The following is a 288,358-nucleotide window of genomic DNA, read 5'->3' on the forward strand; positions in this document are numbered from 1 at the left end:
ACGTCCTTCAAAACTATTTTTTTAATCAAAATAATGTGCATGGTTGTATTAAAAAACCAGAGTTTAGAGATGAACAGACCTAATTCTTGCTCCTTGAGGATGACCCCCAGTGGGTTATTTATGTTTTAGGAACTTCTGTATCTTCTCCAGTAAAATGTAGCAACAATATTTACCTCAAAAGATTCTCACCATGGTAAGGTATATAAAGGCTCTAGCACTACACCATCCAAAATGGTAGCCCTTAGCCACATGTGGCTATTGAGAACATAAAATGCGGCTTATCAGAACTGAGATGTGTTGTGTGAAATACCCACCATCTTAGTATGAAAAAAAGAATGTAAACCATCCCTTTATTTAAAATATTGATTACATGTTGAAATCGTGTTTTGGAATATACTGAGCTAAATAAAATATAATAAGTGTATAAACATGCACAATCAAGTGTGTATCTCCTACTAGAGTCCCACACAACGAGAGTTGGTGTTGCCATGTTAACTTATTTTTGTGCACATTTTATGGAGCTACCCATAAATCACTAAAAAGTGTTCCCAAATTGTTGACTTCCTAACACTTAGGTTGTGTTTTTGCAGGGCTGTTTAAAATGGCAACCATACTCCTGCCAGCATCAGAATTAGCTCCTTATTAGAGAACTGAAAATTGGATATAGACACTGACGGCTATGATCCATAAACCCCAAGCAGTATCAGTTCTCATTATTTCATCTTTGGAGGATGTTATAAATTTGAACTTAAAATCAACACTTCTTTCTCTGCTTTATATACTGGCATTTCACTGTTTAGGTAAGGTTGAAAACCTGACAGACCCAGAGCAGGTTGACTAAATGCAGAAAGCCCTCCAGGACCACAGAACAACACTGCGTGGTCTCAGGTCCAGCAGAACCTGCCCACTTCCTGAGGTAGGAAAGTCTGCAGGAGTCCTAAGTGATGGCTGTAGAGTTCGCTAGCATGGTGGCCACTGACTGGGAAAGAGGAATCAAACATCATGTGCCTTCCACAGGAGAAGCTCTAGAGAGTGCGCTCTGTGGACCAGCGAACACATTAATGTATCCTGGAGAAAGTTCCCATCTATGCCATCACCTATCCCATTTCTGCCACAGACCAGGAGACTCTTAGGATTGTTGCCTGAACATCTATTTGCTTAAAAAATGCATTCATGTTTACAAGGGGTGCCCAAGTCATTTTGTACATGGCTTGTATCTAATCCCTAAACACCTCAAGAGGCCTACTCTACATCCCAACAAAAGCAGCCTCAAGGGCAGCGGCCTGGCCAGGGATCCAAGGTGCCCATTTCATTCTCCTAGACAACTGCAATGGTGCCTTTCATAGTGGAAATAAATTCTCTCTACAGTTCAACCCACCTTTCCTGGCTCTACCAGCTGGCACCTTGCAGAACCACCTCTCCTGCATTTGTTATCTCTCCAAATAAATTTAAGTCAGCAAGTGCGTACCCTGAATCTTTTCTTCTACAGGTTAAAAGGATATATGTAAAAAGTCCTTAGAACATGCCTGGTACATAGCAAATGCACCCAAAATATTTGCTGCCATTGTTGTTAGCCAAAAACCAGAATGGATTGATTAGTTGAACAATCTTTAATTGTTTCTATGGAGCCCTTCCCACCCAGGCCTCCCCTGAGCCAAGGCTGCAATTGGTCAGATCCCACAACAAGTGCCACCTAACCAAACGTGACCTAACCACAATGGGGGCATCATCTTCTCTCACTTCAGTTTTAGACATACAGTCTGAACTCACACCAAACCCTACGGCAGGCCATACTTTTTTTTTTTTCATTCTTAGCTAGAGAGTATCAATCTTTTTCATGTGCACCATTATTAAATGCCCTGCTTCAACATCTAGAATAGACTAGGCACCACTTTCAAAGTTGGCTCTTTAGACAACTCCCCTCCATTTCCCCAAAGAGTGCCATACTTCAAAACTGCTCAGCACCCAGTGGTTGCTCAACTTGTTAGACTGACCAAAATGCTACCAAGTTCCCAGAAGTTGCTAGTGTCCACGCTTACTCAATGATGTACACTGCAATGGAAAGTTGAGGACAATAAGAAAGCCTCCCAGGAGACAACACGGAGGAAACATCCTTGATGCCGGTAAGATAAAAAAGGGCTGCCGACAGGACGAGACCCTTTGGAAATCTGACTTTTAAGTATTCTCCCAGGATGAAAAAGGGATCTGGCTCAGCAAGACCAGCTTTTATGGCCCTTCCTACGGGTGAGCACAGGAAAGTTAGAGGGACAAGCTGAGAACTCTGATCCAGGCCTTGGACACAAGGAGAACACCTACCGCCCCCAACCTTCCTAGGGGTTGGAGGACTGCTCTCTGTGGGCAGGTAGGGGTGCTTCCCAAACAGTCCTCCATTCCAAACCTTGACCACACTGTCCCTGTCCCGGGATGAGCCTGATGTTCAGCATCAAGATCTCTTCGGGTGGTGGTGGTGGTGGTGGCAGGGGGTGATCACTGCGTTTCTAAAAACTCAAACTGGAAACACATGTTAGCAGGAATCCATTTCTGAAACCTCTTGTCAGCTCTTCCCCTGCGGGGTGGATGGTTAACTCTGCAGTTTTCATTTGAAGCTGCAATGTAGTTGGCTATCAGGTAGGTGGTTGGTTTTAAAGCTGAAGGCAGGCGCCAGTGACAAAGGTAAAGAACAAAGGATGCTAATAGAAAAGAAAGAAAATACTGATATATGCTACAAGGATGAATCCTAAAACATTCTGCTCAATCAAAGAAGCCAGTCACAAAGGACACACATTGTAGGATTTCATTTATATGAGATGCCCAGAAGAGGCAAATCCGTATTGGAAAAGCAGATTAGTGATTGCCTAAAACTTTAGGGGGATGAGGAGGTGGGGTGACAAGGAGATAATCGCAAAGATAAAAACGTTTTAAGAACTGATCGTGGTAGTGATGTATGCACAAGTCTAAAAAGGCTAATAACCACTGAACAAACGGTTATGTGAACTATAGCTCAGTAAAGCTATTAAAAATCAATCAAGGCATTATTTAGTAGCATTTGTTGTGAAAAAGTTGTTTAATATTGGTTTCTAAGGTTTGTTGTTGTGTCTGACATCCAAACAAAGTTAAGGAAGGGGCAAAATTGCCTTGCTCATGCTTGACATCCTTCCACAAAACTTCTGGGGCAGGGGGCATTTTGAGCTGGACCATCAAATTCAAATTTCCGATAATCAAATAAACTAGGAGATAGGACCTAGGAATCAAGGGTCCTGTTATTATAGCAAGCCAACATGCAGCAGCAGGGACTGGTGAGTTTTATGGCCTGTTAAAGCACTGGGTGGCCTTGTGCCCAAGAAGGTAGAACTCCACACCCTTTCTGAGACCTGTCTACACCAGTGCACTTCCTCACAAGTCCCACAGGGCATAGGAGTGCTGGTTTCCCCTTGGACTAAAATCAGGGTTTTAATTTCATGCTACTTAAGCAAACAACAATGAATTTCTAATGGCCTGTTGGCTGCCAACAACATGTTTGGTAGTTTCAGAGGAGCAGAGAAATTAGGATTCAACCCTGAGAGCTAACCTCAGCTCATATGTAGGCTCTGTATTCAGAGAGAAGCAAAAAAGTAAGCAAAACAACACCTTGTCCAGTTATTAGTGGCCAGGACAGGTTACTGACTATAAGCATAGAGAAGTTAAACAAGGCATCGGCAGGGACAGGATGGCTTCACAAAAGATTTTGAAACCTGGGTATAGTATGATTGACCTTACAATGAAAGGAGAAGTAGACCAAGTATGAGAACCTATAACTGAACCTGTTATATCTTCCATAAGAAAACGTAGTAACAACTTTTCCCAACTTTCAATTCCTTGTTCTCTTTTTTTTTCAGTTTTACTTTTTAACAACATAGTTGACCCTTGAAAACAGGTTTGAACTGTCTGGATCCACTTACATGTGGATTTTTTACAGTACATGATTGCAAATGTAATTTTCTCTTATTACTTTAATAACATTTTCTTTTTTCTAGCCTACTTTAAAAATACAGTATATAAATATACAAAACAGGGTGAATTGACTGTTTATTGGTAAGGCTTCCGATCAAGCAACAGTTGGCCACTGATAGTTTTGGGGGGAGTCCTAAGTTACACTCAAGAGTTTGGATGGCACGAGGGACCGGTGACCCCGAACCCCCATGTTGTTCAAGGGTACACCGTACTGAGCAAGTGAAACAAGGGCATCTGTTGTTGTTGAAGTCAGAGATGGTGAAAAAGTAGCAATTTCACTGAAGTCTTAATGTGATGTCAGAACATTGAGCTGGCGTCAATTATAGGGGCTGATTTAATTCTGGTTGCTTGCTTTAAGTGAGATCCACAGCAGTGGAGGATGAAGTAGGTACAGGAGGGCTGAATCATGGTCCCAAGACAACTAGCCGTCCACCAGATTTTTATTCCTAATCATCCACCAGCTGCACCAAATATCAAGTAGGAAAAGAAAAAAAAACAAACTCATTTGGTGGCCTAGGTATTTATAATTTTATTTTCACCTTAGAGAAACGACATGTTTCTAATATGAAGCACAAAGGAGCTAGTTATTAACATTTAATTTATGATAATATTGTGTGGCCACCCTCTGCAACCCTGGAGGCTTGGCCAAGGCACTGATCATGGTGATATGGCCCCACATCTATCCAGTGGGGAGGATGCCTGCCAGATCTCTGGTGGAAATCAATGGGGCACACGCCAAGGCCTTGGCCACAAAGGCCTTCCAATTACTAGGCTTAAGTTAGTACTTATGGTGCCAATTTGAAAAAGGACTACTTCAACTGTCCTGTTAAATACATCATGCTATTTTTTCATTGAAATCAGATGTGCAAAAATAAAACCCTGTATCTGCCTTAAGGATCAGCTTTACCCATTCTTGGCTTTAAGAACATGGTGATCAAGAGCTCACCTTGAACAAACATCCCTGTTACAGGAGATGGTAGGATATGGAGGCACCCTCTCTAGCCAGGGGTGGCGCTGGGGATGGAGGTATGCATCAAATACGGATTCTTTGGGAAGGTAACATTCTGAAGGATCAGAATATATTTGAAACTCATGCCACATAACATAGGTGTCATTTTTATTTTATTTAAAGAGAAAAGAGGGGAGGGGCCAACAGTAATTTTCATAATACACAGAAGACAAGTTAGCACTGGGGGGGTGGGGGAAGGCCATGTTCTTGCCACCAGTCTGCTTTGTAGCTCTAGGATTAATAACTTTAATGCAGTCTGTCATTTGTATTACTGTTTAGCAAATTTATAATTGGCAAAGTTAGGGATTATGAATCACTGCAACTGGACTATAACTAAGACAAAAACCTAAATAAAATAAAAAATCACTTTTAAAAATAAACCATAAATATATGATGCACATTAGTGTAACAAAACCATTTTTGTAAACATTTTCAGCATAACATGTGCATGAGGAAAAAAACACTGCACTCAATACAGAGTTACTCTGATTTAAATACAGAAAGGTATTACCTATTGAAGCTATGACTACACCTACAGACATACCTGTATTTTGTTTTGAAGAGCAGTGCTAAATATAAATAGTAATAGTATCATAATACTGGTTTCTCTTGTAGTTTTTGCCATTTTGGCACTTTTGTGAAGTCACTACCCTGTTAAAGGAAAAAAACCAACCAACCATCCCTTCTCTGGAAGAATGACATTTCACCTGCTCATAATCTTTTATGGAGAAACCTAACTGGGCACCTCCATGAAGCTGCAACAACACAATCTGGTTTATGAGGTGCTGAGGCCAGGAAAGCAAGGAAAGCATGCACACGAGGCACCTGCCTTGCCCCATCCCTGCCTGCCCCCACCACAAATGGCTGTCTAACCTCAAGTGACTTAAGCCCAGAGATGGATGTGATCACATTCCATGCAAATACCACAAGAGTGCCACTGGGTGGCTGCCTGCTGCTGCATGAGCAGGACAGGCCCTATTCTGGCTTGAGCTCAGACAGACCCCATCACCTTGGAAAGGAAATCCAGTTTTTGTCAAGTTCTAACTACTCAGTAATTCCAATGAAAAAACATTTGTATTACCTGTGCCTCCCCCCCGCCCCTTGCCTTACAGATACTGAGCTTCAGATCTGTGTATATGTGATACATGAGACCCGGATGCCTCAAGTCTTTTCTCTTTCTTCCTTATTGGTATCAGAAGTTTAGTTTTGTCCCCACCTCCACACCGTTCAACTTTACCTCTCTGTGAAGTCATGTGAGAGGCTATAATCAACCCAGCCATCCAGTTCTTTCTCCTCTTGGCATGGACATGTGTTCACTGTGGCACATTTCACTCTTACTCAAAAAGCCACAACACACAGGAAATCACCAGCAGTAATTTGATTTTGACTGAAGTCCTATGGTGATGGCATCTGGCCCATCTCAAAAGTCCCTTCCATAGGTGAGATTAACCCTTCAATCTTCTCTATGTTAAGTACAGATTAGTAGAAAAACACTAGTCCTTCCTGCTTTGGACATTAGCATCACTCCAAAGTCTTAGAGATGCAAAAAACCTTTTCCAATGCTTTGTCCTTTTCAGAAGAGGGCAAAGCTTTCTCAGCTTATCTTGTCTTTGTGGGTAGTAGGTACATCTGTGTTGTTTTAGTACCTGTGAGTATATCTATTTCTTGCTACGTTTTTGTAATTCCAGGACAGCCTTTGGCAAAGATGCTGAACCAAGAGAAGAGAATGATAGGGGTCAAAGTGGACACCAAATAGGATAAGAATGCTGGGCAAAGCCTTGACAGGTAAAAATGACTGTTATCTTTTTGGGAGGAAAATCCTCCTTTTCCATGCTGTAAAAGAAACTTAACCACAAAGGAGGATTAAGCCTAGGAAACATCAAGTTCTGTTTGGTAAACAAAGTTTAAAGCCACCGCCACACAATATTCCCACTCAAACTCCCCAAGAGGAGAGTAAGCTGGCAGAGCCAGGACACAGAGCATTGTTCCTTTACCAAGAGATCAACAGTCTCAGAGGAATTGAGTGAACATGAAGCCATATAACAAATTATTACCCAAGACATTTATTACAAATGTCATGAACATATTCATAAAGTAAAACTGGTTTAAAAAACAGAGAAAGAACAAGAGAGCAAGTGAGAGAAGAAAAGCCAGGGCTTTCATATTACACCTAAAACACAAGAAGATGCCATTTTATGAATAAGCAGTATTAACTACATTCTTAAAATAGCTTTAGTGCATTGCATTTTTAGAAAAGGGAAACACCCCCCCCCCACCCCAAGAAAAGGTTCCTGCAACACTGAACAGTTTGTGTGACTATTCTAGTATGACCACCCGTCTGCTCCCAAACCCCGGACAGAGCACTGACGCCTCTTATGTTGTAGGCCATAGTTGCCCGTCAACCACTAATGGTGCATCTGGTGAAAACAAAGCATTCTGCCCTCTGAACTTAGAAAACAGACTGTATCTGTGAGCATGATGAAGCCATATGGCTACTTCCCATCTTCAGGGACAATTTCTCTTGTGCCTACTGAGACCTGTGACAAATTAACTGTCAAACTTCAATCTGATAGTTTTGGTATTAAGATTAAATTAAACATTAATGTTTTCCTCCAAGAAACAGAACCTAAACCACCTCTTAATGCATTACAAACAATGAGGTAGGCAAAAAAATAAACATGTGGTTGAAAAATTTCTCTTCCTCTGCAAGTGCAGACTGTGGTAAAACTGCTGTCGTACTTCTAGGTTTAAACAAAAATTAAACCTTTAACTGAGGCAGTGCTAATACTGTCACACAACAAAGTTCTGGCCATTATACAAATGCACACATTTTCTTTTTCTTTCTTTTTTTTTTTTTTTAAGAACCATCTGCACATGATTTAGGCAAAACCTGGTACACAGAAAAATGACAGTTTTTGGCCAAGCCAAAAAAAAAAAAAAAAAAAAATCCAAATAAACAAAAATGGGACCCCTTTAACCCACCCCACCCTGCCTCCCAAGCCCCGCCCACAAGTTATCCTAGTAACTGTGTCTTTCACATTTTATAAATATTAACTTCTTAAACCTGCACCTTCTTCTCTGACCACATATTGTCACATTACAAAAAAGAAATGTCAATTAAATACACTGTTAATGTTACTATATTAAATCTGCTCTCTGCTTCAGCAAACTGCCCGTTAGACCACCATATTACACCTCCATGTGCCCATTTCCAACAAAACCAATGGCATGTTCATAGTCTCCACCTTTGACACCCATAAGACAGAGTCACTCAGAAACAAGGAATTCTGGAGCTGAAGGAAAGGCGTTTGCTTTCTGGTCTGATGCTAGATCCCAAACACTTATAGCACCTGATGGTAGAATGTGAACAGCACCAGCTGCATTGCAGCCTTGATTTATTTTTGAGTAGGGAAAAGAAGAGAAGGGGGATAAACTGGTAAGAGGTGCAGAAAGGAAACAAAAATGAAACAAAACAAAACAAAAACCCCACACGTGGTGTCTGCAAACACAGCTGTCCTGGACCAAACCGGTGCAGCTCTGAGCTCCAGTTGCAAGGAATTCCAAGTTCTCAGGATCTTGAAGACTCTGGGGGCCAGCAAGCCTCATCACACTGCATCTACCAGCTCAGAAGAGAAGTCCTGCCTAATGTCATGAAATAAACCTGACTGCTGCCCCCAGACCGAACAGAGGCAAAGAAGACCTGCAAAAGCAAAAGCAAAAGAGAGTGAGAGATTTACCATGAAAACACAACTCAGCAATGCTTCCGATAGTTCCCAGGCAGATATCTTAGAGCCACTGACACCTCAACACCGCTAAATGCAGGAAGCTTAAAAGCCCAAAGGCCCTTTCCAAAAGAAAATCTGAGATGATATCAATTTATCATATATAAGTAGTCATCATCTCTGGAGGCAATTTTGATTACAACTAAGAAGGCTAACACTCCCATACTGTGAGAGTTCAAAAGAAAAAAAAATTGTTTTGTTTTTTTTTTCTGAAATTGAGCAATTTCTTTTTATCTCCACTGCTAATAACATCTAAAAGATAAATGTGTCTGGAAAACACAATGAGCAATGGAGAGGACTCCTAAGCAACCTGCTTTTTCTCTTTTAAAAAACTAACCTCAAATGTATTAAGTTATTTCACAGGACTCTATAGTCAAATTATGACAATTTACTTTTGGGCCTTTTATTTATTTTTGTTTTTTAAGACTTTATTTATTTACTTGAGAGAGAGCACGAGAGGGGAGAGAGTCAAAGGGAAGCAGACTCTCTGCTGAGCTGGGAGCCTGATGCAAGACTCGATCCCAGGACTCCAGGATCATGACCTGAGCAGAAGGCAGTCACTTAACCAACTAAGTCACCCAGGTGCCTGCTTCTGGGTCTTTTATTAATGAACTTTAAGGGATGTAACATTATAAATAATACAAAAATCTAAATGCCTGAAGTTCAAAGAATATTATAGTTACGGCTATATTACATATGCTGAGAAAAATATAAACCAAAAAGCTGGCAAAATCCTGGAATGAGTCGGAGATTGTATGGGGTTTCAAGGTAAATAATTTGGGAGATGCTATTAGAAAAAATGTGAACTCCGTTAGTAAATAAGCTATAGGACTGCAGGAAAGTGGGCTAGGGTGATGCAGCTTATTTAGTGAGCACGTACTTAGGCAGGAGGACCAGCTGCCAAGGACAGAGCTACAGCTCTTTAGTCAAGCTGAGTTTTTAAATTTAATCTGAACAATCAGTGGGTCGGTGGTTAGGCCACATAATATATTTTAATGTGAAGTAAGAGGTGGAAACTTCTTAAGAGGCAAATTCCTAAGGTTGCAATACGTTCCCTCAGGTGGTCAGGATTTCCATCCAGGTGGACAGATGAGAAAGAAAGTTGGGCTTGGTAAAGGCAAGGCCCACCGGGATATTCTTTTCAAAGCAGGTGGGATGGGACAACAGTCTAAGCCATCCAGCTGCTTCACTCCAAGGCTGACTGAGGGAGGGTCTTCCAGGGACAAACTAGCCCCTGGAAAGACAAGGATGTGGCCTATTTTGAAAAACAAAGGTTTTATGTGGGGCTTTAAAGCCTTGGGATCTCAGCTGTAGGAGGTGCTCATGCTTCTGCATAAAGATTTACTCCGTCAAATGTTTATAGCAGCTATGTCCACAAAAGTCAAACTATGGAAAGAATCTAAATGTCCATCAACAGATGAATGGATAAAGAAGATGTGGTATATATACACAATGGAATAAATGGAATACTATGCAGCCATCAAACGAAATAAAATCTTGCCATTTGCAACGATGTGAATGAAACTAGAGGGTATTATGCTAAGCAAAATAAGTCAATCAAAGAAAGGCAATTATCATATGATCTCTCTGATATGAGGAATTTGAGAGGCAGGGCAGGGGGCCGTGGGGTGTAGGGAGGGAAAAAATGAAACAAGATGGGATCAGGAGGGAGACAAACCATAGGAGACTCTTAATCTCAGGAAACAAACTGAGGGTTGCAGGGAGTTGGGGAGGGGAGGGATAGGGTGGCTGGGTTATGGACACTGGGGAGGGTATGTGCTACAGTGAGTGCTGTGAAATGCGTAAGCCTGATGTTTCATAGACCTATACCCCCGGGGGCAAATAATACATTACATGTTAATAATAATAAAAAAAGATTTACTCAGGTATTTCTGACTTGTGACGAGTGGTATCTTTCTGATGTGTATCAGGGGAGAGGAAACTTTTCCCTACCCAAATTTCCAAGGGGGTTCCTTCCAATCACAGAAGAATCCTATTCATTTAAATTAGCAGCTTTAACCTTCCCTGTCCCTAAACCCAAACACAGCTCACACAGATCACCTAATGGGGTTAAAAACAACCACCACAAACAAACCAACACATAATGACTCCCATGGAGGTAAGTATCTCTTGTCCCCTTATAAGCAAACACAAAATAAAATATACCCCATTCCCCATAAACAGGTCTAAAAAAAGTCACTACTAAAATGTTCTTGATGAATTTATTTCAAAATCTATCAAAACCCCAGGAAAAGGCTTCAAAAAACTCCATGGAAAATAAACAATTATTAAAGCTAGTAGCAGCTAAAAAGAGGTTGTAAGGAAACCATTACCTTGTCGTTGCGTTCACAAAGAAATTTTAGTCTTTGAGCCCTTTTGTGCATAAACACACCATCCAAGTGACCAGTTTCCACAGATCGGATCTCTATGGCCTTTTCTCCCCAGCCCATCGTCTGATTGGATCGAATATATGCTTTTTGGGGGGGGGGGGGACACAAATATATTTTAATTGTTAAAGATAAGGAAACAGCTATGAAAAGATGCAGCTCATATAATACATACACACACCTGAATGTCTAGCATTTAATGACTTTTGTTTTTAAGGAACTCTGCCTTTTAACCTTTTAAAATTTGTCCTGCAAAGTGGTAATTTGAATCCCTGAGATGGTTCATGCTTATCATGAGCAGGGCACACTGCTCACTGGGCACAGAGTTCTGTGCTCATATTTTTATGAAACCAGTCATAAGGAAGGCAGGAAAGAAGTGATGAAGAGAGACAGTGACTAACTGCAATGGAACCAGAAGAGGCTGGGCATATAAACTGAAAATTTCAGATACATCCTTTCTGCCCCTTTTTTCTTAAACGCACACTAGAAGATCAAGAGACTGTGTTTCAAGCTGTGGCTCTGCCAATTGAAAGAACAAGTCCCTTACCCTTTTTCTGTCTCACCTTACTTTCCACAATCAGTCAATAACATCTGTTCCATTCCCTGGATGTCTTAAGAATTAAATGACAAGAGTTTTAAAAAGTGCTCAATAATTATTTGGGATTCTGTTTTAAAATAGACAATAACCAGTCCCACGGTCTACAATTTTACCCTCCATCTATTGTTAACCATTCTGCCAAATGACCAGAAACTCTAAACAATAGGTAAACTTGTGATACATACATGCAGTTTTAGAGAAGGCTTCCACTCTCGTGAATGCTACCGTTTCCCGAGTGATACCTACCTACGGATGTTGGCATCTCTCCCCACTGCAAGACCACATCCTTGGTGATTCTTCCATAGGTATTCACATAAACCCCTTCATCTTCATAGCACACCAGAAGCTCCATGCCATCTGTGTTGGGGAGGATGATGATTGCATGGGGTTTGATGCTACACTGGATCTACAGAAGAGGAACAAAGTATAGAGAAGTAGGTTTGTGGTTATTTCTGTCCCCACAAAAGTGCTCAAAAGATTGTCCTGGTGAATGCACTGGTTTATATTTTTTGGTGAAAAAATATAGCAATTGAATAAAATTTTGGAAAACCCATGGAGCATATATCCCAAAGACTACCTTTTACAGGTCATATACTCTACGAGTTCACATTTCTGAAGCTCCTGAAACATATCTGGACTGTTAAGAAATTTTGTTCCCCAAACCATTCCCAACCCAGGGATGTTCTGGCCTGCCGCAACTGCCCCAAATCCATCCCATGTTAGTCAAAGCCAGGGCTAACAGTTTTTCAGGAGGGCCTCACAGAGCCAGGAGAATGGATTTCCACTTGTCTCAGAGCATGCAGCTAGCTATTGAAAATGGCATATTGTTTAAATACTCACCCCCATACCAAGGGGAAGCAAGAAATCCCTGCTTGTGTTAGTTCATTAAGCAGAGTAAAGAAAAAGTCAAAACAAAATGAAGCCAGTCAACCAACCATAGAGTGTGGGTTCTTTCTTACGTGTGTTGGTAGATAAATGTCATAGACGGATCCTGAATCCACATCTACAGCATGGAATCCAGCACAGGATCCATAGATCACTTTCAACCTCTGGCCTTCCTCCACAGTGAGATCCACCAGCAATGGCTTATGTACCAATTCTCCAAATGACTACAAAGTAGTTACCAAGAAAGAAGTAGTAAGACAGAGCAGAACTTATTTCTGATGGATCAAATTAGAGAAGCCAAACCCTAGGTACTCAGTTACACAATTACTGAGCCACTCTGGCAAAAACCATAAGCAAAAATATTCTGGAAAATAAGTCTTTTTAAATTTATTATTTTTTTGTCTGTCAATCAGCATCTGGAAGACAATTCTTCCAGAAGTGATGCTGCAAATTCCCCCTAGTTGGCCCAAGAATTCCACTCTGTTGTTTGCCTTGCTGACAAATACATTTAAAGGGAAATAATCAGCACCTTCTGTAGTATACTATTCAACTATTCAAATGCAGGCAATGGAGAAAGAGGAGGAGTTGTAGGAGTCACATAGAATGACTCTAAGGAGCGACCTTAGAATTTTTAGTAAGGTCATCATAGTCACCATACAGACTTCTACTTTCATTTCTTGACTAGGGTGATACAGTAATGAAATGCTATACCGGAACAGCCTGCATGACCTATAACGGACTGGGTGACCCCAGTTCATCATGAGAGTCAACACCTACAGCTTAGAAGACAGACTTAAGCAATATACTTATAAAAGCAACTCAGAGAGTGCACTTGGTACATAAAGGATATTAAGACCAGATCACAGAAAAGAACTACAATTTTCCTACCAATTACTTCTAGTCAGTAATATGTGGATTTATTTTTTTTTATTTTTTTTCCATTTTATTTTTTTCAGCGTAATAGTATTCATTGTTTTTGCACAACACCCAGTGCTCCATGCAAAACGTGCCCTCCCTATTACCCACCACCTGTTCCCCCAACTTCTGTGGATTTATTTTTAAAGCAAATATGGTACCTCCATTTAGCCTGCTTTATTGGGGAATCAAGCAATAAATAATCTAAATATGTCAATTTTCCAAAGTCTTGAAGTACACCCTTAATAAGATGTACCAAAAACTATTAAAAAAAATAAGTGAATAGAATCATTTTGGATGAAAAATTCTTAATTTCTTGATATGCACTAAAACAGCCTCAGGATGCTTAAGGTTTTCTGCCTAATATTAGAAATGAGGTTAAGTTATTTATAATATTTAATATATATTACTATACAAGTTATTTGTAATATCTAATGTCATAGTATCATTTAAACTAATTTTAAGTAAGAATTTTGTAAGTTTGTATCTAATGTAAACTCCAGAATTATAAAAAAAATACTAAAAATACCTACAGAGAAAACTGCTAAGATTTTTCCCTTAAAAAAATGAGTATTCACATTTTAAAACTTACTTTTTCTATTTAAAGATTTTTAAAAATTTTTTTTTATTTATTTGACAGAGAGAGAGAGAGATCACAAGTAGGCAGAGAGGCAGGCGGGGAGGGGGAGCAGGCTCCCTGCTGAGCAGAGAGCCCAATGCGGGGCTCAATCCTAGGACCCTGAGATCATGACCTGAGCTGAAGGCACGGGCTTAACACACTGTGCCACTCAGGAACCCCTAAAACTTACTTTTTCTATTTAATGCATAGTACATATTCCTTGTGTTATGAAGAATTTCTGTAATTTTTAGTACTCTATTGAAGAGATATACCTTCAAGCTGCCTACTGTTGGGTACTTTTTTGTTATCAAAAACATATCTAGGGGCACCTGGGTGGCTCAGTGGGTTAAAGCCTCTGCCTTCGGCTCAGGTCATAATCCCAGGGTCCCGACTCTGCTTCCACCTCTCTTTCTGCCTGCCTCTCTGCCTACTTGTGATCTCTGTCTGTCAAATAAATAAAAATCTTTAAAAAAAAACTGTATCTAAATCTTTACACACATGTATGACCTCAGGTAGCAAATCAAAGTCTACTTTTTATATAGAGAAGGTGTTATTTTGTCCTTTCCTCTGTGACAGTATTGACATCTCAATCAAAGTGCCTACCACATATTTAGCTTTCTCCTTCTCATACTCTGAGGACTCAGAAAGCTGACAGCTTATTATATTGGAAATGGCCTCTCTTATGATATAGTTATATACATTGTGTCATAATTTTTTTAAATGATCAGTTTTAACTGTTTATAGAGTTTTTAAACTTGAGTTTTATGCCCTGATTCTTGGTTACACATGCATGGCTGATGCTACTTGTAAGTAAACATGATGCTGTTACCTTAAAGGCCATAAATTTGTGATATGGCTTGGGTGCCCACGCATAGACCTCCACAGAACTCTTCAAAGCAATTACCAGAAATTTGATTCTTTCATATTTTACTGAAAACAACAAAAATAAAACAAGAGAAGCACAAGTCAGAATCAACATGGAAATCCAAATCCTGTTGTCTTCTGCAAACTTTACAAATATGCCTTCTATTGAGTCATTAAGGCCAACAGGAGAAAAATACTGAGAGATCAAATCTCAGAGTTTCCTTTTTTAATACTTTATGTATGATTCAGGCTGTTCCTGAATATATGGGATGTGTGGGACTCAACTCCAATACTCTGGTTACTATCAGTGAGTACTTTCATTAATGTTCCTAATCTTCTTAGATTGCAAGTATTTAACAATCAAGGACAATGTTAGCCATACCACTCTGAAGTCTTAAGGGCTCAGTATTACTTCAAAAGGGTAAGAGTGTGGTTTATCAGTAAAGTATCACTTTGAACCACTTCCTGATTGACAGAGGTAGTGACTACTTGAATTCTGCCTTAAAAGTTCTGTAAAAAAGGAGCAGTAGTAAAGGAAATTAGTTGAAAATGCCTTCTTCACATAGCTGTTGTGGTTCTCCTGCAGCCCAGTAACTGCTCGAAAACAGACATTCTCTGGGTATTGTGTATCAGTGATGGACCACTGAATTCTACTCCAGAAATCAATAGTGCACTATACATCAACCAACAACTTTTAAATTAAAAAAATAAATAAAAAATAAGTGTGGTCACAGCATTGTAAACAAACAAACAAAGAAAACCCAGATGCTCTGAGGGCCTGTGACCACACATGTGTAGCTCTGTTTCTTTATAAGCTACCCAGAGTCACACTACTACAGATTCCTTTGTACATGAGAGATGACTTGTTAACTTCATAACACTCCTTGTTAAATTCCATATTATCACTATTCAAATAAATCACTGACATTAATATTAAGACACAAAGGATTACAAGACGTTGTCCAAACAAGTGCTGTTCAATAAAATTTTCTGCAATGATCAAAAGGGTTTTTTTTTTTTTAATCAAAAGGTTTTATATGTGTGTATTGTTAATATGATAGCCACCTGGAATGTACCAGCGCCACTAAGGAACTACATTTTAAAGTTTACTTTACGTTAACTAATTTAATTTAAATAGCCCCTCTTCTTAATGGTAAACTATACTGTACAGCACAGGTCTTGATAAATGGAATATAATTTCCTGAAAGTACAATGATAATGAATGAATGGTATTATACACTCTTTTCTCAGAAAATGTTCTGATTCATTCTGTAAGAATGACAGGCCTGAGGACTGTTGTTTTGTTTCAATGAAAAGCCCAGCACTGTCTAAAACATTTGCCTCTAGCTCCCCTTGCAGGATAATCTATTCATGTACATTTCACCTGTTTTGATCTGTTTCATTAAATTTAGACTTAGATGATTCTCATTACACCTCAAAAGTTCTTTCACATAAACACAACACAGAAAATCCTAATCCCAAGATTTAATCAAGGAGATAGTACTACTTTCTAGTAACACAGAATCATTCCAATATTGGGGTGTCTCCTATAATCATTATTAATCAATGATATGAGAGTTGTAGACAGAGTACACAAATAAGAAGAAAATGTCAAGGACTGTAAAATTCTTGGAAGCAGAGGAACTGACTATAGCATATACTTCATACAGAAAAAAATAAAACATATCAGCAGAAATCAGTATATGACAGACCCTTAGGTTAGTCAGTCATAGGTATATAGAGACCATGTCTTGTTTTTCTCAAATTCTGATTTCACATTCTATTATAATGTATCATCTCTCCCATAAAAGTTTAATTTGGCTAAGCTCCATTATTTCCCCTTTATTTCCAACATTAGTATCAGTATTTTAATTTTTTTCACACATAAAAAATTTGTTTTAGTTTTATTCCTGTGAGCTCTTATTTTATAAGAACCACAGCATGCAAGCCAGCAAGAAAAAAAAACAAACAAACAAGACAGTTGCTATGAAACACTGGCTGGCCAGCCTGATTCATTTAGTAGTTAAGAGCACAGTAGCTCTGCACAGTGCACTTCATTGAAAACGACAAGCCATAGCTCTTTGGTCAAACTCTCAAACTTTCTATCAGTGACTGCCAAGGACTCAAAGTCCTCTAAATGGGAGAACAGGCCTGGAGCGCAAAGCAAGAATCCAAATTGGCTGGCTTTCCTTTGGCAAGGTTTCCTGGGAGAGGTTCTTGTGGCCACAGCTTGTGGAAAAGAATATGGACTGTCAAAGAGGAAGGGTGAAAAGCCTCACTTACAAGATGAACTGTGAGGAATGAGTGAGCAGCAGGAATGAATGGCGTTATGCTAAAAGGTACACTCTAAGTCTAGATGACACTTCAGGTTTAGAAGATGCCTTAGAAAATATAATTGCAGAAATGAGCTGGGGGATCAGAAACAACACTAACTAAACCCTGCAAAACAAAACCCCCATGACCCTCCAGGAACTTACCAACTTTATAGTGTACACATCCTTCCAAATCTCCCACAGTTGTCCAACCCTGTTTCTTTTCAACTTCTGGATCATTGTGAAGTATTTTGTTTCTTAACCAGGACAAATAGTAGACACGTAACTTATCCTTTTTGCCTAGTAAAACAAATACAAATATTTTACATGCATATTCAAAGTAGATATCATCATTAATAACAATAGTAGGCAAAGAAATGTCAATGAACAATAAATATCCTTCTAAGGAAACCACCTCTATGTGTTTTACTAGAACCTCAATTTAAGCTATTTAGATGGACTAACCTATAGAATTATTATCAAGCACAGGCCTGAGTTAGAAGGAAAGATTTTATTTATTTATTTGAAAGAGACAGAGACACACTGAGAGGACAACATGGAGGGCAGAGAGGGAGAGAGAACCCTAAGCATGCTTCACGCCTGGTGCAGAGCCTAATGCAGGGCTCGAGCTCACGACCCTGAGATCATGACTTTAGCTGAAATCAACAGTCAGATGCTTAACCAACTAAGCCACCCAGGCATCCCAAAAGAAAAGAATTTGAAAGAATAAAGAACTTACACTTATGTAAACAGTCAGTATCTATAAAGCATAAAGTAATAAACACCTGCACAGCAATACAACCAATAGAACTTATAAGGCGTTTTCACATGAATAATGTCCTTTGATTCTCAAAACTCTCTGGAGTAGCTATTATGTCCCACTAGACAGCATAGAAAGAATAAATAAATCACCCTAGGCAGGGACTCAGATCCAGCAAAAAGCAAACCATAACCTGGAGATGCGTGCGACTTACATAACTGACAGAGGACTCACAACCTACAAATCATTTAGAAGAGAGAAAACCCAAGAGAAAAAGTGGGCAATTGACCACAACAGGCAAAAGAAGTTACCTCATAGTACGTGAAAAAGGTACTTGCTCTCAATAGTCAATTAGTGAATGCATATTAAAACCATAATGATATGTAATTTCACACATCTATCAGGGTGTCTAGAATTTAAAAGAACAGCAGTACTATAAAACCAACAACAACAGTACTGAAAGTAGGGAGGGTGTGGAGTAACTAGAAATTCAGAAACTAGTGCTGTAAACTGTTAGAACCATTCTGAAAAGTCTGACATTATCTAGTAAAGTAGGATATATGCATACCCTACTTATGATCCAGTAATTTCTCCAATAAAAATGTGTGTGTAAGGGCGCCTGGGTGGTTCAGTGGGTTAAAGCCTCTGCCTTCAGCTCAGGTCATGATCCCAGGGTCCTGGGATCGAGCCCCACATTGGGCTCTCTGCTCTGCGGGGAGCCTGTTTCCTCCTCTCTCTCTGCCTACTTGTGATCTCTGTCTGTCAAATAAATAAATAAAATCTTAAAAAAAAAAAAAAGTGTGTGTATAAGCCCCCAAATGAGAATATTCATAGCAGCATTGTTCCTAAAAGTTGTGAATAGTAAACAAACATGTATCAAGAGTAGAATGAATAAATTGGTACAGTCATACACAGAAATGAAATGGAACAAAATAACTCTATGAGCAACAACAAAATGATGCTGAATAGAAGAAACTAAACATACTAACAAGCTTAAGAAGAAAAATCATACGATCATATCGATAGATGTAGAAAAAACAGCTGACAAAACCCAACATCCACTTCATGATCAAGAACTCACAGCAAATAGAAATAGAGGAGTAACTGCTTCAATTTGCTAAAGAACAAGTACAAAAAAAACTTATGACAAATACCATATTTAAAGGTGAGAAACTAGATACTCTCCTCTTTAGGAATGCAGGAAGGGTGCCTCCACTTACCACTCCTAAACATCAGATGTCTTAGCTAATGCAATAGAACAAAGGAAATAAAAGGTATACAAAATGGGAAAAAAGAAATATAGGATTATGTAAGTAGAAAATACCAAAGAACTGGTTTTTTAAAAAATCCTGTAACTAATAAAATGATTATAGTACGGTTGCAAGTTATAAGGTTCATATATTAAGTCAAGTGCTTTCCTATATACTTGCAATAAGCAATTGGAAACCTGACATTGAAAACACAGCACCATCTATGCAGAAGCACTAAAAACAGGGGTGGCCTGAGTGGCTCAGTCACCTGAGCGTCTTACTCTTGATTTTGGCTCAGGTCATGATTTCAGGGTTATCAGGCTGTGCCAACCTGTGTCAGGCTCCATGCTGGACAGAGTTTGCTTGAAATTCCCTCCCTCTTCCCCTGCCCCTCCCCATTCTCTTTCTCTCTAAAATAAATAAATAAATAAATAAATCCTTAAAAAAAAAGCACTAAAGACAAAAAAGGATATACTTAATTTTAAGTCAACAAAATAGCCTTACGTAAGATCTCTATGAGTAAAACTAACAAAATTCTGAAGAAAGAAATTAAAAGAGATCTAAACAGCTGGAGATACATTCAGTGGTCATGGATAAAACACAATATTGCTACAGTATCAGTTCTACTCATCTAAGGAATCAATGTAATCCCAATCAAAATCCTATCAAGTTATTTAATACATACTGATAAACTGACTCCAAAGTTTATATGCAAAGGCTAGAGCCAGAGCAGTCAATACGATATGAAAAAGAACAGCTTTGGAAGACTGATACTATGTGACTTCAAGATTTACTATAAAGCTTCAATAATCTAGACAATAGGTATTAGCAAAAAGAAAAACAGATCAATGGAACAAAACAGGGAGTCCAGAAATAGACCCACACAAATATAATAGGCTAATCTTTCACAAAGGAACAAGGCAATTCAATGGAAGAAGGTTGGTCTTCTCAACAATAATTGCTAGACCAACTGAACACATACAAAAATAATGAATTTATAGACTTTGAACCTTTCACAAAGATCAACTCAAGATGGATCATAGACCTAAATATGAAATGCAAAACCATAAATCTTCTAGAGGATAATATAGAAGAAAATCTAGGGACAGTCTCCTTGGATTTGGCAATGACTTTTTAGATACAACACCAAAAGCATGATCCATGAAAGAAAAAAACTGGTAAGTTAGACTTCATTAAAATTAAAAACTTCTGTCCTGCAGAAGACACTGTTAAGAGAATGGACAGACAAGCCACAAACTGGGGGAAAAAATATTTGCAAAACTAAAGGACTTGCATCCAAAATATAAAAAGAACTCTTAAAACTCAACAGTAGGAAAAACAAATAATCCAATTATAAAATAGACAAATGACCTTAACAGATACCTCACTAAAGATAACCGACAGGTGAGAAGATACTCAACATCACGTCATCAGGGGATTAAAAATTAAAACAATAATGACTCACTAATACACTAATCCAAAGCACCATTAACACCAAACACTGATGTGGTTGTGGACCAAAAGGGACTCTTCATCTGTGGCCTGTAGGAACTCAAAATGATACAGCTGCTTCAGAAGACAGGCTCGCTATTTCTTACAAAGCTAAATGTTATCTTATCTTACGTTCCAGCAATCATGCTCCTAGGTATTTAACTAAACATATGAGTTGAAACCTCATGTCTACGCAAAAAGCTGTCCACAGATATTTATAGCAGCTTTATTCCTAATTGCTAAAATGTGGAAGCAACCAAGAGATCTTTAAATAAGTGAACGGATAAACAAAGTGGCACATCCATACAACGATTATTCTGCAATAAAAAGAAATACACCATCAAGTCATGAAAAGACACGGAAGAAATTTAAATATATATATTGCTAAAGAAAGAGGCCAGTCTGAAAAGGCTATATACTATATGATTCCAAATATGACATTCTGGAGGTTATATAATTAGTTAAAAAAAAAAAATCAGTTGTTGCCAGGGACTTTGGGGGAGAGATGAACAGGTGGAGCATGGGGCATTTTTAGGGCAGTGAAATTAGTCTGTAATCGTAGATAATTAGGCGTTTGTCAGAACCTACTAAACTGTACAACACAATGAATGAACCTCAGTATAAACTACAGACTTTGGTTAATAATACTGTCAATGGTAGTTCATCAATTAACAATAAATGTACTACACTAATGCAGATAATAGGGAAAACTGGAAGTGGCGGGTAATAAGGGAATTGTTATTTCCTGTTCAGCTTTTCCGTAAACCTAAAGATGGTCTCATAAAAAAACACAGCTAGACACAAAAGAATGCTTACTGTTTTACCATTTTATATCAATTCACTTCAAAAAAGGTAAAACCAATCTAAGGTATAATTTTTTTTTAAGATTTTATTTATTTATTTGACAGACAAAGATCACAAGTAGGCAGAGAGGCAGGCAGAGAGAGAGGAGGAAGCAGGGTCCCTGCGGAGCAGAGAGCCCGATGCAGGGCTCGATACCAAGCCCTGAGATCATGACCTGAGCTGAAGGCAGAGGCTTTAACCACTGAGCCACCCAGGCGCCCCTAAGGTATAATTTTAAAGGACAGTGCTTCCCTGTGGGGACCAGGGTGGGCAAGGACTGGGAAGCAGCAGAGTGGGTACTGCAGGGGAGCTTCTGGGCTACTTGGGATTGCTGCATTTCTTCACCAGGGCAGATGAATGGATTTTAACCATCTTAGGATGGTTGTGACAATTCATTGAACTGTATATACTTATAATTACACTTTAATACGTCTTATACTTTAATATTTTTAAGTTTTGAAGACTTTTTGAATATGGAAAAATCTTCAATAAAATGTTAAATGAAACAAAAAGCATGTAGCTTTATGTATATAGTGTTTCATTCCCATACTGTGATAAATATTTATAGAAATGAGAAGGAGGAGGGGCACCTGGGTGGCCCAGTCAGTTAAGCTTCTCTTTGGGTTCAGGTCATGATCCCAGGATCCACTCAGCAGGGAGCCTGCTTTCCCCTCTTCCTCTGCCCTTCCTCCTGCTTGCGCTTGTGCTCTCTTTCTTTCTCTCATGCTGTCCCTCTTTCTCTCTAATATGTAAATAAAATCTTTAAAATGAGGAATATAAAAAAAAAGTCAAGAGTTGTCTTTGAGATGGGGTAGTATTTTGTTTTATTCTTCCTAAGTTTTTTCTATTTTCGAAGCTTCCTACAATTAACATGTATTACTTTCATGATTGTAGAAACCATTACAAAAGAGAAAAGAATACAGAAAAGTAGACCAAAAAATTATTACTGGTGTCAGCTGATCAGTGATCCCCATAAATCATCTTGTTCACTGGATCACAAAATGAGGTTTAAATCATTTTTAGCAGCAGATTCATTTTTCCTCTAATTTTAAACCTACTCCCCATTAACGCTCAAGTTATAAATAGTTGTTTTCTCATTGAAATGTGAGATGGATGGAGAAATAACTGCATTTCAACAAAGGTCCTTCACTTAGAACCAAAAGCCCATTTGAAAACTAAAATAACTCTGAGAAATGTTACATATAAACAAATAGAAGAAGCTGAGTTAGCAAATATTAAATCAAAGTTGCTGCTGGTTATTATAAGACCTACTTAAAGTGTTTCAATTTTGCATACTCTTGACTCCAGCAATAATACAAACTATTATTTATGCAACATGGATATATATACATAATGGTTAAGTAAGCTACAAGATGTATGTGAAAAATGTTAACATGAGAAGGAAAAAAAGGGATAAACTAAAAGGCTACTAATAGAAGTAAATAAATTTTAGAGTATCTATGCAAAGAAACACTCTATAAACCACATAAAAAAGGTATCCTGGGGAAATGTTTAATGACATGGAAAGAACAAGTCACATGATCTGGACAAACCTGAATGAGTAAGATACACCCTCACTTTAGGACAGTGGGTACCATGGCAGCTAGACGGGGCAGGGGATGCTAAACGCAGGTGCAAGAGTAAGTATTTAACACCTGTTAGAAGTAACGCACCAGTATGTGGGTGTTATTATTATGTAGTTATTCTCTCATTATTATTTTCTATATGTTTGAAATGTTGCATAACCATTTTTATCCAGATTTCCCCCCTTTTAAGTCTGTATTGAGTGTGTATATGCTTTTAAAGATGCGAAGTTGAAACTGAAGAGTCAATAGATAAAGTATCTCTGGATGACTTTACATTTCATTTCTCCTACTTGCTTTTCTGCACTAGTTTCTTATTTTCTAAAATAAATATATATTACATAAATGAAAAAAAATACTCTTTCTTTTAGAAAGAAAAAGAAAAGTGTTAACATAAAAGAAAAGTACCATAACATGGTACTTTTTACCATCGTGGCAGAGCGCAATGCCTTCTGCATGAAGGAAAGTCCTGTGGGTGAAAGTGGGTACAGATCTACATGCTGGAGAAGCCACGCTGAGCCACACAAGCACCGGGGCCAAGAGCGCTCCCAGGGGAGGGGTCTACTAGACAGTGCACATCCCTGTGCTTCTCCACACTGCTCTTTAGAGGAGCAACAGATCCACTGCGTACTTGTCAGTCACATCTGAATACATTTTTCTATCACCTTATTGTAAAAACATGCTATATGGTTGTACCTCATTTAGCCACTACTTTAACAAATAAGTTAGGAGCATCTGGGTGGCTCAGATGGGTAAGCATCTGCCTTTAGCTCAGGTCAGAATGCCAGGGTGCTGGGATCAAACTCTGCATCTGGCTCCCTGCTCAATGGGGAGCCTGCTTCTGCTTCTCCTTCTCCCTCTGCCCCCACCCCTGCTTATGCCCTCTCTAGCTCACACTCTCTCTCAAATACATAAATAAAATCTTTAAAAAAAAAAAAAAAAAGGTAATGGAAGTTTAGTGCTTTACTAAATGAACACTTACCAGATATTGTCACCAAAACATTCAAGCCTTCAAGGACATCCATCTGCTGAAATCGTCTTCGGTTAATCAGAGGATATACCTTTCCTTGGCCACTTCTGTCCAGCAGCATCAGGCCACTCTCTGTACCCACTAACAAATTCACTCCTGTTTCAAGGACACAGAAAGATCTGAATTTTATGCTGTGCTTAGCAAATAGTTTGGTTGTATGGAAAGGATAACACCACCTATCTGGGAAAGAGTAGTTTCCTTAATCACACACACACAAAAAAATGCTTGGAATAAACAGCAGTTAAAGTGACCAAATGACAACAAATCACCACAGAGAAGTGGCAGTCTAAAAAAGGATGTGAGAGAAAACACACACACACCAATCCCCTCAACCTCCTGCATAACTCACCAGTTTCCCTGGAATGTTTTGAGCTCACCATCTCCTTGGTGTTACAGATTCTACATCTCTTTAGCCACATGAGACGGTTGAACAAATCTTTGTCAGATACAATGATCTCTTCGTGCTTCCTGTATCTGTCTGTCTTTATTTTCACTGGCAAACTTCTGGCACGAGCTATAAATAGCCACCTCAAATCCTTACCAGTTTATGACTGATCCATCACTCACCTTAAAGTTTTCTTAAAGACCATTCTCGGTCATCATCAGAAAAGAAACAATGGCACTCAGTCCTCTACCCCTAAACTTCTTGGGACTATTAAAATACCATGACCGCCCCATGGGAAGCACTTCTGGCTTCTCTCTGAGCTGCCATGGTCTTCCCACTCTCCAGCTGCTCTGAGTCTCCTTCCTGGTTTGCACGCACCTTCTCTGCTTCTTAAACGCAGGTATCTCTTTCACTATCTGTCTGCTGGAGGAGCACCTCAGAACCATCAACTCCTAATTCCATACCCAGATGCTTTTCTACTTGCTGTAAATTTCTACTGAGACCAACTTCTCAACGTTTGCCCTTCCTGCAACAGCACCACCGCCTGCTCCACACAACCAACCGAACTGACCCTCAGAACCAGAGACCTCCTTCTTCTCCCTTTCCTCTGCTCCCACCTACTTGAGACACTGGCCACCTTGTAACCGATGGACAGAGACTTTACCACAGTCCCCTCTACTTTCTCATAGCAGCAATCAAAATGATCCCAATTTTCTTACAATACTCATTAGGTCCTACCACATTTTCCAAACTATACACTCTCTATAGGAGGATATAAAAGCCTCAATTTGGCACTCAGATCTCTCTGTACCCTGAACCAACTTACTTTTCTCTCTTTATCACTCTCTTATTTCCCTAAATACCTTGTTTCCTTGGTCTATAACCTTCACTGTCTAAACCAAATTTGTAACATGTAGGACAGATCACCTTATACTTCCACACAATCAGGCACATACATGTTTGCACTGATTCCCTAAACTGGCTAATAAACTCATTGAGACAGGAATAAAATATCTGTGCTTTTATGAACTGCTCAATCAATAGTTTCAGGTAGATGGAAAGATAGGAAAGACTATCATGTTATTTCCTAAATCACAAGATCCAAGTTTTATTACACACACACACACACACCCTACTTCCAGAACACTTCCAATGAGCAACTGTGAAGGTAACAAGGAAACACCTTCCCAGCCCCCACTCAGCTAGCTCTGTGATGGTTCTGTATTAAGCAAGTGAAACCCCAACACCTGGAGGATATACCCAAGCCAATTCTTCTGAAGAAACTGGAAGCAACTTCAGGGATCTTGGGGAAGCTGGGAACCTGAAGTCTTACACTTCAAGGCTTACAAGTAATCATGTTTTCCAGGAAAAAGTTCTTTTTTAATAGACATATCACACACATCAGATAATGACTGAATGCTAAGAAAAAAACTACAGCCCAATTTAAAAACTCACTTATCATCACTGTACGAGAAATTAATGTTTATGTAATGCTCCACTCATTTTCATATCATTTTACTTCTGAGGTTGGCCATTTTGTGGTGACTACCTCCCTATCAGATGTAGAACTACAACAGACATTATTCTTAGTATTTTCTCTCCATATACCAATGTGAGATAATTCTAACTAGCTTCACAGTTATTTGAAGCAGAAAAACCTTAACTGACAGAGGTGCTTACACATAAGCATAAGAGTCCATTCTAAAGGTTCCATTGTGTGCAGTATTTCAGTATTTTCCCAATCTTCAGTATCAAGTAGCTGAAAAAGTCCGTGTCAAGAATCTGGTAATAGGGGCGCCTGGGTGGCTCAGTGGATTAAGCCGCTGCCTTCGGCTCAGGTCATGATCTCGGGGTCCTGGGGTCGAGCCCCGCATCGGGCTCTCTGCTCCGCAGGGAGCCTGCTTCCTCCTCCCTCTCTGCCTGCCTCTCTGCCTACTTGTGATCTCTCTCTCTGTCAAATAAATAAATAAAATCTTTAAAAAAAAAAAAAAAAAGAATCTGGTAATAACTACCAAAAGCGTGAGTCTTTGAAATCTATTATTTATGGTTTCCAAAAATAAAGAGCATCCAAACATCAATCAAAATTTTACAGTAATGAATTAACAAGGGAATAAAAGACAAAGCTGGAAAAGCCTATTCATAAACACACAAAAGTGCATATATTTTGGCACTTACACTCCTTGTAATTCTTCATTATATACTTCCAAGAACTGTGTAATTTTGTAAAGTACTAAGTGTTAGCAGTCAAAGGAATATTGACAGTCACTGGAATAACCACCTTGGAAATTACGGGCCTATAAAAAAATTAAGTTGCATACTGCAATAACCTTTTATAAATATGCTTTTTAAACCTTTCAACTGTTAGATATGGTTAAACTTTAAATGCTAATAGCTCAAAGATAAGCTGTACTAGACACTGCAATTCTATTCATAGGAATCTGGTATAGGTTGATGGGGAAAATGGCTAAGAGCTCTATAACATGTGATTTAAACGTTTCCTTTATATTTTATGATGATATTTCAGGCAAAGTTCTGTCATAAACTGCAGACAGTTTACTATTAAGAGTGGGAACTGGGGTGTCTGGCTGGCTCAGTTGGTAGAGCATGTGACTCTCGATCTCGGGGTTGTAGGTTTGAGCTGGATGTTGAGTGCAGAGATTTTATTTAAAAAAAAAAAAGAGTGGGAAAAATGATGTTCAAAATATGTGTTAAAATAATTCTGACTACAAATGGGAAAACGGTCTTACTACAAAATGTAATAAATATATAGCAACTCACAAAAGTCAGTTACATAACGTGATTAAAAAAGAATGCTTGAAGCTAGCATGTTCTCCAGAAGGCACACAAAAAATCCATCTAACCTATCTAACACTGATCAGCAGACTTCAAATGTGTCACCTGATTTCAAAGTAATACTATAGTATTCTCTGAATTTTCTGCCCTTGTTGATCTATCACTCTTACAGTTCAAGTTTTAACTTTTCTAGGTCTAAGTCACTGAAAGGCTTATATTTAAATTTAACTTAAAAGGCTTATTTTTTTAACCTACTTTTTAGCTTAGCTATTACAGGTAGTTTAAGGAAACCCATCATCAATGTGTCCCAAGCCAAGGAACAATTCAAATATACCAATTTACAGAAAGAGACTTCAACTTTATGTCATCTGCCTATCTTTCCTTTCCACATACTGTTAAAATGGAAGTTCCATTACATTTTTAAAAACACAAGCTCGAGGGGCGCCTGGGTGGCTTAGTGGGTTAAGCCGCTGCCTTCGGCTCAGGTCATGATCTCAGGGTCCTGGGATGGAGTCCCACATCGGGCTCTCTGCTCAGTGGGAAGCCTGCTTCCTCCTCTCTCTCTGCCTGCCTCTCTGCCTACTTGTGATCTCTCTCTGTGTGTCAAATAAATAAATAAAATCTTTAAAAAAAAAACAAAAAACCACAAGCTCGAGATACTCTCTTCTCTGAGGTATTAGAGAAGTTAGTTAGGAAAAAGAAGGATTTTAGTTAAAAAAAAAATCAGTTAATGGCACAAAATGGGGTCCGGCACTTTGTAGGACAGTAGAGGAATATCAAATCGGTGTAAAACTGCTACCAGGTGCAAACATTTAAATAAAAATTACTTTAGCAATTTCAAAAGAATTAACATAATTTCTATATGAAATATAATGTACTGAATTTTGATGATATATACTCTCCCACGGAGGGCCTTCAGAAAGAACAAACACGGTAGAATTCAACCCTGTGATGTGACCACAACTTGCATTCCCAGAGCAATACCTCACAGTGCTGTGCGGTGACAACACGGTGACAGCTGCCTTTCGTGATCCCAGTGATCCCCTCCAAGTGGCTACTGTTACCTTTGCCTATGAGGTTAATATGGGGGGCTTAAGATACTCTGTGATGACGAGGACAGAAATCCAGAACCCAAAGAGTGAAAGAGAAAGTAGGTGTGTCTGCAAAGGGAAGAAGCCTCTCCTGGACTTGGGAGGAGGCTGCGCAGGAGCTGGGGAAAGGAGAGGAGAGAAGTCAATGGACAGATAAAAGTCTAAAAGGTAGACAAGGAGGGACTTTTAAGAAGTAACAGACCCCCTCTTCAACAGCAGGACTGAGGAACATCTCGAGGTTCAGGAGGTGACCGCTGAGGCACTCACGTCAGCCTCAAGTCTTGAGAGAGCTTAAGGGGTTGAGGGTGAGGGGTAAGGTGGACATGGACAGAGCTGATCTGGTCACTGGGGACGCAGAGGCCATCAGGAACACTCCAACGAACAACAAGCTGAGGTCGATTTGCTATGTACTCAAACCAAAATGGATCGCATGTCTTCTGTACACTTGTACTTGCATTCAAGGGAGGAAGAAACTAACTAGAAATAAGGTCTCTGCTAAAAATTTCAGAGTTTAGGCAGGAGGAGAACAAGAACAAAGTGTGGGACTGGAAGACAAGGTAAGGCCAAGGGGACGGTCTATCTGTGGGAGTGAGGAAAAAGAGATGGCCCACAGGAGACAGAGAGGCTAGCCTCAGAATCAGAGAGGGCAGAGTCCTCACATGGCACCCTCCCCAGGCATAGCCTCTCCTGCCGTTGTAAGCTGTGAAGAGGCGGCACCACCAACATGGAGATGGAATAGGGAAAGGCCGCGCTACGGTCTCCTTCTGCACATTCTGGCCCATGGCAAACTGCTTTTAAAAGCTTCATTTCCATGTTAGGCCCAAGTCATCAAGAGCAAGGAAAAAAATGTTCAATGGAAACATTTAAAAAGCAATCCAACACGCTTCTTCATTCTCCCTATAAATAAAGACCAAATCAAATGTCCTTCTCAACTTTTTACTTTTTGCTTTCTATCAAAGAACGGGAGCCTCAGTCCTTCATGCCAATACCCAGTGGCTGAAACAAGTGCAAGCCCTTCTCTAAAAGACCAGTCCACCCTTCAGGAAAATAAAAAGATGACATCACAGTAGCAGCAGTAAGATACCTACCCCATAAGGCAGCGCACAGAATCTCGGAGTTAAATCTCTTCTTATATTTACGAATCTCCGGGGTGTCACTCTGTGGCCTAGTGTTGGTGGGATTCACATTGACCACTGAGCCCTTCCGGGTAGGATCTTGCCTTATGGCTTCTGGTCTCATCCCATCACAGGAAAATCCCACTAGAACACAGTACATTTAAAATTACTTTCTTCACACATGAACACTGCACCTGCCTCCCTCCCCCGCTACACCTCAAGTGAGTATTCATATGCTATAAACCAACTCTTTGTCAAAGAAAAGAAATTTGTAAGAAATGTATATGGAAAAAGGAAACTGACTATGCAGCTCATTGCAAGTAAGGCAATGCAAGCGGGATGGGTGTTTCTGTATCCGAGGTCTGTGCCTGCAAAGAACCACTAAGCCATGCCTAAGCGATCAGAAAGAGCGACACAAAGTGACCGAGTCCTGTTTGTCAGCTGCTTTCTTGCTGCTAGTTTACTTACCCACAGAAGTCACTGTTGTCCCACTAGATGGAGAAATCTGTAGTAATCTGGGGTCTATAAAAGGTGTAAAGGAGGAGGAAGATTTGTGTTTCTGGAGTGTGCTACTAGCGGACTGAGTCTGCAATGTAAATTTCAATTTTATTAATACAAATGACATTAAAAAGTTGAACATAAAACATTTCAATCCACTTCTGTACTGCATGGTTTCCCAGTAGGAAGCCCTATCCCTCCTGCATCATTTCCCCCAAATGCTCTCAGGGGTGCCTCTGCATGTGCACAACACACCCCACCAATAGGCTGTTCAACCTGGAACCACCAAAAGAGCTACATCTCCTTTCCGATATACTGCTCATCTAAGACAGGAGGCTGCGAGCTACCAACAAAATCTATACTTCGTGCTCCTAGTTTTTTTTTTTTTTAAATAATTATAATAAAAACTCCTAAAGGAGGTTTGAAATGTCTATCTCAGTTCATCAATTTCTGAATTTACTCTTCAGCCCAAAAAAGGCCAATTAACCTCTGTTGGAATACTGGCAAATCCTGACTTTGTATTACTCATTTTAACATGAGCCTCTTGCCAGAAAGCTACAGAAGCTTTGGCTACCACCATTTAGGTGCATCATCAGTAAACCCGTATCGAACATGGGCTCATCAGTGAAAGGTGCAAATGACAAGATATGGCACATACTTTTGCTCTTTTAGGAGCACTAGTGTTTTGGTTAATAGTGTAATTTAAGACGAAAATAAAAAGAAAACACAAAGAAAGTGAAACAAATTGTTAAGTGGAAATGTAATGACAATTAAAAACAAAACAAACAGAAAAATAAACTTGCCAGTTTAGTGAGTTAAGGGTTATAGTAAATACTGTACAATAGAGCAAAATGGAGCCAAGTTTAAATATAAATATAAGGAGAAAAGTGAGTGTAGGTGGGATATATCACTGGAGAAAAAAGAACACTTCTGATCAAGTGCTTTTTAGTCCTGAAAACTTTCTCGCCCTCCACAGGCAGCTAAAAGTCGCCATGTCCTAGAGCCCGAGCCTGCCTAGGCTCTCAGGCTCTCTCCTTCCACTTGACATAGCTGTCTGCTGGCAAGCTTCCCACCCTGTCTTATCAATGGCCAATCCATCTGATGGCCAATCTTATGCAAGCCCACCTTAGAAGCAGTTGACTTGCCCCTGCTCCTCAGGGGGAGAGGATTATTCTGATTCTTTCTCAAAAGGGAACCAAAATCAGAGTAGGTAGAGACAGCCTGGCAGTTACAGGTTTACATTAACAAGATTGGCTACGTGCCACTTTCAACCTCCTTCAACTGTTAGCCAAATGCATTTAAACCAAACCTCCCAAGAAATCAAACCACTTGTTTAATTTAGTAGAGTGCTCAAGGTGGACTCTGTCACTGCATGGGGGAAATAATCTTGTTCCAAAGAGCAAAGCATCACCCACCTAGCACCCAGACTGAGCACCACAGCCAAGCCTCCAAACGAGCACACAGGATTTCTCATTCAAAATTTTAAATTAAAAGCATGCTCAGACCTTTGCTCTTCTTAACATCCTAAATTTCTAGAATTCCCTAAAAATCATTTGGCCTTTTCTGTGAATTTCAAGGAAAGAAGTCCTTTTAACAGGGTTGGTGAAAACAAATGATTAACCAATCAACAATCTCCCCCTATCAAAAACAAAAAGCCATCCAGCCCTGTTTGAAGGAGATTCCTGTAGAGGATAACAAGTGTGTCCAGGTAAGGCCAAGTCTGCTTAATCAAATTTTTTATATTTTACTTGTCAGGTAAAAAGAATGAAAAAGGCAGATTCCACAAACGACTACAAGAATTTCATGCCAAATACATAATGGATCCAAGAACACAGCAATCATTTTATTTAGACTTTTAAAAAATAAACTGAATAAAGAAAGCCATGCAACTACGCTTATCTAGAGAAAAGGAAACAGTGAACTGGCAAGTTGAAGGGACATTGATCTAGGGTTACGGGATTTGTATGCAGATCTGAAAGATGTTACTTAGGGTTGGGGAGAAGGGTAGGTGACAGAAGAAAGCAGGTGGGGAGGGAGAGGGTGAGGGGTGTGGGAAAGATCTCCTCTGCAAACTAGCTACTAGGCAGTGCTGGTCGAACCCTAGGAAAGCAGCCAGCTGTGGTGCGAGACATACCTCATTAGTAGTGAGCTTGTCCTGGGGTGTCTGTGGGGACATGGTGGGTGTCGGCTGGCTGGAGGATGGGGAGGAGGAGGTGGAGGAAGTGGAGGAGGAATGGCTTTGCTGTAAGAGATCTGGCAAGAGGTGAATGCGACCGGCAAAGCCATTGCTCTCATGATGGCTGGCGCGCTTTTGGTCAACTGTACTCTGTAGAAAAAACAGGCACACTCGTCTCGCTCAAGCGCTGCTGAAATTCCCTATGACCCTACTGATAACTGCCTTAAAGGTGCTGTGTGACTTTTCAAACTCCATTAAATAATCAAGGAAGGACCACAGGAAACTGGTCAGAACTGTTCACACTTAGTCGCCGAATGCAATTCAAAGTGCCTCATCTGGTGGCCACAGGATGAGCGTGACTGCCTAACCTGGGTTAGCTGCCACTCTAGCTGTTGTTAACAAAACCACTCGCCTTTCTTTTCCTTTAAAAATGTTCCTGTCTAAAGCTCTAGAGAGTACCCTGTCACTTCTTTGAATCCTGGTCTTTTCCACGTTCTTCCCACTTTCCATCCAAATGCAATGCCATTGCATGAAACACACTCAGGAAAAGTCCAACACTAGAAAGGCGCCTGTTCTATGTCCTGGGAAGCGCACCACTTCACTGTCTTCTAAGGTAAGAAATGAACAGACAGTTGTGAAGCTGAGCAATCCGAACCGAGCACATCGGGGTGGTACACATTTAATATTCAACAAGTGAGGAAACGAACGTTTTAGAACACGCAAGAGAGACCTCCCAGCCCTTCTTCTCCAGAGGCCCTCCTGTGACTGACAAGGCTCATTCGCTCTTCCACTGCGCCTGCCTAAGGGCTGCTCCTGTGCAGCACTGTGGACGCTCAGCTGGGAGCTCTTTGCAGAACCTCTGTGGCTGCTCTGCTCCAGACTGGGCTCTGCCTCCTCGCTCTGCGAGCCTGTTGAAGGGACTCCCTGTGGCTTTTCTACTACTCAGACACAGACTGTGAGAATCAGCGTGGTGCTCAAATGGGGGCTGCCGCAAAACATGCAGAGGAGCAGCGATGTGGGGTGGAAGACTGCTAGCTACCTTCTGGGCATGCAGCACATACCTGCCTCCCTAGCCCCCGACACTCTACCCTTTGGGTCTTGTTAACATGAAAACAGATGATGATGTAGAAACAGCATGAGTGAGTGAATGAGCAAGTGGGTTAATGACTACAGGAGAAGCTCTGCTCTAACAACAGAGAGAAGACACAGGTACCTGGCGGACGATGAGAGTGCCCTCCTTGGATGGGGTCATGGCTGGCTCACTTTCTACATCGTCATGGACAATCATGGTTTTCACCGACTCTGTTTCACCATTGCTCAAATTCAGAGATGACCTATTGAGACAAAATTCAGAAGTGAAGGGCTATCATCCCATGAGCTGAAAACATCCTGTTTATATTTTTCACCTTCCCAAAGGCCCAAGATGAGATCAGGCTACAGAGAGAGTTTCCTCTAAGAAAACAAATGCTTAGTTCTTCCCCTTCAACAAAGAGCTTTCTGCCAGTGTAGTCTGCTTTTGAGCAAAAATATCTAGAGTGAATTCTCATGGTTAACGTGGTTCAACCAAACTGAAACTTCCCTTTTGTCATACCCTCAAATTAAAAGGAAAAAAAATAAAACACACATTGGGGTACTGGGGAGAAGCACTGACACACGTGCACACAAAGGGGGAGGAACACAAAGGCTGCCTGCTGCTGAACCCAGGAGAACTCAATGGTAAGTGTTCATACAGTCAGGATAGGTTTAGAAAGAACTGCTTCTAAATGGGAAGAAAGTTCAGTGGAGATGCTCTCAGCCTCTCTAAAATACACCAAGGACTGACGCTGCTCTGGTGTCCTCTGCTCCAGAGGTGGCTTCCTCCGCCCCTTCTTGTTCTACATCATCGTCTTCCTCATCTGTCGTCCCTGACTCCTCACTGGATGAGGAGTAGTCTGTTACTTTGTGTGGTGGTCGCACATCTTCCACTGCTCGGAGCTCTTTGGCCAGTGCAGTCAAATCCTAACGCATAGGACAGAAAAGACAGTAAGCCAAAGAGGTGTGTGCCAGGGGCAGTGGAAAGAAAACAGCAAATTATGAGACAATCTTCATTTTAATTATTGATAAAATAGCCACGGCATCCATTTTGTAAAACTATTCTGTATTTACTAGTATCACAGGAAGGTGAGCTCTTAAAGCTTTTGATAGAAAAGACTAAAAATGTAAAAAGATAAGGGGAAAAATAAAAAGCAAAAAATGTAAAATTCACATCTCACAACAATAAAAAACGTAATCTGCTTATGATAGGCTAATAGTGCTTTTTAAAAACCCTAACATAAAATTCTAGATCAAGAATTGTTGTGAAGGAAAATACTTGGAGGTCTGCCTATTTAACAAAGTCTTCTTTCAAAGAGATTATCCACAAAGCAACATTCTAGTTAAATTGGGCTGACTAAAAGTTTTTCTTTGGTGAACTTGTTATTTTTAACTCCACCTTTTAACAATTTCCAATCTACGAAAGATGAAAAAGTGAGTATACTATTCATATCTGACTTCACCGAGTGTTAACAACTTGCCACGTTCCTAAGAAGGTCCATGACACAGGAAGTGAAAAAGTGGACGCAGCACGTGCTGCTGTGGGCAGGAGGCAAGGCACTTCTCCCTGGCACCACCTGACCCATGTTTTCCTGCAACACTGCCAACAAGTACAAACAGGAGACAGAAAGGAAATCTATTTTAAAAGATATTATTCAAAAGTAGCTTCATTTCCCATGATTTTTCCACATGAGATATTGTAATACTCAATTTATCTACATATAATTTTCAATTGTCATTATTATGTATACTCTATGCTTTCGCGCAGAAGTCCAAGGTTTCTACCTGGGAATCACATATTTGAAAGCAATGACTTTTTTTTTTTTTTTTTTTTTTTAAAGCAGGCTATGTAGTCATTTTTCCTTTTTCTTTTTAGCAGTTCCAAAGGAGTTTCCTTCTCCACAGTTAAGAATATGCTGCTCTTCTTTGAGCTTGAGCCTCTGAAATAACAGTGTATCAGACCTTCAGTGTTACTATTTCATGATTACAACTGTGGCTTTTTAGGAAGTTATTTTTAGAAGTTCTACGTAGTAATAATAAATATATGCAGCACATTCTATGTTAAAAAAGATAAAGCAGAAGCTTAGAACTTTTGAGTTCTAGAAAAGAACAAAAAGGCAAGTTGAGGGAGGAAAAGAAATACAGATGGACTACAAGCTAAGCTTAAGAGGCAGTTGGAATGGTGCTCTGCTGTGGCATTTTCCAGAGACGGGGCTTACCACTTCGCCCTTGAGTGCAGGAGCAGTTTCATTGAGCCAGAGGAGCCATCAGTGATGAAGAACACACAGCACAAGGAAGCATGGGAGAAAGAAGGGGAGTGAAGGGAAGGACAGGAATCAATTCAAGCAGGAAATCAAAATTCCAAAAGGCTTCCAATCCCACAATGGGCACAGTTAATGCATCAAGGATTAAAGGCCAAGTATGAGGAAGTCACAACTGTCACTCCCAGTACCAAAAGGCAGAACTTAAATAATAGGTGAGTTGAAAAGGAAGATGATGTAAAAAATTTACTCTAAAAACCAGTTTTGTAAATGTCCAACTCATCAAGAATACGACAAGGTTAATGTTGAGCAAAGAGATAAAAAGGGTCTTCTTTCTTTTGTACTTAAAAAAAAAAAAAAAGACTAAAGCAGTGAGGCAGGGTATGCTCAAATGTGTCCGAGGACATGGCATTCCTTCCAATTCCTCAAATCTGAGCGGGGCAGGGGAGGGGGGAAACCCTACAAAACGGACTGCAGGCCTCTCGACTACATATTTTTAATAGAAAGACCTCACTTAAGCTTAGAATAAGTAAATTGATTTTGTGTAATTCTTACAGCAGGCTTGAGAGGTCTGAAAACTTCTTTCTTTTCTTCAGGTTTTTTCACTGCATTTTCTAGGCGCTGAGATGGAGAGCCTTCAGATTTGGACGATGCTATGAAATTCAAGAAAGACAAAAAGGGCAGAAACAGATAAACGCAGAGAAGTATGTCACAAATCTGACCTAGCCCACCTAGCCTTTGTTTCTCTCCTGTTCTCTTCTGTCCACTTCTGGTAGCCCCACTCAAGGCAGACCTGACTCTGCTTAGTATGTTTTCACAATACCTTGTTACACTATGTCAATAATATAAATGAGGGAATTTTTATTAGTTTATTATTTTGCGGATGAAAATAACCAATAATGACGACAGCATTGATGAGAATCTACACTCAAAGAAGTGGGTTCAAATCCTAGCTCAGACATTTAGCTAATCTTATTGGACAAGTTACTTAACTTCACTAAATTGCAGTTGCTTTAATTTGTAAAATGGAGACACAATACATCTCTCTCTCTCTCTGTCTCTCTCATGGAGTCTTTTAAGGATTAAATGAGATAATGCATATAATGTGCTCCTAGTGCCAGGCATGTGTGAGCTCTCAAAAGTGAACAAGTGAACTCTATGCTATTAAAATTACGGTTATCATTAGCAACCTGCACTGAAACACTGTTTTGTGATACGCAGCTGTGAAAAAAACCACAGGCCTTTATACAGGATTAAAAAGGATCTCCAATATACTGATCATATAGCCCAATATTGTTAATGGGGTAAGGGAAAAGCGAAGGTATCCTACATCTCACTCTGAAGCGCTCCCCAGAGCCGCTCTGAGACCCCGGGTGGGACCCAGGCTGGGATCCTGAGTTGCTGGACCCCGAGGAACTGCCACTGCCAGGCCTGGGCACCAGCTTCTCCACTCTCTCCCACAGCAGCCTGGGCTCAATACTGCTGTTAGAAAAGAAGAGAGAACAGCTAATGCATTATCCCAAGATGTAGTATCAAATTATAAACAGATGCATGATGTGTCCACCAATGTCTCTGCAATAATGAGAAAAAAAAATGGCCTACAAACAGCATTCAACATTCATCAAAAGTTACAATGACGTCATTCATGGATTTTACTCAGATATCCTTTTTTAAAATTGTAGTTGACATACAGTGTTACATTAGTTTTGGGTCTATGAAATATTTCAGATAAGCTTAAATCAAAAATGTTAAATAACAGACTACCATTAGCCAGACCCCAAATCTTTATAACAACGGACAAGAAATGCTACTGTTCAGTCTAAAAATGTTACTATTCCTGTCACAGCTATAAACTCAGTTTCTTAATATAAAAAAATTCCACTTATATAATCACACATAAATTATGCTGTTTCGAGGCTGTTGCTCTCACTGTCAATCAATGCCTTTAAGAGCCAACACTTACTCAGCATACTCCATTGTATGAACCCAGTTATTAAGGGGCTATGATGCTCCCTGACCGTGGACACACTCAGAGCACATTTAGATCACAATTAATACACAGACTCAGTCAGTCATAGGAGAATCCCACAGTGTACCCTGATCATTTAAGGACTAAGAAGGCTCTCTGCAGCTTCTGGTCTGTCATCCATCTTTGTGTTCAAATTATATCAAGGCTCAATGTGCAAAAGGCTAATTTCAGAGGTTCGGTGATGATTCAGTACAAAACAGTCAACATAGTATTCCTTCTTTCCCCTAGGATGGTACTGGCCAATGGAAATCACTTGATAGGATGAAAATGTTCAATTGCTGACTGGTAATAACATGGTAGCCATGCCTGCACGTGGCTACTGAGCACATGAAATGTGACTAGTGTAGCTAAGGAAATTAACTTTTAATTTTATTGAATTTTAATTAAGCTAAATTCAAATTTAACTAGTAGAGCTAAGGAAATTTAAATTTTATTGAATTTTAATTAAGTTAAATTCAAATTTAAGTAGCTTCTTGTGGCTAACAGCTACTGTATAGTACACAGAACAGATCTACAACCCAAAAATATTATTTGGTTAATTCACTAGTTTATTAGAGACTGTAAGTCAACCACTGACTTTCCTTTAGTAGCCTGTTTGTGATTTCTGTACCAGTCCCAAGAACTTGGGACATCCTTTAGATGACAAGCTTCCTCAGGTTCCAATTCTCTTAATCTCTCCCTTGCCTTTCCTGCCGTTTCACCCACTTGCTCTTACAGAGCCAGGGAGTTTTCATTTTAAAAGTGTTAAAATACACAAATGGATTCAAACTCTCTTTTCACTAGAGACCAGTTTGCTGTTATTCATGATAACGGATTTTCTGGCAGTTTTTCTTTTATAAAGTGACCATCTCTTTACCTCAGACGTTCCATGCTTATGAACATTTTTATGAAAATGAACATGATGTAATACGCTGTGCAGTAAACCTGTTCTTAAGCTTCCCTCTTCTCTTACCTGGTGGAGTTTCTTTGACCAGCTTGGCTATTTTGCTGTCCACTGCCTTGCAGTGGGGAATCCCGACGGGACAGAACAGGGGAACGAGACGTTGTCCTCACAGGAACCTTTGGGTAGAAAAACACAGCAATTAAATTATTGCAAATATGAGAAGAAAAAAGATTTTCCTACCAAAACATATTTTTAGACCATTCCTATTATGTGAGCCTTACTATCACTACCCCCACATCCCTGATTCTTCTCTGCCCTCCACTGATATAATACGATAGAGAAAATTTAGTCAAAGGCATCAAAGGAGCCAGGACAAACAAAAAAAAAGCTTTTCTATGCTTCTGTAACATTCAAATGATGTTTGGACTGAAGCTTTGTGGCAGGGGACATACAAAAGCATTTTGCTGAGATAATGTGAGAATCAGGAAAATAAGCTCAAAGAAATTAAACAATGGTCTACAAATGGATCAGTAGGAAACAAAGACTGGTAGGAAGCAAGAAAATATTCAGAGGAAGCAAATTCCAAGTGGAGGGAAAATAAATGAAACGAAAATGTGCCTTTCGTTTAATTTTACCATTAAGTAATTACCAAAACAAAACACAAAAAATTTTAAAGGAAACCAAAAATCCCTCAATTTAAAAAAGAAAAAAAATCTTTTTGTATTTTCAATGCAAAATTTTCTTTAAAAGAACCTTTTCTGAAAATTTTGATATTCATTAATATTGCAAAATAATTTGTAGCTTTTTTTATAAATGCTTAATTCAACCGCCAAAATATATTTTGATTCTTTTTATTCTAGGAGTATATTCTTTATAGACTTACTCATATATTATTCTGTTACTTTGTGTTTAAGTGTAGAGTTAACAACAACCATAAAAAAGCTAACTGGCTGCTGACTGAATGTAACTGCATAACTATGGAACTTTCCCCACTGTAAAAAGTTCCTTTGAAGTTTCATTGCCCCTTCATTGTGGTGAAGTCACCATACCCTTAGTTAAAATAAATAATTTTTTAAAAAAATAACAAAAAGGAAAAAAGCAGCACACATCTGTCTTTCTGCTTCTTACCCTTGGAGGCACCTCGTCACTGTCTGATCTAGACCAAGCCTTTTGGGTGGGGTCAGGTACCTCCGACTTAGAGTCAGAACTCTGACTTAGCACCTCACTGCGGGAAGGTGGACATGGGTCCTGAGAGCGAAGATGGTGGTGTGCAAATTTGGGAGGAGAAGGGTCACTGAAGGAATGGGATCGCGAGACAGGGGAAACATTGTTCTTGAGAGATGCCAGGTGGGACCACTGTACCTTACAAGAAAACAAAACACAAAACATTTAATGCGTGCCGCATAAAATGCTTTTCCGGTCAATACCAAATCCAAATCAAGAAGTGGGGGAAGGCAAACAGGGGCAATACAGTCCTAGGTAAGCCAAGCAGTGGAACAGTTATACTTCTAAGTGAAGAAGTAGTCTGAGGAACACAATATATAGAAAAAAGCAAATGTACATTTATAAAGAAAACTCTTTTAATATCCAAACTAACATTACAGATAGCAGTAAACATGAAGATTAATGAAACAAAACAAAGCAAAAAAAACCCTCGTAGATCTCTGATCCTAAAAGGGAGGACAACATGCTCCATGCACATCCATGTCAAAGCAGAGTTGACAGGCAGAGAGAGAGAGAGGAGGAAAGTAAAATCACAAGACAGACACTGCCATTCATGCAGACCTAGCTATCCATTCTAATAGCATCCGGCAGCATAAGGTTTCACACCAAATAACCACAGAACAACACATTCTGCGAGTAAAGACAAACCCCTTGTACGTTGGCAGACTACAGTAATACAACTTAAAAACAGTCAACTTTTTTTTTTTTTTTTTTTTTTTTTTAAGATTTTATTCATTCATTTGACAGATAGAGATCACAAGTAGGGAGAGAGGCAGGCAGAGAGAGAGAGAGAGGAGGAAGCAGGCTCCCCGCCAAGCAGAGAGCCCGACGCGGGGCTCGATCCCAGGACACTGGGATCATGACCTGAGCTGAAGGCAGAGGCTTTAACCCACCGAGCCACCCAGGCGCCCCAAAAACAGTCAACTTTTTAAATACACCATCAATTTTGCTGCTTTCTTCTCCCAAGTCCTAAAACACTCAAACCTTAGAAAGCTCTATACATGTTCACAGTAGTTATGAAAAAAGGAATTTTGGTTTCTCTAGGAATATTCAATACTATCATTCCCTTTCCTTACTGCTACTGGACTAACTGCCTTCTACTTGACAACTGAAAAAACAGGACAACTACTTGTCACCTGAGTTAATCTGGTTGCTTTTTTAGTTGATAAAGCAATCTCTGAAATAGTCTGTATTTTCATTATTGTATTTTATTATTTTAAAATAAGTGTTAAAGATTGCAATTTACAAAATTCTAGCTATGCTATCCATTATATCAACATAGTTAATGAAAACTAAAAATACCAAATCACAATTGGTTCTACCTTTCCAAATGCAAGATTCAGAGTAAGTCCCAGGTCGTGATTTCTATTACTTCTGGGAGAGTCACAAATTCTACTTCTTGGTGGAATAATCTCAGAGTGGAATAATCTCAGATTGCTAAAATGTTTAAAATTTTCAGGGGGAAAATGTGAAACTGAAAGTATTATCTGTAACTATAATAAAAAATGGGTTTCAAAATAAGAATCCTAGTCTCCTCAAAGAATGTTTTTGTAAGTAGAGGTTTCCACCCAAAGCAGCTTTTGGTAGAAGGAGGAAAAGGGAGACTATCTCTAGGCACTACGTTAGTTAATTAATATAAAAGTAGCCTACATAATTTGGGAATTCCTATTTTCTAACCTGTTCATGGCCAAACAGATAAAAATTTCTATCTGCGGTAACTTTAACTTGCAGAATAAAGATTTCAGTCCTGGACCCTTCATACAAGTGCTGTCAAACCTAGTCTGCCAGTCTCTCTTCCCTCCCCTCTGTGCCACTTTCCTCACTCTCTGGCTTGTGGGCCAGCTCTTCTGCGAATCAAGAAACTGCTGACCCCATATATCTCCCTGCCCCTCAAAGCCCCCCACCCCCACAAACATGCCCTTTGCTTAGCTCTGGTTCTTCTTCCCCCTTTTTTTAAATAACTCCTCCACACTGGGATTATTTATTTTAAAGCATGTTCAAATCCTCACTTGGATTAGTTTTTCAGAACACCACAGCTATTTCTATCACAAGAATATGAACTTTTGTCCCCCCAAATTTGCAAACATCAGTAACTGGTAAACTCAGGCTTAAGAACTTGATCCCAATATTCTGGATCACACAGCTTCAAGGAGCAAAATATCTGAAAGTCACTTACTTTCAGTAAGAAAATGGCAATCTGTGCTTTAAGGATCTTTCGGATGCAACAGCCCCACTGTTGCCTTCCTTCTCTAGATAGTACAGGGTGCTCTCTTTTAACCACACAGTACTCAGCCCAGGGGGTTCTCCCTCACCTAGACTAGGCAGAATGCTGTGGCCAACACAATGAGAGGTCATGACCTTTACCCTGACCTACTTCAGGGGAATGTACACTTAACCTATTAGAGCATATCTTCTTTTGGATCTTGAACCTTTTGAGAATCTAATAAAAGGCCCTTTTCCCAGAAAAATATGCACAGTTGGACAAAACCAAGAAACTCTACATGTAATTTCAGGGCAGACACTGGTTTTCTAAAGCTTACTCATGGAACTGGCCAGGAGCCAAGGACCAAAGCTTATGATTCTCCCTCTATGTACTTATGGTACTAATATTCTAAAACCTAAACTGAAAAAATTTTGTATTAGAGAAAGGAGGCACTTGTTTATGAACATCTGAGTTAGGGAAGACAAAAAGACTAAAAGAAGAAATCACTGAATCTAAATACTCTTAGTAAGAACAACAAAAATCGTAAAACAAACAAACAAAAAACCCTTCTTTTCTCTATCAACTGAGGGTATTTTGCCTATACATTAATCAAAAATCACTTCTGCTCATCTCTTTTCTTTCTAAATGTGGTAACAAACCAAACCGTAAACATTACGAGCAGGCCCATGGCTTAGCGAGCTATGGTGTGAGTCTCGGCCCACAGCCACCTGGCTGTTGCTACCTGTGGCTCAGCTGGTCTCTGCAGGGCAGGATGCACAGACTCGGAGTTGCCATTGGAAAAAGACTCTGATCTGGAAGGCACTGGTGGCTCCAATACTCTGCCTGTCTGCTTAGACTGGGCTTCAGGGGAGCTGTGGTTAGTTTTCCTAAATCTATCTTCCACCTGCATCGGAGAATTAGAAGACATAACTCAGTGTTAGTAGGGAAAAGCAGAGATCCCGAAGAAAGCCTGAAAGTGGAAGGGTCCTAGAAAGAATTTTTCTGTTTTCTCCAACTACAAGACAGGGGTGGCTTAAAAAGAGAGGGGACAAATAAAATGGGGCTAAAATTCGATTTGAGATAAAGAAATACTAATGAAAATAAAAATTAAGCTTTTAAAACCTCCTGGCCAAGAATTCTTAGATTGTACATGATGACAAACTAGGAAAAAAATAAAACAAAACTAATGTCACAACCAACTTAACCAACAGATTAAAAGATTATCATCAGGAAGTCAAAGCACATTTCATCCTACCAAAAATAAAGGCATTCCAGAATAGGCAGAACACTTGTTTCTAGACCCTACTCTCTGTGAGGGTGAGACATGGTAGAAGGATGCCACCTATAGGCCAGGTTTAAACATACTCTAGAAGCTGCCCAGTTCCCTTTATTCCTAGTATCCCAGAATACTTGCTGCTTCGCCACATCTTTACGGTGAGGCTCTGGGTGCCCAAATGTGCCAATTCAGTAACAAATCACAGTCTTTGAAAAGTTAGTAAACTGGGCTACAGGGTTACTGGGCTACACTTTATTTTCATTGTGGTTTGAGGAAAATAGCTAACCAGGCCACCATTCCCTTTGTTTACATTCTAAGTATGATTCTGCCATACAATCTTTTCTCCTTTCAGTGTCCAATTCATCTGTGATTTGTTAACAGAGGCATTCTGGTCGTCTATAGAAAAAACACTAAGCAGATAAGAGAGCTTGGGCAAGTGTCCTTTCACTTTTCTGAACCACAATTTCTCAGCTAGAAAACCAAGAAAGTGGCTCATAAATTAGTCTCTGTCCCATTCTAGTCTTAATATTACACAGTTCCTAAGCATTATCCTATTACTTTCTAGGGAATAATCGACACCAGATCAACGTTTAAGCAACAAAGGAAAGAAAATACCTCTCGAGCTCTGTCAGTGGGCTCATAGTGGGGCTTAGGGTCCGGAGCGTGATAGCTTGGCTTGCTCCTTTCCTGCTGCGGTGGCTGCTGCTGCTGCGGGTGCGGCCTCCTGTGGTCATGCTGTAGAGACAGGAGATATGCTTGTTCTTGTTGCAACTGCCTCTGGAGCCTCTCTGCCTGCCGGTGCTCCTCCATCTCCCGCCATCGGCACTCCTTGGAGAGGGAGAGGAGAACACTAAATCTATGGGACACCGCAGAGCTCGCCTCTTCTCTGGATTCAGTCTCAACTTTTTACAAACACAATGCCCTCTGTCCCCCTTGTTTGATAACAGAGCAAAATGACTGGGATTTTAAATAGTGTATTACCTGTGGAAAAATCTGACAGCTTGTTGCTAACCATAATATCACTGGACAGAGAGAGAATTCAATTAAAAGCTGGTTTCGGTGGTTTCAAAAGTAAGAATATACTATACATAAATCCTATGGCATGTGATTTTAACTTTCAGCCCTTAGCATTCTAGTTTGTTCACCGAATGCCAAGTTCTGTTCAAAACCTTGCTTTCTACCAAAGAGAACAGTTAACTCTTTAACCGGAAATAAGTAAATACATAGAAGCCACCTTGAAAAGTTGCCCAAAGTAGCATGACCACAGAGGACGTCTCCATTTGAGCCTGTCAGTCCACAGCACTAACCAAAACGGTCTGGTGATCACCACAGCTCTGCCCAAAGCTCAGGGGAGGGATAGATAAATGAGCCCTAATGCTACAGAACAAGACAGATACAGGGTGTTACCAGTAACATGGCCTGCTCCTGGAGCAGCTGCTGCTGAAGGATTTCCAAGTGCCGCTGCTCCTCTTCTAGCTGTCGCCTGATATACTCCTGTCACACAGAAATTACCCAGCAATCAATTTATCCAAAAGGAAAGCATCAGAACCACCTGAATGGAGCACCAAGAACCATTTGCCCCAATGGTCTTCAGTGGTGATTCGCTTAGTGATGAATTTATTACAAAGTGTATGGCGAAGGATTTTCCCCAAGATCTTCAAATTGGCCAAGATCTAAGGAGTCTAACAAATGATGATATACACTCCATTGATATATACAAAGGTATCTGCAAATTTTTCTGTCAGAACACCACTGTTAAACACAAATGCGAGATTTCAAAGGACCATGATATTCCTCTTAAGGACAGAAGACTCCAGAGATATCAAGAATTTAATTAGATAAACCAGAGGATTCACATCGCCCCAGATGGTTCTTATAGTCATTATTTATAAGTAGCATGGACTACCAATTTTTAAAACCCCAAACTGAAACCTGTTTAATATTAAAAGAGAACAAACATGATTTGTGTTTTCTCTGATGAAACAGAAGGTACAGAGAATGACTAATTTGAAAAGCCATGCATGGCCTGTGGACAACAGATGCAGGTGATTTCTCATAAATGAACAGGCCCAGGCTCTTGACGATGGGACTATGACAGAGAGAGAGAGAGAGAGAGAGAGAGAGAGAGTGTGTGTGTGTGTGTGTGTGTGTGTGTGTGTGTGTGTGTGTGTGTCGGGGTTAAGGGGGTACGGGTGGGGGGTTGGGGGAAGCCTATTTTCAAGGGGAAGAGAACAAGTCTCTGCAACAATGAAAACAGGTAAACACACCCAAAATATGTAAAGAGGAGAAATCCAACCTTGAAGTTGCATGCATATTTAAGGGATTAGGACATCAAGAGACCCTTATCTAGGACCTCTAGAAAGCCCTCTGATTTTCTCAGTCTCCTCATTTGAGAAATGAATATCAAGAATATTTCTTGCAACTCTCAAGATTTTTGTGAGGCTTACATAAGACACAGACATGAAACAACTTTGAAATACAAACGAGAAGTTTCCTCCCTTATCAATAGGGAAAAAAGCCAACTACTCCCTAAAGGGGAGTAAACTAAAGGATCTATGAGAAATTTTATTCTGAAATTCAGATTATGTCTTTACAGTGTCTAACGCTGACAATCCCCTTACACTATGGCACATAATTTAAAATAGAAATAGCCATATATCTGGGCTGGAGAGAAGTTTTACTTCACCAACAATTCTGGTTGAGACAATGGTGTATAACCAAATCATGACATATATTTCCTTAGAAACCTTTATCTTACAAAATAAATTTGCCCAAAAAAGCCAATCTGACTCCAACCTGGGTTCCAAGCCCCATGCCTATAAGTCTAAACTCCCATGGCACATGCTATGCCAAACACTGCCCTCGCTTGATGTGTGGCCTTCCCCTGCAATGGCCGAGAAAGGAATCTGAATTCCAACTCATCACTTCTTTGAACTAGACAGAACAGAACCATAACTTGGAAGGTCAAATTAACACAGTTGGGGTTTTTTGCCTTCAAAACACAAGGACAACCAGGAAATACACATCTATTCAAATCACAAAAGTCCTAACATATAACAAGCACACAGAATACAATTACGCATGTACACAAACATGCACATGTAATGCGGAATTGACACATTTCTCACAGCACTGTTAACACGGGGGATATTTTGCAAAAGAATAAGGAAAGTAGAATGAAACTCCTTTGATGCTATTTTTTTTTAAGAAGAGGTGAAGAGTATTGCTATACACAAAAGCTAATGACTGCCATTAGAACATTAAAGATTAAGTTTAACTCTCATCCCTCATCTTACCATCAAATTGCAAGAATTATCCCTAGGACATTTAAATTTTTTTTTAGGACATTTAATTTTTAAAAGCTCATTTTTATTCATCTTTGCAGTCCCCAGGTAAAAATTACAGTGTGGAAAAAACCAAAACAACAACAACAAACCCCAAAACATACCATGGTCAATGGCAAAGAATATCAATTAGGTAACAAATAGAACGTATCACTTAAATTCTTACGAAGAACTGGTAAACATGCAGAGAACCTGAAGCATATGATTAGTATCAAAGATACTGGTTGAATAATCAACTTTGGAAGTTAATACCGTTGTTGGTAAGTATTTTAACTATGAATTTCAAGTATTATTTAAATCAGTCCCCAATCATATCCTTTCTCCTTTACCCAAACCTCGTAACAAATAATGATCAATTCAAAGATGTGAAAGATGAGGAGGTTCTGAGGGGCTCACACAGATAGCAGAGACACAAAAGCATAGTCCGGTTTTATTTGCACAGGTGTTCAGGGAACAGAGATTCAAAAAGACAACTATAGCTGGCATCAATAAAATGTTCTAAGTATTACCAAAACACAAATGATCTTTCTTGGCTAAACAAAACCACAATGTTAATAGTCTTTCTAATGCTACAGAAACACACTGCATTATATGCAAAAATGTTTATTACAATACTCAGCTATTGGATACTTCAAACCTCTCTTGTGGCTGGTTTTTAATTTCACTGAAGAAAAGGGTTCAAAGCATTAAGGTTCAAAGCATTTAAGCCAAACCCAAGAAGACATACTCAAAAATCTTTTGGGTATCACACTGTTTGGAGACCACTCAACTGCTTTCAAGGTTTCTAAATGGAAAGATTTATCCATCATTTTTTAAAGATGAGACTTAATTTACTGCTGTGCTTCCACCTGTGCTTCAGCAGTCTGAAACCTCTGAAGTCCTGAATGTGTTTGTGGTGCATGCGCAGACGTCTGTGTACTTTTTGCCCCAAATCCCCCAATTATACTACACAACAAACCTCACAGATTCATGCATGTAACATTCTTTTATGAACTAACCTGTTCTCTTTCAACTCTCCTCTTTTCTTCTTCTGCCCGCCTCCTCTCTTCTTCTTCTTTCCGTCTTCTCTCCAGTTCCTCCAGACGCCTCTTCTCTTCTTGTTCCCTCCTTCGCTGCTCACGTTCTTGCTGCCTTCTAGCTTCCCGCTCTCTCCTTTGTTGCTAGGGGAGTGAAGATATGTAATCAGCAGGGATCTTCCCCCTACAGCTCACATGACAGTCTGCTGACCAGTTACAGGTAGGTGCTAACTGGCCAGTTATTTCCACACTGTCCCTTGGTCCCTATGTACTAGCATCCTCATAAATACTGGTCAAAGGTGGTTTATTTCTGTGAATCTTTACACAGTTTGGTTCCATTTTGATATCAACTATTCCCCATTCTTCACTGTATTCAAGCAACCAAGGGACAGGAAATTCTTTATTCTTGCATATCACTAACAGAATTACACAGGGCCCTAAGAAGACAAAGGAATAAAGGAAAACAGAAGTAGAGCAAAGAAAGAGGAGAAATAATTAAAAAGAAGAAAAAGAAAGGAAGCATATATCAGGAAAAAGAGAAAGGGACATCAACAAGGATAAGAAATTATTACTAAGGACTGCTATGGCATCATGCGTGTTTACTATGTGTCTTGTACTGTGCTGGGTGTCTAATATTCTTTACTCCATTTCCACTATCTAATGTAATTCTCCTAACAAACCTAGGAAGTAGATATTTCACTCCTACTTTACAAATGGGAAAAAAGGTTCAGAAGAGTTTAGTGACTTGTCCAGTGTCACCCAGCAAGCAAGGCCCTGGATGGAAGGGCCACTCTGCCTCTAACACCTATAGTACTAACCAGACACAACCATGCATCCTACCAACAGGGAGGATGGTGCTACTAATCACCAGACTCACTCCTATGGCCTTTCCTAATTCAGGCTACCCTATATAACCCCACAGAAGAGAACACTGGGACACACTGGGCACTTATCTGGCTGCTTGTCTCATCTAGCCCCAGACATCTGCCATTAAGCACTTCCACAGTATAAAGCATAAAATTAACCAATTCTTCTCACAAATATGAAAAACGTTAGCCTCTAGACTGGCCATCCAACAGAATCTCTGGGATGATGAAAATGCTCTGCCTTAGTACTATTCAATAGAGTACCCAGTGGCCACATGTTGTTACTGAGTACTTGAAATGTGACTAGTACAACTGGGGAACTTAGTTTTCAATTTTATTTCAATGAAGTTTAATTTAAGTTTAAATAGCCATATGTGGCTAGTGGCTACTGTGTTGGGCCACAAAGCTCTGAAGAATATACTGCCACCAAATTTCTTAAGACACAGGAAGCTGATATTATTACCACAAACTTTAATGTGATACTGAGATTCTTAAGAAAGAAAGTTTGGGTATAAAAGTAGGTATTTATTATAGTTTCAGTATTCTTCCTGGGTTCCCTCCCATTCCTGCCACAAACATTCATTCTGAAGGCAGACACTCAAAATGATTTCCTGAGAAATGTAGAGAAATGTCTTATGTGGGGAACCCCTGGATAGAGATTATTTGGTACCTGGCCTCTCTCAGCTGAGTACTACATCATCGTTACTCTCAATACAGTCCCGAATCAGCTTTTGGCTCACCTTACTCTTATTTCATACATTTCATTGGTTTAAATTTTTTCCTCACACTGTCTGCTTAGAATTCAATGCACAAAAATGTACCTATTTCCCATGGGTGAGGGTGGAGTCATAAAAAGAACCGAGTTCCTGTCTGTTTAGAAATTACAACTTAAATGGTCAAGGTATTTCTATTAAATTCAATCACCTACAATGCCCCATACAGTGCACTTACTTGTCTGTCATTTGCTGGCTTAATGCCTTTATACTTTTTAAAAAATCTTAAAATAAGACAAAAAGAGGACCCTATTCAAAATCAAATCTAGGGAGGACAACAGAGAGCATTGGCCTACGTGCCAAAGGACTCGGGAGCAAGGCTTTTTGTACAGAGGCCTTTCTCTACTGCAGTGGTGCAGCTTGCAATCAGAGCACCAGGCCCCAAGCACTGCCCTGCACCCCTGGGAGAGACGTCTTTCTTTTTTAAAACTAGCTACCAGAAAATAAAACAAAGAAAACCACTTGCCCCAGCCCCAGGACTTCATGAGCAACAAAACACAGAAACTTGTAAGAAATAGGAGAATCTCAACCAAGCAGTGTTCAAAGCAAATTAAGTTAGCTCTTTTATTTTATATCTTTTGCCTTTTCTATATAGGAGCAAAAAGAAGTGAGTGGTTTTTTGCCAGTAAATCACTTACAACAAATATACAGTAGCTAAGAACACAACCATTTTTCTAATGTTGGTAATAAAAATAATTATGTTTGCCCATTGGGAAATAGGTTTCTTCACTTTGAATAGAAATTATTTAATTCCTTCAGGTATTCCTGGCTTCTGAACTTTTCTGTTGAATACAAAGACATTCAAAACAAAAAGCCTCCTGATAAACCTAAAATGTTAAGAATCTCATTCAATCACTTTGAACGCTTGATATGGTATATTTTCCTTGAAGAGGTTTACGTGGAAGTTCTGTGGAAGCCTCCATCCTGAGGAGTGACCATGGTTTCTATGGTTTCTATGATTTTTATGGAGAAACTCAGCACTGCTTAGTTCTGAGAAGACTGGCAACAATCAGGTTTACAAAAGAGAAATGACTTGCTAGACTACACTGGTTTAGCAAACACCTGGCAGGCCAGGCAAGAAGGGCCCCACCTCTGGATGAAAGAAAGAACCTACAATCACAACAAAGCTGGACAGAAAACTAACTAATAGGGTATGTACACAATTTCCTTCCAAGTTGGTCAGACAAAAAAAAAAACAGGAGAATCAAGTAAAGGGAAACAAGAAGAAAGGGAAGCAGTGCCTACACCCTTAAAACCTCCCTTTTAGCTTCTGAGAATTCAGGTTTCAAGTAAATCAAATTAATACGAACAGGTCAGAAAAAGCAAAGAACTTTATACATGGAAAATGATTTTACAACTTCTAGACAACAAAGAAGCCAAAATGGGTTAGAGGGTTCCTTTGAGAAGTTGTAATCCACCATGGAATCCTAGAAAGAGAACTGAAATGATTCAAGGAAGAGGCGTTGTGGTCCTGACTCTGCTTCCCTGTTACAAGCCACGTTCTCTCCCTGAGCCTATTTTCTGACTTGTCAGGACAGAGGTGTGTAAGGTAGGGGTGGGAGGGTGAGTGTCTATATCAGCGATCATGTTGGTGTGGAGTTTGCATTTTTTTTTTTTTTTTGTAAGTTAAAAGTTGGTGTCTACTGCTGGGTATTTACCCCAAAGATACAGATGTAGTGAAAAGAAGGGGCATCTGTACCCCAATGTTTATTGCAGCAATGGCAACGGTCGCCAAACTGTGGAAAGAACCAAGATGCCCTTCAACGGATGAATGGATAAGGAAGATGTGGTACATATACACATGGAGTATTATGCCTCCATCAGAAAGGACGAATACACAACTTTTGTAGCAACATGGACGGGACTGGAAGAAATTATGCTGAGCGAAATAAGTCAAGCAGAGAGAGTCAAGTATCATATGGTCTCACTTATTTGTGGAGCATAACAAATAACATGGAGGACATGGGGAGATGGAGAGGAGAGGGAGTTGAGGGAAACTGGAAGGGGAGATGAACCATGAGAGACTATGGACTCTGAAAAACAACCAGAGGGTTTTGAAGGGGCGGGGGGGGGGGGGGAGGTTGAGGAACCAGGTGGTGGGTAATAGGGAGGGCACGTACTGCATGGAGCACTGGGTGTGATGCCAAAACAATGAACACTGTTATGCTGTAAATAAACAAATAAACGAATAAAAAACAAACAAACAAACAAAAAATTTGGTGTCTATAGCGAGAAAAGATTTTACAGAGGTCTCATAAGCAATGAACTTTAAGAGAATCATTCCTCTTCAGAAGACCTGGATTTTACCCTTCCTTGCCCACCACACCACCCTGGGGAGAGTGCCCCAACATAGCAAGATTATGAGAGAGAAGAAAAGAAGTAAAGAACTAAGATGATGGGTCTCTGTATCAGAAGTCTCTATAAGTGAGCAAGAAAATAAATGGAGGTCTAGGAAACACTGAACTTTTATTTACTCATATTTGTAGCTCACCCTTTTAAAATAGCTCTTTTTGCATGTTCTCATTGCAAGAGAATATAAATAGATGTATCTCATCTATTTATATAGTGCAAGAGTATATAAATAGATATATCTCTATCAGATTTATGCCTTTGGTTTCTTTTACTGATAGGATTGATATATGATTAAAGACCCTTCCAAGCCAATGCAATGTTCTAAGCTGCATGACCACAGAGATACAGACCCACAATAGCCTTAGAGATGTGCTTACTGCCATTTCCTTATATACCATGCAGACAAGTAAACATTCAATTTTCAGAGAGGATGTTGAAGTGAAGGTCCCCATTTAAACCCAGAGTATCATGTAACAGAAATAAAAGCCACAGGCTGCATTTGCTTTTTCCTCTTATTATTAAATTTTTTTTCTTTAATTTCAAAGCAAAGCCATCCCCATCTCTGCTGACACTTTGGCTGTTATGCGCATGGACTCCTCCAGAGAGCCAGGGGGGGAAACAACTTCAGTGGGAGTCCTGGTCTGGGAGAAACAACCAGCTGCCTGCCACTCAAGGACCACACAGCTGGCAGCCAGACACAGTCTAGCATCCAACTCAAACCAGCCTTGATATTCAAATTTCCTGTGTCTCCAGAGGAAAAAAGGGGAAGCTGCGGTAGAGAAACAGAGAGGGAGTGAACCTGGATCTGAGCTGGCTTTCCACGTGCCAGGCCTCTCACCTGGAGCCACTGCCTGCCCAATCCACTAAGCGAAAGTGTGATCTTAGGCCACCCACTCCCCAAGGACCCACTTCTCATCTCCCCTCCCCTCAGCTGTTGTCACCTCAAGTCTCGAGAAATGGCAGGGCTCCCAGCCCAGTAGGAAATCTAACTAAATACTAACAACAGGCACATTTTAAGTAATCTTACAAATAGCTTTTTCCACTTTTTTACATTTTAAAATTTTAAAAAGATTTTATTTACTTGGGGGCAGGGCAAGAGAGTGCATGGAGGGGTGAGCAGAGGGAGAGAACCTCAAGTGGGCTCCACGCTCGCTCAGGGCTCAGTTTCACAAGCCTGAGATCACAACCTGAGCCAAAATCAAGAGTCAGATGCTTAACTGACTGAGCCAGCTAGGCCTGCCTTACATTTTAAATTTTAAACTACTAAGTACTTTAAAAAGTCAAAAAGAACATAAGGCTTATATCAAAAATTAGGTTTTTCCATTTCTCCTCCCCCCCAATTCTTATTCCCAAGGTAGAACCACTTTCAATGCCTTTAGTTTTACCCATAGTATTTACAACACAATTTTTAAATTGTTTATAAGAGCTATTTAATTTTTTTTCCACTTTAGACATCATCTATTGATTTCTCCCAAAGAACATCCCTGCTCCTAATTCTCCTAAAGAATACCTTATGCTCCTAACCCAGTCCTGTACAATTTCTGTTAAATGAAAACCATATTCAGGCAAACTTGAGTTTACTGGGGAGCTATTAGTTGCCTTATTTTTGTTGCTGTTGTCTTTTTCACTGGCTTTCTATGGGTCCATCACAAAATCATCTGTAATGTTTTTCATTTTTTTTTTTAAGATTTTATTTATTTATTTGTCAGAGAGAGAGAGAGAGTGAGCACACACAAGCAGGCAGAGTGGCAGGCAGAGGTGGAGAAGCAGGCTCCCTGCTGAGCAAGGAGCCTGATGTGGGATGTGATCCCAGGACCCTGGGATCCTGACTTGAGCTAAAGGCAGCAGCTTAACCGACTGAGCCACCCAGGCATCCCTGTAAAGTCTCTTATACCACCACAGACCTCCTTCCAATACGGTCAAAATTTCTTGTCTTAGAGACTGATTCTCACAGCCTCTCTTTCCCTCTGCCAACCAACACTGCTTGCTCTTCAGGAATCCTGTACTTGTCCACTAACTGACTCCTTCTCACCTCTCTCCTGCAGGATTCCATTTCCTAGAGCCCTTGTCACCTTCTTTCTCATTTGTGGGAATATATCCTCTAGTAGCTTCTTGAGGAAGAGTAAAGACAAGGCAAAAGGCTTTTAGCGACTTTGCAGGCCAGGCCACAGGATTTTACTCTCACAACGTACATATAATTTTGGCCGAGACAAGTATTTTTCCCTCAGATTTCCACAAGTACAGCTATGTCATTTTCTAGTTTCTAATGGTGTTCTGGAGAATCTCGGACCATTCAGATGACTGATACTTAGTATAAGACCCATGCACACCCCTCTATATCTGCTCCCCACCACCGTGGCTTTCAGCATCCTCTTTTCATCCCAGACATTTTTAATGTCAAGACGATGTATGTGTGTTTCTATGGGTCTTTTTTTGTTCATTGTGCTGAGTACTCAGTCCAGAATTTGTATTTCTTAGTTCTAGAAACTTTCCTTGAATTACTTTTGTGGTTCTCCCTATAGTAATTATTTCCTGGACCACCTAATTAAATGAAGTTAAAGCCCCTGGCTTGATTGTTTCCCTTCTGTTCCCCATAAACTTAACCCCCTCCCCCAACACACACAAACACATACACCCCCATACCTTTGGGAGTTTTAATTTATAAAAAAAAGTCTCAAAATTTCTTATTTTCTAAACATTCTTATGAATATTATATGTTCTTCTCATTCTAAGGATATTAAGATTCTGTACATGTGCGTAAGTGTGAAATATTTAGTCTGTTCTCTACACTGTCTACGTCCTTCAAGGTCCTTCTTCCATTTGTCCTGGAATCTTTCATGTTAAATATTTTTCTCAGTGCCCACAATCTTGATTGCCCACTCACATGTAAGACAGTAAAAAGCCATCTATAAGGGCTGTGGAGAACACTTGGTAACTATTAAGCTTTAATGCAAGGTGATGTGAGATAGTACGGTCATTTCATTGGGACCTATGTCCCTTGGGCTAGGCATCTCTACAATCTTCTAAGCATCCTCCCAATCTCCTGCCTCAGTTGAGTAGGAGGTGCAAAAGAGAAGGTGGCATCTGTGATAAGGTGGTTGCCAGCACTATGGGAGCTAAGGTGAGAGTGCTTGCAGTACCCCTCTCTCCACAAACTCAGTTGTGCCGGAGTTCTCTAATGTTCTGAGGCTCTGAGTTCACTTTTTCTAGGAAGTCTGTATCTGCTCCAGCTGAGGAGAAGGAACGCCGCAGCCTGGCTGCCTGGGGTGGGAGAATCTAACTGTCCATATGTACATGTTTTCAGCCTCACCTGTTGCCTGTCATTTTTGACTCTCTTCCAGAATTTGCAGTACTAGCCTTCTTACAGTTTTCACTCTTCCATGCACTATCTAATTTCCACAATTTGGTTTCCTTTCTTGTTCTCCTTGTCCTTGTTGTTTATACCATTTTTGTTTGTTCAGTCACTGTACCAGGATTTCTCAATGGAAGTGAGATAAGCATCATGTTGTTTTTGTTCAAATGTTTTCCAAAGTCAATATAACTGTTATTATGTAATTATTCAATGTAATTATCACAATTAAAAATTATTAGAAGTTTAATTCAAAATGCACACCATAAAATAACAGTAAGCAAACATCTTACAAACAAGAACAGGCTACAGCTGATGCTCTCAATTGTCAAATGAAAACCTCCAAATGGCTTTTTCTTCTGTTTCCTACGAAAGTACCATACTCTTGGTTACTAGGTCAACACACAAAAAAACCCCATAAACTCCTTGAGAACAGGAATCATGTTTTGCTCATCTTTTTCACTCTGTCATAGATATCATAATAAATACTTTTTGGAGCTGAATCTAACCCTCACATGGAACATATGGCAACCAAGACAAAAACCACTGTCTTGGATGCCATTTAGCATTTAGAGTAATAAAAAACTAAAGAATCCATTCATATCTCTATGTCCTAATAAGATCCAATCAAATCATAAAGCCATCTTTTAAAAAAATTTTTTTTATAAACATATAATGTATTTTTAGCCCCAGGGGTGCAGGTCTGTGAATCGTCAGGTTTACACACTTCATAGCACTCACCAGAGCAAACACCCAATATCCATAACCCTCCCCCCCTCCCTCCCCCCCTTCTCCCAGCAACCCTCAGTTTGTTCTGCAAGATTTACAGTCTCTTATGGTTTGTCTCCCTCCCGATCCCATCTTGTTGCATTTATTCTTTTCCTACCCCCAAACCCCCCACGTTGCATCTCCACTTCCTCATATCAGGGAGATCATATGATAGTTGTCTCTCTCCGATTAACTTATTTCACTAAGCATTATACCCTCTAGTTCCATCCACGTTGTCCCAAATGATAAAGCCATCTTTTTGAGATCACTTGTTAAGCACATAAAGACTTAAACAATAATGATTACATTTGGATAGTGCCTCATACTTTATACAACTATCCTTTATGCCTCAGGACATTCTATAACGTCCTTTAAAAAACTTTAAGGTGTCTCTGGAACTCAAATTAGAGATCTCAAGCCCAGAAGTCCATTTAAGAATGGGCATAAATTTTAAGAATAAGTCCCTTCTTTCCAGAGATGCATCTAGGACTACAAATGATCCAATCATCCATTTGAGAAATATTAAGCACCATGATCCGAATACAAGATAAACTAGACACAGTCCCTCTCTTTCAAGTCTCATAGTAACATAAGCCATACGCTTTTAAAAAATCCACAAGACAATGTGGAAAGTGCTAAGTTTCCTACAAATATCCTACTAAGCAAGTTCTGGTTTGTAAGACTGAGGCTAAAGTTAAAAAAAAAAAAAAAGCAATTACTGACTCCTCTTCCACTTTATGTTTAACATTTGAAACTGTAAACTGGACCAAGAGCAAGGTTCTAAACTATCAACCATAAAATCACCTCACTCAGAACAGGCTCTCAATTTAAGGGAGGAGGGATAACTAAAACTAGAAGATAGCCCTTAGTAAATATATCTGACTAGACAGCTCATGTGAAAAGCTGGCCTCTTATCATAGAACCTCAAAAGGTAGCCAAAAACAAAACACATGGGGCGCCTGAGTGGCTCACTGGGTTAAGCCGCTGCCTTCGGCTCAGGTCATGATCTCAGGGTCCTGGGATCAAGCCCCGCATCGGGCTCTCTGCTCAGCAGGGAGCCTGCTTCCCTCTCTCTCTCTCTCTCTCTCTGCCTGCTTCTCTATCTACTTGTGATCTCTGTCAAATAAATAAATAAAATATTAAAACAAAAAAAACAAAAAACACATATGCCAACAACCATCAACCAAGTACCATGAATTCATACTGGATTAATCTTATGCCTGTGATTTCAAATAACAAAACCTATGAGACTCCTAACAGACATGCCTTTTCAGGCGTTCCCCACTAGGAATGATTAACATGATTTAATCCTGTGAAGCATTTGCAAACTGATGTCATCATTATTTTCTTAAATCACGCTTTGAAAACAAAATCAAACAAACTGAAAAACTCCACGATGCGATAAAGTGATTTCCAAATCTCTAAAATTACAGAGCTTTCCTATTCCTCAGAATTTCCCCAAGCATGCCTAAGTATGTACTTTTCCAGCTATGCTTTAATTAGGTTCCCTTTCTAGTCTGGTATTTAAAAGTAATATTTTCATCTCACATTCTAAAAACTTTTTCTAAACTTTTCACACTGATAACAATGAGGTCCATTTAAATACACTCCACTGGAATTACTGGCCTTATTAGAAACTGACTTTAATAAACCAGTCTGTTCTTCACATTCGGCTACCTCCAAGCACTTCTGAGGTCATGTTACTTACTGCACAGATATACCACCAATCGTTGAGGTTTATTTGTACAAGTTCTGATGAAGCCTTAGTAGAAAAACTATTTGCTTCTCCCCAAAGACAATTCTTTCCCACCTTCAGGCAACAAAGTAACACTTGCTGAATTAAGCTAACTCTTATAAAATTTTACTGTAAATATAACCCAACACTAGACTAGGATGTCAAAAGAACACTGGAGAACTTATATGGAGTTCTGAAAGACAAGACAACTACCCTCCGCGAAAAAAATCTGGAGCTGCCAACTTGATAGAAAGCAAGGTCTGGGCTGTAGGGGCACTATGCATGTATCACAGGTGGATGCGTGTATCACAGGTGGAACTGTAAAAAAAAAAATACGTATTCTTGATTTGAGATAGTCATGATCTGCCACACAAAGGCCTTTGTGTAGGCAAAGAGGGGTGAGGAAATGGTTCCTCTTTCTTTGCGATACATGGAGACCCAGTTGGGGTAAAGGGGTCCACCATGTCTTCCTTCCAAGATCTCAGAGCCAACAAATACATGGAGCAGTTTACTAATTTTTTTCTTAGAAACTTTTCCTGGTGTTACAGTTTAACTTCAGTACAGATCTCACTTCACACAGAAAATTTATTTTTCTCTTGCTTTCCTTTGTTTTTAATTTCTTCCACTTCCACCCACTCTCTAAAATTTTAGTCACTTTGGAATTTGTAGAAATGCTGGAAGTGATTACAACCAAGTGTCCTCTTGCTGGAATAAAAAGCAAAGAAACTGCTGGGGCTGCCACTAATATTGACTCCCAACTTGAAGCAACCAAAATCACAAAATGACAACTGCAACTCCAAGGCTAAAACAGTCTACAGAGCACAGGTACCATGGTCATCTTCCCAAAAGGTAAGACTGGGTAGAGATAGGGAATTGGGTTTCGTTACTTTCTTTCTTCCTCCTTTTTTTTTTTAAAGGAAAGGATAAATTTTAACCTTCTGACTTTTTTTTTTTAAGGTTTTATTTATTTATTTGACAGACAGAGATCACAAGTAGACAGAGAGGCAGGCAGAGAGAGAGGAGGAAGCAGGTTCCCCGCTGAGCAGAGAGCCCGATGCAGGGCTTGATCCCAGGACCCTGAGATCATGACCTGAGCCGAAGGCAGAGGCTTAACCCACTGAGCCACGCAGGCACCCCAATAAATTTTAACCTGAAATGAAAAGTTTGATTTGACTCCTATATATACTAAAAATATCATTTATATACAGTTAAAATACCCCAACCATAGGGTGCTGGTGTTATCATGGCACCAAGGGCTTGCTCAAAACAAATCTTCCCTTAGAAATTATCCTTTTTAAAGTTTACTAAAGTAGCAAACCAAAGCACAGACAAACATATCTTGCTTTTACTAATAATTTGGTAAGTTTCCATGAGGTCAAAATGAAGAAATATAAACTAGACAGGAAACTTATTTAAATATGTAAGAGGTTCAAAAACACATCCAAACTATACCAACTAATAACGTGGTAATCTTAACTTAGACGACTGATCTGCTCTTCATATATGTATTAAAAAGACACAAGGAATGAGAAAACATGCTAATCAAGTATGTGGATATAGATCATGGAAGCAGGGAGAAACAGTTAATAGATATCAAGACTCAATGCAACAAGAGCACAAACCATTAGGATAAGATGATATTACAATTAAATATCCTTCATTGTGCTTCCCTGCAAAGGGAAAGAATGGAATGGGAGGAAAAGCTGGCCTGAGAACAATTTTTATAGGAGGAAAAAAAAAAAAAGAGCTAGTGACAACATTCAAATTATTTTTTTTAAGTTTGTTTTTTTTTTAATTTATTTAACAGAGAGAGAGATCACAAGTAGGCACAGAGGCAGGCAGAGAGAGAGGGAGAAGCAGGTTCCCTGCTGAGCAGAGAGCCCGATGTGGGGCTCGATCCCAGGACCCTGAGATCATGACCTGAGCGGAAGGCAGAGGCTTAACCCACTGAGCCACTCTAAGGCGCCCCTTAGAGGCAACAGAGGTGTGATGATGCATCTAAATATGAAAGGTAATAGAGTCATGTTAACATTTTTGATGCAGGGGGTCATTACCACATGGGCTTCTGAATCTAGATGCAATATTTCAGGTAAGTGGAGAGCACCCTGAGCAGGTCCTGATGAGAAAGACTGGGGAGCAGACGCAACCACGTGAGGAGCGGTGAGGTCCAGGAAAGGACTAGACCGAAGCTGCCAGTGTGAACGCTGCCTGAGCTCCACATTCTCCCCCTTTCAGCCCAGGACCATCAGAAAACAAAAAAGGAAAATGGAAAATACAAACAGAAACCCCATTTCCAGCAAGACTGAGAGACAGCATGGAAAATATTTGCAAGGACTTCTAAGACCTCCAGTTCACACAGGAGCCAAGGAGGGGGAAGTAGAGGAGGATAAAGGTGAAGGATCCTAGCAGCAGCACATCTCAATGAACAAAAGAAGAGCGGAGTATACACACCTACTGATTTCTTAAAGATGAAGGTCCTATGAAGGGCCAAGCACTCATCTGCAAAGAGGGCTGATGAGCCGGATTTTGTGGCAGTTGCAAAGAAAGGAAAATCTGTACTCAGTTTCCCTACAACCTCGACTTTGGGGCCATTTCTTTTTGTCAATCACTAACAAATATTTGTTATCTTTCATGGGGGGGGGTCAATTGTTTGATTGTTTGTTTTAAGTAGAGTCTAAGCTGGCGTGGAGCCCAAGGCAGGGCTTTATTTACCTCATAGACCCCGAGAGATCAAGACCTGAGCTGAAATCAACAGTTGGACACTTACTATTAAGTGTCAATTTTTTAAAATATTTTATTTGACAGAGAGAAATCAAAACTAGGCAGAGAGACAGGCAGAGAGAGTGGAGGAAGCAGGCTCCCCGCAGAGCAGAGAGCCCGATGCAGGGCTCGATCCCAGGACCCTGGGATTGTGACCCAAGCTGAAGGCAGAGGCTTAAACCCACTGAGCCACCCAGGTGCCCCTATTAAGTGTCAATTTAATGTTACCATGCTACCCAGGCACCCCTCTCCTTTCTGTCTTAATTGTCATTTATCTTATGACTGAGGCTGCCCATCTCTATTTCATTAACAACAAAAGGAATCCCTATTCCCCAAACAGTTCTGACTGAAGCTTTAATATCAATAAAGAACTAAAAACCATTTATGGTTTAAATATTCGCAAATTACCTTCTGAGACCTAGAATGTAGATAACACTTAATTATCCTAGGCTAGTAAAAAGGAGCTAGATTACCAAGAATACAAATTAGTGGATTCTATTCATGCAAATGTTCCCTGTTTGATACCCAGCTCCATCTTTCCTGATTAAGAGGTGCCAAGAGGTGACTCTGATTTTGAACTCTTACTGAGAAGCTGAAATTAAAGAGCTAATTGAAGCAAGTAAAGTGTAAAGTTCTCATTTAGCCCACATCCCTAAACCTCTAGTCTTTGTTTTAACTAATAAAACAACATGGCTGTTAAATTTCAGTCTCTCTCCTCTAGCCAGTGCCGGCCTTCACTTTGCAATCCTCCTCCCTACAGACGCTGGATAATGGACACTTGTCCCACTACCACTTGGGCTGAAAGCAATTTCCATGGCAAGTGTTACAAATGAGCTCGAACTGATGTTATAAACCACCAAACTACCCTATATTGTGTCTTTAGGGAAAGTACAGTCCAGGGTTTAAATGGACAGTAGAAAATATTGCATAAAGAACTAGAAATAGCCAGAGCCTCAACACTCAAGCATTCTCACATACGAATGGTCACCATGCAACTTCAACAAACCCTGGACCACTGTGGGTTTTTGTTATGTTCAAAGAGCACTGAGAAGAGTCTTAAAAATACTACAAAAGAGTCTGCAAATAAACTGCAAAAAGAGTTAAACAGCACTGTTTTCCCTCCTACAGAGGAAGGTTATGTCCTATGTTTTCTTCCATAAGCCCGGGCTAAATATTTCTAGTCTCCTTAGTTATTAGAAGGGCACTGGTTTTCTAAACTAGGAACAAAGTATAAAGTTTTCAGATTCAGACTACAAAACATACAAAACAAAGATTCCCCCTAATCATGAAATACTCCTAAATAACTTGGGTAATATCCCATGTGTTGTTATTTACATTAAACTCCACTGTTAAGTATCAATACAGGGCTTCCTTCTTGTTTTATGTTCTTTTTCTGCTGTAAGAAATATGAATCAAGGTGAATTAATTAAGCAGAAACAGAAACTACTATGAATGAGAAATCTGAAGTTGTACTATTATGAATGAGAAAACTGGAGTTGTGAAATATATAGTAATAGGAAAAAAACCAAAAGGTTTTGTGTGTGTGTGTGTGCCCCAAGTGAAATAGAAAGAAATGATGCTTCTATGAAGTACAAATGCAAAAGCTCTGGGTAACCATAGTACCAATGTTAGTAGTATTACTGAATTAAATGAGCAGGTAGTACAAAATATAGTTCCTCACTGCAGAATATAACTAATTCCACTACATTAACAACTAGATTACAGAACAGCAGGTGAATTATACCCAATGTAATTATTTTCTCATCCTTTACTCTTTTTCTTAAAGATTCTAAGTCATCTCTACACCCACTATGGAGCTGGAACTCACAACCTGAGATTAAGAGTTGCAAGCTCCACTGACTGAGCCAGCCAGTCATCCCTTACTCTTTTTTTTTTTTTAAGATTTTATTTATTTATTTGACAGACAGATCACAAGTAGGCAGAGAGGCAGGCAGAGAGAGAGAGGGGGAAGCTGGCTCCCTGCCGAGCAGAGAGCCCGATGTGGGGCTCGATCCCAGAACCCTGGGATCATGATCTGAGCCGAAGGCAGAGTCTTTAACCCACTGAGACACCCAGGTGCCCCCATCCCTTACTCTTAAATGTACCTACAGTTGAGGCATTTATTTAAAACAAAACAAAACAAAATTAAAGCTAAGGCATTCATAGAAAAAAATTTTTCCTGTGAAAAATTCTGAAGTTTCAGAAAAATATGTACATGTGAACTTGGACCCAGAGGCCAGGGGAAGAAAAGAAATCAGGTCAAGCCTGAGCTTGCCAACTTAAACCACAAACAGAAACAGCCTTTGCAGAACTGGTATGATGCTATCTCTGGGCCCCTGCTGTTCTGCATCTAAGCAAAATATGATGATGAGTAACTGTGGGGCAGGTCCTTGAGTTTTTACTAGCAAGGAAAACATTTCGAAGACCATAAGGAATGTGAGGACTTGCCGGTCCAAAAGCGTAAGCTTTCCCTCCGAAATCACCTGAGCAGGTAAGCCAGGGGAAAGGTATTATATCAGCCGGCCACAGAAAACATTCCTTTGAGTGTCTGGCTACCAATGTAAGTAAAGAAAAAGAAAACCAACTAGACATTTCCCTTTTCTTACCTCTTCTAGCCGACGCCTCTGTTCTTTCTGTTGCTCAATCCGTTTCTGCCTCTCTGCCAGCAGCTGCCTTTTATATTCTTCTTGCTCCCGGAGCTGTTGCTCCTGCAGTAACTGCTGTCTCCGCAGAGCCTCAGAACGTTCCTTGTTCTCCTGCTGCAGTCTCAAGAAATCCCGCCGAAGCGTTGACTCACCAGGCACGTTGACGATGGAGCTAGAGGAGGAGGAAGAGCTTTCAGGTGCGCACAGATCACTCTGCCCTCCAAGTGAGACTGGAGCCTCAGTGTCCTATTCTAGTCATCCTCCTAATGAGTTCCTCCCACTCTGAGGCTCAACTAATAAATCCATGGGAATAACTGTATCTACAGTTCAATAGTATTACATCTTTTATCCATTTCACATATATCTTCAAACTCCATCCTGGATACTTGAAAGACATCTCTACTTAGGATTCTCACATCAACTGAAACTCTGTAAAAGGAAAAGTTGGAAATCCCCTTCTTCAACTTCATGAGTAGACGTGGAACCATCTTCCTCTCTGACCACCTTACTTCCCACCAAGTCTTACCACATATGCCTTCCCACTGCCTGCTTCCCAAATAAGCGGCTGAACCCAAGTGGGTTCCAAGAATGAGCCATTGCACAGATAAACAGCATCATCACTAGCTGATCTCATCGCTGAGAGCCACTGCTCCACTGTCACTACCCAGAATAACATGGCAAATCAAGCTCCTTCAACAGCCTCTTTCCTTGTATCATGCTCCCACCCAAAACAATTACATTGCTCAAGAAATCAGTTCAAATTACTCCAAAATATTTAGTCTCAAATGGATTCAAATATTCTACTATATAAGCAGAAAAACATATAGGGTTTTAACAATACATTTTCTTATCTCTTCATATGCTCTCTCCAAACTCCCACGGCCTATACATAGGTCTCCACAGGTCTTTCAACATACCCTTCCAGGCTCCTTTTGTTCAATGAATCAAGTTACCTGTAGTTGAAAGCATGAGGACTGCCAGGCAAGACCATTACTAAAATTTTAAAACTTCCCTGGATAATTAGTTACTGTAAGATTCATTCTACCAAACCTTCAACCTTCTGCTTCACTGTACTTTGGGGGAAGCCACAGATATCCAAACCACAGACTATAAGATTAATCAGGACAGAATATACATAAGCAGAAGAAATGAACTGCTGATAACCACACTTGTGGGAAGAACAAAACCAAACCAAACAACATTTTGGGAAAGCCTGCCATGTTTTTCAACAGACGCCCGACTGCCCAGGCAGGACAAGCCTTTGGAGCAGGACTGTTTATACACTGCACAGCATGTACCATCCATGCGTCCCGGAGCAGCAGTGCCTGCGGCAGGCCCCTCTTTCCCAGAACCAAACAGCCCTATGCACTGCCACGTGACAGGGGAGGGGAAACAATGCAATCTCAGGAAAGCACCACTGGATAAGAGGATCCAGAGGGGGAGAATGTTTAATAGGTATCTTTCAAAGGATGAAAAAGAATGAAGATGTTAAGGCACTTTTAAGGTACTTGAAGATTTCTTGAAATCCTGGTGTCAACATAAAACAATTGTTCATAAAGCAGGAAGTTGAATGTTGAGTTCATTTAAAATGATAAAGTGAGTTCAATTAAAATGATAAAGTGAGGCTTTATCATTACCTTGGCTCTCCTTCCTGTTCAGGCACTTCCTCCTCTTCTTCCTCGCTCCCACTATACTCATACTCGGTTTCATCTACAAAGAAAAGGGCAAGATAAATGGGACAGTTCACAAATCATGAGACATGCATGTATAGGCAAGCATCTCCAAGAGTGTAACAGCAGAAAACAAACAATATGTCCTTTATGAAAATAATGTGTACAGAGAACTTGGAGGTAGGAGGAGCGTGACATCCAATTCCCACATTCAGTAAATGGCGGCATTCCCTGGGCTATCCTTACTTTGCATGGAGGAGCAGATTCCACAGCATTCAAGACCACTCCTTATGGGATGCACTGGGGAGGGGGTACAGGGCAGTGAAAAGGGCTCTCAAGCTCTGGACACATTAGAAAAGCGGCCCCAAAGCATCAGCAAATTCAGAAAGGACCCTTGATGCCAAAATCCGAAAGAAAGAGACTTAACGGCCCAAACTAAGGCAACTAGGAGACATCATTTGGTTATTGTGGGCACTTAGGGAGCTAACAAAGCAGGGAGAAAGTTCTGCAGGACTGACCACGGGTGAAGCACAGGAGACACTCAAAGCATAAAGACACAAAATCAAATGTTTCCACAAGTTACAAAGATGAAGCCAGGAAAAACATATGCAGAAACAATACAGCAAAAGCAGGAAAGAAAAGTTGCTCTCCTTTCACCAGATTAAGTCCAAGTTCCAACATGAGTAACCTGTTTTCACTTCAACAGGTTTTATGCCATTTTCCCCAAAGTAACAGTCCATTTTATTAGACCCTGTACCTAGTGTCAGTATCTAACTTTGAGGGAGCATTGCACTCCAGAGAGCAATCAAAACTAGAAAGGCTGAAGAGATCTACAAGATAAATCAATTCACAAAACATATTTCCAACTTTTTTCAGAGATACGAAGTTGAGAGTCAGTGTTCTGGTAAGAAAAACAAGTCTGAGAACTAAAAATGGGGTTCAGTCTATATCATATATAATTGTAGATTAATATACCACCAACTTTAGCAGTCACTATCTATGACAATCAAAACTATGTAATTTTAAAGAAGATTAAAATAGGCTAGCTTCCAAAGGAAATTCCAACCTAAATAATCTTTGGACTCCTTCAAATAGTACTCTGTTACGTTTAAAATTTTGTACTATAAAGTATTCCTTTTGGACACAAGGATGAGGATATTTGAAAGGTAAATGAAAGCCAACGGGGAAAAAGGCTTGAAAACTAAAAAATGAAGATAAAGTGTTCCACTGTTCCCACCTGCAAATGTGCACGAGTCTCCAGGCTGAGCACCTGGTAAACACCTGGCACACAGCAAATGTTCCCGGACTCTGAGCTATCATTAAGAAAATACATGCTGGGAAAATTATCCAATGTAAAAATAACTTTTCCCTAAGAAAAAGCTTTACTTTCAAACTTTAGTTCACTTGTTGTAACTACATAGCTTAACATACAAAGCTTAATTACTTTTATAACTGAATATATCAGAGGGCCAGAAAGTTGTGAGCATCACTGATGATTCAGCTCTGAAAACTGAAATGAACACGTAAAAAGCTCAGTATGGTCCTCCAAAGAGGGCCGTGAACAACTCTTTTATCACCTCGAACATGCACTTTATTTAGTTTCTTCTTTGATCTTGAAGTCTGAATATCAAGAAATACTCATAATCAAGATGCCAGGTATTTAAATGTTGTTCTAGAAAGTTATGGTAAGAATTTACAAAACACAAAGATCACCACGACTCGAGGCAATAGGGAGGACTGGAAAGACGGGGATGAAGCATGACCGTACCTTGCTGGACAGAGGGGAACACAGGGCACTCCAGGCAGGTGAACACAGAACATGTAAAGATACAAAACCAAGATACTGGGAACAGAAAGGGACGTTAAATAATTGACATAAGGGCGTGTCTGTGTTATGAGGTAATGAGAAAAAAGTAGTCGGGCTGGACCATGCCATCTGCAGAGTTAAGCAGTAAGAAACCCACGGGGTTCTTGAGCAGGAGAGAAATGAGTGAGCACACCGATGTGGACATTCACAGCTGATGCTCAATAACCCTTGAGTGATGCACTCAGAACACAAACACCCTTAAGGAAGTAAAAAGAGCAGCATGAAGACATGCTCCTGAGGAGGAATGAGAGAAACACCCTCCCATGCTGACCAGCCACAGCACTGTCTGTCTGGTGTCTGCCTGGCGACACACCATGCAGTTCTGGTCAGCTCGACCTGAGCCAGGCTGGACCCGAGGCTCATGACTGACCTGCAGAGCAGACACAAGCTACTCCAGCACTGGCAAAGGGAGCACACACTCCTTGGTGGAAAGGGATAAACCTATTCTAGTGGCAAAAATCTAAAATACTCTTTTTTCAAGATGAAAACAAAAAACAGGTCAATACCTTTCTCTCCTCTCTTCTTTCTGGTCCGGTCTATATGGTCCTTAAGCTGGATTCTAACTTGCCTTTCGTTTGGCTGATCCCTTATAAAAGGATGTTTCAAAAGCTGCTCTGTGGAGGGTCGCTGCATGTAATTCTTCACCAGGCACCCTTCTATAAAACTAAAAAATTTCTTTGACCTGTAAGAGGAAGTAAAAAAGACCATCAAATTTCCACTGCAAAGAGCAAGACTCCATAATATGAGTGAATAATTAGTCTGAAAACATGTAAGAGATTCAGAATTCACTGTGGACATTCTCCAAATACACAGGGAAGTATTAGGAACTCAGGACCATGGTGGATAAGAAGCATCACTTAAGCATGGTTGAAAAGTTATGCCACATCACGACAACAAATCACCAACAGAGAGCTTTGAAGGAAGTCAGATTTAAACCAACTGGGTTTAAATGTAAGGTTGCTTATTAATCACTGAATTATTCACTTATTGTTGCTTATTAATCACTGAGAAGGCAAAGGGGTAAAGGGTCACTTTTGTGAAAATGAAGGCAGCAGAGACAACAGATGCCCGGAACCTAAAAGACAAGGACGGACACAGAGATAAGGAGTTAGGTAAGTGACCAAAGGCTGGGGCTCTTGAACCTGTCAATATGACATTTCAAACAGTTTCCAACTGATTTATCTATCAATTCTCTATGCTTAATGTACAGATGTAGAAATACATAATAGTTCTTAAGAGAGTAAGGACTTTGTCATCTACATTCACCCTACCAGCTACTTCTACTTTTGACTGTTTCTCCATGCCTGCTTCATGATAACCCCCATCCCTAGCCTTGGCTGAGACACTCACCCATCCTATCTTCTGAGACTCGGGTAAGGCGTCATCTCTTTGCATGGGGCTTTCTTGGCACCACTCCACCCCTATGCCCCCCAAAATTAGGAATCTTTCCCCTAGGGTGTCTGCATTTAATAGACTGCACACATCATGTTTATCCTTCTGTCTCCTCTGCTGAGGTACAGGTCAGGAACTGGTTCCGATTTTTCGATTTGTCAGCAATGCCCAACACTGAGCATGGACAGACCACAAGAGGTATGCAATAAATTTTTGTTGAATGAATGAGTTGTTCAGTCTTTTAAAAATGTGATTTAGAAAATCAGTTCTTTCCAATTATTTCACTGCTTTTAAGAATCACTTCTGTCTTGTATTTCCATTCAAACTTACCATTTTTTTTCAATTCAACAAATATTTATATATCAACAATTTACATTTGTTTATGCTAGGCTTTATAAGAAATACACATAGGAAGTAAAATGGAGGAAATATATGTACACCTAACAGCAGATGTGTAATAAAACTTCCAGAGGAAGAAAGAAAAGAACTACTGCTCAGGAGGTTAGACATCAAGAAAAAGTAGGATAGCTGATATTCTAGAGATGGGAGAGAGAAGCCATCATTCCAAAACAAAAGGAAAAAAATAACAAAGGTAGAAAAGTACAAGAAAGTAATGAATCGTTTTCTGATACTAGTATGAAAAGTGGAAGAGAACAGAAAAATAGGTCAGGGTCATCTCCAAGAAGGGCCCTCAGAGTCACTCAAAGTTGTGACTTTATCCTGTGGTTACTGAGAATGTTGTAGTGGACCTGTTTTAACAGAGATTCCTCAATTTCATTGCTCACAAAGACCACTTGAGGAGTTTATCAGAAATATAAATACCTGGGTCATTCCTTGGACCTACAAACCAGAAACACTTTGAGGCTGAAACCCTAAATTAAGAGATTCCAAAGGGATTCTCACCTACCATGTCTACAAATTAACATTTGGGAATCAATGATCTACAATATATTCTTTAAAACCAATTGTCAATTTCTGCTAGGAGAGTGTTTGCTGACACTTCTCCAAAACCAGCAGCAGCAATGTACCTTGGTGGATAGGAAGACAGCAATCAGAAAGGAGGAAGAACATTATGCATGCAATCATCTCATCCTTTTAGAATACTTGGGTAAAATGACAGCAATGACGTAAATGGATGAAAATGCATCTAAGTTTAGAGAAAGTTTTGTGTAAGAACACAGAAAGAATCTGTCATCTACATCTGTCTCTTTACATCACTGTATTATACACACAGTGGTTAATCTCAAACTGCAAATAACGGACAGAATAATCAAGAGTGCGGCCAGCTGAAAGACTTGTGAATTGCACGGTACTCTGAAGACAGAGCATAAACTCCATTTTTTTAAAAAAGAGCATTGCTTCGTTTAGTTGGATAGTGCTACCCCAGCCCCACAGCTTACTCCTTGATGATGCCCACTATACATATATGGTTTCCCTAGAGTTGGCCATCATAGATGTCCAGAGTTATCAAGTTTCAATACAAGAGGACAATTGGGACTAAACTGGCAACCGTACTGCCTTAGAGAACTCTCTAAAACCTGGTAAGTGGAACTAGATAAGCTCAATTATCTGGAGCTGAATGTGGTTAAAGACAGTATTAAAAAAAAAAAAAATGAGAAAAATCCTGCCAGCAAACAAAAGGTGGGGAGAGACAGTGAGGAATAGGGAGAAGTGTGAGAGAAACAAGAGTAAAAATACGTGTGTGCATATAATGCCCACAGACAGGAAAAGAGAACTACAGGACATCAGAAGATGAGCAATCAAGAGAAGAGCAGATAGGAAGAGCTAAAAGACCAATTCCAGAAGAGAAAAAGGCTTGAAATTGAGATCTTGTGCATATTTCACAATTAGAGTCAAGAACCCAAGAGAAGACATCACTCACTGGAAAACCAGTGAGAACAGTTTCAGAAGGGGAAATAACCACCATGGTAGTGGGTGTGGCACTAGTAAGATAGATGAGCCCAGGAAAACAGAAAGGAAAGGGGAGAGGGCCCACGGGCATGAGGAGCGGGAGTGGAGTCAGAGTGAGAGGAGAGCACTCAGAAAAAATTCAAGAGGAAACAAGTAAACAAAATTCTCAGGTGAAAACAAAGCACTACCCTTTCCCTCAACACTTTTTAAAACGAAACCAAATCAACAGTTTCCCCCACCACCACAATTCTTATGTTTTTGCCGAGGAGGGTCACCATCATTGCCCTTCACTGATAAGCGACTTTTTTTGAGCAAACATGTGAGCGCTGTAGGGAGAAAGGCGGCAGCCCAAAGACAGGACCATTCCTTTCATTTCTGGAATGAAAAACGATGCACCTAATTTCAGTGTTTTACAACAATTACAGTAAATGTCTCCATTAACATTCAAATCCTATTTCACCTGAGGAGCAGCAAAGTCAGTACAGCTTTGCTTTTGAATGTGAAAATGCTTAGAAATGTATTATACTTACAAGAGGGCTTAAATATTAAAATGAAACTTTTTTCTTTAACCATGTTACAGTGTTTCCTATGGTCACTTGTTACTATTTTGTAATTAAAAGAGAATTTATCAAGAAAAAAACAATTTTAAAAAGACACTTTTTAACTGGGGTTTCAGGGCACTTGTTACGTTCTTTGGGAACTGGAATGCCTAGAATTTTGTCTTGGAATGAAACTGAAAAGGAACAATTTTTTGTAAAAAGGAAAGAGCAACAACAACAACAAAGCATACATAGCTTACCATTTTTTTGACTTCAGCCTGGGAGGAGGGTTTCTGGGAATGAGAAACAGTGCTCTCATTGGATGCATGTCACAGAGAGCTGGGGAGAGGAGACGGTGGCGTCAGTATGGTACTTATTTTACTCATTTGTAATTTCTAGGGCTCACTCAAAATATCAAATGTGCTGTCCCATCACCTGACTGACAATCTTTATGTCAAGCAGTCTAGACATTTAGCTATGAGCCCTAGGGCATATTCTGAGTTCCCCATTTAAACACAGCAAAATATCGGGAGGTCAAGAGCAACAAGAAGAATATACAATTTCAAGACTGCAATGAAAGTAATTTATTATCATGGAGTCGTGGTGAGGATTATATCAGGCAAGGCTTGTAAAGGCATTCATACAGTGCCGAGACAGGGTGAGCGGCAGTAAAGACCTCCCGCAATGTTAACTGTTTGTTCACTGTCATTTTAGGAAGGAGCAAAGACGAGAGAATAAAACAGACTATTAGATTCTGTGCAAGTACCGTTTGTCCTTCCATCACTTGTCCAATAAAGCTATGTTCCGGGCATATGCACATATTAACACGTCACAATAGGTAATGCGCATTTTTGTGTGTTTATTTACCTTCATGAGACTCTTACAAGGCAGCTGGGAAATGGGGGCCAAAGAAGACAATCTATTCCCACTATGAAAGAAAACTTAAGCAAAGGATCTGGCAATGAGCCCCTGCCTCAATTCCTCAGACGGAAACATGAGGAAATATATGTTGGTCAAGACTGACATCCATTTCTTGCACCGCAAACTAATTTTTAGGCATTGGAAATTTCTTTCATTCATTCAACAAATATTTATTCAGCAGCAACTATCCAGCAGACAAGGATACATTCTTTGTATACCCCTTTTCTTAAGGGAACAGCAAATAACGCTGTTTTGTCTCTGTTCTCTGAAGTTTTATACCGTCTCTGCTCAAAAATCAATTTTATGAAGCTGGCATTCAGTTAATCCAAAGGAGAAGGAAATTTCATGAGCAACCAAAAAAAAACAAAACAAAACAAAAACCCACAATAAACCCAGACCTTATTCTACAGATAAAAAGTTATGCCTCTGTAAAGTCAAACATAAGTATTACTAAAGTTTCATGTGTTAGGACCAGTTTCACGTGCTAGGATTTAGTTTCACTGAAGCTTAAATTGTAAAATGAAAATTACTGCTTATTATCTAATGTCATCATAATTTCATGTCATACACCTGAATACAACTTAAACAGATAAAATGTAACCTACAGACTTCAAGGATCTTCAAAAGGAATAGTGGATGCCAAGAATCATTTGACATCTAAAACTTCACTGTTTTTATGCTTCCTTCATCAGACTGTCTCACCAGGAATGGCTTTACCCATGAAACCATTCTGTTTGAAGCCTTGAGACTAGGTTTAAGTCACATACAACAACTGGGCTAAAAAGGAAAGAACGTTACTTACGGGGAGCACCTTCTGCCATCTCAATGGCTGTAATGCCACAAGACCAAAGGTCACTCTGCAAAAATAAAACAATATGTTACAGGTACCAGATTAGACATGAAACCACTAACTTACCACAGCTGGTTACTCACACAAATGATACAAGGGCATTTCTGAAAAGAAGTCTGCCATGAAATTAAAAGCAAACACATACGTAAGAAAAACTTCCAAATGAATGAATGAATGAATGAATGAAAAAACAAAGATGAAAATGGTTTGCTAAGCAGAAGCACTCACATCTACGACTGAAGTAGAGGTGGCCTAAAGAAAAGCTGCTCTGTGTCACGGCGTACTCTGCTGCTCAGTATGTTTCATTTCTTTATTCAGTAACTTGGACTCCTGGCCCAGATTTATGTTTAATTTTATGTTTTATGTCACTATCTCAAATTTAATTAAGATGTTAAAATTTTAAAGGCTAACCTGAAGCTAATATAATACTATATGTTAATTACACTTGAAATAAAATTTTTTTGAACTATAAAGGCTAGAAAGCATTCTTCTATAAAAGGTCCAATAGCTGAATTAATAAAATCTAACAGAGTTCACTAATTTGACTCACACTGCTGATGAGCCTCTCCACTCCCCACTCAAACTTTAACAATGGGTAATCAATAAGCTGCCTTTCTGTACATGGAATCTCTTCCGAGTCCCCTGAAATATTAATTTTAAAACTTGAATTTTAATTTTACTCCCCACTCAAATACAAGTTCCATGAGGGCAGACACTTTTTTTTTTTTTTAATGTATAATGCATTATTTCCCCCAAAGGTACACATCTGTGAATCATCAGGCTTACACATTTCACAGAAGTCACCATAGCACATACCCTCCCCAATGTCCATAACCCAGCCACCCTGTCCCTACCCCCCATTCCCTAGAAACCCTCAGTTTGTTTCCTGAGATTAAGAGTTTCTTATGGTTTGTCTCACTCCTTAAGAGTTTCTTATGGTTTGTCTCACTCCTGAACCCATCTTGTTTCATTTTATCCTTTCCTACCACCCCAAGCCCCCCCGCCCTGCCTCTCAAATTCCTCATATCAGAGAAATCATATGAAATTGTCTCTCATTGACTTATTTCTTAGCATAATACTCTCTAGTTCCATCCACGTCATTGCAAATGGCAAGATTTTGGATTTTTGATGGCTGCATAGTATTCCATTGTATGAATGTACCACATATTCTTTATCCATTCATCTGTTGATGGACATCTAGGTTCTTTCCATAGTTTGGCTATTGTGGACATTATTGCTATAAACATTCGGGTGTACACACCCCTTCAGATCACTACATTTGTATCTTTAGGGTAAATACCCAGTAGTGCGATTGCTGGGTTGTAGGGTAGCCTTACTTTCAACTTTTTGAGGAACCTCAATACTATTCTTCAGAGTGGCTGCACCAGTTTGCATTCCTACCAACAGTGTAGGAGGGTTCCCCTTTTCCGGCATCCTTGCCAACGCCTGTCGTTTCCTGACTTGTTAATTTTAGCCATTCTGACTGGCGTGAGGTGGTATCTCATTGTGGTTTTGATTTCTTTTCCCTGACGCCTAGTGATATGGGGCACTTTTTCATGTGTCTGTTGGCTATCTGGATGTCTTCTTTGCTGAAGTGTCTGTTCATGTCTTCTGCCTATTTCTTGACTGGATTATTTGCTCTTTGGGTGTTGAGTCTATATGTTCTTTATAGATTTTGGATACTAACCCTTTATCTGATGTCATTTGCGAATATCTTCTCCCATTCTGTCAGTTGTCTTTTGGTTTTGTTGACTGTTTCCTTTGCTGTGCAAAAGCTTTTCATCTTGATGAAGTCCCAGTAGTTCATTTTTGCCCTTGCTTCCTTTGCCTTTGGCGATGTTCCTACGAAGAAGTTGCTGCAGCTGAGGTCAAAGAGGTTGCTGCCTGGTTCTCCTCAAGGATTTTGGTGGATTCCTGTCTTACACTGAGGTCTTTCATCCATTTTGAGTCTATTTTTGTGTGTGGTATGGAAATGGTTCAGTTTCATTCTTCTGCATGTGGCTGTCCAATTTTCCAAACACCATTTGTTGTAGAGACTGCTTTTCCATTGGACATTCTTTCCTGCTTTGTCAAAGATTAGCTGACCAGAGAGTTGAGGGTCTAATTCTGGGCTCTCTATTCTGTTCCATTGATTTTTGTGTCTGTTTTTGTGCCAGTACCATGCTGTCTTGATGATGACAGCTTTGTAATAGAGCTTGAAGTCCGGAATTGTGATGCCACCAACTTTGGTTTTCTTTTTCAACATTCCTCTGGCTATTCAGGGTCTTTTCTGGTTCCATATAAATTTTAGGATTATTTGTTCCATTTCTTTGAAAAAAAAATCGGTGGTATTTGGATAGGGATTGCATTAAATGTGTAGATTGCTTTAGGTAGCATAGAGATTTTCACAATATTTGTTCTTTCAATCCATAAGCATGGGACGTTTTTCCATTTCTTTGTGTCTTCCTCACTTTCTTTCATGAGTACTTTATAGTTTTCTGAGTACAGATCCTTTGCCTTTTTGGTTAGGTTTATTCCTAGGCATCTTACGGTTGTGGGTGCAACCGTAAATGGGATTGACTGCTTAATTTCTCTTTCTTCTGTCGTGCTGTTGGTATACAGAAATGCAACTGATTTCTGTGCATTGATTTAACATCCTGACACTTTACTGAATTCCTGTATGAGTTCTAGCAGTTTTGGAGTGGAGTCTTTGGGTTTTCCACATAAAGTATCATATCATCTGCAAAGAGTGAGAGTTTGACTTCTTCTTTGCCAATTCGGATGCTTTTAATTTCTTTTTTTGTCTGATTACTGAGGCTAGGACTTCTAGTACTATATTGAATAGCAGTGGTGAGTGCTCGCTTTGGCAGCACATATACTGAATAGCAGTGGTGATAGTGGACATCCCTGCAGTGTTCCTGACCTTAGGGGAAAAGCTCTCAGTTTTTCCCCATTGAGAATGATATTCGCTGTGGGTTTTTCATAGACGGCTTTGATGATACTGAGGTATGTATGAGGGCAGGCACTTTTGTCTGTTTTATTCACCTTAGTATCCTCAGAATTGTGACTTACATGTGGTAGGCACTCAATAAACACTGGCTGATGAATGAACTTTTATAAGCCAATTTCTTAAAATCCAAACAAGATTTTTAAAAGCAGACAATGGGTAGTTATTATCATTAGCATTCTCTTGTTTATATGCTATTCTAATGAAAGAATTAAAGTTGCTCATTTTAAGCATTTTCCAAATAACCTATAATTATGTTACACAATTCAAACACATGTTTGATTATAAGAAGGACAGGCCCACAAATTTCTCCCTTAATTTTATGAGGTTTTCTCTACTACAGGGCACAAAGGAGGGGTTTTACCCAACTTGACCCAGTGACTAATCTTAGAAGCATCAGTGGTGAGACAGGCAGATGTTCCGTGCCACTTGGTGTAATGCAACACAAACCACACCCCCATCTCCTGAGGCAATCCTGCTTTAGGTTTTTCTTGATACTAACTGAATTTCTCCAGTTTGTAAGAAACAAGGTAAATGCCTTACAAAGACTGTAAAGTTAAAATTCAAAAATGGCAAGGCAAATCTGGATGGTGGAATACTGCCTCTTCAACAAGTCAGTGTCATAAAAAAAGGGAGAAGGGTTGGTTAGCCTTGATCAAAAGATATTCTGTGGCCAAACAGCCAAATACAATGCCTTGCCCTATATTAAACACTAGTTTGGATACGTCAGATACAAACCAGTTGGGTCTAATTATAGACTCCTTATTAAGAAATTATTTTTTAAAGATTTATTTATTTATTTGTGAGACAGAGACAGAGCACAAGCAGGGGAAAGGGTAAAGGGAGAGGGACAAGCTGAATGCCCACTGAGCAGGGAGCCTGATACAGGGATCAATCCCAGGACTCTTGAGATCATGACTTGAGCCAAAGTCAGATGCTTAACCTACTGAGCCACCAAGGGGCCCCAAGAAATTATTCTCATTTACTTAAGCATGATAATATTTTGGGTATGCTGGAAGATGTTTTCAAATTTTGGAGATAACAAAAATGACATATGCAAGACTGAAAAGTCATATTGTCTATATAATCTATTAATATTATTATAATCTATTAATCTAGGGCACCTGGGTGGCTCAGTGGGTTAAGCCGCTGCCTTCGGCTCAGGTCATGATCTCAGGGTCCTGGGATTGAGTCCCGCATCGGGCTCTCTGCTCAGCAGCGAGCCTGCTTCCCTCTCTCTCTCTCTCTCTGCCTGCCTCTCTGTCTACTTGTGATCTCTGTCAAATAAATAAATAAAATCTTTTTAAAAAAATAATCTATTAATCTAATACTCCAGCATATGAAAAAAATAAAATAAAAATTTCACCATACCATATACTTAAAATGAGTTTCATTAATTGGGTATTTTTAATAAAAACTAAAATACACAAGAGAGTGTAAAGATAAGAACTCAAGTTTGCATAACATTAACAGGAACATAAACACTCTGACTCATTTAATCACAGCAAAACTATTTTTTTTTTTAAAGATTTTATTTATTTATTTGACAGAGAGAGAGATCACAAGCAGGCAGAGAGGCAGGCAGAGAGAGAGGAGGAAGCAGTCTCCCTGCAGAGCAGAGAGCCCGATGCGGGGCTCGATCCCAGGACCCTGAGATCATGACCTGAGCCGAAGGCAGAGGCTTAATCCACTGAGCCACCCAGGCGCCCCAGCAAAACTATTTTTTAAAAAAATAATTTTTGCAAACATATTCAACCCAAATATGATTATCAAATATGGGTTTTACAATGGGATCAAAAAGATGCATTATTGATAGAAATCCCTAGAGGTCACTCTAATAAGTTAAATATATTTGTATACCAAATCAAGCTGCAAAGCTCTTTAACAATACTCTTGAAATTTCACATAGACCAAGTTACTGCTATATATTCTAACAACATTTTTTAAAGTATAATAAATATCTGATTATAACAGATTCTTCAAGTTTAAAAGGATGGCAAACAGGGCAGAGTAATTTACTCATGACAAAAAGCTCTATGCACAAGGCAGTGACTTCCACTACTGTGAAAGCAGTATATTACTTAGTAAGGAGAACAAAGGTGATAGGGAATGAAGAACAATAAGACAGCATCTCAGTAATGTCTGACTGGAAATGGATGGGAACAAGGTTTCCAAGCGTTCCTCACTGAAACAGCAGGAACGGATAAGGGGTGTATAATCTATAAGCAGAGCCCCTAACCCTCAGGAGCACTAGGGACCCAGTGAAGGCCAAGAAAGCAGGTGCCTCTTACTCTGTAATCGTAGGTGGCATCTGGGTTCTCATCACAGGCGATGACCTCAGGAGCCATCCAGTAAGGGGTGCCTATGAAGGTATTTCTCCTCCCAACCGTCCGGTCGAGCTGAGCACTCACACCAAAATCAACTGTGGGAGGAAGAGAAAGGAAGGAGTAGAACATAATTAACAAACAAGTAAACCACAAGACGAAGAAATGTGAGGAGGAAGTGTCTTCAGTATAAGCTCAAAGAGTTTCATGGACATGCAAATCCCTAAGGTCACCAGCATCAATAAGGAGTACTGTCTCCAGAGCAAATCTGCCAAAATGACAAAATCTTCTACCAGTCTATAGGCTCCTGGGAGGCCTGGACCCAGCTACTTCTCTGGGCTTCCATGACAGTGACCACTAGAGGGACTTTTGGATGAATTAGGATGTTCAGTGCTTGCAGGAAACATGCCTGCCGCAAACAAGATCAAGTCATAGAAAGCTCTAAGTTCAGGAGACTTGACTAACACCCACGTGACTTAGCTTCTTAAGCAGCACTTAACCACAGAAAGAGGAGAAACCCACAAAGGTTGTCTGGAAAGTACAGAGTAATTAATTCAATATAGAGAATCAAGCTAAATCACAAATATACTAAGAAACACTCCTCAAAGTACCCAGGACGTCTGATTTTTAGAGTGACCTCCACATGCCACTCAGCTGAACAATGACGGTCGTCTAGAGGAAAGTTCAAAGATCGGAGGCAGAGCTGGCAGGACGACCAGGGTCTCTAATGGAATGTTTGGCGACAGCACTATGCACACTGCCGTTACCTCTAGGAGGACTGCATGATGGTGGACAAGCTCCTGCAGAAGGGCCTATGGAGGGCTGAGATCACTCACAGGGGCTGAGTTACAGATTCAGCAGGCAGAACGTGCTCAGGAAACCACCTGGCCAGGACGTGGGCCCACATGTCCTGACACAGAGACACATGTGCTGAGCAGTACGTGCCATCTGCAGTTATGAGTGATCACCAAGTGATTACAGAAGGACTATCACAGTCCTAGCACCAACAGGCCAGCGAAGGGAACACACACAGCTTCCAAAGTCACTGGGAATGAGAACAATTTAAGTGTCTCCTATCTTAGCTTTGAGGGTATTTCCCCATGGGCACACTATTCCTCTACAGATGACCAAGAAATGGAGGTACTATGCAAGAAAGCAATAACGAAGATTCTGTTTTCAAACTACTGTGCCTAAGATTTTTGAAAGATGGACTAGATTCTTATAACCATAAACAATTTTTTTGTGTGTTGCCTTACTGGAAGAAAACTTAATGCTAATTGTTTAAAAATTTGACAGTGGGATTGAAAAAAAGTTCAAATCCAGGTAAAGGAAACAGGAAATACAGAAGAACCATTACAAAACCATTTCCAGGAAGATACTTTGGAGACTCCATCCATCCATGCATAAATTTACTGAGCCCCTACTACATTTAAAGCACTATGCTAGGTGCCAGATAAGAATACTCTCATAAATAAAACATCCTAATCGCTACACTTCCAGAACTTACATTCTACGAAATAAGTCAGAAATATATGTAAACAAACAGCTGTATAATTATAAATTGTGATCAGGAAGAGTGAAGAAATAAGCGGTAGATCAGAAGGTCAGGGCATAGAGATCAGAGTCAGGGAAGTCCTCTGAAGAGGAGAAAAAACTGTAACCTCAGAACTGTTCCCAATAGGGAACAGTACGTGCGAAGACCCTGTGAGACATTCCAAGGAAGTAAGAAAATGAGTGAACTGGACAGGGAGAGAAGTGAGAATGGTCACAAAATGGGGCTGGAAAGTATTAGGGGCCATGGCTTTCTATGGGCCATGGTAAGAATTGCAGATTTTATTCCAAGTGAAATAGGAAGCCACTAAAGGTATTTAAGGAAGAAAGTGCCATGATCTGATTTAAACATCGTCTGTCTACTATATGGAGAGCAGAGCAGGGGAGAAGCATGGCAGGGAGGGAGGCTGGAGACAGACAAAGCAGTAAGCCCAGTTCCCACTTCTTAAATAGAACAGAAAGAGAAAATGTGAGTAATAGAGCTTTTAGCTAAATGCCAACAAGGTAGGGAGTTGCTGCTGGTTTGCACCAGAGCCAAGTATTACATCATGTGGCACGTGTGTCACATACCAAGTTTCACCTCTGCATTCTCAGTCAGCAATACATTCTGGCCTTTGATGTCCCGGTGAATCACATGATGGATGTGAAGATGTGCCAGGCCCTGAAGAGGAGAGACAGATCTGAATTTTAGTTCTTTGCTGCTGCAAATAAAGAGCCTAGAACACACGTTTTATAACAAAGCACATGTACAGGCCACAAGTTTTATGAATCACATTTAGAACATACTACAATTCAATTTTTGTGCATTTCCAGGAACACATTACCAATAGTACCACACAAACAGAAAGAAGTACCCACTCTCCAGTTCCAATGGGTTAGGTCCCCTGTGTGAGCAACATGACCAGTTTCTAGCTACTCCTTGAAGACACACTTTAGATTACCATCTGCAGTTTCTCTGCTGTAATTTGTGCTATTTGTGCACAGGGTGGTTCCTTTCCCACGCTACATGTCCATCTTTCAGTGGGTGACCCCGTGGGTATATTTGAACTAGACCCATCCCAGGGGAAAACACGAAGAGCCAGAGTGCGGTTTCAAGTCTGGCTCTTGAACACTGCCTAGTTTTCCCACCGCATAGTGACAAATTGCTAACTACTGATCAAGCCCACCTCCACCCCAAGTGTAAAACAATTCTGCCATCAAAAGCTTTATATTCGAATAAAATATCTTTCTTTCCCAAGGAAATAAACCCTACTGGGCACAGAGCACTTTCTGATGACCTTGTATCGGGAATGAAGCCCAAGAGCCATGTCTCTTATGAGAGGTGGGAGAAGAACAAAAACACATTATGCATCCAACTACGAACTGAGACAAAAATGGGTCATTCTCACGACTCCTGTTCTTGTTCTGTCTTTAGCTAGACAAGCCAAATCTACAGCTTGCCTCCTTAAGATACAAACAAGCTATTTATTCTGAAATGTCTCAGTTGAAAGTCTAGATCAGAGATGCAAAGGTTTATTTAATTTCCTGTTTGATTTTTTTGTGTGAGGTTTTATTGTTACCATTACTGTGTAGGATACGCATTAAATATAACAGCTGCTCTAGAACACTAATTTTTCTAACACAGGGGTTTCTAAACAATAATTTACCAGTCTGCTTATAAAGCAGAATAGAGTGTACTTGATAGCTCTGTTTATTTTCCCACCACACAGGATGTGCAGTGTTATACCACAAAGCACTGACTAGGGGAAAAAGCACTAAAAATATATGGCATGTTAGTGCTATAGTTAGGAAGAAAGTCTCTTCTTTCAGCACAGCATAACTCTGAACAGCAAAGAAAAAACAAACAAACAAAAAAAGTAGCTTTGCTGATTCTTTCATAATTCCTACTTCTGCTACTTCAGTTCATTTTATATTCTCTAACTTTCCCAAACTCTCTTTTTATACTTTCACAGGATTATCTTAGCAACAAGCTTAAGTATCCACATCTTCTCAAACAACATGGCCTGCATAGACTCCTGTTTCTTGTAAGTGATAAACGTTAAGAAACATCTACTGCCTGGTCCTACTGCTGAAGGAGTGCTGTCTCCAGGTGAAAAACCACTCAAGGTATGTCTAATACCCTGCAGACACTGTAAATCTGAGTTATGATTATTCTAAACAAGTACATCTTTCCCTGTATGCAGAGAAAATGTATGTTCAACTACTCCTGTATGCTCAACTCTTCCCATGCCAAAATTAAGCCACAATTATGCCTCCTTAGCAGAGATAGTCCAGATAGAAATACACACTAAATACCATTCTAGAGTGAATGCATCAATGTTTCAAAGCTAGAAAACATTTTTCCTGTAACTCTATTTCATTCAAGGACATGGAGTAAAGGATAGTTAAAGGCTATCCTTCAGTATTGATTATGAAACACTGTAAGTACCCATACTCACTATGAGTATCGGTTTCCACTAACACACATCAGTGGCTGTATAAACGTGAAAGTAGGCTGGGATGGACACTCTGGCTTGTTGGTAAACCTTTGGTCTCAAGGGTTTCAGGAGGCAAGCCCAAGAGAGCTTTCCTACTTATGTCTGAGGCCTACAAGCTCATGACTCTCAACCCGCTGAGTATCTTAACATAATAATAACATAATAATAGCATGTGAATCTAACACCTACTAAAGAATGAGGACAAATTTTGCCACTGCAGAAAAGAGCTAACCCACCAATCTCTTTGAGAACCCAGGTTATCCACTTGGTCTGGCTCTGTCTGTCCCCACAACAGCTCACCTCCTTCTTGCCATACTGCTTTCTCTTTACCAAAGCAGACTCTCAGCAATTTCGGTGAAAAACACACACTAGCATGTGACACACCAACTCTTCCAGAGCCTTGTTTGGTTTTAGTTCATTTAGACTTTTGTCGTAGGAAAAAATCCCATTCTAGATGAAATGTAAATGAAGGAAACACTTGTTTTGGGTGCCACCAAAGTGAAAAACATTTGCTATACCTCAAAATGATATCCATTAAGCTCTTACATTCAGGCCAGTCAGGGGCTTCAAACAACCTGGGCATCTTTGAAATGATGCCTGAGATCAATGAAAGTAAAATAACTAAATATGTCTATTACAAGATAGGTAAACAATGCTTGCCTGTATATATAAAAACATGTAAATTATCTTTGATGGCTGAAATACATTTGATGCTAGGACATTTATACTAAAATCTAGTTCTTTGCTTAAGAAATCCCACACTGGGGCATCTGGGTGGCTCAGTGGGTTAAGCCTCTGCCTTCGGCTCAGGTCATGATCTCAGGGTCCTGAGATCATGCCCCGCATCAGGCTCTCTGCTCTGCAGGGAGCCTGCTTTTCTGTCTCTCTCTGCCTGCCTCTCTACCTACTTGTGTTCTCTCTCTGTCAAATAAATAAATAAAAAATCTAAGAAAAGGGAAAAAAAAAAAAAAAGAAAAGAAAAGAAATCCCACACTACGGGCGCCTGGGTAGTTCAGTCGGTTAAGTGTCTGCCTTCAGCTCAGGTCGTGATCCCAGGGTCCTGGGATTGAGCCCTGCATCAGGCTCTCTGCTCAGTGGGAAGCCTGGTTCTCTCTCTCCGTCGGATAAATAAAATCTCAAAAAAAAAAAAAAAAAAGATAAAGAAAGAAAAAAATCCCACGCTGGAATTATATATAGAAAAGGTATGTGTAAGTATATGTTTATAACGGAAAATAATGACAACAAGTAATATTTACTGACAATCAGTTATATACCCACGTTACATTAAATGATTCATATATACCAACTCATTTAATTCTCATTACAATGTTATTTCCTTCACAGGACTGGTATCTAAATTTTACAGAAGAAAGTAAATCTTGAAAGGGGAATAACTTTGCCAGGGGTATGCAATAGGTAAGTAGCAAAGGCAGGACTCAAACCCATGTCTGACTCACTCTAACCGCTGTTCTCTCCTGCGGACCATGCCAAGAGTTCTAGTTGTTAACATAATAAATACATCTGCCCGCCTGCTGAACTCCTTCACAGTAATGCAGGGCAGGATACTTAGTTTTCCACTTTTAGACTCTGTCTGCTAATAATAACCATAAAAGATAGTTCCCGCATGTTTTAATAATGAAATCAGAGAGTGATTACAAAAAGAGGGTTCTCCCACCGCATCCCCTACAACTGATTTTCTTAAGGGAATTGCTTGTTTTTTTCAAGGGCTTCATAAAAATATCTAAATAAAAAGAATTAAAACACAACTCTCTGAATTCTTTTTTTTAACTTGCAGTCCTCTATGAAATTTAAATATAAAAGTAGGGTAAATTTGCCTATAAGTAAAAAAAGATAACCAGTTTTTTTTATTAGTGAGAGAAGCATAAGAATTAGATTCCAGTTTAATTCCACAGTATTTATTTTTTAAATGTGGTGGGTAAATGAAATCCAACCAACTAATTTGAATGTGTAATTAAGGGGTAAAGTAGACAGAAAAACTGGGACAGCTGGCCAAAGGAAAAGAGTCTCATTGGTAACTCACATGCACTTTTCAGATGCAAAATATACAGATCCTTTGCCTATAGTGTCTGCGTTATCTCTATTACTGAAAGCAATCATTTAGAATCTGCTAAAACAGTAGTTCAAAAACGTTAACATCATAAACCAGCTTTCCAATTGGCTGTAGACAACATAAACAGGAGAACTTTTCCTTGTAAATATGCAACAGAATCTAACAGTTAATGCCAAAGTCCACAAGATGATTTTGAAAGCCAGCATTTGACATCATTAATATTGATTCATAAGCTTAGACAAAGGATAGTTAGAGACTATTTCTCTTCACTTGATTTTCTTTTTAACATCTGGAGGGTAAATAGAGAAATGCAGAAAAACTATTTTTGTTTAAGTTACTTCCTTTAGATACTTGTCACAACCATGATGTGGCTTCAATAATCAATGCCGGCAAATTACACAGAGCCCTTGGCTGTCATGAAAAGAACAATCTATACAGTTATAACTAATGCAAAGAAATATTTCGGGCTAGAAAAATGAAAATGGAAACACAACACCGTGCACGGGACACCACAGACACACACTTCTTCTTACCCTTAGGATTTCTCTGGAGATGTAAGCTATCCAGTCTTCCTTGAGTGTGTTCCCTTTGGTGTTCTTCACAAGGTCTGTAATGGACCCAGCCCCACAGAACTCCATAACAAGCTACAAAAAAGGCAAAAAAAAAAAAAAAAAAAAAAAAAAAAAAAAAGGGCAAAAAAGACACATGGTGACTAGCACACCCCAGCAACCAGTGAGAGCATCACCACAATCTGTACACACCGGACATTCATCAGAAACGCAAAGTCTAAACTCTTTGTGTCGTTCCTAAAGATATGGGTACGTGATCAGTTTGGAAGCATCCAAATTACTGAGAGCCCATTTCACCATCCAATTTATTCACTGTGTATGTTTGGTCCAGGAGATTAAGAGTTTCTGACATTTTACAGCACATCTCCCAGTGCAGAGATTGTGAAATATTCCTCCTCTCTCCCAAGGACATGGGCATGGGAGGACCATTTTGTCCTTAATTAGTACCCAATTATCAGAAATCTGACAGAGATACTCTAACATCTTTTCTCATTTGCTAGCGTCACAGATATCCTCTTTCATACATGATTCTCAAACTATTTTATATTAAGAGAAATGCCATTTTAAGCAGTGCATAATTTTAAAAATACTTTATTTACAATACCTAAATGTTTACATAAAATCAACACAAGTAGGTTTTTTAAATATCCAGAAAATGAACTGAATTGAGCTATTCTAAAATTTTAACTTTGATTGGATTTGGGCAATGAAGATAAAGGTTAAAATTAAGGCAAAATATTGCAAATTTCCTATAATGGCTTTAAAAAATTAGAAAAAACATTTATCTTCCTGCTTCTAAGTCCAGTACCGTTGGTATAACTAATGTGATAACCATAGCTCTAACAGCATCTCAGTGTTATCATCTTCAGTACAGATGTGGCTGAGTGAGAGATAAGATTGAATGTATATGAATTCTAGGAATTTCCCTGGAATTTACTGTTTTCAATTAACTGTTATCATTAATATTATTAATACTGATATATTTGTCCCTTACTTCCAGGTGGTAAAGAAGATACATTTATTTGTGCTTCCATATTAATTTCCATAAATAAAGTTCTTATTGTATTCATTTTTCAAGCTCCTAATTTCCTTGCTATTTGGTTATACTCCTTTTAAAACATGCCATTTTATTCCTGAAACAACGTTAACTCTTATCCATGCAATGTGAAATCAACATAAAAATAAACATAGAGTATACCTTTAACCAAGAAGGCTAAGGAAGATAACAGGCACTATGCCCTTTGTCTTTGCTTTTCTCTCCACCCCCCTCCTGCCCTGGAAGGTCCTTAATGTCTTTTGAGTAGCCACCAAAGAGAAAACCCCACAAAATGCTTGGGAAACATTTGCCTACCCAGAGTTGGTCATCATGTCCTGGAGGGCTCTTTTTAATGAAAGCACCGTAATAGGTTGCGATATTTCTATGATGAGAGTATTTCTTCAACATATTTATCTCCAGTTTGATTTCTTCCTCTTCATCCTTAAGAAAAAATAAGAAATAAAATGTGTGGCTTTTGAATGTCAAGCATGATTTTAACTTCCCCACCCATGGGCAATAATACAAGTTCCCAATCCCTCCAGCAAAGGAGGAAGATACATTCACTTTATCCTGATAACAAGAACTGGGGACTTTAACAGGACTCATTCTCTGAAATGCCTTTACAGGTTATGCAAGAAATACAGAAGTACGAAAGTTACAGATGTATATAAGAAGCAGATGTAGCGGTTTTCCACAAACTATGATACCTGAACCTCAATTTGCTCATCTGGAAAAATGGGAGGAAAAAGAGAACTGACTGATACTATTTTGACTAATTAAAAGGAAAGGCTGTTTCTTTTCTAAAAAAATTTGTGAATAAAAATCATCTGGCACAGCTATGGCACAGAAGGTTTACCTGTGACAACCTTGCACAAGAACATTACCTTCTGGCGTGGCCACAGTCAGGTTACTGCATACAGACCAGCCCCGCAGGCCCAGGATGGATGGCATGCTTAATGAGATCCTCTACCCCAAAAAGAGATTCAGGAGAGTCCAGAGACCCACAGTAATACAACATCACTCAGTGATAACAGGTTGTTTTAGACTTGGCTCATCCCCCAGCCTCCTGCTTTATTAAAGTTAAGGTGAGCAGCAGAAGAAATACAGAGTTTGTGTGAGAAGATCAGAAGGGAGATGAAAGAACAGATAGTGACACAGGTCTGGAAAATAAAAATAAGTTGCCCTCGTGAATGGGGAGGGCTGCCAGTCTCAGCCTTTCTCTCTCATATACCCCTGGGGCAGAACCTGCAACAGCATGGTTGTGGCAGACACATGACCCAGCATGGGCTCTGCCACACGACCTGCAGAGTTCATAAGTAAGATTTATGGATAGCATGAGAACCAGAGGAAAGCAGAGTTGAAGTGATGAAGAGGAGAGAAAGTTGAAGAAAAGAGAAAACCAGCTCTGGCTAGAAAAGCCACGTTTGAGGAAAGATAAAGATCTTAAAGACAAAGGTGATAATCAGATCTCCAGAATTCCCTTAACTACCTAACTTTTCAAAAGAAAATAATGACTGGTTCCCTACAATGTCCCCACTTCTCCACACTGGCATGCTCGTTCCACTTATAACTGACGTTCTTCCTTCTCCAGGAAGACTTGGGGTTTCTAAGCAGTCAAGGGGCCTGTACGTGGAAGTATAAAAGAAAAAAAGAAAGACCATGCATGTGAAAGCTAGTGCATCCATGTGGACTCACACAGGCTGAAGAAACCTAGTCTTGCAGACTGGCACCTCCAAAAACCATTCATAAGGACTCACAGACCTAAGTAAGTTTGGTTTGAAAATACTGCCGAGATAAAAGCTACAACAGCATTAATTAGATATTAATGATGAGGCCAAATGAAAAAAGGTCTTCTTAAAATAGAACTTTCAGCTGTACACTACCACTTTAGAAACCACAAGTAATAAAACATGGAACCATCTTAGAACAGGGATTCTTAAGATGGTGGCCTCCAGCTTGGTCCCCAGACATAAGTATCAGAATATTACAGCATATTAATAGGTTGTCACGTAACTTTGGCAGATGGTGGCTGCAAATATGAAGCAAAGTAACACAGCCAAAGCCAAATACAGTCTATATAATAGTTTGTATGTACTAAGTATCATTCAAAACCTGTATATATGAAAAGACACCACATGGGTATCATTTCAATCTGATTTAAACATGGCCATGTTTAAAGCAGCAATGAAAACTGAGATACTGAATAACTAGGATAACTATCTTAATTCTAAACAAAAGTAGTGTTTAGCCTGACTAGTATTACAGAAAACACACTTCTATTTGGAATCTTTTTCAAAGGAATTTTATACTAAATCATAAAAGAGTGAATTTTTTTTTAATGTAAGGCACAAGGAAGCATGCCCCAAACACAACTAGAAAGCCCAATTCACCAAAAGCTTTATCTTGTGCTCTTCCCACACGTTCCTATCAGGCACAGGGTATAATGACCAGAACTTGCTGGCACACAGCACATGGAGCCTGTTCCCTCCTGAGCCACCACAACTAACCATTCACTCCCAGCAATATCTGGGAGCAGACCAGGACAACCCTAACGGGACTTGTCAAGATCAACAGATTTCTATCAAAAATTAGCACCTGACTATGGCCATAAACAGGCTCTGATAGAAAGGCATGTGGTATCACTCCTGGCATAAGGCCTACAATTAAATATGTTGGGCCCTGAAAAATTAAACACTTCACTTTCCTTCCACTAGACCACGACTTGGTAACTAGAAAGTCAACTAAAGGTTTGATTTTTTTCCTTTTATGCAAAATCAGTCAACGTACAAATATTTGGGGTATGAAGACTACAGAAAAGCAAGCAAAAAGAACAATGTTGAACTAAAATGGGGGGAAATTAAAATATTGATTTTAATTTTGTATTTGCAGCCAATCACGCCATGAAGTATGTACATCTTATTGGGTTACAAGACTCTGCTTTACTGATTCATCCCTAACTACTTCCCTCCACTCCTCATATTGCTAAATTATTCCAAGGGTCATAATTCCATGATGCTCTGCCGGTACGTTCCACTTCTTGACAGAAAACAAATGTTAACTACAATTCTCCCATGAGAAGCTTCCTGAGCAATAACTAAGGATCACAACACATTTTGTTTAGTTTTGGTATTTTCTTCCTTTAGCAACACAAACCTATGTCTTCTAGGATCTGATTTGTTCACCATTCTTTTTAAGAATTAAGAGCTTCCAGAGGCACTTAATATTTTCAGAGCCCATGGAGCTGAAATTCTTGAGCATTTCATACATTTAAAAATTGTCACAGGCTTAAATTCAGTGTTAACCACTGGTGTGAAAGACACTTAATATGCACAATGCTAGATACTTCTGGCAGACTATCACAGCACAATCTATTTCCTTAAGTCCAAGATGCCACTAGATAGAGACACTGAAGTACTTTATGCAATGAACTCTGATTCATCATCAACCATAAGATATACATTGTAGCATTTTTGAAACTGGGCTACATATTAGAAACAATACTATATAAGAACAACTTAAATACAATCAAGTTTGGCAACTCTTTTTTTAATACAACTGAAACATCCAAGTATGATCCGGAAATACAGTAATCAGATTAACGCCACCTGCCAGAGTACTTCTGAGATTTAAGTTGTCAAATCCTGGAAGCATATGAAACTGAACTACCAAAAATATCAAAAGAAACATACTGTCCTCTCAAATTAGTGTTTTAGGAACTATTTATACATACTTTGAACATTCCTTCTCTTGCGTCTATGATTTAAAAATGACTATTACACATTTTACAAAATAAAAGGAATATAGCACCACTAATTTTCATAATGTAATTAAGAGTGCCTGCCTTGGAGGAAAAGCATCAGAAATGAATGCAGAATCTGCCACTGGCTCTGAGCCAACTACAACTGGAATCCAAATTATGACTAATGTATATAATACATGTTATCTTTGGAATGATAATGAACCAATCTCTGAATTCCCATTTCCTTTTGGTCATTAGTTAAAAACAAGTTTGGTGGTCTCATTCAAACATAAATATGTACCCACCACCACCACCACCACCATACACCCCATTCAGCCTGAGAAAATACAGTAGAAAACAGAGTCAGGGCAGGCTAGAACTGAAATTTAACAACAACAATCCCATATATGAAAGAAAGTGGACAAATGACCCAAGTTTATATATCCCATCTCTCTAGGCCAAGTCCAAATGACCGTGCCCTTCATTCTCCTCTTTAGAAGGGCACAATCATATACAGATTAAACCAAAACTAAACTAAACTAAAAGTAACTAGAGAAAGGAGAGGGAACCTTTTGGTGAGAAACGGAAGGCTCCCTCCTGGTTTTCTCCAATGATGAGGCAGCTGCTAGGCTCCACTCAGCAATTTAATGCAGCTGATGCCAATTAGCATTTTGGACTTCAACCAGGGGATCCAACTCTCACAGAAAAGGTCTTTGTTTTCGACTGGAAGAGGACTAGAGAAGGAGTTTTCTGTTGCCTTCCTTGGCCGCTTAGAGAATGGAGGAGGGGAAAGCATCTGAATAGTGGTAATTTTCAAAAGCAGCTATGAATTTGTAAACAAGTCATAGGGAAAACCCTGCCCACTCCACCATTTGAGCACAAAGGAGTACATATTATGAGCATATTAGGAGTACATATTTTTTTAAATTGACTCCTTAAAATGTTTTTTAAACTGTTACCCAAATTCTCTTTCCTTCCACTGATGGCAATAATGATATGAGGAGAAACAGGCAGACATCAGAAAAGTTAATTGGGGGGTGCCTGGGTGGCTCAGTGGGTTAAGCCTTTGCCTTCAGCTCAGGTCATGATCTCAGGGTCCTGGGATTGAATCCCGCATCTGGCTCTCTGCTCAGCAGGGCGCCTGCTTCCCCCACTTTCTCTCTCTGCCTGCCTTTCTGCCTACTTGTGATCTCTGTCTGTCAAATAAATAAATAAAATCTTAAAAAAAAAAAAAAGTTAATTGGGAGGAACCCAGGGGATTGGGAAATATTCTGAATAATCATCTTTTTTCCCAGCGTAATTCTTTTTTTTTTAATTTTATTTTATTTATTTGACAGAGAGAGAGATCACAAGTAGGCAGAGAGAGGAGGAAGCAGGCTCCCTGCAGAGCAGAGAGCCCGACGCAGGACTCGATCCCAGGACCCTGAGATCATGACCTGAGCCAAAGGCAGCGGCTTAACCCACTGAGCCACCCAGGCGCCCCCAGCATAATTCTTTACAGAATTATATCTACCCATTAATAGTTGGAACAAAAAAGAAAACTTGATTTATTATTCACTCTATCTTTGCCAGTAGAGAGAGGGCTGATAAAATGAGATATACAAATATCTGTCAGATTTCACCATCAAAATGTAAAAATGAATATACACTTAGAATGAAAATACCGATTTTAAAAGATCAGTTTAATCTACTTTTTGTTTTAGTAAACTCTTACCAAACCCTCCACTCTGTGATTGTAAACTAGGAGAAAAATGAGAACAGATTACCTTTCACAGGCAAATCCCAATTACACCTGAGAGTATTATTCAGTACCACACCAGCTGAATTAACCAAAATTATTATTATTTTTTACTCAGACACACAAAAGTTATACAACTTAAATTCACTGACAATTCAACCAAACAAAAGTGAACAGACCGATGTACGCAAAAATTCTGCAACAAAATAAGGTTACAGGATCTGGTTCTGGAGGTCAAAGAAAGGAATGGCACTTTCTTTAAAATTAATCAGCCCACTTCTCCCAAGATCAGTCAGTCCCAGAATAAAAATCCAACAGAAAAATTACAAAATTAATGTAACCAAAATGGACACTTGAGACATCTTACTCATCACTGTTTTGTGACGCCTAGGTGCCTCATTCGGTTAAGCAACTACCTTCTGTTCAGGTCATAATCCCAGGGTCCTGGAATGGAATCAAGGCTTCAGGCTCCTTGCTCAGCAGGGAGCCTGCTTCTCCCTCTGCCTGTTCTGCCTACCACTCCCCCTGCTCCTGCTCGCCCTCTCTCTCTCTCTCTGACAAATAAAATCTGAAAAGAAAGAAAAAGAAAGGAAGGAAGGAAGGGAGCGAGGAAGACACACACACACTGTTTTGGACTGTTTTCAGACAAAAAGACATGCTCTCTAGTTTTGTTACTTAATCAGTGGATGACTTCTGGGACTGCAAAGTCTGAGCGCAATGGCCCCAAGGCCCTTAACCTGCTCTGTCTTTTGTGTCTACAGGCACCACAAAGAACTTTTACTAGACACAGCAAAGTACTCACAGAGCCCTCTAGCTCTTCTGTCTTCTACAAAGTCTGCCAGGCTACATTACTAGCTGTATTTCAATGAGATTCTATCACTCAACTGGTACCTAGAAAGTGTGTGGCAAGGAAGAGAATGAAACAATAACCATTTCCTGGATGGACATGGTGGGTGAGTGATGGGGGACAACTTGAGGCTGTGACGAGATGATGCAGGATGGTGAATACACCTCACTCCATTTTCTTCCCCATCACTCACTCATGAACAGCCTTGGGAGACTGATGCTTCCATGACTGACACCAAGAACCACAAGGAGGCCAAAATATATCTCTGCAATAGCCCCCTACCTAAAAGCTCAACATGGCAAATAAACATGATGCTCTTACTCAAACAAAAAAGTCAAATAAGACAGATCACTATTCCTCTAGAATCTAAATGAAACTATTATAATTTTCCAAAGTTTGTGGTCATCAAAACCAGGAAGCCCTAACAATTGGCATCAAGCTCCAACCTATAAGACATAACACCATGGGTACAAGTGCCTTCGGTAATGTTAAGTTAAAACAGTTCATGTCAGTACTTAATTTCAGAATCCATCCATTTTCTCCCTCCATGAGGGAAGTAGCTGCACACACATAGATACACACACAACAGGAGTACCTGCTCTTGAGGACCCTAAAATATAGCAACCTAAAGCAGGACCTGAATCCTAGGACTTTGACTTAAATGGAAAGCGGGTCTGCCAGATAAGGCTCAGTGGGGCCAAACTAAAATCTCCTGCCCAAACACCTGACTATAATTGAAGGAAACCAGAATATGTCACCCCAAAATATGCTGCTTTGACATAAGGGTTATTCTGAGCTAAGGGCACTTGAGAAAGAGCAGGTATAAGAAGGACATGCTAACCTTCCCTTTTCTTCCTGAAAGCAAGAGAGAAAACTCCCATGTGAAAGAAGTCCTTCATATACCAACTGAAAAAAAAACATTCTCATCACCAGAGACAGAGAGGTGAAGCCAAGAGAATTCTGATGCAAGCAAACCTTGTTAATATATCTCTTATCTTCCTTTAGCTTCCCCATGTACTTTAGTTACTTTTCCACCACTGCCTCTCTCTATTCAACCTAGTATGAAGGCATTTGGGTTTTGCCATTTCTGAGTCTTTCCTTTTCTTGCGACAGCTCCTACTAATATATGTGCAATACATACCAATACACTTCTGTTTTTCTCTTATTACTCTATCTTTTGTTACAGGGGCATTGGTCAAGAACTTAGAAGGACAGAAGGAAAGACTTCTTCTTTCTCTATATAATTAAACTTGCAATTTTATTATGAGACCAAAAAGATCAGTAATCCCAAATGCTCAGAAGACAAATATATCCTTGACATCAACATTTTGCCATTTACAACACAATTAAGTATATTTAGATATTTACATTCATATTTTAAGGAGCAGACACAAAGAAAAAAGAAATGTTATCAAAGATTATCTCTGGATTATAGATATTTTCTTCTTTGATTTATTTTTTAAAGATTTTTATTTATTTATTTGACAGAGAGAGACAGTGAGAGAGAGAACACAAGCAGAGGGAATGGTAGAGTGAGAAGTAGGCTTCCCGCTAAGCAGGGAGCCCGATGTGGGGCTCGATCTCAGGACTCTGGGATCATCACCTAAGCTGAAGGTAGACACTTAACAACTGAGCCACCCAGGTGCCCCTAACTTATTTTTTCTATAATTGACAAGTACTATTTTCCTAATTAGAAAAAGAAAAGTTAAGAGAAGAGTTTAGGTTGGAGGAGACAGCTCCATAGGAATTCAAAATGAGTTTGTTTCTGGCAATTCACATGGTCTGGCTCCCTCTGTCTCGCTGGAATAAGGGTCTTGACCCCATCCATGCTGTTCTAGAGTCACTGCCAATCTCCTTTCCACCTGTTGTCGGTTATGAGGAAAAACTGTTGGGAGCCTGAAAAGTACCAGAACACTGCTGATTAATTTGCCTTCTACTCGGTCAGCTATAGTATAGAACTCTGGACTTCACAGTCATTTCTTATCATTTTCTACGATGGTACCAATCCAGACCTGTAAGTTCTTGAGATCAAAAACTTCCAAGCTTACATTTTCCCTAGAGCAAAGGAGAAGTTAAATGGAGTCCAGGAGCAACCATCATGCTATCTTCGCCTTTCTGACTTGCCAGAGGATCAGTTAAAGAGAATCTTGCCTCAGTCCATTCATACTCTTCCCTAAGTCAGTGGCAAACTTCGTGAATCTTCCCATAGTTCAAGCCAGAAAAGAATACTGTGCTCACTGAATACAGTCTTCTGTAATAACCTAGAAATCAGGCCCAAGTAATGAATGGCAACAAGGGGCACAGCTCTGAGGAAGGTATGGGTATGCTAAGTGGTACCTGTTTGGGCATTTCCTACTGGATCCATCTGTGTGCACAAGCACGAAGGCTCCTGCTTCACATCTGACGTGGTAAATCAGATAAAGTCTGGGCTCTGAAAAACATCTTCAGTTAAAAGGAATGATGGGGGTGCCTGGGTGGCTCAGTTGGTTAAGCAACTTCCTTCAGCTCTGGTCATGTTCCTAGGGTCCCAGGATCGAGTCTCGCATCAGGAAGTGAGTGGGGAAACTGCTTCTCCCTCTGACCCTCCCCTCGTCATGCTCAATCTCTCTCATAAATAAAATCTTGAAAAAATAAACATAAAATAAAATAAAATGAATAATGGGCACTTCTGCTCCTGGCCAAGATTCATTATCAAGGACTAGATTTACTTTCCCACTAGACAACTACAATAGACAAAGCATACGAAAAAGTTTTAAGATGCTGGACGTCAGGGATTGGAGGATAACTGACCCCTGAGAGATGGGAAACATCAGAGAAGCTTTATAACTGCTCCAGCTTACTGCCTTAAGAGAGATTTCAGGGACTCTTACAGAGGGAGGAAACCCAATAGGAGCCCAGGCAATTCTGAGTTGAGAAGCTGGGAAGACTAGGCAGCTAGAGTTGACAGGACAAAGACCAGAGAGGAGAGAGAGCTAGCTGCACAGAGAGCACCAGTAAGCTCTGGAGACCAACTGTGCCAATTACCACAAGAAGGAAATAAGCTTAAAGGCAGTTTAAAGGCATATACTACCATTTTGTTATTTTCAAATAATTCTCTTCATTGTGGATAATTTGCATGTCTGGAAAGGGATCTCCCCCCCTTTGTTCTGAAATGGCAATTTACATTCAAATATAACTGAATGACTTCTGACATACATTTCACATGCTTGGAGAAGTCTCTGGAAGATCCTTGTAGAACTATTCCCTTAGCTCTGAGTATTCAAAGATGCTTACCATAGAAGTGATTCAAGAAGACAATGATTAAGTTTCAAATATCTTCAGGCAAAACAGAAAATAGAATCAAGATATTCTAACTGTTGACAGACATCCCCCCATTTAAGAGCTTTTATGTGACAGAATTCAGGTTAAGATCATTCATTTGGCAATAACACACTGCATCCACTCACATTCTGGGGAAGATGGAACTTAGCACAAACGTGGAGACCACTCCAACACTTCTCAAAACTTAAATCTGTATGATCATTTCTCCACTACTGTGGTGCACAGAACGGCGCTTTAATAATTAAAATTCACCTCCTTATTTTTCAATTCCAACGAGGAAAGGGCAACTAACTGTCCTGGAGGGGGAGAAAAGATCTCCTCGGTGCAGGTAGGGCAGATCTAACAGAGCTAAGAATGCTGGGAAGCCAGTTTAAAAGAAATCCATGTAGCATGCAGGATGAACAACAACACTCACAGGCCAGCAAAACGACTTTTGAACTCTCTGAGCCCAGACTAAGTTATCAATAAAACAAAACAAATCCAAAAGAAAAATCCAAGAAAACTCCCTCTTTGTATCAGGCTTAGTATAAATTGGCAACTTCATATCTGAGTTCATCAAAAGTGCTCACTCACTGTGCATAGATGTTTACACACTGGTGTATATTCAATAGCTAGGCTTTCTACTGAATACCTAAGCCTGGAGCTACAAACTGACACAGAAGAGTACTGTAGCCTCTGTTTGCAGAATTAATTAGGTTGATCTGTTTGCCTAACTAAACACAGACACACTGTGGGGGGTGAACGGACTTTAAAATTTAAGGTTCTCTAAGACTTGTAATCTTTAAAAAGAGAAACCTCAAAATCAATAGGGAAAAAAAGAAATGTCTTTTGACTTAAGAGTCCAAAGTAAATAAGGGGTTAATTTGGGGCTTGCTATGCAGAACTCAGATCCCCTAGGTGGTTAATTTTAACTGAAGACAATGACATCCTTAATTCCTTGGAAGGAAAAAAATAAAATAAAATCTTAGAGATATATAATTCTGAAGAGCTTTGGGTTTTTATTTTATATATATATATATATATATTTTATTTATTTATTTATTTGACAGAGAGAGGGGTCACAAGTAGGCAGAGAGGCAGACAGAGAGAGAGGGAGAAACAGGCTCCCCACTGAGCAGAGAGCCTGATGCGGGGCTCGATCCCAGGACCCTGAGATCATGACCTGAGCCGAAGGCAGAGGCTTAAACCACTGAGCCACCCAGGCGCCCCGAGCTTTGGGTTTTAAATGGTATTTGGAACTCTTCAGGTATTATAAAAACAAGTGCCAATCCAGAGAATAAGACTTCCCCACAAGTGCCAATGCAAGGGCTATTGAGGTTAACTGGTTACATTACATAATTACATAGTAATTATATATATAAACTCATATGTATAAATGTATAACATGTGATAAATACAAGTAATTTAATATGCACGCATTTATTATCTATATAAAGGAAAAACCCCACAGCAGTACTACGTAATCTTGCCTCAATATCTTCATTAAAGATGTACAGGAGCTGCGACGAAACGCATCTCAAACACAGCAATCCTTGTGAGACGTGAATCAAACTAAATTCATTCTGTTTGGCCAAAACCTTCATTCTTGTTTTTGTTACCGCCTATACTAAATAGCCATTTCTTAAACCTAGACGAAGAAAAATGGCATGGATCCATGGCACTGGACCAGATGTTTATAGGTGCACACTCAATAAGACAATGATACTTTGAATTCACTGATATCTTCAAGTCTACAGAAAATGCCATCCTGGGCTCCTCTTGAGTCACCTGTGACTTCTATACTGTGTAAGGATACTTGGTATTATTCCATTATGCACCAAATAATTTTCATATAGTTGCAGGAGAAGAGAATTACATTCTTAGACCAGATGTTTTTGGCATTGGCACTGCCGAGCACACATGGAAACCCCACAGCTGTGTCCATCGATCACAGACATGAGGTCACAGTCCAGCCTAGAGATGGGCTGGCAGCTGGCTATCTTCCCTCCATACAAATGAAGCAACAGATGCTGAAGATATTGTGTAAACAAATACTGAGACTTAACTACTTCAATTAAGCAACTGAAGGAAGATTTGAATCAAGTATCAAAAGAAATACATAGACTCTATCAAAGAAGTTTAAAATACTACATTAGTTTCAAATAGTTATCAGGCTTTTTCTAAGTCATATACTGCTTCCTTTCCCTAATTCCCATTTTCTTTACATTCAGGTAAGTTAAAATGATAAGAATAATAACAAATACATTGTCATTTATGGAGCAACTATCAATGAAAATGTATCGAGATTAAGTAACCATGTTGTACAGTGGTGATCAGTCCCCACCTTTAGGCCAAGGAGAAAAACAACTAAAAATAAAAAGTGCTTCCAGCAGCACAGTTTCATGAAGTTACAAAAACCAGCCTGTTCTGCAGTATTTTATAATCTAAAGGCTACACTGTCCCAGTGAAGTATACGGAGGGAAGAAGTAACCACTATATGAATATGGAGAGTATTTACACACTATTAACAAGCTTAAAGGTAGAAAATGTATTGTGAGGCAGTGACTTTATGTTTAAGACTGTGTAAGAGTAAAGCACTGATCTAAACTGTTTAGGAGAAATCATCTTAGAATAAATACAAACTTATTTTTAAACTAAATGCAGCTATATAAATAAACACACATGTTCAGCGGGGAGTTCCTTGAGTGATTAGCAACAAGAAATAGCTTTAATCCACAGAAGACTGGAAACACACCAAAAAGTCATCTATAATAATCTTGGGGGAAACAGCGACAGAGGGAAGAGGGCAAGAGTAGTGTAAGGAAAAAAGGTTTTCCATCTTTCAATTTTCTAGCTAGTACTTTAGTTTGAATGTTGGAGAAAGGGCTATTTTATCATTTTGAAAAATAATTTTTATATATAGGCACATATGTATATATCTAGTATATAAAACTAGAAAAATATAAAAATATACACTAACATATTAACAGTAATTAAGCCAAGGTGACAAGAATTATGAAATGCTTTTTCATCCTTTTATTTCTCTATTTTCTCCCTAGATTGTCTACATTTCATAAACTAAAAAAACAAAACAATGCTTCAGAAGTCAGTTAAACTTTTTATTTCTACTGTTTTATCAAGCTATAATTTATATACCGCAAATGTATATAATTTATATATAATTTACATATAATTTACTATAAAATCGTAACTTATAATAAATATAATATAAACTTCACTTTGAAGATGCATCTTTGATCACAAATATCACCACCCTCCTATCCCTTTTGTCTCTGGACTGACTAAAGGATAAGGACAGTTGCCTTACACACACACCCCCTACGAACCACTGTATCATTATAAAACGCTTACACCAACAGAGCAGGATGCGATATTACTCTGCTTACTCAAACTATCATAAGGAAGTGCCCTGTTAGTTTATAGAAGGTGAAGGGAAGAGATGAGAAAATGTTACTTGACCTACTTGTGAGGATTATCACTCCAAAGTAGCAAGTCACACAGAGTAACCGGGTCTAGTCACACCACAGTTCTCACAAAGACCCAGAGAGGCTACTGCTTCACTCTGCAGTTTCAGATTTTAATCTCTTCTATTGTAGCAGCCTTTTCTTCCTTTCCCCTTTTGATTAAAAACATCTGTGTAATCATTTTCTTCTTCTTTCTAAACAACTTAGGGAAGAACAAATAACCAGGGAATCTTCTTTGTTCTAGTCTGGGAGGGGGAGGAATCCCACATCCTCAGTAAGTGAACAAAAGTGAGAGGAGACTGGATGTAGCCCAAGCCCATTAAAAGTGAAGGAGAGACAAAGAAAGTGTCTGTCCATTCTTTTCTTGTAAGAACACCTCCTCTCACTCACTCACTTGGGAGAGTGAACACCAAGGGGGCCCATGGGAAGGTGATTCACCACCAGGAAATACCACATAATGACACATTCCCACATCCTAACAGTTACTGCCGTTACTGCTACACTCTAGTTATGAGAGAACGTCACAGCAAACACTTAGTTGTTTTAAACATTCTTATCCTTTAGAAATGAGGAGTAAGACCCTGAGAGATTTCTCCCCTAAGATCCGTTGAGAGACCAACATAGGGAAGGAGCTGGGCAGGGCAGGGTGTGGCAAGAACACAGGCTTGCTTGGAATTTTGTTTGGTTTCATCTCTCTATCTTTATTTCACCCCAAACCTCCACCAGCTTAAGGGAGGTGGGGAGGACATGCTCCAAGCACAGCAAGGTCAGCAGAAAAGGCGACCAGCCTCACAAACAGGATGAAAATTTGACAACAGTGGGACATCACTGCTAAGACTCAGCCAAACAAAAATCCCCAAGGCATGGTATTAAAAAAAAGTCTTTGCTGAAGACTTGTGATAGAGGAAAAAGTTCTGTCTCCAGTGAAGACAGGGGTTCTCAAAGAAGTTCCTAAAATAGTACTTTATTTCCAGTCATCAAAAGTTAGCATCATTACCCACTCTTTCTCATGACTCTTGCAGTTAAGCAAATAATATTACATCAGTAAAGAAGTTAAATATTTAATCATGCCCAAACATGAGAAACAAAGAAGTGAAGGTGTCCCTACAGCATCTCTTATCTATTAAATGAGAAGTTCTTACACTGGGTACATTTCCTTCTATTTCTGCAGCAAGTCAATTCACCACGCACTATGTGCAAGATGGTGCTAAGGCTGTATGGCCAGCTCTATGCTCAACCGGGGAGATGTATTCACTTGGAAGCTAGTGAGACACAATAGATTACTAAAAGAAATGAAAATAAATAAACCATCTCTATATGCAGCAACATGAATGGATCTCACAAACATAATGTTAAGTGAAAGAAGCCAGATATAACGGTACCATATGGTTCCATTTATATCAAGTACAAACACAAGCAAAAATAATCTCTCGTGTTAGAAGTCACGATACTGGTTATTCTTGGGGGAAGGAATTACTCACTGAAAGGGGGCACCAGAGACGAGCTGGCAATGTTCTGTTTCTTGATCTAGTTGCTGATTCATGAGTGGATGTGTTCACTTTTTGGAAATGCACTGAACTTATAATGTATGCCTTTTTCCGTATTCATGTTATACTTCACAAACAGACAAAACAAGCAGACACAGCTACCCTTGAGAAGTGGCTACTTCCAAACCTTTTCAAACCTGAAAACACACTGCTACAGCCCAGGGTATATTAAGGAGAAAGAAAAAAGGTATCTGAGAATGTCCAGATAAAAGAAACAAGATAAAGAAAAACTGGCATAGATTCAGAGCCCAGAGACACCGTGACAACCATCAGATCGCAGATCACAGCAGCAGTCTGGGTTCAGAGGCAGGTTTCCACCTATCCAGGGCCTGCACTCTGTGTCAGAACGGGAAGCCAATTAGCAGCAGTGAGTAGGAGGGAGAGGAGCCAGCAGATCAACTTCTTTCACCTTGCCATGGCTTTGAATAGAAGCTGAAGAATTATAATGATCCTAAAGATCATTGAAAACCTCTAACACGTACTATTATAAATATAATGCCTAAGGTTTAAAGGGACAAATTTGAATCTGTAAAAGTGAACAATTAAAACAAATACATGCTTTGAAGCAGGATTACAGTTATAATATAATCTAGGCTTTGTCATGCCACATCAGCATGTAAAGCTAAAAATTTAGGGGACAGTCTCATCTGTGGCACAGCTGAGCTGTCATGGGGAATAAGAGGGAAAGGGCTGCTCTCTTTGAAGCTCTTGCGCCAAAGGACAACTTTCCTACCTTGGGGCAGAGAGAGCCTAGCTTCCTGCACTGCTTCAAGGCCATGTATGGATTAGTACTGCACCCACAATACTGCAGATGTGGAAGCTAAAAACTTAGCCAACCAACTAGCTATTTCTCTAATCTTGCTTTCGATCATTCCCACTAAAGTCAACACTCTTCTCTATAGAGTAAGTACAAAAGTCAGAATAATTGGAAGACAGGGATTTTGTCACTAGAGATTTCTCACCTTTCTTCTCTCAGGATATGATGCTGAGAGGAGGGGAGGCAGTGAGGTTTCACCAATTAAACAATTAAAGCTTTTATTCTAAAAGCTCTTTCATTGTCATAGCAACGTTAAGACACTATATGTTCTTAATGTGGGTTTTCACTGGACATTAACAAGAGTAAGAAAAAAAGCAATTCCAGTAAGTTTTATTATGCAGGCGTTTTAGTTTAGGCTATGAATTTATACTCAGGGCCTATAAAAACAATTTCAACTGGAAAGCAGCTATTGGGATTAAATTTAGAAAAACATGGCTGGAGGCATTGAGGAGGTCCTTTTAAGGTTATCATTTTAAAAGGTGAAATGTTTCAAACAGAATGGGCACAGGATATTGAAATCTGTTCTTTCTAATGTACTGCTTCACCACTTTACCACATCTCAAAGGGTATCTCAGGATATATAATTAAAAGATTATTAAAAGTTTAATCTTAAAATAGTTTCATAAACAAAAGCATACACATTCACTCACACACCCACACAAAACCATTAACCAACTATATATAACTTCTTTAGGCTTTGGGCTCTTCAGAAAAGAAAAAGAAGGGGCACTCTAGTAGATTTCTCATGTGTCCTAGCACTGACATTATTCATTCATTCAACAAACATTCATGAAATGCCTTCTATACATGCCAGGCACTGAACTGGTGCTTGGGATGATGCATCACCGAAGGGGAAAAAAATAAAAGGCAAAGATACTTGCCATGAGGGAGCTTTTATTCCAGGGAGAGAAGGGATGAGTGGAGCGATGATAGAGGCAAGTGATGTACACCAAGCAGAATAAATAGACCAGTCATACACTGTGCTATGAAACTGGAAAACCTATAATAAGGTAAGGGCATTAGGGGTCAGAAGGTGCCACTGGGCATGAGGGTGAGAGAGTAGGCCATACAGTCACAAAGGTCATTCTGCAGAAGGCATCAACAGTAAATGGGAGGTCTTCAGACAAGAGCTCCCTGGCAGGTGGAGGAAGAAAGAGCAGACCCGTGTAGTTGGAGGAGGGCAAGGAGGGAGTAGGAGAGGTCTGAGACAGAACAGGGCAGGAGTCCAGTCTGGTAAAGTACTGTCGGCCACTGAAAGAGCCTGAGTTTTCACTCTGAGCTCAGGAAGGAAATCAATGAAAGATTCCAATCAGATTTTGTTTGTAAAGGATCACTAGGCTCCTATGCTGAGAAAAGAGGGGTGTACAGGGTGGTGGTAGTAGTAGTAGAGGCTATAGTGAGAAGGGTCAAATCTGAGTGATATGTGTGTGATCTACGTGTGACAGGTCCTTACAGACTGACAGACTGTTACAGTTTGTTATGAGTTTCAAATATACAAAAGTAGAGAAAACAGTGTAACAGACTCTCCTATATCTATAATCCACATTCCATATTTGTCCATCAATGGCCAAGACTATTTTGACATAAACTGGCTACTGTTTGGAGGAAGGGAACACTACAAGATTTCCTAACAAATGAGATGAGTGTTGTATGACAGGAAGAGTAGTCACCAAGCACTCCAAGGCATTTTTGGCCCGAGCAAATATAAGGTTGCACCAAATGAGAAAGGGAAAGGCTGCAGGTGAAACAGGTTTATGGGCCAAAGACTAGGAACTCACAGGACATACACTGAGTTTGGGCTATTGGACACCCTGTTAGAGATGCCGAAAAGGCAAGTGATAAACAAATGTAGAGTTCAGAAGAGTCTGGTCCCAGGACCTGAGAACACTATCCCTAGAAAGTTCGCTTGCAAGAGTGGCCCTTGGATTTCAGGAGGGTTTCCACCACTCCTAGAACTGGTAAGAGTGGCTCACTGCTTCTACCTAGACGGTTTGAACAAACAACGTGGTTTATTGCTGAACACCTGCTTTCCTGCTGGGAGTCTGAAATTTTTGGTACATGTTAGGTAGATGTGTTTATGTGACCGGCTCCAAATAAAAAATCTGGGTACTGAGTCTCTAATGAGCTGCTCTGGCAGACGACACTTCACATGTATTTTGACAACTTACTGCTGGAAGAATTAAGCATGCCCTTTATGACTCTAATGGGATAGGACTCTCAGAACGTTGTGCCTGGTTTCCTTCGGACTTCATCCCATTTCACCTTTTCCCTTTGCTAATTTTGCTGTGTATTTTTCCATTATACTATAAATCACAGCTGAAGATAAAACTGTATGCTGAATCCTGTGTACTCTTAGTGAATCATCAAACCTGAATGGTCTTGAGAACCTCCAATATACATCTTTTCCAATAAATTTGCTGGGAATCGAAACAGGAAGGGAAGTATCAAGATGGAAAACAAAATTTTGGACTTACAGCCCTAAAATTTATGAAAAAGAAAAAATAAAGCTGGTGGGAAGGGAAGAAGATATTTTTAAAAGAACAGGGCCCATATTTAAAAACTAGCAATTTAGATTATACAGAATTTGCTGGGTGACTGTTTTATTTAACTATTGACTTAGAAAAATGCCTTGGATTCATGAAGCAATGGAATTAAACTAAGAAAGTGCAGAAGCTGCCTGGAAAGGGAGTGCTCATTAACGATTACAAAGAGCATCCGTTCACAGCAAGTTTTGCTTTACCAGGAGATCAAGAATAGCTCCTTCTAGAGCATAATTAGTTTTCTATTCCACCCCAGATCTGAGAATTGTAGGTTTTAAAAAGATTAAGTTTTCAATTATGGCTTCAGTGAATGAATGAATACAACTTCATGAACAGCATTAAAAAACAAAACAAAACCCCCCTGCAAACCGTAGTTGACATTTGGCATTTCCAGTTCCAAATGAACCAAAACTACACCTGACCAAAGCGATTAGTACTTTGTTTTATCTTTGGTAAGAATGAATGGTACTCTTCTCTATTTCTTTTTAATATTTAAAACTATCCCACAAAGCAACAGAGAAAAACGTATGATTACAGAGTACAGTAATACAATAAAAGTATACTAGGACATACGTTTATTAGAGCTGCCTCTAATTTATTAAAGGGAATCTACGTATATTTTAGGTCAATGACCAAAGCACTTTTGGATGCTCTCCTTTAAGCTGCCAGGACAGTTTTTAGAAACAGCAAAGTAAGCTAAGCATCACCATGTGAAGGGTCCTGTCATAAGCCTGGATGGGCCACAAGAACCCTAAGAGTTAGCTCCCTAAAAAGAGTTTCTAATCTAGTACAGAATAACAGAAGCATGAAATGAATGTACAGAAACTGTTCTCTAGGTGGTCATTAGAACAGCACTAGAAAATTGCTCGTAGGGCCAGGCCAGCAAAAGTAGTTGCCAAGGACCAGAAAGTAATGCCCATAACCAGAAGGGACAAGAAGCCACCTGATGCCGAAGTCTTCAGGGATATAAGACACAGAAAGGAAGAAGGAGGCCACCTGGGAAAGGTCATTGAGTATCTAAGAAGGAGAGTAACAAAAGTCGGGGAATAACAAGTCTTCCGCAAAAGTGATGAGTTATCTTAGTATCTTTAAGATACAAAGAAAACCTCATTTACTGTGTAAAAAAAATAATATGCTAGACACTTTAAATCTATTATATAATTTTAATTCTGACAAAAGCCTATGAAGTAGGTAGGAATTATTAATCCATCTCACAGATGAGGAATCTGAAGCTTCATGAAATGTAATTCTAGGCCCTAGTCTAAAAGTATTATTACTGTCTGGGGGTAAAAGCCAGGACAGAACTATTAAGAGGCTGACTTTCTAGAGGGTTCATAAACTATAAATTCACCTTGAAAAATATTTATAGGCCTCAAATTTGCATTCAAAAGAAAGCGAGAAAAAAGATAGATCATTTTTATTAGTTCAGTGACAATTCTAAAAGCAAAACCCAAAAATGTACTGTGTGTCTTTCTAACCACTAATAATTTTAAAGGGCTCTTATTTTATTTCCTGAGAGGAGTGAAATTTAAGTGTAAAGAGCAGATCCTACTATTATTTATAATTAATGTATAACATCCGTGATTATTTTTACTATTTTTTATTACAAAGATTGAGAATGCTATAAAACAGGATCATATTTTCAAAGTCCTCTATGGTAACAATATATTACTATAATTTTCTCAGACAATGAAAACAATATTGCGAATCTATTATAAGCTTCGCCAAGTGTCCACCAAAAATCAACCATCCTATACAATTCATCAAAGATCTCAGTTCCTACAACTTCCAAGGCACTGCAACTTGTTACCTGCTACTGTGTTAGAACCCACTACAGAACACCACTATACTACGCTCCTAATATGAACTAGGGGGTACCATGGTGTAATGAAAGGAAGACTGGGATGCTACTTGGGCAACAAGCTATGAAACTCTGGGCAGACTGCCTTTCTGAATATCAATTGTTGTCATCCATAAGTAAAATGAAGTCTTTTCAACATGAAAAACATAAAATGTCTGAAGTTATGTAGCTACTCTTTCTTTGCTTATTTACTTATTAAATAGTAAGAACAGAAGAACATTTATATTATGTAAAATCCAGTAAAATTCTTAAGTTAAAATGAATTAATCAAAAATAGAATTATTCTACTAATCCAAAACAGAGATATATTCTATCTCTGCCAAACAAACAAACCCTAATCCTTTAAAATAATTCACTATCATATCACCAGCAGCATAGTTATTTTTAAAACACTTTAACCGGTATCTATTTCTTGAGAAGTTCAACCTTCACCCTTCATATTACTTGGGGAAAGAAGGATAGATGGATTCAGAAGAAAGAGGATCAAGCTTTACAATCAGAAAAGCTTGGGAATGAGTTCCAGCTTTTTGTTCTTCCTTTCTAAAAAGACAGATGATGCCATCTGTCTCAAAGTCTGCTGTGTGAATTCAAGCAAGTGCCTGTACCATACCCTATGTGATGGCTGGCACAAGTCCTTAAAAATATATATTAGTTCACTTCATGCACTCTACACTTGCCCAGCCAATAGATCTTCTTCATCACTTTAGATGAATTCTAGTATCTAGTAAATTTTTTTTTTAAAAAGAAAATATTAGAGGAGCGCCTGGGTGGCTCAGTGGATTGAGCCGCTGCCTTCGGCTCGGGTCGTGATCTCAGGGTCCTGGGATCGAGCCCCGCATCAGGCTCTCTGCTCCACGGGGAGCCTGCTTCCTCCTCTCTCTGCCTGCCTCTCTGCCTACTTGTGATCTCTGTCTGTCAAATAAATAAATAAAATCTTTAAAAAAAAAATATTAGAAATAGCATAATCCTTACCCTGACTCATTTGTATAAGGTCGTATATTTATCTTATGCTATATCAGGTATTCTCAATTGGAATGATATCATCCTCCTCCCCGACAGGGAAGAAAAGTGGGTTTGGGAGGTGGAGGGAAAAAAATCACTTTTTATATATAGAGCATAAAGATATACATACAGTACATGAACAGATACACAGACATTTTAAAATTTCATAAGGAGTGATTAGGAAAAAATATCTTCAAAGGCTTCTTAGGGAGCTGATGATGAAAATAAGGCTGAGAAATACTGTTATATTTTTTGAGGATACAGTACAATTACCAGTTCTCAAAATCAGTCATAATTTTTAATCAAAATTAAATCAATTTAAGAGTTTTTCAAGGACTTCTACCAATATTAAAATAATAACAAGAAGAAGAAGAGGTACAACTCGTACAACTTGTGATCTTTATCTATAAAAAAACTGACTAAGGAAAATGTTCCTAATTAGGAATTGCAATCTAAGATTAAGATCACTTAAATTAAGTTAGAAGTTATCAAAGGTAAGAAAATGCCAGAGAGGAAATTTGGCATCCCAGTTTCTCTCTTGGTAGCAAAGAGAGAGAAGGTAGTTTTTTGTTTTTGTTTTTGTTTTGTTTTTAAAAAGGGCACCTGGGTGCCTCAGTGGGTTAAAGCCTCTACCTTCGGCTTGTATCATGATCCCAGGATCCTGGGATCAAGCCTCGCATCGGGCTCTCTCCTTGGCAGGGAGTCTGCTTCCTCCTCTCTCTCTGCCTACTTGTGATCTCTGTCTGTCAAATAAATAAAAATCTTTAAAAAAGGAAGGAAGGAAGGAAAGAAAGAAAGGTAAAAACAAAACAAAACAAAAAAAAACCAGAAACCAAAGAAAGAAAGACTATCTGAGGCAGGGGAGGATGCACAACTGCCATCAAAGCTGACAGCTGCACATGGTCTCAAGGATACACAACCAGCTTCTCCTGACAGCCCTCAATTATGCTACAGTGAGTGGGCCAGAGCCATGGGCAGGCACTTGCTGGACAAAGTGTCAGCAGTTGCCTGAAATGGAAGAGGCCAGTACCAAGCTATAAGGCCTGCAGCATTTAACTGGACTCCTAAGAATAATAGAATGGAACAATAGGTCACACAATCCACAGAGATCTCTCCCCACTTTCCTTTTGTTCTTATTTTCAGTCTAGACAAGAACAGCACATTCATTATATTTTGCTCCCCTTCAACTGAAAGGAGATAAAACTGTGAAGCCTGACAGGGCCTTGCTTTGTCACTAGAGTAAGTCTGTTTTGCTCCCTACCATCAGAGCATGAGCTCCTTAAGAACAAGAAATTTGTCCCCCTCCTCTTCCATGGACCTAACTCAGATGGTGCTCAAACACTGCTCTACCAGATGTGATCTATATTGCTTAGCATTGGAACCCTCTGTGGCTCCTGCCCCTCCAATCTGATGATGGGCAGAGGCTAGGTTTTTACTAACTGTTCTAGGCAAGGCCATGTTTTTACATAACTTTTATTCTTACAATCCTAGGAACACAGTGCAAGGAATATGAAGGGTACTCAATAAAATGTACTGGCTGGCCTCCTGCACCCCAACGAACATTGGGCCTAACATCTTCCTTTCCTCCAAGGAATATGTCATGATTACCAACCACAAACATTTTGATCCTAAGATTTAAAAAAGTCTGCTCTGGCTGATCTGCTAAAAACAAACTTTAGAAAGGAGAAAATTGGTCAAGACTAATCCAATCTTTAAGGTCCAGATCAAATCTACTTAGAACCTTATGTTTGAAACTGTTAACACTTTCAAAGGCTCATCAGTGTCTCTGAGCTAGAATTCTTCACTCGTAGATATGAGGCTTTTATCCCTAAGGTTCCATTAAAATAGGGGTTTTTTAACTTGAATGTACAGCAGAGTCCCCAGGAGGGCTTGTTATAACCCAGACTGCTGGGCCCTAGACCCAACCCAGAATTTCTGATGCAGCAGTCTGGGTGGAACCTGAGACACTACAGTTCTAACAGGTTCTCAGGTACTCATTGGTGCAGGTCCAGAAACTATACTTTGAGAATCTACTACTTTAACCCCATCCCATGCCAGAAGGGCCAAGTGGAGGAAAGACTATGGGACTGGCCAGAAGACTGGAGTGGAACTCTCTATTCTGTGGTGATGAACTGCAGTAAAACATCATTCCACAGAGCACCACTTCATCTCAGTTTGACATGAAACACCGCATACTAAGTTTGCCTTTGTTCTCTCTGCAATACCCCAAGAAATGTTTAGCCCTACGTAGCCCAAAACAATGACAAACACAAATCAGGGCACTGAAACTGCATGGCAGTACTTGATGTGAGGTGGTCCATTACCCAGATGATCTAGACTAAGCTTTTTAAAAACTGTTTACCAAAATGCGTATCTTTTTATACAGTTTTGATGTTGAACAATGCAAATAATTTACACATTTGAAAATTAAATTTAATCCGGAGAAGAAGCAAGCCCTATGACTCAGCAGAAACTGAACTGAGCTACGTAACAAATTTATGAACTGTGAGAGAAGGGAATTATTTCAAATAACTTCTGAGCATAGCATTGACTATAAATCCTTAAGAGGTATAGTCTAAAGGACTAAAAATTTCAGAGGAGAAGCATTCAGGTGTTGGTTTCTAAATATACTTCCCACTAAAAGGAATTAATAAGTCTCCTGAGAGGAAGAGATTCCAAATTCTGGCCAGTCAGCTTCAAATACCTACTTGTACCAGAAACATGTAAGTACTCAAAACTAAAGGAGTCCTGTGAAAAAGCATGGATTAGCTCCCACAGCCAGATGAGGTACAATTTGATTAAGTAAGTAGTAATAGCTTTAATTGATGGGAACACATTGAATAAATATAATTGCCCATGTATATACCAACATCCAGAAAAAGAGAGAAAACAAAGAATGGTGGAAATAGATAAGGAAATTCTTCTTTATAGACCAATGCTAACTAATAAAGAGGACAGAAACGAAAAGTCATTATTTCACTGCAATAACTAAATCAGGGAAGAATAACCAAATGAATGCCAAAACAGTTAGTTAAAAAGTTGTTGAACAGAATATTCACACAGTGCCAAAGTATCGCCCTGGAGATTATTTACAAAATGCAAAGCTAACAGTGTATCCTGAGAGAGGAGAGCTCTGGCAGCTCCCTCTTTAATAGAAGATTGAACTTGGACTTGGCTTCACTAATAGACAACTGGAAAGGCTGTGCCTCCTGATGTGATGCAATGGGAGGGATCTAATACCACGAATGAGGCATTCTTGCCAACACACACACACACACACACACACACACACAGTCTAATCAAGAGTCTAATCAATGCTCCCAACACAATTTGCAATTTCCAGGAAATGTAGGAGAAACCAGTTAAAGCACAACACAAGGAAACAGGCAAATCCAGTATGTGGGATATTTTACAAAACAACTGGGTAGATTCTTCCAAAAGTCAATTTCTTAAAAATGAAAGAGAAGAGAAGAAAAAGAAAAGAATGGGAGGGGCCAGGAGGACAAAGAGGAACTAATCTAGACAAAAAGGGAGTCAAAAGATAACCAAATGTAATACACAAACCCTGGCACTTTTGAGGATATCTGAATAGGACTGAACATCAGGCGAAATTCTGTAAGCATTAATTAATTCTTTTAAGATGGTATTATGATTATGTGGAAGACTGTATTTTAAGAGAAGCACACTCATACAAGGGCAGGGTCAAGATGGTGCTACAACAGTACACATATGACATATATACAAAATGTTAGCAACTGTTGAATCTAAGCAAAGGATAGAGCGTGTTCATTCCTTCAACAGTTACGTAATTATGAATATTTTCATAGTAAAAAATTATAAAATTATTTAATAATTATTAAATTATTAAAATGAAAACATTAAATATAATTCTCAGAGATAAACCTTACTCTGAGAGCTTTTGGACCCCAAGTTGAGAATTATTCATCTGGCTAATTGACCTTCCTACCTTCTAGAGCATTAACTAACTCAAAGTAACGGGATACCCCAAAACTGTAAGAAACAAACTATCAGCCCCTCATATTAAGACACAAGGACTAAAAGGAAGGAGCTTATCAAGAATTCAAACAATCACTTCGTTTCCCTAAAAACACATCAAGAACATATATACACATGAGTGCACATCCAACTGGGGAAATCTGAACAAGCCCTATGGACTGTATCAGCACCAAGCGCCGGTGGCCTGCCCTGTTCTGAAGCCAGGCTGGCAGATGTTGCACAATGGTGTGGGCTCATTTGCTGTAATTGAACATCGGAGTACGGGTCAAATCCTTCACTTGTAAGAGCAACTGTTTGCCTTGCCTGGTTTTGGGCAAAGGTCTCAGTTATGAAGATGTTACCACTGCAGAAAACTGGGTGCTGGTACATAAGACCCCACCCCCATATAATTCTCTACAAATTCTTTGAATCTATAATCATTTCAAAAACAAAAGCACCATATTATAGATTTCATGTCCTGGTTTTCTTCAGATTGAACGTATCCTTAACCTGCTCCTTACCCCTTCCCACAACCAATCTGATAAATGACAAGCTTTCTTTAAAAAGAGCTCTTCACAATCCTAAAGACAGTCAATTCTTAAAACTGTGGAAGTTGGAGAAGATATACAGAGATCTCTACATCTCTTGCAAATAAACACCTCCAGTCTAGACTCCCCACTTCCCTACGTAGTACCTTTACTTCCACCCAGGGTGAAATACGAATTTTCAGCTTGCTCCGTTTTCCAGGATCACAAAATCATGTACAGAAGTGATGAGGACTTAGTGCAGCCAGCCTATACAGCACATTCATTCAGGGATGCCAACAGCTGACAGCTGAGGAGAAGAGCAGCCACGCCATTTACCTCCCCATGTCTGCTGCTTTTCTGGCCTTCTGAGCCTGAGAAATAACTAGGAGGCTGGTAACTGCCTCTCAATTTCACCTGAGGAAGAGGCTCAAGAGTCAGGACATGTCCATGATCCCCACCCCCACACACCCCGGAAATAGCATTCATACTTTTTGCTCCTGAGAAGAAAGTGAGTAGAATTCAGGAACTATACAGAATCCTTCTCTCATCGACAGGACCACTCCAACAGCCTCTTCTGCTGGAGCTGAAACCAGAAATTTCCTTCAAATTTCCCCTCATGCCAGATTGCTCCCAGATCCCCCTTAGGGCAATGCCTAAAACTTGACAAGAGCAGGGAGATCCTTGATGTGAGGGATGGCAAGGCAAAGTTTTCCAGGGTGCCAGCTGCCTGATACCATCTTTCCATAACTGACACTTGCTCTGAGCCCTGACTGTGCCCCAAGCTGTTGCACAGAGGTCACTCTATAGAGAGTCACTGTATGAAAACAGCTCACAAGAAACATTGAGAGACCAAATGGTAAACGGCTGATTGGGTTTGTATTCGTTCTGAAGACTCACCATTTGGTTATCATTTTACCTGAACACATGGGCTTTGCATAATTATTTTTAAAGGAGTCCTGAAAATGCATTTGTCCAACAGTGCCTGATTTTGCAGGCAAGGAAATACCTTTTGTATACAACTCAACAAACATGTAATACAGAAGCATCTATCACACGCATAGATATGTATTTCGTAGCTATGCTCATATATGACTAGTATATAAACCAAAACACCAACAGTGGTTACTGCAATGTAGCACTATAAAGATTTAATTTTTAAAAAATATTTTCCTATATTTTACGCTTTTTTTTAAGCTGTGATTATATACTTCACAGTTACCATCAGAGCCGGGCTTAGGGGAAGAGGGTTGCTCTGGAGAAGACAAACCTCATTCAGATTCCATTTGAGATGTGGAAGGGAGCACAGCTGGCTGGTGACAAAAGCTCTGTCAGCCAGGGCAGCACAGGCTGAAGCGAGAAAAGAAATGCAATTCTCTGGGTGCCTGGGTGGTTTAGTTGGTTAAGCGTCTGACTCTTGATTTGGGCTCAGGTCATGGTCCCAGGGTCATGGGATCAAGCTCTGCAGTGGCTCCACACTCAGCAGGGAGTCTGCTTGAGGTTCTCTCAACCTCTGTACTTCCTCTCTGCCCCCACTCCACCCCACTCACCTGTGCACTCATACTCTCCCTCTTGCTCTCAATCCATCCGTTAAGAAGGAAAGGGAAAAAAAAAATGTAACTCTCAGAACTTCCAAAAGCTTCATAAAATTCCTAAAGCTTACATTCAGAATGATGCCCAGTCTGCTAACGAACAAGTCAGGAAGTGTGTCAATAAATGCCAAAGAACACTGGCTCCAGCTACACCTTTTCCTACTGTGGCACCAGCACCATGCCCAGTGGCAAGAATGGAGGCTTGAGAGGAAGATGCCATCCATCATTCCATTCACAGAGGGCACTTCAGAAATAACTTAACTATTATATTTAAATCACAATTAAAATTTTTGTTCCTTCACCACTCTTTAAAATAATCTTAAAAATAACATTTAGCTGGAAAGCATCTAGTTTCCCCAAGTTGTACACCAAGATAGGGTCACTATAAGGCGAAAGAAGAGTCCTTTACCACAGTAGATTACAAGAACCTTTAGGCCACTCGACCAAGCAATGGGTACCTTTTCATTATAAAGTCTCCAGTATTCTCTCTGGCAGAAAAAAGAGAGCAGCCATCTCATAAAATGTCCCATCTTCAAATATTTATAAAAAGTTCTATCATTTGTCCCATAGTCCACATGTAACAATGTTTTCTAATTCTTACTAACAAACATGCACACTGGAGATGAGCATGTTCTTAGAGACCAAGGAGAGAAAAGGACGGAGAAAGAAACTTCTCTAGAATGCTCAACTGCACACCTGATGGTTTAGCCACTATTTCCCTAGACCAACCCCAGATGTGGGGAGACTATGGCTTGATATAAAGATAACCCAAATCAGGGCGACCGGGTGGCTCAGGCAGCTAAGTGTCCAACTATTGATTTTGGCTTAGGTCATGTTCTCAAGATCATTGAGATCAAGCCCCTACTTGAGATTCTCACCCTCTCCCTCTGTTCCCTTCCCTCGTCCCTGCACACGTGTCCTCGCATGCATGCTCTCTCTCTCAAAAAGAAGTAAAAATAAATTTTAAAAAAGATATCCTAGATCCCCATGGCTGCTACCTCTCTCTAAAATCTGTGATATATGATGGTAAATCTTATTCATAATTAGGCAAGTTAGAAGAAACCAAGAGAATGATAAGTTTTCAGATAAAATTTATAGTAAGATGGATTTGGTTCACTACAGTCCATAGTCCTCTTTAAAAAGTCTAAGTATGGACTTGAGCATGTATGTACACTCACAGGAACATATACACTTACTTTTGTGTAAATTAATCTCTCCTCTTTCCCATCTAAAGCTACAGAGTAAATCCTCATGTGACCATTTCAAGAACTATTTTTTGCTACTAAATTTTGCCAACAATCTGCTCAGCATTCTAACAGATGTTTCTGTTTTCAAACCTCTGGGAACTTGGCTGGGTCTGTTTTCTTTCCCCATATTAAAAATAAAAGAAATGGCCCAAATGTGGCCTAATACCCTAGAGAAGCTTTTCCCCATCCCACAACCCTCTATCTCCCTATTCATGTGACCTCCACGATCCCTTCTCAAATCTTTTCTTTTCCATTAGAGAAGATGTTTCCAATTATGGCCCATTAAGTTGCCAAGAATGACATCACTCGGGTTTTTTTGTTTTTGTTTTTTTTATTATTTTTATTTAAAGAAAATGCTACTGATTCCTAGTTACTTGGGGACCATCTGCAACAATTTAAGCCAACTAGTCTGCTGGACCTTATGAACCCGCCATGTCACGGGGCGGGGGGGGGGGGGGGATTTGTTCAAGATATATGCTACAAATAGGACAATACCATTACACTAGGGGTTGGAAGGACAAGAGGATCTTGCTTTTATAGAATGATTTCTTTAAAATTATTTGTGACCCAACCTTACCTCAGTGACATCCATAACTTTGATAGCCGCCAGCTGACCTGTTTTAACATGTCGACCCTGAAAAACAGAGAAAAGAAGAAAATTGACACCGTTGTTTTTCCATGATCATTAGAAAAGAATGGTTGAAGTTTCAATAAATCATTACATGTATCATTTCTTTTGTATTTTTTCCCAAAGTAATGATGAAATAGTCCCATGACCTCCAGTAGAACAATATGGGTTGTAATGCCAATGAACTCCACTTAATAAACAAAAGAAGTGGTAGAGCCAATGAGTTTTGATAAAGTATCAATTCCTTTCTTTCTCAGGTTCAATTTACTTATCATTACCTCTCAACCTAAGCTACTTAAATAATATTTTCTTCTACACATCAATTTGATCACATTTTCTTTCTTAACATTCTACATGAGTGAAATGACCCAAAAAAGTCTCTTGACCTTTATTTTCAGAAATGGATAGTAGCCATTTTTCCCTAGTGTACTCCCAAGACTGATTACTCGATTTTACAAAAAAGTTACCTGAGAATCTTCTTTGAAGCTTTCCTGCAGTCCCAAGATAGGGAAGTTGGGAGAATAATCACCCAGAATAAGGAAGTGTAAAAGAGATAGGGATGATGCAGTGATAGTCTAACTCCTGACCTAGGACCTAAAACTCATTATTTCTATCCCTGGGCATTTCAAACCAATGTCAGGTCAATCTCACACCCAGATGAACAGGACTAGTTTTAATTCCTGTCAGCTCTGTGTCCCTCCATCCACTCTTTGCAGTGCTCTGCTGGCCATTTCTCAGGCGAGTAACACAGAGCTACCCAGATCTCCTGAAGCTTGATGTACTTCAGGACTTTGTGGACAAGAGTCCTTTCTCAACAAATGTAAAACAGAAAGAACATCCCCATAGCTCCCAAGAGCCTGCCTCTCTTGTGGTCTCATTTTGAAGAGTTATGAACTTTAGAACTTGAAACCTGAGGAAAGCTCTCCATTTAGTCTAGAAAGCTTACCCATGAACTCAAGTTACATCTAGGACAAAACAACTCCATGAAAATGACTCCATGAAAATTACATCTCAACTGTATGAGGTCACGGTGATACCGAGTCCTTCAATGGCCCAGGAGTTCATGAGTAGGAACTACACAACAACGTAACATAGAGGTAACCAGAACAAATAAAATCCACGGGCCAGGAATCTCATTGCAACTCTCACCGACCCACAGGCACCACCAACCCCCTCCCAAAGTGAATTACCTTCCTGTTCTTCAAAAGTGCTTCCATGCAAGTAGGGGTACTTACACCTGCAGTTTAGACAGTCTCAAATTCTGCTTCTGAGGTGAGCAGGCTTGTCCCACATTGGTCCATGGCCCAAGGAACTGCCTCCTGCCCTGTCAGCTATTTCCCAGCTACCATTCCACCATATGCTTTTCCATCAGTCAGTCTCTGCAGATCTGAACTGTCCCCTCAACTGTGGCTTCAGTACTCCATCACCACACCTTCCCCAACACCATCACACAGCCTACTGAACAATCTGGCACCCTTCCTATATTCACAGTTGAGTAATCCACAGTCCTGCAAGAAAATGCTGCCCTGTATCTATGTTCCCATACAGCGCACAAAATGATCTAAGAAGCCATTCGACCTCTACAGAAGCTCCACCCCAGAGATGCAGAGTAGAACACAACTGTGTGTCACGAAAGTGGTAATTTATGAACATTATATGGTCTCCCATATTTCTGATTCTACTGCCATTTTTTTTTTACTACCTGTCTGTCCAAGACTTAGTATCTTTTGATAATATGCATTCCTGAATCACTTATTTAAAATTTTTGTCTATGTGTGTTTTGGATCTGTAACCTCAGCCTTTTTGGAAACTGAGCTGTCCATGTCATGGGCATTGGCAGGATCCTAAAGCTAAAGGACAGTGAAACAGAGCATGGACTCCAGCATCAACACTGTGTCCACACTTCATGTCCCCTTGTCTGTATAAGGTAACAACAGTGCCTCAGCCTCCTGTCTAAGAGGGGAACAGTGGTGCCCACTTCACATGTTTATCATGAAAAATAACAAAGATGCAAAAAACGGTGCAGTACATATGAGTGGTAAATAAAACAATAAATATGGTAATAAAATACAACTGGACTTTGTGTTCCCTATATTGAAGATAGAAAATTAATTTATTAGCATAGTATCAAAACAACTCCCATGACTGACTGGTTAACACAATCATGAAACCAAATTATGATTTCCTTAAATCCAAGAACAAAGAGGAGAACTTAAGGGAACAAAGTATTAAGTAACCTTCCGGTGCTTTCTATATAAGGGACACAAAGATCATCTATCATCCTTAGCACCCAGGAAGCCCTCAAAACTGGAAACACATACCTGATTACTCTTCTTGCAGTGGGGTTATTTCCAAATTACTAAAGTAAATTTCTTGCTGACAGAACCAAAGGATAAGAGAAAATATCACAAGAATGCCCCCCCCCGCCCCCAACTTTCATTCTTTAAAAAGGTAAACAGCACTGTGCTGGGAATGTGTTAGGTGAGGTGTGGGGGAGGGAAAGGTCTTCTGAGTACCTGGTAACTTAGGATCCTTACAGATGAAGAAAATCCATGGGCCTATGGAAAAAAACCACTCCAGATATTTATGTAATATAGAAGTATTTCCCTCTGTGCCTGAACTCAAGACCACAGGAGTATTCTCAGAATTTAGCAGTTTGACAGTGGCATAAAAGCTTAGAGTTGTGAATTCATTCAGTACTTGCTTTACACAGAACGTGAGTTTCCCTTACTAGGGATTAGAGAATCAGGACCTAACAACTAATCAATTGTTTTGTGTCCAGAGGGTGGACCATGCAAAGGCACTAGCCTTCATTAACGCATGCCAGCTCTTCCAAAATTAGGTCCGTTTTAAATTTAAATTTAAATTTAAATCAGGAAACAAAGAATTCTGTCTCCCTCCTTTGTAAGAAATAAGACAACGTACTGAAAGAAATGAATTTGGGATTCTGGCAGAGTTAGGCTTTCATTTCTCTGCTACCACTTCATTACTGTAAATTTCCTTGAGAAAGCTTCCTACGATTATTGTAGGATTCCAATGTTCTTTTTAAAATAGGCAGGCTAGAAATAAAATGCATAAAGTACATTAAGCTCTGGCCACCATATCTGGCATATAATGGGCTCTAAGATAAGAGATCCACTCCCATCAGAGGCCTATGCTAACCCTTTCTCTTTGATTCCCCTTGCAACTACCATAACCCCAGTCAATTTAAGCCCATTTCTCATTTTCAAAGGGCATGGCCAATAGGGGGAAAGGCAGTAGGATACTAAAGTAATGTATTTCCCTAATTATTTTTTTTAAAGAAACAAAAAGAAAACCTCCAAATCTGAAACAGAAATAATAATCTATCCATTCAGGTGCGTCATCTTTGCAAAAAAGAACCAAAATGGCAAGCAAACAGACTAAGGAGAAAAACTACAGCTGGGACTGAAATGCACCAAACATCTATATGCATGTAATTGTGCCCAAAGGAGGTCATATGAAGAGTGGTTGAGAGGATAAAAGTCTGTCTGTAATTTACTCAACACTACCCCAGAGAGACTATATTAAAGGTTTCTCTTGGGGTGGGTTATAAGCCAGGTGTCCCCACCCATCAGGGAGGCCCTGCCGGTGCTCCCACGGCATCACTTTAGAGCTGTAACGAATGGCCCTCAGTAGCACATGAAGAGAAAATACACATAATCATAACCAACTGCACTGTGCTAGGGACTCAAGGATATAAGCAAAGGCATTATTTCACTGAAGTCTGAGGCTATACATCTAGACTATATTATTCCACTCTGACCTCTACACCATCTCTTAAAGGCTGCTTCATGCAGTTTGCTCCCTACAGATGACCAATATGACCACTTTCCTTCGCCTGAGTCTGGATCCAGCATGCTGTGTCACTGAAATGCCTACCCTGTGCATGGAGAGGTTTGCAAATTAATATTAATAGGACCTTTCTGTCTACCATATCATCCACTTTCAGAACACGCCAGTATATGATTTGGTCAGCATTAAATATACATAGCTAAGATCCATTTATGAACTTGATTCTCTTGGCCTATTGCCTCATTTCTTGGACACGGTGTCCCATCCAGTGTTATAAAATGCCAGAAGGGAGAGTCTAAAGGCCCCTGGCTTTTTATATGAGGCACCATGTGAACATTAATGCACTTACGAGGCATCAAATGAGGAAAACCCCCAAATACCGTAACTATGACACCTAGAAATTTTTTTGAAGGCCAGCAAAACAGGCCATTATCCTATTCTACAGATGAAGAATGCTGAGGTGAATGTTATTATCTGCCCATGCATAGTGGCAGCAGGATTGTCTTTCCACAGTGATTTATAAAATGCAAGGGACAGATTCCTACCATTTCTACCAACTTGTCAAATTCCTGCTTTGAGGTCCTTTGTTTTTAAAGAAATAGCTTAAATTATTTCCCCTCAATGCTCTTAAAGGGTTACCAAGATTTGGAATTAAAATCATTGCTGCAATAAATATTATTTGACACAAAGTCAGATTGGCCCACACTAACCAGAATCGTCCCCTTTAGTAAAAGAACCTTTGCAACATTTGATTTTTGGTTTTTAAATGGGGGAAATGAATGTTTCTTTTTTAAAAAGGAAAACTCAAACTATTCTTGGCAGATGTTCAAGCTAAGGAGAAGCCTAATTTCTAACTCTCCTTCATGTTTCTTTTTTCTTTCTTTTTTTTTTTTAATTTATTCAGTGATTGTAAGGACTGTTGATTTTTTGGGAAGATTTTATTTATTTATTTGACAGACAGAGATCACAAGTAGGCAGAGAGGCAGGCAGAGAGAGAGAGGGAAGCAGGCTCCCCGCCGAGCAGAGAGCCCGATACGGGGCTCGATCCCAGGACCCCGGGATCATGACCTGAGCCGAAGGCAGAGGCTCTAACCCACTGAGCCACCCAGGCGCTCCTCTCCTTCATGTTTCTAACAGAGTCAGAACTGACACCTTGCATCTGCAAATATGCATTACATTTATGTACATGTTATAAGAGAACACACACACACACACACACACACCCCCCATGGTTTTAAAATGCAGGGCACTGTGGCAGCCTGTCTGTCTGCCTCTAAGAGCCTGTCCCTAATCCACGAAGAAGAGCCTAGCCGCAGAAGGAACAATATTCAAGGGAAGCTTTTAAATCCCAAGAGGAAAAAGACGGCAAACCACCAACTACCAGGTAACTAACTCATGTTACACAATCTTTTTTTTTTTTTTTAGATTTTATTTATTTATTTGACAGAGAGAAAAAGATCACAAGTAGGCAGAGAGGCAGGTAGAGAGGGGGGAAGCAGGCTCTCTGCTGAGCAGGGCTCGATCCCAGGACCCTGAGATCATGACCTGAGCAGAAGGCAGAGGCTTTAACCCACTGAGCCACCGAGGCGCCCCGAGACATAATTTTTACCTAGATCCCTAAGAAACGCCATTAAAATACGTCTGACGAATACATATGCTTACTTAAAGGCAAAATCTGATGGTCTCACTCACAAGAGGAAACTTAGAGGGGGTGCAAATGAATCGAAGAAATGAAAAAAAGTCCTTAACTCAGGACTTGTCTCCTCGGGGATGGTCATGCTCCTGTTTAACAACAATCATCCCTTGTCGTTGTATGGCATCAGCATCTCGTACCTGAACAAGGACGTGTACTGTAACTTAGCAGCTCCTTTTCTGCACTCAGAGTTTCCTACTTAACTCTGACCTTTCTTCACAGAATCATAAAGCTTTTGTACTCATTTGAACTGAGAGAATAGACAGACTATTAGAGAAGAAAACTCTATTAAATTTATGAAACTTTGCAAGGTAAGTAAACAATTCAGGAACAACAAATATCTTTTTCTCTCAACAATCCAGAGGGGTATACGCTTACAGCCTGAACTCTAGCAAGCATGACCCTTGTGATACCCGGGAAGCATTCTAGTATTAGAGATAGGACTATAAGAACAGAACACAAGGTCCCAGAAGGTCCCTACTTTTGGGGCATGTAGTGACCAAAGGACTTTCTGTGTACTTTCATTTACTCCTGAAATAACCCAACGTATGTACCAATGTCCCCATTTCATAGATAGAGAAACTGAAGCTTTGAGAGGATTATGCAGTTAAGTGCTGTAAACTTTAAAATAGAAATGACCACAAACCTCCCATTAAACCAACTTATATAGGAGCTGCTGAGTATACTATTCTATAACATAAATATTTTAAGTGGTTATAATCAAACATGGAAATGCAGTAACCAATAATAAAAACTTACTCTCAATCCCTGGACTTTCCTCTCCTATGATAAATCAGAAAAGTCAATGAAAGAATATCCTGAAGGAATTCTTTAGGAAATCTGAAGGCATATGTGAACACATTCAAGCCCCTCATTCTTGGCTTTCTGAAACTGGTAATGGGCTTGTCTGTTCCTTCATTATCTCACCATGAATTTTCTTTCAATAAATACTGGAGATCAGAATGCTTCTCCTTTCTGCTGACTTTAACCTGAAACAAAAACTTCAGAGATTAACTTCCTGATACTGGTTTTCCATTTGCTTAACAGAAAAACCCACCAACACCAAAATTCAGTAAACTGAAGACTGTCTATATTTAACTAGTGCCCAGGACATCCCCTAAGCTGCCAGGGGAAATATAAAACACCCCATCAGTCCTCCGGAAGTTTATAATTTAGAGGGACATAAAAAAAATCCACAAGAAGGGGCACTGACATGGTGACAGAGAAACACTGTACTCTGGAGCAGAAACACTTAAGACAGCGTGAGAGCAATTGCTCTGCTCTAGCACAAGGTGCAAAAAGGTGTTGTTAAAGAGACCATCATTGTGAGGCTAATAGTGTAGACCCACCATGGAGGCTATAGCAGGACCTTTAAGGGTTGCTCTGATGCTCTCGAAGATCATCAAAGGACAAGACGTGGATCCCTTGAGGTCTAAACTGCAAATACTCCTTACCGAATCCCAGAAAGGAACAGTTTAGGCAGGTATCAACCGGCCGGGAGGAAGGCGGAGAACTCAGCAACTCACCAGGACTAGAAGATCTGTCACAAAACTGCATCACTTCTCTCCAAACATGTAAGGACAAAAAGAGCTCTTTCTACTCTGCACCCAACCAAGAAGGTGCCAGTCTCCCACGTAGTCAGAAGAGGGCAGGGCATTCCATCATGGGGTGATGTGTGCGCCTGCCACAAAATGGGCAACGACCAGCTGCTCCTCATTCCCATCCAACCTGGGAGCTGTTACTTGATCTTAATGATTTTTTTTAGTGGTGTTTTTTTGGTTTGCAGATGTAATATTTTAGAAATAAGGGATTTACTATGGGAAGAGAGAGATGTTAAATATTTCTATTAAGTATGTCAAATTCAATTACAAAAATCACTCACTTCCACCCATGATGTACAGATTTCCAGGCTCCATCCCAGACCCACACAAGAGAATTCCATTAAGTGGGGTATAGGATTCCAGGACTTTTTAAGCCAGTCTCTAGTGATTCTTCTGCATTCTGAAGTTTGGAAATCACTTTTCCAAGCTTGTATTAAAAAGCCCAAACTCAAGCTCTCATATCCTTTTTGGACGACACAGTATTTATTTACTGTAACATATATACTCATTGTCTTAGCTGGGGGTTTTGCTATGTGAAGGTTAGATTTATAACATGTGAGTTCTAAGAAATGTCAATTATGTTTATAATAAAAACAAAGAACTTATGTCCTGAAACGATCAGGAGCTAAAAGGATAGGCAAGCCTAGTTAACAAAACAGCTGATTTTATAGCCAAGAAAGTATGCCCAGAGAGCAGGAAGGACACACACTAGTGGGACTATGCCCCTGGTGTACCAAGTTTCTCCCCAGGATTTCTTATCACATCACACATAGTTCAACTTAAAAATTTCAACAGGGGAGGGAGGGTGAACAAGCGGAGCACAGGGGATTTTCAGGGAAGTTAACCTACTCTGTGCTCTACCATATTGATAGGTACAGGTCACTATACATCTGTCCAAACCCACAACACCAAGAGCAACCCTAATGTAAACTATGGACTCTAATTGATTACAACATGTCAACATAGATTCATCAATCATACAAAATGTGCCACTCTGGTGGGGGATGTCATAATGGGAAAGGTTATGCACATGTGGAAACAAGGGGTATATAGAAATCTCAGTTATCTTCCTCTCAATTTTGCTATGAACCTGAAACTGCCCTAATAAAGATGAAACTTTTTTTTTAATTCCAATGTGCTCCCCCTTATATTTCCTTATTTTAAAGGACAAATATGAACCTACATGACCATGGGGTGAATGGCATGAGCTCAGCACTGGGTAACCCGCTGACCGCTCTTTCTAACATCCCACATCAATCCACCCAAAGGCAAAGACCAGCTTCACAGGTTCTGCACAATAAACCCAAAACCACGGTCTCCCAACTCCTGAGTGCTCTTTTCTAGGAAGTGTATACGAAAATTCCAAAACTCAACCAAAGAGAAGAGGCATATTACCCAGACAGCACTCCATAAGCCATTTAAGATAAGGAAGCACATAATTAACTTGAGAGAGACAGCTCAGAGCACTTCAGGAAATACCTCAGTCTTCTGAACACCTCCTTAGAACAGAGCAGGAATAATGGCAACATGACGCTACCCACACCTATCACACTCCTCCACAGCCCAAACAAGTATGAAGTAAGCAGGTTCATATTTTTGCACATTTCATCCTTGTTACTAATATTTCTCATTACAGTCAACATCTGCTTATCTGCCTCTTCCTCCCTTCCATGATCAGGGCTGTGGATAAGCAGGAAGACAGAGAAAGCAGAGGAATATATGAGTGTTAGATCAGTCCAGACTTGCAATTTAATAAAAAGAGTGCTTCTTTCCCTCAAGAGTTTAAAATTAAAGACCTCAATACAGAATTATGCCTTTCTTAGGCTGGAGCTATCTTACCTGGAACAACACTCCCTTTAAGGACAAGTATGCCTCAGTAGCAGAGAATGTACAGATTTAACTTCTACTAAGAATTACAATAAAAATAAATAGCATGAAAAACTGTTATCTACTGCCCACTCCCCAATAAATGAGTGGTTTTGATGCATACACCTTTTTTCTTTAAAAGCCCAGTCTGGATGGAAATCTTTCCAAACCCTGAAATCTTGAGTACACTGAAGTTACTTTTCTTAGTGGCTCGGGGAAATCATGATGAACATCAATTACTAACCTGTCCTTGCAATTATGCGACAGCCTCAGGAAACATTACATAAGGTGGTAATATTCTGACTCCTACAAAGAAAGGGCCCAGTCATGTGGGTTTTGCAGGCTTGTTCTGTCATTTTCAGCTGTGTTCCAGAACAGATTTGGCAGGGGTTGGGGGTGGGGGAGCTTGCTGGCCAGAGAGCAAGCAAGCTCCAGTTAGGTGAGGCAGCACCGTAGCAAAAAGCACCTTTATGCTGAGAAGTGGAGACCATTTGGATGGACACATACATGAAAGGGGCAAGAAAAGAAATAATGCCATGACAGCTTATGTGTAATTCCTTCAAAGACAGGGAGGGATTTGGCTGGGCAGTGGGTCAGGAGGGAAGAAAGGGCAGCTGCTTTTTAAAGACACCTAGCAAGGCTGCTTTAAAAAGGACAGTGCCCCTTTCCAAGGAGGCAATAGCCCCGTGGTATGGTATACATGTGAGCCAGCAGCTAGATTACAGTATCAAGTATGAGGAATCATTATTTTAAGAGGGAAACTAGAAAATTTAAAAAGCACCAATAGTAAGCATTCAGAAAACACAAAGGACAAAAAAAAAAAATCAGCATATCTATTCTTACATTAATTGTAAAAGAAAATGCACTGGAAACTCTTCAAATCGAAGCATCTAAAACAAGAGATTTGGGATTCTATAAACAAGCTATCGCCAACATTAAATACACAACTGCCTTGCCCCCTAATTATCTGAAAAACTCAAATGACTTCAGATTCAGCAATTTTAGTTTAAAATAACAAAAGAATGTCTAATAAAAAACAACCTGAGGGTTTTGAAGGGGCGGGGGTGGGAGGTTGGGGGAACCAGGTGGTGGGTAATAGGGAGGGCACGTATTGCATGGAGCACTGGGTGTTGTGCAAAAACAATGAATACTGTTACGCTGAAAAAAATAAATAAATTAATTAAAGAAGGGGAAAAAAAAAAGAATGTCTAATAACATAACAAACACCAATCCTTTACTGTATGCAAATATATGTATAAAGTTATTAGCCACTATGAGATATGGTATACTACATTCAACAGCTAAGTAGTAAAATGTGGTAATGCTAGAACTGAAATTTGATTGCATGACTCTGTCAAGATACATTAAAATACTATACTCTTGACAGTAATTTAACTAAGCATTGGACAAAAGAAAATGACCAATGGAGATACAATACATAACTCCTAGAACACATACTCCCTACTAAAGTGCTCTCACAGCAAAAACTGCACATAATAAACATTATTTTCATATTTGTTGACTCTTTCAAGCTACAAAAAATGGCGAGTTCATCTTTCTCTACTTTTCTATATGACTGGTATTATCATGATAAAATTTTCTATTCGTATTTTTAAGGAAAAAAATAAGAAAATTTAAAAATCAGTTCCTTTTCTTTCACATAGTAAGATATTTAAATACTGCAGAAGAATGGCACCCAAAGCAGGCACTGAAGCCAGGAGCTCTAGATTGGAAGCCCAACTTCACCACACACTAGGAGGGTGACCTGAGGCCAGTTACTTCACCTCTTCTGGACTTCATTTGCTTCCTCTGTAAAATGGTGATAATCACAACCCTCTGCAATAGGTCCTGGTCCCTCCCAGGGGGCAGTATCCTGACTGGGAGGGCTAGCAGTACAGCAGTGCCATAGGCAGAGATCAACACGACTGAGCATGGTATCTCTAAATGAGCTTACAAAGCAGGAGGCCGATCCTTAAAGGTCAAACCTTCCAAATTTCAAAACTACCATCGTCCTGATAGATGTTTCCCTCCAATGTGATATATCTTTGGGCAGACGGAGACATAAACCTGCTTATACAGATCTATCACAACGTAATTAATGTCTATTAATTCAGATTATTCAAAGAAAATATACAACGAGAATTTTTCTCTTGAGAACACATACAAATTAATGTACTATAACTACTTACTATTAGACACCGAAATATTTTCTTACTTAAAACCACATCATATACCATACTTCCTTTTTAAATTATCACAATACTAATGATCCACATTTATCTTTAACATAATCCTCAATCTGAACTCCTCTTTCTTTGGCCTTCCCTTGGCATTATGTAAGGTGACCACCAGCTAACTCCAAAGCAGGGAATTCTGTCTTTATTTTTTTTGATATATAGTTTTAACTTCTTAGTTTCTCAAATGAGGAGATATGAAAGAGCCAACAGTAGGGAGCTGCAGCCCTGTGACTGACCAGTTGGGGAGCCCAGTGTTACACCACAGCATAACAATCAAAAGGGCTAAACCACACCAAAGACTGTGAAGCCAGAGCAGACACAGTGCCGAAGCCCAAAGAGTTCCAGGATTCCCACAATTCCTATAGGACTCCAGGAGGTATCATACACAGGTAAATTTGAATAAAAAGCTTGCTTATTACAATGTTTAACCATTTACTCACAATAAAAGATGAAAACAGAATTTTGTGGGTTCCCTTCCTTCTCCTCCGATCACTAACCCCTTACCCCACCAAGAAGCTCTCCTTTGTTTCTCCCCAAAACCCACAGGACACTAGATATTCAGTATTTACCCATGGCATAATTTCAAAATTGAAGTTTATCATTTCACACATCACTAAAGCACTCAAACCGAGCTCTTCTCATTGGCCTGGACAGTTAAAAAACAAAAGTTTCAGACACAAATCAGAAAACAAGAGACTGAGGTGCCTGGCTGGTTCAGTCGGTAAAGGATGCAACTCTTGATCTTGGGGTCGTGAGTTCGAGTCCCATGTTGGGTGCAGAGATTACTTGAAAAGAGAAAATGGAAGGGAAGGGAGAAAGAAAACGAAAGGAAAGGAATAGGAAAGAAAAAGACAAAGAGATTAAACAATGCAGGGCATTCAGATTCCATTCTGGACTCCTGATCCATCCATGGTACCTTCCTACTTATCACCAACCCAACTTTCAATGAAGGTTTTCAAATTGCTCCTTACCTTTTCTCAGCATTTCAAGAAGCTGACACTAACACCGCCCTTGAACCTAGATATATTTATGATACACATCATCCTATAAGCAGCTTTGTGTCTCCCTGAACAATTTTTAAATACAAATATAACCTAGTTTCTGAACCTCAGCTACTTCTGCTGCTGTGTCCTCAGCACTGACACAGTGTAGAGGGCATAAATCTTCCCTCGTGTGGTCTCTGACATACTTGTTCTCCTGGTTTTCAAAGTCTGTATCCAACTCTCAACATGCTTGTCTGCATATCCATAAGCATATTCATGAATTTCATTCATTCCTCATAATTCCCCTATTCTTCCTTTAAAAAAAAAAAAAAAAAAAAGGTTTGAGAGAAAACCCACCATTAGAATTTCCCTTTGAGATCCATTTGATAGCATCTCTTACCAGAAATGATGCTTACCAGAAATAATCCCTCAAGTTTTCAAAGTCAAAGTATGCTCAGGCAAACTCGTACCATGTCCATCTAAAACTTAACTTGGTCAAAATGAATAAAGATAATTGATAGCTTATAAGATATTTCCATAGAAAATAGGAAGAACTATTGCCTTAGCATTTGAAAAAGAAAATTCTCTGCCCAAAACACCTTTTGTTAAAAAATCATTATCTATTACAAAGAACCATATTATAAAAACAGATGAGTTTTCCTCAGTTATATAAACTGCTTTTTGAGTTGTGCGCACCCATTACAGCTTTCTCAGAATAAGAATCATAATGAAAGACTTTGTGAATAAGTAAATAAAATAAAACAGTTTTGGAACTTTACTGGGGCTTACATAAACTCAGTAGGGCTGATAAAGACAGTATTCTGACCACCTTCCCTGACTGCTCTGTAAGACAAGGCCACACAATGATCACGTTACATAACTCGATGAAAAGGCAAAGTGAAATTGTGATGAAATTTATGCTTCCCTCTATTTTTCTGTCTCCTCCTTTCTTCCTTTTTCCTACCAACAAATAAACCTCCTCTCCCACCCCACACAGGAAAGGATGGTAAAGAAACACACGCTGTATTCATTCTTTCCACAAATGTTTTCGATATTACGTATTTTTTGTGCGTAACTAAAAAAAATTTTTTTTGGGGGCACACTAAAAAATATAGAAGTACTTTAATACAAAATGCAAGAAGTCCTTGCAACAACCTTACACAAAGAAGAAAACCATTGCTATTTTACAGAAGGAAAGGAAGTGGGGTTCCAGGAGATTGGAAAACTAGCCAAAGGTCATTCAGTTAGAAAGAGGGCAGAATGGCTTCAAAGCTCTAGGTACCTGAATCAGTGATTTGGATCGGCACATTTCCTCATAGGCCACAGCAATTTAAAGCAAAAAGTCTGCATTCCAGAACCTGCTCCCATCTCAGTAACTGACAGACAGCTGGCAGCAGAAGTCGCCATGTGAAAGTGGTGAGTGAGAAGCACTTGCATTCAGTCAGAGGCTGCTGGTATGTGCCTCCATACGAGTCGCTTCCCTGCCTGCACCCTCAGGCAGAGGAAACTTCCAGTGGGCTGTTTTATGGAAGCCCTCTCCTCTCAACTCTTCTTAATCCTTTTCGGTCAACCCCTTACTCATTCCACAGCCTCAGCTGTCAAGACCAAGGCACCTTGAGAAACCTGATGGTACCTAAGGAGCCACCCCAAAGTTCTACTACCTGCACAAGACATCTCCTACCCAGTGCCTGCCTTGCGGGAGTCTAATATTACTAGGGTCTACAAAAAGCCTGCGACTATCAGTATAAATGGGCAGGACTCAGAAAAATGATGCAAAGTAGAAAAAGCTAACTTTGAAACCAAACCGTCTAAGGGATCAGAAGCCATGGCCTCACATAATGTGCTGGCCAAGCAAATCCAGGATAAATGAACGTGAGCACTCACAAATCTATGTAATTGCCTAATTAACTCTGTCCTTCGGCACGCTTAACTTGAGATGGTGGGACAAATGCTCAGTGCCACTCTTTCCTCCCTGTGGTTCATTCCCTCCCTTTGAACAACCCCCTGATGACACAAAGTCTCATCAACTCTAAACAGCAAGGGATGTGCTGCTCCAGGGAAGTCATTCTCTTCAACCTACAGACACAGGCATCCAAAATTACTCTACAGAACTGTAGTTAGAAAGAGAACACTGAATTGAAACTCTTCAAGCCACGGATACACCAAAATTTGCTTTCCCAAGATAAACCCAAGATACTAGAAGTACACAAAAATTCTGATCATCTGAGTCAACTGCTCATTCTGCCACTAGACAGATTTATGACCTTGAATGAGCCACTTAACTTCTTAGAAGTGTGGTCATCTCACTATAAAATATTCATGGCTCTGAGGTCCACATTCCAGGGATACAAGAGTGAACAAAGTAGATAAAGTCTGTGTTCTTTATTCTAAGAGGGGACACAAGCAACAAACAAGTGAATACTTTTGCCGCTGCTGTGAATAGGTACTGATGCACCAAAACAAACCAACCAACCAACCTATGGGGAAAACCTAGCAGAGTGAAGAGGAGAGGGAGTGCCAGGATGGGGACAGTTGCTATTTTATTATGGTGGTCAGGGAGGCAAGCCTCTCTGATACCCTGTCATTTGGGCAGAGAGCCAAAGAAGGTGATGAATGACTTACCCTGCAGGACCTTCTGAGCCAGAATTCATTTACAGAGAAAAACTCACAGGCACCGTAGGGTACGCCACACTAGCCTACTACCTTAGCCAGGACAGCATCCTCTGTGGCTTGTAGGCAACATGGTGGTTCTATTCAAGTTCCAATAACAGCAACATGTTCCACTCCTTCCTGTCAACAGCAGACACAGTGCCCCAAGAATATCTCTGTGCAAACAAGCACCATCCAGCATACATCTACATCTAGAGCAGAACCTTTCCTCTGGGCAAGCAAAACCATTCTCAACATGGCCTACTTCCCCCTCCTGCAAAGCTCAGGCTTGGGTTAGAGAGAAAGGGCTGTGAGAGGCAAAACCAGAGGCTCTGGACCAAAAAGAGCTGCAAGATTTCTCCATTTTCCACCTGACTGCACAGCTTATTTTCAGCAAAACCCAACCTCAAGGTTGAAGTGTTAAGGCCTCTGTTGGCAGAACCTGATTATGACTTTCTAATCAGGCACTGAAATCAAAGTCTCCCTTCTTACTGTAAGGGAACACTCAGAGGATGCGGGGGGTGGGGGTGGAGGTGGGGGTGCAGATAACAGATTTTTAATTGAAAAATAAATCCCTAAGTTTATGGTGCACACTTCACTGCATACTAACATTTGCAAGAGACTACTCGGGCTATGAGATCATAAGTCGATTGCTGAATAATAACAAAAGTCTATTACCAGAGCCATATTCAGAGCTTCAGAGTGTTATCTGTTGTGGTTGTGTTTCTGCCATTTCAGATTATCCTGGCATCTTATAAAGGCAATTCTTCTGAGTTCTAAGACCTGAAGCCACTTTCTAGATGCTAATATAGCAAGGTTCTTCTCCCTGGTAATTCACTGGCTAATCTGGACATCACATTTCCTATAGTGGGCAGAGGGTGCTTTTTATCCATTTTTTCAAAACTGAAATTTCCAAAAATGAAGAGGCTACACATTTCTAAAACCCAGATTTTTAAGTTTTACATTTCTCTTAAAAAATAGATTTGTTAGGGGCACCTGGGTGGCTCAGATGGTTAGGCAGCTGCCTTCGGCTCAGGTCATGATCCCGGGGTCCTGGGATCAAGCCCCACATCGGGCTCTCTGCACAGCAGTGAGTCTGCTTCTCCCTCTCCCTCCATAATCTCTCTCACTTACACTCTCTCTCAAATAAATAAATAAATAAATAAATCTTTTAAAAATATATATTTGTTAAAACTGGGTCCCTAGACCCATGGAAACAAGGTATAGAGCTGAACTAAGAGGCTACGCAGGGGGCCAGCAGGAAATCTCCAACAATCCCCACAGCCTTCATTCCCCAGAATACTCACATATGTATGTACCGGCATGGGCCAAGTGTCCCCATCAGAGACCAGAGCAGTGGTTCTTCAACCCTAGGTGACGATCAGTCACCATTTTTGCTGTTGTTGTTGTTGTTGGATGTTTTTGTTTTATAATACACATTTTGGGACTCACCCGGGTCAAAATCCCAGGACTGGGGCCTGAGCACCCATATCTTATAATCTCCTCTACAGAATTCAGAATAACTGCAATGATGGCCCCATGAAGAATAACCAGAAAGACTCTGGTATGTACCAACAAAACCCACATTCTCAATAAAAAATAAAAAGCCCCCAAACACCAGCACCCTGGGGCCCCTGTTACGGTAAGTTAAGTACCATGCTATAGCTAACAAATGCACAGTTGTTATCTCTTGGGCATGTGAAACAAACGGGTGTGGCCCTGACAGCGTGGGAGAAGCCCAAACAACAGATGGACTCCACCAAAAACACCCACTAGCGGCTGAGCAAGCAATCACCGTTCCCGCCTTTCCCCCTTCACTGGGGTGACCATATTAATTTATCAACCAAACATGACACTTGATAATGAATGAGGCACTAGTCATAAGTATGCTAGGACAACAGGTGTAAACCAGAACTGCCTTGGACAAACAGAAGGTATGGCCACCCCACCCCACCCCCGACCTTCAGGGCACCACACTTCAAGAATTTTTATTTTAAAGGAACAACCCTCCCCCCTCAAAAGCCCACTACCAAAAAAACAACACCCAGGTGGAACCTCTCTAATTATTAGATTCTAAGTTAGAGGCAGGAAAAGTAACATCCCTAACACAGCACCTGCACGTGTTAGGCCCGCAATAAATGGTTTTTCAATGAATACTCAGGAGGTCAATGAAGACCTAGTCATGAGTGGTACATGGCATGATGAATCTACTCAATGATCTGTAAACACAATCTCAAAGAAGAGGTACAACCTTCAGATCTCTCAAGGGATCTCTCCCCAAAGGCTTCCTGGCCAAATCTACCACAGCAGTCCCTACTTCAACTGACCTTACAGGAATAAACTCAGTCAGATACAAATTCTTCACAGGAAATACAATCAAATGGAGGAGGCCAAATAAGACCCAAGAGCCAATTTCTTTCTGAGGTGCAGACTCTCCCCTACCTGCCTCTAGGGTAGAGCAGGTTCTCCCTTTTCCAGGGCTAGGTACCCCATGCTGTTCCTTATGGATGTGTGCCAGTTGCCCTGAGGAACTTACCACCACCCCACCCCACCCCACCCCCAACTAGTCCTGGAAAGCCACAGGACAATAGGCAGGAAGCTTGAATAGTTAAGACAGATGGGGGAAGTCCTGAAATATAATTACAAAACCCATGAATACCTACAACCATCATCATACAGACTTTTTTTTTTTTTTTAAGGAAAAGGAAATTCCAGTTCATTAGAAAGATAAGCAACACTAAAGTGTGATAAAATGAGCAATGAGACCTAGAATGGAGGCACACCATCACAGATCCTAGGGAGAGGCCTCCAGCCCACCTGAGTACACTCCAGGCCTCTTGGGAAGAACTGGGGGCTGCCCATATTCTGCCATACCCATGCCCCTCCACAGCCCCTTTCTGGATCCTACCAAAGAGCCCTACTTAGGAAGAATGCCAGTCCCCAGAGCACCAAGGCATTCCTTCAAAACCTGAACTGATAGGAACAGCACAAGGGGGCTTTTGGGGGTAATGGAACTCTTATGTATTCTGACTGTGGTTAAATCTGTACATCTGTTAAAATTCAAAGACTTGTACACGAAAGAAAACAAAAGTCAATTTTATTTTATTACAATTTTTAAAATAAAATTTAAATACTAAGGGAAGCAGGACTGATCAAAACCCAGGACTCCTCTGGGACCTTCGGCCTCTTTTCCTGTTTGTTCAGTGAGGGGCCCCTCAGACAGACAGACATATCCGCTTAGGGATTTTGCTTTGTTGGCACTATCTTCCCTTCCTCCCCCTCCTGGTGTTTACTTTTCCTATTCTTACGACACTGTCATGTGACAAAACTACAATTCAGGTCGCCAGTTAGTAAGATATGAGGGAAAACATCAAAGCCATGACAGATATAATTCTTACCGCAGGTGCTACTATCATGGAGAAAGAGCTGGGCCACCACAGGCCCACTAGGGAACAAAGAAGGAGTGGAAAGGACATCACTAATTCTGCAGCAGTTACAAAGCACTATCCTACACCAATGTAAAGATGTACTCACTTTCTGAAAACCCAGTGCAAAGAAAATGAATCTGGTCAACGCAGATAAAAGCGCCAGATGGGACTTTATTAATTAGGTGTGCTTTGTGCACCACTTCTGCCACATAGCACTGAAAGTGAAGTACACTATTATTCCGGACTAGGGGGATAACAGAACATTCAGAAGCAATTTTTCTTTCTCATCCTTTCATGGGTGGAAACACACAAAATAGTTACATCTGATTTTTGGAAAGGCAGTCACAACGATCCACAATTTAAAAGGAACAAAATTCATGTACACACAAATAAATTCTATAGCAGTGTTCTCAATCAGCAGATGTGTTCCTAAAGCTGGTATTTAGATCAAAGAATTTTCTGCAAGTCACTGAAGTTCAACAAGTTTGAAGATATTTTATTAGGGCTCCTTTTTCATGTGTGTTAACTACGACTTCAAATACAGGATTTATTTAGAATGGGAGACAGTGGACTATAAGTCCTGGGGAGATAATATGCCCTTTCAGGGAATAAGAAGCAAAGACTTTGCTTCTGAATGATCTGCAGGTGGCTGAGACGCTGAGTACAAATCTGTGGGACTCTTCCCCAGACCTCTCCATCAGAGAGGGGTACACTCAAGTAGAGGCCAAGGGCAACAATTTTGGGCAACATTCTTTCAACACACTTGGGCAACAGAATTTGAACCCTAGCAGAGCAATCACACAGCATAGGGACAGCAGGTCTTGCTTGAAGCCTGGCTTTTACTATACCGAGAGAGACTTGAGAGACCCAAAAATAAGCCCTGCTATGAACCATAGTTCAGGACCACCAGGAATTAATTTCCAAACCATCAATCGCAAGGCATCAAGCTATTATGTTTCAGTCTTAGGATTCTAGTAAATTAAGAAGGGATTTTGCTTCTATTTAAAGAATGACAGTGAATGGGATTAACTGGGCATCTTCTCATTACAGTTTCAAATTCTTCAAATAATCACATCCATTCTGGAGCACTGTGCATCTCAAATAATCAGGTGAACGAGGGAATAGCAATGGTGAATCTGGCCTCATTAAGTGGAGCCACAGTCCAACTAAACTACTTGACCATCTGCACAACCTCTATGCAGTTAAAAATACAGTAGTAGGAATGAAATTCAACCAGAGAGAAGGGCAAGAGACAATATTAGGTGGAAAATGCTCCCTGTTCTTTCCAGCAGGCTCCTAAAACTCAGTGGAGCTTGAGCAGCTGGCATAGAAGGATATGTCAAAGGAGAAACAGGCTTGTGTAACTGGATGGGACAACAGGGGACCAGAGGGCATGCTTAAACAAGACCTGGGCCAAAGTGTAAGTGTAGGAGCAATGGGGATATGACTTAAATATGGCCATGCCATCTTCGCACCTCACAGCAGATGCTGCTGGTCTAGAAAAAGTTTTCCCCACCAAGGTAATCATGACCATCATGACCATCAGGAAGGAAAAAGGTTCGCTTTTGCTCCTTACCTTTTTGTATTCAGTTAAGTACCAGCATCTCCTCCCTATGGGAGAGTGGGTGTGGAGGGAGGAGAGAAGCAGCCATATGTGCAGTCTACATTCATCTTGCATCCTGCCACAATCTGGCACCACCTGGTAACAGTGGTCTACTCCAACTTAAATACCCACTGGGAAATTCTGCGTCCTGTAGCTAGCTGGCCAGCTGCCATACAAGATAGCACCAGCAATTCTAAGAATCCCAGGTTAGACTTCTTAGTCCAGGGAGATTATGTAAGGAGACTACTGGGACATGAAGACCCATCCTCTATTTAAGAAATGAAACCAGATAAAAAGACAAGCTACTTCTAATCACATTAAACTGAATATGCATGACCGCAGAGTTTAACAGTGTAATATTTTTATTCTACAAAAATTAGAAGGAACAAAGTGTAATGTTTTATGAAATTTAGACCTGAAACATATTTTTAATGGTCATCTTTGAGGGCTCCAGACAACATGAATGTTAACACACTATTAATAGGAAATAAACTACCAGCAACTTTCTAAAATACAAAACCTGCTTGTTGAACAAGTGATACAATAAATCAACAGTAACGAAGAACTAAGAATGCACCTAGTTCATCCTCCTAGTATATGTATGAAATATTATTTTGCTAATAAATTAATAAAAGAAAACTTTTATCTCAGAAAACTTTATCTCACTGGTATCAGTCAGCTATTAGAGTAGTCAGTCATCCCTATTTCCCTCCAGGTGTGGCTTTAAATATACAGCCCCCAACAAATGGCTCAAAAACCATGACTCAAAAATCTTAAGACACTTCTTGATGAGTATCACAATACCATAATCTTAGTAATATGCAAACATGAGAACTTAATTCATTTGTGATACAATGTAGAAGCACATATCACAAAAATCTTCAATGATTTTTCCCACCGTACTCTACTCCCATTAACTAAGCCATATGTCTTCTCAAAATTCCATCCACCATGACCACCCTTCCCTCTATTTAAGAACTCATGGATCTGTAAGCACCAGGAGGGCAGGGAACTTACCTGGCTGACTTTTCACGACTATAATTCTAGCACCTAGCTGATCCTCAGTATTTGTTAGAAGGAGCTGAAACTCACTCTACTTTTTTGTTGAAATGGTAAGATAGGAATAAATGAGACTTTAAAATAATCAAGTAGTTAATTTTACATTTAAAAAAAAGCCAAGTCACATAATACCACTTAAGATTTAGTGAATTACAATTTTTTCAAGAAGACATATATCAAACATATGCAAAAGATTTTGGTGAAAGCAAAAGGCAAAGATCTTCTTTTTCATCTATAATTACAAAATTAGTACATAATAAGTAAAATTCCAGACCTTCACAGATTCTTCTTCTTTTAGTTCTATAACCAAACACTACTATGGTTTAAATTAGAAAGGTTTGAACACGCTTATACCAACTGTGGCACTGACATCCTGTACCTAAGAACTGGCATCTTTTAGAGCAAACCCTTACTTTTAGACTGCCCAAGAAATATTAACATCAATGATGTTGGCTAAATATCAGAAATACCCTTTGCTGTGGAACAAATCTCTGTGCCCATCTAACCTCATGCCCACCTACCCTTCCACTAACAGAGGAAAGAACCACATAGTGCTATATACTATTATTTGACGAGTAGGCAAGACAGGTGTTACCCCAGTATCTCAAGGTGTACACTGAAAAAAAAGTAGAATATATGATTTGTGCAGACGCTAACATTAGGGAAAAGCAAGCAAAATTTAAAATGTCAGGACTAAACCAAAAGAATACAATACCGAAGCCAAAACCTGGACACTGAAAACACTGAAGTGGGGTTTCAAAACTGAAGTACTTTTTGCTTCCTGCAAAGCTAACTCGTCTTTTCTAATCCAACACCTAATTCTTCAGTAAAAGCGGTTACTGCTATTAAAAGAAAAGCAGTGTATTAAATACAGTAATGTTCTCTATCTCCCAAGCCCGCTAGTCAATTAGAGAAGAAATACATCAAAATCTTTCTGAAGAGCACAAATACCCTCAACTGGATGTGGAAATGCAAACCTTGATGCCCCAACTCATTATGATATTAAAATATTACTATTATTATAATACAAGATAATCATATACTTGGAGAAGCAGCCTAAGTAATTGCAATAATAAGCCACGTGTAAAAAGGAAGCACAATTAAGAAACAAAATAAAATCCATGTTTCTATTAGTTTCTCCAAATCTTTTATTTGAACAGTACTGCTTTATAGTAAGCCTAAGTCCAAAAGTAAGACTAAATCCAAAAGGAAGTTTTATTTATGGGAAAGTAAGAAAAAGGGGAAACAAAAAAAAAAAAAAAAAACTATGTACAAGCAACAGAATATTATAGCTCATTCTAACCCAGTTATTAGGAAGTCAAACTATTACAGCAACTATTAAAGCAAATTTCCTATCTAATTAAAGGCTAAGTCAACCTGTCATACACCCCACAAACAGTACCACTTAGAGGGGAACATGTCGGTCTGGGAGACCAGTCTGGAGACAGCAGTTGGGAGGACTCTGCCCAGTGAAGACTCTTGTTTGGATAAAACAGAGACAGAAGCATCTCGAAAGGAGAGATATTTGTTTTTACCAAATGTGTAGTATTGGTGTGCTTTCCTCAGGTCTGAAAGTTAAAGGACAAAGCCATTCTGGACATAACAGATTAAGCAAAATCAAAAGCCAAAGACACACCAAAGCAAACTGCCCCAAGGAGAACCTTTGTGTTCAAAGTGCAGCTTACCTCTCTGTGAATTCCAAACTGAAGAGCTTCTGAAAAACTGTACTTGTGGGAGGAGAGATAAGCTCTTTGCAATTCTGAATTTTGAAAAATTTCTAGTAAAAACCAGGTTAAATTCTAGGACCTCTCTGTCCAACTTCCAGTGAGGTAACATATTTGCAAAGTATGTGTGGCTGTTGGTTTACTCTTCCTAAAGGAATATCCCAAACATGTCTCAGTGGCTTTTCTTGCCAGATTGGGCCACTTACCCATTGTTCCACTTAGCCATCCCGTTTACTGTCAACAAACCTCTCTGGTACAAAGAAGTGACCAGAGTCTGAAAGAATTATTTCCTAGTACAGGAAACATTAAGGGAAACGAGTTCAGATATTCTGAAGCCAGAAACAAGTTAGGAAAAAATATACGCAATGTTTAACTTTTTTTAAAGAAAACTTAAAACAACCAACCAACCAACCAACTCTTAGTAAGGCTCTAAATCTGATTATGGTTGGGAATTGGAGGCTTAAGGTTACTCTCCTTCAAAACCACCCAATCAATTCAAATTGCATCTGTATTTATACAGAGAAGTCACTTGCAAGAGGTCTAAGTCACATCCCAAAGACTGAGCCAGGGGCTACCCCAAGCATCCAGCACCCTCCCACAGTCTGACTATAAGACATTTAAGATTATGCTTATTAGAACACAAAAATAAAATCAATTTACCTGATTTCTAAACCCCACACATAACTTCCTTCCCACAAAGCCTGTGTGACTGCCACCACCAGCTCCCCTCCATCCACTCAAAAAAAGAAAGCACAATCACTCCAATAACTTTATTCCTCTGTAACTTCAAGACTCTTAGAGCACAGAGGCCAGGTTCTCAACAGTAGTTTAATTATCAGGTTAGGAAGAAAGTCACCCCAGAAGCAGTAGAGGACAAGGAGGGTCCATTACTCTAACCAAGACACAGCTGGGCCTGTGAGACAGCCACAAGGCCAGTGCCAAGCCTGTCAAGAGCATTTGCAAGCACCTCCTAACCACTCGTGCCAGGATGCAGGGTGTGCAGTCTCTTATTATTAGAGATGTAATAAGCAAGCTGAAATGAGGCAAAAGTCAGTGTGGCAAACAAACAAACAAACACCTTTAGAATTCGTGTGTGCCTACAATTTTAAAATAGAACCTTCAGAGTGATTGCTTCAAAATGGAAATACTACTTTTCTACTTTTTTTTTATAAAGATTTTATTTATTTATTTGACAGAGAGATATCACAAGTAGGCAGAGAGGCAGGCAGAGAGAGAGGGGAAAGCAGGCTCCCTGCTGAGCAGAGAGCCCAATGCGGGGCTCGATCCCAGGACCCTGGGATCATGACCTGAGCCGAAGGCAGAGGCTTTAACCCACTGAGCCACCCAGGCACCCCACTACTTTTCTACTTTTAACTGTGAAATTTCTAGATATACAGAAAAAAGCGATAGTGCTAAATATAATGAATATCTACTACCTAGAGTAAATATCTGTTAACATATTTATCTATTTATCATATTTATCTATTTCTCTTAATATGACAGATACCCTCCTGTGCCATTTCAAAGTAAGTTACAGACATAAAAAAAAAACAACTCATTTCTAAATACAGATAAGAGTATTCACTGGCCATTAACACACACCATTATTACAACTAAGAAAAACAACAATCCCCGTATCATCCAATACCTAGTCCATATTCAAAGGTTTCTAATACCACTTTTTTTTTAACTTGTTCCTACAACAATCCCTCCCAACACGCCTTTGATAGCTATGGCATTGACTTTTTGAAAAAATGAAACCAGCTGCTTTATAGAAGGGCTCACATTTTGGATTTATCTGATTATTCCCTGATATTTTGATGTTCTTCTTCCATCCCCACTTTTACCTTAGATTTCTGATTAACATTTTTTGGAACAATATTTCATAGAGAACATTTTATATTTCTATAACATTGCAAGGGAGTACATTATGTCAGGCTGTCAAACTATTAGTGATCATATATTTGATCACTTATATAGTGGGATAAATGTTTTAATCTGAAATGATTTCACTTAAAAGCATTTAGGATCTTTAGGGATGTTTATAAACAAGTAAAAGAGAATACAGGGAAAAAGGGAAATAGATGGGCCAAAATGTGGAAGTTGGAGTCTTGGTTTAGCTTCAAGTAAATTAGCCCAAGTTAGGAATGACAAATGTGGCCAGAAAATGAGGGGTTTGTAGTATTTGTGTACAATCTCCTTTAGAAAAATCTAAGAACTTTAAGGCAGACACAATTAGCTGGTGATTAATAATACTGCAAAACTATCCACACAGCTAATTCCTCAGGTACCATTAAAATACATTTAAAAATGCAGTATGTATGGAACACCATCTTCCGAGTCATTAGATACTTTCCAAACATGACTTTCCAGAATTATATACACACTCACACAGTGGATCATCCCAACAACCCCAGGGGAGTATAAAGGGCAAGAATGTTCACATCCTCATCTTACCAATGGGAATCTGAGCTCAAAGGCAGCCAAGATCACAGTTAGTGTCAAAACCAAGGTTAAATTCCAAGTCATCTGACACTCAGTACAATGATCTTTGCAATAAAGTAAGTTGGGTATAATTTTCAGAAACACCATTATGTATGGTACCACAGTGTAAAGCCATATTGAATACACTCATAATTTATATATATACACTATCATGCATATGCATAAATACACATAATACATATAGTTCTTTCAATCTCATTGTTCTTGTATTTGAGTAAACAACATTTTTAAGTATGTTAAATAAATTTTCTTTAAGCAACCTCCATCCTATACAGACTTCCCACATAAAGTTGTCATGACAGCTACACATGACAAAGAAGAAAAGATATGACAGCTCTGACGAAAATCAATCCCTATTTCTAAGGCAAAACACCATTTAGATAAAGCCATACTGTGTGCAGCCTAGCTTTTGTGGGTCTAGTTCTCTCTAGTCTCTCTCCATCCACAGTCTTGGGCTGGACACTGACTGGCACTTAATTTACTTAAGTCAGAATACATTTTAAATGCACCAGGAGAGTTCTTGTTTAAGTAAAAGGTATTTCCAAAATCAGAAAATAACCTTATTTTACAGAAATATCAGAATTCTATGCTTTTCATAGAAATTCTGAGGGGAAAAAAAAAAAAAAAGAAATTCTAAGATTAAGTTGTCAAGAGTCCATGAACTGTAATGCCTTCCTTGCCAGAACTGCCAGTGGATTTAAAATCTTCTGCAAATTGTTACTTTAACTAGAAGATGCAAGGAATGACTTGTGCACATTTTTGCACGTACTCATAACAACTCCAGTCATTCTCCCACCAGAAAGAAATTAACATTTTATAAGCCCACCAAGCTGGGTTACCTCATAAAGAGGTAATATCAAGAACTGTGTTGTGCTTTATACTCTGCAAAGTGGTTCTGACATGACCTAACTCCTATCCAGCTACATGTATAGCATCTCTAAGAACAGAGCCTTTATCCAGTGGTGAGAACAGTTCTGGAAGTTCTGCTACCTAAGCCAAATCAGTACATAAGATTCTTCCTGGAATTCTGTAGTAGCTGATAAAGCAGGCTCACTGCTCCCTAACAGCCCAGGTAACTCACCCTAGGTCACACTAGTAGGTGGCAATAGCGCAGGGTGCCAACACAGCAGTCTGGGCCCTTAGCCACGATACTATTCGGCTTCATACTCCAGGAGATGGGACAGATAGGCTGCCTCAAGGAATCCACCAAACTACCTATCAGTTGTTGATCAGACACCACATTCCCACAAATGGCAGCCACTGAAATCCTCCACAACACCCAGCCCCCACAAGCCCAAAACAGCTGCTGTAAACTAGCAGAAAGCAGATTATCATTTTCCATACGCTTTCTTTTCCCAGTTCCAGGAACACTTACACACAGAGAACTGCAAAGCTAGGGAGCAGGGGATTTTATCAAGTCACAGGGAGAGCCTCACAGCCCTCCGCTGGCCCCAGTGAGACAACAGTAAAGCTTTGTGCAACACATGCTTGGGAGGTCTCCTCACCAGTCATTTAGAATGAGGAAATTCCATTTACTGCAGACTTTTGTTAAAGAGCTCCCATTTGAACGTCCATGCGCTTAATAATCTTCCCCTGTGCCACTTTAGCCGTTTCACCTCCACAAGAGCTGACAACTTAGCAGACGGTATCAAAAGTACTTCTGTACTCAGGGCTGAATGGGAGTGAGGGCCTGGGCCGGACAGAGGTCCTATTCAGAAGGACTTCCTTTGAAAACTCCTCTGGCATTCTAAATCCCAGAAATCAAAATCACTGCAAGGGAAAACCTTCCCTGGCCAGAGGGGCTGGGGGCAGGGCACATGACCAACTGTGCTACCTGTGTCACCCGTGGATTCACCACCACAGAGAAGTCCGGGGAGATCTAGCAGGCTTATCAAGACACGGCAATCTGCCAGATTCCATATTCTCTCAGAAAGAATTTCTCCCACACATTTAAAATGAGGTACCTCTTAATGTAGGATACACAACTCTTGGTACCAGAAGTCATCACCTGAATCATAACAATACTGAAAGTTCACTTTCCATACACCTAATTCTAAAAACAACCCGGCTTGGCAGGGGGGGCTCCTGGCCCTTTTTTTTTTTCTTCCGGGCAAGGAAACTAATTGAGAGAGGTTAATTAAGTTGTCCAAGCTTACAGACCTACTAGCCCACTGACCTGAAAGTCAACCCAAGGCTCCTAACTCACAGTTTATATAGCCTACTCTTTTCCAACCATGTTTCCTCCCTGTTACTTATCATTAACAAGATGGTGGGGTGCAGAGGCCCTGGTTCTGTACAAGTGGGGCATGCAGGTCGGTGACAGAGAGGGATGGTTACAGCTGAAGGATTAAAGTGTCCCCTTCTCCCCAGAAATCCCATTCGCACTGTAATTAAATTACCCACCTACAAAGGAAGAGGATCTTGAGGGTAAGGGTTGACTCTCTCACTCATATCTCCATCTCCAGAACCCAGCACAATGCCAGACACACAAAGCATACTGGGTCAGGGTCTGCTGGATGACTGCACCCATGCCAAATCTCAGACAAGTCACTGGAAAAGGTCAAGCAACACTGTCACCACAATCTACACAATCATAAAAGAAGAAAATATGTCTAATAATAGTAAACCCTCCAAATCTCATTTTACATAACCTTAAAAAGGAAGTACTTCCTTTTTAAGTAAACCCAGTGAAAAGAAAACCACACTGCTACAAGAGTACCTTTAACTTCCACAGCCAAGTTCATAAAACACAAATACTTCACTTTAAAACTGTAGTTATTATTGCTGAAATATGTTTGTTCCCAGCAGGCTTAGGATTCCAAAGATAAAAAGTTGGTTCTTTGGATTCATTCACTCTAGTCTTTATTATCTAACTGCCAATAAGTTAAAAGAATCAGTTTTGAGCCCCTCCAAAATTGTATTAATCTAACAGTATTTTACCTCTGCCTCTCCACCACTTTGATTTTTTTCAGTAGAAAAACATCTTCTCTAGTTCTTATTTAGATGTCTTAAGACCTCTTTAGACAGCTTAAGAACCCAGTTAGTACGAAAACCCACAAATATTTTAAAGGCTTAAGTGAAATAAAAGTCTGAATTTCTTTTTAAAAAGGAATTAGAGAAAAAGTCAGTTAATTTTAGCTTATACCACAGCTCCCCTTCACAAACAAACCCCTTCCTCTTAGACAATTTGAGAGAACAAACTCAGAGGAAATGCCACGGAGATGGTGTCATGCAAGACTCCCTCAAGAAAAGGAAAATAGATAAGACCTCTTTCTAGGAGAAAAATGCCCAAGGAAACCAACTTCATTCAGAGAGAAGTCTGACCTAACTTAATGAGTCTTTACAGTCTAATAAAAACTAAAACAAAAACCCTAAAATATCTAAAGTTAAAATAGCCATTCTGCTTTATAGTGTCAAACTCCCAGGAGATCAAATTTAATCCCAAGAGAACATGCCACCAGAGGTGTAAGAGTGATTAAATCTAATGTCTATATTACTGACCTCTGCCAGATTTCTATCCTTTCTTCATAGCACATTTCCTCCTAAAAAGGATAAGCATCTAAAGAAAACTTATGGGAGCAGTCGGGTTAAGATGATCAAGGGAGAGAGGATGAAAAACCCAAATCCTGCTAAAATTTCAATAAAGAATTTTATTGCCCTTGATCAATAACCCAAAGCATAAACAAATGAGGAATAAGATATTTCTGACAATGTTTGATGTGTCCTCAAAAATCCCTCTACAGTATCCCTTTCCAGATGAGATCAGGCATGTTCAGGGTGGTATGGCCGTAGACTGTAACATCCCTTTTCAAATAAAGGATATGAAACAGCTAGTGTTACCACAGTTTTGATATACTGATATCCCTGATTTGTCATCTTCCAAGAACAAAGGTTTCCATGACTATATTCGTTACTATAAAAACTATTTTAAAGTTTTGTTTTTCCTGCTATCTATATATTTACGATCTATCACTAATATTATATATCTGATTTACTGGGGGGGGGAACCTTGCACTGGTTTTAAGTCTTGATTTTCCCATTTGCAAGGTACAGATCACTTTTCTGCAGTTCCAATCTATTTGTTTACTAGTTATTATTTACTCATTATTTACCAAGGAGTTGTTCTCAAATTTTGAGAACAAAATTTTATAGAAAGGCAAAAACAAAAAGAGTTTATATATAGTATAGAATATACAGTAATCTGTACAAAGTATTAATTCTGAGGTTATAAAGACAGGATGATCTAAAATAATAAATATATCTCTCGAAAAGCATTTGTCAAACTGTAATTACAGAGCTTCCAATGGCACTGTAATTGAATAAAGCAAAGTCCCAAGGCTCTTAATGCCCTAAGCTTTCCCTGTGAAATAAGTTTCCCTCTTGCATATCCCTTACCCCAAAGGACACACAGATACTTCTGAGATCTCAAGAGTTGAGTAAGATTTTAAAAGTCCAACAAGCCCTGTACCCCTGCATTCTGCACAAAATAAAATGGATAAATAGCACTGGCATTGAGGATCTTACCCAAACACAACCCACCAAGAAAATACTTAAGTAAACATTTTTTCATAGCAGAATAAGAGAACTTGTGATAGTGGACATTTAATAATAAAACACACCAGTAGTAAAGGTGAACAGGGATCCAGAAGATACAGGTTGGAGTCCAGTCCTGCCACTAACAACCTCTTCATCTCTCACTTCCAACAATATTTCAACAGTATTTTTCAACTGCTAGGAGACAGGTGCTGGTACTCCCAGCTGCACAATAGGAACAGGCTGAACTAGATGGCATCTACTCAACTTCTAGATTCCCTCTTAGTTTAATTAGATTTTTAAGGCTTATACTGAAATCTTACAGGAGGTCTAAGAAGGAGCATCAGGATTCGACGGTTTCATTAAAATCAAGATGTCTTTATAACTTCCTGAAACACAGATGAGCCAGAAACAGGTAGAGGTGGTGTACATTATTCTGCTTATAACTGAGGCTGAAAATGAGCATATGCTTCTACTCAAAATTACTCACTTTTGTGAGTTTACTTTAAACTTCATCAGTAAAATGAAAATACCTCTCCACATCATATCCCAACCAAAACAAGCTCTCCAAAGCAAGCAAAACCCAGGAAATTACTTTAATGTGCCCAGAAAAGCTTAAGCACATAACCCAGTTCAGCATAGTAAAAAGAAGACAGATCTCCAGCCATACACTCCCTTATCATGTGGAAAATCTAGTGCTGAAACCAAGATGGCCCACTACTCAGGGGGAAGCAAGGGGAAAAATACTACTACCAAAATTGCTTCATGACTACCTCAGTCAACAAACTAAGGCAAAGTGCCAAGAACTGTTACTTTATGCATGTGTTTATGGTCTAAAGCTCCAGAGTGTTTGTAAGGGCAAATATTTTTCCTTCCAACAAAAAATGCTGACTTGTATTTTACCACCTTCTTTCTACTATTGAAAATGGGCCTAAGAATATATTGCATCAAATCCTTTTCCTGAAGGTTATGTGAATGTGGTGTCTCTCTCTCTCTCTCCCCCCCTCAAAATATCTCAAAGTATCGTTTTATGGAGTTTCTGTTCCTTCAACAGTTGTCTCAGGGCAGGTCACCTACAAAGTAAACTTTTTCTTTAAGTTTCTCTTGAGGAGAGAGAGAAATGGAGAGATGTGTGGCAGGGCTCGGGATGGGGACTCTGAAAGATGTGCCCAGGGCTGTGGAGTAACAGGGCTGAAAGGAACAAGAAGCTGGGTCTGCCTTTCTCTCTGCCGCCTCTAAGCACTTATTTATTCCCAGCAGCGGTCATGTGAACTCAGAGTGTGCATTAACATACAAAGGGCCTTTATTAGGAAGTCCACAAGAAAACCTTTAAGAATTTTAGACTCGAAGAATTTTTCACCCTGCTTTCAAAAAAAGACATCATAACAAATTAAATTTTAAAAAGCATGACAAATCTTGTCACTCTTGGTCATTAGTGATTTCCCAATCTAGCAAATCAGGTCAATTTCTCATTAAGATTTCTTAGCTGATTTAATGTCAAGGGAATAGCTGCTCATCCCTAATTGTTTCACTACCTCAACAGTTCACCTGGATAGTAAATAATCCCCTTAAATTCCTCCTGGAGCAAGGCATAAACAAATAAAAACAGTAACATGGGACCACACCACGTTAGTTCATTAATCTTTGGACCTCATACAAGTGACTGGGGTTTTGCAGCCATTACAAACAATATCCTGGGTCCTTCCCCTTCATCCTTACAACCTTCCCTCCTACCTCCATACCTTTCCTTCCCTCATAAAAATTCAAAACCAAGAAAGTCATCAGGCTTTCCTTTGCCATCAGCAACTGTTGAGCACTGAGCAGTTGTTGCTGCATTTAGCTCCAGCAGATATATGCCACCTACATTCGCTTCTGGGGCTTTGTTTTCATTCACTCGGCTTGGTGAAAACTTAACATCAACAATGCTTCCCCCCAACTCAGAGCCTCCAATATACTGTGAATAGAATCATGTCATAAGCCGCACTTGAGAGTCATTTCCCACAGAATCTGGCAGCAACCAGTTCCTGAAGCTGGTGAGAAACATGGAAACACATTAAGTGTTAGGAGATGCCCTGCAGATTATTTCTCCCTTGAAAGCATTCCACATTCTCATAAACTGAAGACTGCAGAAGATTTTTAGATTAACAACACTAAAAAACAAAAGCAATTCATTTTCTGAAACCTTTCAACTAACAGAAATAAGTGCCACACACACTTGGCTGGTGAATCATCCCCTCCTCTTCACTTCACTGCAAATAGTAATTAATAATAAAGGCACCCCCCGCCCCCCAAGGGCTGTCCACCCTTCTAGGGGCTGTGCTTTAGAGGCTCCTGAAAGACCCAGAGAGACATCTCCAAGCAGCAGGAGTTAAGATGCCCACAAGAAACTTCCGCCTCAACTTTCTGTGGTCTAAAGAGTTGATCCATCTTGGTGTGAATGTCCCTTAACTCTTCAAGCCACAAAAGACTGAGGTAACTGTCTAAGAGGTGCATAATGGGATTAAACCCAAAGCAATCACCAAAATCCCTTAATGTGTTGGCAATTTCTGAAATCAGTATTGACTGAAACAACTGGATTGCCTTTTAGACTGATTGGAGCAAGGAAATGTTTTCACCGGGTATCCCACGGTCATGCATTCCAGTTAAACAAAACTCGGCGGATACTTGCAGACTAAAATGTCTGGAAGGATAATACAACAAAATTCTAGAAGTGGTACACACACTTATTAAAAACCATACCACTGTTTCATATATCAGAGCTAGAGAAGACCTCAGGATGCCAATGACTTGATTTCTCAACAAAAAACATGGGTATCTACCCTATTTTGCTAAGTCCTCCAGGGAATGCACTTCTACCGTCTCCTATAAGCAGCACAATGAGAATGTTTATATTCAAAATGCCAAAGGCACATTTCAAAAACTTCTATTTCAAACAAAGATTTTCTTTGAAAAGCATGTTGGGGGAGGGTGGGCTTGGGGAGAGAGTGCACTCAAGAAACTGATTTAACTGTTTTAATCAAAGGGAAACTTGGCAATGCGTTTCAGCTTAACAAGGAAGTCAAATCATAGCTCTGCCACTGACTAGCTCTATTTAATCTCAGGCAAGTTGCAAAAATGTCTCTAAACTTCAATTTCATCATCTGAAAAATGGAGATAATAACAGTGCTTGCCTCGTGGCATTCATTTGAAGGATTAAATGAGATAGCGTGTGTCTAATCGCGCTCTACTCCTGGAGCTAAGTAATTCCTGGCATGCATAAAACATGCAATAAATGCTGGGTATTGTTGCGATCATCACTCTGCAACAAGGACAAAACAGGCATTGTCCTATGGTCTGCTGCTGGCCTCCAATGCTGTGACTCCCTGCAGTTGGAGCCTGGCACCAGTCGAGACTGGACTGGGTCTCCTGAGACTGACCTGGTCTCACAAACAGATACGGGGCAGTGGCCGGCAGTGAGACTGATGTGGACATGGCGGAAAAACTGCTTAGTGCAATTCAGTGTGATGTTGAGTTTGAACTCCAACTCAGCACCTTCAAGCTCTATGATCAGAGACAGGTAATTGAGATTTGCTAGCCACCCCCAGGCTTCTCTTCAGCTAAGTGGGAATATTACATTACCTAAATTAATCCTTTCCCGTGAAAAGCTAGCACAGTGCCTGGCTCAGTGCACCATAAACATCACCCTTTCTTTCCCTCCTCTATCCTGTTAACTTCCTAATCTAAGTGCCTTTGGGCATAAGGTGTGAGCTCATCAACTGTGATGATCGGAAAATGGGCTGGGTGTTATATGAATAAGGACAGGAGAAAATGTAGGTTGATACAGGAAATGGCATTCTCTCAGAGCCAAGAATGAACCAACACACAGTTGGACTTCAGAGATAATGCTACCTTTTAGATAAGAACAGGAATCACTAAGAAACTAACTCTTCAATAAAAGACAAGACTGTGCACTGTGAACATAACCTATGAAATTTATACCTGTGTGGCTGTGTAATACCTATGTTATTTTGTTTTCATTGACTTTCAGGTAATCTTTCATTCACAGACCAGGTTTTTAATATCTTGGGGTAAAACTTCATTTCTCCTTGGGCATGTGAGAAAATTCCCAATTTCTATATAAAATCATTTTAATCCACTTTACAATCCTGGAAGAAAGGGAGGTTCAGAAGAAAAAGATAACACAAAATAAATAGGGTACTGAGCACCATAAAATTTGGAAAATGCTATTCTCCAGAATCTTCAGGGACTATTCACATGGCTCACTTTCCAGACCCTGAGTTCACCTGACCAGTGAAGACAACTGATCTATAAAGAACTGATAAGGAAACAGTGGCATAACAGCAGACACGTCCGCCAGTGCTGGCTGCTTTGGGACCAAACTGAAGTAGAATACATTATAAATGAAAGGTCCAAGTGTAAGAATGAATGTGATACACATTGTCCAGACTGTAGTCAAGAATCATATCTGAGGGTGTTAAAGGTTCAAATAGTACAGTGTATGAAAGGCAATTTAAAGGGTATTTTTTGAGTCAGTTATAATGCAACCTCCCCCACACTCTATGCTAGTCCCTTGTCCAAATGTCGCCCTACTCCCTCTTAATCCATTTTGGGGAAGCTAGGTAATAAAGAACATTTTTTTTTTTTTTTAATGCAGGGTAAAAAAAGAGATGAGTTGCCTATTCCATTAACCATTTCTCCCACATTTTACAAGTAAGAACACGATTAAGAAAAGAATGTGCTTTAAGAACTGCTCATCCAGGAATTACCAGGCCAGGGATCCCTGCTCAAAGGGTAAGAGTCATTACAATAGACACTTTTCTTGGTCAGAACAGACGCTTTTGATGAGGTCCTCCCCACAGTTCACTCAAGCCTCCCAAATGGTATCCTCCCCCAAACCTCACCAAACCATGCATTATTCCTCAGAAATATGGTCTGAACCTGTGCTATTTAAAGTACAGACTTAAAAGCAATAGCACATGAATACAACACAGACATATCACTGCTGATATTGCTAGACCCAGAACCAGTAGGGATCCCTATCCTTTTGTAAAAGTGAAGGAAACTATGAGACCACTACTACCAAAGACCCCAGGACAGTAAAGAGACTGGCCACAGACAGCAATGGTCATTTTTATACATCGATGCTGCTTATAAAAGCTTCTCCACTGTGTCCTCTGGTCAATTTTCTGAAAGGCACACAGGTCAAAGATTTCATCTTCATTGTGTCTGATTTAGAAAGAGACTTAAGAGGTTGTCATTTACTGGAAGACTACTAACATGAGCACCTGGCCTGCAGATGCCTAACCCTGCCCTCTCACTGGTGAGGACTTCCCACAGGCTACCAGCAGAGCCCACCATCCATGCAGATATTTCACATACAACTGAATGCAGACTTGTGACAAGGAAACCCTTTTACCCATGTGGATTTACAGTTCCATGGACTGCAACATTTTCACTCCAAAGCAAATCTCAATACAAGTATCTCAACTTTTATGGACTCCAGACAATTCTCCCTGGCTAGAACTATCCTTGAAGCTATGAATGTTTTTCCCCTAAGTTGTAGATCAAGCCTCAAATCAACAATAGCAGCAAGAGTCTACCTAAAAAAGTCCATCAGCTAAAAGCTAATTGGCTGGTCAGTCAGGAAAGGAGGAACCTTCAAAAGTGACCTAAATAGAAGTTATCAACTTGACTAGGGCTGTCCGACCTTGAGAATCCCAACACCCCTGATTTTAACAGTAGATTGCACAGAAATTTCAGGTGCACACAACCCCCAGGCATCCAACCAGAACAATACACACACATTCAAAGGGTGGTGATGCTCATCAAAGCTTCCAAACTGTGCTTCCAAGTCAGCTGGCTGTGGCTGCTTATAGTCAGGCCCCTAACTAAGGGCAACACACCTAAGTAGAAGCCAGCACCAGTTTTAGTTTCAGCACCTCCAACAGTACCTCAACCTACAGGCCACATCAGCACTGATTTAAGAGCAGTCTGTTGCATGCCCAGGCTCTGCACCACACTCTCTGCTCCATTCCTTTCCTTGGATTTGAACACCTGGAGACAAGTACTTCACACTCAGTAGGTACCCAATAAATATTTGCTGAATGACTAAAGAGACCACAGGCAATCACCTACTCTATCTTTTCTCTGAGCCCCATTCCGTAGAAGAGACATGTCCGACTCTAGGGGTTAAACTATTTGTTCCACCAAGCTAGGACCAGGAAGGAGCACTGAGAACATGGAGAGAACTGGTCTCTCATCCAAGCTTTCCACTTCTCATTTGTATAAAAAAAGGGGGGAAAGGGGGGATGAAAGAACATTTCCACAAAGTTGGTATCCTTTTTAATATATTTCACTGAAAGTTTACCAATTTCTGAATTATTTTCTCCTTTCCTTTTTTAGTTGACTTCATGCTTCTTTATCTAATAAGAATATGTATATGTTCAACTGTGGAACATTGAATTCTTTGCAGAAATGCTAATTCACAACTGAGAAGCTGTTATTAAAACCCTGTCACACTCTCCCAACACACTAACAGGAAGGTGGAAGTGCCACAGAAACCTAGCAAGAAACGCTCCTTCTCTCTCAGCAGCAGAAATCAGCACAAGCCCAGGGAGCTTCTCCCAAGCTGGGAGGAAGTCAAATGAAAAGATAAAAGACAGACGGCTTACAGCAGAAGATAACATTATCTGGATCCCTCCGGATTTGTAAGATCATCCTGCTGACCCTGGCCAAGTCTCTTCATTCTTTACTTCGAAAAGCAGTCTTGTGCATTTCAAGGTGAGAGTCAAGAAATGGTGAACAGAAATTAAGTGAACACATGAAAGCTCTTCAATAAATTCATTATGTGATAGTAAACAATTCTAGTTTCAATCCTAAAGCAAAATAACAGGAACTATTTTTTGCCATTATCCTTGGTTCCTTTCAAAAGGCAAATACCAGAACTATTTGTTACTTGCATATATATACACACACACAGGCACACACCCCAGCATATAACTTTTTTAAGGTATTCAAATGGAAATCCATTTCCGGTGCTTCCCTGCTTTGAACAGCTAGCTTCACTCTGTGAACTCCAGGACTCTTCTTCAAAAGCCAAAAAGCATCACTGACAGAATGTACCCACCAACTTTCCCTGGAAATCCCATAAAATATTAAGATGTTCTGTTTTACACCAAAGACTCAGTCTGCAGCTGCTCCTTTGAACTATACAATCTACAAAACACACTACAATATATCCAACATACCAGTGTGCTAAGACATTAAAAGCCCTTCCACTTCTCTGAAGGAAATAACTCTCCCCTTTGCTTTGGTAGTGCTATTATTAGTCACAACTCCAGTTTCTCAAGTGCCTCCCAAGTGTTTTCCACTAGAAGCACAAAATGAATCAAGTGAAAACTTCACCTTCTTACTGTTTCCAATCATTTTCAAAGCCTGCTGCAAAGATGAACCAAGCCCACTTCTTGTACCAAATCAGGCACAACCCGTAGTGAAATGAAACACTGGGACTTTTTGTTTGTTGGTTAGTTTGTTCATTTCCTCAGACAACTTTCCTAATCCCTTATGAAGGTGTAGAGGGGGAAAAAAATTTTAGAAGGGAGAAGAGATACCTAAGATTGTTGTAACTTAGCATCTAATCATCTGTCCCAACTGAGCTGTTTTAATTTGTGGTCACCTGTGGTGCAGGTTTTCTCTAATTAGAAGGTGGGAATATCTGTTCTTTAAAGAAGTCTTTAATTATGCCACCCTTGAAATGCCTACCCCTGTTATGGGGACTAGATTCATCACTCTCCCCTCACCAAAACCAGCGAAACACACACCAGTCTTTTTTTTTTAATTTTATTTATTTATTTGACAGAGACAGAGAGAGATTACAAGTAAGCATAGAGGCAGGCAGAGAGAGAGGGGGAAGCAGGCTCCTGCCGAGCAGAGAGCCCCGCGCGGGGCTCGATCCCAGGCCCCCGAGACCATGACCTGAGCCAAAGACAGAGGCTTAACCCACTGAGCCACCCACGCACCCCCATACACTAGTCTTTACATAAAAGCAGCTCCAGGCCTTAAGATTTCTCTCCTAGGGTCTCATCCTAAACTCTCACAGTTACTTCCATCTCTGGATGCCAACCTCAAAATGTTTGCCGGAAAAAAGATGGAGACATAAGACATAGCATTTTGCTTATCTAAGGTAGGTAGTTGCTAATAACTCTTTGAGGATATTACCTATGTTTTGGCAACAACACACCCCATGCTACAAATTTCAGGTTTCTATAAAGAACTGGGGAAAGGAAAAACAAACATACAAAATGGGATGGATCTAAAATTCAAAACTACCTAAGAGAAGGGGAGGGGGGAGTGACCGGGGGAACTTCAGGAAACAGGTCCACATTTGGTGTAAAACAATTTTTCACAAAGATCTATAATGTTCTCAAAAGTGAAATGTAATTTAGTTTTAATAGGAGTTTTAATCTCTTTAAATAACTGTTTATAGTTAAAAGCACAGTCCAAAACGCACAAGATCCACAAAATAGCACTTTTGTAAGCGCTCATCTTGCAATGAGAAAAGCAATCCCACAAAATTAAAATTCCGGAAGACAGGATGTAGAAATCAGGTGCCTGACTGTGATTCAGCCAATTCTCCTCAACATAATATACATTACTGTGGTGTATCAACAAATTAAGCCACAAATTCAGCCACTTCTGAAACTCGGAAAATATTTCTCAAAAGTTCTTTACAACAATGAAAACTGTATTCATTTATTATACCAACAGTAAAAATACCAGCATACGTGTTTATTTAAAAAAAAAAAATCAGGGGCGCCTGGGTGGCTCAGTGGGTTAAAGCCTCTGCCTTCCCCTTAGGTCATGATCCAGGGTCCTAGGATCAAGCCCCACATCTGCTCAGCAGGGGAGCCTGCTTCCTCCTCTCTCTCTCTGCCTGCCTCTCCGCCTACTCTGCTTACTTGTGATCTGTCTGTCAAATAAATAAATAAAATCTTTAAAAAAAAAATCAGAAGGACAGGTGAACACAGGATCTCAAAAAATTTGGTATATGTAGAGGACTGGCAGCAACAACAGCAGAGAAACCAACTAGGGGCCAATGAAAGAGCCTGAGAAAGCTCTTTTACCTAGAAGGGAAAAAAATAGGTAATGAAACAAAAGTAAGTTGAGCATCTAGGGCAGGCTCTGTTTCCCAAGCAAATGGCTCCAAATACCAGTTTGGCAGCTCACAACCAGAAAGGTCGTTTTAACCACACTTTCACAAAGTGTTCAGCTGGGCACTTAATGGCTATGGGTGGCTATGTGTGTGCACACATTCAATGTTCATAACTGGAACACACTTAAGACCCAAAGCTCTAAAAGGCTCCTGTGAGTGGGAGAAGATGTGGGAGCAGGAGGCACATCAGAGAGTTACACACAGTGAGGAAAAGCTCAGAACTGATGGCCCAAAGGGAGCTATGTAACATGGGAGAGATTCAGGAGTCACAGTCAGAAGATGCAGGTTCTATTACTTCCATTTTTTTACCTGGGATGCAAACGATACTCTGCTCACCATTGTGTGAGAGAAACTACCACAGAATGCCCACACTAACCGAAGTGGTACTGTTTGCGAGAAAGGGGGGAAGTAGTATGGAGGGGGCATATTTTCACTTTTTTCCATCTTTTAGTATCTCTCTGATTCAACTGATTTTATAATATGGAATGTAATTATAGGAGAAATGTTGCAGTACATGATCCAGAACTGCTATCTTTACAGGCAGCGCATGCTGTATTTCAACTATGTCCAACACTGAGTTTCATACTACTCACATCTGCCATACAAGCTATTCATATGGTGAGATGGAATATTAAAAACAGTAGTATTGTACTATCAATAAAATGAAATTAAAACTTTCTACCCCATTAGAGACGACAGAAGTACTAGAACGCTTCCCACCATAGAAGTCACTAAATTAACTTCTGGTTCTGCAAGAGCTGCTCTCTGGGAAACTGACTACTCAGAAGAGCTCATTTCCTGCCTCATTCAAATAACAGGTCTCAGAGGTTTAGAACCATATGCTAACTGTAGCAGCCACCCAACTCTGTTCTTGGGAAGGATCAGCAAAGAGCAGATGGCCAGAAAAATGCTGTCTGCTCCACTGTGTCTCCAAGCGAGGCGAGAGGCTGCAAGCTTCTGTGAGAGGAGGTGGAACCCACCTGGTCAAGGGCACTAGCGCTGCTGCTCCTGCACCCCCAGGCCATGGAAAAGGCCACAGACCCGCTCAAGCACCCTTATCTCCTCACAGAAAGCTCTGGCATCTGAACCCTTTGGTGCTAGTCAAAAAGCAAGCTCAGCAAATCCAAAGCTACAGGTGAGTAAGTAGGAAAAAAAAGAAAACTAAACCAAGTTTCAGTAAGTAAGTGATAAGAAGACCAAACTTGCTAAATCTGCTCTGTCCAATTTCAGGAGTCACCTCTAGACTTCCACGTTCTTTTGTTTTAATATGCTAGGAGAAATTCCACTGAGAAATTTTACACTGGCTTTAACAGCCAGATTCTTCACAGTTCTTAGCAGCGTGGCAACAAAAAAGGTGCTAGAAACACCTTAAGAAAAACAGACCATCCCTTTCCCTTACCTTGGTTTTCTTCTTCAAGTATTATTTGTTTCTGAGACTGGTGTAAAATGTGGGGTGTTTTTATCCCCAGTAAAAACAGTTATCATGTCAGGGTCGGGGTGGTAGAGTAGAAATAAAGGGTAATAGCATCTTGCCAGGGAATTGCAAGTCCCCATGAAGAGTCCCCATGAAGAGCTCAGTGAGCAGTCCTGTCACATGGATAGGGAACAGACATCACATTTACTGAAAAGGATCACTGTTGTTGAGAGTTGGGGCCTTAATAACACTTGATCCAAAAATGACCCAATCACCGCTATTCCTTGTTACAAGTCATTTACTGAGACAAGGTCCACAGTTCTCTATGAAGAACTCTTTGTTTTGTTACTTTCACCACGTTAGGAATATTGCTAACCAAACGAAAACCCTTAAACAGCCTCTCAGATCAGTATATACATTTTAGAATCATCTGACCTTCCAGTCCTAAAAATTAAGGCAGCCTCCCCTTTTCAATTGTTTCCAAGATATGTTAACATCAGGTTACCAGAGATCCCTCTCACACATCCCTCAGGCTCTTCTAAATTCAGAAAAGCCTGAGTTTACCTTGCTTTATCCCAACAGTCCCTTCAAGCACCAAACTTGAGGCCAAGTTAGAACTGGATGTAAACAGATTTCTATATTTAAGAATCTACTTAAGTAAAACCTCTTTTAAAGGCGGGGGAAGGGGTGGTGTGTTGGGCTGGATGAAAGCCTCTCATTTCATTTTAGATTTAAAAACTGGAGAAAAGGGGGTCTGTTCTTTCAGGCTTGTAAATTATAACTTAGACACCGTGTGGGGTAAGGGTGGAAGCTAGTTTGCACTATCCCATCCCGAGATAATAATTCCTAAGTCTTCCTTCACCCATTTCATAAAACACAGTTACAAGTGATATGTATGTGTGTCCTAAGTACTTGGTAAGTGTTCCCTCTCTTTTACCTGGCGAAGCCTGAATGCCTCACTATCACTGGTGAGGAAAGCTAGTGAGCAAGACCTCTGAGCTCTCCCTGTTGCCAGCTGCTAAAAAACCACCGGGGTGGGACTTTTTCCATATAAAGAAGGTTAGGTTGAGAAAGGAGTACTAAATAAACAGCTCTACTCTTCATTTTATTCAGGCCAAAGCTAACACTAAATTAAAGGGGGCTTCACTCTCTTTGGCACATTCATTTATCCTAGAGGGAGTGAAAAGACAGGGTCAGTGGGGAAGGGAAGGGTGAGAGAAGAAGGAAGGGAAGGGAGAAAAGGTGGGGAGATGGAAGGCTGGCAAAGGACCCAAAAATTAGGAGAGAAGAAACTTATTTTAAAGGCTTAAGGAAAACGGTACCAGTCCAAAGAGATCACTGAAGAGAACAGGCACTCCCTAAGTTACTTATCAGCTTTGGGTCCATCGCTCTGCTGCCTTGGGCTGTGGCCTCCACAGTCTGCCCAAACTAATCAAGGTCAGAACCTGTTGGTACCTGCCTGGGAGGCCTCCAAGCAAAATTCCAGGAGCCCGGAAATAAGGGCTCAGATTTGCAGCTGGGCAGCACAGCCCCTCCACAGTTAGGATGAGCCCATTCCAGGAGTGCACTGCTTTGAAGGTCCTTTACAATGTTCCTACTGCCCAGGTGGCAAGAACCATAGAGGCATGTGAAACCTTTCATGTAACACCCCTATGCATCTGATAACAGTGTCTTTCAAGCCAAAGATCAATACAAAGAGCATGCTCTTAGAGGTTGATGCATCACCTACAAACACACATTTATTCATCTGTTCTCACGTCTGTCTCCCTCAAAACAACTGTGAACTCCTTGAAGACTGGCAGACACTGATTTCTGCATCCCCACCACCAGTACAGCAGTAACAACAATACTTACTGAGCGCCTGACCCTGTAACACTTGGCATGCATTACTTAAGCCTTGCAACCCTCTTAGTTACCATTATATTGGCCCCTTTTTTTCAACTGAAGACATTGAGGTCCAGAAAAATAACTTTCACGATGGCCCCACAGTTAATAATGCTAGAAGAGGGATGGCTGAACCATCCCATAACCATTTTTAACCACCAGGCCAGTGGTTCTCAAATGGTTTGGTTTCAGGATCTCTTCACATTCATAAAAATTAAAAACTCCAAAGAGCTTTTGTTTACGAGGGTTATATCCATACTTACCACGTTAGAAGTTAAAACTGAGTAATTAAAGGAGGGGAGGAGGGAGAGAAAGAGTAAAACTTCTCTGATCTAACTTAGCAAATGGGCAAGGAATCCCTCATTAGCACAGAATCTGTGATATGTTCAAGGGAGAAAAGGATCTATCGCCTTATACACTCCCCTGTATAAGATGGACAGTCAAAACTACAAAGTTTATAATAAAATACTGAGTATTCATGAATCCTTAAGAGTCCTCAAGCATCACAAAGTTGGATTTAATTATCAGGTCCCTTTTTTAAAAAAAAAAAAACTCTTCCTGGTCTTAGGTGAGAGAAAAACAGGCCCTGGTCTCATCATCTGTAGCTATTTGTATAACAACTAAGGGGGAACTTTCAGGGTAGAAAACTCAGTACAGCATCCAACTCATAAACACTCAAATGCTGACTATAATCATTACGATTATTATTAGCTATAGAAAAGAAGAAAAGGACCAAGGAGAGAATTTTCCACTTCCACAAAACTTAGCAAGGTTTTCTGAACAGACATGTTTCCTTCCCTTACTCTAAAAATAAGCGAATAAGGGAAGGGGCTTGCTTATGCTGACAGGACAAACTAAGAAGACTAAAACCTATCTTCAAATATTTATTTTCCGGGGCGCCTGGGTGGCTCAGTGGGTTAAAGCCTCTGCCTTTGGCTCAGGTCATGATCCCAGGGTCCTGGGATCGAGCCCCACATCGGGCTCTCTGCTCGGCGGGGAGCCTGCTTCCCTCTCTCTCTCTGGCTGCCTCTCTGCCTACTTGTGATCTCTGTCTGTCAAAGAAATAAATAAAATCTTTAAAAGAAAAAAAAAAACAAAAAACAAAAAACAAAATATTTATTTTCCTATCTGAATGTCAACATTCCTTTCTGTCTTCACAGCAAGCCTGAAAAGAACAGCTACTGCTTTTGACCTTGTATTATACAGGTCAAAAGCACTATTTCAAATCTTGATTCTGCTAGAGATAGTAAATGACCTTAACTGTGTGGAACTCCAAATTATATAATAAGTTAGAAGCACAAGACCATAAAGTAGACTTTAGATTCTGATAGAAGAAAATAAATCAAGGTGATATAAATCATCTCTGAAGCCAAAGACACAGGCAGATATTCTATTGAAGGTCCAATAGTTATTTTCCATCCTCCCAGGATATTCAACGTCTGCTGCCTGGGGCCCATAATCCACATATAGCACAGGAAGGACCAGAGTCTGAGACATAAGGACCCTGTTAACAAAAGACTGACAGAGCCCTCTTCATTTATAGGTAAGAGGCAGAAGCCATTTGGACAGTCCCAAGGCTGGTTCCCTCAATACTTCTACAGTTGACTTCTCAAAGCTGGCCAAAGAACTGATTAACAACCCTAGACTATCAGAGTAAATTCTGAATTCATTTCTGGATTTTAATTTAGAGGTTCCCTAAAAATTTCCTCATCTGCCATGCTGTGGAAGAAACAAGTTTTTAGAGTCAGGTTTATTTACATGCTTTTTTAAACCTTTATTTAGTCCACAGGTTTATGCAAAGTAAATCTATATAATAAGCCTTAAACCTTAATCCAACAAGGCACTGAAAAAGCAGCTGGCAACCTCCAGGGAGCTTAAATTACAACTACTAAGAAGAACCCACAGCAGTGCACCAACTATTAGAGAAGTGTCCTCTGCTTTATATTTCTCAAGTTATACTCACAGCAAAAAAACATGACAAACAAAAACAAAATCTTTAAAACTAAATATTTCAGGGGGGGGGAACCATTTGGGGACTCCTGAAAACATAAAAGACAAATGTTATTTATATCCTATATTAATATGTTTTCATAAATGTTTTTCCTTTTGGCTCATCCATGCTGTCAACTGAAGGCAAAAGAAATAACACCCTCCCACTAAAACCAACAGTACTGAGAACCACAAGGGAAGAGCCTGGACGCTGGACCACTAAGGTCACGCATAGCAGGATTTGGTGCCACACAGAAATCTGTATCCCTCAGTGGTATTTTTAAAACAGAACTACTATCCTGATTTAATATGTCTACTCACTGACCATCAATTGTGCAGAGAAGGAAAGCACTGAGTTGAATGCCAGCTTTATTTGAGCGGTCAGCTATCATGGGACTGTCAGAGTGGCTTCACCGCCTACTCTGTCTACCACGCAGTACCATCTCTAAGCCACGAATTCTGCCTTCCAGGAACCACCATGTAACAGGACACAACCATGACTAAAAAAACAAGGCAAATGGCCTGCCAGAAGTACCAAGGAATATGATGGCCAGCAACCACGCTTATATGTATCACTTTATGAACACAATTTCATTTACTTGGGAGATTATCTCCTCGAATAAATTCTAGTCAGACTCCTCTGAAACTCTCTTCTCAACTAGGCCTTAACCTAAGGACTGGAACAAGCTCAGTTTCTAACAGCTCAAGGCACATCCCTAGGATGACTAGGCCCCCTTCCCTTAAAATACTTTCCTGAGAAAACTCAAGCTGCCAAAAGGAACTGTTTCAGCCCTAAACTGACAATACAGCCCCTATCTCCCAGTGTCTGTGGGACGGGAGGAGCCTAACTTTAGTGAGAGCTAGCTAGCAAACACAGAGGGGTGTCACAGGGACGAAACTTTTACTTCTCTGACTCTACAGAGGTCCTGCTCAACCCCCTCTCTATTCCCTTATTTTCTCTTTAAAAGGGCCAGTCATCTCTGTATAGATTGAGGTTGAGTTCAGTTCACGCTGGACTCTTTTTTCCCTACTGGAACAGTTTTTCACAGATTAAAATCTGTCTTTACTACTTTAGTGTCTGACTCTGTTCATCTTTGACAATCCTTACTACCGCCTTATGAAACAGGCACTATCGTGATTCATCATAATTTACAGATGAAAAAGTAGGTTCTTAGGTTCAGTCACTTTCCCAAGGTCCCCTCCTATTTGGTGGCAGCTCGGGGAGACAGGAAACTGTCCACCACTGGTACTTCCTGTAAACTACACTGGCACATGGACAAGAGAACCCAGAAAGCAAGGCAAGCCACAGGGGTCAGAAAAAGAAAGAGAGGTCATTAGATGTTGCAAAAAGCACCAGAGACTAAGTCCCTAGGGTATTCTGAAAATACAAGAGAATGGTGGGGAAATAAGACAGATTCAAGAGGTCTAGGAAAAAAAAAAAATCACTGAACTGAGAAAATCTTCTGCTGATCATTATCCTATTTCTTTCACTTTACAAATCTCAAAGCACTGGGGTGCCTGGGTGGTTCAGTGGGTTAAAGCCTCTGCCTTAGGCTCAAGTCATGATCCCAGTGTCCCGGGATGGAGCCTGGCATCTGGCTCTCTGCTCAGCAGGAAGCTTGCTTCCCTTCCTCTCTCTCTGCCTTCCTCTCTGCCTATTTGTGATCTGTCAAATAAATAAATAAATAAATGGTTTTTTTTTTAAAAAATGAAAAATGTTAAAAAAAAAAATCTCAAAGCACTAAATCGCCTCCCAGAGGCAACTACTATCAATTTTGTTCCACCAAAACTGTCCTTAATTGTCCAGTATTAAAAAAAAGACATCCTACTGCTTTTAAAAACAGAAAAAGTCTGCATATAAGTTACCTTTAGTACTAATTGCAAGCATTTCTTTCTCAGTATATTGTGCCTAAAAAGCTTTATCCCTCAGGGTAGCCCCTGCATTCATTAAGAGTAAAAGTCAGTTTCCAGTCAGGAGCTGTTTTTCTAATTTCTTTTGTTCAATGGATTAGGGGGGGGATCCAAGGTTTATGTAGATACTCCTTGCTGTTTGAAGTATCCCAGTCTTTAGGAATGTATTTTAGTGACTTCAGAGAAGTAAAAAGGAATAGTCTCCATTTTAAAAAAATTTTTTTCAGGGACAGGGCAGGCAGTTGTCCCTGCTGACTTTGAAGGACATATTTGGTGGTGGTGACAAGGCAGGGGCGGCACCACAGTCCAGAAGCGAGCTCTGAGTCAAACCCTGGTCCAGGCCCAGCTCTCACTACCACCTACAAGATACAGTACATCTACGTGTTAGGTAACCTCTCTGAATTTTATCATGTTTCCAGAGCCTGCCATACAGCAGAGGATCAACAAATATTAATTCACAGCGTTCCTTTCTACTTTTATTTACTCCTGGCAAACTTTTGAAAAAGCCAGAAGAGGCAGGAATCTAAATGAAGAAGTAAGAAGGGAGGGCACAGTAGAAAGAAAAGCATAATTTGGGCCTGAATGATAGTGAGTAACCAGAAAATGACAGCTTTTTTCCTTTTCAAACTTTCTTTCATCTGAGTCACCTGTTCCAGACATAGACTCCTGGCCTTGAGCAATTCAAAAGGAGTGGCAGAGAAAAGAAAAGGAACGCTCATCATCTTTAATGTGTGCACTCATCAGCATGTTTAATAAAACACTAAGCAGCCCTACCTCCAGACTACTCCAGGCCTGTTTCTTTTCCAGATAATACTACTGGATATTTCCCAATCTCGGAGCTATCAGAGACAACAATTAGTAATAGGGGGGGAAAAACCCCAAACAAAACAAAACAAAAAAAACAGCTCACATCAGGTAATTCCTAATTAACCTAAGTAATTCAGAGCAATGATGTACATTCATAAATTCTTCCAAATCATGCAACCAACTTAATTTAATCCAAGAATTAAGAAGGGGACACACCTCTTATTCCCCAAATCAGGGTGGCAGCTTACTACTGCTATAGTCAACCAATAGCTCTTTACTACTTTATGGGTCATCCATGCTGTAAACTGAAGGCAAAAGAAATAACCTCCCACTAGAACCAGCCAACCAACCAACCAAAACCTCCCACTTGTGTACTGAGAACCACAAGGAAAGAGCCTAGGCGCTGGACCACTGAGGTCACACATAGCAGGATTTGGTGCCGCATTGAAATCTGTATCCCTCAGTGATATTTTTACAACAAAACTACTATCCTGATTTCATGTCTTCCCATTTTCATGTCTCCCAGAAACCACCCATCATTCAAAATGTCTGACCAACAGAAACCCACACACTCCACTGAGAGAAAAAGCACCAAATGTCAGAATGGGAGCTTTTCTAGGTGACAAATAATTGTGCAAGATTAAACTTTATTAGCAGCTTTATCATCCATGTTTCACAGATTTGTCATAATGACTAACTTCTCATAATCAAAACTCCAAATTACCCAATAGCCCCAATTTCCCGTGTGTAGACAGCTCATGATAGCACAGCAAGTAGTAATACTGAGATAGTAAAACCCATCTGTCAAGAGAGAAAGGAAGAAAATGAGGAAGGAGGGAGGGAAAGACTGATTAGTCTTTTTGATGCCGAAGCTTTCATTACTTTTATTTTAATGGATACTTTTCTGAAGTGTACTTTCAGTCAACAGACCTTTATTAAGTACCAACCAGATGCCAAGTATTTTAAGTGCCACAAACAGCAATTCTGTGGTCCTCATAAAGCTTACATCCAGCAGGAGGGAGCACCATTTCCCTGAAGTAACAAATGAGGAATGTTACAAACTTAAAGTACTGGGGGACAAGCTGCAATGGAGTTTATCTTATGCTGAACAATCAGAAAAAACACTGATACAACATCCCTGAATGATGGAGAATCTGCAACAGAATGAGTTACTGTAATGCATTAGAGCTGAATTCGAAACACATAAGGAGCGGTTAATGTGCCAGGCCACTATGATACACAAAGGGGCACACAATAGTGATCCCTCTCTAACACTAATCAAATATTACACAAATATAAAAACACAACCGTGCCACGAGCTATGTCAGCAAGAGACAGTGCTAAAAGTGCATGTATTTGTGACCAGGACCCAGCTGAGGACATCCGGAGGCACCTGCATTAGTCTTGGGTGCCTGGCAGGCAGGACCCAAACAAGAAGTAGGGGCTGACAGAAGGCCAGTGTGATGGCAGTACAAGGAAGAAAGGGGACCATGGCACCCGGCTGGGGCCTGGACCAAGTAAGAGGCTGGACCAAGCTGGGCATAGAGTCATATTAAACAGTTTGGCCTTCATCCTATAAGCAATGGGTAATCGCCGAAGGAGGGAGACCTAATATGGCTCTTGTTCTGAACAGATCCTTACAGCTAAGCTGTAGGGAACAGATCAGATGTAGAGAGGCCAGGCAGGTTAGGATGAAGGCTACTGCCAGGGATGGTGTGAAAACAAATGGGAAGGAATTCAGGCCTCAGAGGCAGGACTATCTCTAGAATTTTAAACTTTTGACGTATCTAATATTCACTTGCTTTTGGTGGAATAAAACACCTATAAATAGTGGATATCTGTAAAATATAACAGAGGAAAAGCATCAGAAATAGAATGTGGGAGAAGTGGGTTTCTGCCCTCAGAAAAAGCACCGTTCATCCCAGGAGCATCTGTCAGCAACCATTCCAAGTTCTGAGACTTCAGTGTCACAGTCACACTTTAGCCAGTCAGCCATTCTATTCATGCCACTCTCGAATTTACATCCTTCTTTCTACCTCCATTTCTAGTTCCTATTGCAACAGCATCCAAAAGGGTCTCCTTGTCTTCTCCTTGTCACTCTGCCCCATCCTACCTTCTCCACTACTGCTGAAGAGCTTGTTCCAAGTCCAAACCTGACTCTCACTCTCTCTCTCTCTCTCTCTCTCTCTCTCTGCCCCTGCTGCTTCAAGTCTTCAACCTACAGCTTCAGGATGAAATATAAAAGTGCCTGAATTCCTTTGGCTAGCTACAAAGGGCCTCCTATGGGCCAGCTGGCCCCTGCCTGCCTTTTTGCCTTGGCCCTGCCCCACTCCCAACAATGACTGAGAAGAGTGACTTAAGGGTATTATGGGAAGCATTTAGCCCAAAACCTACAGATTTTTCATTTGATCTCCACAGGAAACCCTACTACAAAAGTAAAACAGATGGTGCCTCGCTGGTGCCCTGGCCAGGCTATTCAAGAAACCTTCCATTCAGACACTGTCCAAGAAACAGAAGACCTTGCCCTCTAACAACTTCCACCTGTCTAGTACATAGGTGAAGATAAACAGGGCTAGCCTTAGCAGAAAATGTTGGAAGTTTGCCAAGGAGAACCCCATTTGTCACTGCAAGTCTGCCCTCTCATTCCACTCTCCCTTTACACTTCCACTCTCCACTTTCCCTTTACACCCTAGAACTCTTCCACTCTCCCTTTACACCCTAGAACTCTCCTGTTTTCCAGCCCAACATCTCCTTGCCATCTAACAAGTAACTCAATTATACAGCAACTGAAATTCAGTCACTACACTGTACATTTGCATGTTAAGCCTTTACTGTACATAAAGGGAAAACAAAAGGCATTAGTGCTGCACAGAGCAATTTGAAGTTCTGGCCAGTGAGAAGGGAGGTGGTATAATCTTCATCTGATGCCTCCTGTCTGTCTCTGAACAGCACCTTGCCCAAAGACACAGTGGGAATATAAGTTTCCTGGGCCTGGCCCTTCTGACTCCCATCCCTTTTTCCTCCAGGTCCACCAATGCTGAGGAACTCTGAGCCCATTTTCTCAGGAGCTTTCTTTCTCTCCCCAGTCACCCCTGGTTTCAATTCCAGCCAGACCACAGCATGACGACCATGCTGCTCCCCGGACAACATGACCAGCACACAGACCCAGAACCTCTCTTCCTACAAAGCAGGACCGGAAAGCAAGCAGGGAAGAAGGGTTGGCTGCAGAGTCAAAGCAGCCAACCCTCTGCATGTGAGGCCATGGGAGAATACGGAAAGTAGGCCAGTTCTCAGAGAGTAATAAGCAGGGCCCTGAGCTTGCCAATGTGTGCATGAGTCAATGGGTAACAACCAAAAGCTGTTCATCTGGCAAATGGGTGCATGGTTACAGATACGAAATGCTGGCTTGCTACGTAATAAGGGCAATTTCAATCTTTTAAGTACACTACCTCATATTAGTGGTAAATTACCACTCACATAAATCAGGTGCTTCAGATTTATCTTGTGCGTTTTGGGGTTTTTCTTAATACCACAGTAAACTATGTGTATGTAACAATCAAGTGTTACAATGTAAAAGAAAAAATAAGGTGCTAAGGGATAGGCATAACATTTTACCAGGTGATTGCTTTCTTTATATTTTCTACAATATCTGATTCTATACAGATTTCAAACTTCAATCTTCTCTATTATTAAAGAAACTATAATATGATTCCCTGAATAATGGATAATGAATCAACTCACTCACAGGATCCTTTTTCTATCAAGTCTCAATAATAACAGAAGAAAACATTAAGAATTCGTACCACTCTCGGGGGCAAGCTCTGTTAAATTTATGAAGTGCCACTACATGCCACACACTGCTAGACTCACCCTTAGTCCTCATCCCTCTGAGGCCAGTGTTACTATTTCCAAGCTGCAGGGCAGGAACAAAGGCTCCAGGAAGGTAAGTTAAGTGACTTTTTCAAGTTCACAGAGCCGGTTTGTAAGAGAAGTGACATTGGCTCAGAAATATCATTCCAAAGCTTTGCTCTTTCTATAGCAGAGTCTGTCATTCGTCTAAAAAAATGGCTTTCCCGGAGTTGCCCCCTAGAAACAACTATGTGCTCATCACCTACCCCAGCTGTGTACAAGACCACCTGCACACACCTCTTCAAGGTGAAGCTCAGGACAGGGGAGGGGGGTTGTCGCGGGCGGGGGGGGGGTGATTATTTCTTTCTTTCAGGTCAGAAAAATTAAAGTTAAAAGATTATACAATTTGTCCAAGGTTTCCAAGCTACTAAATGGTAGAAAAGATATTTAAATCTTGGTCTGTCTGGCTCTAAATCTCTGTTCTCAACTGCCCCAAACACTGTATATTTTGCCCTTTGGCCTGACAAGCTGAGAGTCACAGGTGGCTGGGACGTCAACCACCTACACCTTCCTGACTCCGCTCTTCTCCCTCAACATGGCAATGTCTTCTCCTACATCAAGTGCACTACCTAACGCCCAGTGTTCATCTCTCTAGTGCCAACTTTCAGAGACATCCAAGTTCTAATTCTAGAACCTGACCTGATACCAACTTGCTGGGTAACGTCATGAAAGAAGTTTAACCTCTCTGGGTCCCAAGAGGTTAACAGACCAGATGACCACAAACGTCTTCTACAGGCCTTATATTCAGTGGTTTCAGACATCTCTTCATCCTTCCCCTGAAGAGTGAGGCCTCTCCTGACCATCAACAACAACACTCACTTCCTTTCTCAATCACATAGGGTCAGGTACAATCTCCAGGTCTGGGCTTAGCTGCTTTTGTCCTCCTACAGACATAGAGATTCCAGGCCAGGGTCAGGGGCATTTGAAAGCCTAAAATAGCAGGCTGATTTTAATTTTAGACCACTGCGGCTCACTGAGTGGGAGAGTCCAAATACCAGTATCCCATCAGTTCCAATCCATAGTCCTGGAAGTCACCCGAAATGCCTCTCTGGGGTGCTGGAATACTGGCTTAGAGGTCAACTGACATGGGGTTCCAGACCAGGAGGAATGACAGCTCCAAGATTCTAAATACACAAAGGAGAAAGGCTCTAAGAGACTATGCTTTTGTCTTTCCAAGCCCACCAGCACTTCGTGGTTGGGAGGGGAAGGAGTAACTAACTGAAACCATTCTACAAGACCTGCGAAGGAGAGACTACTTTCCATTCTGTAAAAATAGCTAGAGAAGAGGGGAAATGTAGTTGTACAGGGTAGAAAAGGGACAGGAGGCCAGGTAAAGGAAACAACTCTGGATTTTATAATATCCCATTTTCTGAATAGTGAAACTTTTTTTTAAGATTTTATTTATTTATTTGACAGAGAGAGATCACAAGTAGGCAGAGAGGCAGGCAGAGAGAGATGTGGGAGAAGCAGGCCCCCTGCTGAGCAGAGAGCCCAATACGGGACTCCATCCCATGACCCTGAGATCATGACCTGAGCTGAAGGTAGAGGCTTAACCCGCTGAGCCACCCAGGCACCCTGGATAGTGAAACTTTTAAGCATTACTCATCTCAAGATGGTAAAACCACTCATTCTGAGATGGGTGCCTGCCATTTTCCCTTCAGCTCCACTCCACAAAAGCCCATCTTGATTACACTCCTGAGGAGTAATCAGTTCTCAAAGGAATAAAAATCAACATAAAATAAGTAAGTTCTGGAGTGTTTATGAAGGAAGAAGGGTGTGTGGGTCACTTCAGCCCCAGAGCCACAGTAAATTACACACCAACTACTCCTGCTGGCTTTCTGAGCCCATTTCATCTCCCACTGAGTTTTAAATTAATAATAAATTATATTAAAACCTACACCTACTCCTTTGATGCTGCTTTTACTACACATGTTGCACAGAAGCTTGCAGAACCAGCTTCCCTTTCCAATTCTGAAGAATAATTTAAAATTAAGGGGAGGATTCACTTTATTGGTTAAGTCCACAGAAGATTATGGGAGTCTTAATAATTTTCCCAATCATTTCTGGAGAAAGAGGAGAATGGTGAAATCCACTAAAAGGAACAAAACTTATTTCATTTAAAAGGAATTTCAAAAACACAGGAACAGGGTGCATCAGGTTCAAGCTCAAATCCTTTCCTTTCCTCCTAGCCTTCATACATCATTTCATTTGTAAGAGGATTTTTAGGGCAGTGAAAATACTCTGTGTGTTACTATAATGACAGAAATATGTCCAAACCCATAGATGTACAACACCAAGAGTGAACTAATATAAGTTATGACTGGTTGACGACAAAGTATCAATGTAGTTTTGCCAATTGTAACAAGTGTACCACTGTGGTAGGGGATATTGATAACATGAGACACTGTGCATGTGTAGGGGTAAGAGGTACATAGGAAATCTCTGTAGCTTCTTTATATGTTGCTGCAAACCTAAAACTACCTTAAGAAAATAAAGTATTGGGCGCCTGGGTGGCTCAGTGGATTAAGCCTCTGCCTTCAGCTCACATCATGATCTCAGGGTCCTGGGATCGAGCCCCACATCGGGCTGTCTGCTTGGCAGGGAGCCTGCTTCTCCCTCTCTCTCTGCCTGCCTCTCTGTCTAGTTATGATCTCTCTCTCTGTCAAATAAATAAATAAAATCTTTTTAAAAACATTTAAAATTTTAAAGTATTAAAAATAGGAACGGACTATTATGTAAGAAAGCAAATCTAATATAAATTATAATATCTAAGATATACATATAATTTTTCATTTTACAGTTCTCTTACCTTTTCTGTAGGTTTAAAATTTTTCATAATAAAATGTTGAGAGGAAAGCTCCTCAGGCAATTATAATGTACAAACATTACCTGTGGTCCCAGCCTAGCAACTTCCACAGTGTCCACTAACTTGTTAGAAATACAGATTCTCAGCACCACTCTAGATCTACTGGCCTTTACACTGTGAGGTGGGGCTCAGCAAGCACCCCAGGGAAGGAAAAGCAGTGATCATGACCTTGCTAATGTGCAGCAGAGAAATATGCTATGACTGTCTGTACATCTGAATCAAAATCCCAACAATGTTCCAGGGCTGGGAAATCAGGAGACTACTTGGGCTTTAATCTTAAATTAAACACCCAATTCTGGGTGTTACCTCATTACTTCATCAGAGAAAGCTGAACTTGATGATGCTCTAGCTTTCTTGTTCCATGTTTCCTACATTGAGTCCTAAATGTGCTTATCACAAAGTCTTTCTGTTTTACACCTTTTAACAGAATAGCTAACTGCCAGGTCAACAGTTAAGTGCCTATTTTTCTTTCATCTTATGCTACCTTGTACATGCAAAAATATATGGAGAGTCTAAAACACAGGCCATTTATTTGGTAAGCTACGTCTGAGAAAAATAGTTTTCATTTCGGAAAAAATGAATAAATAATATTGTTTTTAAGGAGTTCCACAATTATGGCCAAAAGACCACCTCACTGACTATACAAGGTTCTTTGATACCTCTGGGTTTTTTGAGATAATAGTATTTTGTAAACTCTCTCAAGACCTTGGAAATACACTCTACTGAGCTTACAAGAAATAAATCCTTTTCTTTTTGAAAATGGTAGCTGCATGAGAAAATCCTAAATGTTCTGTTTCTATTGATCACCTGCATTACAAAGTTACAAAAGAGTAGAACTGGGGATGCCTGGGTGGCTCAGTCGGGTAAGTGTCTGCCTTCAGCTCAGGTCATGATCCCAGGGTCCTGGGATCAAGTCCAGCATCAGGTTCCCAGCTCAGCATGGAGCCTGCCTCTCCCTCTGCCTGCTGCTCTCCCTGCTTCTGCTCACTCACTCACTCTCTCTCTGACAAATAAATAAATAAAATCTTTAAAAAAGAGAGTAGACCTGAAGTCCTAGCTCATTTGTAAAACAATCAGGCAAAACAAATCACATTTGCTCTTTCCTGTGTAGTTTAAGGAACACGTTCTATAATCCTGTCCACTAAGGCCCTTTCACTCCAAAACAAACTTTTTTATGTTCTAAGTAAAATAATGAAGCCTTCTTGATGGCCTATGACAGTAACAGCCAGGCCAACTGCAAAGTGAAAACTGAAAATACTTTTTAGTAACAACTATTAAAAGCCCATAAATAACTCCAAGATAATTAGCTAACATTAGCTGGTATTCAGCTACAAATGATGAAGTTTAGGCAACAATAAAATCAAAACTAAAATACTAAAGAGGCAAGGCTCATAAATTAGCTAACTACTGGTTCTCTGTGGCATTGCATCCATACCTATCTACCTACCCAAAGGATGCCACATAACCTGGGACAGTAAATGCTACACTAGTTCAAAAGTAGTTTTCACAATTCCTCCAAAGTTCTTGAATCACCACCAAAAGAAAAAAAACAAGACCCAAAAACCCTTTGTAATTCTGAATCCTTACTCAAAGGTGAGAAAGCCAGTTTCAAAAGTCCTAAATTTGCAACTCTCTAGCATATAAATCAATCTGGTTTGTCCTCAGTCGCAATATAAGAGATGGCATGGCTGAATGCATTATCCCCAGCCAGAGTCCAAGTTCCTTCCAACAGCCACACCCAAACCTGAGGAAGCTGTGAAACTAAAAAACTATAGCTCAAGAATTGCCTTGACGGGTCTGACACTTAGCTTTGACCCAACTTCCACCAATAGAAATGAGGTGGCCACAGAAAAACAGCTTGTAAGAACAAGACAGAGAGAGAGGAAATCCAGGATACAAACTACCCTGCTAAGTCCTACAGATTTCTGAAAGCTGTATGTGAATACCACATGACAACAGGTGTCCTGGCTCTTCGCCAATCATCGGCCACAAATGCCACCCACCAGAGTCTTCCTTTCACACCCAACAGTGTTGAGATGCTGATTTTGGCACAGTACATGATGAGAGAATGTCTCTTTTCATGTTATCTTGTAGACTTGAAGCCAAAATGGTGATGAGCAGTTTGTTTTTTTTAATCCATCATTTCATCAGTTAACACACCCAGCAGCTCTAGTGTGCTCACACAGAGGTTGGGGAAAAGGTCTGATTATCCAAGAGATCCAATTCAAATAAGCCTCATGCTCATCTCACCATTTACCTTTTGTGACTACAGAATGAATGCAACCGGCAAGAGTAAATGGTTTCAAAATGCAAAACTTATTTTTGCTTACCTTTTTAGTCTGCAAAACTTGAAACATACCACAGAAATAAAAACAATCCCCCATCCATCCATCACCAGCTGTAATAATTATCAGTGCATGATCAATTTTGTTTCGTCTTTACTCTTGACCATCTCCTCTTTGTGCTGGGCTATTTTGAAGTAAAATTCCAGGCATGTAATTCATCTGCAAACACTTCACTATTTATAAGAAGCAAATGTTTTGGAAACTAGTATTTCCCAAACTGGCTGTACAGTCACTTGCAGAGCCTTAAAAAAAAAACAACAAAGTCAACTTCTGGGCCTCAGCAGTTGTGGGTAAGGTACTAGATCAGTTTTGTAATCCTTCAGGTTAAATCTCGCACAACTCCTTAAGTTCTAGACCCAAGGCTGATTTTTGTTTCACTCCCTCAAAAAAGAGATTCTTCTGAATGTGGAAATGTGGCAAAAATATCAAACCAAGAAACCAATTTAGACCTAAAACACTGGGGAAAAAGCCTGTGAGTGGAACCAGGTACCCTATATAAAATCAATCTCCTTCTAATGAATCCCTTTATTAGAGGTTTCAAAAAGAGCTGCCTTTTGAAAGTACTCAAAATTTTAGCGACAAATGGGCCCACATTAGCCCACCCCTTCCTTTTGTAGATAAGAACTCTAAGTCCCAAAGAAATGAAATGACCAGCTCAAGATAACTGATCCACGGAAGGATTCCCTCCTGGTCTCTTGAGGCTCTGTTGCTCACTGACCTCGTGGCTTTGCCGGTTATCCTGGTCCCAAAGGACTATTCCAGGGTCCACAGCCTGGCAAGCAAGTATAACACTAGCCTGCACACTGGCTGGATAGCACAAACACTGGGTCCACTCGTGAGCACCACCATCTCTAAACAGGTCATTATCAAACCAGAACATATCCACAGTTATTATGCCAAACACGAAGAGATCATCAAACGTAGAAATACAGAGAGGACCAAAGTGCTCAGTCTAAAGCTAAGAAGCCTTCAGGAGGCATGAGCAAGGTCTTCATTATCTGTCTAGTCATCCCTTACTAGGGAAAAGTTACAGGGAAGAAAAGTTCAGCCGACATTTGTTAACTGCAATGCAAATAATGGTGGCAAAGAGCTCCTGTCCCTATGAGTTCACAACAGACAGGACAAAGAATTAGACAGAGACGCTGTGTTGTAGGGGAGCTTCTTGAATGTGGGCAGAAGGAAGCACAACTAGTTAACCTAGAAGCTCCTTCTCCATTTCCCTAATCAAGAGCTCATTTTGCTAGGTCAGTTTATGGTTTCTTCTGATCCCTCTGTTGAGAGAACAAAACAAGGCTGGCAACAAAGAATTTTAAAATAAGTAGTTAATGTTTTGAACCTTCAAAAGATCATATCTAAGTTTCTTAATGTGAAACCTACAGCCTCTATTCACCAGGTTTCTGGCCCAGGGTCTTGGCTACACAAGGCAGAGGCTTTCAGCCTAACTGCACAAAAATGGTGAGATAAAAGTTTTCCAGGGGCACCTGGATGGGTTAAGCCTCTGCCTTCAGCTCAGGTCATGATCTCAGGGTCCTGGGATCAAGCCCCACATCAGGCTCTCTGCTCGGCAGGGAACTTGCTTCTCCCTCTCACTCTGCCTGCCTCTCTGCCTATTTGTGATCTCTCTCTATCAAATAAGTAAATAAAATCTTTAAAAAAAAAATGAGTTTTCCAGAGCTTGTGCTAAAAGCAAATTATAATCTCCTTTACCCAAGTTCAGTGCTTATCGAAAGCCTATCGTTCTTACCTCCTTTACTATACAAAACTAAACATTTTCGGCAACTCTATCCTATATTTACAAGTAATTACAAGAAAAATGTTACCAATGTACTAGTTTACACAAGATGTCTATATTATATGCAAAAAAAATAGGAGATATTCTCAGATAAGATGCTCAGATAAGATACTATACTTCTACTAGTATCAATGTTTGATATATGCAAAATCAACTCAATTATGCATCATTCTGCATAACAGAAAACAAGGGTAAGAAACATGATTCTCAGACCCTTTTTAGTCCTTAGCCTCAATAGCCTCTTCCTCCAAAAACAATATAGGAATCCCCTAGGAAATGTCCTCTAATGAAGTTACATATGAAGTCCTTATCTATGAAAAGAAATCTTTACAAACCATGAAAATTAACAACAAATTCCCAAAGGAAGAACTTTTAACATAATACCTAGTTGAAAACTTTAAGTCAGTCAGAAAATCAATAGTAATTCATGACCTTTTCATTCAGGGATGGAGATGAAAAGAAAAAAAAAAACAACAACATAGCAAGCAGATGCTGATTTACCTCTTTCTCTCAAATACAAAACTAGCTAAGGAGCAAATTTCCACCATCAACTGAATCTGTGTCTTCCAAAACAAATGAAGGTGGCGGGGAAAGGGGGCATCTGGGTGGCTCAATCAGTTGGGCAGCCAACTCTTGGTTGCAGCTCAGGTCATGATCTCATGGCCTCTGCACTCAGTGGGGAATGTGCTTTAAGACCCTCTCCCGCTGCCCTTCTGCCTGCTCACATGCTCACACTCTCTCTCTCAAATAAATAAATCTTTAAAAAAAAAAAAAAAAGAAAAGAGGGTAGAGGGAGCAAAAGTAAGAAGAAAAGAGGCAAACGACTTTCAAATTCAACCCCCAGCAGAGCCACAGGGCAGAAGCTTACCAATTCTAGACAAGTATTGACCAAGCTGTTTGTAAGTATGAATGCACATTAGAACAAGGTATAGAGCTTTTTAAAATCCCACCATGCAGGTGACACCCTCAATACAATCAATTCGGAGACTCTGGTGTTTCAGCACAGTTATTTTTTTCAGCTTCCTAAATGACTGAGATATGCAGGCAAGGCTAGGACTCACTGACTTAGGTGAGGTTTACAAGCTCCCTAGTGATTCCAAGGTACATTAAGGGTGGAGAACCTCCTGCCTATGGCTTCAGATTTCCCACTATTACTGTTTCTGTGCTATAAACCTGAGTCAGGATTTCAAAGCCACAAGAAGGTGCTCAGAAGGACCTCTGTTTTGGCAGTACAGTGGGAGTTAGGAAATAAAACTAGGCAGAGAAGTTGCAATCAGCCAAAAATGAGCCTATTGTCTTGCTGACTTACTGGTTAAGGGAAGAGGAGAAGATGAGAGAGGAACTCTGCCTGTCAGGCATTTGCTAGGGAACTGAAGGAAACCATTACTACAGCTTTAGGAAAACTCATATTCTGTAGGAATTACCACAAAACAAAAAGCAATACACCACTCCTATCCTTAACACACTACTCAAATACATTTCCCATAGAGATTATCTCTTGAGACCTTCCTTCCCCACCCATCAGCTACCCCACTAAGTTCACAAAGTCTGGGCCACCTCCTCTCTCAAAATGGCCTTTTTACCCTTGTCTAGAGGAAAACAATACACCTCTTCGAAGCCATTTAGAAGTAGATTTCGGATTCTCCAGGCTATTTTAGGGGATTACCTTTCTATCAATGTCTCCCATGAAATATTGACAATTTCTAGGTTTTACTCTCTTTTTTTAACCTCAGAGCCTACTGACATGTTCTACAGCGGAAAATTTTTTTTCCTTTAAATTTTAATTTTACACCTTTAAATTTTAAAGGCGTATTTGTAAAATGGGAATGTTACTTCTGTACTTTTTAAATGACTGAGATCCGAATTCATGCTGGTAAAGCTCCTATGAGTAGTGCTAACGGCAACTCAGCTCGAGTATACCTCTTTTAAGGGATAAATTATAAAATGTGGTTTTTATTAATGTGACACATAGAAAAATCAAATATTAAAAATATTCTCCAAAAAACAGCCTGATGCAACTAACACAACAAACTGCAAAATACCAATTCTGCCAAAACCAGTTTCAGAAAAAACTTGGTCTGCTTTCCAAACTGAAGCCTAGGACAGACAAATGTATTAAGTATTCAGCAAAAATTACTGAATTAATCAGCCTGAATATATCTGAATTTTCAGAAAGCACAAGCTAAAATTCAAAGGAAAACGATAAAAAGAAAAATGTTTATTACAGTGCCCACACATAACCGGCACACAATAAAGTGTATTTTTAAAAAAATAAGTAAGATGAGAGAAAGCCACAGTATCAAGTCATTTCAGGGAAAAATGCAAAGTCCCTTTGGCAGTTTACTATACAGCTGATAAATATCATGAGCCATTTGCTCCCTCCACCTCTCTGGGTCCTTGAGGTTGAATTTGAGGCTCTCTGAAGTTCTTTTCAGAACTCAGTCTGATTCCAAGCCTTCCCCAGGAGAATCATGGACCTTACCCACTCTCCCCACCCATCCCAAGACACACGCTGAAGCACCACTGTGACATACACATCTCTGCTCAGATGTTTTTCTTGCCTTTCAGCAGTACTTTAAATCTTCAAGTTCTTCCTCCCTTCCATCCACCAGTCCCCGTTTTAGAACTTCCTTATTTTCATGATCGGTCTTCTGAATGACAGTGACAATGTGACAGAGAAAGTGACAATGACACTTTCTACTGCCTGTTTTCTCAGACACAAGAGAGAGCATATAATCACAAACCAAAGAGCATGCCTAGAAGTCTTCCCAAATTATCCACCTGATTATATTTACACCTGCCCATTTTTCCTCTCTTGACTCAAAACACAGCTGTTGTCTGAAAGGCCTGCCTCTGTTTGGGTCTGCAATATTCCCCACAATACCACAGAGGCGTCAGATGACTATTTTCACTAGAAACTTACTGCCATGGCTCAGATGCCACCCTCTGCCTGTGACCTACTCTGCGACCGCCTCACCCAGAAACTGGCTCATCCCATTATTCACTCACTCATTCACTCTCTGAGACACACATTTTGTGCCAGGAAATGCTCTAAAAACTGAAATGGAATATGAGAATCATAACCAGCTTCTTATTTTGACTTTTGTCACGTCACTAAATCACCAGAGTGGGAGGGGTAGCACTTCAATGCGCTGTCTGCCACCCAGAAAGAAAGCACTTGAGGGTGAGGGCAGAGGAGCCCCCCAACCTCTGTGAACCTAAGTCCTGACCAGGCCAAAAGTCCCTCACTATTCATCTGTAACCTAAGGGGTTAGGCTACAAAACAGCTATGCCTCCCCGACATAAACATCCCATGATTCCCAGAGAGCCTACAATCCCAACTTCAAGTTACCACCTATTCACAAAATCACCAGTTTTAAACATACAGTTTCGCAAGACAAATACAACACAGAGATAAGACATAATACTAGCCCAAATAAGCCACTCTTACAGCTGTGTTCCGATGAAATGTCTTAAATCAGCTGCTAACTACCAACACTTCCTGCTCTAATTTTTTTTTTCCCCTAAGTCCTTAGTATTCAAAGTGTAAAATTACTTTAGCACCATCTGGGAGTAAATTAGAAATGTATAATCTCAGGCCCTACCCCAGACCTGGTGAATTGCAACCTGCACTTTAACAAACTTCTCAGCAGACTCAAGTGAGCATTCAAGTTTGAGAAGCACTGAACCAGGGACAGAAAAACAAGGGGAGAAAAGGAAAAGTTCAGGGCTGGCAACATCTGTCCTCCTTTGCTGCTAAACCCCACCCTAACTTACTCTCCCTCCCTCTTCCCACAGTCACCCATGGCTCCAAACCCTCCTACCTTCTCTCTGCCTGGAAAGATCCTGCCCATCAACTCAACTTGTCAATATCCTGGGAAACAGTCAGGCAAATGGGTCAGTGCTAAACTTACAAGTCAAGACTTGAAAGGCCTTAAAATCTGGTTTCTCCACTGCTTACTAGCTATGTGAGTATAGGTAAATAACTTAACCTCTCTATGTAGACATAAAATAAAGATAAAAAATGAGGAAATGTATTTAACAGATCTGAGTCAGAACTTAAGATAACTAATTTTTTTTAACACATTGTCAAGGTGTCCCCCTCTCTTCACTTACTCAATTACAGCATGTGGGTTCCAAATCCCTCACAGATCAGTCCAACCTCCCATGTCAGCATTTTTTCTGAGTCTTCACCTCTCCATTTTCATGAATTTATATAACAACATTACCAAAGGCTAAATGAGTCCTCACTGAGCTTAGCATATCTTGGTTCTTTTCTAAACCCACCAAAATCACTGTGGAAACACCCTCAGCTCTCAAACAAAAGGCCTGTGCACTGCCTATGGCATACCCCAGACATTTGTTCCCCACACGTCCAACTGACTGAAACTAAAAAATGGCTCCATTATGGAGCCTATGCCAACTGTTCCTCTAGTGAGAGAAAGCTATGAATTTTAGAAGTAACCAACAATTCATGCCAGGAGTTTGTTCTTTTCTCTACACACACACCAAAAAATTAAGAGTTAACATAATTCAGACACTTCAACCCCAATCCCACTGTTTCTTTTATTTGTCCTAAGAACTGGAACTCATCTTCAAATTCTATCTTCTAACACATAAGCAGCAGAGACAATCTGATCAGTTTACCTGTAGACAGATCTCATTTCCTCTTCATAATGAACATTTTTGGGAAGGAAATAAACTTCACTTACTCTCCTAACCAACAATGAGAAGCTCACAAACTGCAAGCTGGGTATGCATGACTTCCTCTGTCCAAGCCCTACTCTACTTCCTGTTGAGCTAAGAAAAGCAGGTCTAGCATTGCCATACAGGAATTGAGGCATTTGAACACCTAAACCCAAAGCAAACTTTGACTTATCATTTCGCTATTGTCAGCCTATCCAAGTAAGTGGATGAAAAATCCTAACTCCTACTGTAAAACAGGACATGTGGTAACATTGCAATTAAAGGCGTTGAGGCATTTTTTGTAAACTAAAGATATTTCAGGGGTGCTTCGCTGGCTCAGGAGGTAGAGCATGCAATTCTGGATCTCAGGTTGTAAGTTCGAGCTCCATGATGGGTGTAGAGATTACTTAAAATCTTTAAAAAATAATAAAAATGAATATATTTTAAAAGGTCAGCATTATATCTCCATCTCAAGTCCCCAAAATGGAATGTTCCACAATATCCAAAACCTTTTTAATATTCCCTATTGAAGAATGGAAGAAGAGACATAAGTGAGACATGACAGAGAAAACAGTGATCAAAGAAAACAACAGGGTGCTTAAAATGTTTGCCAGCCCATCTTCACTGTGCAGCTCCCAGTGAGCTGACAGGTGACTGCAGGTGTCTGAGGGGCCCTAGGGGAGACCAGCCAAAGAATACCATGCAGGGCCTGGCCCCAGTCCAAACCACTGACCCACAGAATCACAAGCAAATAAAATGATGGTTGTTTTAAGCCACCATGTTTTGGGGACGGTTTGTTACCCAGTAAAGGCCAATGGAAAAAGGCATTCATTTATCACCACCTGATATATTTTTTGTCTTCTTAAACCCATGAAAACACAAGACTGTCTTTTTTGTTAATCTGTACCTCCATCATCTAGAATAAAGAAATAAATTTCTGTGTTTAATAAATATGCCCTATGTATATCTGAGAAGACCACATGGAATTTTAGCTTATAAAAATGAAAGTATAAATTTACTAGTTAATAAAACATTACTACTTTACATCACATTTATTTTTTGTGTCTTTACTGTGAAAAAAAAAAAAAACACATTATAGTATTGTTATGAACTGAATTGTGTCATCCCCCCACCCCACCCCCAAAATTTGTATGTTGAAGCCCTAATCCGTTCCCCCCAACACCATCATACCTCAGAATGTGGCTCTATTTAGAGACCAAACCTTTCAAGAGGTGATGAGGTTAAGATGGGGCTATTAAGAGTCAACTGGTAGCCTTACAAGACGAGGGTCGAGGAAATTTGGACACAAAGTGACATCAGGAATGTACACACACAGAGGAGAGACCATATGAGAACACAGCAATATGGCAGCCATCTGCAAACCTAGGCAAGAGGCCTCAGGAGAAACCAAACCTATGGACACCTTGATCATAGACTTCTAGACACTAAAACTGTGAAAAAATAAATTTCTATTGTTTAGGACACCCAATCTGTGGTATTTTGCTGGTATTTGGCAGCTCAAGCAAATACAGGTATGGTGTTCACATACACCTGTTCTTGTAGTTCTTATGGCCTCATATTTTTACCACATTCCCTGAAAAATGAACAATTATTAAGGAATTCATGGAAGAAATGTTAGGTGGCAAGCAATTTTCTGAATTTATTTTTAACAAGAAGTTAGGTTTCCACCCCATTTCTGTGCCTAATGGATCTGTGACCTCTTTAGAATAAATCTTAAATCCATTTTTTTTTTTTAAGGATTTCATTTATTTATTTATTATTTTTGACAGAGAAAGACACAGCAAGAGAGGGAATACAAGCAACGGGAGTGGGAGAGAGAGAACAGGCTTCCCAAAGAGCAGGGAGTCCCATGCAAGTCTAGATCCCAGGACTCCGGGATCGTGACCTGAGCTGAAGGCAGACACTTAATGACTAAGACCCCCAGGTACCTCTTAGATCCATTTTTTACCAAAGTTTGGACTAAATAACTTCAAGCCTCCCTCCAGCCCTCACAGTCAATGAGCACACATGAGTAATTACCAGAATGTTCAAATGAATTCTGCAAATGTTCTAAAAAGGAGTTTTAATTCCCATTTTTATTAGGGCTTGGTTGATACCAGTGTTGAACTTCACAGAAGGATAGTTTTCCTATAGTTTGCTGATGAAAGCAAAGATGAGCCCTTATGATTAATTATAAGATAGCTACAGAACACATTTCCTATACTTTTTAGGGGAGAGGGGCTTTCTTGCTGCTTTCTTAACTATAAATATGTTGCACAGAAATGGCATAATTTTCTCAGAGTTAAAGATCATTTCTCAGCAAAGGTTTCTACACAAGCAGAGGAAGTGTATTTTAGCAAAATCTTCCTTCCCTGTTATTTAGTCTGAACAGGTTGCCCGGATGAAATCTGTGTTCTGGGTAGTTCCTCTTTTGCTAATATTTATAAACAAGCAGTTGAAAAAGTTAAATGGAAACCATGTTTTGAGAGTATAATAATAATTAATGTTAAATTACACCTGACAAGACTTGATAATTTAGCATTTATACAGCACTATCAGACATCCAAAGTGCCTTAAAGTCACCAGTGTTGTGTGAAGGAATGCTCTGGCTTGGACCTGACACTTTTCTGTATTATATGAGGGAGGTTCTTAAAGATATTAAACAACTTGCTCTTACCACAAGGTCAGTTGAGTTTCAGGACTACAACTGAAATGGAAAGCTCCCCAAGTATTTGTTACTTTTGGTGGGGCAGGGTGATGGGAGATAAGGAACTTTTCCATTTATCATTGTCATACTGGAATATCTGGTTAGCAACACATTTTTTCTTCTTATGTGAAATATTTTAAGCATAATAAAGATTTTGGTTTCACAGAAATTTCTGATTAATCAATCACTGAAGTTCAAGGCAAACTACTATTTCTTAGTGGTTCAGGACCAGAGTCTTCTTTAAGAAACACTATTTCCCTATACTTTCCCAACAAATGATAGGTATGTTACCTAGGTATATAATGTGCATATATTCTGGAATAAGCTTTTTACAGTGAAATTTTTGTAAGAAATAATAAGATAATCTAGGTAGATTTTACATCTAGATATCTTGGCTTGGGTCCTTAGATTTTTTATTTTTTCCTCTTTTGTGCTATATAGTATTTAATTTATAGGGTCATTAAGATTCTGGAAGAATCATCTTCAGATTATTCCTCAATGCATTTGCAGAAGTAAGACGATTCAGGAGCATCTCTATATGCTCTCTCACAAATATGTTTTGGAGTATGGAATCCTACTATCTGAATGATAATAGACGTATGTATGAACAGATCTTAGTCTGCAAAACATTAAAGTTTTTAATCATGACAGGAGTAAGTTCCAATTCACAAAATGTTTGGCAATCATGAAAAAAGGTTCCTCCTTCCAAGTATGTGCTACAGGTCAGTGATTAGTAAAAAGTTAGCAAAATCAATAGGTATGTTTGAAGAGCAAAGCTGGGGGATTCACTTCCCAATTTCAAAACTTACTACAAAGCTACAGTAATCAAGATAGTGTGGTACTAGTATAGGATAAACAAAGAGATTGAAAGAATAGAAATAAGAGTCCAGAAATTTCAGAGTTCGGAAACTCTCCAATTAAAGTCAACCAGTTTTCAAGAAGTGTACCAAAAAAAACGAATGGGAAAAGAACAGTCCTTTCAACAAATGGTGCTGGCATAACCAGACATTCATGCAAATGAATGAAACTGTATCCCTGCTTCTTACCATGTACAAAAATCAATTCAAAACAGATCAAAGAACTAAAATATAAGACCTAAAACTAAAAATAAAAAGTTTAAAAGAAAACACAAAAGTAAGTCTTCATAACCTTGGCTTAAGCAGTGGTTTCTTAAGATATGACACCAAAAGCACAAGCAAAAAAATAGACAAATTGGACTTACTCAAAATTAAAAACTATTGTGCTTCAAAGGAGAACATCAAGAAAGGAAAAAGTCAACCCAGAAAATTCTGCAAGTTACATATCTGTCAAAGGACTTTTACCCAGAATACATTTAAAAAACTCTTAAAACTTAAATATTAAAATAATAATAATAACACAATTTTAAAATGTGCAAAGGATCTGAATAACCACTTCTCCAAAGAAGAAATTCACATGGTGAACAAGCACATGACAAGATCCTGTATATCCTTACTTGTCAGAGAAATGCACATTAAAACCACCAAAATAACGAATGGATAAGGAAGATGTGGTCCGTATACACGATGGAGTATTATGCCTCCATCAGAAAGGATGAATACCCAACTTTTGTAGCAACATGGATGCGACTGGAAGAGATTTTGCTGAGTGAAATATGTCAAGCAGAGAGAGTCAATTATCATATGGTTTCACTTATTTGTGGAGCATAACAAATAACATGGAGGACATAAGAGATGGAGAGGAGAAGGGAGTTGAGGGAAATTGGAAGGGGAGATGAACCATGAGAGACTGTGGACTCTGAAAAACAATCTGAGGGTTTTGAAGGGGTTGGGGGTGGGAGGTTCAGGGAGCCAGGTGGTGGGTATTATGGAGGGCACGTATTGCATGGAGCACTGGGTGTGGTGCATAAACAATGAATTCTGTTACACTAAAAAGAAATATTTATTTTTAAAAAAATAAAAAATAAAAAAAATAAAACCACCAAAATGAGGTATCACTACAATGGCTACAAACAAAAACACAGATAATTACAAGTATTGGAAAGGAAGTGAAGAAACTGAAACCTTTATACACTGAGGGTGGGAATATAAAATATTACAGTTGCTTTGGAAAATAGTGTAGCAGGTCTTCTAAAGTTTAAACAGTTCATAGGACCAAGTAATTCCACTCCTAGATATATACCCAAGAGAAATAAAAAGTCTACACAAAAATCTGTACAAAAATGTTCATAGCAGCATTATTCCTAAAAGCCCAAAAGTAAAAACAATCCACATGCCCATCAACTGATTAAGAAATAAAATGTAGTATATTTATACAATGGAATATTACTCTGCAATGAAAAGCAATGAAGTACCAATGCATATAACATGGATGAACCTTGAAAACATGCCAAGTGAATTAAGCCAATCACAAAGCACATACTGTTTTCTTTCCATTTATATGAAATGTCTAAAATAACTAAATTCATAAAGACAGAAAATGATTAGTGGTAACCTATGTCATGTGAGGGAAGTGAGGACTGTGGTTTCTTTTTAAAGTGATGAACATGTTCTAAAATGTGGCTATGATCACAAAACCCTGTGTATATGCTAAAAGCTACTAAACTGTGCACTTTAAATGGGTGAATTAAATGGTATGTGAACTGTATCTCAAACTTTTTTTTAAAAAATTATGTTTTTAAAATCCAATGTTCAGGGACACCTGGGTGGCTCAGTAGATTGAGCGTCTGCCTTCAGCTCAGGTCATGATCACGGGATCCTGGGATCAAGACTGCATCAGGCTCCCTGCTCAGCGGGAAGCCTGTTTTTCCCTCTCCCACTCCCCCTGATTGTGTTCCCTCTTATGTTGTCTCTCTCTCTGTGTCAAATAAACAAAATCTTTAAAAGTAAGCAAGCAAATAAATAAATAAATAAATTCCAATGTTCAAGGTTGTTCCCCTCCTATGAGCTACTACACCTATCAGAAAAGGGAGAAGATTTGTTTCCACAGTTGGCCATGTTGCTGATGTCTCCATAAGGAATGAATAGTGAATAGAGAGACAGACTAGATCTATCACCCGACTTCCACTTCTGGCCAAGATGGAGTTAACAGCGGATAGAATTACCTTTCTATTGAAAACAAACAAACAAACAAAAAACATACAAAATTCCATGAAAATTTTGGTTTTCAAGAAACTAGACATGATGCAATGAAGGACAGTGATCCCTGAGAGAGAGAAAACAAATGAGGTGAGCCACAGGACTGCCTGGATTGACTCCCTTTACAAAGTTTAGGGCATGGCACAAGAAGAGGAAACCCAAGCAGAGCCCAGCAGACTGCCTTAGTTGAGAAGAAGGAGCATGAAGTAGACTAAGGCACCTAGAGCTTCAGGTGAGGGTACCAGAGAAAAGAGCTGAACAAAAAAAAAAAAGGGGAGAGAGAGAGAGAACTCCCAAGCTCTACAGAGGGATCCCTACATATTCAGCCAAGTTATGATCAACTGAATCTGATCTTAAGAAAACTACCCAAGGCTAGGAGGAAAAAAAAACTATTCAAAAGGATCAGAAGGAACAATGCAGGTGCTCACACAGTGATGGGAAAAGTACCTGTTCCACTAATAAATTGAAAAACTCATATATCATGGGGAATTTAAGCACAGTATCAGAAAGGTCTTGCCTAAGCAGTGGGGTATAATTAGCACTAGACCAACCACTGTTCCAGAACTCCTTAACAAAAATCCTAAAAGCAAAACACAAAAGGACCAAATTATTTCCATGTAATTTAAATGCACTCCCAGGGAAGAGCTCAAGGATACCTTATAGGAATACAAAAATACCAGCACCCAACAGGGTAAAATTTATAATGTCTGGCATCCACTCAAAGATTATCAGACAGAAACACATAACGAAAATGAGAAAAAAATCAATTGAAACTAATTCAATACTGACATAGATATTAGAATTACAGAGAAGGACATTTAAAAAGGTATTATAACTGATTCCACATATTGAAAAGTTAAGTAGCGACCTAGAAAATATTTTTTAAAGATCCAAATCTTCTCAAGATGAAAAATACCAAGTCTGAGATGAAAAATACACCAGATGGAATTAATGGCAGAATCAACATCGAAGAAGAAAATGTAACACCACAGCAGAAGAAACCAGCCAAAATGAAGCCCAAAAAGGAAAAAAGAAAATGCATCAGTGAGCTGTGACACAATTTCATGTGGACTTGTAAACATGTAATGGGAGTTCCCAAACCTAAGAAGAGAGAAGGGAGCTGGAAAACACAACAAAACAAAACTGAAGAAATACTAGCCAATGATTTTCCAAATTTGATGAAACCTCCAAACCCACTGATCTAAGAAATTCACAAACCACAACCACGAGAAATGTGAAGTACACCATGACACATCACAATCAAACTGCTCAAAACCAGGGGTAAAGGCAAAAATCTTAAAAATCAGGAAAAAATGACATGTATAATATATACACAAAGGAACACAATAGGGACAGCAGATTTTTTAATAGAAACAATGAAAGTGAGAAGACTATGGAGTAACATCTCTCAAATACTGAAAGAGGGAAAAAAAAAAAAAAAAGAGCAATCTAGAATTCTACCTAGAGCAAAAATATCTTCCAAAAGTTTACAGACAAACAAACCTGAAACAATTCATCACCAACAAACCTGTACTACAAAAAACAAATCATCCTTCAGACAGAAGGAAAATGTTACCAGAGAGAAATATGGATCTACAAAAGGAATGAAGAGTACCAGAAATGCTAACCACATGGGTACAAGTATAAGGGTTTTATTCTTACTATTTATGTATTTTTAAAAGACAGCTGACTATTTAAACAAAAATAACACAAACGTATTTTCAGACTTATAACATATATAAAAGTAAAATGTGTAATAAAAGTACTATGCGGCCAGAAAGGAGAATGAAAGTGATACTACTATAATGTTCCTACATTATACATGAAGTACCTATCACTTGAAGGTAAACTGTGATAGGTGAGAAGTGTGTACTACAAACCTTAAAGTAACCTATAAAACAATACAAATAGAAGTTATAGCTAATAAACCAGAAAATGGAATCATAAAAACACTCAATTATTCCAAAAGAAAGCAGCAAAAAGGGAAAAAGACAAACTACCAATGAGACAAAGTCCTCAATACTGAGAGCCAGAAAAAAATGAGACTAAAATTAAAGGTCAAGGAAAAAAATTACATATAAAATTTAGGATTTTAAATCACCTTTTTCATATAATAAATTAAAAAAAGGAATATATATTTTCAGCTAATTGAATAGGAAACTAATAAAATGTCTAATTCAATCTTGGGTTTGATGACTGACCAAGGCCTTGCTTAAATAAAATATAAAGAATTTCACACCCTGGCAGTTAGCATCAGTAATTAAAAAGTCCTTTTTTCCAGAATCATTAGAGAAAGGTTAGAAATATTTCACTTGATACTAAATTATTTTCAAAAAAGCCCACAAAACCATTTTACTCATGAGGCTCTGAAAAAGAAAATTAACTTTTGTTTACATTATCAAAAAGCAAATATGTAACACTTGAAAAGAAATGCAAAATTTCATCTGTTAAATAATTTCCTTGTATAACCCGAACTCCAGAAAGTTGCTTAAAACTATGTGAATTATTACAAAGCTGCACACCATCATTCCTATTTTACAGAGGCTGCTTCCAGCCCTAAGATCAAGGTGAGGACCAGGAGCTCCTATGTGTATGGTGTAGGGAACAATGTGGCCTACTCTGGGCCATCCATTCACCAAATATTCTGGATATTATTCCAGATGCTGCTCACAGGACACTCTGAAGTCTGATGAGAGCTCCCTCTCCATCCTACCTCTCTTACAGGGATGTTGAGGGTGTTAAACGGACAAGCTAATAACCCCTAACTGATACAGGAGATGCAAAACAATAATGAAAACCAAAAACAGCAACAGATATAGGATACAAGGACTCCCAAGAGACAGGTGGCTCAAGGCAAAATAAAAGGGGCCAGCAATTACTATGATCAATGAAACACACCCCTTCCTATCTTGATTCAAAGTTCTATTAACCAAGATGATGAATCATAAGCTCCATGGCAAAACAGGCCCACTGTTCTTTGCTCCTCACCCATCTATGCCTCATCCAGAGAATCTGAATTTAAATCAAAAGTTTCACTGTATATATAACCGTATCTACTTTATCAGATCCAGCTTAGCTATACACTCCCATAGGCCCTGCTCTTCCCCCATCTGCAGTATCATCCTCTTAAAACTGCTTGCCTGTTATGTGCTCTACAAGAACATAAGCTGACTAACTAGCTCTCCTTGCTCACTGTCACCAGTGAGCAAGCCCCACATGGTGCCTGGCACATACCCTCTATGCATTAAGTACTTCAGTAATGAATGACTGAAAGGAATCATGACTAGCAGAGCAGGCTCAAAATGATCTATAGGCAATGAAACACAAACAGATACTGAGCCCTCAAATCACTGAAGGGTAAAAAGTAATTAAGGGAAGGAGCAACAAGAATGGATTCCTAATTCCCTGTGAATTAAGGGAAGCAGCAACAAGAATGGATGAAAGACTGTATGTATATATAGAGAAGAGAAATGCTCCAATATGCGAAGTTCAAAGAGGAAAGACCCTGGAATTAAGGCATGTCCTAGCAGATGAATGAACTGTGCGTCACTTGAACGCACATCCTCAACCTGAGGTAATACTCAGTGCCTAAACTGGGATCCCTAATAATAAACTGTATGTCCCTGGGATGTATAGCCCTGACTCAGGTAATATTCGGTCTTTAACCTGAGATCTCAAAACAGAATAATCATAAAACTACATAGCCGTTACGTATAGAGAGCCTCAGAACACCTGATGGAAAGAGGGGGAAGGGTCTGGTAGTCAACAGTATTCTGTTACTATCATAATCAGATAAGAATGAAAGCTCTAAGCACAAGAATTTCCAAAAAGTATACATTATTAAATTTAATTTTAATAGAAGGTATCATAAAGGTATTCAGAATAAAAATGAGAAAACTACTCTAAACGGTACACTTGAAACAAATCACATAATTACTCATATTCCCCCACAACAAATCACTTATATTTAACTTGGTATACATCCTCTGGCCAAAGATAATAGATTCTGGTTTGTTTTGTTTTTTAAATCATGCTGAGTCAATAGCTTCTGTCCAGAATAAAAGAACACTCCTGTCTTTAGTATCACATGGCAAATGGGCTGGCTATTGCACATTGGAATCCCCCCAAAAAATAGTGAGAAGGAAAAACTGGTTTAGCCTGGTTCTTGTTACCAATGACCTCACTGATAGTGAACAGCTTGTCTTTACAGAGATAAGAAACTGTACTCATGTTTAAAGAAATGACTTAAACTGAGGGATGACTAATAATGAGAGTGGGGAAGGTACAGGCTTCAGGGAAGTAGACAGTCACACAGGGTCATAGGATGTGTTTGGCTATATTGCTGAGAAATGGGAAGACCCAGACAGGTAAATCCCTACCCCATTCTACATAAAGCTCCAAGGTGCAATCCCATTGCATAGCTCTTCTGAACAAGTCCAGAGTGCCAGGCCAAAACACCAGCTGAATGTAATACTCGCAACAGCCAGAAACTAGAAACCCCAACAAGATCCATCAACTGATGAACAGATAGATAAAACACAGCATTGTCCACACACTGGAAAACTATTCAGCAATAAAAAGGAACAAATTACCATATGTAGCAGCATGGATGAACCCCAAGAGCATTATGCAAAGTAAAAGTAAACAGACTTCAGAGACTATAAAAAAGTATGATTCCATTTATATGAAATGTTCAAAAAAAGCAAATTTATAGAGGCAGAAAACAGATAAATGGTTGTCTGGGGCTCTGGGCTAGAATAGGGATTAACTGTAAATGTGTATGAGGAACCCTGCTGGGATATGAAAGTATCCTAATACTGACCTATGGTGATAGTTGCACCACCAGGCAAATTTACTAAAAACCACTGAAATGTAAGCTTGAAATGGGTGAATTTCATGACACATTAAAATGTACTTCAAAAAAGCTGTCAAAAAAAACCCAAACAAACCCACTGAACAAACTTTCATTTCTCTTCAAAGCTTATTCAAGCAGCAGCAAGCAGCAAGCCTCATGATACATGTAACAGCACACTGCTCTGTACCTTGCTCGCTTTCCCTCATCATCATTTCCGTGGGCTGGCATCTTCCAAATCAAGTGATCAGTCCAGAGATCATGCACTAAGACACTGTTTTCAATATTGTTGTCACTGCTCTTGTTGTTCTGGAGGAAAAGTAGCAAATACCTCAGTAAAATGTAGGTTTAAAATCAAAAGTAAGAGGGGCACCTGGGTGGCTCAGTCATTGGGCATCTATCTACCTTCGGCTCAGGTCATGATCCCAGGGTACTGGGATAGAACCTCGCATCAAGCTCCCTGCTCCACAGGAAGCCTGCTCTCCCTCCTTGTGTTCCCTCTCTTGCTGTGTCTCTCTCTGTTCAATAAATAAATAAATAAATAAATAAATAAATAAAATCAAAGATAAGTTTAAAATCAAAGACACAATGACTAGTTAACTTCTAACCTGGTGGACTAACCACATGAGTCATAAGGGTTAATTCCCATGAAAATGACAATAAAGTAAACAGAAGAATAAAGAGATAAAGGGGAAGAGATGACAGCAGAAATCATTTCTATCAGGTTTTGATAGCTAAAAATGGAAGAAGAGGTAATTCACTTCGCAAAGAGGAAAACATTACAACCTAAGTGCCTGCTTTGGGACACCAAGTGAGACAATATGCCCCCATAGAGCCCTGAGAAGATCATCATTTGCAAGCAACTGATACCACAAAGTAAAGTATATGGCTAAAATCCACAGCACTGGTATTTAGTGACTGAATGCCCCAGAACCTCTTTCTCAATCGCACAGTCTGATGACTATTTCACATCACACCATATCTGTAAGAAACCTGAGGTTTAGTCTCTGAAGAAACTGAAAGACAAATGCTCCAGATGAGATGATGGCAGACATAGTGCTGAACACAGGCTTGAAAAGTTAAGATATTAGACTGCAGAAGCTCCAGCCTCATTCCTACACCCTGAATCCCAAAACTCCAATAAACAAATGGATAGGCCGCCCTAGGCAAGGCCAGGCCTCTGAGTGTTCTTCTTAGAGAAACTGACCCCAAAGGAAAGATCTACTGGTATTGAGGGTCTACGGCCATACCACCCTGAACGCGCCCGATCTCGTCTGATCTCGGAAGCTAAGCAGGGTCGGGCCTGGTTAGTACTTGGATGGGAGAAGTGGGGTTCCCCATCCATGAGAACATACTGATCCCCACCTGCCCTCCCTACACTGAAGTACCACCAATCAACAGCCACCTGCCCATACACACTGAGTATCCAATTCACTTCTAGTGCCCTACTCTTAAATATAAACAGAGTCACGAATCTCCGGGCACTTAAGAAAAATCTTTAGCATTAAACAGAGACCAAAATAAACAGGAAAAATAAAATCTGAGGAAAAAAAAATAGAGAAGCACAAGAAAACAACAAAACCAACCTAACAAAAAAACCTATACTCAATACCCTTCGATAGATGACATATATCCACAAGAGATTACATGAAGTTAAAAAACCAAAAAAAGGTATGAAAGAGGGCTGCTCATATAAATTAAAAAGAGGATAAAGTTAAAAGCCCAAGAGAAATATTGAAATGTGTAAGTCAAAGACATCTCACAATAATAGAGCAAAAGAACCACCCCCTCCCCAAAAAAGGGAGAGAAGATAAGAAAATAAATTGAAGAGGTAACTAAGAGAACTTCCAGAAGGAGAAAACAGAGAAGTTGGAGGGGAGAACAAAAATATTTCCAAGGGAAAAAAAGGACATCTTCAGATATAAAGAATTCATTAAGTACTCAGGATACTGAATGACAATGGATACTCATAAAATCTAACAACACAAAGAATAAATAGAAAATCCTAAAAGCTTTTAAATCCTAAAAACTTTAAAGAAGTTTAAAACAGATTACACTCAAACAAAAGAGGAATGTCTTAAAATTCCAAGAGAAAAATGGGTATTTTAACCTAGAATATTTTCTACCAGATTACATAAAAATACAGTCCAAAAGAAAACTAAAGACATTTTCAGCCATCCAAGGACTTCAAACTTTTACATGCCAAGCACCCTTTCTTATTAAGCGACCAGAGGATGTGCTTCAAGAAAATAAGGTAGCAAATCCAAAAAGAAGACTCTCATATCCAGGAAACAGAAATGATCCAAGGGAACAGTTATGCACCAGGTCTAAGGGGCAACCATACCTCGCCAGCTCTGGTGTACCTCCTGGGAGGAAAAAAAAAAAAAGTGGAATCAATAGGTTTTCTGAAACAAAAAGTCATCTGCCAATATTTAAGTGTTGGAAAAAAACTGTTGACAAAGGCTTAACTTTGCTGGGCATTTGATGATGTATCTCTTAGGGCATTTGGGGAAGAAATAATCACAGTTATACAGAAAACTAAACAAAGGAAAAAGTATGTCAATGTAAAGGGGAAGGGAAGTTTTAAAAAGGAAATACAATCATATTAGACTGTGTGGCTCAGAAATAAATGCTATTTACATAGTCACAATAATATAAACAATTATCATCTTAACCCAAAATTATGATATACGTACTCATTTAAGGGAAGAGGTGAGTTTAAGAGCTTATCTTCAACTACTCAGAAGTTCAAAACCCATAGTTCAACAACTTTAACTACTATTACAAGAAGTCAAGAAACGCATAAAACTGATAAATCAAAAAAGAGCCAATGAGTAAATAATTTAAAAATACAGAAGTAAATTTCAGTGATGGCAACTAAAAATTGAAAATAGATGTCCTCTTGGGAACAGGAAAACTCCAAGGTCTGACAGAACTTCAGTATCATTGGGCTGCAACCACATGCATTCATACCTTTGATAGGTTCTTAAAGCCCTATTTATCATAAAATGAAAGTAAACTTTTTAAGTCATAATGTAAAAGTGTGGAGTTTTTCTCCATTATTTAAATTTAATAGGATAATTTGTCAGCATCAGGGCCTCTCTGAGATAGTTACAACTACCCCAGGGCTGAAAGGCAAATTAAGCACCAAGCTGTGGGCAGCATCTCTGGGCTCCCTCCTTCTCCAGGGTGGGAGAACACCTGCTAGGCTTGGACAATGGCCCCAATTCTCCAGCTTACAGATACAACAGATCAGCCCAATGGCTCATGAAGAGCCCGAGTGCAGAATCAATCCTGCCAGTTCAATGTTCCTCAAAGTGTGGTCTGCTGACTACCAGTACACAAGGAGGCAATTTCAGAAACTGAGAAAAACTGTAAAAAACTTTTATAACAATTTAACAATGTAACATTATGGCTTTTCAATCTAATAATAAAAAGACTGAAGCTGGTATTCTGTGTGTCTACTTTCTTTCACTTTTCTAGTCATTTGTATTGTATTTTACAGGACAAAGAAGCCCTCTGAGGCTGAAATAGGGCACTTGAAGTCTGAGCCAGTTCATGTGCAAGTGCATGTACTGTGTCTGAATTCAAGTATGCTGGGCGGAGGAACTGGGGAGATGGAGACTACTGGATTTACAGTGGATATTACATGCTTAGCATTTTGTGTCCATCCCCCTGCCCTTCCTGAGTTCCTTGAGGGTAAGCAAACTGCCTGTTTCGTTCACCACTGTATATATACCCAACATGCTGAACAGTGTCCAGGACCCAGCTTACACAAGAGCACAGTGAGAACTGGAAGTGGCATGAAACCAGCCCTGCATGGTTAGTCGTTTTGCATCTTGTCTCCCCAACCTAGTTCTAAGTTCCTCATAATGCCACACAAATGCCAGAGTTTCCAAAAATCCTAAAACTTATCATTCTGTCCTTTCTTTTGAAATTCTTATAGAAAAAACTGCCTCCCAACTCAGTGCCTCCCACATCACTTCTCTTCTGAATAATGCCAGTGGACTTTTATTACTGAACCAGCCTCCTAACAGAGTATCATATTCTGTCCAGTGAACAGTCATATAGCACTATAAAACCTAAGAGCATATGGTCACTGGCAATACATCACCTGGGCTTCTCTGTTCTCCTCCTAGCCATCCCTCCATGTGTCCAAAATATTTATCTTGATTCAACTCCAGTGTGATCATGTTATGAAAGGCAAGTAACTGCCGACGAAATCTTCCAAAAGCTAAATAGACACTTGGAATCTCTACCCCTGATCATAAATTGGTCCCAAATTATATATTAAATATATTTTAATACTTTAACACTGGAAATTCAGGCTAGTATTATAAGAAACCAACTTGAATTCATGTAAAATCTGTTTGTAGTAACTACTCAAAGCAATTACTTGCAAGTAGTTAATCAGATGATCTGCAATCACTACCTGTGAAAGTTGTTTTTTTTAATTATTTGTTTATTTATGTGACAGAGATCACAAGTAGGCAGAGAGGCAGGCGGGAGGGGGGGGCGGGGGGGAAGCAGGCTCCCCGCCAAGCAGAGCCCGACACGGTGCTGGATCCCAGGACCCCAAGATCACAACCTGAGCTGAAGGCAGAGGCCTTAACTCAGAGCCACCCAGGCACCCCTCTGTGAAGTTTTTAAAGCACTGATTTCACAAGGTAAGATGGTAACCTAAAGTTGTTTCCATCCTTAAAATCATCAGAAATTTTTTTTTAAGATTTTTAAAATTTATTTATTTGACAGACAGAGATCACAAGTAGGCAGAATGGCAGGCAGAGAGAGAGGAAGGGAAGCAGGCTCCCTGCTGAGCAGAGAGCCCTATGTGGGGCTGGATCCCAGGACCCTGAGATCATGACCTGAGCCGAAGGCAGAGGTTTTAACCCACTGAGCCACCCAGGTGCCCCCAAATTATCAGAAATTCTAATAAGAACTGTTTGATTTTTAAAAACTTACTGTGGAATAAGCCCTTGCCTCGAATACAGTCAACAGTCAACATTGCACTTGTGTACAATGTCTGTAATAGAGCCATACATACGATGGAGAGTGAACCTGGCTGGTTATAACATATTAGGGCTGCCCTCTGGTCAACAGCTGTGCTTTGGTGTCTGGACAAAGTGGAGCTGAAAGCAGTACACTTGTGCAGTTATTTAAACATCCTATTGTTAGGGGTGGGGGGGAAATAAAATAAAGTAAAAAAATCCTATTGCTGTCTAACAATTTTTAAAAATGATTAAATATAGAAAAATGAAAGCACTAATACTAATGATGAGAAGCACAGGCATCATAAACTTAAAACAACTCAAGAGATGGAAAACATATGATGCCCTAAGAGTAGGTAATCTCTTGGCTTAAGCAGCTGTTCACAACCAGATGACCAAAACCAGATGACCACGTATTTACTAATAAAGAAAAGAAACAAAATAAAAGACATGGATGAAATTAACGTTAAAGCATCCATCTCCAGTTTATAATATTTTTAGTTCCCTGGGAATAAAAACTCCTTAGATGATTATTCCTTGACTTATTAGAACACCTGTTCAGGGATGCATTATTTCAAAGTCTTTGCCCTGCTAGTCTCAGCCCACAAAATCTATAAACACACACACTGTACCAAAAGTGCCCACAGATAATACTTCTGGATTATTATATGTAGAAATATACATATATCCAAAACTGGTTAAGAAAAAAAAGGCAAAACTACAAGTTTGCAGATATGCAAATGAACATTTATTAAAAAGTTTCAAGCAATAAGAAATTCTAAAACCACCATGAGTAGGATTTTACCTGGTGGCTGAATTTTCTGTTAAGCTTTTATTTTGTGATTTTGGAAATTTGGGGCTGATAACTTCTAGGAGAGCTACACACCAATACATGTTCAAGAGGGTTGGCTTCCTCCCACCTTACCCAAGCCCAGAATTCTTCTAGCATGAAGAAGCCCTATGTTTCAGAACAAGTCTGTACATGCCACTAAGTGGCAATTCAATCCTCCTTCTAATGAAAACATTTAGCTCCTCAAAATGCATTTTGCCCCACTGGATGTCTTTACCTCCAGTTAAAAAGAGATCCTACACTTAAGGGATAACATTTAGAGAAGACCCTCACAAAAGTTTTAAGTGTTTGATCCAAAATGTTAGACCAATGATTTTTAAAAGCCACACAATTTATACAGCACTTTATTGCTGAGCAATTGAAAGTACTCAGCATTTTCACAGATCCCAAGGCTCCTCCTAATCCAATGGGCAAACAGTGTATCCATTTAAAGGGCCACACCAAAGCCTGCAGAGAATGACTGATTTCAGCAGGTTGACCTAGGCCAAGGCAGAATGCCCAAGAATCCAGCCCAACACTCTTCCTCTCTCCTGCCACTGCTACTATCCTGTCCCAGCCTTTACATCTTCTCTTCTGGACCACTGTCCTAGGCCAAACATCTTACCTGCTCCTTTCCCTAATATCATCTAATCAGGTTTCTTACTCCCAGGGGTCTCCAAACCCCACAAAATTTTCGGTGACCTCTCAATGTTCATAGAATGACAGCCATCCTTAACTCATGAGCAAATAATCTCTCCCCAGATGCCCACTACTCCTTACACCTCCTGTCATTCCCAAAAAGGTCACCCTCAGCCTGTCTGTCATACACACCCCTCCCCCTTTCTTCAGTAAATGAGGGGGACAGCCTTAGCACCATGCCCTAAATGGCTAAACAGCAGCAAACTCTCAGTGTTGCTTCTGCTTACCATCTTTGGGCCCAGAATACTCTCCTCCTCAACGTCCAAGGTTTACAGCCTACCTTTCCTCCAGAGACAAGATCAGACGAGGTCAAGATGCTCAACCCTCCAAAAAGGCTGCCATCATTCCTCTGAGCAAGCCCTGATCCCAGACATTGCACCTGCTGGATTCTAAACTCCCTAACTTCCCCTCTCACTACCTGCAGTACCTCTCCAGATGTAGGATTTTCCTTCTCCTAGTCAAGACATTTAGAACACCAGTCACTGTATGCTCACAAAATACAAAATAACAGGGTAACCGTAACTCCAAGGGAAAAAAAAAATGGTCAAGTAAATATTAAAAATAATAAAACTCAATGTAACACAAAAACAAACCTTATTTTTTGTGGTTTTGTTTTTTTAAATAGTCACTGCCCCCCTTTGATGAAAATAATTAAAATGTACTTAACATGCACAAGATCATCTTATAAACACTTTTATAAATAGATGGTATTCTGCAGAAACCATATAAACTGAAATTCACAATATTCTTCTTAAGTTTTGAGTGATCGCTCAGAAACCTAATGCAAAAAATAAATTTCTCTAAATAGGACATACTCTGTGCTTCAACTATTTTTTCAGATAGTTATATACTGTTCAACTATACCCAGATGATTTACCAATTTTGTCACAGAGAAAATTATTAACCACCCTCCAAAAAAGCCACTTTCATAAAATATAACAAAACCCAGAAAACTCCCTTTTTACTCATTTGCCTCACAGAAACACAGTATTCTCAAAATAAGCCACCACAATCACTGAAAAATAAAAAGTTTATAGGAAAAAAAAACAGAAAATAAAAGATATAGCAATGAACCAAATTAGGGCTACAGATTATTCAGCTTAAAAGTATTTTACCTGAATTTACATTAAGAAAAAAAGCTTCTTTATAAACAAGTTATCACAAATATTTTCCCAACTCAGATGCTATTCAAACTAGTGGATGTTTAGTAATAAACAAATACTAGTATTAATAATCTAATCCCAAAACCACCACATGTAAATCACACCAACAAATCCCAAATAAACTCCTCTGCATAATATAAATTATTTTAGAAATTAGATATTGAAAGGAAGATGCAAATGCAGATATTAACTGCTTCTCCTATTTCTACCATCTACCAAGACTGAACTTCCCAGTATCAGTTCATAAATATTGTGATAGTAAGAACACATCTGTGAAAAATTAGGAAAAAACCTTAAGACTTAATATTTGATGCTATGGAATTAACTTTTTAGGGGTCAGAATGGCACTGTGATTATCTAAAAAACAAAAACGATACAAACTGAAGTATTTATGGGTAAAATGGTATCTAGGCTTTAACCTTAAAATACTAACGGAGAAAAGCTATAGATGAAACCAGATCGGTCATGTTCTGATTAACTGTTAAATTGGGTGATCTACCCTCTCTCCTTGTATATGCGTGACCTTTCAGAATAAAACAGAACTGCTGGTGAGCAAAATCTCAGGCACTATTTTGTATGTGTATGCCACATTTGCACAGATTTCTTAATTTGTTAGGTTTGCATAATTTGAGAATTTCTTCTCAACTGTACAGACTTTGTAGTCAGAGAGCTGTGTCACTGCCAGAATCCCAAATGCTTCCCAACTGCACCGCTCAGCAAATCTATTTCAAAAGCTTGGGGGAAGGAGAGGATGGAACCAAAGGAAATGAAGAGGGGGAAAAATTTTGACAATGATCCTGCCTAAACTGTTACCATAAAGAACTCCCACCTCTTAAAGCCACTTAAAGCTCATTCAGGTTTCATTCTTTCTTTCTTCTTACGGTTTAAAAATGGACTGTTGGATTCTAGTTCACTTCACTCCCCTTCCCATCCATCCATGCTGACGGAGGAAGACACAAACAATCCAACTACTGTGTAACCAGGTCAAAAACAAGCTTTGGCTAACTCACTTGGAAGAGTACACTCACCACTTAGATCTGGCCAGAAAAACTGGGTTAGAAAAAAACCGACTGGGGCTTAAACAAACATTGGGGCTGGGGAGAATATCTTAGAGCCAGTTACCAGGCCACTCAGTGAGTTGCAACACAATCTTTTCCAAAATTTTCCAAAGGCTTCCAAATTCTGTCGAGCCCAGCAGGCTGAGTTAACAGGGCTTCCTTTCAAATTCAAAAATCTGGCCACGGCCCCAACAGTTAACCAACAAAACACATGCTAATTCACTTGAGATCACCTAAGAATACTGACTCAAGTTCCGACCGCAGGCCGATACCCAGCCCAGTACACAGCCCAGGCCAGGGGAAGTTGGGGCTGGGGAGAGGCGTTCAAAGGATAGATAAACCCTATTCATTAAGCATAAAAGAGACAATAGGATCCACACTTAATTTGGCCTAAGAAAATGTCTACAGTCAGCTTCCAACCCCCTCCCTCCATTTTTAATGAGACAATGACAATTCTTCATGGTGAACCACAAAGCCCTGCTTCATAACATTTTTTTTCCTAGCTCCTCGTACCCATTCCAACAGCCAGAAAACACCCCCAGTGCAGATTACTTTTAGAAAGCATTCAGCAATAAGAAATAAATCAGGACAGGGGAAATTTAACACTCTGTTTCAAATCTTCAAGGCCTGTGCCTCCATTACCTACAGCTCTTTCAGAAGCTCTAGAATGTGCTCTGAATAGAATGAACAGCACTGTTAGTCACATCAGGTGTCAGCTACTCAGAGTAGACTCATAGTCTCCAGATTTGTTAGTTTCATTTACCGTTTGGGGGGCGGGTGTTAAAAAAAAAGAGACAGGCCTGGGGTGGGTGTGAAATCTGGACATCCTCTTGACTCCTCGCTCTTCCTCATCTCTGTTTCAATTACACACCTGTCAAACAGGTTATTCCTGGAATTCAGATTTTATAATCCTCATGCTGTAATTCTTCCTGCTCCTGGTGCCCAAACACACACCCCTCCCTGCTTCCCCAAAATATGTACGTATCCATGAGCAGCATGTATGATAGGAAGCAGTCCCAGGTAACACCGAACTCCTCACCCTGAGCACCTGGCAAACATTAAAACGAAGCAACACGATGACCATTTTCAAGAAGACCAAGGCAGTGGTTTGGCATAATCACAGGCCAGGCCTGTCTATACTGAATTTTAATTAACACGCACAAACTCAGAAGGCCGGAATTGGGGAAAACGGAAGAATTAAGGTTGCCTTATGAAAAAATGTTTTCCCATTTTACTTAAGGAAAGTGCGCGCCTAAGAATGTAGCTTATTTCCTTATCTCAAAGCCAGGAAATGAGTGAGGTCTTCTAAGGCCAGCCTGCATATAAACTCCTGTTTAAAAACAGAGGGACTACAAGGCGAAACCCCTTTCCCAACTTTGGCCAAGCGGCGTGGCCTCCAGTCAGCAGCGTGTTTATCACCCTCTCCTCGTCCCCCAACAAGAAGTTTCAACGTGCCACGGGAAACAAAGACGGCGGCTCACACCGACCTTATAGACTTGTCCATAGGTGCCATTTCCAACCACTTCCACCAGCTCAAAAATCCCAGCAGGATCCTAGAGAAGAGGAGGGGAGGGGTTAGAATTTAAAAGCAGCACAACAATGAATAAATACAGCGGGGCAGCTGGAGAGAAAAGGCGACTGCAAACCGGACGGGCTTCGCCTCGCGCGGTCCCTCAGCGCCCGAAGGCCGCGCCCCGGGCTCGGGGCTCGGGGGACGCGGGGCGCTGCGGGGTGGGGGCGTCGGCGGAGGGTCGCGCCCCGCCGCCCAGCACATGCCGACGCAGGCAGACAAAGGGGCCGCCGCGCCCGAGGCTCTGCCCGCGGCTGCGCCTGAGCGCCCGGGCGGGCCAGGGCGCGGCCCCGGCTCCCCGCTCCAGGCGCGCCCGCGGCGGGGCCCGTCGTGGCCACTCACCCGCAGGGAGGAGAGGTCGATGTCCACCAGACTTTTTGCAGGGGAGTCGTTCGCCATTTTCCCTTTTTGCCACCAAACAAAATAGTGCCAATAAATATATCTGTTTCTCTATTTATTTCCTTCACAGGCCAGGCCGCCGACGGCGTCTCCTCACAAGGGAGCGGGCGGCCGGGCTCCGCCTCGCAGGGCCGGGGGCGGCGGCGGCGGCGGCGGCGGCGGGCTAGTCCCTGCTCTCGGCCGGCCCGGGCCGCGCGCGGAGAGCGGACGGAGCGTGCGCGGAGCGGTGGCGGCGGCGCTCACACCATGGCGCGGGGCTGCCGTCAGGCCCCCGGGCGTAGCCCGCCGCCTCAGGCCCCGGCGCCCGCGCCCCGCGCCGCGCGCCTGGAGGACGGGCCCGAAGCGTGGGGCCGCGGCGCCGCCGAGAGTTGAGCGAGTGAGCGCGAGGCAGCGAGACAAAGATAACCCGGGAGGCGGGGGCGGAGGCGGAGAGGGAGGCGGGGAGGGAGGGGGCGGCGGCGGCGGCGAGGGAGGAGGAGAAACGGGACACCGAAAATATATTCTGAGGAGAGAGAAAACAGCTCCCCCTCTCCTTCCCCGGCAGGAAAAACGAACGGAAACGCACTCCCAGACCGAGCCCAGCTGGGGAGGGCGCGGGTCTCGCAGCCTGTGCGGTGTGAATATTCAGCAGGGGTGGGGCCCGAACAATGGCCGGCCGGCGGGTACCGCGAACCTCGGCCGGGACGCGGCGGCCGGCCGACGGGGCGCTCGTGAGGAGGCCAGAGCAGGGATGAGACGGACTGGGGCGTCCCCGGTGAGGTGCCAAGGGTGAGGAAACGCCCCACCTCTCACTAACAATGAAGGGAGCAGAAGTGACCTGGACCCTGGCCGCAAGCGCACGGAGGCGGAGGGACCTTGTCTCCGGGAGGGGCTGCGTCCCGCCCCGCCGGCCGACCGCGCCCGGGCTCTAAAGGGACGCAGATGGGGTGTAGCCACCCCCAGCGACGAAGGGCCTCCCTTTCTCCTCACCCCGGCGTATCCCATCCCCTTCCTCCACTACCAGATTCTGTACCCCTAAGACCCTCATTTCCGGTTTCCCTACACGATTTTCTTTTTCTATCTTGCAGGCTACGTTTGTGACAGGGTTGTTGGTGCGGAATTTGTTGAGCATCACCTGGCCGCCGGGTCCCAAGGCTTTCTTGGAAACAGTACCCAAACCAGCACCTCTAATTGCCTTGCGCTGCCTTACTTACCTCATTCAGTAGGTGAGCACTGTGTTTGGAGCCCTAAGCGCTATCCCCTCCGGTTTTTGCCTAGAGATCATTAAGGATCAACGAACAGGCTTCTGCCAGCAACTTTGGAAGCTTGTCGGTAGTTAGGTGATTTGATCCTGTTAAATGGGAATATATTGCCTGTGCACAATAGTCATTTTTATCACATCACTGCACTGTTAAAAAAAAAAAAAACAAAAAAACTTCCAATGGCTCCCTATTACCTCATAGCAGGTTCTCAAATCGAAGTGCATCAGAATCACCAGGAGGGATTGTAAAAGCACTAATTGCTGACCCCACCTCCAGAGTTGGGCAGGTCTGGGATAGGCCTGAGAATATGCATTTCTAACAAGTTGTCGGATGATTGCTGTTACAAGGATCACACTTGGAGAGCAAGAGCCTTACAGGATGAAAATCTAAGGCTCTTCACAATTAGGTTTCACAAACATCACCGTCATTATCATTATCATCTACCAGTCTTCTTTATGTACAGTACCCAGTTTAACCTGTCTTGTAGCCCTTGTGTATTAGTTCCCACATTTTAAGGATAAGGAAACCAAAGTACTGGAAGATAAGGAATGTGCCTAAATGCCTTAAAAGCACAGCCTGGAAGTAGAACGGGGATTCTCACTAGGTCAGCCTACTCCGAAAATCCAAGACTCTGATTCAGCCAAGTTAGTCTTTTACCCAGAATATGTTTAGCAGTCTCCTGCCTCTCAACAGTTTGGTTTTCAAGATTTTCAACTATGAGAATCCCTCGTAAGGAATCCTGGAATCCTGGAATCCTTTGATTAGGAAAATCATAGTAACCAACATGTTGCTATGAATTTAATAGTACTTTTAAACGATTTTGTTTTTTAATGTAGTTACAGCAATGGCATTATCTGTGGTGTAAATTATTTATTCAAAGAGCTAGATTGTTGAGCATTTGAATTTTCAGACCATATTACTACTAATAGTATTTTAATAGTAGTATTTATTATTAATAATAGATAACACAGGGGCGCCTGGGTGGCTCAGTGGATTAAGCCGCTGCCTTCGGCTCAGGTCATGATCTCAGGGTCCTGAGATCGAGCCCCACCTCGGGCTCTCTGCTCCGCAGGGAGCCTGCTTCCTCCTCTCTCTCTGCCTGCCTCTCTGCCTTCTTGTGATCTCTCTCTCTGTGTCAAATAAATAAAATAAAATCTTTAAAAATAATAATAATAATAGATAACACATATTAGGTCCAAACAATGTGCTAAGTTCTTTATATACATTATCATTATTCTTTTTTTTTAAGATTTTATTTATTTATTCAAGAGAGATCACAAGTAGGCAGAAAGGCAGGTAGAGAGAGGATGGGAAGCAGTTTCCCCGCTGAGCAGAGAGTCCGAGGTGGGGCTCGATACCAGGACCCCGGGGTTAAGGACCTGAGCCAAAGGCAGAGGCTTAACCCAGGTGCCCCTATCTCATTATTCTTCACATTAACCCCAAATGATAGGTACTCTTATTTTTCACACTTTACACATTAAGAAACCAGTGTTTTAAAAAGGTAATTGACTTGTTTGGTGTGCACAACTGAACCCAATGCAGAAAAGCAGTCCATACTCCCCCCCACCAAGCCACTCTCCCACCACAGGTTCACTCATGATATTGAGGCCCAACTCACACCACCCCCTTCTTCTCTCCCTGGCCAAATTCTCTATTACATCAAGCTCAACTCAGAAACCAACTCTTCTTTCTCCTACAAGCTTTCTCTGAACCTCTCCTAAACTGCTATTGCCCATGTCACCATTGTGACAGTTCTCATTTTCAATTTAGGACATTTTCTTGAAGTGCCTTTCCCAGCACAAGGCACTGACTTAGTCATTGCCCTAGATATAAGGAAGATGAAGCCAGCTACTCGCAAAGAACTTACAATTTGATAATGGTAGTTTAAGATAGTCTCAAAAGTATCTATAGTTAAAGGCAGAACATTTTAAATTCTGGCTGTATAGAACATTAAATAGGCCTACTGGAAAGTAGACTAGATTTGGGGCAAAGCTGAACTGGGTTTGAACCTAGTTCTACTATCAGTTGTGCACCCTTGAACACGTTTAAATTTTGAGCCTCTGTTTCCTTTTCTGTCTACGAGATGAAGATTAGAGGTTAGAAGAGCCACGAAGAAGCCATCTCAAGAGCACAGGCCAGAGGAATCAGGCCTGGAGGCCTGGAGAAAGGAGATACAAGGTCTTTGGGCAGTAGGCTCTCTTAAGACTCAGCATCTGATGGGATGCCAGAGTCAGTGTAGACAAGGGGGTAAAAGATTTGCTTGTGGCCCAGACCTTTGTTCACACTTGGGAGGACACTGTCAGGCACAGAGGAAAGAATACGAGTTGTTGAGTGGTGGTGACAAAGGAGGGTTTTGTTTTGGACTCTCTGGGAAGTTAACTTTTCACGCAGAACCAGTGACACCTGTCCAGCTTGTAACTGCTTGAGATCCAAGGGTAAGGATCATTTTCTCAATCAACAGCTCTATGTTAGCTCAGACTGCCATAATAAAATCCCATAAACTATATGGCTTAAATAACAGAGATTTATTTTCTTGCGGTTCTGGAGTCTAGAAATCCAAGATCAATGTTCCAGCTGATTTGGTTTCTGGTGAAAGCTGTCTCCCTGGCTTGCAGGTGGCTACCTTCTCACTATTGTCCTCACATGGGTTTTCCTCAGTGCCAGTATAGAGAGAGGAGGGAAAAAAGCCATCTGGTATCTCATCTTCTAAGGACACCTACCCTATTCTATCAGGGCCCCACCTTTATGACTTTATGAATTTTAGCCTTAATTATTTCCTTAGAGGTCCCATCTCCGAATTAAGCCACACTGAGGCTTAGGGTTTCAACACATGGGGAACGCAAACATTCAGCCCATAACAAGTCATGTGCAATACATATCAGGAAGTAGACTTAAGTCATGGCCCTTGACCTTAAGAATCTATTTGAGAACACAAACCCACTCCAAAAGGTAATCAAGATAATAATCTGGAAAATAAATGGTAATTTGGCATTTTAGCCTGGAGGAAAAGATAGCTTGCTCAGACAATGGTGAAGTTGGAAATGAGGAAACTGTCCCACTGGGTCAGATAACTCATTCAGAGAATCCTGAGAGATAAATCTAGACAAGGTAGGTGGGACCAGGAGACTAAGCTGGGGCATGGGTACTGTGGAGTTAAAAACAGAAGCCAGATTATCTATCAGGTCAAGGAAGGAACAGCCTAGCCTTGGCTTTCAAGAACTCCAATGGCAGGTTAGATGCTTATGTGTTCAGCAGGCTGTGGGATATGTGTGCATCTTCCCAGGGTACAGTGTGCCAGTCACCAGTTATCTCACCCAGTGACAGAAATCCCAAGGGGAGCTCAATTATGCAAGAAGTCATCAATGACAACCCCCTGTACATCACTTTACTTATTTCCTAGTCTTTTCTTTGTTGCAAAATTACTGGTGAGGATTTTTTAACCTCAGTATGAGGCAAGGCAATGAGGGTAGCAAATCTGTGAAACTGAACTGCATGAATATAACTTAAGGGCTCAGGGTCAGTGAGGACCTGGAAATAAATGATGGAAGTAGTCATAAAAAGTGGGAATTGAGTCAAGCAAAGGAAGCAATGGTGGAATGTGTTTAGGAAAATCTCAGAAAGGGAGAAGTCTGGTTGAGGAGTCAGAGATCTGAGTTCCTCTTCTCTGATGGACAAGGCGTTAAGCAAACACTTACCCTCTCTGCTCCTCAGTTTTCTAACATGTGAGGTTAGAGAGTTGGATGGAAATGATTGAAAGATCCTCTTAGGACCTTAGAGTCTCTCATTTATATAACCCAGGCCGCAGTCCTACAACAGCTCATACCTCTTAGCCAGAGTGGAAAGGGGTTGTTGTGAGCAATGGAAGTTCATGAACATGTGGATGCTGTAGATTTGTCAGCAAAGCTCAGCCCTTTAAAAGCCATCTTTGAGCACTGGTACAGAGAATAAGAATCTTTTTTGATCAGTTGAATTAAAAGGAAGCAAGTACTCTAGTGCACAATAGGCTAGAAGGCATGGGTTGCAGAAGAAGATCAAACGAGGAACAAAAGAAGAAGCAGACCGGAGGCAAGACAGACATCCTACCCTAGCTATCACGGCTGTCGATGTTGTCACTTCTGTGATGAGGAAGTTATCTCAGCTCAAACCTCCCAAAAGGAGATCCTGACACAAAGATTTGGTGCAGGTAATTTATTTAAGAGATGATTGCAGGAAGCCCAAGTCAAAGAGAAGGAAAAGTGAAACATGGAGATGAGCCAATGAGAAGTTTGTTAATGAGCAGGTTTTCACTCTGGGTAACTGGGCTAGATGTACCTAGCTAGCTAGAAAAAGAAAGTGTAGATTCCTCTTACTTTATGTGCTCATGGAAAAGTTTTCAGTAAACGTATTTTTAAAAAACAGAACAGTATTTTAAACGCAGAGGAACTTGATCTTTATAGAAACGTATTTGAAATGTTTTATGAAGGGGATTACTGTTCTCTTAACTTATCCTTTTTGTAAGTTTGTATTTTGCGTGTAAGAATTGCTTCAATCAAGCTCCACTGTGAAAAGTCCTTTACCTACAAAATCCTCAAGGGGCCTCAAAATGAGGTCAGAGATAGCCCTAGCTTTAGAAGTCAAGATGTGGGGCGCCTGGGTGGCTCAGTGGGTTAAGCCTCTGCCTTCAGCTCAGGTCATGATCTCAGGGTCCTGGGATTGAGTACCACATCGGGCTCTCTGCTCAGCAGGGAGCCTGTTCCTCCCCTCTCTCTCTCTCTGCCTGCCTACTTGTGATCTCTCTCTGTCAAATAAATAGATTAAAAAATCTTTAAAAAAAAAAAAATCAAGATGTGAGCCATTGGAAGTGGTTGGGAGAAGCTAGACAGGGACGTTAAATAGTTGTCAAACTGTCTGGTTTTGAAAGATGGTTGGGTGAGCAAAATCAGGCTCTATCAATGGAAGGCCAAGGTGGGCCTGCTAGCTGAAGAGATAACAGACTTTCATTTATATTTGATTACATAAGCCTGTACAGCGAAATCTCAGGAAGTGACTAGACCAATGGACCTCTCATGCTCAGCCATTTAGTATCTTACAACTGAAATAGTATCATGAGTTTGAATATGATATATCAGATCCTGACCAAAATGCATCAGAACCTCCACTGAAGAGGAGTTCAATCATAATCAAGTTTATCCCTTTTAAAAATGCATAAACCACAAGTCTCCATTGGTGATATGCAAGTTGGCCAGTCCTATTGATTTGCAGTTCTCAGTTGATTATAATGATTCCACTCTCAAAATCTTCTAAAATATGCTCTATAATAAAAGATTAAGTGGTAACCCACCAATGATAAACTATGAACTATAAATGTCATATTTATGTCACATTTGAGGGCTTTCCGATTCTTTTGGATAAATATAATTGTTATCTTTATCTTCTTATCTATGTATATTCTATATTTTGTGGTGAACTAATGTAGAAAATATCATCAGGACCAAATCAAGAGGCCAGCCATGACTAACATGGATCACCTGGAATTGTCCTAATTCTTGGCTATGGGCAGCTCCATGAGGTTAGTTGGGAGTGGGGACCCTGGTGTTGGGAAGATGAAGAGCTGATCAAGAAAATGTAAATGTGTCTGGATCAACATAAAGTCTTTATCACTCCTAGAAATGCAATTCAGAGTCACAAAAAGGAAAGACCACTTATTCTCACAGAAATACATCTTATATTGCATTTGAACTTACCATTATTAGCTGCCTTCATGTATTCAGATTTATAATAGTACTTGTGGAGAAGTGCTACATAAAAATGATCTTTAGAATTCACAATTTAGCTTTTCAGTTATATAGAGAGGAGAAAATACAGAGGAAGTGGAGCCTAAGATGGCAAGAGGAATTGAAGAGAGAATGCTCTGGATACGGCCCCATCATAAGCCAACTTGTAAATGTCAACAGCCATTTTGAAATTTCCAGGAACTTGGAACAAAACAGTCATTCAGAAGAGAGAACTAGGCCTAGGAAAAATTGAAAAGCTGTTTTCCATAACTTAATTCTTTACACACAACAGACCTTAAGAAACTCCCTTTCTCCCTAGCCATTTTACACACAGAGTGGATGAAAAACTAGATGATATGTTCTTTTTTAGAAAAGGTAATCCCATACTGTTACGCTGAAGAAATAAATAAAATGAAAAAAAAAAAAAAAAAAAGAAAAGGTAATCCCATGAGCTCTAGGGTTCCCTGGAGGCAGTTCAGGGCACTGCCTGGATCCTAAGAGAGGACTAGGAAGTTGGTAATAGGACTTATTGAGCTTGTTGCCTGGCCCTCCCTGCCATTACACAGGTTCTGCTTTTCTTTGTGTTATGAATGGGGAATATGAGTAACAGTTTATGAAGATAAGATTTCCAAAAAGTTTGCAAGTCATAAGCTAAAATATACTTAGAACCAAGAGTTCTATGATCACATGATACAGATATCTGTTGGATTTTTCTGAGCTCAAAACGAAGCAGCTCTTAAGGTGTTTTTAAATCATGGCCATGAACTGAGTGGAAAATAATGCAGGAGTGGGAATCAGGCAATAAGATTCTGGTTCTACCAGAGTCTATACTGTCACAGCCTGGTGTCATAAGACTAAGTAGTCACTAACTGGTTCACTAATTGTCAAATGCTTCATTCTCATTCTACCTCTTATATATAGATCTGAGAATTCCTGTCTTAAGTATGACCATGGTCTATTAGAGTCTGTTCAATGGCCTGTTTTTTTTTTACTAAATAATCCTAAATAATCTACCTCCTATTTCTCTCACAACAGAATATAGAGAGAATTGATGAGATGGTCATTTTTAATTTTTAGAGTCAGATCCAAAAGAATGACTGAAAAAAAATGAAAATAGTAGAATAATAAAATAAAGTTGCCTCAAAATAATCTGGGCAACACTGTTTATATTGACAAACTTCAAAGATGTTTACCAAAAGTTTGTAATAATATAGAAATGTATGTTATTGGGCTAATTGAAAAATATCACTATAAGTTGGTATGAGATTATAGTCATAGCTGCATGAAAGCTAAAAACTATTCAGAGATAAAATTGGGGAGAAATGCATCAGATTTTGATACTTTTTGGCCAGCAAAACTGTGAATGATATTTTTTCCTTCTTCGAAGACATGTGGTTCTACAAATTCCCTCTACAAACATGCCTGATTTTATGAATTAAAAAATATAAACTGACCTTGTAAAACAAAATATGAAATAAAGTGATTGGATTAGTTTCCTAGGGCTGCCCTAACAGAGTAGTACAAACTGGGTGGCTTAAAACAACAGAAATGTATTTTCTCACAATCTGGGGGCCAGAAGTCTTAAGTCAGGGTGTTGATAGGCAGTGCTTCTTCTGAAACCTATAGGAGAGTCAGTCCTTCCTTAGGGCCTCTTCCTGACTTCTGGTAGTCTGCTGGCAATTTTTGTGTTCCTTGGCTCACAGCTTCATGGCTCCAGTCAGATAGCATTTTCTTTGTCTGTGTCTTTACATGACCATCTTCTCGTGAGGACTCCAGTCATACTGGATTAAGGGTCCATCCTACTCCAATATAACTGTATCTTAACTAATTTTATCTTCAACAACCCTGCTTCCAAATAAGGACACATTCTGAGGTACTGGGGTTTAGGGATTCAGCATGTCTTTGGGAGGGCACAATTCAACCTGTAACAGTAACTTAACCATTTAATGCTTCTTATAGAAGTTAAAGACCATAATTCTTTCTGACCCTAATGTAGTGGTTTCCATTTTAGCACATGCATAGCTTAGAAAAGTGGTGGTTTGATAGTTTTTGCTATGACTTCTTCACCTTCTCTCTTGCTATCCCATTCCTTATCTAACAGGTATTTATTAGGCACGTGCTGATTTCGTAGCACTGTGTAAAACCCATAAAATTTAAAAATCACACAAAACTTTCTTCTAACCATTAGCTACAAGTTGCTTTTATTTGCACTGTAATTTTCAGATAGACTGACTCTATAATGAATGACTTCGGTTTGCAAATCACCATAAAGAATTATCCTTAAGTTAAACTGTAAGCAAATTTCTTAGACCTCTTTACAAATATATAACAGATGATAGGTGAAAAAAGACAGGAAAAAACTAAAGAGGAAACTGTCCAAATTGAAATTAATTTTGCTTGTTGGAAAGCCAGAAGGAATATTTTTCAGGATAGAGTAATCCCCAGTTTGGTTGAGATATTTGTAAATAAGCTAAATGTTTTTAAGTAGTGTTTTATTGGCTTTGAACTATTCTTTGTGACTTTCCCCCACCATGTTGCTAGAAATAGCTTCTTTTTTTGAAATTGAAATTTAAGCATGTTTATTTAATTTTTGAAAAGGATGCTATCTTTTGCTAAGTTTGACAGAATTCCTTGTCATAATAATATAAATAAGGGAATATAGTGTGGCATAGATTAAAAAAAAGGATGACTTTCTTTATATTTTCTAAATATGATTATATTGCTGCTGCATGTCTTTGGAAGCAAAAATATTTCCCTTGTTACATGCATTTATTTTAATGAGTATTTACGAGATGCAATGACATATTCTAATCAGCATGTGTATTCCATTGTGCAGTTATTCCCTTTTATTTCCAATTTCTGGTTAGGAATGCTTTGTTTGTGTCTAAAGAGCTAAGGAAATTAAATGCAAGGCTCTGTCAATACAATGCAACTTTACTATGTACAAGTCAGGAAATTAGAATATGTTGTTCCTCCAGCAGCTGGCATGGGGCTACTCTGAACATCATATGTCAGAAAACTTCAGGGGGGATGTCTTTTTTTCTCATGAGGGTTTTATCAGGATACAAAAGAATATCTCTTCTCCCCACTCAGGGCACAGGACTCTTGGCAGGGCTGATTCAGCCACATGGGAAGAGGGTACCCTCCAGCTCTGGCCCCTGGGTCCTCAACTTCCCCCTCCCAACTTCCCTTCTGTACTCTGCAAGAAGCCACAAATCAGACTGACCCACTGCCTGTGCTGATGTCACAGGGGGAGAGTGCAGCAGAATGCAGGTCTCTCCCGCTGCTACTGCTACTGGCCACTACTTATTGGGTGTTTGCCATGTACGCAGCACTTTATCCATATTATTTCAGCCTCATGTGACCCTGTGTAGCAAGTACTTTTGTTGTCCCCATGTCATCGATGAGAAAACTAAAATGCAGAAACATTAAGTAATTTGGTCATGACTGCACCTTTAGAAAGTAACAAATCCAGGATTAAAAACCAGATGTGCAGGTGTGTGGGCAGGTATGTTTAATACAATCAGAATAGTGCAGTTTGGTGACCTGCTTCTTTTCACCTCATATGTTATGCACATTTCAACATCATTAAGTATTCTCTTACAATCTAATTTTTAGTAGCTGTATTGACTGTAATATAATTTATTTAATCTTGTGGTGGTGGGTAGTTAAATTATTTCTAATCAGTCACTGTTTTAAATATCACACATGCTAATATTTCCTTAAGATAAATTCCTAGGAGTAGAATTGCAAAATCAAAGACTGAACATTTGTAAAGTTCTTGGTATATTTTGTCAAACTCTCTCCAAAAAGGCTTTGCCAAATTAAGAGATGGGAAGGTTTGAAGGTGGGTATTTCAAGTTCCAGTAACAGGCTCTAATACAGAAGACATCATGGAGAAATGTAGATTGTCTATCACTTCTCAAGACATCATTTGCTATCATTTGCTCAAGATTTACCTTATGGGTAACCTCCTGATGTCTCCCAGTGGGGTCCAAGAAGGACCCTCAGACTACCAGAGAAGGGCTGGAACAGAGGACGTACACTGCCTGTTCAAGGCTGTGAGTTCACTGGTCCCTTAGAAGCATGAAACTACTGCTTCTCAGTAAGTAGTAAAGCAGTTGCAAAGATTGCAGGACATTTACTAGTTAACAATGTGTGTTCCTGCTCACTCTTTCCTCTGAGCCTCATCACAGCCTTGGAATGATATAGCTCTACAACCTTTGGCATTTTGCAGAGAATGTCAGATTTAGGTGAAGGTACTGATTTACCCAAGGTCATACCACTTTATGCAGAGAAGCCTAGATGATGTCTATCTTGTTCTACTTCCCTGTGTTGGGCTGCCTCTCCTCAAGAGAAAAGCCTCTATGTAAAAGATTCTCTCACTTGAAAAGTGGAAATACTTGATATTATATTAAGGAACTCTTGAACTTGCTCTACAAGTAATTATCTTTATTTTTCTACATTTGCTGAATTCCAGCCGCATAGATGCTGTCCTAAATACAGATTGTACTGAGTTTTGGGGCTAGCAAGCTTGAGAAACTAATAAGCCTGGCAAATGTGAGAAATGAGGGGAATGCTCTTAGTTAACATGGGGTCTGAAAAAGGGCACTTTGGGCAATTACATGTCTGGTTACACATTCTTGACAACTATTTAGAGCTCTGAATAACTGTGCAAAGACAAAGCCCAGTTTGTTGGTTTGAACAAAGGTGAAGAAGAGCCTCAACCCCAAATGTGAGCCTGTGCTCCATTTTGGAATGTCAAAACCAGAAAGCCAGGGATCATCATGTGTGATGTATACTTAAATTCACTAAAAATGAAGAAAAACAAAACCTAGAGAGTAGTCCCAGGTTTGCCTGTAATTTCAGATGTTTTTAATGTTACACACACACAACAATATAAACTTTACCAAATACTTCTCTTTAACAGTATAAACTGCGGCAGGAATAGGAAGCATGAGACTATTTGTAAGAGAAATAAGTTGTAGCTGTAGCTCTTCAAGGACTTGGCTACTGTGTGGGTTTAGGTGACTCTGTGGATCTACTTAACAACTCTGAATATTCAAATTAGGTGATAGGTGGGTTGAGGGAGAAGAGCAAGTAAAAACATCAAACTAAAAGGGAGAGTATACCAAGAAATTCAGAAAGTAGTTAACTGGTTTGACCAGGCATCATAGTTTCCAGTCCTTGTGGACTATGAGACTGATGATAAAGGTCCCTCACTTAAGCCTATTGGAAGTGGCTGTGAGGAAGCAGTTTACCCACAAATGTATCCTCTTTCACTTTCCTTACTTTGTTTAAGAGACTAAAATTTGTATTTTTCAAATGAAGTGCTGAATCACATTGATTAACTGAAGAACTGAAGGTATGATTTATCCCTTCCTCCATTAAAGAAATAACTTAAACAGAACACTAGCAACACAAAAAAACACAAGAAAGAAATTTTCATACTCCAGAAATTGTAGGAATTCCTAGAAGACAAAGGGTGAATAGGACTGCATTGGTGGCAAAACAAGAAAAGGAAAATCCTTTGCAAGAGCAAATTGCAAGAGCAATTTTAAAATTTCTCTCCACTCAGCATAAAAGATTACAAAGAACAGGCCTGGACTTTCAAATAATTGTGAGGGCCATAAGTTAAATAACTATATTTGGAGCAGTCTCTTCCCTTCCCCTTCTTTCACTGTGCACATCCAATGGCAACAACAGCATATGTCCGAAGGTTAATAGAACTGCTTTCAAAAGTGAAATATTGATTATGTTGGGGTTAAAGAAGGATGCAAGTGGACTCTGAAGTGCCCCAGACCTTTATATGAACATTGGAGGATGGAAGAAAGAGGTGGAAAGAGCTGACTCCATATTTGCTTCCAAAGTGCAAGAACGTTTCCCCTGAGTGGGAAATTTGGCATGGGAGAACCACAGACTAGATAATGGGGCTAGGGCTCCAGGGAACAAATGAACTCATACAAGGAGGGGGAGAGAGAGTTGAAAGACAAACTTTTCATGCCAATCTAATTCCAAATGCTGATCCTTCTTCACAATCAGAAGGAGGCAAACTATTCTAATCAAAACATTCAATGACAGGAGTGCCTAGGTGGCTCAGTCAGTTAAGCATCTGCCTTTAGCTCAGGTCATGATCTCAGGGTCCTGGGATCAAGCCCTGAGTCCAGCTCCCTCTTCAGTGGGGAGTCTGCTTCCCTCTCTCCCTCTGCCTCCTCTCTCCTGCTCATGCTCTGTCTCTGTATCTCTCTCTCTCAAATAAATAAATAAAATCTTTTTAAAAAAAGAGCAAAATATTCAATGACACATGAAGGAAGAATCTTAAATATGAATGCAAATAGCCAAGACTAACCTAGTTATTTGTGGAAAAACAATACTGAGAAAGGTATTAAAATCATATTGGGGGGAAAAAAAGCCCTGAGTAAATAGCCTTAGCATAGAAAAGGAGAAAAATACTTTATAAATATACCCTCAGAGAAATTTTAAAGATTTTCATGTCCTTAAGATGATAAGAGTACATTTGTACATATCAATTATCCCAATAGTAAATGTAGTTTTATTATAGAGCAAAGACTCCAATTAGGTTAAAGAAAAAATATCATTTATTTGTAATACAGTACTTAACAGCACAGGCTCTGGATCCTGACTTTAACACTTAGTAATAATTTATGAAAGGAAAACTTAAATAATTGGGCTAAGTAGAAGAATGAGTTCAGCTGAAAGTATAAGATCAACCAAGAAATTTTCCTTCAATATAGTTCTAAAGGATTAATGATAATTATCAATCATGAGACAGAAAGCATAAGACATGGAAGAGAATGGCACATTTTTCCTACAGGAGTTCTAAAGGTAACACAGACAAAAGAAAGGAAGAAATATTCAAATAAATTACTGAAGAAAGTTTCCCAGAACTAATGGAAAAATATGAGTTTATAGATTTAAGAGTCCACTTTGTATTGAGCAAGGAAAAAAGCAAAAATAATACAGAAATGTCATCTTAAAATTATAAAGCTTTAAGAATAAAGAGAAATGCCTAAAATTTCTAGAAATTAAAGCAGGTTATCTAAAAAGGAATGAAACTCAGGTTGGCATTAGAAATAATGGCATTAGAAATAATGCCAACCTGAGTTGGGGGGAGTGGGGAAAGTGGGGCAAAAAACTAAAAACTAATTTCAAAAATCTGAATGAAAATTACTTCAAATTTTAAATTTTATACTCAGCTAAACTATGTTCAAGTGGGAAGTCAAAATAAAGACATTTTTAGGAATTCAAAGATTAAGAAGGTTTATGTTCCAAAGACCTCTTAGTGGGACACCTGAGTGGCTCGGAGGGTTAAGTCTCTACCTTCAGCTCAGGTCATGATCTCAGGGTCCTGGGATTGAGACCCACATTGGGCTCTCTGCTTGGCAGGGAGCCTGCTTCCCCCTCTCTCTCTGCCTGCTGCTCTGCCTACTTGTGATCTCTCTCTTTCTGTCAAATAAATAAATAAAATCTTTTTTAAAAAAAAGACCTTTTAGAAAGATAATACTGAAGAATGTAGTTCAGCAAAAGAAAAGTTTTATGTTTTTCCCATTGTTGGACCTGGAATGAAGGAGCAGCCTTATCTGAGAAATATCTGTGTTCATGACAGAGGGAAAAGGAGAAAAAGGAGAGAGAGACCACCTATATTCAATTGGCTGAAACAAAGGGCATGTATCAGAGATTAAAAACAGAGTGAATTTTTGCAGATAATATGATTATTATCTTTGTAATGATATAATTATTATTTTTGCAATAATATTAATTTTGTAATACTATCATTATTCTTTATGTTTTAGTTTACCACAGATAGTAAGATTATATTTCATCCATATTAATTATCCTAATGAATGTGATGGGTTGAAATTTCTCTATTAAAGGACAAAGGCACTAATGGATTAAAAAAAGTAGATGCTGTTACTAGTACTACAGTTGTTAGTACAGTAGTATATACTTTGGATTTCCATCTTGGGTACACAATTTATATGTATATGTAAAGTAAGCATAATAATAATGTGTACTACCTACTTCATAGTGTTATTATGAGTATTAAATGAGATAATGCACGTGTGGTCTCTGTACCCCAATCCATGTATAATATATGTAAAATACCTAACAAATAGTGTACTCAAAAAATGTTAGCTCTTACTATTATTATAAGAGACACCTGAAACAAAATAGTTGGAAAATACAGGAATAGTCCAAGATAGGGCAAGTACATACTAGTGAAAATAAATAGAGAGCACTGAGTTAAATATAATGGGTTGAAGATGCTGTCACTCCCACCCAAAAACCCACTGAAGATATAGTAAAGGAAAATGTTTTAAAATATATGGACATAGCTACATAAGGATAAAAACATGAAACAGGATCTTGGGAAAAGGAAAGCAGTTAGGCATCTAATTGGTAAATGATTTTTTTTTTTTTTTTAAAGCTCATACCTGTTTGTCAGTGGGGGAGAAACCCAGAAGTAAGCAACTGTGAAAGAAGTAAGCAACCTCAGGGGGCGCCTGGGTGGCTCAGTGGGTTAAAGCCTCTGCCTTCGACTCGGGTCATGATCCCAGGGTCCTGGGATCGAGCCCCGCATCAGGCTCTCCGCTCGGTAGGGAGCCTGCTTCCTCCTCTCTCTCTCTACCTGCCTCTCTGCCTACTTGTGATCTCTGTCAAATAAATTAAAAAAAAAATCTTTAAAAAAAAAAAAGTAAGCAACCTCAGAAAGATTCAAGAGTTGGAGGCACCGGTCTGAGTATGGAGGGTGGGTATATGAGGCTAAAAATGGGATTATTGATTGAAGTTTGTCTGTGATGTAGTTAGATCTCCAACTGTCCTTCCCACCTCCACAAAAGGCTAGAGAGAGAATAAACTAGAGTAAGCCTGGACTCAGTAAGCTTAAGGGAAACGCTACTATAAAGTATAAGCCCCTGGTCTCCTTCCTCCATCTCGCTCCAAGAATGATGTTAGTCTGCACTATTACTACAAGCATTAGAGGCAATCTGTCAGGAATCTGACTAGTCTAAGAGAAGGACCTTTAAATATCTGGAAGGGGAGATGAACCATGAGAGACTATGGACTCTGAAAAACAACCAGAGGGTTATGAAGGGGTGGCGGGAGGGGGTGGGGTGGGGTGGGAGGTTGAGGAACCAGGTGGTGGGTAATAGGGAGAGCACGTACTGCATGGAGCACTGGGTGTGATGCCAAAACAATGAACACTGTTATGCTGTAAATAAGCAAATAAAAATAAGTAAATTAATTTAAAAAAATTTAAAAAAAATAAAATTAAATTAAAAAATTAAAAAAAAAATCAGTTAAATATCAATGGTGGGGTCCTCCAACTATACTGCCCAGCCAGATCTCCTTATAGTATACCCACTAGGACCCAAGCCACACCTATTCATAGAGACCTTCCAATAAGCTGTTAAGCAACTCAGTCCTGACTATGAAAGATGATGTAAGGATTGCCAGATATTCAAAGAAAGCTTTCACATGGAAGCAGAGACCAAAACAAAAATCAACAAAAGCAAAACATGAAATTTGGAGAAGAAACAATGTATAAGTACAAGAAACTTCAGAAGCAAAATAAAGCTGTGTTTCCAGACAAGTAAAAAAAAAAAGATAATTGTATCTATGAAAAAAGAGCAATAGACTAAGAGCAAAGGAACATTCAAAAGTTGTCTTGAAAGTTAAAAATAATAGCATATATGAAAAAACTCAATGAAAGGATAAGAAAATAAATCAGAGCAAGTCTCCCAGGAAGTAGAAGGACTAATAAGTGTGAGTAAGAAAGAGGATGAAAATTAACTAGAAATGATAGGGGATCAATGCATCAGTTTAGCAGTCTCATTATCCTGAGGAATTGGAGCTTCCAAGAGAAAGTGAAGGAGAAGAAATTATCAAGTTATCAACTCAAAAGAGATCTCCCTGAAATAAATGACACGAGTTTCTAAATGGAAAGCACCAACGAACCCCCAGCATAGTAGATGAAAAGAGAACCATACCAAGGCAACTCTTTGTGAAATTTTAGAACACTCAGGACAAAAGAAAGATCTTAAAGATTCCAGGGAACAAAATAGGCCAAAAACAAAGGAATGGGAATCACACTGGCATCACATGTCTCAAAAGCAAGCCTAGAAACTAGCAATGCCTTCAAAATCCTGAGGGAAAATTATTTTCAACCTAGAATTCTACATATACCCCCAAACTATCAATCTATGTACGAGTAGAATAAAGACATTTCTGACAAACTACCCTTATGTATCATGTCCTAAGAAGCTTGGATATGGTCCACCAAAACAAAGGAGTAAAAAACAAAGAAAAGGAAGCTAGGATTTCCTAGAGAATAAACACACAAGCGAATGATCAAGGGAATGCTGAAGATGAGAGAAATCCAAGGAGGAAAATGATGCAGAGGTCTTGAGATTAATCAATGGCACAAAAGGGCAGAGAGAAGACTGTGATATGGATGGGAGATGTACACTCCTGGTGAAAAGTTGGGAATGAATTAATGATATGTGCTTAGCCAAGCAAAGGGGAAAATTTATTAGCTCCACAGAAAATAGGAAGTTATACCTAAAAGAGTATATAATCATAATACACCATGTAACTTTCATAGTTATCATAATGAATATTGAATATTGATCTAACCAAAAATTATAACTACATTGGGAGGATGTGGGGAATGGAAGTAGCAATGTGATAGAGTAATGTAAGGGAGCTAAATAATAATGTTCCACAACAGGAAACAGATAAAACCTAAACTGAAAAATCAAGAAATAGCAGTGAGAAAAGTTATTACTTAGAAGAAATTATCAGAAGAAATAATGAAAAGAGTAATAAGTGACAAACTACCCTCTAAGTTTCTCTGTCTCGAAGAAGAGAAAAATCAGTGTGGGAGAGTAGAGTCAAGGAGTTCATCTTATTATAAGTCTTGTAAAATTATTTTAAAAACCATATACTCATTTAAATTAAAAACCATAGTGATTAAAAAATAAAAGTATGGCAATATTAATACCAGACAAAATTGTATTTAAGGCTAAAGTATTAGAATGAGGAAAGGTATTTCATAGTACCTATCTTCCAATTGTCATAAATCTTTACCCTCTTAATAACACAACTTTTTTTTTTAATATTTATTTTTATTTGTTTATTTACAGCATAACAGTGTTCATTGTTTTGGCATCACACCCAGTGCTCCATGCAGTACGTGCCCTCCCTATTACCCACCACCTGGTTCCTCAACCTCCCACCCCCCCCCACCCCCCTGCCGCCCCTTCATAACCCTCTGGTTGTTTTTCAGAGTCCATAGTCTCTCATGGTTCATCTCCCCTTCTAGTTTCCCTCAACTCCCTCTCCTCTCCATCTCCCCATGTCCTCCATGTTATTTGTTATGCTCCACGAATAAGTGAGACCATATGATACTTAACTCTCTCTGCTTGACTTATTTCGCTCAGCATAATTTCTTCCAGTCCCGTCCATGTTGCTACAAAAGTTGGGTATTCGTCCTTTCTGATGGAGGCATAATACTCCATTGTGTATATGGACCACATCTTCCTTATCCATTCATCCGTTGAAGGGCATCTTGGTTCTTTCCACAGTTTGGCGACCGTAGCCATTGCTGCAATAAACATTGGGGTAAAATGGCCCTTCTTTTCACTACATCTGTATCTTCGGGGTAAATATCCAGCAGTGCAATTGCAGGGTCATAGGGAAGCTCTATTCTTAATTTCTTCAGGAATCTCCACACTGTTCTCCAAAGTGGCTGCACTAACTTGCATTCCCACCAACAGTGTAAGAGGGTTCCCCTTTGTCCACATCCTCTCCAACACACATTGTTTCCTGTCTTGCTAATTTTGGCCATTCTAACTGGTGTTAGGTGGTATCTCAATGTTGTTTTAATTTGAATCTCCCTGATGGCTAGTGGTGATGAACATTTTTTCATGTGTCTGATAGCCATTTGTATGTCTTCGTTGGAGAAGTGTCTGTTCATATCTTCTGCCCATTTTTTGATATGATTATCTGTTTTGTGTGTGTTGAGTTTGAGAAGTTCTTTATAGATCCTGGATATCAACCTTTTGTCTGTACTGTCATTTGCAAATATCTTCTCCCATTCCGTGGGTTGCCTCTTTGTTTTGTTGACTGTTTCCTTTGCTGTGCAGAAGGTTTTGATCTTGATGAAGTCCCAAAAGTTCATTTTCGCTTTTGTTTCCTTGGCCTTTGGAGACATATCTTGAAAGAAGTTGCTGTGGCTGATATCGAAGAGGTTACTGCCTATGTTCTCCTCTAGGATTCTGATAGATTCCTGTCTCACGTTGAGGTCTTTTATCCATTTCGAGTTTATCTTTGTGTACGGTGTAAGAGAATGGTCGAGTTTCATTCTTCTACATATTGCTGTCCAGTTTTCCCAGCACCATTTATTGAAGAGACTGTCTTTTTTCCATTGAATATTTTTTCCTGTTTTGTCGAAGATTATTTGACCATAGAGTTGAGGGTCCATATCTAGGCTCTCCACTCTGTTCCACTGGTCTATGTGTCTGTTTTTATGCCAGTACCACGCTGTCTTGGTGATCACAGCTTTGTAGTAAAGCTTGAAATTGGGTAACGTGATGCCGCCAGTTTTGTTTTTGTTTTTCAACATTTCCTTAGCAATTCGGGGTCTCTTCTGGCTCCATACAAATTTTAGGATTATTTGCTCCAGCTCTTTGAAAAATATCGGTGGAATTTTGATCGGAATGGCATTAAAAGTATAGATAGCACTAGGCAGTATAGACATTTTAACAATGTTTATTCTTCTGATCCAAGAGCATGGAACAGTCTTCCATCTTTTTGTGTCTTCTTCAATTTCTTTCATGAGTGTTCTGTAGTTCCTCGAGTACAGGTCCTTTACTTCTTTGGTTAGGTTTATGCCCAGGTATCTTATGGTTCTTGGTGCTATAGTAAATGGAATCGATTCTCTAATTTCCCTTTCTGTATTTTCATTGTTGGTGTATAAGAAAGCCACTGATTTCTGTACATTGACTTTGTATCCTGCCACGTTACTGAATTGCTGTATGAGTTCTAGTAGTTTGGGGGTGGAGTCTTTGGGGTTTTCCATATAAAGAATCATTAATAACACAACTTTAATATGTATGCAAATATGCAAAAAATTTGAAATTCCAAAATCTTAGGACATTTTAAAATACTTTTCTCAGAAATTGAAATATTAAACAGACAAGATTATTTCTGTATGCATGTGGGAGATTTGAATAGAATTAACTATTGAATAACAGACACACATATATTTACATAGATGTATATAGATTCATATGTATTCTTTTCTGTTGACCTCAGAACACCACTGTGAATCAGGCCACATAGAAAAATCTCAATGCAGTTTAAAATGTTCAAGTCATATGTACAGGATACATTCTCTGACTGTAAGGCAGTAAAATTAGAAATAAGCAACTATAGGGGCACCTGGGTGGCTCAGTGGGTTGAGCGTCTGCCTTCAGCCCGGGTCATTATCCCGGGGTCTGGCATCAGGTTCTGTGCTCAGTGGGGAGTCTGCTTCTTCCTATTCCTCACTATTCCCCCTGCTGTGCTCTCTTTCTGTCTCTCAAATAAATAAATAAAATCTTAAAAAAAAAGGCAACAACAAAAGGGTGGCCAAAAAAAGTCAGTTTGTTATAAATTGTTTAAAATATTTAATCCTGGGGCGCTTGGGTGGCTCAGTGGGTTAAGGCCTCTGCCTTTGACGCATGTCATGATCCCAGGGTCCTGGGATCAAGCCCCACATTGGGGTCTCTGCTCTGCAGGGAGCCTGCTTCCCTTCCTCTCTCTCTCTGCCTGCCTCTCTGCCTACTTGTGATCTCTGTCAAATAAATAAATAAAAATCTTTAAAAAAATTTAAAAAATAAAATATTTAATCCCTAGGATAAAAAAATAAATTTTCACTAAAATTGTACATTATTTTGAAATAAAGGACAGTGGAGGGACTACACAACAAAAACATAAGCTAAAAAGAACAATGAAATAATTCTTAAAAAAGAAACTTACAAAGATAATAGGAAGAATTAATTTAAAAGGAAAAAACATATTTCATCAATAAAACAGAAAGCTATTTTTGGGGATGATGAGAGGAGAAAAAATAAATAAGCTTTCAGCAAGCTTGAACAATAGAAAAGGAAAGACATAAAATTAAGGAAAAGACAAAACTAAAAATCCATGCCAACAAATGAAATGATCTAGAGAAAAAGAAGATGATCTAGGAAAATATAAATTACCCCAAATGACCCTTTTTAAAATAAAAAGCACTTCATGTGGGTTAAAAAAACTTTATTGTGATAAAATGCGGATAACATAAAATATATCATTTTAACCATTGTAAGTGTAAAATTCAGAGACATTAATGACATTCATACTGTTGTGGAAACACTGTTTCCAAATCTTTCCATCACCCCAAAGAGAAACTCCATAACCATTGAGAAATAACACCCCATTCCCCTTCTCTCCTAGCCCCTGGTAACCTCTGATCTGCTTTCTGTCTCTGAATTTGCTTACTCTAGATAGTTCATAAAAGTATCAGGGATGTTTGGGTGGCTCAGTTGGTTGAGTGACCCCCTCTTGATTTCAGCTGAGGTCATGATGTTAGGGTCCTGAGATAAAGCCCTGTTTCAAGCTAGTATCATGCTCCACTCTGAGGATGGAGTCTGCTGGAGATTCTTTCCCTCTATTTGTCCCCAGCTTGAACGGGTGCTTTCTCATTCTCTCTCTCTCTCTCAAACAAATTAATGGAATGTTAAAAAAAAAAAAAGGTAGAATCAGACACTATTTGTTTCTTTGTAACTGACTTATTTCATTTAGCATATTTTCAAGGTTCATCCATGTTATAGCATGTATCACAACCTTTTTTTTGAATGGGTGAATATCATTGAATATAAATACCACATTTTTTAAATTCATTTATCTGTTGATGAACACTTGGGTTGTGTCCACATTTTGGCTATTATGAATGTTGCAATGAACATGGGAGCCAAAGTGACTTTTAAAGAGATACAAGACAGAATAAACTAGTAACTATAGAAGAAATTAAAGTTAGTGAAAGATCTGTCTTTAAAAAGCAAATTTTTTCAGTTACAGCCAAGTTCTCCCAGACTTTTAGGACATTTAAAGGTTTTAGAGGCTAGAAAAAGATAACAAGCTAATAGAAGCCTGACCAGACAAAACTCAAATAATAAATAATAAACAAACTATAAAGCAACATCATTTCAAAATATAGATGCAAAAATCCTGAACCAGGAGCACACACACACAAAATACTAACAAATGAAATTTACCAGTGTATTTTAAGTTTAATTCTAAAGTATTGGCTAAGTAGGGCTTATTCCAGAAATATAAGACTAGTTCAATACTAAGAAATCTATTATTATAATTCAACATTTACAATTTGAAGAAAAAAATCGATATAATTGTTTCAAGTTTAAAACAATATTTGGTTTTAGTTTCAACGTCACTTTTGAGCAAATTAAAGAAAGAAATTTCCTCAGGAAACATTATTCATAATGGTGAGTTAATAGTATTCCCTTTAAAAAGCCAGGAAGATACAGGGATACTAGTTGTTACCACTAGTATTCAACATCATGGTGGATATTCCAATAAATGAAGGCAGGAAAAGAAGGAAGAAATAAAGATACTGAGAACAAAAGAGGAAAAGCTGTCCTGGTTTGTAGGTGGTATGTGAGTGTATCTAGAAAATCTCAGAAAATCAGCAGAAAAACTATTAAAATAGAAAAAGGGTTGTTCAGTAAGAGAGCAATACATAAAAATACAGAGTTTCCTGTATACAAATGTTAAGCAATTTAAACATCCATGGGAAGCATTATATGTTGATAAAAATAATTTTTTAAAAAGCCATGGGAAGGAAACTCACATTAGCAACAACAAAAGCCTTAAAATTGACCAACAATGAAATGAAAACAAGCATAACACTTTTTAAAAAGTAAAAGACAAACACCTAAATAAATGGTACAGCAAATCTTATTCTTAAATCAAGAGACACAGTATTTTTAAGATGTGCGTGTTCTCATTTATCTACAATAAAAATAATTCCAAAAAAAAATTTCAAGCTGGATATTTAGGTGAAACTTGGCAAACTGATTCTGAAGTACATCAGGAAGAGGAAACAGCAAGAACAAACAAAATATTGAAAAATCGAGACAATGAAAGTGGAATTTCCCTGTTTGATGGCAAAACAGACTGCAAAACTCTAACACTTAAGGCAGGATGACAGTCATGTAGGGCTAAATAGAAAAACATCTGTTTATACTTGGGAATTTATTGTAGGACCAAAGTGGCATTTCTAAATTGTGGGGAGGGAGAATGATAAAGACATTTGCTATCCATTGAGGAAAATAAACTTAGATCACTACCTCACATCATACACAAAAATAAATTTCAGATGAGTTAAAAAAATTTTTTAAGTAAGAACTGTGAGTTTATTAGAAGAAAATAATGAAGAATGTTTGTATCCTCTAACTACAAGGACAGACTTCCTAAGCAATTCAAAAGACCAGACGTGCTCCCTGAGGTCAAACGGTAGCCCCTGGCAGGACCAAGACAAAGCACTGGGGATTGTCCTGGGGGGACCTCCCTGGCTTTGTTGAAGACTCCGCCCCTACCCGGCCAGTGGGAGCATTCCAGGATGCACACTCATCCAAATGTGCTCACTTCGGTCACTTCTAAGTGACCTGTTTCCACAGCCTGGAAACCCAAGGGACCTTACCATTTATCCCAGACCTCTGGGGGAAAGGTAAAACCAGACTGAATCAAGAGTTCAGTAGCTTATAAAAATTATTGGTACATAGCACATTATTATAGCAAGTGCCATCTAGAAGAACATTCTGTGATGAAGAAATTATTCTGTATCTTCACTATTTCCATAGCCATTAGCCACATGTGGCTGGTAAACACTTGAAATGCAGCAGTATAACAGAGCAAATGAATGTTTTATTTTATTTTAGTTAAGTTGAAATATAAATAACCACATGTGACTAGTGGTTAGTGTAGATTTTAACCTTCATCAATTTCAGCCTCAGCTTGCTGGGACTTCAGTATGGGTCAAGAGAGAGATGTGCATAGGCCAGGATTATCGGGGCTGGAACCAGGAGAGGCTGCATTAGCTCCCAGAACAAATTACCACAAATTCAGTAACTTAAAACAAGACAAATTTATTATCTTACAGTTCTGGAGGTCCAAAGTCCAAATCAGCCTTATTAGGCTAAACTTATGCTATAGGCAGGACCAGATGCTTCTGGAGAATCTAGGGGAGAATCCATTCCTTGCCTTTTCCAGCTTCTAAAGGCTGCCTCTATTCTTTGGTTCATGGTCCCTTCCCTCCATCATCAAAGCCAACAGTTTAGCACCTTCAAAATTTCTCTTTCTGACCTGTGCTTCTGTCATTACATCATCTTCCCTGACTGTGACCTCCCTGCCTCCCTCTTATAAGGACTCTTGTGATTACATTGGGTCCATTGACTTAATTCAGAATAAAATCCTCATCTCAGATTCCTTAAGTTGATCACATCTGCAAGTCTCTTTTGCCATGTGAGGTCACATATTCATAAGTTCCAGGAATGAGGATAAGGACATCTTTAGGGGGGGCACCATGGGTGGTCACCAGCATTTTCCATAACATAAGATCTAGGCTATGACATCACCTCCTGGAACCTCTCCTGGAGGTGAGCTCATCCACAGGAACCTCTCTGTGTTAGAGCACTTTGCACCTTCATACTGGCCAGGCATCTTGGAGTCAGCTCATGGGGGAGAAGGCTAGTAGGGCCAGCAGAGAGAATCAGGTCCCCCACCAGAGGCATTGAGTTAGGGACAGAGTTCTATTTATTAGAATCTATTCTTGGGAAGGGGGGTGACAGCCTGGCTACAGCCTGGGGAATTGGGAGGATGGGGGTGTCAGTGAGTGGAAGCCTGCACATTATCTTCTGGACATTGGAGAAGTATTGACTGTTTTTTGAGCCAGGAAGTTATATAAACAGAGCAATGTTTAAAGAAGATTAAGCTGGAAGTTGTATGCAAGTGGGGCCAGGGGGAGGGGGTGGGAAATTGGCGAATAAATACAGGCATGTAATGATTAGTTTCAGAGGGAGCAGTGGGAATGGAGGAGAAGAAAATATGTGCAAGAAACATTCTGTCAAACAGAAAAATGCACTAAAAATACCACTGCTGAGCTAAATCAAAAATGGCAGCAATGTCTTAAATCATTTCGGGAAAAAAAATTTTCAGTTTTTATTAGTTTATACTTTTAAAGAATTTGTGTAATTGTAGACTCTGTTAAATGGTTTTATTAATGCCTCCAGCTGCCATCATGCAAAATACATTTAGCAAGTATACAATGAAATCTTACTATATTCAATAAGTGTTTTTTAAATCATTAAAAAAATCACTCAGGTATTTGAAAGAGCATAATGTCACAGATATTTAAATTAGCACATATAAGACATGCGGCTCAGGATTGCTCCTCCAGTCATAAGCAACAGATAGATGTATTTTCACCATAGGAAGTTTTGACGTTTACTACCTTTCACCTTTAAAAAAAAATTATCTCTGCCTCAACTTACCAGATGGCCCCTCTCTCTATGGCTTGCCTGCCATCTGGAATTTGTTTTGATAAATCCAAACATTAGGGATATGTTATCTTCTCAGCTAAATATAACATGTAGTTCATTCGCCTGGCAACCTATGCATTTCTTTCACACACTAAAAAAGATAGTACTGTAGCTACAGCATGCATTCTGGTCGCTGGATATAAACTGCCAAAGAGAAATCAATCTGCCTTTAGTGACCCAGAGAACAACTTTGAAGGAGGAACCAGAGATAGATGGAAGTCCTTGAATAAGCTGAGATGCCACCCTGGGGACCTGTGGGTGGCTGTGTCCGGTGGGATCAGAGGTTTTTATATGCGTCACATCCTGGATTACTCAATGTGCTCATGTCTCTGGACACAAAGATTTCCAGAAGCCTATACCTTTTTTCTTTTTTTGAAAATTCTCATTTTTAAGGTTTGTGCATACATTAAGAAGTAAAATAATTTTTTAAAAATGAAGAGTGAAGTCATTTTATGTTTGTAACAAAAGCAGGAGCCCTGATGCCAACCTCCCTACTCTTGATTACCACTTTAAGAGGTTCCCAGTTCCAATCAGTTTAGCTGTTTATTTTTTATTTTTGCCTCCATATTTTTAAAAATAATTTGCATATGCTACTATTTCTTTATTTTTCTTTATTTTCTTTCATTTTATCTTTTGTCTCTTTTCTGTGGAAGGGAAGAATTAGTTCACTTACATTATACTTTCCCTCACCATATAAATATATTCTGCCTTTGTATATGGTACAAATCAGTATCTAGTATTTATATTACTGTGACTTTGGAAATATTACTGAAAGCTTAGCCATGTTATGTACTATAATTATTTTCTTCCTTGTTCAGTCTTCTTTAAGAGAAGAACAACCTTAATTTTTCTATTTAGATTTTTATGTGCCAATCACTAACTAATCTCCCAGAATGTAAATTACCTCTCCATATGTTTAAATATGATAGGTGATTTATCAATTTCATTGTTTCTCCTAGCCCCCTCCCTCCTATAACCCTTTATCCTCCTGTTTCAACTCGAACAGGTAGCGCTCCAAGCCTGCTTCTCTGAATTCACAACAGAATATCCCCATCAGTGTGGGGACAGACACCCATCTCTCTCAGTTCAAGTACCTATTCCTGGATCCCATCTTTGCCTCTGTTTGGATCACTCCCTCATTTTGGTAGAGCACAGCATTCCTTCATGAACAAACAAACAAGAATAACAACAACAAAAAACTATGGGAGGTGAAGAGTAAGACTAAGTTTTACAAATTTTATTTTACCTTCACCCTCCACTGATATTTGGTAGAATTTTGATTTTGAAATAATTTCCCATAGAATTTTATTTTATTATTTTTTTTTTAAAGATTTTATTTTTATTTATTTGACAGACAGAGATCACAAGTTAGGCAGAGAGAGGAGGAAGCAGTCTCCCCGCAGAGCAGAGAGCCCGATGCGGGGCTCGAACCCAGGACCCCGAGATCATGACCCGAGCCGAAGGCAGCGGCTTAATCCACTGAGCCACCCAGGCGCCCCTCCCATAGAATTTTAAAAGTGTATTATCATTGTCACGTAGGAGGAGTCCGAGCTTCTCTGATTCCTAATCTATTCCTAAGGTTTTGCCCGTTTCTTTCTTTCTTTCTTTCTTTCTTTCTTTCTTTCTTTCTTTCTTTCTAATCACTGGAAACCTTTAAGATATTCTGTTGTCCTTGCTATTCTGAAAATTTCATGTGGCCTGTGCATTGCTGCTCCTCCATTGCTCTGGGTACTTGGTGAACCCTCCCCATCTGTATATATGCACAGTTTCAGGAAACTGTTTCATGTGACTGGTTTATTTCCTTTCCTTGCTTTCTCTGTTTGTTCATTCTCAGATTCCCTTCCAGATATCAGACCATCTTGATTTTATTCACTAATATTTAAAAATTTTTTCCAGCTTTTTTCCTCTATGTTCTATGACTATGATATTACCTAACATTATCTTCTAACCCTTTTATTGAATTCTACATATCTTTAATTCCTAAGGATGCCCTTCTTAAAAATTTCTCTTATCATCTCTTGTTCTTATCTCTTGGATGCAATATCTTTGCTTATATCTGTAAGGATATTAATTATATATGTTTTCTTCTATTCTTTGCTGATTTCTCCCTACCTCCTGCCCCCAGGTCCTTTTGTTTTGATCCTTGTAGTTCATATCAGAAGCCTTTCTCCAAAGTCTGGTGACCCATTTACAACTAAGAGTGGAAATTCTGTGTGGGGGATGTGATGCTTATTGATTGGCAGACTTCATTGTTGAGTGATCTGACAGAGATGTTTTATTGGGAAATATCTAAATGTAAAGAGTAGGAGGAAGTCCTTCTCTTCGTAGGAGGCACAAGCCTGTCCTTGTGTCCTTGGATTCACATTGGAGAAGAGATAACAGATCTCATTCTCCCAAGAGTTGACCTTCACTTAATCCCCCTTTTCAGTATGGTAACGCCATTCTCCGTCATTCCTGTTGTCCTTAGGGCCAGAGCCTCTCTAGCTCCTCCTCCCCAGAAAGTGAACATTATCCCAGCTTGGGTTGAGACAGTTGCCTGGTTGCTTAGGATAGAGGGGAAATTCAAGTGTAACTGGTTCTAAAAGTGACTTTGGACTGTATATACCTGTTTTTAGCCTCACTTGGATACCCACTTTGAAAGATACTAGTGGAGTCTTTCTAGCTTTCTGCTGGAAGTCAGTCTACCTCTGAATTTCTTCTTCTGCTAGTTTAGATTTTAGCTTTCTCAATGGTACAAAGTGTGTCAGCAAAAGCCCATATGATTTCCAGGCTCCATAATTCTGTTATTTTCATTTCTTCTCTTGTTCTGTGTCCTTGTAGGTCTTTCTTTCTTTCTTCCAGACTCTGTTATTTTATGGAATATTTTGGAGATAGTAGAGGCAAATACATGACTCAGTCTACCAAACTTAGCTAGATACTCTTCTAGAGGCCTTTCTAAATGAATCAGGAATTTGGTAATGAGAAAAGTCTTCAAATATGGATGTTAAATGACAGGAAAAGCTACCTTGGATTTGAGTGAATGAAGAGTGATATGATGGTCACATCACAAGGTGGTCAGTCTTCAGCACTCATAATCTGGCAGAGTGCCAACTGGGGTTGAGTTGGGGGTTTGCAGAGAACGCCAAAGTGGTGTATGGAAAAAATTCTGATTCTAGGTCAAATTTGTTCTTCTTACTAACTAGTTTATTAACCTCATTGACTCTAAATTTGTTGCAAATGGAAGAAAGAAAGAAATATTTCTTCCATTTTCTTTTTATTTCTATTATTCTTAATTGCATGACGTAACAGATGGTGGGTGGGACATCTTTGTGTATGTATTGGGGAAATTGTTACTATAACATTTCTTAGGAAGACACAGAATAGTTAAAATATGGGACAGCTAAAAACTTCCATGAGTTGTAACTGTTAAACTGTATTCCCATAATTTCTTACAAATAATTTTATCCAAGTTTATCAGAACTCTTTTTAAACAGGGACTCCTAGGTGGTACAGTTGGCTGAGCATCCAACTTTTGATTTTGGCTCAAGTAATGATCTTAGGGTTGTGGGATTGAGTTCCGTGTCAGGCTTCACATTCAGCACAGAGTCTGCTTGGGATTCTCTCTCTCCCTTTTCCTTTGTCCCTCCCCTCACCCCTCTCCCTGCTCACACATGTGTTCTCTCTCTCTCTTTCTCTTTCTGTCAAATAAACAAGTTAAGAAAATCTTTTTTAAAAAACCTATTTATAAACAAAATAAAGTACATAAATTGACTTCCTTATTTGATATGGGTAGATCTGAACATGAAGGCTTTCGGGTGTGTGATTATTCTAATGGGGAACAGCTTGAGCTCCAGGTCTTTTGGCATCTAAGGCAGGATGCCATCTGAATTCTCACAAAATAAAGGAGAGAAGAGACTAGAGAATGGATTTGTAAATGATACTATGATAACAACCATGTTCATAGTAATTTCATTCATAGTACCTCCAAACTGGAAACAACGCAGATATCTACCGCAAAAGAAAATGAATAAACAAAACATCCGTGTAATGGAATACTACTCAGAACTAAAACTAAATGAACAATTAATACAGGCAACAGCATAACTAACCTCAAAAGCATTATGCAGCACAAAAGAAGTTAGACACAAAATAACACACGAGATACAATTCTTTTATATGAAGTTCTAATCTGTGGATATAGGATCAAAACAATGGTTGCCTCTGAGGGAAGGGAGTGGAGATTGAGAAGGGACATGAAGGAAGTTTCTGAGGTAACATACATGGCCTATACTTGGATTCGAATGATTACACATGTATATATATTTATCAAAATCACTGAATTTCTACTTAAGATCTATCTGCACTTCACTCTATGTAAATTTTGCCTCAGTACTTTTTTTTTATTCTAAAATGAAGCAGCTAGTCTTTCAGAATGTCTCCAGAATGCTCGTGCTGCTTCTCCCCAGACTTCACAAGTACCAGGATTTAGTCCTTTCTCTGAAACAAGGGAGTTTACTGTGGAAAGTCTTCTGCTAGAACATATGTAACCCCTTCTGTTTCCAGCTAATTTTTGTTCACTCCTCCAAGACCAAGTCAGGGATGAACTGTGTCACTCCCTCTCTGCCTAGGGTAACACTCTCTAACTATAAGCCACCAGGCCCTCTTTTCATGCATTTAATTATCTTTTTAGTGCCTTGTAGTGGTGTTATTTTTCTTCTTGTGTGAGTCTGTCTGTTGTTCTAGATTTTAAGTTCTCTCCTGTCCAGAAGTACATATTTTGCTTTCTTGAATTCCTCCATAACAGTTTCTGACAGTTCAGAGTGAAGATTCAATAAATGTTGGTTGGCTTAAAGACACAATGGTTATATGAGAGGGAGGGGAGCGCTTGGGGCCTAGAATTAGAAAAGCAAGGGTGAAAATCCTGGATATATAAGTTCAGCCAAGTTAACCTTACTGAGTTTCTGATTTTTTTCATGTCTAAAAATCTCTGATATTAAAAGATACTTCACAAGGTAGTTGGTAAAAGAGAGAGAGAGAAATGGTATCTGTAGATATTGCCACAGTGCTTGGCAATATTAGTAGCTATTAATAAATGTTATTCTTTTTATTAACAAATAATTTTAAAGGGATAGGTTCTTGAAATAGGGTCAGTAACCCTTAAGACTTAATACTACTTAGAATGTTAATGTTAATACTTAGAATGTTTCCAGCTTGGCTTCCCTGGCACCTCATTTCCAGGGTTCCTGACATTTGTGAGAGGATAAGGAGAGTGCGTTGGAGACACCAAGCAATGCAGGTAACTCCCAGCTGTAGCCTGTACCTCTAGACATTCCCATAATAGCAATTTGGAGACACTACTGCTCTGCCTTGGGCCATCCACTCCTCCTTCACCTTGCCTAAGGTAATGATTCATGTCTCCAAGCTTATCGCTTGAATTTCTTTCTTTCTTTCTCTTCTAGATCTTTAAGTCATGTGATAAAAATAGGGCTTTTTAAAGTCATTTCTGTAATATGGCCCAGATAAATGAAATTGCTGAATCAGCTAATAAAGATTATCTTTAAAAAGAGTCCCAAGACATTTAATAAGCATTACTCAAATATAATGATGTTGTCTTCTTACATGTCACCTCCAGGTCACATGGTACACCCCTTCCCAGGTAGTATACACAAGATTTAGTAAGTGTTGATGCTCAAAAAGTGCCTGCCGATTTGACTCAGCTAATGCTACCTGAGAATAAATATTTTCCTGTGGCATGTTCGACACCCCACAGACATGGATCCTCATCTGCTTTGAGAACCCCTGTTGATGGACTTCCTGCTACCTTGGCAGACCTGCTTTCTTTGCCAAACTGAGGAAGTGCTGTCTTGAACTAAATGCAACAGTAGTTAGGTGCAATGCAAGACTAATGGTTTTGATGGCTGACTTTTGATCGATTTAATGATTTTGCTACAGAGACTGTTCAGAGTTTTGGCTCTTGCAGTTGCTTTTTTGCTTCTCTGCCATCACTGTGTTCTAGAGCACTAAGCACTCATAGTTATAAATAACATTGGCTGGGCTCTGGAACCAGGCATAACTGGGTTTAAACCTTGGCTCTGCCACTTATCAGCCGTGTGACCTCAGGCAAATTACCTAACTTTTCTGAACATCAGTTTACTCATCTGCAAATACCTATGTAACTGGGTTGTTGTGCAGATTGGAGGTTATATACGTACTAACACAGTACAGAACACATGGAAGGCCCTGAGTACATAATAGACATAATTATAACACAGACATAAAAATAACAAAATAGTAATTGCCACCATTTTAATGGGGATGACAACAACAAGCCAGTTGTTAGTGGCTCATTTGCACATCCTATGCCCAGGGAGTCTGTATAGAGCACAAAATTACTTTACCATAACATGAGGAATCTACGGTGTAAGACTATGGTACTGTATAGAGGTAGGTAATATATAAACTTACACTGTTATCCTTGAACCTAGCTTATACAATATAAGATACACATCTATGCCCTGTTGGTTCTGGCCTGCTTCTCATGCGAGAGTCTCTTAAGTCTTGAAGGTTAAAAGTCTCTCCTGGTAGGACCCTGTACAACCCTTTAGAATTAGGTGAGATCTTCCTTCTGCACAGCCCCAGACTCCAGCTCAGGCAATGATTGCACCTTTCACTCTCTGATAGAGTTCCCCTCACTTTAGGCCCTTTGAATTTGCTCCCATTCCTGTGACCTCAGGTAAGTCATCTCCTCTTCCCTCGTCTGTCTCCTCATCCTTAAATGCCATGGTTGGGCAGCCAGATGATCCCAAGGTGAGCAATCTGAGAAGAAATATGAACTCCCAGCACTCATGACACCGGTGCTTGGCTTCCCATAGGGGAAGATACATTTACATAAAGAAGAACCTGCTTCATGGGGTTCTGTCTTTTCTCTGAAGTGCTCTTACTGCTCCCAATTGCTCTGTCCTTTCTCAAATGAAAGCAAATCACTCTTCTTTCTGATTCTTATTTTGTCAGCAAGCTCTTTTCCCCAGTTTTCTAGGCCCTGATCCATAATTGGCCTTGTTCACCCATAATACATTTCCTCTTGTCTTTTGTCGACCAGTCAATCCTGGACCATCAGGAATTTAATACTATAAATTCTGTTCCTAACATACACTTGTCTAGCTTTTTGTCTTAACAAAAACTCTCTTATTTATCATCTTATTTGTTCCTTGTAACAACTCTACACAGTAAGATCCTTTCCTATAATTGGCAGACATAGAAACGGGGTTGGGAAGAGTGGGTCTAAAACTCAGCAACCAATAAGTGATAGAACCTAGATTAAAACTTGCATTCTGACACTAGCCACTTTTAAGATCTTCAGCACTCACATTTCTATATTCTGTCAATACACTTAGGGCTTAGGATAGTCCCCCTCCCTGTGTAACAATATGCTCAGGGCTTAGGATACTTCTTTCCACATGTAAAGTTTGACTATTACAATAAAAATAGCCCATCAAATAGGGGTGAAGAGGTGTAAGAATTTGTCTTGCTTCTCAAAACGAAGACTTAAGTTTGTGACAGGGAGGGACCTTGGAAATCAGCACGTCCAACCCTGCACATTATACAGATGAGTCAGTAGGCATCTGCAGAACGTGTGTCTTGCCTTATGCCACAGATCGTGTTCAACCACTACCAGCAAGGCTTTTGGGAAATAGGGGAAAAGGTAAATAAACCTCTTGGACCAGTGCAAATGTGACCAGCCCACTAGCCCACTCCCTCCCCGGGAATATTTGGTCTGTGGCAGACATACAATGGGCTCTGCTTGACATGAAGTGATTCTGTCAAGTCACTCCCAGTGGAGTATCACCCTTCCAGGAAAGTAGATTAGCATGCTCCTTCTACATCTTTCTTGTGTTTGTCCTCCCGAAGCTTCAAGATGCTTACAGAAGTACAGCTGAATAAAAGAAGACCACGCTCATACCCTCTCTGCCCTGGAAGCATAACACTTGCTTCTTTCCTGGTCACAAGTACTGCTGTCTCTGTCTGTCTAGCTTCATGGATTTGGGACTCTCCCTCTAGACCTCATGTCCCAGGGTTGCTTGCCTACCTTCTCACCTGCCTCTTATACTCCTCTCTGTTTTATCGTAACTCCCAACTTCTGTGCACTCATTTGCTTCTCACTGCGGGCCCTGTGTACACTTCCAGTTCATTGGTGGGACAGATCCCATTCCAGCCTCCACCTGGGCTCTCCTATGCTCTGTGTATCTCTTATGTGCTCCCTGAGGCCTCTGCTTCTTTATCTGTGGAAAGAAGCTAACAAAACATATCTTGCAGGATTGTAGAGTATGATTGAAACTATATTGGCATGGCATCTGACCCAGAAGAGGACTCAATATTGGTAACTATTAATACGATTTGCCACATCTCTTCCCCCAAACGGCAGATACCTAGAGGTTAAGGCCCAGATCATTCATCTTTGTAGCCCTTGTGCCTGGGACATACTAACTGCTTAATAAATATCTATAGAACAGATTGGAAGGGAAACATCCTGGCTAACTGCATCTCTGAATATCTGTTGTCCACACTCTCAGTGGTTCCCAAAATGTGTGCTAGAATGATGTTTTACTCAATCAAAGCCACCAGTCACATGATGTCCCCCTCTTGGTTATCAGGATTCAGTCCTGCTACCAGAGGAAGGGGTGACCTTCCTGCAAGCTTTCTTTAAACTATCATGAGAACAAAGAAGAAAACAAGCATCTTTGTTAAGGGACATTCTAGAATGTTGAAATAAGGATTTAGGAGGAAATGATTAGAATTGCTGTTTCACAGAGGAGCGTTTTGCTTGAGCAAAGCAGCCCTGATTGGCTGCACACACTGTCCCACTGGATGTGTCAGGCCACTGTGAACATGAGCTGCTTCCCCATGTATAGAAGGTAGAGCATGGGTTGCATTCAGACATGACTTTTGACTCAGTTCAAGATCAGGTTTGTTCAGAGATTTCCAGTTACCAGAAAAATCTATCTATCCAACAGCTTTTTTTTTTTTAAAGATTTTTATGTATTTATTTGACAGGCAGAGATCACAAGTAGGCAGAGAGGCAGGCAGAGAGAGAGAGGGGGAAGCAGGCTCCCCGCTGAGCAGAGAGTCTGATGTGGGGCTCGATGCCAGAACCCTGAGATCATGACCTGAGCCGAAGGCAGAGGCTTTACCCACTGAGCCACCCAGGTGCCCCCCAACAGCTTTTTCTATGGTGTGAGGGGTAGTAACTCTAAACCAGCACTGCCAAAACTCAGCCAGAGCTCCAAAGGCCCACCCTGGGATCATGCTCCTGTTGGGAGGTAGAGTGGTAGACCACCAGTGGCCACCAAGTTCATTTGCTTTCCCTTTGGTTCAACAACAACAAAGGAGTGATGTGTGGCAAGAGGGCTGGTTTGGTCATTGGAAAGAAAAACAGCAGTAAACTTTGATACTTGCTTTAACTCCTATACATTTCTGATTCATTTCTACATTTTGAAGGTAAGTATTTACTTTTCCAAATCCCACCATTTCACAGCTCGGGCCAGCACCCCCATTCACAAATCTCTCGCCATCCTCTTGCCTGTTGTTACTCCCAGGGCATGCACTCTGAGGCCCCAGAATCCTTTATCTAATTTATCCCTTTGGGCACTTGTCATTCTCCTTGCATTACTCTTCTTTATACACATCCCTTTTGTTTCCCATCAGACTGCAAACTCCCCGAGGCCACAATAAGGAATCCTTCCATTCCACCATAGCACATGGTATAGTGCCTTGGCTGTGGGGTACATTACAAATACTTCTTGAATGAACAAAGAAAAAAGTGCAGTTAAGTGTATCTTGGGACTTTGAAAGCTAAAAAAGGTATAAAAATAGTAAAAAGGAAGGACTTATATAACCATGAAAAAATGAAATTACAAAGTTTTCTGGAAAACTGAGATAATTATTTGGAGGGAGGGTAAGGAGAGAGGAGCTGCTCTTTTCTTTAAATATGACTGGCTAATTTGCAAATCCCTCAAGGAAATGGACCATATCTTTAAATCATTTCAAATCCCTACTGCCAAGCACATTTTTGGCATAAGTTTTTCTCTTTCATCATTTTTTTTAAAAGATGGAAACCACTTTTGCTTATCAAAAAGTGGCACATGCTCAATGTAAAGTTTAAATGATATAGAAACAAGAGTAAAAAATGAAAGCTCTGCCACCAACGTCTCCTAAAAGGTCATTTACTGGTTTTCCATAGTTTTAAAGCAATATGAATAATATATTTATACTATCTAATATAGTCCATCTGTAATCTACTTTTATAAACTATCAAAATGTTATGGTCTCATTTGCATAGATACACATAGGTCTCCCTCATTCTGTAGCAGCTGTATAATTCTCTTTATTACTACTTATGGTTGGAACTTCAGGCAAGTTTCAGTTTTTGCTATTGCAAACTGTGCTTTAGTGAAATCCTTGCACATGCATCTTCTTCAACACATGTTAGTATTTTTCTGGTTACTCTTAGACATGGGATTTATGACTCCGAGGGTATGAACCCTTAATATTTTGATGGATACTGTCACATTTCCCTCCAAAAAGTTTATTCTAATTTATATGCATGATAGGAAATGAGAAGACCTGTTGGGCTTACCTACCTTTTAAGTCTTTCTTGGGTATATGTTGGGAAACTTGCAGCCAACATGATTTTAAAATGATACTTTAGGTCTGTAAAGTACTCTATACTTTTCTAGGTATTTTTCATAGAATATGTATTCTCCGTTGACCTTCATGATAGTCTAGGATATAAGTAGGGAAAACTTTATTCCTGTTTTAGCATCTCAGCCAAAAAGACTTGCTCCAGGTTTCACTGTGAGTTAGTAGCAGTGCCAGAAGCAGAGCCCTTAAACTGTTTTTCCGAGTTTCCTTTTTCCACATGCTGGAAGGACAGGCTTGAGAGGCAAAGGGGCATGGCCATGTGGTGAAGAGCCTCCCAAGGGTTCTGCATGTCTTGAATTTATGCCAAAGTGGAAAGAATGACCTGATAGTGGTGTTCAGTTTCTTTAGCTGAAATAAGCCTTCCTTTCTGACCAAGCCAAGCAGAAGAAGGAGACAGGTGGCCCGGTGTATTGGTGTTGGACTTGTCATAAAGCCCTGGAGGCTGTGTGGTGGGCAGTGTTGCCAGGAGCTCTCCTTCCACGTTGTTTCCAGAGGCACTCAGTTTAGAGACTGGGGAGAGAATGGACCCAGTGAATTCTCACCACTTTCTTGCTGAGGTCCTCTGAAATCTAGTGCTATGAATTCACTTGCAAGCTACCCTACTACTGCTTCCATCACATAAGGTTTTAATATTTTTTGAAGTATAGCTTACTGATCCTTGACAAAGAATAATAATGTGATTAGTGCTGTTGTTGAATAGAAATTTTCATGGGCTATGGGAAGAGGTGCTGCTCTGATAGTCTAGAGTTACTTTACTTCTTACATAGTAGCTTGGGCAGGAAAGTTGCTTTATATTGAGGTCAGAATGGAAAGTTCCATAGCCTAACATGGGCCAACAGACACAGAGGAATCCTTTGGAAAAGGCAGTTCTTTGCTCCATGAATATCTTCATGGACAAGGACTACACTCTCTCTTACTCTAGCCTCTAGCTAGCCACATGAGGCTTTTGGGCACTCAAAATATGCCCAGTATGACTGAAGAACTGAATTTTTAAATTTTATTTGATTTTAATATTTAAATTTAAAAGCTGACAATTCAGTTGTTGGAAATCTTTTTTTTTTTTTAAGATTTTATTTATTTATTTGACAGACAGAGATCACAGGTAGGCAGAGAGGCAGGCAGAGAAAGAGAGAGAGAGGAGGAAGCAGGCTCCCCGCTGTGCAGAGAGTCCGATGCAGGGCTCAATCCCAAGACCCTGAGATCATGACCTGAGCCGAAGGCAGAGGCTTAACCCACTGAGCCACCCAGGCACCCTTGGAAATCTTTTAAGTAAGTATCAAACAACTTTTGTATGTGAAAATACTTCTTAAATTTGTTAAATTTTGTGAAATTTAAAAACCAATCAAATATTTCTGATGAAAATTTAACATCTGAATTGAGATCATCTTTAAGTATGAAATATACATTAACTGAGTATTAAAAAATGTAAAACATCTCAGTAATTTTTTATATTATTGTTGAAGTGATAATATGTTGGATACAATGAATACAACAAAATATAATATTGAAATTTGTTTTACCTGTTTTATATTTTGCATTTTTTTAAGTTAATTTATTCATTTGAGAGAGAGAGCCACTCAGAGAGAGGACAAGCAGGGGGAGAAGGAGAAGAAGACTCCCAGCTGAGCTGGGAGCCAGACATGGGGCATGATCCCAGGACCTGGAGATCATGACCTGACTTGAAGGCAGACACTTAACTGACTGAGCCACCTAGGTACCCTATATTTTTTACATTTTTTTAATGTGACTACTAGAAAATAGGAAATTTCTTGGACACTCACTCACCCATTCATTTACCAGGCATTTATTGAGCTCCTAATATGTGCCAAGCACTGAGGAAGCAAAACAGCTATAGAACCAAAAAAGAGATTATAAATTTACTGCATTTTAGATGAAAATATATGTCATTATATTTAAGATAGATACTAAATTCACTGTTCTTCAAGAGTTTAACTCCCAGCTCATAGTTTACAGTCCTTTTGTTTCCTAATAGATAAACTTAAGGCTTTGATTTTCCCTGTAAGTACTTCTTTACCTGCATTCCGAAAGAGTTGATATGTTGGGTTTTCATAACTATTGGTTTTAAATGTTTTCTAGTTTCCCTTGAATCTCATCTTTAAATTATGAACTACTAAGAAGTATGAGAAGTATGCTATTTAGTTTTAAAATATATGGGAGATAAAAAATTTTAAAAAAATAAAATACGTGGGAGAAGTGGTTTGGATATCTTTTTATTGATTTCTAATAATCACTAATATTGCATTGCTTTCAGAGACCATGGTCATTATATTGATTTACTGAAATTAATTGAGACTTTTTTTTGTGGCCTACTGTGATCAGTTGTGAAAATGTTCCATTTGTGCTTGAAAAAAAAATGTGTGCTGTTTGTTTGACGAGTATAGGAGCCTATATGTTATCTACTAGAGTTAGCCATTTTTAAATGTTTTGTTCAAATTCAGGGAGCCTTAATTTTTTTTATAACTGTTAGTCTGCTTTTTCTGTCAGGTTCTGAGAGGTAGGCTTTAAAATCTCCTGCTATGATTGTAGATTTGTCAGTTTCCTCATGAAATCCATCAATTTTAACTTTGTTTTAAGATTATATTATTAAATGGTAATGATTTCATGATTTTTGTGTCTTCTTGGTGTTTTGGTTTCTTCACTTACATTAAAAATTTTCATCTTAAATTCTGTTGTGTTTGATATTAGTATTACTAGAGAAACCCTCCTTTCATTAGTATTTACATGATATATCTTTTTCTGTTTTCTACCTGTCAGTATCTTTTGCTTGAGATACATCTCCTTTAAATGGAAATTTTCGTTGACTATCTTTTTGCTTTGTCAATCTAAGAATCTCTTTCATCAGTTTATATTTATTGTGATTACTAAAATTATTTATATGGATTTATTTCTAGCATCCATTTTTGTTGTTATTTTTATTTCCTGTAATTTCCCTTGACTTCTCTTTCTCCTTTCCTATCATGCTAGATATTCTCAATTTGCCTTCGAGATCCACTGTGCATCCAACTCTGTGCTCAGGGGTCTAACATCAATGGGCTACCAGCAGAGCCCCTTGTTTGGCTTTTGCTTGGGCTGAAGGCCCAGTATGATATTGGAGGACAGGCAGAAAGGAAAGTTGTGGTACTGGTTCCACCAGCTCCCTTTCTGCAGATCTGTGTTCCTCTAGTGGAGACCTTAGCATATGTCAAGTGGCCTTCTCTGTTAGAGAAGCTATTGGTACATACCCTGTTAGGTAGTTCTTTCTAGTTACCAGTAATTTTTCCTTCTGTTTGCCCCTTTAGATCTAGCAGAACTAAAGATCCCCCATTATTGTAACATGAACTATTTCACCATTCCTTTTTGGTCTCTCACAACCCTTTGTAAATAAAACAAAACAAACGTAACAAACTCTTTTTAGTTACCCCTTTTAAGTATGCCATCTATTTCTGGCCAAATCCCTGATCCTTACACCTACTTTCTAATGAATAGATCAAATTTTGTTAAAGCCCTTTTGTGGAAGACAATACTAATTGCTCGTACAAGTCCTGCTCTGTTAGGACTGGTTGGCATGGACTTTTTCTGAAACATGTTATTTTCCTGTTATTTTTCTCTGGGAAAGTTCTCTAGGAAACTTATGGAACAAAAAGGTACTTAGACTATTTTATAGATGGATTATTAAATAAAAATCAGTAATATTTATCTCTAATTTCTTGTGGCTATCAAAGTATGCATCTAAACCCTTTCACATTATATTCCTATGGGCCAACCCCCTGAGATACTCAGAGGAGATTCAGGAAGGAATAGAGTATAATTCACCATCTGTTAATCAATAAAATGTTTATTGAACATTTACATGATAGACCTCACACTAGATATTGGGAAGGATGGCAAGATGTTAAATGTTGGGAAAATAACTAAATTACCAGAACCTTTAGATGTATTGTCTCATTGTATCTTTTCACCAGTCTGAGGTAGAGATTATTGTTGCCTAACGGACAGATGAGCTAACCAAGCCTTGAAGCAGCTCCAGCAACTTACCTGTGGTCTTATAATTACCACGTGATTGTGGCAGGTGTTTTGTCCAGATCTCAGTCCCAAGACCAGGGCACTTTGCTGTGTCCAGAAATCCGATTTCAGTACTCAAAGAGCTTTGTGTATCTGGGAGGAAATAAGATATAAACAGATGAACAGTGAATTCATAATATAAGCACTGTCACAAGTAACTTTTTTGGACTCACACGGGCTGAGGCTTTTTGGACTCCATAAAGCTAAGAAGCTTTATGGAGAACAGTGGGACAGAGCCAGTGGGAGGGAAAGGAGTCCAGGCCAGATGAGTGGCAAGAGCATGGACCCAGGCAGGTTTCAGTCCTGATGGTGCTGACAGGGACAAATAGGACACAGTGTCCAAATTTTCAGACATTCTTGGCTTGGTTCCATTGTCTGCATGCATTTTCTCCCCTATTCCTTTTATCTGAAGCTGGGGAATGTTGAAGTAGATCAATAAGGTATTGTTTGAAGTGATATTCTTTCTGTTCCCTTAGGCTGGATTTCCAGCAAAGGGGTGAGAGAAGCCTAGAGTTTCTAAAAGATCTCTGTCTATGCAGAGGTGTGAGGGGCAACATGGAATCAGGGTAGAGTACAGAGCAGGTGAAGATCTGGTGCTCAACCAGCATTTTTAGAATGCCAGCAACATGCTAGCTTGTGGTAGGCAGGTTGCAGTAGGTTGAGAAGAGGTTAGGAGTAAGGCAGGTGATGCGCTTTTGAAGTAGAGGAGCTAGAGGGACAGAGTGGGGGTATTAGCTAGCACGGTGGAAGGACCCTCTCGGAGTCATCATTCCCTGTCCCTTACCTCACATGGTCCCAAGAAGGGAACCACCAGTGAGCTCTGGGCTGACACCCAGCCCAAAGTGTGGCAAAGAGCAATCCCAGGAAGTAGAGCACTGCGGTGAACACACAAGACAGTGAATCAGAAGAGCTCTGCTCAATTCCTTTTTCCTCAGGGTTTGTTACACCCTCTTGGTCAAATCACATCACCACCTTAGTTCTGGAATTCCCGCTTAAAGGGGAAGTGTGGTGCTCCTGACCAAGTTTCTACCCAGTGAAGGCACTCACATGCCTGTAGACCACAAGCAAAGGACCCTGGGTGGTACCTAGTTCCTCTTGTTTCTCCCAACAGTATCCAGAGTTGGAATTGTATGAGAGGAGGAGATGTCCCAAGAGCAAAGGCTGCATGTCACATGCTTCTAGAGTTCCAACTCAATACAAAACACATATATCCCAAGTAACACTTAACTTTAGAAAAAATTTTAAATACAGTTTTTATTTATTTATTTTTTAAGTTGGCTCCATGCCCCGCTTGGTGCTTGAACTCAGACCTGGGATTAAGAGTCACATGATGTACTGACTGAACCAGGTGCCCCTAAAATACGTTTGTTTTTTTTTTTAAAGATTTTTTTTTTAATTTATTTGACAGAGAGAGATCACAAGTAGACAGAGAGGCAGGCAGAGAGAGAGAGAGGGAAGCAGGCTCCCCGCCGAGCAGAGAACCCGATGCGGGACTCGATCCCAGGACCCTGAGATCATGACCTGAGCCGAAGGCAGCGGCTTAACCCACTGAGCCACCCAGGTGCCCCCTAAAATACGTTTTTAAAAACTAAGATAGCTGCATCCAAGACTCACTACCCTGATACAACCACTGTAAACATTTTGGTGAATATCTTTGGAATGTATGTCTCCCTTATTTATTTATTTATCTATTTTTTAAAATTTTTATTGATTTATTTGAGAGAGAGAGAGAGCCCGTAAGGGGGGAGAGAGGAGCAGAGGGAGAGGAATGAGCAGGCTTCACACTGAGCACAGATCCCTACATGGGACTCAGTCTCAAGACCCTGAGATCGCAACCTGAGCCAAAATCAAGAGTTGGATACTCAGGCGACTGAGCCACCCAGGTATGTCTTCCTTTTTACAAGATGTATTTTCTCAAATGTCTATGGTAAAATACAACACACATATTTATTTAAATATAAAGATATAAGGGCACCTGGGTGGCTCAGTTGTTAAGCGTCTGCCTTTGGCTCAGGTCATGATCCCAGCGTCCTGGGATCAAGCCCTGCATCAAACTCCCTAGTCAGTGGGAAGCCTACTTCTCCCTCTCCCACGCCCCCTGCTTGTGCTCTCTCTCTCTCTTTCTCTCTATCAAATAAATAAATAAAATATTTTTTAAAAAACCTTTAAATACAAAAATATAAGAATGGGATCATATTACACATACTGCTTTGCAATCTGTTTTTTCCCCTATTCTTTTTTTTGTTGTTGACCATGTATCCCTCTCTCTAAAACTTCCCTCAGTTTTCACTCTGCATCACTGGTTCTTGGGCAGGAAAGGGAGAGAAAAGAACCATTTGCATTTGGACCCTATAGAAGTTCTGAAAGAAGCTGGCTCCCTCAGTGCCAGTGAGAAGAAAAGAAATAGTGGGAGACTAGGAAATCTGGCTTTCTCCCTTACCCTCTGATAGCCTAGCCTGGGGTAGGGGGATTTGAGGTGGAGACAGAGGTTAATACAAAGCCAAACAATAGGACAAATGTGGGGGAGCTGGACTGCCTCCATCCAATCAAAGATCCCCTCAGATGACTCTCAGTTGGAAGGAAGAATTGCAAGCCAAAGCAGAGTTGAATCCACCAATTCATAAGTCAAGTGTGATTGACAAATATATATTTCCTGAATGGTCCCCAAAGTACACTGCTTTTGAAAAAGGTCGTTGTTGCTCCAAAGAATCCTTAGTTGGCTGAGTATTCAGAAATGTAAGGTAATATATTTGGTCATTGAATCTTTCTGGACTAACCCAGTGTTTCAAAACTTCCTGCTCCTTCACATAAACAATATCGGCTGAATATGGAGATAAAGGAAGTGCTGCAAGGAAAACGAAGATGAAAAAGATCTATTTTCTTCAAAGGGCTCATTGTCTTGTGTGGATATAGAAGAAATGCACAAATACCAACCACACAAGGCACAAGACAGGTACAGACTCTGAGCCAGATTGTTGGGTTTGAACCCTGGTCCACCACCATGCAAGTGAGCTTATACAACACAGCCAGCCCCTCTAAGCCCCTCCAGGACATACTGATAGAACCTGCTTCTGGGGGTAAGGGAGGTTTAAAGTATAAAAGCACACAAGCCCTTGGCAAGGAGCAGTGTGCAGTAAATGTTTGCCACAGCACATAATTATGTGAGGCTAACCAGAAAGAAGAAACCAGACCCAGGAAACACTTTTTGAAAGAGGTAGGTCTTAATCTTTGGAGTGGTTCTAATGGCACTGATGGAAAGGGTAGGATTCAGAAACACAAGGCTTGAAGATTGAGCTATATGGAGAACAATCTGAGGAGAGTGACTAGAACATTTGCCTCAAGCTTTGTGGCAGGCAGGCATGAGTAGGCGTCAAGTCAGGAAGTCAGGGCCTAACATGCTGGCCTGAAGAGGCTGTGCCCAGTTTGGTAGGAAATAAGGAAATACCAAAGACTTTGAGCAGAGGATACCCAGTGCAGATGATGTAGAGTAAGAGTTATTAGGCAGATGGGGTGGGATGGGGCAGGTGTGATGATGTGAGGTCACAGGAGGCCAGTGTGGAAATCCAGGGCATCAATGGGGGTGGAGTGCAGGGTGATGTGGAGGGATAACGGAGGGGCAGGGCCAGCTTTAAGGACATGTGGCCTTCATAGTCACATAGGACCATGCTTTGAGGGCCCTGTGCTTGCTTTAATGCTCTGCTGTCACTGTCTTGAAACTCTGGTTAGATTTTGAACAAAGAGCCCTACAAATTTTGAACTGGGTCTCAAATACTACATAGCCAGTCTTGAGGGAGGGGCATATAGGATGGACAAAATATTTGGGTTTCTTCTGAAGCAGAGGAGAGAAGTCACTAAAAGAGTTTCGGGGAACTTTGGCCAACAGATGATGAGTAAGGAGTGAGAATGGCATTTGTGTGATGTACCAGTCATCAAGGGGAGTGTCTGAAAACCTGGTGAGAATTTGGTCTCAGAGCTCAGGAAACAATTTTGAGATATAGGTATTTATTTGAAAATCATATCCTCTTATTAACCTTTTCTTCAAACACTAGAGGATTGTTTTACTTTGTTTTAATGAGATACATTTTTTAAAAAAGATTTCATTTATTTATTTGTCAGAGAGAGAGAGAGTGATGAGCACAAGCAGGCAAAGTGGCAGGCAGAGGCAGAGAGAGAAGCAGGCTCCCTGGGGAGCAAGGAGCCTGATGCAGGACTTGATCCCAGGAACCTGGGATCATGACCTAGGCTGAAGGCAGTGGCTTAACCGACTGAGCCACCCAGGTGTCCCAATGAGATATATTTTTAAATTTAAAAATGAAATTGATAAAAGCATTCACTGAATAATAATAATATATGAAGCTTTAGAAATGGGTGTTGGAAAGAAGCATTTAGAACAGTCAAGAAACTTACATGGAAGACTTTTGCTATGGGCTAATTTGTGTTCCTTCCCAGCATTTGTGTGTTGAGGTCCTGACCTTCCAGTACCTCAGACTATGGCTGTACTTGGAGTCAGAGTCTTTACAGAGGCAACTGAGGTCATCAAGTTGGGACTTGACATCATTAAAATGAGGTCATCAAGGTGGGACTTAATCCAGTAACACTCATCCTCTCTCTCTTTTTTTAAGGTTTTTATTTATTTCTCACACACATACACACACACGCACACACAGAAAGAGAGAGCACAAGTAGGCAGAGCGGCAGGCAGAGGGAGAGGGTCTGCTAAGCAGGGATCCCAATGTGGGGCATAATCCCAGGACCCTGGGATTATGACCTGAGCTGAAGGCACCTGCTTAACCAACAGAACCACCCAGGTGCCCCAACACTGGTCCTCCTAAGAAGAGATTAAGAGCCAGAAAAACACAGAGGAGGGAACATGTTAGGCCATAGGGAAAAGATGACCATGTTCAGGCCAAGGAAAGAAGGAGGCCTGGGGAGAACCATCACTGCCAACATTTCGTTCTCAGACCCCATCGTCTGAGGCTGTGAGAAAATAAATTTTGGTTGTTTCAGCCCCCCAGTCTGTAGTACCCTGTTACAGCAGCTCTGGCAAACCTAACCAGCTTCCTTGAGAAGAACAAGAAGAGGTACTGAGGTCCTTGGAGACAAGCTAGAGGTGGTCAAGGAGGTGGAGGGAAAGCAGGAAACAATCAAAAAAGCAAAGGGTATCTCAAGGATGAGGACTGGTTCCCGGTTGTCAGTGAGGATGCAGGCCTTACAGGAAGGTGCTGGATTTTAGCATAAGGAAGTCACTAATGACCTTTAAGGGAATGATACCATTCATGAGCAGGGGAAATCCAAGTACAGTCATGTTGGGGGAGTTCGACATGACAGCCTACAGGCAGAGAATCCTTGTTTTCAAGAAGTTTCAGCATGAAAGAAGGGATGAGATAGGACAGTAGGTTGAGAGGAAAACAATCAAGGAAAGGATTTATTCAGGGTGGGATTTAGGAAGCCCTGAGCAGGCAAGCAAGGTTATGAAGCTCCAGAAAGGAGGACCCAGCATAGCATGTTGTACCCAATTTATATCTGTTAAGTGAGTTAGAAGGAAACTCACAGGGACCAGGGGAGGGGCACACAAAGCCCAGTCAGACAGCTAGCCCATACCACTGGCTTGACATGCTATCTAGAGGAAGAAGGAAGGGACCTCTGTGCCATCCCTAACACTGCCAGCCCCTGGACTGTGCCTCCCTGTTTAGCTCTACCAGGTTCCTGTAAAAAGCCTGAGGCCTATTTCCCTTCACTTCTGTCCCTTTAGAATTCCCCTTGCAGATTTGCAGGGACAGGGACTGTCCAGAGTCTACACAGGCACATGAGAATCTGTGGCTCTAGGACTTTCCCACCAGCAGAGCAGAGAGGACCCTATTATGAAGTAGGCAGTGGGGCTGACCTGTAGACCTTTGAGATCCTCAATGTGCAGAGGGGACACAGAGCTGCTCTCTTCTGCTCTTCCCTTTTCCTTACAAAACTCAGAAACGCTCCTCCCAGCTCTCTAGCTCTTCTGTTGATGCCCCTCACCCTGGGCCCAATACCCAGCAGTTGCCTTGTTTTCTTGGAAACCGAGTGCTAAATCTCTGGGCAGCCTCAGCCTCAGGACCCTGCTTCCTCTTGGCCAGTAGTTTTCAAACTTTTAAAGAAATGGTTAACATTTCTTTCTCTAACATCTTAGAGAAATCCCTAAAATATCAGGGGGCTAATGGTACTTTTCATCAGTAAACATCTCATGATCCCTGTGAGTTATAACTTCAAACTTATTGTACTCGTACAGTGTCAAGTCGGCTGATGAGAATTACAGGTTGTTTTAATAAATGGAAAAAATAGAAATTGTAGTTATGGGGGTGCCTGGCTGGCTCAGTTGGTGTAAGATGCAACTCTAGATCCAGGGGGTTGAAAGTTGGAGCCCCACATTGGGTTTAGAGATTAGTTAAAAATGAGATCTTACCTAGATAGATAGATAGATAGATAGATAGTGGTTATGGGGAACACTGCAATCTAGTACCAGCCTCAGGCTTTAGTTTATTTCTGCCATTTGCTTTGGTCACATTGTAATAAGAAATTCCTAATTCACACAGATAAATGGCTATAAACTGTAACAGTTTTAAAAATAATCAGCCTTATAACCTTGGAATTTAAGGGACCAGCAAATAACAGAAGATTTGTTCAGAATCTTTACAAAAGTGGTTTATCTTTGCAACACACTTAGCTTGTTGATCAGCAGTGTGTCATGTGTTTGTAAATAACATATGTGAATCTACTATGCTGAAGTATGAAAAATAATTTAACACTCTTTTAAAACTAAAATTTGAATTAAATATTTGGGGACACCTAAATGGAGCTTTCTGTGGGTTATAAATGGAAGTCCAGTGCCCTAAGAACTGCCTTGAACCCCAACCCCATCACCAGCCAACAAATATTTACTGAATGCTTACTTTATGACAGATTCTGTACTAAGCAGGAGATAACAGAAAAAAACACATTGTCCTTCCCCACAAGGACATCAGGCTGGCAGAGGATTTAGACTTAGAGAAACTCCAAGTGCAGAATGTTCAGGGAGCTCGAGAGATGGCACTTGTTGGACCTGGGGAAGTATATAAGATGGGATGCAGGTCACAGATGCAGAGCAGGTTTCTAGAAGCCATACACTCCGCACTGGGGATAATCAGGAATTGGGCATAGAGAGTACATAGAGAGGGCCCTCTGAAGCAATGTCAAGAGGCATCATATGAGGAAGTGATCTCACATAGAATATGTATTGGTATCACGCTGTGTGAGATGGCTGTCTGAGACGGTGGGAATGGGGGAGACAAGCTGGGGAAGGCAGCTGAGACAGGGCCCTTGCAGGGCTTCAGGGTAATAACGAGGTAGGGGGCTGTAGTCAAATCTGCATTTTTAGAAGAGCCCTTATATGGATTAACCCCATATTTGGAGGCAGGGAGACCACTTCAGAGACTATTATGAGGCTAGGGGTGGTGGAGGCTGAGCCAGGGCTTGACAGTGGGGAATAGAGAGAAGCAGATGGAGTTGAGTAATATTTAAGAGGCAAAACTGACAGGACTTGGTGATGGATTGGCTGGGGCCGCAGAGATGGGGTGGGGATACAGATGGAGGAGAGGGAGAAGTCAAGGAAGCCCTTCCACAAAAGTGTCTAGTTTGGAAGGCTGACTAGAGAGCAAGACTGTGAGCCCAGGTTCTCTGCTTCCACAGCCCTTCAGACTGATACTGTGAGAACAAGGGTGATCAAATCAAACTTGTAGTTGAGAATCATCATCAAGATCATAAATCCAAATTAATTAATTAATTAATTTTAAAAAAAGAAAGAACAGGTGAGAAGGTCAGTCATTCTTCTTGGAAGTTTTGCTTACAATTTACTAAGAATGAATGAGCAGAGTAATCAGTGTGAGATTAATTGGTTGATGACATTAGTCAGCCCCACCAAAGGTTGATTTCTATTAAGAATGCCATTGCAGAATCTAGTTGTTTTGTAGTTTTTTAAACTACAAAATCCACTTAATAATCACATCAACACAAAGGCAAGCATGTTTCCCTCTGAGTTCTGGTGATGGGGCAATTATATATCTTTCAGATAGATCATGATTGCAATGAACCACATTGGGGAAGATACTGTATGTATGAACTTAAAAGGCAAGGAAAGATAACAGAAGTGAATATTCCTATGCATTTCTCAGAGCTTGGTAATATTTGATGTTAAAGTGGCAATAGCTGCGGGAAAATTAAAGTACTACATAAGCAGATTGCTAAAGGCTGGAAGGGGAATGGGTGGGAGAGTTTATGTGGTTTTTTAAAACAGGAAGTTCTACCCAAAAGTGTGTCATATCTGAAGTGAAGGAGGTTCTGATAGACTATTAGAAGAGCCTGCACATCAGCAATTTAATGTTCTTGACACATTATGTTTCGTGACAATAAACACATATTTACTTTTCACCATATCATGCAATGTTATTTATATAACAATATATAGTGACTATATACAAAGTGACTAATGTATATCCTCAGGTTGGCTGGTCTGGGATCCTATGAAGCCAAAGAGAAAATACTGTTTAGTCTTGTGAAAGACAGGAGGGGTTGCTTTTTTTTTTTTTTTTTTCCATTTAAAATGCAGGTTTTCAAACTTTTAAAGAGACTCTTTGAAATTGTGAGGGCAAGGCAACCAAGAAATGTTGGTTATCAACATTACAGGGAAGGCAGCATGATTTGAATGATGATGAGGGACAGCTTGTTAAGAAGAGGAACTCTCAAGGTCATACAAAATCACCGAGATTTTGTATGAGATTGAGATGGTCTCTACTTAGACCATCCTCTTACTCAGGTCATACCTGAAACAGGCCCAAATTAGACCCTGGTCAAGAAGTTCAGCTGATGTGGGAAGGCGCGCTGCTCTAATGTCTGTGGGAGCACAGGCCAGCCAAGCTGATTTCACCATGAACAGCTCCAGTGTACTCTAGCTCCCTTGTTCCGAGGGGAAGACCTCAATGGTCCAGTGTCCCAGTGTATGGATCCTGATCTCAGAAGCTTCTTCGAGTCCTCATAGAGTTTGTGAACTCCCTCTGGAGGTGACACAGCAATGCTTTGGGGAGACGGGAACAAGATGGGAGAGGGAGGAGTCAAGATTGCATCATTATCTTAACCAAATGCTTAAGAGGATACTGGCCCATACCTTATGTTTGCATTCAGAACTAATGCTTTTCTTACTAAAGTTTAATTTTGGCTATTGCATATTATCTGATATTGTATTGGTGCTATCAAAAGAGGAGCCTAGAAAAAGTGAGGGAGGGTCTTAGTTTATGTACTGATAAAGACCACGGACTCTGGGTTTAAATCCCGAGACTCACTGGCTGTGTGACTTGGGCAGGTCATTTACCCTCTGTGTACCTTGGTTCCTTCTCTAAAGAATGGGGGAGAGTAATGGATAGGGTCCTTTTGAGGCCTAAGTGAGTCAGCACTTATAAGGGCTGTGCAGTAGATCACTTAGAAACCCTGGATATCCAGTTCAGCACACATCTATGTGACAGGCACTGGCTGATGGCCCTGGAGCTGACCCTCCAAGGAGTCCAACTTGGGAGCCAAGGAAGGCTACCTACACCTCAACATACTCCTCCATCTGCAGCCACTGTGATCTGGTTTTCCTTTTTCACCCCCTCTGGTTCCTTTTCAAGTTCACCCCCTCAGCTCTTCGCTTGAGGAACTCCTCAAGGCTTGCTCCAAGGCCCCCTCCAGTCTCCCTCTCCTATTCTTTTTTTTTTTTTAAGATTTTGTTTATTTATTTGACAGACAGAGATCACAGTAGGCAGAGAGGCAGGCAGAGAGAGAGAGAGAGGAGGAAGAAGGTTCCCCACTGAACAGAGAGCCCGATGTGGGGCTCGATCCCAGGACTCTGGGATCATGACCTGAGCCAAAGGCAGAGGCTTTAACCCACTGAGCCACCCAGGTGCCCCGTCCCTCTTCTATTCTTATCAGGCCATCTCATCCGCAGGCTCTGTGTCCCTTGCCAGTCATTCAAAGGCAGCTCACAAGCATCTTTCTCTAGCTCAGAGCTCTCTGCTGAGCTCCAGATCTAGATATTAGCTGCACACTTGGTAGGACATCCTGGATGCCTCAAAGGCACTGCAAACTCAGTAAGTGAGAAGCCCAGCTCATACCTTTATATGCACAGCTGGCCCTCTTCTGGGGCCAGTTCAGTGATAGGCATAATCATCCATGCAGACTTAAAAAGGGGTCCTCACTTTCCCTATCCAGTTTACTCACAAACCCTGTCAGTTTTGTCTTTTAAACATCTCTTAAATAAATCTGCTCACTTCTTTCCATCTCCACCAGGATGACCCTCGGCCAGTTCTCTTGTTCAGCTATTGCCTCTTAACACTGAACATAAAATGTGGTTGGGGATAATGGTTAACATGCATGCTGACAAATTCAGTAGTTTGGGGTTTTTTTTTTTTTTTAAGATTTTATTTATTTATTTGACAGAGAGAGAGAGAGAGAGAGATCACAAGTAGGCAGAGAGACAGGCAGAGAGAGAGAGGGAAGCAGGCTCCCCACTGAGCAGAGAGCCCGATGTGGGGCTCCATCCCAGGACCCTGAGATCATGACCTGAGCCAAAGGCAGAGGCTTAACACGCTGAGCCATCCAGGCACCCCAAATTCAGTAGTTTCTTACAATGTTAAGTGCTGAGAAGAAAAGCCTACTGAGGAAATTGGCTAGAGAGTGACCCAAGAGGCCACTTGAGGAGGGCCTTTCTGAGGAAGTGATATTTGAAGATCTTGAGGATGAGGATTCCAGGCCTGCCTCGGATACACAGGGCCTGAGATAAGAACCAAGAGCTTGAAAGAATCAAGAGCTGGAGGTGAACACAAGCTGGAGGTAAAAGGGAGAATGGGGAGATAAAAAGGGGAGGTCTGCAGAGGCCAGCTCCTATGTGGTTTTGGAGACAGTGAGCAGAAATTCAAATGCCAGTGGGAAGTCATGGATAACTTTTAAGCAGAAGCATCAGCACTTGGGGGCAATTTGTTACTCCTACCAATTGCTCCGCCTCGTCTGATTCTGCATCTGATAGAGTACAGGTACATACAGCACTCTATATTCATGAAATAGTTGATGACTCCTGAAATCCAGTTTGTCATTCTCTGTAAGCATGGGTGACCTCCAGGGCTGATTGACAGTGATTGAGCCACCACACGTGCAGATCCGCAGACCAGGAACCTGGGAGCATTTCACTTTCCCCTTCCCCAGCAGCTTGTCACCAACTCCTGTTGGCTGTACCACCTAAGCATCTCTCAAAAATCTGCTCACCTCACTTTCTTAGGTATGAAGGAAGAACCCAAGCCCCCTTCCCATCCTGGCTTCAGCAACACCACTATCTGTGACCCCTCAATCCAGGGTCTAGTTGTTCAGAACCTGAAAGGCGGCCATATCTGCCTGTATCAGAGACTGATGTTTGTCCTGGAAGGTCTGGTTTGGTGAGCGTGTGCAGGAAACCTGGACCTATGGCTTATGGCTCTTCATACACCGGCCAATCATCTATTATTTCTGGGTTTGCTTGAGTTTATTTGTAAAACAGGTATAATGATATTCACTTTGTCTCTTTCCTGTTGGTATTAAAAAAAAAAAAAAAAAAAAGCAGCTCTGAGGACCAGAAAACATCACATTGATGATTCGGTGTGAAGTGTTGTCATGACTGAGGCTGGGATTCCAACAGGAGCTTCATTCAGGCCCACGCTTGGGTGGGACACCAGCTGAGCTGCAGTGGCTTTCCTGCTTGACTCCAGAGCACTTGTTCTTTCTCTCCTGCAGCCTCTTACAGGGCTGAGGCTGTTGCCCTGTTGGCACAGGTCAGTGAGGTGTCTCCAGGCATGGCGGAAACCTGCCTACGCACAGCTGGACTATGGTCGTGATGCCTCAGGCACCAGGACCTCAAAGCATCATTGTGTTGCCTGCCATTTATTTCCAAAGATTACCTTGTATTTTACCCTGAAATCCAAATTTGTCATCACCACTTGTAGTAGAAATGAAACTGTCTTGGAGCCACCAGGCTGGGGCCTACACAGAGTTCTGGGCAGGGGGGGCCTGAAGCCACCCTAAATGTTGAGACCTCAGGCCTTAATCTGACAACCTAGCCAAGTTGTCAAGTGCCTGAGATGATGGGTTTGTCTGTCCAGGCGAGAATATTTTAAGACACAAACAACTATAGAAGATTTTCTCTTAGTAACCAAGGTTGGATATGCACAGAGTGAGGCCAAGCAGAATAAAAGGGTAAACTGCTCCAGGCACAGCCCTCTCCTGCCCTCAATCCTGCCTCTCAGTGCTCATTCCCCCGTTGAAAGCACCCTGACCTCCTCCGCTCACTCTTCTGCTCCGCACTGACAACGATACAGTCTTCTAACACTTGTTTTCTTCTGCATTTTCAAAAAGAACAAGCAGTCATCTTCTGACTTTCCTTCAGTTCACATTCTAGCCCATTTAAACGAATGAGCTCTCAGCAGTGCATTCTAGATCTTTTGTCTAAACCATGGCACTTGAGGGCCAAGAGGGAACACAGCATCAGATCAGCATCTGGTCAGTGTTGCCAGGACTTTCACCCACTGAGCCTCCTTCAGCCTTGCAGCCTGGCAAGGGTGCGGCAGTCACCCCCTCCTTACAGAGGAGAAGCAGAACTGTGTGGAGAACTTGGGCAGCATCCCAGCTCAGAGTCAGGGCAACTCAGAGTCAAGATGCAAACCTTGCTTTCTCAGGAAAGAGTTAAACTAGTGATTTTGTTTATGAAGGATCTTGGTTTTTTGCCCTTGTTAAACTCCTACCCCACTGAGATGAGATGGTTCAGTTATGCTTTCTTGGCAGCGTTTCACCTTTCAGCTTATACTATCTCCTGCTTCCCTGGGCATGCCCTATTCCTTGCTCAAGAATTGTTAGCCTGTATCCTGTTTCAATAAGATAAGTTACCTTTTTATCTCAGATCCCAATTCCCTGTGACCAGCTGCTCAACTCTCTGTGATAATGCAAACAATACTTACTTCTGTTCTCAGTTGCTGGTCTTTTTTAAAAACTTTTTTTCCCCCCATGAAAACAAGAGTCCGTTTTCACAGGTGGGGAGCTACGGCCTTTCTCTTTTAAGGTCTACATCTGCCAGCCGAAGGACGAGACTGACAATGCTGTCAGGAGTTCAGGGGCTGGTGCTATTCCAAAAACCTCCATGAAGCATTCACTCAAATGAGCAGGCATCCTGGGCACTGTGTAAAAACTCATGCAGCTGGCTCTTTATAATAGCCCCAGACTGGAAGCTACCCAAACGTCCATCAACTGTAGAATGGATAAATAAATTGTGGTGTATTCACGCAATGGAATACCCGCCAGCAAAGAGAATGAACCATCTATAACTACATGCCGCAATATGGATGAGCCTCACAGACATGACACGGTGTGAAAGAAGCCGACACAAAAGAGAACATACTTGATTCTCTTTATAGAAAGTACAAAAACAGGCAAAACTCATCAATGGTGTTGGAATTAGGATTCTGGTTACCCCTGGGGTGAGGGAATGGGGCTTCTGGGGACAGCTCATATTCTGTTTTTGTTTTAATCTGAGCACTGGTAAAACAGGTGTGTTCAGTTTGTGAAAATTAATTCAGCTGGACACCTGTGATATGGCATTTTTCTGTATGGATATTACCTCCAATGAAAAAAAAAATTTTAAGCCAAACTGAGGGAGCTGGCTTTGTCCAGGTGTATTCTGATGCCTCTGTTTCTTAGCTATATTTAACCTATGACAATGCATAGACATGTCTTCTGAGACAGAGTGATCCCTGGAAAAATAACAGCCATGTAGGACTTTTTTCATTAGCTTTTAAAATGTTAAACTCACAAAAGAAATCACACCTTAATTATCCTGTAATTTAATTGAAGTAACCTTAGGAGCTCAAAAGCGCATTATACCTTTTTGCCTAGTTGCTGGCACAACAAGGTCTATCTTAGGTTCTTTTTTCTTGTGACTAGAATTTTAATTATAGAAATGCATGTTTTTCTGGGAAAAATGAGATGGAGATCTATAGTAAGTCTTCTTCAAATATTCATAATAATTCTTGATAAAATGGGTTAGTTCTTTTAAAAACAGAAAAGGATCTTTTGGTATCCTTAAGGAGTAGCTTATTGGCAGCAGCTTTGAAAGAAAACAAGTCAGAAGAAATCATTAAAACTCTTTCACTCCCCTAACCAACTCTAACAATATGAAGTTTGGTCTCTGAAATGCAAGTTCATTATTCCTGGATAATGTAGTACTTTTTAGGTGACTGGATGAAAAGTCAAACCCCTGATTTTGTGGTTTTAAAATAAAGTTTGGGGCTTCTGGGTGGTTTAGTCGGTTGAGTGTCTGACTCAGGTCATGACCTCAGGGTTGTGAGATCGAGCCCTACATGGGGCCCCACACTCAGCGGGGAGTCGGCTTGAAGATTCTCTCCATCTGCCCCTCCCCTCACTTGTGTGATCTCTCTCTCTCAAATAAATAATAAATAAACCTTTATTTTATTTTTTTTTTAGATTTATTTATTTGACAGAGAGAGAGATCACAAGTAGGCAGAAGGACAGTCAGAGAGAGAAGGGGAAGCAGGCTCCCTGCTGAGCAGAGAGATGCGGGGCTTGATCCCAGGACTCTGAGATCATGATGTGAGCCAAAGGCAGAGGCTTAACCCACTGAGCCACCTAGGTGCCCCATAAATAAACCTTTAAAAAAATAAAATAAAGTTTTATGAAATATAACTTTTATTCAAGGCATACAGGATAAGTCACTGCAATTGTTACTAGCAAGGAATTTGAACGTCATTTTAGTTCTAGTATTGATCTTATTATATTTAATTGATATATTCTAATGTGTCTGCATAATTTTTCCTAACACAGCTCAAAGTCCCAGTAAGGAGACATTTTCTCTTCAGAACACATCCTCTAAGGCTGCTGGCACACAGCTCACATTTACAGGCGGGCAGTTTCAAATGGCTCTTGCAAGAGCTAAATTCAGTTTGCCTTTTTTGCATCTACATCTCCAAGCTCATGGGCCTGAGTTAAGACCTGCCTTTAAAACAAGCTGCATCTCTTCCTTCGATGTGATGTTAACCTCCTGAAACATACTATTGTCAAAGCTATAACACATTTACCTCAAAGACCCCACATCCTTGGCCTTTGCCAAGCAAACCCTCCTGTCAATTACAGGCTGTCTTCCAGAAGCACGGACTTGATATGGTGGTTGCTAAAGTGTTCATCATTAACTGCAGAGCTTTTTGATGAAGAAAGAAACAAAGATTATAAGCTTAGATCACCACATACCTCAGTAAATCTTCTGGAGTCATGACCAACTTGGAAATCTGTTTATCAGCATCAGGTCTAGAAGGCAAGAGAAACGGGGAAGTGAGGGCAAAACAAACAACTGAACTGCACAGAGCAGCTGCCTAGGCATGACTGGTTACATCCAGCAACATAGCTCAGCTCCTTTCAATCCTTTCTAACAAACAATGCACACTTGGGCCCAAACTCCAGGAGGCCTCCATATCATCTACATCTTTTTTTCAAGATTTGCCTTCTCTTAGGAAAAGCAACATAAATTCATAGTAAGTCTCAGTGCCTTACCAGAGATCTCCCAACAGTTTGAGAGGAAGCAGCAAGTATTTGGGAAAAGGAATGCAGAAAGTCTCTGAAAGGAAGGGTAATACCCTTCAGAATGAGTCTGAGTGCATCTCAGCATTACTGAACTCGGACTTGGAAGATACAGTTTCTGTTTTCCTATATTACTCTATTAGGAATAGATACGTTGTTGATTATGGTGAAGCAAGGGCCCGTGGGAAATACTGGCTGTGTGGACACTGGGATGGCGTATGTGACATATGGGACCTATGCCACACTCAGAGGTCATTCTGGTGGTGATTGTCACGAGTGGCCTATGAGCTATAGGTGAGGCCTGCCCATCCATACAGCAGGACCTGGACCTGGGTGAGAGTAGGGCCTCTGGGACTGTTCCATGAGGAAGCAAATGGCTAGAGAGGAGATGCCCCGTTTGGAGTCCTAAAATATAGGCAGGAGATCATGCACTAATTTGGGGAGGGCAGGTATAATTATGGAGGCAAATGGCCACAGAATGGGGGTTGGTTCTTCACCCTGGTTGCACGTTAGAGTCAACTGGTATTCAAGTTAATAATGCTGCATAATAAATCTACCCAAACTTAGTCATATAAAACAACCACCATTTTGTTACAGTCATGAAGTCTGTGGATCAGAATCTGTGTAGAGCTTAGCTGGTAGTTCTTTGGCTCCTGTGGTAGTTCCTCAGTGATACTTAGGTGGTGGCTGTGCTGGTTTGGAAGGTCCAAGATGGTTTTACGTGCTGTGTAGTATTGGGGATGACTGGACTTATTGACCTGAGTACCTACGCATGGCTTCCCTAGCACAGTAGTCTTGCTGGACTGCATCAGAATCCCGGCCAAGGCTGGGAGAAATGCATGGCCTTTATGATCTAGCCTTAGAAGTCACATAGCCTTAGCTTTGCCACACTTTATAAATTGAAGCATACTCACCACCCAGACAAAAGGGGAGGGAAACTAGACTCTATTTTTTAATTTTTTTGGATTTTATTACGTTTTTTAGTTAATTCCAATATAGTTAACATGCAGTGTTATATTAGTTTTAGGTGTATAATATAGTGATTCAGCAGTTCTCTACATTGCCCGGTTCTTATCCTGACCAGTGCACTCCTTAATCCCTATCCCCTATTTCACCCATCTCCTCCCTACCTCTGCTCTAGTGACCATCAGTTTGGTCTCTGTAGTTAAGAGTCTATTTCTCAGTTTATCTCTCTCTCTCTCTTTTTTCCTTTTGCTTATTTGTTTTGTTTCTTAAATTCCACATATGAATGAAATCATATGGTATTTGTCTTTCTCTATTTCACTTATCATTATACTCTCTAGTTCCATTCATGTTTTTGCAAATGGCAAGATTTCATTCTTTTTTATGGCTGAAAAATATTTCATTATACACACAGACAAACATACATGCACACAAATACACCCACACACCATCTTCTTTATACATTCTTCTATCAATGGACACTTGGGCTGCTTCCATAGTTTGACTATAAATAACGCTGCTATAAACTGGGTGTGTGTGTGTGTGTGTATGTATATATATATACATATATATATGTATATATATATACATACACACACACACATATATACATATACATACACATATATGTGTGTGTGTGTGTGTATATATATATATATACATATATATATATATAAATTCTTTCCAATTAATGTTTTTGTATTCTTTGGGTGCATACGCAGTACTCTGATTACTGGATCATAGGGTAGTTCTATTTTTAACTTTTTGAGGAACCTTCAAACCATTTTCCATGGTGGCTGCACCAGTTTGCATTCCTACCAACAGTGCACAATGGTTCCTTTTTCTCTACATCCTCACCAACACTTGTTGTTTCTTGTGTTTTTATATTTTAGCCATTCTGACAAGTGTAAGGCGATATCTCATCGTAGTTTTGATTTACATTTCCCTGATGATGAGTGATGTTTAGTGTCTTTTCATGTGTCTATTGGCCATCTGGATATCTTCTGCCCATTTTGTAACTGGATTATTTGGGGGGAGGTTGTTGAGTTTTATGTGTTCTTTATATATTTTGGATATTAATCCTGTATCAGATATGTTATTTGCAAAAATCTTCTCCCATTCAGTAGGTTGTCTTTAGTTTTGCTGATTATTTCCTTCACTGCACAGAAGCTTTCTATTCTGATGCCATCCAATAGTTTATTTTTGCTTTTATTTACCTTTCCATAGGAGACATATCTAGAGAAATGTTGCCATGGCTGATGTCAGAAATTACTGCCTATGCTCTCTTCTAGGACTTTTATGGTTTCAAGTCCCACATTTAGGTCTTTAATCCATTTTGAATTTATTTTTGTGTATGGCGTAACAAGTGGTCCAGTTTCATTCTTCTATATGTAGTTGTCCAGTTTTCCCAACACCATTTGTTGTAGACACTTTTTGCCATTGCATGTTCCTGCATCCTTTGTCAAAGGTTAATTGACCATATAATTGTGGGCTTGTTTCTGGGCTTTGTATCCTGCTCTGCTGATCTATGTGTCTATTTTTGTGCCCAGTGCCATACTGTTGTGATTACTACAACTTTGTAGTATAACTTGAAATCTGGAATTGTGATACCTCCATTTTTTTTTTCAAGATTGTTTTGTTGTTTTGGCTGTTGGGGATCTTTTATGGTTCCATACAAGTTTTAGGATTATTTGTTCTAGTTCTGTGAAGAGTGCTATTGGTTTTTTGATAAAGATTGCATTAAATTTATGAATTGCTTTGGGCAGTATGGACATTTTAACAATATTTGTTCTTCTAATCCATGGGCATGGAATGTCTTTCTATTTGTGTCATCTTTAATTTCTCTCATCAGTGTTTTATAGTTTTCAGAGTATAGGTCTTTCACCTCCTTGGTTAACTTTATTCCTAGGTACTTTATTATTTTTGGTGCAATTGTAAATAGTATTGCTTTCTTAATTTCTCTTCCTGTTGCTTCATTATTAGTGTATTTCTATACCTTGATTTTGTATCCTGTGACTTTACTGAATTAATTTATCAATTCTAGTAGTTTTGCGTAGAGTTTGTAGGGTTTTCTTCTCTTTTATTTTCTAAAGATTTTATTTGTTTATTTGACACAGAAAGAGTGTCCACAAGAAGGGAGAACATCACGGGGAGGAAGAGGGAGAAACAGACTCCCCGCCAAGCAAGGACGCCAATGTGGGGCTTGATCACAGGACCTGGGATCATGACCTGAGTCAAAGGCAGATGCTTAACTGACTGAGCCACCCAGGTGCCCTGTAGGGTTTCTATACAGAGTATCATGTTGTCTGCAAAAATAACTGTTTTGCTTCTTCTTTACCAATTTGGATTCCTTCTATTCCTTTTTCTTGTCTGATTGCTAGGACTTCTAGTTCTATGTTGAATAAAAGTGGTAAGAGTGGGCATCTTTGTCTTGTTCCTAATATTAGGGGGCAAACTCTTAATTTTTCACCATTGAGTATGATGTTATAGACTCCATCTTTAAAGGAGTACATTGTCAAGGACACATTGTGGAAGAGCACAAGGGTTAGGAGGTACTGTTGCACGATCTTTAGAAATATAGAAGCTATAGCTGAGAAGCTTATTAAATAGTGTACAGGTTCATTCTGTTTCATGTGGTCTAGGGCAATGGTTCTCTACCTGGAAGGACACTAGATGACCTAGAAGCTTTTAAAAATACCTATGCCGGGGCGCCTGGGTGGCTCAGTGGATTAAGCCGCTGCCTTCGGCTCGGGTCGTGATCTCAGGGTCCTGGGATCGAGCCCCGCATCGGGTTCTCTGCTCCGCAGGGAGCCTGCTTCCCTCTCTCTCTCTCTGCCTGCCTCTCTGCCTACTTGTGATTTCTCTCTCTGTCAAATAAATAAATAAAATCTTTAAAAAAAATACCTATGCCTAGGACACAGCTCTGAACAAACAAATCAGAGTCTTTGAGAATGTGGTTTGGCCATCTGTAGGATAGCTAGCCAAGTTCCAAAACCATTGGATAATGAGGCCCAGGAAACATACCACACACACACACACACACACACACACACACACACACACCCCTCTCAAGGTGCTTCCAATGCACATTCAGGATTTAGAACAATTGGGATAGAGCTTATGAACCTGGTCCATGAGTAGCTATGCAGTAAGACTGAACATGGTCCTCTCAAAGCTTGGATATTTTTATGCTTCTTTTATTTGCTCTATCTTCTTGTATTTACTTCTTAGTCTCTCTTCCTAGTTAGTGTTTGAAGTTGTTTTTTTAGAGTTTGCTATGTCAGTTATCCCAGGGCCACAAAGAGAAAGGACTGTATTGACAGTGGGGTTAGAGGCATGACTGGGCTGGAGCACAGTAGGCAGTGAGAACAGAATGAGGGGCCCAGGGCAGATCTCAGCAGTCCTGGTCAGCTGCTTCTCTCTGTCTGAGAGGCTCCTCCTTGCACTCTCTAGAAAAAGGCTGGACAGGGACTGGTTTAGTTTTGAAGACAGGAGGCTGTCTTCCTTACTCCGTGTTGCTCTAGGGTAAGCTAGCAACATATATGAATATATGTGGTAAAGAACCATAGAAACCTAAATATCATGAGCCCTGAAGGCAGGTGCAAGACTCATACCATCTGTCTGCAGTTTGAGGAAGGACCTGTAAAGTCCCCATGCTGAATACTCCCAGAGAAGTCCCTTTCAAAGCCTGGCAGAGCATCTACTGCAGCTTTTAACATAAATTCTGGTGGTTCAGCTACTTATGGCCACCAGGGATCCTTAAGGTAAAGCGTATGGCTTTTTACTATGGATTCCTTTATTAGTTATTCCAAGAAATAGGTGTTTCAACTCCTAAGTAAAATAAATATTCATCTTTGGGGCAAGACCCAAGATCTTGCACATAGTAGGTACTAAATAAATATTTGCTTGATATCCAAATAGGTAAATGAAAATAGTATGTAATTCCACTTTCTTCCTGATAGCTTTTTAAGCATACAATTAAATCAGTTTTTAAAGCAATAAAAACATTGGAAAACTTAAAAAAACTAAATTATTTGTTTTAAAAACCCAGAGGGAAGGTAGGAGCCATTACAGGAACTGACTGGCTTACCTAACTCATGCATTGACCAAAGCAGTTGGATAGACTAGAGTTGGAAAGGGTTCAAGGATAATGCTGGCTTTGTTGTTGTGTCTGTTCCTAATGCATGGCCATAACATTTTCTCTTGACATCTCAAGCGCAGGGATGTGAATCTGGGATTCTCTCCCAGCAACTCTTGGCTTCTTATGAGTAATACCCTCACATCTCATTAGATGCACCTGCTACCATCTGGACCTGATCGACCTTGATCCTGAGCAGGCAGGGGGTGTAGGTGAGCAGAGAGAGGTGTAGAAAGATGCAGGCCTGCCTGTCCCCCAAGAGCAAAGGGGTTAAGAGCTTTGCCTTAAATTACAAGTGGCCTGGATTCAGGTCCCAGCTCTGCTATTTACTGAGTCAATCTTGACGAGTTATTCAACCTCTCTGTACCCCAATTTCTTCATTCATTAAATGGGGTCACTAAAACTTATTTCAAGGGTTACTCTGGAGACTAAAGGGGGCAAGGGATGCAAACACCTAGACTGTACTCGGCATACAGTAAAGCCTCAGTAACTGTTAACTTAAAAAAACAAACAAACACCTCAGTGCTGCCCACTATGCTCCCTTCTGGTCTGCACTTTCTTTGCGTCTTCATTGTTTCCTGATGTGGAAATAAGTAGTTTGGGAATCATTGGAGCTTGAGTTTGGAGGAGGTCTTTGGGGTCAACCCAACCCATCTGACTTAGAACCCACTTTTTCTGCATCCCTGATGGATGGCCATTCATCCCCACCAGAGCTCATCTAGAAAATGGAAGATCACCATTTTGTGAAGCATCCTCTTTTGTTGTCCTCACTTCTAGTAGTGTTTTTCCTTGCATTGTGCTGAAATATGACTCTTTTACAACTTCTGTGTATAATTTTGAGCTTCATCCTCTTTCAATGCCATTCTCTTTTCCATAGTCCTCTAAATTTTTGACACAGCACTTTTCCTTTTTTATTAATTTGTCACTTAAGCACATGATATAAGCCAGCCTGTTTTGAGCATCTTTTATATGCCAGCCTAATGTAATACAAGATTAATGTTTTATGTGTTCACTTTTTTTCTTCCTGGTACCTCTCTGAGGAACCAACTCTCTAAATTTTTAGTGGCTCAGATGGGGCCACCCACCCCCACTCATTTCTCAGTCCCAGAGGTGGGCACTTGACCCAGAGTACCCTGCCATCCTGGCTACAGTGATTGGTTGAGAAATTAGCAGATGACCCAACCTGGACCATTCAGGGGGTTTGCCTAGAGTTTTGCTGTAACTCTGGGGAAACAGTGATGTTCTTTTCTTTGGCAACACTGCCTCTATGGCTGATAAATGTGTAGCCATCTTTGCCAGCACACTAGGATTTCATGCCTAAGCATAGATCCAAACACAGGAAACAGAGTCTCCAGTTAAGGAGAAATAGACACTTCCTGATGACAGAATTTGAGCCCAGGATCAAGTTGTACCTGAAACCATCAGGTTTTGAATATCGCAGTTACACAGACCCAAATCTACACCCTTCCATTTTCTGTTATAAGCTAGTTTGAGTTGGTTTTTGGTCACCTGAACCCAAAAGTATCTTATCCAGATAGGAAGTTCTTATAGCAGGACTCCTAGAACTAACTTTAGTGTTCCCTATATACCCTAGCTCCCCTTTTGTGGATACGCTACACTTTGTCATTATTGACAGAGTAGAAGGGCTCTTCATTCTCCACACTCCTTGAAATTCAGAGGCAAAAGCACTCCTCAGAACTTCCTAAACTTCTCTTCCAAACTATCTAAGTGGGCTAATCTGGGTCAGGGTATATTTCAGCCAAATGTGCAGCAGAAGCAACAACCCAGAAATGCCCTGTCTGCTGACCAGCCCAGAGTCAGTAAAACAAATGTAAAAGGTTAGTGCCGTCTTAGAGAGACAGGCACCAAAAGTTGTAGCAGAACACAGGAGAGCCCCATTGTCTCAGGGAGGAGAGGACTAGGCTAACTATTTCCTCCCCCTAACCTTTGGCCCATAGGTTTCCTGCTGAACTGAAACCTTCAAGATGGGCTCAGAGGAGGGACCTAATTGTTTTCTTCTTCCTCCTCCTCTACTACTACTATTTCTTCTTCTTCTTCTTCTTCTTCTTCTTCTTCTTCTTCTTCTTCTTCTTCTTCTTCTTCTTCTTCTTCTTCTTCTCCTTCTTCTTCTCCTTCTTCTTCTCCTTCTTCTCCTTCTTCTCCTTCTTCTCCTTCTTCTTCTTCTTCTTCTTCTTCTTCTTCTTCTTCTTCTTCTTCTTCTTCTTCTTCTTCTTCTTCTTCTTCTTCTTCTTCTTCTTCTCCTTGTCTTCGTCGTCGTCATCGTCATCTTCGTCTTTTTCTTCTTCTTCTTCTTTTCTTTCTTCTTTCTTTTTTCTTCTTCTTCTTCAGTAGGCTCCACACCTAATATGGGACTTGAATTCCTGAGCTCAGGAGTCACATGTTCTACCGACTGAGCCATCCAGGCACCCCAAGGGACCTGGTTTTCTTAATTTTTATAGAGGGGAAACTTTTTTAAAGCATGGAATGAAAAGTATAACAAATTTTCTATAAGAATCTCTATAAACGCATAGTAGTGGTTCTTAGAAGGGCCAACTCTCCAAATTCTTAGTGACTTAGATGGGGCCAGCTGCCATCCAAACACTCAACTATATTAGTGTTCTAGGGCTGTCATAACAAAGAATCACAGACTGGGTGGCTTAAACAACAATCTATTTCCTCATAGTTCTTAAGGTCAGAATTCTAATAGCAAGGTATCAGCAGGGTTGGTTTCTTCTGTGGCCAGTCTCCTTGGCTTGCAGATGGTTGTCCTGCTATCTGTGATGCCTGTTTCCTAATCTCTTCTTATGATGACCCCAGTTATATTGGAATAAGGCCCACTCCACTGACCTTATTTAGCCTTAATTTTCTCTTTAAGACCCTGTCTCTAAATACAGTTATATTCTGAGATACTAGGGGTTAGGACTTCAACATATGAATTTTGAAGGACACAGTTCTGCCCATAACAGTCACCAACAGTAATTTCTGAATGCTCCAGGCATCAACTGTGCAATGTTTAGGAAATTCAGAATGCTTGATTGCACCTATGTGTTTTAAGAAATGAGATGAACAGTCTGCTTTATCAATTATGCAGAACTTAACTGCTTCCTCAGAACAGATCCAAAGCAAAGGAAAATAGTAAAGATCTTGCTACAAACTATTTCTCCTCAGAGAAAGGGCTGAGAATCCAACAGAAGCCTAGATCTTCTCCTGTCTCTGCTTGGCACTCTTGCACCATAGGGACCAAGCTGGACAAAGGACTCTGGCAAGAACAAGAGGTTCGCCTAGATCATTCTTAATACATCCTTTCCCAGGGAGCCTGTTATGAGTTCAGTTCTAGGCATATTTGTATTTGAAAAGCAATAAAGAATGAGGAAAGAAAAGGCATGGATCCTGTCTCTGATTTTTGCAACAACTTGCAGATTTGACAGATTGCCCAGATAAAAAATATATAATTAAATAAGATATAACACCACTGTACATTGCATATAGCAAAATGGGTTATTTTTGCTTGAAAAATTATAATTGAAAGTGGCATTGGAGTGAAGAGCAACTGAAGTCGTATTTTAAATGTGTCACAGGAGGTGCCATTTAAAGTAAACTTATATTGGATCTTTATTATTTTTTTTAATTTTATTTATTTGACAGAGAGAAATCACAACTAGGCAGAGAGGCAGGCAGAGAGAGAGGAGGAAGCAGGCTCCCTGTGGAGCAGAGAGCCCGATGCGGGGCTCAATCCCAGGACCCTGAGATCATGACCTGAGCCAAAGGCAGAGGCTTTAACCCACTGAGCCACCCAGGCGCCCCTGGATCTTTATTTTTTAAGTCAACTGATTGTCACTATTTTGTTGGCTAAAGTTAACATTATAATTTTCATGTTAAATCAACATTATCTAGTGGAGCAAGAGAAAAAGAAATAACTGTGTTGAGTCTAAGCTGGCCTTGCCTGTCTCTCTTCTTTCCCTTATTCAACACCCAGCAGATCTTTGTTTTGTCCTTCCAATACCCAGAGTTCATTTCTACCTTGAGGAGTTTGCCCTTTTGGTAGCTTTGCTTCTTTGTACTTTCTGGTGTCTTACTCATTTTGTCATTCAGGTCTCAGCTCAAATGCCACATATCCTGAGAGAGGCTTTCCCACTCTCCAGTCCAATCCCAGTTACTCCCTATCCCTGTGGTTCTCCCAGTGTAGTCCCAGATCAGCAATAGCAACCTCACCTGGGAGCCTGTTAGGAATGCAGATTCCCTAGGTCCCACTTTAGACCTTCTGGATGAGGAACTCAGAGTTTGGCCCAGAAGTTTGTGATTCAATAAGCCCTGCACACTCAAGTTTGAAGACCACTGCTCCATTCCTTGAAGTATTTTCTCCCTATCTCAGAAATTACCTGTTTTATTTGTTCATTTGTATCCTGTCTACCCTTACTAAAATCAAAGAATCATGATGAGGGTAGACACCTCTTTTGCCTTCATCATTGCTAGCTACCCTGAACAATGCATGGCATAGTGAGGGCTCAATAAATATTGGTTGGATAAATGAGTGAGTAATGGAGAGACAATATGAGTGGATATTCTGGAGTTGAACACTCTGGGTTGAAGCCCTGTTCTCTTACTTACCAACTATGTGACCAAGTCACTTATGTTTCCTAAAACTATTTCCTCCTCTATAAAATGGGGGTAGAAATAGGACCTGTCTCAATGTTGCCAGAAGATAAAATGAGATGAACTATGTTAAGTGCTTCATAGATGCATAATAAATGTCTATATTATTATTATTATTGGCTAGTCTCCCTCCTTAAGGTAACTGGAACAAAGGAGGCTCCCAAGGGATGAGAGTTTCAGGGAGAAATTTGAAGGTGGAGAGGGAGAAGTTGGACAGAAGAGTCAGAGGAAGTTATTTATAGTCAGTGAGAAAGGGCAGACCATGTTCTTGGGAATTCCAGGATCACGGGGTACAAAGAAGCAGAATATTTGGTAAATGAAGCCTGATGAACATGGAGAGAGAAACCCCATAGCTCTGAGGATCAGAAATGAGATTCTGAACATAAAAGGTAGACCCTGGAAAGTTCTGGTGGGTGCAGTGCTCCAGAACCACTTGCTACCTCCCATAAGAATGTCTCTTCAGAATAAACATGAGGTTCACTTGTGTCTTCTTCAGATTACTAGCTGTTTAGAACAGCAAAGAGAATTGTCTCCCACACCCTTAATATTCTTCCTCCCTCAAAAGGTGAGGTTTCGGCTCTGGGCTGATTTTATTTAAAGATGCCTGTAAAACTGTTGTTCTCCATGGCAACTAGGGGAATAGATGAGTGAAGAGCTTCTCCCAAATCCCCAGGTTTCTCCACATTTTCAAATTTGTTTCAGTTACTGAAGAAGGTGGCATGGCACAAAGAACAACTCATTTTTCTTTCTAAATTCCAAGGCCTGATGCAATATGTTTTTAGCAAGTATTGTGGTAATGTGTTCTCATTTAATAAAACTCTGCAGAACACAAAAACATGGACATCCAAAAGGAGAATTTAGGGAGTAACTGCTTCCAGTATTGAAGATTTCTTTCTTTTTTTCTAAAAGGATTTGGGGCAGTATGCCTTTAAATAATTAGATTTCCCTGGCCTGTGCATCTATAATGCATTTTACAAAAACAACCTATCCAGAATTATTGGGAATATGTTGCCTCCAAAGCAAGGCCACCCAGCAGGAGTTTCAGTAGGAATGGCTTTAATCCCAGGCTTGGTTTGTGGAAGGATTCTGCATGTCCCCATGGCAACAGAAGGGGGGGCTCCCTCTGCTCTCTCTTGAGTTCCTCCCCAATCCCAGCTCTCCCTGGGGTTGGGGTTTTTGGTGATGAGGTCAGTCAAGACCAGTATCCCTGAATCCTGTGAGATTTGTTTTAGAGAGAGCTCTACTAACATATAGGATAAACTCTTCCTTTGATCATTGAAATTTTTCTGAATGCTGCTTAACTCCATGGATTAATAGTATGGTTTAACATAAGGACACAGCCTGTTTCAGAGTGCAGGCAGAAGATTATCCCAGAGAAGATCCACGGAGCTAGCTAGAAGATCAGAGATGGACTGGATCCTGTCCTTTCTGCTCCAGCCAGCTGAATCTGTGACAGCCAACATTACATACCTTCTATATTCCAGCTTCTAAGCTTTTGCTCACATCACATCCCTGTGCTAGGGGCTGAGTGGTACAGCAGCCAGAACAGGGCTCTTTCTGCCACAAAGCATTCTTGGATTGTTGCTTGGGTCCCATGACCTTCCACGAGAATATTTCAGACCTGAAAAAAAAAATATTGGCTCCTAAACATGAGGAAAAAAAATTGAAATCGAAATAAATATTTAATTAAGAGTCTGCAAAATGTAACATGATATCAATGAGTCAGTTGCTACTCAACTCAAGCCCTATACGATTACATAAAAATGAAAGTCTGAATCACGAGAAAACATTTATAAGTTATAACAAAACTCCAAATTGGAATTATGAAAGTTATAAAGCAAAAATTTATATGTTCTGGAAATATGTGTGAAAATATGTTATAATGTGTTTGCTATGAAGTAGAACAGAGTTGGACCCTAAAGTCCTAGACATGGGCCTGGCATTATTAGTAACTTTGCAATCGTAGGCAATCAGTAAAACTCATGGAGCAATGTTTGCCCACTTGCAAAATGAGTTTAAATGAGATCAAGGTCTTTAAAGTAATTTGTAGATTTAGTAATGCCGATGAAATGTTGTGTTATGTTTATTTGCGAAGAACTAAGGCAAATATGTAGAAGTAAAAGGAAAGATTTTCTCACCTGATGACAACCTTACTACCTATAATTGATTCTCTTTTAGGGATAGGCAGTCAGGTTGGCCTCTCTCACACACCTCAAGGATGTTCTGGTGGGTCTGGGGTCTTATGAAGAATAATGAAGAGTTTTTCTTTTGTGGACATAATATTTATACATTCCATATGTTCTAATAATATTTATACATTCCTTATGTTCTCATTAACCTAGAAGAAAGGTAATAATAAGAGCAAAGGCTAGAAAGGACAGGAGGTACAACCTGTGGAGTAGAAAACCCAACACTTCTAGTCCATTTAGTCTGGTTTGCAAAGACATTCCATCAGTAACCCAAACCCAGTGGCATATACTTTCCAGAACACCCCCCCCCAAAAGAGGTGACATAGAAATCCACCCTATGTCCCTCTCAAGGAATACCCCTTTTGTATGGTCAGTGCCATCCTTTCTTGGCAGGAGCCTGCATATGGCAGGGCTATTTGTACCAAAACTATGAGAAACCTGGGGAGGAGCTTGGTGTTGGCACAATGGGCATCACATGGACATTTTAGATCTCAGGCCAGGCCCTGATTGATGACAACAACTCAGATGGCCTCGTTGCCAAGAAAATGCAGTGAAATGTCTATATGCTGATACTGATGTATTTAAAACAGTGCCAAATTCAGAGCAGTTCCAACCTTGCAGTTAATTATGTACCATATTCATATTATCCTATAGAAAGTATAAAAAAAATCTAAATCTGCTTAATCTTTTTTTCCCCCTCCAGGTCTCTCGTACTCAGAAGTGTTCTGGTTTTTCTGGGTTTACTTAGGAAGAACTTAAGATCCTGGGGTAGGTGGCAGAGGCAGTTTGATATTCTTGCCTCTTGATCCCTGATTGTTTTGCCTGCAACCTGTGCTCTAGCAAGTTTGATTTAAAGACCAACATCTGAACACACGCTGTGCACTGGAATCTCTTGGCCTGTGTACATCCTCTTGATCACCCTCAGTGGTACAAGTTTTGCTCATCCCTTACAATCTAGCCAGGAGCTACTCCCTGCAGAAGAATTCCCCAGGCTACCTCAGACTACAGGACTCTCTCTTCTAACATTGATGACTCTCAGTATGGACTCCACTTACTTAGGATTTACATTTTTCTTTGGATCCAGTTCAGCATCACCTATGATCTCATGTGTGACAGATCCTGGAGAAGACCTACTGACAAACACATCAAGGTTCCTGACTTGAGGACATATAGGGACATGTTAGGAGTTAGGAGAGGCCCATGAAAGATGAGGCCATAGAGGAGGAAGGTAGAGAATGACCCGGGGAAGTGGCTGTGGAAGGTGGCACAGAGGTGGCAGCCTTCTTGCTGCATTTGTGGGGAAGGCAACAGGGAGAAAATCCAAAGCTGCAGAGACATGAAAGGGTTTGAACATGTCTGGGGCCAGAGAAAGAGGACTGTGACCCAGGTGTACTGTGGAGAGCACATGCCTTGGAGCCAGACCTCGAATCCTGGCCCCAGTACCTATAAGCTTTCGTGAACACGAAGAAGTTACTTCACCTCTCTGGGCTTGTAACCTCACCTGGACAGTGTGGATAATAATGGTACCAGCCTCTTAAAGTTGTGAGAATGGATAAAGTGCATAGAACTGTTCCTACATATGGTCACAGGATGAGTGAAAATGACTTCTCTGGGGAAACAGCAGACACCCATGGGGAAATGCCACTGGCAAGGGGCCAAATTGGGGTGGAGCTTGTATGCTTTGTGTGGGGGTGAGTTGGGGCTTTATCCCTCCAGCAGTGAAATCTTGAACTATAACATCAATGTTCGTGAGGGTGTGTCTTATCTTAGTTAAAACTGAAGAGAACTGCCTTGTAACTTCTTATATTTTCTATGCACCTAGAATAGTTCCTGAGACTCAATAAAGACTTGAATGAATGAATGAATGAATGCGTGCATGTGTGCATAGCAGGCTAAAAGAGCCTTGTTTCTGTGTATGCGGTATCATTACACTACATTTTACTGCATTGTTCACTGAAGCTCTGCTTCTGTGTCTACCTTTGCTTCTTCCAGACTTCCATTGTGTGTAAGTTCACTGTCTGTGAACTTACTCTTCTCCCTTACTGTGATCTTTGATCTTTTCACCTTCTAATCTCCTAGGGCATTTGGCTAATTGAGTTTATGTCTGCCTGAATGTCTGCTTCAGGGGCTGCAATTTCAAGGATGTGTGATTTCTTCTCCCTACTCCTCCCTGCCAGGCTTCCAGAGTCCTGACAAACCAGTCCCCATCCTGGGTCATTGTCATCCTCCTTCTCCACATCTCGCACTCCCAGGCTCCTTCACACTGCAAGACAGGTCATTAGATTGAAGACTTAGTAAAATGTGGTTTGTCTACTGTGCCCTCAGTGCTGCCAGGTAGTCATCTGTTTTTTACCCCTTAAATTTTTTTTTCCTTTAAAGATTTATTTATTTATTTGAGAGAGAGAGAAGACATGCAAGAGTCGGTAGGGAGGGGCAGAGGGAGAGAGAATCCTGAAGCAGACTCCCTGCTGAGCATGAAGCCAGATGCAGGGCTCCATCCCAGGACCCTGAGATCGGGACCTAAACTGAAACCAAGTGTTGGATGCTCAACCAACTAAGCCACCCAGGTGCCCTCCTTTTAGCCCTTTAAAACATGAATTACAGACATTTACAAAAAAACCTACAGCTCAATGAATTCTCAGCGTTAACCTCCAAGTGATCGCCAAGTGGTCAAAAACTAGAATGTTTCAACACCCATGAAATCCTCATCACTCTCTGTCCTGATCACTAGTACTTTGTCTTTTTCTAGAGTAAGTACTATCTTAAAAGTCATAGTAATAATTTCCTAGCCTTTGTTTATACTTTTACCACTTAAACATGTACTATTACACACTACAATTTAGTTTTTCTCATTTTCTGAACTTCCTATAGATGGAATTATAGAGTATATACATTGTGTGTTTGGCTTCTTTGACTTATTATTATGTTATGAAATTCATGTCTTGCATGAAGCTATAGTGCATTCATTTTATGTTGTATATTATTTCATTATATAAATATACAACAATTTTATTATTTTATTAATAAATTAATAAAATTTATAAATTTATAATTTATAAATTTATTATTAAATTTATTTTAATAATATTAATTTAACAATAAATTTATTAAATTATTAAATTAAAATAGATAAATTTATTATTAATAAATTAATAATACAACTGAATAATTGACATGTAACATTGTATTAGTTTCACATATTAACATAATAATTTAATATTTGAATATATTGTGAAAAGATTATCACAAATCTAGTTGACATTCATCACCATACACAGCTATAAAAAATTTTTTCCTTTTTTTCTTCTGTTGAGGACTTTTAAGGTTTGCTCTCTTGGCAACTTTCAAATACACAATACAGTATTATTATAATTTTTTAATTTTTATTTTTAAATTTTTAAATAAACATTTAATGTGTTTTTATCCCCAGGGGTACAGGTCTGTGACTCGCCAGGTTTACACATTTCACAGTACTCATCATAGCACATACCCTCCCCAGTGTCCATATCCCCACCACCCTATCCCGTCCCCACTCCCGCCAGCAACCCTCAGTCTGTTTTTTAAGATTGAGTCTTTTATGGTTTGTCTCCCTCCCAATCCCATCTCCTTTCATTTTTTCTTTCTTACCCCCCATGTTGCATCTCCACTTCCTCTTATCAGGGAGATCATATGATAGTTGTCTTTCTCTGACTGACTCACTTCGCTAGCATAATACCCTCTAGTTCCATCCATGTCATCGCAAATGGCAAGATTTCATTTCTTTTGATGGCTGCATAGTATTCCATTGACACAATACAGTATGATTATAGTTAGCATGCTGTACGTTACATCCCCACGACTTATTTTATTTATATATTTTTAAAGATACAGTTCTTTCTTTTAGAGAAAGAAAGAGAGCATGTGGGGAGGCGGAGCAGTGGGAGGGACAGAGGGAGAGAGAGAATCCCAAGCAGACTCCCTGCTGCAGATTAATTACAGACTTAGATGTGAAAGCCAAACAATAACAAAAAATCACATTGAATATATATATATATATATAAAAACAGGAAAATAGGGCACCTGGGTGGCTCAGTAGGTTAAGCCTCTGCCTTCAGCTCAGGTCATGGTCTCAGGGTCCTGGGATCGAGCCCTGCATCAGGCTCTCTGCTCAGCAGGGAGCCTGCTTCCCCTACTCTCTCTGCCTGCCTCTCTGCCTACGTGTGATCTCTGGCTCCCTGTCAAATAAATAAATAAAATATTTAAAAAAAAACAGGAAAGTATCTTCATGACTTCAAGGTAGGGGAACATTTCTTACACAACTATAAAAAGCACTAACCAAAGGAAAAGATTAATAAATAGGGCTACATTAAATAAGAACTTCGGTATATCAAAAGATGCTGTTCAAGTGTGGAAATTCCTCAAGAAATTAAAAATAGAGCTTCCCTATGACCCTGCAATTGCACTGCTGGGTATTTACCCCAAAGATACAGATGTAATGAAAAGAAGGGCCATCTGTACCCCAATATTTATAGCAGCAATGGCCACGGTCGCCAAACTGTGGAAAGAACCAAGATGGCCTTCAACAGATGAATGGATAAGGAAGATGTGGTCCATGTACACGATGGAGTATCATGCCTCCATCAGAAAGGATGAATACCCAACTTTTGTAGCAACATGGACGGACTGGAAGAGATTATGCTGAGTGAAATAAGTCAAGCAGAGAGAGTCAAGTATCATATGGTTTCACTTATTTGTGGAGCATAACAAAGAACATGGAGGACATGGGGAGATGGAGAGGAGAAGGGAGTTGAGGGGAAATTGGAAGGGGAGATGAACCATGAGAGACTATGGACTCTGAAAAACAACCTGAGGGTTTTGAAGGGGTGGGGGGTGGGAGGTTGGGGAACCAGGTGGTGGATAATAGGGAGGGCATGTATTGATGGAGCACTGCGTGTGGTGCAAAAACAATGAATACTGTTACACTGAAAAGAAATTTTTAAAAAGTGAAAAAAAAAAAGATGCTGTTCAACCAGTTTGTACCCAAAAGGACTCCTCCAAACCCAAAAACAAAAGATAGACAACTCAATGGACAAATAAGAAAAGAAACAAGGATATGCACTTAGCAAAAGAGAATATCCACGGCCCCAAAACATAGGAAATGGGACTCTACTTCATTAATAATTAGAGAAATGAAAATTAAAACTACAATGAGATACACTGACAACACCAAATGTAAGTGTGGATATGGAACACTGGAAATCTCCTTCCCTGCTGGGGACCGGAGATGTGTATAAATTCCAGAAACAAAATTGAGAGCTAGTCAGTCTTGTCTCTCATATTCCATGATTCACTTCTAGGTGGAATTCCTAACAAAAACACTTGCACATGGGCACCAAAAGACATGAACAGGAATGTCCACAGCAGCACTGCTCAGAGCAACTCCAAACTGGACAACCCAAGTATCTGACAATTGCACAAGGGATAACGAAATTATGTAGGCAGAGTGAGGGATAATGAGTAAAGGGAATCGTTAGGCACAAACTTCCAGTTATAAAATAAATAAGTTGGGGCACGTGGGTGGCTCCATTGGCTGAGCATCTGACTCTTGATTTTGGCTTAGGTCATGATCTCAGGGTCATGAGATTGAGCCCTGCATCAGGCTCTATGCTCAGCAGGGAGTCTTCTTGCAGTGATATGGGAACCAAGTTTCTTTTTTTTTTTTTTAATCACATGGCTATCCAGTTTTCCCCAACACAATTTATTTAAAATACTATGGTTCACCCACTCTCTGCCATGACAAATTTGTCATGTTTGTGTGCACATCAGTCTGTTGTGGGACTCTATTCTGTTCCATTCATTTCTATGTTTATGCCAATGTCATACTACTTTAATTATTTTACCTTTATAATAACTCTTGATATTTGATAGAGCAAATCTTCCTTCCTTGCTTTTCTCTTCAAAAGTGTCTTGGCTCTTTATCAATTATTCAGTTCCATATAAATGTTTAAAATAAGGTAGTTAATTGTCTTGAATCTATATATCAGTTTTGGGGAAGAATTGTCATCTTCACAATATTGAGTCTGTGATATCATGAACTTCTATATCCATTTTTTAAGATGTCTTCAATTTTTCACAATAATGTCTTACAGTTTTTGCACATCTTTTGTTACATTTATTGCTAAATATTTAATGTTTTTATATTTTTGTTAGTACTTTTAAAGTTTCTTTTCTTATATAATTATATTATTATGTTTATAACTACATTAGAAATACAATTATATTAATAATTATACATATAATTATATCATTATGTAAATGATATAAATATCATAGATTTTTTGTATATTGACTTTCCATCCAGTAATCTTGATAATTACATATATTTAAATAATTGAATATCATTTTAGACTTTTAAATGTATATTGTCATTGTAATCTGTGAATAATGAAAATTTCCTTTCTTCTTTTCCAATCCATATGCCTTTTTTTTCTTGTCATAGTACAATGGCTAGTACAGTGTGGCATAGAAATGGTGATAGCATGTTTTCTTGTCTTATTCTTAATCTCAAAGAGAAAACTTTCAGCACTAACTGTTAAGTATGATGTTTACCCTAGACAATTTGTAAGCACTTGTATCAGTCTTCAACCAGTCAGTTGCAATGAGAAAACAACACAGTAATTTAAATGGAAAGTTCAAGACAATGAGTTATGAAACCATGATAGGAGGGTAACTATGAAGATGTAGAGATAATGTTAAAGGACACCAAGAGCTGAAGGAGAGTATCCAAGTAAGAACAAACTTGGAAAGGGAGCTCCCTTCCCAAGGTTGCAGTGCATCCCTCATTGTAAATCATGTGATTGCAATACTCTGATTGGTGGAGAAGTTTTCTGGGTTGCTCAGGCTAGCACAGGGCAGTAGCTGAGAGACAAAGAGTATCAACCCCTTAGGACTCAGGCCATTCAAGGCTGGTGTAAAAGAGTTAGGTTTCCACTATGTTTATGAGGCCAGAATCTTGGAAGACCATGGGAAGGCCATTACTGGACCTGGGCTGAGGCTGCAAGATTGCTGAGGACTACATGCTCTGAGCACACAACTGGAGCAAAGCATCCCCAAATGTGCCCACACACTTACACCTCTGACCTGTGTGCCCCAGAAGCAAGAAAAAGCAAAACACTACTTTGGAGTCAGGCATAGAAACCATCTTTCCCTTGCAGTGTCACTCCAGCACCCTCTTTTGGCAAAGTTCCATGTACTTACAATGAAGGAAAAGTGCTTCAAGAATTCAGTCCATCACAGAGACCGGTACTGAAGGGTGATTTTGGAGCTGAGAGGCAATAAATTGATGACTGACACAATACCCTTTTTCAGATTAAGGAAGTTCTCTTCTTTTTTTTTTTTTTAAGATTTTATTTATTTATTTGACAGATAGAGATCACAAGTAGGCAGAAAGGCAGTTAGAGAGAGAGAGAGAGAGGAGGAAGCAGGCTCCCTGCCGAGCAGAGAGCCCGATGCGGGGCTCCATCCCAGGACTCTGGGATCACGACCAGAGCCGAAGGCAGAGGCTTTAACCCACTGAGCCACCCAGGCACCCCTAAGGAAGTTCTCTTCTATTTCTAGGTTTCTAAAAGTATTTTTTATGAATGGGTTTTGAATTTTATCAAATGATTTTTCTACAACTGTTGAAGCAATCATATGGTTCTTCTTTACTGTGAATATAATCAACTATGTTAAACCAATTTTTATTGGACTGAAATATATATAACAAAATTTGCCATGTTTTTTGTACATTTTTATATTTTTAAGTGTACTAATTCAGTAGCATTAATTACATATACACCATCACCACTATCTGGTTCCATTTTTTTTCATCATCCCAAATAGAAACTCTGTACCCATTAAGCAATAACTCCCCATTCTACCTCTGCCCAACATATACAACCTCTGATCTATTTTCTATGAATTTGTCTAATCTAGGTATTTCATATAAGTAGAATCATACAGTATTTGTCCTTTTGTTTCTGACTTATTTCACTTAGCTTAATATTTTCAAGTTTCACTTATATTATACAACTTCTTTTGTGAGGAACAAAAACGAAGTTTTTTAGTTATTCATTTCTTGTACTGAAGGTATTCCTTGATGACATCCTTGGCCCGAGACTCTTTGTCATAGTCCTTAACCACCACACAACTGCAACCAATCAGTTTGTGGGGTTTTCTGTCTCTATCAGAGGTCTACACATTCCCCTAGTTTTTCATTGTCATCAACCTTAATTAGGTTGATTTAGTGTCAGCACAAAGGGCCTCCACCAACCTGACATACATAGGTTCATCACAGCTAGAAGCAAGCACACAAAGATGGGCTTGGTTCTTACCTAAGACTTTGGCAGCTTTTCAAATTCCATGTGCTAGGCCATCGTGGATGAGAGTGTTCTTCAGCATCTCTTGTAAAGTAGTATTAAATATCCATTACACCTCCAGTAATAATGCTTTCCTTGGCCATAGCAGTGGGTTATAGGTAGAGCTGAATCTTGGTGCACGTTGTCTCTCACCTTCACATGACTCCACAGTGGCAGGAAAAGAATAGAACTTCATTTCTATGAAGTTCTGTGGCTGAATAACATCCATTCCACATATATATCATATTTTATTTATTTATTGTAATGGTTAGTTATATGTGTCAATTTGACTGAATCATGGATTGTATCTGGGTGTGTCTGTGAGGGTGTTTCTTGAGGAGATTAACATTTGAACTGATGGACTGAGTAAAGCAGATGGCCCTCTCCAGTGTAGGTGGGCATCAATCAATTTGTTGAGAGCCAAAGTAGAACAAAAGGCTGATGGAAAGGTAAATTTTCTCTCTGCTTGACTGATTAGTCTGGGATATTGATCTCTTTACCTTAGCACTCCTGGTTCTCAGACTTTCAGACTTTGACCGGAGTCTATACCATTGGCTCTCCAGCTCTTAGGTCTTCGGACTATACCACAAGATTTCCTGGGTCTTTAGCTTTGCAGATAGTAGACCATGGGACTTCTCAGCCTCATTAATCATGTGAACCAATACTTTATAACAAATCCCTTTATATCTGTGTATCTCTATATCCATCTATCTGCTTGCATCTATCATCTGTTGTTTCTCTAGAGAACCCTGAATATAAAACATCTGCTCATTTTTTGAAAGACAGTTGAGTTTTTTCCACTTTTTGGCTAATATCAATAATGCTGCTGTGAACATGAATGAACAAGTACCTGAGCTCCTTTTTTTAATTCTTTGAGGGTATATATAGGAGTGGAATTATATGATAGGCATATGGTAATTCTACATTTAACTTTTTAAGGAATCAGCAAACTGTCTTCCAGAGCTGCTGTACCATTTTATATTCCCACCAATAATGTACAAGGGTTACAATCCTTCCACATCTTTGCCAACACTTGTTATTTTCTGCTTTTGTTTGTTTTTTATTATAGCCATTCTGGTAGGTGTGAAATGGTATCTCATTGTGGGTTTGACTTGCATTTCCCTAATGACTAATGATGTTGAACATCTTTTCATGTGTTCATTGGTCATTTGTGTATATTTTTTGCCCATTTTATTATTCTTTTAAAGATCTTATTTACATATTTGAGAGAGAGATAGAGAGAGTAGAAGCAGGAAGGGGGGGTGGAGCAGAGGGAGAGAAAAAAGCAGACTCCATTCTGGGCATGGAGCCTGATTCAGGGCTCCATCTGACAACCCTGAAATCATGACCTGAGCCAAAATCAAGAGTTGTATGCTTAACTGACTGAGCCACCGAGATGCCCCTTTTTTGCCCATATTAAAAATGGGTTGATTGTTTTTTTGTTTTTGAGTTGTAGGAATTATTTATATATTCTGGACATTAAGCCCCTATCACATACATACTTTGCAAATATTTATTACCATTCCATTGCTTGTCTTTCATTATTAATAGTGTTTTTGATGCACAAAAGTTTTGAGTTTTTATGATGTCCAATTTATCTATTTTTTTCTTTTGTAGCTATGCTTTTTTTTTTTTTTTGATTTGTTTTGTTTTTATGTAGGCTCCACACCCAAGGTGGGGCTTGAACTCGTGATGCTGAGATCAAGAGTCACATGTTCTACTGACCGAGCCAGCCAAGCTCCCCTGCCTGTGCCTTTGGTGTCATTCTTAAGAGACCATTGCCAAATCCAAGGAAGAGTTATTCCTAGTTTACTGTTAAAAGTTTAATGGTTTTAGCTCTTAAATTTAAGTCTTTGACCCATTTTGAATTAAATTTTGTATATAGTCTAAAGGATGGTTCCAATTGATTCTTTTGCATGTGGATATTCAGTCTTCCTGGCACCATTTGTTGGAAAAACTACATTTTTCTCCCACTGAATAATCCTTGTTGAATGTCCTTGACCAAAATAAGAGGTTTTATTTCTATATTTTCAATTCTATTCTATTTGTCTATGTCTGTCCTTATGCCAGCCACACTGTTGTGATTATAGCTTTGTAGTACATTTGACATTAGAAAGTGTGAGTTTCCTAACTTTGTTCTCTTTCAAGGTTGTTTTGGCTACTCAGAACTCTTGAAACTCCATATGAATTTAGAATCAGCTTTTCCATTTCTGCAAAAAAACAAAAACAAAAACAAAAACTTCTATTGGGGTTATGGTAGAGATTTCATTGCACTTTGGGTAGTGGCATCCTTATAGTATTGTCTTCTCATTCATGGACAAAAAATGTCTTTCCTTTTATTTAGGTCTCTTTTAATTTCTTTCAGCTATGCTTCATAGTTTTCAATGGACAAATCTTTCATCTCCTTGGTTAAACTAATTCCTACGTGTCCTATTCCTTTTAGTGCTATTGTAAATGGAACTGTTTTTTAAAATTTCTGTTATAATTATTTATTACCAGCATAAAGAAATAAAACTGATTTTTTAATTTCTTTTCAGCATAACAGTATTCATTGCTTTTGCACCACACCCAGTGCTCCATGCAATACGTGCCCTTTCTATTACCCACCACCTGGTTCCCCCAACCTCCCACCCCCGACCCCTTCAATACCCTCAGGTTGTTTTTCAGAGTCCATAGTCTCTCATGGTTCATCTCCCCTTCCAATTTCCCTCAACTCCCTTCTCTCCATCTCCCCATGTTATTTGTTATGCTCCACAAATAAGTGAAACCGTATGATACTTGACTCTCTCTGCTTGACTTATTTCACTCAGCATAATCTCTTCCAGTCCGTCCATGTTGCTACAAAAGTTGGGTATTCATCCTTTCTGATGGAGGCATGATACTCCATCGTGTACATGGACCACATCTTCCTTATCCATTCATCCGTTGAAGGGCATCTTGGTTCTTTCCACAGTTTGGCGACCGTGGCCATTGCTGCTATAAATATTGGGGTACAGATGGCCCTTCTTTTCACTACATCTGTATCTTTGGGGTAAATACCCAGCAGTGCAATTGCAGGGTCATAGGGAAGCTCTATTTTTAATTTCTTGAGGAATCTCCATGCTGTTCTCCAAAGCGGCTGCACCACCTTGCATTCCCACCAACAGTGTAAGAGGGTTCCCCTTTCTCCACATCCTCTCCAACACACGTTGTTTCCTGTCTTGCTAATTTTGGCCATTCTAACTGGTGTAAGGTGGTATCTCAATGTGGTTTTAATTTGAATCTCCCTGATGGCTAGTGATGGTGAACATTTTTTTCATGTGTCTGATAGCCATTTGTATGTCTTCATTGGAGAAGTGTCTGTTCATATCTTCTGCCCATTTTTTGATATGATTATCTGTTTTGTGTGTGTTGAGTTTGAGAAGTTCTTTATAGATCCTGGATATCAACCTTTTGTGTGTACTGTCATTTGCAAATATCTTCTCCCATTTCGTGGGCTGCCTCTCTGTTTTGTTGACTGTTTCCTTTGCTGTGCAGAAGCTTTTGATCTTGATGAAGAAATCAGTGGCTTTCTTATACACTAACAATGAAAATACAGAAAGGGAAATTAGAGAATCGATTCCATTTACTATAGCACCAAGAACCATAAGATACCTGGGAATAAACCTAACCAAAGAGGTAAAGGATCTGTACTCGAGGAACTACAGGACACTCATGAAAGAGATTGAAGAAGACACAAAAAGATGGAAGACCATTCCATGCTCTTGGATCAGAAGAATAAACATTGTTAAAATGTCTATACTGCCTAGAGCAATCTATACTATTAATGCCATTCCGATCAAAATTCCACCAGTATTTTTCAAAGAGCTGGAGCAAATAATCCTAAAATTTGTATGGAATCAGAAGAGACCCCGAATCGCTAAGGAAATGTTGAAAAACAAAAATAAAACTGGCGGCATCACGTTACCCGATTTCAAGCTTTACTACAAAGCTGTGATCACCAAGACAGCATGGTACTGGCATAAAAACAGACACATAAAAAAAAAAACAACAGACACATAGACCAGCAGAACAGAGTAGAGAGCCCAGATATGGACCCTCAACTCCATGGTCAAATAATCTTTGACAAAGCAGGAAAAAATATACAGTGAAAAAAAGACAGTCTCTTCAATAAATGGTGCTGGGAAAGTAGAACAGCTATATGTAGAAGAATGAAACTCAACCATTCTCTTACACCGTACACAAAGATAAACTTGAAATGGATAAAAGACCTCAACGTGAGACAGGAATCCATCAGAATCCTAGAGGAAAACATAGGTAGTAACCTCTTCGATATCATCCACAGCAACTTCTTTCAAGATATGTCTCCAAAGGCAAAGGAAACAAAAGCGAAAATGAACTTTTGGGACTTCATCAAGATAAAACTGATTTTTAATGTTGATGGTGTATCCTCCAATTTTGCTGAATTTATTTCTTAGCTCTAAACGTTTTCTGAATCTTTAGCATCTTCTACATATAAGATCATGTCATCTTAGAACAAAGATAATTTTACTTCTTCTTCTCTAATTTGAATATCTTTTATTTCTTTGTCTAGACTGATTATTCTGGCTAAGGCTTGCAGTATGGTATTGAGTAGTAGTGATGAAAGTGAGCATCCTTGTTTTGTTTCTGATCTTAGGAGAAACGCTTTCACTTTTTCACCATTGGGTATGATGGGTTGTAGGAGTTTTCCTATATGGCCTTTATCATATTGAGGAAGTTCCCTTCTGTTAGTGTATTGTGTGTTTTTTATCACACAAACAATACACTAACTAATGTGTGTTTTGAAAGGGTGTTGAATTTTGCCAAATGCTTTTTCTGTATTGATTGAGATGATCATGTAGTTTTTTTCTCCTTTATTCTGTTATTGTGGTATTACATTGATTGATTTTCATATATTGAATCATCCTTGCATTCTGGAATAAATTCTATTTGTTTATGGTGTGTAATGCTTTTACTGCAATGCTGAATTCAGTTGGCTAATATTTTGGTGCACGTTTTTACATCTATATTCATTAAGAATAGTGGTCTATAGTTTCCTCTTTTTGTAGTATCTTTGTCATACTTCGGTAACACTGGCTTCATAGAATGAGTTAGTAAAATGTTCCCTCCTCTTTAATTTTTTGGAAGAGTCTAAGGACTGATGCTAATTCTCCTTTAAATAGTTGGTCCTGGGTTTTTTCTTTGTGGGAAGGTTTTTGGTTTCTGATTCAGTCTTCTTATTTTTTACAGGTCTATTAAGATTTTCTGTTGGGATGCTTGAGTGGCTCAGTCGGTTGAGCCGGTGCCTTCAGGTGGGATTGTGATCCCGGGGTCCTGGGATTAAGCTTCTTGCACAGTGGGGAGCCTGCTTCTCTCTCTGCCTCTGCCTGCCACTCTGCCTGCTTGTGCGTGTGCTCTCTCTCTCTCTCTCTCTCTCTGACAAATAAATAAATAAATAAATAAAATCTTTAAAAAAATATTTTTTGTTTCCATCTCTTCTTAGTTTCATTCCATTTCTTCTTAGTTTGGGTAGTTGTGTGTTTCTAGGAATTTGTCCTTCTCATCTAGGTTATACAGTTGTTCATAGTATTTTCTTATAATCCTTTTTATTTCTATAAAGTTGTTTACAACCTATGTCCCCTCTTTCACTTGTGATTTTAGTTATTTGAGTCTAGTCTTTTTCTTCTTAGTCAATTTTACTAAAGTTTGTCAATTTTGTTGATCTTTCCAAAGAACCAACTTTTGGTTTCCTTGATTCTTTTACTTTTTTAATTCTGTGTTTTGTTTATCTCTGCTCTAATTCTTATTATTTCCTTCTCTCTAATAACTTGGGGTTATTTTCCTCTCTTTTTTCTAGTTCCTGAAAGTGCAGAGTTAAGCCACCGATTTGAAATCTTTCTCTCTCTCTCTCTCTCTCTCTCTAAATGTAGGCACTTACTGTTATAAATTTCCTTCTGAGCACTCTTTGCTGCATCCCAAAAGTTTTGGTACATTTTATTTTCATTTTCATTTGTCTCTAAATATTTTCTAATTTTCCTTGTGATTGCTTCTTTGACCCACTGGTTGTTTAAGAATGTTTAGTTCTCACATATGAATTTTCATTTTACTTTTGTTACTGATTTCTATCTTCATCTCTTCATGGCTGGAGAAGATGCTTTGTATGATATTTATCTTTTTAAATCTACTGAGACTTGTTTTATAGCCTAACATATGGTCTATCCTAGAGAATGTCTCATGTGTTCTTTAGAAGAATATATATTCTGCTGTTGTTGCATGGAACATTTTTTTTTTTTTTTTTTGTCTATTAGGTCTAGATGGCTTATTTTGTTGTCCAAGTCCTCTGTATCCTTACTTATCTTCTGTCTGGTTGTTCAATCCATGATTTAAAGTAGGGCAATGAGGTCTCCAACTATTATTGTAGAACTATTTCTCTCTTGAATTCTGCCAACTTTTGCTTCCTATATTTTGAAAGTCTCTTGGATATATAAATGTTTATAATTATTATATTCACTTGCTGTTTTAAAAATTTTATTAACCTATGGGGCACCTGTGTGGCTCGGTAGGTTAAAGCCTCTACCTTTAGCTCAGGTCATGATCCCAGGGTCCTGGGATCCAGCCCCGCATCAGGCTCTCTGCTCAGCAGGGAGCCTGCTTCCCTTCCTCTCTCTCTGCCTACTTGTGATCTCTGTCTGTCAAATAAATAAATAAAATCTTTAAAAAAGCTTATTAACATATAATATCTTTCTTTGTCTCTTGAAACCTTTTGGATTTAAAAATCTATTTTATCTGTTATTTGTGTAGTGACCCCAGTTCTCTTTTGGTTGCTATTTGCATGGAATATCTTTTTCAGTGCTTTTACTTTCAACCTATTTGTGTCTTTAGATCTAAAGTGAGTCTTTTATAGATAGAATATAATTGAATCATTTTTTAAAAAATCTACTCTGCCAATTTTTACCTTTTGATTGGAGTATTTACTTCATTTACATTTAAAGTGATTATTGATAAGGAAGGACTCAGTTTTGTCATTTTGCTATTTGTTTTCTATATGCCCTATACCTTTTTTTGTCCCTCACTTCTTCCATTACTGCCTTCTTTTGTGTTTAGTTGATTTTTTAGTGAGTTCCCAAATTTCCCCATTTGTATATTCTATAGCTGTTTTCTTTGTGGTTACCATAGGGATTACATTTAACATCCTAAGGTTATAACAGTCTGATTTGAGTTGAATATAACAGTTTATATTCAATCGCATACAAAACTTGAAAGTAGCTCCCTTCCTTCTTTCTGTTATTAGAAGTCACAGATTACATCTTTATATGCTACATGGTCAATAATGTCTTTTATGAACTTGTCCTTTAAACCAGGTTAAAAAAAACAGAGTTACATACCATAATTACAGTAATACTAGAATTTATAATTTTCCATGTATTTGCCTTCACTAGAGATCTTTATTTCATCTTGCAGCTTAAAGTAACTGTCTAGTTTCTTTTCAATTCAACCAGAAGGACACCCTTTAGCATTTCTTACGGGACAGGTCTAGGTGGCAACAAACTCGTAGCTTTTGATTATCTGAAAATGTCTTAATTTCCTCCTCATTTTTTGGATTTATACATTTCTTCCCTTATCTAAATTTTTATTGTAGTAAAAAATACTAAAAAAAAATTTACTAGCTTAACCATTTTTAAGTGTACAGTGAGTAGTAATAAGTACATTCATATTGTTGTGCAACTATTACCGCCATGCATCTCTGGAACTCTTTACATCTTGCAAAACTGCAACTCTATACCCATTAAGCAACAACTTTCTATTTCCCCTGTCCTGTCAGCTCCTGGCAACTGCCATTCTCCTTTCTGTCTCTATGAATTTGACCACTCCAGGTACTTCATGTGAGTAGAATCGTATAGTATTTGCCTTTTTGTGATTGGTTTATTTTACTTACTGCAATGTTCTTAGTTTCATCCATGTTATAGCATGTGTCAGAATTTCCTTCCCTTTTAAGGCTAAATAATATCCCAATAAGGCTAAATAATATTCCAAAATAGTATCAACATTGATACTTGGTATGTCTGGTTATTTTAATTGTGCACTAGACACAATATTTGAATACTTGTTTGTGGAAAATATTGAGGCCTACAATAATATTATTTTTTCCCCCATAGAAGATCTATACTTGCTTCTAGCAGGTTCTCAGGAAGATCTAGCCATCCAGGATGAAGCTGGCCTGCAATTTTTGCTGGTTTTTAGTTTGCTTCTAGTTTTCCCAAGTTAGGGTCCTGTGGAGACTCCACTTACAGCACAGAAAATTCATTAGGGATCCTTCTCTCTCCTAATTTTCGTGGGCTCTGGGATTCTACTTTTATCTTTCTAACCCCATAAGGCTGCCAAAAGCATTGCTCAGATGCCTCTGATGGAATAAGCAAACACCTTCGAGGGGAAAAGAATTAAAATATCAGGCTTGCCTCTCTGGATTATCTCCTGAGTCTAGCAGGTAATTTTTTACTGCTTTTTAATCACCATCAAGTAGTTGCTTTTTATGTATTATTTTAGCTTTCTAATGTACTCATTGTGAAGTTTGGTCTAAATTATCGAAAGGAAGTCTGATGGTTTTTTATTCTACTCTTTTTGCTGCTTCCTCTTGACTTCCACATAGGAGACATTAGTTCTCTACCACAACCTTCCAACTTCCGAGCTAACTTCAGTTCTTCGGTCCCAACAGGTGGTTTGGCTTTTTGTTCAATTGAGGAAGCAAATCTTTCTCAGAGCCCTCTTCTCTACTTCTATACTACTATATTTTTAATACTACTGTATTTTTAAATTATTTGATTGTTTTTTTTTGTTTCTGTATCTTTCCATATTTTTGTCTACTTCTTTCTTTCTCAAAAAAAAAAAAAAGTCAGTCAACTATTGTCAATATAGCTTCAGGTTTCTACCTCCTATCTCTCCCAATTTCCAATTCAGCTTGTTTCATCAACTAGAGACAAGGCTATCTTCAGTCTCTCCTGTCTGCTTATAACCATTTCCAGGTATTCCTCACCTAAATAAAATCTTACCCCCAATATCCTACTATCTTAAGCTGTCATGTTCTCTTTTCCATTCTTTAAATGGATATCCTTTCCTGAAGAGAAAACTCCTGTGATTTCTACTTCACTCCCATACCATTCTCTCAAAACTCCTTTATAGTCATCAATGGCATCTAGGTTGGCAATGACTTTTTGTCATTTTCTTCTATGTTGATTTCTTTGGAGCACGTGTAACTATGACCTAATTTTCCCTAAATCTTTTTATCTTGGCCTAAATTGTAATTCTATTTTCTTTGTTCTTTTACATTTCTGACCATTATGCCTCTGCCACTGTAGCTGGCTGCTTTTCTCACATTCCTTATAAAACAAATATAATTTCAGGGTTTCTCCAAGGTCTTTGGGGGCAGATAAATGGTTCTATTGTTAGAAAGCCAAGTTTTTTACAGGTAGGTCTTAGGCATGTCCTAAAGTAGGATAAACTGGGGAAATTTTTGCAGGTTATATTGCCTTTAGGAAAATGTTTCTCTAATTTAATGTGTATTCAGATCATATTGTCTCTGAGAGTTATTGTTTGTCCTTGAAAAAGGCATGTGAAGTTGTGCTTTGATGTTATTTGTAGGACAATTTAGAGAGCTATTCTCACCTCCCACCATGAAGATGCTTGAACAGGGACTGAACTTGGCATGGGAAAGCCCTCTGTGGACTGTTCTCCTGAAGCCATCTGTGTTGTCGTCCTACACTGACTAGCTCACACTCTGGGACATGTCCTAGTAGCTTCCTGTTGTCCCCGGATTGTGTAACACTAAGGAACAAGGATATAGTCCAGTAGTAGCTCACACCTCTATTCTGGGCCCGGTGGATTCTCAAAAGAAAAAGAAAAGTAAAATAGGCTTTTATGTAAGGAGAGAAATAAAAGGGTAGGTTTCAGTTCATGAAAACAAGACTAGTAAGTCAAGTTTATCCTATGAAAAGGGTAACCTTTTTCCTTTTCTCTAAGATTCTTGGATATAATAATCTATTTAGCATACAGATTTAAGTTTTTTTTTTCCTTCATTATCATTTCCTGTAGTTAGTCCCAAAACTTTAATAAGTTTTCAGCATGATGAAGAGCCTTGTTTGGGTGGTTTTATGGAGAAATAAAGGATACCCCAGGAAGGAGACATGCTGACATCCCTGCACCATCACCCCCACACCCAGGTGTTTTTATTGAGGAAGAACAGGAGACACAGAGGTCCAAGTGATGAAGAGCAGTGTGAGCACCCCAAGGGGTGAGAGAGCCCCTGAGAGGGTCTCAGGGGAAAATACAAAAATGGAGAGGAACCACACTAGACAGACTCTCTTTCCCAAACATATGAGAGGAAGGTATGCCTGCAAGGGGAGACACTTCACAAAGTTCTATCTCAAACTCTCTTTTCTGTACTTGTCTTACTCCCCTACACACTCCTCTCCTCTCTTCACTGTATTGTCTACTTTCATAGGCTTCTGTGAACCTGTGAAATGACCCTCCTTCTTACTCTTTTTTTTTTTTTAAGATTTTATTTATTTATTTGACAGATAGAGATCACAAGTAGGGAGAGAGGCAGGCAGAGAGAGAGAGAGACGAGGAAGCAGGCTCCCTGCCAAGCAGAGAGCCCGATGCGGGGCTCGATCCCAGGACCCTGGGATCATGACCTGAGCGAAAGGCAGAGGATTTAACCCACTGAGCCACCCAGGCACCCCCTTCCTTCTTACTCTTTTTTTTTTCCATTTTATTTATTTTTTCAGCGTAACAGTATTCATTCTTTTTGCACAACACCCAGTGCTCCATGCAAAACGTGCCCTCCCCATTACCCACCACCTATTCCCCCAACCTCCCACCCCTGACCCTTCAAAACCCTCAGGTTGTTTTTCAGAGTCCATAGTCTCTTATGGTTCCCCTCCCCTTCCAAATTTTTTTTTTTTAATAAACATATAATGTATTTTTATCCCCAGGGGTACAGGTCTGTGAATCCCCAGGTTTACACACTTCACAGCAATCACGATAGCACTTACCCTCCCCAATGTCCATAGCCCCTTCCCCCTCTCCCAATCCCACCTCCCCCCAGCAACCCCCAGTTTGTTTTGTGAGATTAAGAGTCATTTATGGTTTGTCTCCGTCCCAATCCCATCTTGTTTCATTTATTCTTCTCCTATCCCCCTACCTCCCCATGTTGCTTCTCCATGTCCTCATATCAGGGAGATCATATGATAGTTGTCTTTCTCTGATTGACTTATTTCACTAAGCATGATACGCTCTAGTTCCATCCACATCGTCGCAAATGGCATGATTTCATTTCTTTTGATGGCTGCATAGTATTCCATTGTGTATATATACCACTTCTTCTTTATCCATTCATCTGTTGATGGACATCTAGGTTCTTTCCATAGTTTGGCTATTGTAGACATTGCTGCTATAAACATTCGGGTACACGTGCCCCTTTGGATCACTATGTTTGTATCTTTAGGATAAATACCCAGTAGTGCAATTGCTGGGTCATAGGGTAGTTCTATTTTCAACATTTTGAGGAACCTCCATGCTGTTTTCCAGAGTGGTTGCACCAGCTTGCATTCCCACCAACAGTGGAGGAGGGTTCCCCTTTCTCCACATCCTCTCCAGCATCTGTCATTTCCTGACTTGTTAATTTTAGCCATTCTGACTGGTGTGAGGTGATATCTCATTGTGGTTTTGATTTGTATTTCCCTGATGCCGAGTGATGTGGAGCACTTTTTCATGTGTCTTTGGGCCATCTGGATGTCTTCTTTGCAGAAATGTCTGTTCATGTCCTCTGCCCATTTCTTGATTGGATTGTTTGTTCTTTGGGTGTTGAGTTTGCTAAGTTCCTTATAGATTTTGGATACTAGCCCTTTATCTGATATGTCGTTTGCAAATATCTTCTCCCATTCTGTCAGTTGTCTTTTGGTTTTGTTAACTGTTTCCTTTGCTGTGCAAAAGCTTTGGATCTTGATGAAATCCCAATAGTTCATTTTTGCCCTTGCTTCCCTTGCCTTTGCCGTTGTTCCTAGGAAGATGTTGCTACGGCTGAGGTCGAAGAGGTTGCTGCCTGCATTCTCCTCAAGGATTTTGATGGATTCCTTTCTCACATTGAGGTCCTTCATCCATTTGGAGTCTATTTTCATGTGTGGTGTAAGGAAGTGGTCCAATTTCATTTTTCTGCATGTGGCTGTCCAATTTTCCCAGCACCATTTATTGAAGAGGCTGTCTTCTTTCCATTGGACATTCTTTCCTGCTTTGTCAAAGATTAGTTGACCATAGAGTTGAGGGTCGATTTCTGGGCTCTCTATTCTGTTTCACTGATCTATGTGTCTGTTTTTGTGCCAGTACCATGCTGTCTTGATGATGACAGCTTTGTAATAGAGCTTGAAGTCCGGAATTGTGATGCCACCAACTTTGGCTTTGTTCTTCAATATTCCTTTGGCTATTCGAGGTCTTTTTCTGGTTCCATATAAATTTTAGGATTATTTGTTCCATTTCTTTGAAAAAAAATGGATGGTATTTTGATAGGGATTGCATTAAATGTGTAGATTGCTTTAGGTAGCATAGACATTTTCACAATATTTATTCTTCCAATCCAGGAGCATGGAACATTTTTCCATTTTTTTGTGTCTTCCTCAATTTCTTTCATGAGTACTTTATAATTTTCTGTGTATAGATTCTTAGTCTCTTTGGTTCGGTTTATTCCTAGGTATCTTATAGTTTTGGGTACAATTGTAAGTGGGATTGACTCCTTAATTTCTCTTTCTTCAGTCTTGTTGTTGGTGTACAGAAATGCAACTGATTTCTGTGCATGATTTTATATCCTGACACTTTACTGAATTCCTGTACAAGTTCTAGCAGTTTTGGAGTGGAGTCTTTTGGGTTTTCCACATATAGTATCATATCATCTGCGAAGAATGATAGTTTGACTTCTTCTTTACCGATTTGGATGCCTTTAATTTCTTTTTGTTGTCTGATTGCTGAGGCTAGGACTTCTAGTACTATGTTGAATAGCAGTGGTGATAATGGACATCCGTGCCGTGTTCCTGACCTTAGCGGAAAAGCTTTCAGTTTTTCTGCATTGAGAATGATATTTGCGGTGGGTTTTTCATAGATGGCTTTGATAATATTGAGGTATGTGCCCTCTATCCCCACACTTTGAAGAGTTTTTATCAGGAAGGGATGCTGTACTTTGTCAAATGCTTTTTCAGCATCTATTGAGAGTATCATATGGTTCTTGTTCTTTCTTTTATTAATGTGTTGTATCACATTGATTGATTTGCGGATGTTGAACCAACCCTGCAGCCCTGGAATAAATCCCACTTGATCGTGGTGAATAATCCTTTTAATGTACTGTTGAATCCTATTGGCTAGTATTTTGGCGAGAATTTTTGCGTCTGTGTTCATCAAGGATATTGGTCTGTAGTTCTCTTTTTTGGTGGGATCCTTGTCTGGTTTGGGGATCAAGGTGATGCTGGCCTCATAAAATGAGTTTGGAAGTTTTCCTTCCATTTCTATTTTTTGGAACAGTTTCAGGAGAATAGGAATGAGTTCTTCTTTAAATGTTTGGTAGAATTCCCCTGGGAAGCCGTCTGGCCCTGGGCTTTTGTTTGTTTGGAGATTTTGGATGACTGTTTCAATCTCCTTACTGGTTATGGGCCTGTTCAGGTTTTCTATTTCTTCCTGGTTCAGTTGTGGTAGTTTATATGTCTCTAGGAATGCATCCATTTCTTCCAGATTGTCAAATTTGTTGGCATAGAGTTGCTCATAGTATGTTCTTATAATTGTCTGTATTTCTTTGGTGTTAGTTGTGATCTCTCCTCTTTCATTCATGATTTTATTTATTTGGGTCCTTTCTCTTTTCTTTTTGATGAGTCTGGCCAGGGGTTTATCAATCTTATTGATTCTTTCAAAGAACCAGCTTCTAGTTTCATTTATTTGTTCTATTGTTTTGGGGGTTTCTATATAATTGATTTCTGCTCTGATCTTTATGATTTCTCTTCTCCTGCTGGGTTTAGGGTTTCTTTCTTGTTCTTTCTCCAGCTCCTTTAGGTGTAGGGTTAGGTTGTGTACTTGAGACCTTTCTTGTTTCTTGAGAAAGGCTTGTACCGCTATATATTTTC

At 39.9% G+C, this 288,358-nt stretch overlaps 1 protein-coding gene and 1 pseudogene across 50 annotated transcripts; both read right to left on the reverse strand.

The window, feature by feature from the left end:
- Positions 1–8,363: 8,363 nt before the first annotated feature.
- Positions 8,364–198,153, reverse strand: MAP4K4 (mitogen-activated protein kinase kinase kinase kinase 4). 50 transcript variants are annotated; one of them, XM_045981426.1, is made up of 33 exons: positions 197,791–198,151; positions 197,366–197,431; positions 113,908–113,964; positions 85,411–85,536; positions 84,024–84,134; positions 79,513–79,603; positions 77,359–77,489; positions 72,034–72,088; positions 70,571–70,649; positions 66,975–67,150; positions 64,569–64,641; positions 62,893–63,103; positions 47,666–47,827; positions 44,731–44,817; positions 43,939–44,058; positions 42,790–42,951; positions 39,749–39,982; positions 38,690–38,796; positions 37,039–37,190; positions 36,264–36,361; positions 35,667–35,675; positions 34,199–34,374; positions 33,590–33,710; positions 32,335–32,526; positions 30,171–30,288; positions 29,676–29,846; positions 24,271–24,414; positions 17,527–17,661; positions 15,015–15,115; positions 12,702–12,875; positions 12,013–12,172; positions 11,115–11,254; positions 8,364–8,699 (listed from the first exon to the last, which is right to left on the reverse strand). In XM_045981426.1, the coding sequence occupies exons 1-33, from the start codon at positions 197,845–197,847 to the stop codon at positions 8,616–8,618; spliced, it is 4,080 nt and encodes a 1,359-aa protein (XP_045837382.1). In that variant the 5' UTR covers positions 197,848–198,151; the 3' UTR covers positions 8,364–8,615. The 50 variants fall into 50 exon arrangements, with proteins under 50 accessions (XP_045837382.1, XP_045837375.1, XP_045837374.1 ...); XM_045981419.1 differs by having other exon boundaries at positions 37,039–37,187; positions 43,939–44,151; XM_045981418.1 differs by having other exon boundaries at positions 43,939–44,151; positions 197,791–198,150.
- Positions 198,154–273,918: 75,765 nt separating this feature from the next.
- Positions 273,919–274,309, reverse strand: LOC123927109 (annotated as a pseudogene).
- Between the last annotated feature and the right edge of the window lie 14,049 nt (positions 274,310–288,358).

This window comes from Meles meles, chromosome 16, assembly GCF_922984935.1.
Source record: "Meles meles chromosome 16, mMelMel3.1 paternal haplotype, whole genome shotgun sequence".
Classification (NCBI taxonomy): Eukaryota; Metazoa; Chordata; class Mammalia; order Carnivora; family Mustelidae; genus Meles; species Meles meles.

Excerpts from the sequence above, each read along its gene's own strand:
- MAP4K4 (XM_045981418.1), bottom strand. The coding sequence starts at position 197,847 with ATGGCGAACGACTCCCCTGCAAAAAGTCTGGTGGACATCGACCTCTCC. Across the intron at positions 44,818-47,665 it reads GGAGAGTTGAAAGAGAACAG|GAGTATATCAGGCGACAGCT; the intron begins GTTAGTTCATAA and ends TCTGTGTGACAG. Across the intron at positions 42,952-43,938 it reads CCACTGACAGAGCTCGAGAG|GTGGAAGATAGATTTAGGAA; the intron begins GTATTTTCTTTC and ends TCTCCGATGCAG.